Source organism: Schistocerca nitens, chromosome 3 (assembly GCF_023898315.1).
Source record: "Schistocerca nitens isolate TAMUIC-IGC-003100 chromosome 3, iqSchNite1.1, whole genome shotgun sequence".
In the NCBI taxonomy this organism is placed as follows: domain Eukaryota; kingdom Metazoa; phylum Arthropoda; class Insecta; order Orthoptera; family Acrididae; genus Schistocerca; species Schistocerca nitens.
In genome coordinates, this window is record NC_064616.1 from 262491870 (window position 1) to 262743036 (window position 251167).

The 251167-nt window shown below is 40.8% G+C and overlaps 1 protein-coding gene across 3 annotated transcripts; it reads left to right on the forward strand.

The window, feature by feature from the left end:
* The first annotated feature begins 574 nt into the window (after positions 1-574).
* LOC126248234 (inhibitor of growth protein 3) lies at positions 575-178412 on the forward strand. Of its 3 annotated transcripts, XM_049949063.1 has the most exons (10): positions 575-1239; positions 16515-16627; positions 39215-39286; positions 159303-159431; positions 159507-159641; positions 160302-160385; positions 168957-169186; positions 170883-171037; positions 177673-177901; positions 178016-178412. In XM_049949063.1, exons 2-10 carry the CDS (start codon positions 16597-16599, stop codon positions 178130-178132), a joined length of 1182 nt encoding a protein of 393 aa, XP_049805020.1. In that variant the 5' UTR covers positions 575-1239; positions 16515-16596; the 3' UTR covers positions 178133-178412. The 3 variants fall into 3 exon arrangements, with proteins under 3 accessions (XP_049805020.1, XP_049805021.1, XP_049805022.1); XM_049949064.1 differs by lacking the exon at positions 16515-16627 and having other exon boundaries at positions 178016-178411; XM_049949065.1 differs by lacking the exons at positions 16515-16627; positions 39215-39286.
* The last annotated feature ends 72755 nt before the right edge of the window (positions 178413-251167 follow it).

Below are 251167 nucleotides of genomic sequence, written 5' to 3' on the forward strand. Positions count from 1 at the left end.
ACAGTATATTTCTGTGACCTTATGGTGAAAGAATGTGTGTATAGTGTGTGAAGGACTGATAGTGAGATAGGTGTGAACAGTGTGGCATTACATTATTTAATAAGTTATTTGTAAATGAAGTATTGTACACCAGGAATAAATCTAATTATTGTCTCTAACTAGAAGTCTGTAAATGTATGTGTATACGAATTAGTTTATTTTAAATTGCTCTAAAGGTGTAAATACTGTGTCATATCCTATATCTTCGCAAAAAGGGATCTGCGGATGAATAAAGCTACTACTACTACTAGCTACACTTTTAACTGTACATTAACGTTTATGAAGCCAATAAATTTCTGTTTCTTTATTTTTCCCATACACTATAGTCTGAAGCATTTCTCGAGAAATAAAAGTATTAAAATCAGGGGGCAGTGACATTATTACTTCACTATTGCAAGCAGAACCCAGTTTTGTACAATTATTATAATAGAAGGTCTGAGTGTATTGATATGATCGATAATTTATCGTATAAGATTTCGAGTTTATATTAGCGATGTGTGAACTATCTTCAGCGACAATGTTTGAATTGTTTTTGTTTGAATTGGGAATACAGCGTTTTCATTTAAATGAGTAAAGGAAGTTAATCTTCCTTTACCAGACCTTCGTTAATATGTTATAAGCTCGATAAGTCATTGTAGGCGAACTGTACGGCACTTATTAGTCTCTTCATTTTTAAATCATGGAATACTGTGTGCTTTTTGAAAAAAATATTTACATGTTTGGGAATGTACGAAATAAAACTAGCTGCGGGGTATTATTATTTACTTGAATAAACGAACTGCAATATAAGTTTAGTTCACAGACGTGCCTTCTCTTGACGTGTTTTGGAAGTGTGTTTGTATGATTCTCTTCGCTTGTGGTGCAATATATATCATTACCGTGTTGTGAATCCGACTGCTAACAAGAATATATCATGGAACTTATAATATACTCATGTTTGGACAATATTCAGTAGTGTACAAAAATGACAACTTTGAGGCGAACTGACGTTGGGGTGGTGTCATGTGTACCGGTGTCGGGAGTGCGCGTGAAATGCTAATTCTTTACTCCACTTAATCCGTTCAAGCGAATTCTGCTGCGTGGAAAATCTTGCGACATATAGCTGCTGCAAATATTACTGACCCTCAGAAGAGCTTCCTCATTTCACCAAAGGATCGCAAACAAGACCGACAATGCTTTATTTAGAAGATTACTTGGAAAGTGAGTATTCATGTTTTTTTGTGAAGTAGTAATTTTTAATATTAAGTTAACGATTCAAACTTAGCACACCTGTATTTTAAATTTTCTGGTCTAATAGTGGCTGACCTCCCGATGAAGTGTTGTCTGTGTTATTAGGCTTACATGAACAAAATTTGGTGTTTCATTTGTTTGGGTGTGATTTTTCGATTCGCAAAATGTGTGTACCGTTGATTAATGAATAAACTCTCATTTGTCACCTTCAAAAGTTGACTTCACAACTTTAAAACATTTTCTTTATGCCAAACATAGGAGTGCAAAATGTTTTATTTTCAATTATAATCACAGAGTACAACTGCAATGACCTCACAATTGCAATCAACCTGTGAATACATAATAGTGGAATTGTTGTCACACTTGTATGTGGTGTATAGCAGCCTGTATATTACAGCCATGACATTTGCCACATACAGACATGTTTTTTACACTGATGAGTAGGTATGTCCGCACTCTTTGTTGAGTGGTGTTTGTACAGACGTTTTTCATAAGTAAATTTTCGCAGTTTTGCTTAAAAGGTAATTATTGATACATTTGGTATTTGATTCATCAAATGCTCCATTGTGTAGCATCAGAAATTTTGTGTAGAATCCTAATGTATCTGAAACATGAAGATTAGATTAATTGTGTAATTACTCATCAAGACGAACTACTGGGCATCGTGATTGATACCTCATCTGAAAAGTAGCCCTGTAACATGAAACAGTTTGGCAATTTGTGATGACAACGGTGGGGTGCATTTTATAGTACTATTACTGTATGTTTTGAAAACGCTGTGATGTTAGTGTTCAAACAATTTCTAAAATGTTCCAAATTGTCATCAGTTTAACAGATAAAAAGTTTAAGATGCCAACACGACCTTTTTTAAATTAGCAGTATGTAGAAATTGCATGAATTAATTCCCTCCAAACTGGAAATTAATCATCATCATTAATGTCATCCCAGTTACATCATAGACCACACTATTATGTTTTCAGTGGTGACAGCAGTCTTCCATCTTCCCATCACAACTGCTGTCTATGATTAAATCACCCGTGAGATTATTTCTGCTGGATCAAGTGGAAATACACTTATTTTTACTGTGAACACCTGAATGCCAGCTTCATAAGTATACAGAGCTAAACATTATCTTTGGTACTGATTGTGGATTCGAACACTGACATCCCAGTATCATCTGCACTCTTTTTTCCGTATGCATCAGCTTCCTACTCCTCAGTCGATGCAATTTCAAAGACTTCAGACAAACAGCTAATCTGTTTCAGCAGCAGTGTTTCTTTGTAAAATAGTTTCTATTTCAGATACTTATTTGCTATTGTTGCTTGCCAGTTCTGTCAGTTCAATTAGCTGAAATAGATGAAGCTCAGTCCCTCAACAACATGCCTTTACCTGCGGGCAGTGTTATATGTGAGAATGTAGATTCCTTCTCATGCTTCTCCCAATTCAACTAAAAATTCATGAATAAATTAAGTGCATTCTGCATAAAAAACAATGACCACATGGCTAAATGACATTAATTGTTGTTGTGTTAAGATGTGCACTGTTACAGTGTTTTTCGTCGATGAGTTTTCACTAGGGTTCATTTCTTTTTTTAAATCATGTATGATGCATCATATGTTTAAGTGCATAATGACTGTGTACACAGAGTCAAATTCTGACAAGGGAGGATAAGGTTTCATATTAAGTATTTCCTGCTTGCCTTTTGAGGGTGGAACAGTAGAGATATAGCTTGAATGTTGTTTGATGAACTCTCTGCCTGGTACTTAACTGTGTATGGCAGAGTAGTCATGTAGATGTAAAATCTTTTAGCTATAGAAGAAGGCTCTTTAGTCACCAATTCAGAATGAAGAATGAGGCAGAACTGACAGCTCAATAAGATGAGCAGGGAACACCATTCCAGAAATAAAGGAACTAATTGTTGCAAGTGTATTCATTGCTAATATATTTTCTCTGTTTTAAAATGAACATGCAAGTGACAGTGGTATGTTATAAGGTAAAGAATGTAGGAACTGTCTGTCATTGCGTATATAATGTGGAATACTTGCAAATTTTAAGCAAGTTAACTGTTGGCCATGTGGTGAATGAACATCATGCAGCAAAGTATCAGTTGTCAAATGTCTTTGTTTAAAAGTATGTAAACATCAATCTAAGACTTTGTAGAAATGAATTCTGAATTTGATAAGTAGATCCAAATGGAACAGCTGTGAGAGTAACTTTGGTCATGGCGAGAGTGTACGTAAGGGATTTATTAAGCCAAATATGCATCAGCTGAGAAAGCCTTCCATCACCAGAAGATACACAGACACTTACAGAAAACGTTCTCTCTTTTTGGTAGCATTACTGAATGATTAAGACACACAGAGTATGTATGTATTGTAAATAATCTTCTATCTCCAACTGAAGGTATAAAAATGCATAGCACTCAAAGAACAAAATGTTACACTCTGCCAAATATTCAGGCATTATAAGGAGAAACATTCATTTCCCCTTCACTCTATTTGTGAGTGGAACAGGAAAGGAAATGACTAGTAGTGGTACAAGGTATCCTCCACCACATACACCATACATTGGCTTACGGACTGTGTATGTTGATGTAGGTGAAACACTTTCTTAAATCAACATGGGTCTTGGGTGCTTGAGAATAGTTGAATAGCTTGCGTACTAACAATGGAACATTCCCAGGTGTAAATAAATGATTTTGATTAAATTTGGTGGGTATGCAGAGGAGTCAAAATAATGCACTGTATAATTTTTCATTTTTGCCTAATTGCTGTTTTAAGGTGTAAAACATACCATGAAAGGTAATTTGGCATAGGCCTATTAGATTTAGAGGGAATATTTTCGAAACCATGAAATAAGAAAACTGTGTTTTGTATAAAATTTGAAATGAAATTAGCATTCTTGAAAGCTGTATGGTAAACATTTGTAATAATTTAAGGTTTTACAAAATATTCCACCACCATTAATAAATTCTGAAAATTGGAAACTTTTCAGGTACAACATGAATTAAGGAAGCTTTCACACCACCTCAATCCATGTGCTGTAAAGCTGGTTCCTCAAATACCATTTTTGGAAAGAAAGGTGTACACAATGTGCTGTCGCAGTATTTTCAACATACCTAATTAAAATACCTAAATGTTCATTATCGTTCTAATTATTTTTTACGTATTTTTGTTTTGTGTTTGAAATTGTTATTTTAAATTTTCAATTCTTGTTTTTTTTGTTTGTTTTTCAGTTTACCATTTCACATATGTATATTTAGTTGACATAAAACGATAAGTCACTCATTATTATGATACAAAACTATTATAATAATATGAAATGCTTAAAACATAATGCCTTTTAATTTTTTTTGTTTCTTTATACACATCCCACACACAAAATTAATAAAATTTCTTCACATAACACACACAATGGACAACACAATGTAAAACAAAATTCAGCCTTATTTGCAAATTGTGTGGACAATCTTCTAAATATCCTGATTTGTATCAGGCATATTTCAGTTAATTGGATAACCTTCGCAAAGAGAACTGATTATATACTAGTGACTGCAGCTTGATTATATTGTTTCTCAAGTCGAGATTGACATCATAATCAATCAATAGAACTATATCCAAAAATCTGCTGATCAAGTTCTTCCAACATCAAATTCCTTGTTCAGCAAATTGTTGTACCTGTCCCATTGAGTCTTTTGGAATACCCAGATAAATGATTTCCTTGTCCTCAGGTATAATGCTCAAAACAGTTCTTTCACATTGACCACCCCGAAAATCTAACAATAATACAGATTTTTCACCCACACAGGGAAGGAAAACTTCTGCCCAAATATCTTTTTATGTGGTCAAACGATAGTTTACCAGATTTTGATGGCGTCACAGGAACAATTGGGACTTTAAAAAGAGATTTTCAAATTCTTTGCCCAAACACTCCCCATTCTGAGTGTCGTACCTGAGGACACGGAACTTGTTCACCTGGTGTTAACAAAAGGCCCAACGGGAAAAGGAAAGCCGATGGGATGTACACGGTATTTGATATTGGAAGAACTTTGTGAAAGTATTTTCAGATATAGTTCTGCTGAAAGATTATGGAGCCAATCTTCATGTTTCCTTCGACAAGGTTTTCCAATGCACTGAAATATGTCTCATATAAGTATGGATATTTAGAGAATCACCCAGCACAATTTGCGAATCCTGTTTTACATTGTGTTGTCCATTCTGTGTATTATGTGAAGAAATTTAATTCGTTCTATGTGCATGGTGTAAAAAAATGTGTTTTAAGCATGATATTATATCATAATAATGAGTTAGTTATTAATTTTAGTTAGCAAAATACTCATATGTTAAACTGTGAACTAAAGAATAAAATAACAGTGTAAGTCTTAAAACAAAAGTGAGTCAAACATATAATTACAATCATTATGAACTATTAGATATTTTAATTAGGTTTGTTGAAAATGCTGACAGCACATTGTGTACGTATTATTTTCCAGAATTGGTTTTTCAGAAACGTCCTTTATTATATATTGATGGATGTAGCATGAAAGCTTAATTTACGTTTGTTTTACTTTCAGTTAACAGAATAGGCCTACTCGTTTGCGAAACTATAAACTAAAAAATAAAATAACAGTGTACGGCTTAAAACAGAAGTGAGTCAAACACATAATTACAATCATAATGAACAATTAGATATTTTAATTAGGTTTGTTGAAAATGCTGTGACAGCACATTGTGTACGTATTATTTTCGAAAATTGGTTTTTCAGAAACGTGCTTTTTTTTATATATATATATATATATATATATATATATATATATATATATATATATATATATATATATATATATATATATATGGATGTTGCATGAAAGCTTAATTTATGTTTTTTTTTTCCAAAATTAATTAATTATTATGGTGTATTTTGCAAAATTTAAAATTATTACAAAAGTTGATTATACACATTCCAAGAACATTAATTACATTTCAGTTTTTATGTCAAACACATTTTGTATATTTCATGGTTTCAAAGCTGTTCCCTCTAAACTTATTATGCCAAATTACCTTTCGGGGTGTGTTTTGCCCCTTAAAAGTGAAACTGGGCAAAAACAAAGAAAATATGTATTGCATTATTTTGACTCCTCTACCTACCCACCAAGTTTCATCAAGATCTGTAACATGTGGGAATGTTCCCTTATGCCAACAGCCTTGCCACAGTGGTAACACTGGTTCCCGTCAGATCACCAAAATTAAGCGCTGTCAGGCTGGGCTAGCACGTGGATGGGTGACCATCCGGTCTGCCGAGCGCTGTTGGCAAGCGAGGTGCACTCACCCCCTTGTGAGGCAAACTGAGGAGCTACTTGATTGATGAGTAGCACCCCCGGTCTCGTAAACTGACATACAACCAGGATAGTGGTGTGCTGGCCACATGCCCCGCTGTATCCGCATCCAGTGATGCCTGTGGACTGGGGATGACACAGTGGCTGGTCAGTACCGTTGGGCCTTCCAAGGCCTGTTTGAATGGAGAGAGAGAATGTTCCCTTGTAGCACAAGAAACACCCTCAGGTAAACAGGTAAAACCAATGATTGTGCTATCACCTGTTGGCCTTGACCTGGGACATCATCAAGGTGGCGGACACACTTATTTCAAGCTTATATAATATGGCGACCATAGCATTGCTCATTACGCACACAGACACAAATAATATAACAAAGATTTAATTGTAAAAATAACATGAAACAAACGTGACAACTGTGGGAGTTACGGGTTTTTGGGTGGATACAAAATAAATATAAGACAATCCTACTATTGAAGACAAATGATAACATAAAAATCAAGGTCATGATATCCTCAATAATCAACAAAACTACAACTTAAAAAATCTTGTGTCAGAAATTTGACCTATATAGCACACACACACAGTCCACAATAGCACAAACTCATATTTAGTTACAATACCCAGTACCAGAAATTCAGTTGACCTATACAGCTTAAACAAAATCCATAATACCACAAAACACACCCAACTCGGTGATTCTAATATGTAACTCTTAATTTAACTTGTATAGCTAAAATGAAGCCCTCAGTACAACAAACCAAAATGTGCCCTTACAATTAGTACTGACAATGTAACCTCACCATTGTGGGTAAAACAAACTCTATGGTATCTACCGGCCACAACATAACAGAATTACTAACAACAACAACCACCCAAAAAATCATAAAAAATTGTATGAACACCGTTTTTGATATACGAGGATCACACATAAAACACACACATTTGATATATACTACTGTAAATACAAAAAAAAGAGAAAATGAAAATAAAAACATACTTACCAACAAATGTCAGCTGTCACACAAAAAGCATTCAGGAGGACGACGGTTCAATCCCACGTCCGCCCATCCTCATTTAGGTTTTCCGTGATTTCCCTAGATCACTTCAGGCAAATGCTGGGATGGTTCCTTCGAAAGGGCACGGCCGATTTCCTTCCCCATCCTTCCCTAATCCAAGCTTGTGCTCCGTCTCTAATGACCTCGTTGTCGACGGGACGTTAAACACTAATCTCCTCCTCCTGTCACACAAATCTAGCAATCTAGTGGTAGCAAAAATAATATATTATCCACACAATCTCTTGAATGGCCAGTCTAGACTTCTGAACTCGAGAACCCCTCCAGACAGAGCCTCGACAATGTCTCATGAACTGATCCCTGGTCTGAGATGCAGCAAGTTTGGTCACTCTTCTACTTGCTCGGTAATTGTAACACTTCACATGTTCATCAGTTAAAGGGAATAACTGTAGGAATTTTAATTGTGATATGTCGTCCCCCATTGTGCCCTGTGAACTTTGTCATATCCATAACTAACAAAAAATGAAACACAAAATTAAATACCAAACCATAAAAAACAAACCCAAAAATGAATGTAGTGTCCACAACTACCAACACCAAAATAACTTCTTAATGAACTACCAGGAACGCTCTCAATATTATGCTCACAAACAGCAATCAAGAAGTTCAGTGAGTCACTAATAGCACTCAAAAACATCTTAGAAACATAAATGTCGCACACTGGAGAATGCCACCACATACTCAAACATGCCCTCTGTAAACACGATCCATTTCAGATACATTGCACCACCTTGATGTCACACACAATAACACAGTTACATTACCGAGAGAGGTGGTGCAGTGGCTAACACACTGTACTCGGAGGATGACGGTTCAAACCCGCATCCAGCCTCCTGATTTAGGTTTTCCATGATTTCCCTAAATTACTTCAGGTGAATGTCAGGATGGTTCCTTTGAAAGGACACGGCCGATTCCCTTCCCAAATCCGATGGGTCTGGTGACCTCGCTGTTTGGTTCCTTCCCCCAAATCAATCAACCAACAGCCACATCACAGATCAAAGCTGATGAGTGGAACCACAAACTTTGGTTGATCCGCACCCACGCCAACTGCATAAATAAATCACGTACACACCCTGTCATTTCTTGTGGATACCCAACGCATCAGACTGATATGAGCCATAAGCTGAATTCAGACTGCAAGCCCCCATATTAGCTTGCTCTCTTGCATGCAGGATGGGTTAAGACAACACTTTCTACATCTGCCCCTTGTCACCCTCACTTGTAGCACTAGAGGTAGCCTCATTCACACCTAGCAGACTCCCCTCCCCTTTTCATATCTCCCCCCCCCCCTCTGTCTCTCTCTGTTGGAATGACTCAATATATATGGCCTTATCACTGACTTTAGTACCTAGAGATAGACCTATTTGCCTTTTAAATTGGAATTCAGGTAGAATCCTGAAGCAGAAAAAGCAATTGTAGCACTTTATGATCACTATGGTACAGCTTTTGCTCGTTTCTCTTAGATGGATCTATCACAATCAGTTTCATTCAGGATGTGTCAGTATTCCGTGCGCTGTATTAACAAACAGCAGTAGTGGCAGGGTGGTAGTTCATTGGTGTTTTGTGAGTTATGTAGGTGTGTGAGATGGATATACCAAATTTTTCCCCAGTGAATGTTGCTGGGATAAAGAAGAAAATGGGGCGCAGTGTGAACTACTTAAGGGCACTCATTCAAGTATAGAACTTAGCCATATGCTAGTAGCAGGAAGCTTCATAAAAGGCAGTGGGAAGAGACTAAAGTGGATTATTGCAGTAGTTACCCCTTTCAGGCCCATCTTGCTATGATATCAGGCTTGATATCCTGGTATCTTTCTGTCAAATTGCATGGAGTGGTGATCTACAAAACCACTTCACTGGCAGCTGTACTGAGAATATGGCCTAATTTACTTAATTGTGCCAGTTATAAAGATAGAAACCAGACAGTACCAAATCCAACATGTGTAATTCTCTGGGTGAGGTCCAACCAACTTATTAATAAGACTCAGGAATCCCACACATGCAGATTGAAAGTGAGCTGTACATAACATTCAGACCCTTATAAAGGTCCACAGTATCCATGCTTCGAAGAAACATTTGAACTCCTTAAGCAGTGAACCCCTTTTCTATAAACCTGTCCTCAGGCATCTGCTAGTTGCTGTGTGGCACATGCAGAGGCATCCATAAATCTCCTGAAAGCTATTTAGTTGCTAGAAGACTCATGAAACAAAAACTGCATGACCACAGAGGCCACTACCTGTAACAAGAACCACAAGAAGATCTGGAAGAAACATGAGTAACATGTGAAAAATCATGCAATGATACAAAACATGTTTTCTGTAGTAGACATGCCATTATCAGTTGAAAATAGAATGCTAATGTTGTGGCTAAAATCCAACAGGACAGTACTCATTCATTTGAGTCATTATTAATTTAAAACTAATAATTCCACAGCTAGAAGTATGATAAGCACAGTTATGTGTTATATTGAAGGCAATAATTTTCTCTCGTTTGTTCTTGATACAAGTAATTGATGTACCAAAGAGATCAACATTCAGGTGTATAAGGTGGTGGTCAACAAGTGTTAGAAAAAAGTTTGTTGTTGTCGCAATCTCTCTCTTCTTGCCCATTAATTAATCAAAGTGAAATTTCGTGAATGTTGCTAAGGTTGTTGCAGCCTTAGTAGTTGACTGACTTGTCCCTTACTTTTACATATTTAAGAAAAACTGATTTGACAAAACCTACTGATGCTGAACATCACCCTTGACCCTTAAAATAATTGCTGTAGCATAGAATGTCATAGCTGCACAAACAGAAATAGGACACTCATTATATTTAGTTTGCATCCAATTCCACCTGTCTGCTTTGACTCGTGACATAATGGTGTTGTGGTGTGTGATGTCACAATGGCACAGTGTTTTTGAGTTATGGTATTTTTATTGTGTTTTAATTGTTCTAGGGAATATGGTTTTTTTGGGTTTTTGAGTTGTTGGTGTTTTGGTTTAGGTGGTATTTTTTGAGTTGCACAGGTTTGTGAAGTTTGTAATTGTGCCCTTTTTTTTGCCAGTAGGTATTGAGAGCTGTGTTTGAGCTTTATAGGTCAAGAGAAATGTCTGATTCAACTTTTCGGGCTTATAATTGTTAGTTTTTTGGTATTAACGGCTTCATTTGACCTATATAGGTCGAGTGAAGTGTACTTGGTTTTGTGACTGTAGCATTATGTCATAAGTTGAGACTTTTTAAATCGTATTTGTTTTGGGATGGTACAGTGTTTTGTATCGTTATATATTTAGCTGGTCCCCACCCTAAGCCCCCTATTCCTTGCGGTTGTGCTGTTAGTTTCATTTTATGGTTGGAGTGAGACTTTCTTGTGACATTTTTATTTCTGTTTGCATTTGTTGATATGTTTATGTAGTGATGACATTGTAGCCATTTTGTATACACTGGAAGTAGGAAAGGAGGCGTTTCTGCCATTTTGATGACGTCATGGATCAAAGCAGATGGGTGGAATCAGATGCTCCCCTAATGCTGTTGGAAGATGAAAGTTGAGTTGGGAATTAGCAAAGCCAACAAATGTGAATATGACATCTTATTGTGCTGACAGACTGGTTTGTAGTGTAGCCGAAGATATAGGGTAGATTAATAAGTGGCAATTTGTCAGTTGGTGAAGCCACTAAATTAACCAAAATGCTTGTTACAACATATTTTATGCATATTGGACTTCTTGGAGTATTTTAATTCACTTGTTTTGGTGACGTCATGATCAAAGCAGATAGACAGTATCAGTAGGTTCAATATCTTCGAAAATATGTTAATATTCACAAATCAAACAAAACTCATTGTGTAGTGCCCACATCTACCTATCTTTAACCAAGTGTCTTGTTGTGTTGAACTGCATATCGTAATACTTGTGTATTTTGTGCACTTTTGTTCCCTTCTCCCATACTGGGTAATTTCGTGGCGTAATAATATAGACGAGGGCAATGAAGTTTTTAGCATGTTGAAATGAACATTGAGACTTTTATGTAGACCACTGACATATGGTAGCTTACCTTGTTATTTGAATCGAGTCCATACATGCGTTCGCTTTAATAAATTACATAGATGAGGGAGACTTAGATATTCAACTTTAGGTAAGAAAAACCTCTACTTGTGATGAAGTAATCATTCTTTATAGTGAAAATTTATATAATGTGTTCTAGTATTTGTATGTGTCCACAAAATAATAATGGCTGATCTGCTTTTTGATATTCTCTTTACGAGAACACTATATCTATAATTCTTCTTATATCGTATAGAATATCTGTCACAGATTTGTGTTTGTAATCTTAATTCTAAGTGTGACATGTTTTATTGTGTTACAGTTCTGTATTTTCCTCATACAAACACTTTCCTTGATTATTTGTTGTCAATTCTGTTGAATTAATAATAATAATAATAATAATAATAATAATAATAATAATACTGATTATTTCTATAAAATAATGTATGTATATAGCTGCAGTCTCACTCAGCGTCATTTTACTTTGTTCTGCTATTTTATGACACTTCCATTACACTTTTTGGAGAATTTGTTCAAATCTTTTACATTAACATGTACCAATTACATACGTGATGACGCATGTTACCAACTGCGTTCCTGGCTTTGATAGTAAGTGAATGCTTGGGGAGTTAAATCTGTTAAATTGTCTGCACTGAATGTGTTAACAGTTTGGACCTTCAATTAATGCAACTTTTGTCTGAGAAATAATGTTTGTATGGGATTATTCTTTGCCCATATCATTGTAAAATTTCTCTGGTAAAAGGTATCTTGTGTATCCCATGATTGTGACAGTGAAGATCTTCAGTACTTTCCAATGAGGCTCAGTTCTTTGTTAGATATTTAGTGTACTATTCCCTGAGAAAATTAAATCTGCCTACTATTGTATGTATGTATGTGCCCTTTGTGTGTGTGTGTGTGTGTGTGTGTGTGTGTGTGTGTGTGTGTTTACCATTATGGGGTCTCTTGAAGTTTCTAGAGTGTTCTATATCACATACCCTCTATATTGTCTCTTGCACAATATTATCTTTTTTGTGACACTGCTTTTGTTATGTCATTTCCTTCTCTCTCAGTATCAGTAACTAGACAGAGTTTCTGAAGTTTCCCTACAAACCTTGCAATTTTGCTGTCATTTCTCAAAATTTTCTATCTTTGTGCCCATGAACTTGCATGCTTCTTCACATATGTGTGTCATTTCATACACTTTCTTAAGTGGAATTTGTTAAATTCTGAATCTTCAGACATTTAAGTACAAAAAGATTTCCATATTCATAAAGTAACATAGACTATCGGCCCTACAGTACTACATAGGTTGTGTAGTCATTTGTTATGTCTGCCTAACTTCCAAAGACTTCTGGAGTTTTATTAATGCCTGTCACTTCTATTTTAACATCACCTCAGAATAATTGTGTACAGCTAGAAATCATAAGAAGAATATTTGTGTAATAGTTCTTGCTGTCATTTAGTGAACTGAATTCCATGTTTAGTAGGCTGGAGCATAAGTGGCAGCAATTAATTTTTACCTTGAAAGACTATTGGGCAGACCTGACACGTGGACGTGGGTGGGACATAGTGTCTGGTGTTTTTGAAAGTAGGGTAAGGTGGGGTATATCCGACATAGTAATTTCTTGTGGCTATAAAACGCTTATCCGAGGTTGGATCTTAACGTTATATATGTTAAATTATAGGTAATGTAAGGGAGCAACTGTTTGTAAAATATTTTTGTTATACTATGAATAGTTTTTGAGATATCTGCATTTTAAGAAACGTCATTTGCAAAAATGGTGGGGTAAATCTGACCCCTATTTTGTTGGCTGATTTTGCAAAGAAATAGTTCTAAATGAACGGTTTGTTTGGGAAATAATTATAAGCAATTACATTTTTTACATAATTGAACAAAATGTATTCAAAAAATAACAGTGTTTAGAGGAGCCAGAGGGTAGGGAAGGTGGTTTGGGGATTTCATAGGGATGAACTAACAGGTTACGAAGGTTAGGTGGACGGCTCCTATCCTTGTAACCGCCCCCGGTGTAAAACCTGTCCCATGCACCCTCCCACCACCACCTACTCCAGTCCTGTAACCTGGAAGGTGTACACGATCAAAGACAGAGCCACGTGTGAAAGCACCCACGTGATTTACCAACTGACCTGCCTACACTGTGATGCATTCTATGTGGGAATGACCAGCAACAAACTGTCCATTCGCATGAATGGACACAGGCAGACAGTGTTTGTTGGTAATGAGGATCACCCTGTGGCTAAACATGCCTTGGTGCACGGCCAGCACATCTTGGCACAGTGTTACACCGTCTGGGTTATCTGGATACTTCCCACCAACACCAACCTATCCGAACTCCGGAGATGGGAACTTGCTCTTCAATATATCCTCTCTTCCCGTTACCCACCAGGCCTCAATCTCCGCTAATCTCAAGTTGCCGCCACTCATACCTGTCATTCAACATCTTTGCCTCTGCACTTCCGCCTCGACTGACATCTCTGCCCAAACTCTTTGTCTTTAAATATGTCTGTATATGTGTGGATGGATATGTGACTCCTTACCCTCTCCCTTAAAACCCACATCGTTTCGTCTTTCTCTCTCCTTCCCTCTTTCCTGATGAGGCAACAGTTTGTTGCGAAAGCTTGAATTTTGTGTGTATGTTTGTGTGTCTGTCGACCTGCCAGCACTTTCATTTGGTAAGTCACATCATCTTTGTTTTTAGATATATAAATAAATAATTCTATACACATAAACGATAAAAAATATGCGGTCAAATTTACCCCACCATTTAGCGGTCGGATTTACCCCACCATGCCATGTTTCATTTAACACACATAGAAACAATTTACGTGACATTTCCAACAAAAATGATACATACACTGAATAGGTCACTAAATGCACTACAAAAATCACTTACCGTTTGTTTTGCGTCGTTTTATTCAATAAGGTAAATCTAGTGATGTAATTTGCACAGAAATTAAATTGAAACAACCAAAAACACACTTGTTGTCTTTTGGGTGTCTAAATGTCAAATGCAGCAAAGCTGTCAATGTGACATTTGCGTTATTTCGAATGCTCTATATGGTAACAGTAATGTGAAATCACTCCGCTTTGCCATTTCTCACAAATAGAGGGCGGTCGGGTTTACCCACCCAGTCAGATTTACCCCACCTTATCTTATTTTCCATCTAGATTGTGTGTTTTCAGGGTAAGTACAGTAGTGTGAAGAAGAGAAAGGTTGCAAGGCCGTAGTGGTAGTACAAAAATAAATAAATATTAAAAAATAGGCCTCTACATTGCCCTCAGGTCCATAATTTGCTGTCAAAAAAGTCTTTCACTCAATATTGTCCATTGTACCACTTGTGAGTGGTTCATTCTTTGGGAATACGGAAGTGTCCCGACACCACCCATGTGCTTTGACCCATGACGACATCAATATGGCAGAAATGGCTATTCTAAGAGTCTCCAATATGGCGCCTATGATAGCACTACACACACAGCAGCAAACACAAAAATACGTATAAATAAGACATCATCTCCCTCCAAAAATACAATCAAACTAATGGGACAACTGCAGGCATTTGGGGGTTTTAGGGAGGGGACAAGCTAAATATGACGGAAAAAAAACACCCACACCACGATCCCAAAACACACAAGATGACGAACAAAACAAAAAATTACAAAATCTACAGGAATCGGACACTTCCCTTGACCTATATAGGTCAAAGGCAGCTGACGATGCCAAAACACCAACGCCTACAGCAAAAACTATGGATATTGGAATCAGACATTTCGCTTGACCACACCTGACAGTACCAAAACACCTATACCTACATATAAATATACGAAAATTGGAATCGGTCATTTCCCTTGACCTATATAGGTCAACTACAACTACTGATACGAAAAGCAATTACTTACCACCCACAAATTGCGGCCAGACCTCACACACACACACACACACACACACACACACACACACACACACAGGATGCCATCAAACAAGAAGACAACATCTACAAACACAACCAACTCAAACCTTATCAAATTTTTTTCCTTAATGAATTTTGAGGAATGAACATTTAGAGATGGCCCATGTTTGCTGCATTAAAACCCAATTATGACGACTTTCATGTTGGATTTTGATACATACATCCACCCCACCCCCCCACCCCCACCCCCTCCCCGCCCTCCCATTTGTATATACCAACAATTAAAATATGGAGAAAGTGACAATAAATCAAGTACTGAAATAAAGAAAACTATTTTTCAACAGAAATATCTTAAATGTTACTGTTATTGATGTTTTATTGTAGTAGTTGTTGCTGTTGCTATTTTTTGGTAAAAAGAGAACGTTAGTGATGTCAAGCAACATTACTATTTTAGGAGGTAATTTATCAGATGTTCTGTGCACAGGTACAAGCATGGACAATAAAGAAAAGTGAGAAGATTGTTGAAGCTTTTTGATGGAAGACGGTAAGGATTCCAATTAGTAAGGTTTCACAAGAAGGGGATACCACAAGGAAGCTCTGTGATTGTGTGAAAGTAATATTAATAATATAGGATCTACTTCAAAGAAAATCACAAAAGTACTTAACTGCAGGTGGAATTTCTGAAGCAGTTATGAAATAAATGGTGTTTGAGTGATTTCTAGTGTTGGAGGTTTAAATAACTGTGTGTGTCCTTCAAAACTGGAGTTCCAGTTTATAATTTTTGCATTTACACAGGAACAAAAAACATAGCAATTCTGTGATAAAATAGTTTAAATGTGTTGTGTGAAACCGTAACCTTAAGCATTTGTTGCCTAAAATCTGTGATACACAGGAAATCGGAGAATCACGTGTAAAAGCAACTTCAGTCAGAAGAAATGTGTGGTAGTAACTGAGACTCTTTAGAAAAATACATAATGCAGAGTTATTTAGAAGACTGTCGAGAAAGTGAGTATACTAAGGGAAAACAACTTAATGGTTTTGTTTATGTATCAATTTTTTTATGTTGTCTATAAACATGATTTTTTTTTTAATTTTTTTATTTTTAGCTTTAGGTTATGTTGTGGGATTATGACCTCATTGATGTGTATCTAGCAAGTACGTGGATGGCAACTATGGAATCTTGAGTGGAGTGTGGTATTGCACCCATTTATTTGTACTAGAGACACCTCGCATGTGTATTCTTATTTTCGTTTCACCTGCCACACTCAGCAGTTATCCCTCTTTAAGTTTAAATACTGATGTGGTGTTACAACTAGTGTGTGTGTTACTTTTCCACTTTTTCATTGACTGTGCCTCACAATGGCCTCATACGGATGGGAAAGTCCAAGGGAAGGAGGCACCTCTTATTAGAAAAGACTTGGTGGAGACAATATTTAGCCATGGAAAGAATATTTTATTTATTGCAGGAGGTATTATTGTCACCGTGGTGCCAAAAGTAGGATGGAATTTATTTTGTATGTGCTCCAGATGGATCTCACCTATGAAGTTTTCAAGTAGTATGGTATTAGCACTATAAGAAATTATGAATTTGAAATTTTAAAAAGGTTCAGGAGTTCATTGCTAAATACCATCTTACAGCAGTGATATGTGAGACATGAGAAAAAAAATTACTAAATATGGAAAAAAGCAAACAAAAAATTAACTTGCACTGGTAATAGCATAAAAAAAGGAGTGTAGTAGTCAGTGTATAATATATAGATACACACACAGCTGATGGATGAGTGATTGTTTTGAACTGTAATATTCGTGTGTATGTAAATGAAAAACTAGTAATAAAAAACTTTTTGATAAGTGAATATAACATTCCCATACCACAAGATGAAGTTACCGAGGAGTTGTAAGGACCCATAAGCCTCTGCAAAAACTAATGTATATGCTAAATAGCATGAATAGTGTGACTGATTGTAGGTGATTAAAAATTGTGAGTGTGAGACTAACAGGAGAAGATGAGAAAAAGTAATGAAAGTATTGTGACTGATAATATGATTTGGACGAGGAATTGTTTCCATTGATGCTTTTAAAGCAATTAGCTCATATTTCAAACTGAAAGAAATATGAACAATTTGGACCATGAAGGGACAGCAGACTATAAGAGTGTGTGTGCAGATCAATGTAAAATCACTTGCTCTGTCTCATTAATAAAGACAGGTTGCTGGGAAATAGCACTATCATAGTAATAAACAGAAGAAAGATGATTTAGGGTAAAATGAGTAGAGATGAAAATCGATACAAAAGTAGCTCTGCAATCGTGTCATCCAGAGAGCTATGTTTAAGTATATAATGTGCATAAAAATTAGATCTGATGAAGATAAGTACATCATAATAATGATGATTATAAGCAATAGGGTGAGGTGAAGAATGGAGCTGAAAAACTGTGTAAAAGCAAGAACAGAAGCGTTGAAATGATTGATGGGGTGTATCATGTGGTTCAAAGTGCAGGAGAAGCCCCTAAGTGTGGTGTTGCATTGGTAGCTGTGGTCCCAGTTTTGTTACTTGCGTATTCAAGCAGATTCTGACACTGGACACCATTCTAGATCTTGTTGCCATAGAAAAATTCGAAATTGTCACTGGGAGTCACATATGGGACCTTCACTTCAGAAACTGACTATGCATATCACTAGACTATGGATGCAACACAGACAACTTGTGCCTTGAAATAAACACTTATTTCACACACCTGCGTGGATGGAAAAGTCAACAAACAAACAAACTTGGAAGTTGTCTTGAAACTAGCTGGATTGTGATTATTGTGAAAACTGAGACTGATTCCCGTCATGATATTGGTTATAGTATATTTTCCAAAGTGATGATGTATATGATTACAGTAGTTTTGGAAAATATCTTGGTAAAGAAATGAAGTAGATGGAGGAAGTGTAGATTTTGCTCAGGTAATACGTTCATTATTAGGTACATGTTGTAGACAGCCTTGGTTAGCAGAATAGCAGAGTGTAACTAGTATTGACATGGTTTCTTCTGTTTCATTTTTCATTCGTGGATAGTATAGGAAGAAAATAAAAAGAAAAGGAAAGAGTGTATTGGTAAATAGGAAATTCATTTCTGACGGAACATTATTTATTGGTTATTTCAGATACTTTTAACAACAAAAGAAAGGGAGACAGTTATCAGTTTAAACAAACTTGTTGCAACAAAGGAGATATAAAGAGAAACTTGCACCACTGTGATAAAAATAAGCTAAGAAAAGCATTAGTAATGATATTTATAGCACTGACGCTGCCATTATGGGGCTTGCCATCATAAGATACATGCAAAAGTAAGGAAATGAGTTATAATTCAGGGGGTCCAGATGTATTTTTTTTTTCTTGGCTACTCCTGATCAGATTGTGAGAATGAAGAAGTTGTCACTAATGGTGCTACCTCATTCTTTCCTTTCTTTCTTGCTTCCATGTATCCCCAAGCGTATAAAATTTTAGTTTCTTTTTCTCTGCCTGATCTCTAATGCTTTACGTTACAGCTCAGGAAGTGGAAATTTTTTATGTTTATGTATTTTCAGGTCATCAGTTCTTATCATTTGCTTCACCTTCCAAGTCATGGTTCTGCCATCCGCGTATAAGTAATGTGTGTTTTCTCTTTTTTGATAACTGTCAGATGATATGCATGAGTATGTGTTATCACGCATGGTAGTACTAATTGATCAATCGTATCTTGATATTATGTTGCAAAGATAGAACTTTAATTTGACACATACCGTAAATAAGCCAACAAAATTGTCAGCACAATATATTTAAAAATCAAGATAATGAAAAAAAGTTGAAATTTCTGTAATTTTGGCACATGGCTTATTGGGATGTGATTGTGTTGTTTTCATGTTGTTGTTTTTTCTTTTTTTAATTATTTATTTTATGTTAAGCCTTTCAACAAACAGTAAATGGATTTTGGAAATGGGATACAAAAAGAGGAAGCTGAAAATTCTCTGTGTTAAAAATAAAATAAATTTATTAATTTTGAGTCACTTGACTCCAGCATTTTGTGTTTCAAATATTTCTAAAATATTTTGCTGCTATTTTTGGGGAATTTGAGGCTTCCTTGCAACTGTATTTTCAATTTATGCCAGTTGGGTGTATGTTTCAGATTTTTTTTACAACAGTTCCATGCCACATTATCCAAAAAGATTTTGCAATTTTACAAACACAAAAATATTTAATAATTAATAACATACTAAGTGTTTTGTGTAACTTTCTGTATCTTCTTTTGTCTAAAAAAAAAAAAAAAACATTGTTTGTACAAGTTGTTATGTTTGTGCCAAGACTGTCGTAACATTTAAAACTCTTAATATCTTTCTTGTTTTTTCTACATTTATGATGTGAAACTTTCTGTGTCTCAGTGATAGTTGATGACATTATTTGTCAAAATACACAGCTTGCCAATGCATGATGAATCGAGAATACATCATGCTTTAGATACTTTTGTTTCACAGATTTTGAATGTTACACAAAATACTTGAAATTTCCACATTATTAATATCAGTGAACCAATAGTGTACACATGTCTATGGTAAAAAATCTGTTTGTGACATAACACATGTAAAAGAAATCTATGAGGATTAGTTAAGGAAGAAAAATAATTTTGTTGTTGACTTATTTTTCTTTATTTGAACTAAGTATTACAAAATGAAAAATCTTATGTTCAATTTAGTGCCACTCTCCCCTTTTTCTAGGCATACTTGCTAAAGCATTTGAAATTTCTTGGCCCCGTACTACAAAAAATCACTTTCGTAAGTTTATGAACAGTTCTGGACAAACTTCTCCTCTTGCTGATTGTCTTCAAACTGCTGTCCTTCCAGCACTTCTTAAATAACATGAACATTTGGAAATCACACACTGAATTATCTGGAACTTGTTTGTTACAATCAGAATGTTATGTTGCGCAAACTTTGAGAGTCCACAATAATCAATGTCAACAGCTAAACTAATTTGAAAATGATTCTATCTGGTGGTGTTGTTGCTTATCAAGCATCAATGTTATGTGAAGCAGTTCTTGTTCTGTAACAGCATCATGAACTTTGGTGTATTTGTTCTCCTTTTATGTGTAAATTAATTCCTGCCATTAACTCTTTCTCTGGCCTTTAAGAAACTCTACAAGAAAGACAACTAATCAGTTGTCTGTTAAAACTGTTTCAAGACTTTGGCAACTAACAAACAAATTTTCACTTATAATGGGCATGGATTCCCTTTTATTCACCACTCCATGCTGGCACATTAGCAGTCACATTAGTAGTTACCTTTTACATGTACACTCTGCAAACCACTGAGGCTGCTTGATAGAGGGTACTTCCCATTGCAGCACGTATTAGGGTTTCATCCCATTCCATTTGCATTTGGAGCATGGGAAGAATGAGCGTCCCTCCAGTGGGCTCTCAACTCTTTTATGAGTACATGCTTGGCTACCATGGGACTCCAGCACTACTTCCCTTTCTGTGCTACAAGCCTATGCTTCCTCTTCTGCCCTTCCATTGGATGGTCTCTCTAGTGCAGATCCCGTTTGGGCATGGTACATGATTTAGGATCCTATTTTTCAATTTAACTTCCAGCACACTCTACACCTTTTCATTAATAAGTACTTGGTCCCCATTGTGTTTTCAGTGAACTTGTGCCTCATGATACAACTTTGGAGGCTGTGGCTATTCAAGTAAGAACATTTCAGGACTTTACCATCTGTAATGTTTATGTCCTTCCCGTTGGTGGAGTGCCTTAGAAGATATTGTTTGCATTGGTTCCCCATATTTACTGATCTTCGATAACTTCAATACCCATAATCCTTTGTGGGGTGGAGCGCCGATCACTGGCCGTGGTAAAGACATCGAAAACTTAATGGCAGATCTCGACCTCTGTCCCTTGAATATTGGTGCCTCCACACACTTCAGTGTGGCAACTTACTCAGCCATTGATCTTTCTATTTGGATCTCTGGTCTTCTCCCAGCCACCTACTGGATGGTACACGATGATCTGTGTGGTAGCAACCATTTCCCAATCTTTCTGTCCCTTCCTCAGTGTCACTACCTAGGGCCCCATCTCTCCCTCCACAATGCCTACTGGGATGCTTTCACCTCCTCTGTTTTTTGATCCTCCACCTGTCAGATGGCAGTACATTGGAGGACCTCGGAAATTGCTGAGGCCATTAGAGATTGCAAGCGGGCTTTCCAGCACCACAAGTGGCATCTATTGATTGAGCACCTCATTGCCTTTAAATGGCTGTGTGTCCAGGTCTGCCACATGATAAAACTATGGAATCAAGAATGTTGGGAATTGTATGTTTCAACCATTGGACCATGTGCGCCTCATTTGCAGGTTTGGGTGAAGATGAGACACCTCTGTGGATACCAGTCCTCTGCAAGTGTACTTGGTATTTCATTGAACATTGCTATTTTCACTGACCCAGATGCCACAGCCAAACAATTTGACTGTATTATGCTCAAACCTCTGTGTCTGAGACCTATCAACCTGCCTTTTGTGTCCTTAAACAGCAGATTGAGTGATTGCACTTATTTTTCACTACACGCCACTCCATTCAGTGAGGGGGGAAATTCTTCAGTGCTATAGCCCTTTGCCCTGGTACAGCCCCAGGGCCATACTGCATCCACAATCAAATCCTCAGAACACCTATCAGTGGAATATCAGTGTCATCTCCCTACCATCTGCAACCGTATCTGGAGCAAGGACGAGCCCACATCTCAATGGCAGGAGAGTATCACCCTCCCAGTACTGAAACCAGGTAAGCATCCCCAAGAGATGGACAGCTATTACCCAATTAGTCTTACCGATGTTATGTGTAAATTGCTTGAACATGTAGTGAGCTGGGGTCTGTGTTGGGTCCTTAAGTCGTACGGTCTTCTGGCTCAATCCCACTGCAGTTTTCACCAAGACTGTTCCACAGCTGATCATTTGATTTGCTTGGAGTCTGCCATTCAGACATCTTTTGACCAATGTCAACGCCTTATTGCTGTTTTCTTCGACCTACAAAAGGCTTGTGACATCACACGATGACACTACATTCTCTCTACCTTACATGGGTGGGGCTACTACTTAATACACTTCACTGTCTCAGCAACACCAACTGGAGTGCAAAAGGCACTACCTTTCTGCAGTATTACAGAGCTCTGATCTTGTCCTGTCATGATTATGGGAGTCTGGCATATGGTTCAGCATCATCCTCAACATTGCAGTCACTGGACCTGTCAATGTACGGTCTGACTTGCAGCAGGAGCCTTTCGAACCAGTCCTGTGAACAGCCAATTCACGGAGGCTGGGGTTCCTCCACTATGGATCAGGTGCCAGCAACAACATACTCAGTTATACTATACATGTTCGCAACTCCCCTAAGCTTCCAGACCACTATGACCTATTTCCTAGTAAGGAGGTCCACCTCCCACAACAGAGACCCAGAACTGGGGTCACAATTGCAGTTTGACTACAGTGTCACTGTTCTCAACTCCAACTTCCCTCAGTGTCGCCATCTTCTGCTAGCAGATACAGTACAGCCACATGTACCTGCTACATGACCTAATGATTGTTACAAGTGCTGGCCTCACACCTTACTTACCACTACATCACTATGCTTTAATGCAGCAGGCTAATTAAGGTCTGCATACGTAAATACATTTATAGCAGTTTGATTTTAAATTATTTCCAGTATACACATACAACACTTCTTTTCCATATTCAATAACAAAGTTAAAATAAACACATAGCATCTTTTTCTTCAAGCTCCAATGCATTTGGATGCTTCAGTTCTATGAACTTTTGTGGTCCCTTTTATCTCATGTTCATCCTTTTTGGATTGAACATGTGTTCGTATCAACATGTCACCAACCTTATACATTATTAAATGTACATATTTATCCTACTGCTAAGTATGTACCTTGGCCCTTCTGATAAGGGTCTGTTCTGCATTCTGGATTTCCTCACCCCATGTAAGATACTCCTCTGGTATTTTTTTCAGTGTATTTCAAATTAGGCTGTCTTGTACGTTGTTAAACAAAATTTCCGCACACACACACACATATCCTGTGGAGTTGTGTGGAGTTTTGTTGGTGGTGTGTTCAAATGTTCTAGTCAGTTGTGCCCGTTGATTGTGCCTGTTGTGACAATACACCCAGCATAACCTATTGATTTCTGTAATTTGTTTTGAAGGATTAGAGGCAGGACCGGTATGCTGAAAGAATCTCAGCTCCACATTATGTTGATTTAATGCACCTGTCCACACTTAACTACTGAATTGTCACTAATGATGCATTTGGACATGCACACCTTGTTAAAATAATCCTTGGTCAGCTTTCCTGCCATTTTGCTTCCAGTGGCTTTTCTTAGCTGTATAACCTTACATAACAAGAGAACAACTTGGTTCTTACTAGAATATATTCTACATGTCCATTAGATTTCAGCAAGAGGCGTAGAAGATTCAAAGTGACTGTTTCCTTAGGTTCTTTTGGCAATACCACATGCATGAAACCTTTTTGCTGTACTGTTGTCGGTTTTGTGTTCTGGCACACTTCACAACGTATTAGTAAGTGCTTTGTTTACCTGACCATATTAGAGAACCAGACACATCACACACTTCTTTGGACAGAAATGCCTGCAGCTGAGGTGGGTGCCTTGTTCAAGGGTACATACTCTCCAGTCCTCTTTATTTTCATTATTCCTGTGCTATAACACAACATCGTGTATAAGATAAGAAGCCCTGATCTGTTTTTCACTCACTATTATATTTCATTTCGATAAGTACCAATTTTTCATCTTTGTCCTGCTGTCTGCCAATGTTCTTTAACATTCTCCGTACTGTTTTTTCATGCATGTTCCCAGTTATCAGACAAATTTTATAATCCTGTATGTCTGGTGGTGTGGGTTGATTTTCTAAACCTAGTGGCAAGTACAAAAGTGCAGCAGGAAGTATCTGTATCATGCATAGTACATACTGTGAATTCTTGAAGAGAAAGCATCTCATCTTGTTAACCTACCATGGTGCAGCTTTCTTGTCAAAATAAAGGATAGAGCTTTATGATGCATCACTACAATTGCCTGTTGTCCAACAAGGTAATATCCAAACTTTATCTAACTGGAAAATATGGGCAATGCCACCTTTTCCATCACCAAATACTTCTGCTTTTGTGGCAGTTTATTTAACACACGACTGCCAAAAGTCACTGTCTTTATCATTCTTCTCCACTCTACTCTCCCTTTTGATGAAATTACACCCTAGCATTTTTGGTCCCCCTTTGGGGTTTGACCTCCACTTCTAAATTTCCCCTCTGTCGTGTGACCCATTTGGGGAAGAACTTCCTGCCTAGCATCTACGGCGTGGATTCCTCACCCGGCCCTCTCTTTCCTCTCTGTGCCACCACCCCCCACCAGTATGTGTAGCCAGTTCATGTGGTGGGGCTGTTATGTCATTCTGGGGCATCAGAACTCCCGGCAATGGCTACCATGCCAGATGGCCCTTGCTGTGGTTCGGTGGTGCCCATCGGCAGAGCCCCTGATCATAGTGGGTGGTATCAGAGTGTATTCTTTGCATATTAAGCTCCAAAAAACTGACTGTTCTTCTAAGGTCATCTCTTTGGTTGGTAATGTATCATAGAATGAGCTGTTCATTATGACCCTGTGGCCTTCCGTTCCCTGGCTACACCCTGGGAGGAGGGCCAGGCTTGGTGTGAAACACTTTCTCTGCTGCTTGGTCTGCAGTAGGATTGACGAGGGCATATCATCACCTCCAAGCCATTATTTTTTGTGGAAAATATCGAAGACAAGTTTGGCAAAGTGGAGTCTCTCAGTAAGATGTATTCGGATTTGCTGTTGATGAAAACTACTTCTTCCACTCAATCTGCAGCCGTTTGTGCTTGTGGCCATCTTGGTGACATTTTGGTGTCCATTACTTCTCACATGTCTTTGAATATGGCTCAGGGAGTCATTTTTCATTGGCACCTCATTCTTCAAACTGATGAACGTGTTCAGAAAGTTCGCGAGGACAGTCACACTGATGCCAGCACCTTTATTCTGGCATTTGAGGGAGATACCCTCCGAGAGAAGGTCAAGGATGTGGACTCCCACTCTGTGATGGGAGACCCTGTGTTCTGCTGCCTGTGTGAGTTAATTGTCATGACTGTCACTCTCCACACTTGCTACATTGCCTAGCCTATAAGAAGGAAGAGAAGATGCAGGAGTATAAGTTACTTGATCATTTATCCTACGCTGAGGCTCCTCAGCAATATGACTTACTTCACCTTGTGTTGATGACATCTATCTTTGCCTCTGTCATGTCCTTCTCCCTCCCCCCTCCTCTTTACCCCAGTCCCGCCTCCCTCTCCTGTCCCTCTCCCCTGCAGTTCCCACGCATTCTCCTGTGTGTGTTGGTCCTGCTTCCTGCTCCCCAGTTGGTGAAGCGTCCCCCTTTTGCAGTGCCCACTGGTGATGGGGCTCCCTCCCGTAAACCCTCCCCCCTGCTTCTCCTAGGCTGGACACCTGCTGCCACAACTTGGCCTCGGGAGCCAGTCAGTGCACCCCAAAGTTGCCCGCTGTCTTTCAGTTTCAGATCTTGCAGAAGCCTGCTGTCCCTTTCTGTCCTGCTCTCGTTGACCTATGAGAGAGAAGAAGAAGAAACATAAATACTTAATGAAACAGAGCAAGCAGGTGTGTGGGGAATGCTTTATCTCCTCCAGGTTCTTATGTCCTTTCATCATGGGTGTGGGCTACACTCCTCACCCTTCAAGGTCGTCAGCGACAGTCTTATATTCCGGGCCTTGCCCATCCAGGTGGCCTTTGTACAGATCCATCAGTTATTGCGGAACACCTCGTAACCCATTTTGCTACAACATCAGTGTCAGCCTCCTTTCCAGACACCTTCCTCATCCAGAAACAGAGGTCTGAAGCTTCCCACTTATCTATAACTCTTTGTCAGGTGGAATCCTAAAATGAACCTTTTACTGAATGGAAACTTCCACTGGCCCTCTCTTTTCCCCACAATTTAGCCCCTGGCTCTGATTCCGTCCATGACCAGTTTCTTCAACACCTCAATCCTCCACGGCGATGATATCTCCTCATGGTCTTTAAGTATATTTAGCTCCAAGGCATTTTCCCCTCTAAATGGAGGGACAGTGTTGAGGTTCCTGTCCTTAAGCACAGCAAGGATCCATTATCCCTCAGTGGTTGCCAGCCCATCAGTCTGACCAATGTCACCTGAAATTTACTTGAACAGATGATGGTTTGTTGACTCAGTTGGGTCCTTGAATCTTGGGACCTTTTATCTCCTTACCAATGCAGATTTTAGGAGGGACGGTCTCCAATCAATCATCTGCTTTAATTGGAAACCACAGTTCGGTAAGCCTTTCCTCTGCACTGCCATCTTGTCGCAGTTTTCTTCGATCTTCGTAAGGTCTGTGACACAGCTTGGTGCCATTACATCCTACTTGCCGTCAGTGAGGGGATCTTCGTGGCCCCTCCTGATTTTTATTTGTCAGTTCCTATCCCACCAGTCATTCAAAGTTCAGGTTGACACTCTTCTCAGCTCTCTGTACACCCAGGAGAATAGCATACCACAGGGCTCCATATTGAGTGTCCTCCTTTTTCTCAGCATTACTAATGGACTTGTGACCTACACTAGACCATTGGTCACCCCTGCTCTGTATGTGGACGATTTCTGTATGTAAGCTAGCTCCCACGTGGTGGCCTCTACGGAATGACAGTTCCAGGGTGCCATAAGGCACGCTTCCACATGGACACTCTCACACGATTTTCAATTCTCTCCCCTTAAGTCGAGGGTGGTGCATTTCTGTCACCATACTATGGTCCATCTAGTCATGCTCTGTGATGGTGGTGCAGAGCTAAGTCCTATCGAACTGCAGTTTCCAATCAAAGCAGATGATCAATTAGTAAGGAGATAAAAGATCCCAGGATTCAAGGACATCTAACTGTGGTCCCCCAATTCCTTTTCATGGGTCTTCTTTTTGACAAGCTTTTTTTATTGTTCCGTATCCACATTTGGAAGGTTGACTTTTTTACTTCTTTTGTAAACTCAATGTCCTTAGTTTCCTTGCTCACACCTTTTGGGGTGCAGATCATTCAACCCTCCTCTGCCTTTATCAGACATTAGTTCTGTCTCATCTGGGCTGTGGTTATCAAGTTTATGGATTAGCATCCTCTTCCACACTGCTCCTCTTGGACCCAGTTCACTATTGTAGTATCCGTTTAACCACCAATGCCTTTTGCACTGGCCTTGTCGATAGTCTTGTGGTTGATGCTGGGATCCCTCCCATTTTGGTTTGGCGGTCCCAGCTCCTGGTTTCCTATGCCAGTACTACCCACTCTTCACCTTCTCACCCCTCCTATTCTATTCTTTATTTCAGGGATCCCCAAACTATTTTGGACAAGTGACCTCTTTTCCAAAATGAACTGTTACCTCAGACCCCCATGGCCAAATTACCTACTTTTAAGATCAACCCCCTTATTCATAATGGTCCGCTAACTTGAAACAGCTGCTACAGAGTGTTATTTTTCGTTCTGACTTAGGTCAATAGAAGAAGACAGAGTGAGAATTAGCAATGCTTTAAGTTAGCAGACTATTATGAATAAGGGGCCTATCTTTAGTTTTTTCCTATTGATACAAAATACCTAGGTAGTAAGGTACCAATTGAAAAACTTTGCACTTGGTTAAGTGAGTAAAGTTGACTTCATTTTCTCATCAAAATTTAACAAAATAAAAAGACATACAATTCAGTAAATATCAAGTTTAATTTATAATGATTATTACAAATTAAGTACTTTGTTGTTGTGGTCTTCAGTCCTGAGACTGGTTTGATGCAGCTCTCCATGCTACTCTATCCTGTGCAAGCTTCTTCATCTCCCAGTACCTACTGCAACCTACATCCTTCTGAATCTGCTTAGTGTATTGATCTCTTGGTCTCCCTCTACGATTTTTACCCTCCACGCTGCCCTCCAATGCTAAATTTGTGATCCCTTGATGCCTCAAAACATGTCCTATCAACCGATCCCTTCTTCTAGTCAAGTTGTGCCACAAACTTCTCTTCTCCCCAATCCTATTCAATACCTCCTCATTAGTTAAGTGATCTACCCACCTTATCTTGAGCATTCTTCTGTAGCACCACATTTCGAAAGCTTCTATTCTCTTCTTGTCCAAACTGGTTATCGTCCATGTTTCACTTCCATACATGGCTACACTCCATACAAATATTAAGTACTTAAAGAATCTTAAGTAGGTAGGAAATTATATTTAAAAAAGTATTAATTCGCGAAGAGAAAATAAAACATTCAGTGCAATGGATGAACCTGGTGACTATCTACCAATCTAGCTACATTTGGTTCAATATTGGTGAGTTGCAGCCTTAAATCTCCATGTTCGTTGATTTTCAAACGGTTTCTTTGTTTCGTCAAAATGTTTGTTACCACACTGAAGCTTTTTTTTCAACTAGGTATGATGATGGAAAAGCGATAAGGTATTTTTCAGCAATGTTCCACAATGTAGGATACTGTGTTTCAATGTTGCGTTGCAACCAGAACTTCTGATAGCCTTGGTTGAACTTCTGCTTAAGCTCTTCGTCTGTGCTGATGGTAATCAACTCTTCTTGCATTATCACATTGGCTTCTTCTATGGCTGTGGTATTGTACGGATTTATTATCCATTGAGGAATTTGTAAATTTAAAAGATCCTCAAACCTGTCTGTAAAATCCTTGTGTAATGCGTCCAAGTGAGTGACATATAATAAAATATCATCATCTTGAAGCATTTCTGGTAATTTTGACAAATGCAGAAACTGCGAATATTCTTTTCTGCCTATCTTGAAAGTTTTAAATAAGAACTTGTCTTAATTTAATATGGGTCGATTTTTAGACCTCGTCGACCCTCAAAATCAGTTTTCGTTTATGTCGACCCCTAGGAAACCGATATCGAGCCCTTGGGGTCGATATCGACCACTTTGGGAATCCCTGCTTTATTTGGTTTCAAGATGTTGCCCTCCCACTGCCTGCCCTCAGGTGTGTGTACCAGTTGGGCTCTCTCTCTCTTCTGTCTGCCACGATTTCCATCTCCCCTCCTTGTCCTCTCCCTCACATTCTCTCCCGACCATCCTCCCCTTGGCTAGTTCCTTGGACCCAGATTCAGATGGATCTCTTCTGGGATCCGAAAGCCTCCCTCACTCCCCTGGTATTCCATTGTTTGTTCCACCTGCACTTACAGGAGTTTCAGGATGCTATTGTTTTTCCCACTGATGTCTCTAAATCCACCGATCACCTGGGATATACCTTCATGTCTTCTGTTGGTGTGGAACACCATCACTTGCCTGCCATGTGTGGGGCGTCTACTGCGGAATTGATGGCCACCTATTGGGCCCTCTGCTTGGTCCTCCCTCATCCAAGTTTTGTTATGTACGAACTTGATGAGTAGCCTGCAGGCTATCACCCAATGTTTCTCCTGCCACCCATTGGTCTCTGCCTTCTCACCAATCTTGTCGATTCTGCTTGTTTGATTGATTTCATTTGGGTTCTCAACCACGTGGGTATCCTTAGTAATGAACTCGCTGTTTGTCAGGTCGGGGGGCTGCCACCTGCCCCCCATCTTCCGTGACCCTCAGGGGACAGATTTATGGCTTTGTGTCATATCTCTTGTTGTTCGATCATGGCCTGGCTCTTGTGGAAGGATACCTCCCTGTTTAATAAACTTTGTGCAATCAAGGAGACTCACACCTCACAGTGTTCTTATCTCCATCTCTCCTGGCTGGAGTCTACCATTCTCTGCCATATTTTTAGTGGCCATACTAGGTTGACTCAGGGTTTTTTACTCCACAATGAGGCATCCCCGCCCTCCATCCTTGGTTTTCTTCACAAAAGTGATTTGTCCTCTCAGGTTTAAGTTGTTGAATTTCCCTGTTGAATTGGAGTCCCTCGGTTAACAGTGGTGTTAGTTTTGGGGGCCTTGGTGTTGCTTCCACACTGGCCAAGTTCTCCCCTCCCTCCTCCATTTTTCCCTATGTTGTGTCTGGTCTTTTTTGACATTTTGTTTCCCAATTTCTTGTGTCTTTCTCTCCTGGCATTTTCCCTGTTATGTTGTGTTTATGGTATGGTATGGAGATCGGGAAGGGTCACTGGTGGTGCTGGTGCCCCAACACATGTAGCGTTTCTGGGGCAACCCTGCTCTCTGCCCCCCCCCCCCCTTCCAATTCTTTCTTCTTCCTGCTGCCCTAACGTTCCTTTTACCTCTTTGTTCACCCATTTTCCATGCCAGGTGTCCTAAAAACAGTATCTCTTTCCTCCCAAACTTGTATATTGTAAAGTAAGGTCTAGCAACTGCACACCTTTCAAATATCTTTTACAATGTTCTCAAGTACTCCCCCTATATCTCACTAGCTACCAAAATATCATCCACATATCCCATAACCTTTAGTAATTCTTTCCCTAACACTCAGTTCAGTGCCCTAATGAATGCTGACGCAGACACTTTTAAGCCAAAAGGCAACATTTTGTACTAATACCATCATCTATCACATAAAAATGTGATGTGTGGTCTTGATTCTGGATATAGCAAGATTTGATGATATCCTGATGTTAAATGAGACTTGTAAAGATTTTTTTCTCATCTAGGCTTTTGTATGGTTTTGCCCATATTTGCTGGGTGATCTCTTTCCAGTTTGAATAGTTTGTTAGCTTTTTGAGTGTGCAAAACAAGCCTCCCATCACCGTTCTTCTTTGCCACAATGACCAAGTGGCTGTTATGTTGACTACAAGAAGGTCATTCTGTAATTCTTTCTGTGTGGCTTCTTTTCTTGCCTGAGGTATTTGATAAGGTGGCCTCAAATATCCAGACAGGTGGGTCCCTAATAACTATTGGTTTCTTTGAAAACAATTTCTCTGTGTTTTTCTTCTAATTTGGTCAGCTGTTCAGCTTCTTCACTCCCTAAAGTAGCAGTCCCATAAATTTTTCTGTTAATTTCTTCCCAGGATAGTTCAGCTTCCTCTTACTTACTGGTCAGGTTTACCGTTCGTCCGTTAGCATCAACCAAAGTTTCTTCTTCTTCTTCTGCTGCTGCTGCTGCTTCGTCTTCATATATTCGTGAAAAACCTGGTATCCTGTTTGCTGTCATTTCCTCAAAAAATTTTATCCTTTTCTCTGCCTCTTCTTCATAGAACCTTATTTCATTTCTTCCATAGATTACTTTAGCATGATGCTCTGTCAACCAATCAGATCCTGCTATTAATTTCCCTTGTAAATTAAGCATGACTACAGTGTCCATGTGATATGCATCCTTTCCTATTTTGACATCCAATAGTACTTGACAGTTAATTGTTTTTCCATATTCACCCACAGCACCTTTTGTCTTGAATCTGTTAACTAGGAGACTCAGTATTTCAACTCATGATTTCAGTAGCTCGTAGTACACATTACTCACAACCACTTCTCAACTTCCCAATTAATGACCTTGTTTTTGCCCACATATTTTTACCTCCATAATTGGTAGTATTACCACCCTATCAGTCAGTATAACATTTTCACAAACATCGAAATCATTCAAGGAGAACAGGGACAAAAAGACCTCCAAGATGGAGTCCTCGTTGGTTTGCATGCCACTGGACGCCACGTTTTGACTCGTTACCCACCATCCTATGCCAACCTGTTCATGGGCCGTGTAGAGAAATACTTCCTAGCCATCCAGAACCCCAAACCCCTTACCTGGTTCACCCTCATCGATAACATCTTCAGTGATCTGGACCTACCAACTCGCAACACCTCCATCGTGACAGCTGCGACTCATTCCACACCAAGAAGTCACTTACATGCAGCCTAGTTACTTCTGGTCATTGACTCTGCAATGACAAGTAGCTTTCTCCAAATATGCTGAGAGTCTCCTGAGGCCTTCATAGACTGATACTACTCTATCATCCTTATCCAGAAATTGATTTTCTGTGTCTTATCTATCCAATCACCTGCCACACCCACTGGCTGATCACAGAGGAGCATCCTCCTTGTGACGCAGTACCGTGTGGAACTAGAGCAATTGAATGATGTTCTCAGTCAGGGTTTCAACTCCCTCTCGCCATGCCCTGAAGTTAGAAATATCCTCCTCATCCCTCCCACAGTAGTGTTCCAGCACCCAATCAACTTATGCAGTAACCTTGTCTGTGCATATTACTATCCTGCTCCCAACCCCTTAGCCCTTATACCAATCCTTGTAAAAGACCCAGATGTAAAACCTGTTCCATACATCCTCCCACTGCCATCTGCTCCAATCCTGTCACAGGCATTTCCTACCCCATCAAAGACAGGACCACATGTAAAGGCAACTGTGTAATCTAGCAAGTTAACTATAGGCACTGTACAGCATTCTATGTGGACATTACCACTAACAAGCTGTCTGTCCGCATGAATAGCCACTGCCAGATTGTGGCCGAGAGACAACTGGACCAGCCTGTTGCTAAACGTGCTGTACAGCACAGAGAACTTGACTTCAATGGCTGCTTTGCAGCCCATTATATCTGGACTCTTCCCACCTTTTCTGAATTGTGCAGGTGGGAATTCTTGGTGTAACATATCCTTCATCCCCATAAACATCCTGGCCTCAACCTTTGCTAGTCCCTGTACCCCATCTGCCTCTGTCCCCTTCCCTGCTTCCACTTCAGCCTCACACATGCCTTCTGTCCCCCAGCTCACATGTATAGTCCTTTCCCTGTCTCTGCTTCTCTTTGTGCCCAAGTACAGCTCGTGTTGCTTCACCTAGCAGCCTGGTACCCTGTCACTGCTACATCTGTGCTCACACACATACAAGCAGCATTACAACATCTTCACCCACCTCTACCCTGCTATCCTTCCCATCTCCACCTCACACTGCTTCTGTACCCCCACTACCCATGACCACTGCTCGCTGAAGTGGCACCACAGCACCTGGAGAAACAGTGGCCATGTGTGTGTAAGTTGTGCTTGTGTTTGTCTCTCATCTGATGAAGGACTTCGTCCAAAAGCTGAGATTTTTCCAGATTTAGCTGTAAATGTGCCACTCTGCCTCTCAATGCATACCATGTGTGGTGAGTAGCAATCTGTCCAATTAATTTTGTTATTCCATTGTGGATATTCTATTGTTTGAGTTTTATAAGTTCAGTGTATAAAACAAGGAGCATGGTTTCTTTTTCTATTTGGCTACTGTAAATTGTTAAAACTGCATTAATGCAGTTGCTTATTTTACGAAACACACAGTGATAATTGTCTCCCCAGTATTTAAAGACTTTCAATATTCCACAGTTTTCATGCTCTGTTCTAGATAGTATAAAATGAAAACTTTTTCCTGTAGTGCAATCTCAGACTATTGGTAGAAGGCTCACTTCACCCATTATGTTAAATATTGCAATCCATTGCAAACATGCTTACCTGTGCTCATGGGAAATTGAAATGGAGATAGCTGCTGAGTAGGAGCGAGAGCATTTCTGTTGCCATGTTGTATGGTACTTGCCATCAATATGACACTTGGTGCTGGGTGAGGCAGAGGGACAATATCATCACATTTGATTACGCCTAGGTCATGGGTTCCCACAGCATAGGCTTTCAGTCTTGGAGAACACTCAGGCATTGGGCTTTTAACATTTCACTGTGCCAAGGGTGTACCGTGAGTACCTTGATCCTGTAGGAAACTGTCATATCAAGGCTTTGATGCTGCAGGACCAGTGTGCTGATAACAAGGGCTGCCACTATCACTTATTGTAGTAGCAAATAAATGTGCTACACTGTGCTCACCCGACTAATGTTGGACAACAACAACATCTGCTGCTGCTGCTGCTGCTGCTGCTGCTACTACCACTACCACCACCACCACCACCACCACCACTACTACTACTACTACTACTACTACTACTACTACTACTACTCCCCCACAAGTGTACTTATACTCTCAACTGTTGAGTGTCTTCAATTCAAATGCTCAAGAGTTTATATTGATACTTTGTCTCTTTCAGTCTCTTGCAGGACTTGGAAACAGATTTTTGTGTTGCACAGTTTTTGCTTTTTGGAAAGGCTTTGATAGAATACCACTAACAGATGAATTATGTTCTCACAAAATTATCATCTCTGTGCAAGAGCAGGATAAGAATCTTGTTGCTGATGCATCTAGTACTTCAGTGTAAATGGTCATCAGAAGTACCTTAACATTGTGTGTTCATGAGGGAGTTGTGACAAGACAGTACTATTCTTTGTGCAGAAAACACTGACATGTTTGGTGTAGTGCCAGCTCAATAAGCCCTGCATAATCTGAAAGGCTCTGCAGTAACTTAAAAATCATTTAGAAATTATGTAAAGGTAATTCACTTCAGACAGGTAATTGAAATTCCTCAATTTTGTTTGATTACAAAATCATCAGGTAACTGTAGAGTCAATGCATAACTTCAAATATATGGGCAAGAAATTTTGGAGCAGTCTCAGATGGAATAAAAGTGTGAAATAAATAGATGGAGATGTAGTTCACAAATTGAACTTGATTTGAAACTTCTGTGGAAATGTAATTTGTGTCCATTATTAAGGTAAATGAAGAAACTCTTCCATGAAGTATTCTCGATTATTGAGTAAACAGTTTTTCATGTTGATAACTAGGGCAACGTTTTCCCTGATATACACCACAGATTGGGGGATGTCCTCACTTTGTGGAGGAAAGATGCCCAGATTTTCAAGTAGCTCTTTACAATCAGCCGGATTACTACTTCTAGCTGTTATTCTTATGGCCCTTTTCTGCAGTTTAAAAATTGTCCATATTGTGTGTCTTTGATCTATAGAAAAGAATTTCATAGCTCAGAACTGAGTGCATGCAGATCTTGCATGCAGTCCCCACAAGACATCAGCTGTTACAAACTGAAGGTAAAATCATAAGAGCATAACATGCTGATGACATTCTTCTTGCCAGTATCTTTGTGTGCTCATTCCTTGTTGGCTGCTAGTGTTCATCCCTAAAAGCTTTGTGCTTGCTACACAATCTATAGGGTTATCATCTATGCCTCATGTGACAGTGTTGTCCCCTGCTGAAGTGCACCCTGTATGTTTTTCCTATGCTTAACATTAATTTATTACGTACTGTCCAATTGTAAACATCCTTGAGGGTTTTATTTTCTTTCTGTAATAGGAATTCTGATGTTTTATCTGTGACTATGGTGTTGCTGTCATCTGTATAGAGAACTTGGCCGTGTCTTACATGGCCTTGCACATTGATATGACAATAGCATTACATGTTATAATTCATCATCTCTACACCAGTGCTCTGTAATACGTACTACAAAGCTGCTCAAAGACTGTAACTCAGCTTCAAGTTGTGTACTTTATTTTTAATGGACTGCACATTTTGATGAAAAATAGAACATTCTAAGCAAATTTGCTTGGTGTTTGTGCACTCCAATATGGTACTTTCTAATTTTTGCCTATGTGTTGAAGAAATCTCTAAGCAGATTGAGATACTTTTAAGAGAGGAAACTGTTGTCATGGTTTATTCTAAAAAATGCCTAGTTATCATACTCATGACAAGTTATTTGACTATGAGTGACCCCACATACACCTGCTTTACTCTCACTAATCAACTCCACCAACCGACCTTCGCAGCCCTGTTGAGGTGCAGATCGTGCCTATGGTAGCCTAATGTCCTGATAGTCACTGCTGACTCCAGTGCAATGTGCATCCAATTAGCAGTCATCAGTGCCATCTCCGCATTGACTCACCATACAGCACTACCAAGACAGGCCGATCTTGCACCAGAAAAGCTTTACCATGTTGACATTGGTACTACCAGTTAGGGAAGCTATCTTATTCGGGGCACCACCTATGTTGTATGCCCTGTCTTTGTACAAGCTTTCCCTGCCCCACCCTTTATCACCACCTGATCATCATTTGTGAAATCCTTACACAAAAGCATTAAACCCTCAGTCATCTGATTTAGCTCAGCACTTGGCTTAAAAAAGCTGGTGACCTGATACTCCCCCCATAACTTCTCTTGTAATCAATGGCCTGCACCTCTGCTATGACTGCTGCCTTGCAGCAGTACTTACTTCTTCCCAACATTGGTGGTTTTCCTATCCTTCCTACTTGCAGGCAGAGACTACTGGACATTACATTTTCCTACACCATCCTGAGGCTACTGTCCCCTCAACTCTGGTATCTGGAACCTGTTGCTGGTAGACACAACAAAACTATGACATCACATTCTCCTCCTGCTAGCCCTCCTACCAGCTGCCAGTTCCCAACCACCCCCTCACCACTGCCTTCCCTCATTCTCACAAGCTCTCTCCTAACTTTATCCATCTGTGCCTAAATGGCACAGATCATACTTTCTTGCACCTCTTTTAACCTATTTCTGTTGCATATTTTGAAATTCTATGAGAGTCGACTCAGTGATCTGCCCAGAGTCCTCCCAATGACATTTCTCCTAGCGAAACCATTTACTACAGCACCCAGAATGCATCCCACTACTTTATTCAGGGAACTCCCACAGTTTCCACTTACGGTCAAATAAAAAGTCTTTCTACAGCAAATGGAAAAACTAAAATATGTAGAACTAATGGAACATTATAAGGTATATTATGTGTGTTTCACTATAAAAAAAGAATGTAACTTCCAATAATATGGTAAGTTAATTACTAGTGTATTTACAAGGGCATGCTGACAAGTAACACCTCAGAATTTACGCGAAACCTCTTAAAGCTTTTCAATTAAAACAAACTTTATTAACATTCTACATCTTTATTCTTCATGTCTACATATTTATTTCTTAACATAATCACCTTGGTAGTGAACACATTTCGCCCAATGAGAGGCCAATTTATTGTTATCATCACTGTAGAAGGTTTACTTTGTTGATGGAGCCACAGCCTCACCTCTGCTTTCACTGCTTCATTGCTATCAAAGTGAAATCCTCGAAGCTGTTGTTTAAGTTTTGGAAACAGATAAAAATTGCATGAGGCTAAGTCGGGACTGTATAGAGGATGATCGATGACAGTGAACCCAAGGCATCTGATTGTTGCAGATGTTGCAGCACTCGTGTCTGGTCTTCCATTGTTATGCTGAAGAAGAGATTGCTCCATGTGTGAATGAAGTCTTTTGAATTCATGCTTTCTGTTTTCTAATCACTCAGTACCATGCAGAGTTTATGGTGGTGCCTTCAGGCATGAATTCCAAATGCTCCACACCTTGAATATCCCAGAACACACTGAGCGTGACTGCCTGCTGATGGCATGATCTTCAACTTATTTGGCATTGGTTATCCTTTGTGGTGGAACTCCAATGATGCTGTTATGTTTTTGGGGTAAAAATGGTGAACTCCGCTTTCATCAGCTGTCACAGTGTTGTTAAGGAACCCATAATCCTTACATTGAAAGCACAAAAGAAATTGTTGGCAGATGACCAGTCTCCTCTGTTTCATATCAGGAGTGAGCATTTGAGGCACCCACAGTCCACACAGTTTTCTGTACTGTAGTTCTGCAATGATGACCTGTACACACTCTTATGATATGCCACACTTATCTGAGAGTTGTGTCTGTGCTATCCAATGATTTTCTCTGATGACTTTATCAACCCGGTTCTGATGAGTCTCGTTGCTTGCTGTACTTGGGCATCCACTCTGGTCTCTGTCACACATGTTGAGGTTAGCATCACCGTATCCTTTGTCATGAGCACAAACAACCCAACATTGCACATTAATTCTGTCCATACAATCATCAACACGATTTCAATTGGAGGCACCATTTCTGAGATTAGAAACATGATTACAGTATGCTGTTTCTCATGTACCAACATGCTTATGTTACACACCACAATGGTACACCCTACAATTTGGTGCAGCTTGAGTCAGCAAAGCAGGAAAGTCAATCAAGTAATATGCACGCCATATAATACCTCAACTGATATTGAAAACAGAATAAAAACTTCAGAGCAATTACTTTTCAGCATGCCCTCATAAACAAACGCCAAACAGAAGTTGCACCTAACAGCATTCAAAACAAGAATGTGACAAGAATTAGGCAGTTTGGATTCTATTGTGTTGATAAAAACTTCTGAATAATTATAACATTGATTTATTTTGTGTTAATGCGTTTTTGCTACAAATTTTTTTTTATTATTGCTGGTTTTGTAATTTTTTGTTACTGCCATGCTGGAAGAACATTGGTTCTGATTTGTGTTTTCATAAAACAAACTAACTACTATTTTGAAGGTTTTCTTAAACATGTGTAATGTCACAAAATTGTTAGTAATGGTGCGAGAAACATGTTTTTCATTGTATGAATGTTTATCGTAGCTGTTACAAAAAATTTAACTTTTAAAATTAATGTTTTCTATTTTAATGATTTACAGTGTCCTGTTAAAATTTCTCATTTACTGAATGATGGCTTTTTTCCCATCACGTTTCAAATTTTTAGCTTCTGAATAATTTAATGTAAATGTAACTGTGACTTACCAGTTTTCTATTGATCATGTGAAACAGAACAGTAATACCTCTTACTGAGTATTGTGCTTGATATATATGAAACAAGTATTGGCACTGATTTTGTGATAATTTGTTCACAGTGATAGAACATCTTCCCCAAGAACTGAGGGATCGTTTCACTGAAATGCGTGAGATGGACTTGACGGTCCAGAGTGAGTAATCGTTGAGAAAATATTAAAATTCTTTATGGTTCTTTTCTTCTTTATAAGTTGTTGAAAATATGCAAACTTTATCAAAGATTGGTTCATTGCCTTTCGTTTTCGTTTTGGTCTTCCATTGTCTGCCATTAGCTTTCTAATCTTTCCCATATTGCATTTAATCCACTTACATTTTTGATAAAATGGTGGCCGAATAATAATCTTTCGGAGTTTATGTTGTGTGTGGGTGGTAAAGAGTTGGAGAGGAGTAAAACTATCTATTAGAGTAACTTTCACGTATTATGTTTTTGGTTTTGATAGCCAATGATAAAATTGCTACCGCTGCTGAGGTGTGTCGTAAGATCTAATGCTTATTTTCACTGTCTAATCATCCCTTGTATGTAATCCCAGGCCACTATAAAATGTGAGGTCTGTTTAGAGATGCTATTCAGAAACACCATGATATTTTGGTTATTACTTCACTTTCAGCTAAATGTCTTGGTAATAAAGCAAACTGATTAATTTTAATGGAAGTGTTGATGATGTCAAGAGTCTACTGCCTTTAAGACATTGTGGTTGCTACAACAGGTTTATTAATCTCATGCAGAATGAAATGTGTCTCTTGTCTATACTCATTCATTAAGAAATGAGGGAGACAGGTTCAGATAAATGAAGATTTTCACTAAGTAAACAAAAAATAGTGTTTGAAATTTACTCTAACTGTCGCTTCTAAGACAGTGTGGATACTATTGCAATGATACAGCCATGAAACATTGGCAGAATGACATGAAGTTTAAAGAGATCTTTTACAGTTTTTAATTTGTGTATATGGATACTTATCAGTTTCAACAATTCGCTTTTAAGAAACAACTTCTACATTGTCTTCACCTTCTAACCTATTTCTAATTGATTATTCTCATTCCATTACCTCTAACTTCCATCTGAAACATTTTATTCATATTTCTAACACTTGTCTTGGCTACGTATCTTACCATTTTAATTTCTTAACGTGTTTTTATATATTGTCCCTGCACTGGTCTTTCAGCATCTCTGGTTCACGTGCTTCATTTTGCCCCTTCATCATTTTTGTCCTGTATAAGCTAGTGTCTCGTATACGTATACTTTTTTGGGATGTTTATCATACTTTCAAATTATGCTTCATTGCATAGCTTGTACTCATTTAATTGTTTACCATCCTATCATGCCAGTCCATAACAGTTCCAATGTGCATCATATTACCTACCCTTTTCGGAAGCGAGCAGGGTTTACCATTTGAGTCCTCTTGGATTTTCATCGTTGGCACTTGGATCTTAGAACCTGGAGCTTCCATAACTTATTATTGGAACAGTTCCATCCTAGTCAAAAATTTCGTGTGTGTGTGTGAGAGAGAGAGAGAGAGAGAGAGAGAGAGAGAGAGAGAGAGAGAGAAAGAAGTGAATGACTTGTTCAGTTATACTGTAGTGCGCCCATGCTCAATTCCTTGAAAAGTTCAATGCAGAGTGTAAATGTTGTGTGCCACACTCTTCTGTCTCCCGAATACAGAATATCTGACAGACTTAACCTATGGAACAGATTATGTCATTGCTGTTGATTAAACTAGGTTTGTTTAATGCTTCAGTTGATTAGCTTCTCTCCAATACCCAAGCCTTCCCAATCACCAAGTACTCCCCCCCACATACGAAGGTTTTTTTTTTCCAACTGGGCAAATTAAGTAATTCCTTTCTGTTAGATTGCATAAGAATTTGAAGAGTGTCTGTGTTTGGAAGAGTTTTGAAATCTGGCATTTGTCTTAAAAAATTGAGAGAAATTCACTAACCTAGTGTATTAAAATTTATCTGTATGTATATGTGAAAAGGATAGATTGCTATTCACCGTAAAGGTGACACTTTGAGATGCAGGCAGGCACAATAAAAAGTCTGTTGGACACTGAGCTTTTGGGCAAAGCCTTCTTCAGAAAAGAAAGTAAAACACACACACACACACACACACACACACACACACACACACACACAACCGCCATCTCTGAACGCTCTAGCTGATAACTGAACTGCAACTGTCGTGTTGGATGAAAGCAACAATGTGTAGTAGAGGCAGGGAAGGAGGAAGGTTAGCAGGGTGCCGTTGGGGGGGGGGGGGAGGGGGGAGGAGAGAACAACATGCAGGGACTGAAGGCTTCCAGGTGCAATGTCGGGATGCTGTGGGGAACGTGGGGGGGAGTGGAAAAGGAGAGGAGCAGAGAGGGGAAAAGACTAGTGGGTGCATTGGCAGAGCACAGTGCACAGTGAGGGTGAGGGATGTGAATTGGGAGGAGGTGGTAGGACAGAAGGGGCAGAAACTGTTGGGTGGAGGGTGTGGGGACATTGGTTATCGTAGGTTGAGACTGGGATAATTTTGGGGGTAGAGAATGCATTGTAAGGGTAACTCCCATCTGTGCAGTTCAGAGAAGCTGGTGGTGGAGGATCCAGATGACTCAGTTGTGAAGCAGCCAACTACTGCTCCTTTGAAGGGAAGGTATACAAATAAATTTGTGGCACAGCCATGGGCACCTGCATATCTCTGTCCTGTGCCAACCCGTTTATGGACCATCTAGACAAAATCTTCCTAGACTGCCAAAACCCGAAACCCCTAGTCTAGTTCAGGTTCATTGATGATATCTTCGTGATCTGCATTCAGGGCCAAGACATCCTATCCTCATTCCTTCACAACCTCAACAGCTTCTCTCCCATCCACTTCACCTGGTCCTCCCCAACCCAGCATACCACCTCCCTGTACACTGATTTGCTCCCATCTGATAGCTCCATCCACACCTCTGTCCACATTAAACCCACCAACCTCCAACACTACCTGCAATTCAACAGCTGCCATCCCTTCCACACAAAAAGTCCCTCCCATACAGCCTGGCCACCCGAGGAAGGCATTCTGCAGTAACAAGTATTCGCGTGCCCAATATGCTGAACGTCTCATCCTATGTATTTTCCGTCACCCTCCCAACCTTTACAATATCCTAATCCATCCCTATTCTACTCCTAATCCCCGCCCTTGCCACAGGGATCATATCCCTGTGGAAAAGCCAGGTGCGAGACATGCCCAATCCAACCAGCCAGTGCTTGCTATTCCAGTCCTGTCGCAGGCTTATCCTACCATTCCAGTCCTGTCACAGATTTATCCTATGCCATCAGAGGCCTGGCCACATATGAAAGCAGCCACATCATATACCAGCTCTGCTGCAATCATTGCATAGCTTTTTTTGCTGGTGTCACTACCAACTAGCTGTCCACCAAGATGAATAACCACCACCAAACTGTGGCCAAGAGCAAAGAGAAGTGGACCACCCTGTGGCACAACATGCTGCTGAACATAACATGCTTGATTTCAGCGGCCATTTCACAACCCGAGCCATCTGGATCCTCCCCTCCACCACCAGCTTTTCTGGACTGTGCACGTGGGAGTTATCCTTAAAACATGTTCTGCATTCTTGAAATAATTCTGGCATCAGTCTGCGATAACCAATGTCTCCATGCCTTCCACCCAACAGATTCTGCTCCCTCTGTCTTATTGCCTACATCTATTTCATGTCCCCTCACCCTCATTGTGAGCCACTTCCTGCAACGCACCCACTGGTCTCGTCCCCTTCTCTGATCCTCTCCTTTACTGTCCTCCCAGCCCTTTCCCCACAGCCTCCCAATGCTCTGTATGGCAGCCTTGTCCTGTCTCCTTCTAGTCTCTTCCCGCTCCATTGGACAGTGCCCTTCTCACACACACACACACACACACACACACACACACACACATACTGTGCTATCCCTCCACCTTTCCTGGCCCACTCTGTGTTGCCGCTTTCATCCAATGTGACCATTGCAGTCTGGCTACAGGGTGTATATGACCCGGCACAGCCAGGAGATCTGGGAAAAACCCGGGAATTTTTTCATCTGGGAGAAAACTGGGAAAAACCCCGGAATTTTACATTGTTTTAGTTTTCAGTTAAATTTTTGTGATTTTGACTGCTAAGAACCAATACTCTAACAAAGGATATTATTGTATCCCACTTCTGCAGAATAATACTGCAGCAACAAAACATGTACAAGAGGAGGAAAAAAAAAAAACGAAAATAAAACTTAAGCCATAAAGGAAATACGCCATATACAACAATAAAACACAGTGCTCATACAAGCGTCTGCCAACAGCAAAGTGTGTCAAAGTCTTTAGGAAGACTATGCAATGCTTCCTAACAACAAATTTCCTCCGATGAGTGTGATGTGACAGCTGTTTACATTATATTCATTTGAGCAGTTGCGGGCGGGCTCTTGTGTGTGTGCAGTTGGGTCACATATGAGTAGTACCTTCTCCCACTTCTGGTTACAGATGTGTGGCTGGGCGCCACTACCTAGTATTGCCCCAATTCGGAAATACTGTAGATCTGGGCTGATGCCAAGAGCAGTCTGAGTTGCAGTGAGGAGTCTCCACATGACCCATGTTTACGTTTAGTGATTTTGCTGTTTCCTCTTCATTTATTGCTCCCACATTAAATGAAAACAAAACGGATTTCTGTGGCTGGGAGCTATCAGATGAATTAAAATACGTTCGCATAATTACGGAAGGCAAAAAAATGTTATTAGTTTCGCAGAACAATGAAGTTATTTTTGTCGGTTTGCTAAAGAGATTTGGCTTTTATTAATCTTTTGCACTGAGGCAGTCAATTTATTTGAAATGAAGTGTTTGATTCCACACTGTTGGCTAGTTTCAACTGTGCACATTTTCCATCTTCTAGCTCGTATGGCATTATGCCATAATAAAGAACCAAACATGAGATAATACAGTACTGGTAAAAAAGTGTACATCCGATTCTGGATATATGAATGTGCACTTTAAGCCAAATTATGCATTTCAGTATGGTTCATGAAATTACGATGCTCTTGAAGTATCCTCTGATGTCTCGTTTCTTTCATGACATAATACAAGGTCTTTTAATATTTTACACGTACGAACATGCGGGCTTCCTGCGTCATCATAGCTACGCAAGGGCAGTGACGCCTGATCCCTGGCGCTCTCTGTTAACTGCTGAAACGAACCAATTTCTAATAGGTCATGGGAAGATATTGAGAATGGTGGTTTGAAAAGTGTTACTTTCAAAGTAAATTTCCTTTTATGCAAGATGAACTATGTATGAGAATGTACGATGAAGTTCGTAAATCACAGAGTGTTTGACTCTCATTTAAAAATGAAGTCTTTGAGTACGACCATCTAGAAGAATTTTGAGCCTAGATGATCAGACATGTACGTCGTTATTAAAAATTTTACTGGCACATTTGTGTGATGTATCTTAAAGTGTAACATGTGCAAAAAAGATCAACATTATATGTGGAAGCTTAGCTTCTCTTGCAGCTTATTAATCTTAGAGACTAATATTATATGTGAAAGCTTGGTTTTTCTTGTAGCAACACTATGTATATTAATTTAAACCATTAACTTTTCTTATTTGTGTGTTCGCGCTACTTATTTGCTATTGGCTGTGTTCTTGCTATTGGCTGACTACATCAGGTGTCCTATGTTGTCATCAGCTTGTGAGATCACGTGACATGAGCTATGACTGTCTTACAAAAGTGCGTCGTAATCTCGATTTCTATGCTTCAGAAAGTAACATGTGGTGTTTGGTGGAATTAGAATTTATATCTTCGTAACATGAAAATATGCAGCGTACATGTTGTGGCACATCAAACAAAACATTTGTTTTTTTCCCCCTGAGTTTTGTTTTCTAAAGTGCGGGGAACTTCAATGTCTATGTATAAAACCATAAACATTCAAAGGATTGATAAGTTTTACAGTGCCGAGGAAAAGTTACTGTCACTTAACACGGAAAATGCGTATTTTCACCCAGGAGAAAGTGTATTTTCAACCGGGAAATCTGGGAAAAATCCACGAATTTTTTTTCCTTGTCCCTGTAAACACCCTGGGCTAGAGCAGCCAGAAATAGCCATCATGTGTGTGATGAGTGTCTGCGTGTGTGAATGTGTGTACATTTTCATTTCTTTTCTGAAGAAGGGTTTGGCCGAAAACTCTGTGTGTAACAGTCTTTTCGTTGCGCCTGCCTCCAACTCAATCTGTTATTTTTATGCTGAGTAGCAATCTATCCTTTTCATAATATTGTTGATAGTCTAACCTGGACTTTCCATTGTTTGAAAGAGTAAAATTGTTGACTTGCTCAGCTATATTCTAAAGTACTTGTGCTAAATTTGCGATTTTTGAAATCGGCAGGGTACGCTATGGTAGAACTCAGCAGTTCTCGTCAGCAAGACCCCCATGCTACTCAGTTTTTACGGGGGGTGGGGGGGTGGGAGGGGGGTTGGGGGGGAAGGGGGGGGAAGAGGATATAGTTCAATTGTGAAAATTTGTGCGCATATTTTTGTACATTGTTGTTGTTGTTGTTGTTGTTGTTGTTGTGGTCTTCAGTCCTGAGACTGGTTTGATGCAGCTCTCCATGCTACTCTATCCTGTGCAAGCTTCTTCATCTCCCAGTACCTACTGCAGCCTACATCCTTCTGAATCTGCTTAGTGTATTCATCTCTTGGTCTCCCTCTATGATTTTTACCCTCCACGCTGCCCTCCAATACTAAATTGGTGATCCCTCAATGTCTCGGAACGTGTCCTACCAACCGATCCCTTCTTCTAGTCAAGTTGTGCCACAAACTTCTCCCCAATTCTATTCAATACCACCTCATTGGTTATGTGATCTACCCATCTAATATTCAGCATTCTTCTGTAGAACCACATTTCGAAAGCTTCCATTCTCTCCTTGTTTAAACTATTTATTGTCCACGTTTCACTTCCATACGTGGCTACACTCCATACAAATACTTTCAGAAACGACTTCCTGACATTTAAATCTATACTCGATGTTAACAAATTTTTCTTCTTTAGAAACGCTTTCCTTGCCATTGCCAGTCTACATTTTATATCCTCTCTACTTCGACCATCATCAGTTATTTTGCTCCCCAAATAGCAAAACATATTGTACATATTTTATAGATATATTTTTTATATATATAAGGTCAAAGTTTTCGACTTTCTGAACTGTGCTACATGGAATTTAACCTCAGTCTCCTTTCCATGTTTATTACACACTATTGTCCATCTGTTAGTGGACCTTAGAAGCCCAAAAAGAAATAAATGCATGGTACACCATAATGGGTACTGACAAAATTGTGACATGTGACACAGTGCCAAAGATTCGAGATACGTTGATAATGGGTTGTGGAGAATTCTGCCATCTGTATGTGGTGCCCTACTCTGGGGGCATATAGCATGTCATAGAGTGTATGATGTCCTTGAATTGCAATGTTTATTTCACATCGGGCTGACCATTGTACCTTACAGTAATACCCATCCTGCTGGGGTCCTCATGCACATAACAACAAAGAGGGTGTGTATAGAGTGTAAGTATCCTTACATTACAATGTTCTTCAGACAGGCACGCGTATCTGAAGGATTTTGTAATGTAGAGGTACCACTGTATAAGCGCAGATATTGTAACGATCCGTGATGCTATGTACATGAGTGCACAATTCTGACTTTCAACAGTTGTGGAACTGTTAGTCGGGTAAGTGCAACCACCACGGCAAGATCATACCACATCAGATAAAAAAAATCAGGTTTTAATTTTCCTGTGGCGTAAAACAACAAAAAAGGTACAATGACATAGGTTTTTAAATGTCCTGAAGACAAATACAACAAAAAACAACAGTGAAATCAGTTTTTAATTGCCTTGAGATGGGCACAAGACATGTTCATTATGCTGTCTACTGTTCTCTGCTGCAAACTGAAATTGAGAAACAGTGTGTTTCACAACAGATTGGAGTGTCTCAGGGGTCATATTCAGAATGTGTTGTGCAATGGGTGCCTTCAGTTCAGCTACATTTGTAATCGGAGTATGGAACACTGCATCTTTCAGATACATCCACAGCCAGAAGTCAAACGGATTAAGATCATGTGATCTGGATGGCCATACTGAAGGGAACTGACAGTTGATAATTCTAGCGTTTCCAGAATGCCTCTACAGTAGCAGCTTCACTGGCTGTTCAATGTGCATAGGAGTGCCTTCTCACACAAAAATGATCCTACTCACACACCCACACTGTTGAATGGTTGGAATGATATTGGTGCGTAGAACACTTTCATAGCATTTACCAGTGACTTCACTTTTCTACATCACCACCTGCCCCTTCTGCAATGCTGTAGCCATACCTTCTACTGATGTCAGATCAGTTGTTTTCCTCCCTCTACCACGTTGCCCTTCAAAAGAAACTGTCTTCTCAAACTTCATAATAATTTTCTCTTGACCCATGGCAGACATCAGACCAATGCCTTTTTTCACACCCTTGAGGGTCCAGAACTTGTGTAGGGTTACTGGTGCACAGTCACCATTGTTGTAAAAGCAGCACATGATCCTACACTGAGACAGGCAGACCGAGTGTCTCAGACGGCTGTGGAGCCCATGTCTTTTACTTTGAATATTGCGCCACTTAACAGTGCCAGCTAGTGGTGAAACTTTTGGAACTTCTTCCCCCCCGCCCCCCTCCAATAACATTTTTTCCTTCTTCGATAATACTATGTTGAAATTCAACATCATTCTGAGCAATTTGTTTTTACAGCATTTTGAAACTGAAACTGTAATTATAAACACTTTGTAGATAATATTAAAATGAATGTTATTTACTCATAATGTTAATAGCATTTGGTGATATTAAAGTAGCACATCACTTCCCATAAGTGAGTGTCTTAGTTTGCAGTTTGCTGAAGGCAGAAAAAACAAAAGTAGCTAGGACAGCTACGGAAGAGGCGAGCTACCCAAATAATATTCCCTGCTCTTTATTTATAATGTTTGAGTTGCAGTTGGTGCATCTGGATACTATTCATAACTACCCTTCACTCACAAATCATAGTTATAGAGATTCGAATAACATTCATTGGCCTATACTTGGTAGGTCTGCTTCCAGTCAGTGTGTTGGCAGCAGGTGCCACCATGCCTTTGAAATGTCAGCTTTCCCACTGCTAACTAGCTCAAGCAACACACAAGCTGAACAGATGTATTCTGTCTATTACTATTCTGATGGAGAACTGGCAACGCTTTAGAATACATTTGTCAACTGTGTGGCCATTGATTTACTTCCTGAGAAATTTACTCAATTTTTTTCTTGTCATTAGATTAAATATTCTGAATGATTCTCATTTAAGGGATGATGTAGAGATATAAAATGTACGTTTTTGAGTTCAGGAAGGTTGTATCAACAGAAACTGCAGCTTACTTCCCCATATACACTGGGAAAGATCCATCTTAGCCATCACTGGAACAACAAGGGAGTGATGTCTGTTACAGCTGTACAATAGCTTAGTGGTAAAGTGTTTGTCATTTGACAGGGAGACTGCATTTGTTTTTGGCTTTAGTCTTGCTGGAGTAAATATTTTTACCTCTTCTGTGGTAGAGCCACTAGCAGGCACACTGATGATCAGTAAAGAAATCTTAAGGCAAATTCTCCCCCATAAGTTTTGTTGCTACCTTGATTCTGTACCTCTAGAGTTGTATAGATGAAAAACTTGCATGACTGCACTTGTTAATGCCTGTTTTTTTTTGTCCATTGCATTGACTTAATTGTGCCACTCAATGAATTGTTAAGTGAATTTCGTTATGTATATACTCCTTCTGCTACATTTTGCATACTTCTGTGGTAGTCGTTCCTGTAACACCACTTCAATACAGTAGTGAACTGAACAAACACAGACCTGTTTTAAATACACCGAAAGTGCATATTATCCCGCCAATTTGTGACAATTTGGGATTCTCTGTTCGATTAAAAAAATTTTTTTTATTAAAAATATTATGATGATAAGTTGTAATTCATTGGTATTAGTACAGTGCATACTATATGGCATTTTTCATAAGTTTATTAAATACAACAGATAAAACATTAGAGATAAATTCATCAACAACAATATAGTTTCTCAGATTATCTAAAACAGTCTGACAAGGCTCAAATAGTTTTTCAACTCCAGGCGTGCAGACAGTATGTTGGTAGCACTTCATCTCCTTGCATCTTATGCTGTGGAAGAGACAATAAAGCTGTGCAGTTGGACATAATAATTGGGTCAAGGGGCCTCACGAATTCTGTCTTCGACTGTGCTTGGGAACAACTATTCTATTCAAATTTAAAAGTACTGCAGTCAAGAATAGCTTGTCAGTGCTGTATGTAATTGCCTGTGTGTTACATTATTATTCTACTACCCACTGATAATCAGTAACTGAAATAAAATTAAGAAGTAGTATTACTAAAAACCAGTTACAGTTTAAAAACATTTTGAAATAGGACCTAGTGACAACTAACAAAAATGTGCGTTTTCAAGACAAGGAAAGTTAAGACCTTAAAGAAACTCAGTTTATTTACGAACACCATGTATTCCCCTAGTTGAAGACTGTTTTCCATTTCAAGGTACAAAATTGTGTAGACAGATGAAGTATGACTTGATCATTCACACACTACAAACTAGTTTTAAAAATATACAGAATTTACTCACTATAAATCTCTGTATCTGAAGAATTAAAAATGTCCCCCAATATATTGCACAGAACTTAAATATATAGAACTCAAAGTATTTGCAAGTGCTGCACAAAACCTACTCTCATGTCTCACAATAACAACACAGTAGAAAATGCAAAAAAAACTGTTTATGGTGGAGTCTAGTGCACATTTCTTCATGTGATTTTAAAATCGGTCAGTAAATTGAAACAGGGACCATTAATCATCATGTATTCCTAGGTACCTCAACGTATGACACTCTCACCTACACATTTCTTATTTTACATTTAACACAGATCGTTGGTGGAAGACAGTGAAGCTGACACACCTCACCTTTGGAACAGACACTGTGTGTACTTTTGATGTAGTGCTCAAATCTCTTGCCTAATGTGATGATGTTAAATGATGCTATGACAACTAGTTTTCTTATTACTACTTCTTTATCTGTTTCCATCTGTCTAATGTTGACACACTGGAACCACTTATATTTAATAACAGGACAGTACTATCTAGTAAAAAATATGTGAACCTATATATACTGAGTGTGTCTCCTAAGAGTTGTCAGGTGAATTTTCTCATGTGTTTTGGTACATATCTACAGTTTCATTTTTGCATTGTTTAGCTGGAGTCAGCCCAAATATTTTCTGCTCATTGCATCTCCCATGAGACACCCAGTGTCAACATAAAGCGTTTGGCTTGTTTCAGACAAAATGATTTTTAGATTGAGATTTTATATGCCCATTCAATAGGGTGCTCCCAAATTAGTCTAGTCCAGTATTCATTTTATCAATAGGTATTAACAGGACAGAAAACATGAAGAATAAACAGCAATTCAGTAGCGACTCTGTATTGCTGCGTGCTTGATGGTAGCAGTTAATGCAGGCCAAGGGGATGCTGTCGCTGCTGGAGTATCGGTTATTCTTCAGGTTTTACTGTCACTATTAATACATACTGATAAAACAAATATTGCACTAGATTAATCTATCAAATGGGCATGTTAAATTCTGCATTAAAAATAATTTAATTTGTAATGGGGAAACGAACAGACACTTTATGCCGACACTGGGCATTGCGTGAAAGACTTGATCAGCATTATTTGTTTGCACTGACTCCAACTACGAAAAGATATTGTAAATAACTGCTGAAGCAACAGAGGAAATGTGCCTGCCGACTCTTAGGGCACACCCCCCTTGTGTGTGTGTGTGTGTGTGGTGTAATGCATGTCATGTATATTGCATTTCCATGCAAATTTGCCTTTTAGGGAGGTTATATAAAATCTGAATACAGGGAATCTGACACATCTCAACTTTAGAATAATGCCTTTCTTTCTATTCATAGGGTGTCTTGCTATCTTGTTTCAGCTGAAAATTTTGAATGAGGAAATGTCAGACCACTTGTGTTACTGTGACAAATTCTGTGTCCTGAATTACCTGTCTGAGTTAACAATACATGAAACCAAGCCACTAACTTCATTGCTCAGGCAAACCAATAGGGGGATGAACAACAATTGGCTTTCAGACTTTGATTCTGTGCACAGCCATGTAACAAAATTTGATTCATTAGCTTACAGGTTCCTGAAATGACAAAGTAAATACTGACTGAGTATAGTGGTGCTGTGATTCAGACACTGTATTTGCATTTAGGAAAAGCATGGCTCATATCATTGTCCAGTCTTTCTGCTTTAGGTTTCCCATAGTTTTTTTCTGATTTTGGATGGTTTCTGTGAAAAGGACACACCAGATTTCTTTCCCCACTTTTATCCTGTCCTAACTTGGCTCCGCCTCTAATGATCTTTTCTTAAGTGGGGTGCTAAATTTCCAATTTTCCTTCCTTCTTCCTTCAGTGGACTCCATGTTCTGTGACGCAATGGGAAGTGAAACCACCAGTCAAATTTGTCCAGACTTGTTTGTATTCAATTTACATAGACAGTCACATTCTTTTGGGTTTCAATGCCTGAATCTAAATGCATTATTAGAGAAATAAGTAATTATTAATGGCAAGATATCAGCCATTTAACTGAATCTTCCATACTAAATTAAACAATTTGGAGGTTACAGAAAATAATTAATTATAATCTGGAAAATCTAATGACACTCTGGAGCCTACATGAACCAGGAATCCATTAAGGAGGGTGAAATGAAATCAGGATCATTCAGTAGTGATTTTTACAGCTTCCTCACTGGAAGCTGGTTGTTTGAGAGTGTACCATCTATTGCCTGAAATGCACTACTAGCATCAGCAGAGGTATCAGACAGTATTGGATCTGAATTCCACAGCACTTGAGTACCTTTTTGTTTTATGTTACAGTCTTCCATTTAATGGACATTACCAGTGTTAACTGAGCAGAGCCATGACTAATTTGAATAAAAGAAAGACACACATTAGCCCAGCTTATTTTTCATCATAATAATCAACCATTCAACATCTACTACTGGATAAGGGCCTGCTCTAGACTCATCATCATCATCATCATAATATTCAGATATACCAGTTGAAGTTGCTCCTGCTTGTTTTCTACTGTCATCTCCCCACCTCAAATTAGATCATGCTCTTGGTCTTTCCTTATATCTTGCAATCAGCAAAGAACTTCCTTGGTCCATCTACCAGCAGTTCAACTCACTACATGTCACACCCAACTCTGTTTTCCTGTTTCTTTCCTGATCCATTTGATTGTTTCCTTGTAACTTCTAGTAATTCCTAACATTCATATCTCGATTGTTCACTGAACTACCATCAGTTTTTCAAGATTTTTCTGTTAAAAGTCCATATTTCATTGCCACAATTCAAAATTGATATTTGCACCATCTGTAAAGGAACTTATCCATCCATTTGGTGTCCAAACAGTGGGGAGAAGGGCAATCACCACATACATACACAAGCATGTACTTTGAACTGTAGTGTCAACTTGAAGATCAGCTGACTGTCACTCTCTTTCACCTACTTGTTCTAGCGTCAGTGCAGGGATACGCTTGAAGTGTACTTCTTTTCAGTGTAATTCAGCAGAATTGCAAGGGGGAGGAAGGGTTTGAGGATGGTTTACCCTTGAAATTACTTTGACACTATCTGCAAGAACATCTTTATTTTAAATTTTATTACCGTCAGTCTACTGGTGATGCTTCCTGTATATTGTGTCCCCTTTTTGCTGTACTTGTACGTAACATCACTGTAGTCATAAAAATGTATTGGAATAAGTTTGGCGTTGTCAGTGTCAGTGACTCTCAGTAAAATGTACCCAATTTTTTGCTCTTGCTGCTGCCACATGGGAATTATATAAATGTAGCATTAAATTGCTGTACTAGTTGTCCTCTTGCTTGGTAATAAGTTGCAACCAATGGACTTTTTCGGTTGATGTGAGTTGCTGTATGTGAATACATTTAGCTGCAGCTTATATAAATGCTTGCACTGATGGTGTGAAAGCCAAGAATGTCTGTACAGTGACCCTCACATGCTTATTGCTCCTGGACAGTTGGGGTAGGATTGTCACAAATTCTTGGCGAGGAATGCTATGTTGGCATTGCCACACAAGAATCATTAAGGCTGTGGGGGCACTCCTACTTAATGGTTTGCCTTGTCCTTTGTTTAGGAACACTTTTTTAAATCTTCCTCTTCTGATGGCAGAAACGACTATAACAATGCTGCCCCAGATGCTGATGCATTCGCCTCCAAAGCTGCCAACACATACCCTGGGACGTGAACTGCATAGGGGATGTCTCGTAGAGGAAGGGGTTATGAATCTTCCATGTGCCCCCAGCAGCTCATTTTGTCAATGCACCTGACTATAGCAATATGCCTGATCGACAACATATTGTACCTGTTGGACACAATGAACTGTCCATACACTTGGCCGGCCACGGTGGTCTCGCGGTTCTAGGCGCGCAGTCCGGAACCGTGCGACTGCTACGGTCGCAGGTTCGAATCCTGCCTTGGGCATGGATGTGTGTGATGTCCTTAGGTTAGTTAGGTTTAAGTAGTTCTAAGTTCTAGGGGACTGATGACCACAGCAGTTAAGTCCCATAGTGCTCAGAGCCATTTGTCCATACACTTGTTGACTTTTTGATTAACCAATGATGTTAAATTTAGTTATCACCCCAGAGAAAATAGTATCACTGTATTGACTGATAATATCATTATAAATATTGGTGAAATGTCAGGAGGCATAGTGACACAGCGCTTCAGAGAGCACTTACAGAATATCATTAATAACTTTCCTCATAATACTGTTGTAATAGGGGGTGACTTCAACTTGCAAGGTACAGATTGGGGGAGACACATGATCAAAACTGGTATCAGAGACAGGTATTCGTGTGAAAATATTGTGTATGTCTTGTCCGAATATTAATTCATGTACATAATTAGTAAACCAACTCAAGACCTGCTACCAACAAACAGACCTAAACTTATACAATCAGTTAATGTAGGGGAAAGTATCAGTGATTATAAAGCTGTGATGGCAACTATGACTATAGGTATTACAAAGAATGTTAGAAAATGGAGGAAAATATTTTTGCTTGGCAAGAGTTACAGGATTTAATTTGCAGACTATTTGAGTTGTCAACATCAAATATTCAGCCCTGAGGAAGAAAACGCGCAGCATAAATGGGAAAAATTCAATAACATTGTACAATATACCTTAGACAAATAGATTCCAAGCAAGGTATTGAGGGTTGGGATTGACCCACAGTGGTTCAGTAGCTTTGTTAGAAAACTGCTATATAAACAAAGAGTTTCATCAAAGATTCAAGAGAAGTCAAAAACTAATGGAAAAACAAAAGCTGAACAGAGCAAAAATAGACATAAGGAGAGGAACGAGAGAAGCACTGAATGGATCTGAAAGTAAAATTTTGTAAACCAATTTAACTAAAAATCCTACAAGGTTTCGGTATTATGTAAAATTAGTAAGGAATTCAAAATCATCTACGCAGTCACTAAGTGACCATACAGGCACCGAAATGGAAGATAACAGAGGGAAGACTGAAATACTGAATTCGATCTTCCAAAATTGTTCCACTGCAGAAGTTGGTAATACAGTCCCTCCTTTCAATCATCATATGAACATCAAACTGGCAGATACTGACATAATAAATTGTAGAACAGAAAAGCAACTACAATTGGTTAGCTGGGGAAAGGCATCAGGACCAGATGAAATACACGTAAAATTCTAAAAAGATTATGCGAAAGAAGTTTCTCCCTTTCTAGTAGTGGTTTATCTTAGTTCACTTGAGCAATGGAGGATACAAAGTGACTAGAAACGATTGCAGGTAATTCTCGTTTTCAGGAAGAGTCATAGGACAGATGCACAAAATTGTAAGCATATATCATTGATGTCAGTCTGTTGTAGAATTATGGAACACGTTTTATGCTAAGAATTATGAAATTTTTGGAGGATGAAAATCTCCTCTGTGAAATCAACATGGGTTTCACAAGCAGATTTTGCAAAACTCAGTTCGTCTGTTCCTCCATGAGATCATCAACAGGTAGGACTGATAGAAGAGATAGAGAAGACTAACTGATACAGCACGAAGAGTAGCGTATTTCATCACAGGATCATTTAGTCAGTGCAAGAACTTTACAGAGGTGCCCAACAAAACTCCAGTGGCAGATGCTACAAAGGAGGTGTGCATCACAGAGAGCTTTACTACTGAAATTTCGTGAGAATGATTTCCAGGAAGAGTCGGACAACATATTACTTCCTCCCAGCTACATCTCACAAAATGACCACAAAGAGAAAATTTGATAAATCGGAGCTAATACAGAGGCTTGCTGATAGTGAGTCTTCCCACGCGCCAACTGCAGGTGGAACAGGGAAGCGGAGGGGATCAGTTAGCAGTACCAGAAGTACCCTCCACCACACACTGTCAGTGGCTTGCGAAGTATTAATGTAAATGCAAAATATAAAGGAACATTTCATGGCAATAGGCACACAGCAAGGCTGTTTTGGCTGATGTGGAACCATGACACCATCACTTCTAGAATGCTCTTCATCAGGGATACTTTTGATGAGATGAAGGCTCAGTGTAGAAAATGTTAGAGAATACCCCACTTGGAAGAACTGACTTGACCCTAAGGGCAGATCAGGAGTGGGCAAGAAAATAGTGCACACCTTTAAAATGTATTTTGAGTTTTATTTTCATAAGAAACATTGCTGGAAGCAGCTGTCGGATGTCAGGCCACTGTGTTTGCATAGCGTTTTCTGAACTAGATCCAGGGATTGTTCCCGAGCCTTGCTGAGATTATAGCCTCAGTCCCGGTCGATAAAGTTGTCCCTGGTGTGAATTGCGGTGGCTTCTCTAGTGACACTGCCCTATTATTTTGAAGTCTGTGTTAAAATCCTGCTATCCATTGCATAATACTGTGACAAACAATGCTCTGTGACTGCCGACTTGTTGGGGTATCTTAGTCGAAAGTGCCACTGGTATTCTCGGGATTGATCTTTGATGGTGCGCTTTGTTTGTCCAATATATCTCTTGCCACATTGGCACAGAATCTGATAGACCACAGCGTTTCGCAATCTCAGATAATTTTTTATGCCCTTGTTTTATGCACTTGTTTTATTGGGCGGGTAAAAGACATTTCTTATTCAGTACATTTTCAGTGTGTGCCCAACTTTTCCCAATAGCACGCCATTGTACAGCATACAGGCTGTGGCTGCCTTTTCCTCCATGACTTTTACCATCTCCAAAGGTTGTACTGCAGTGGTAGGGTGAAGAACGTCCGTAATCTGCTGTAGTGTATTACCATTTTTTTCAGAACACGGTTTTGAAGTGTTCCAGTTCCTGTGGCACACTCTGTGTGTCTGAGGTGGGACGTACCCTGTGTAATAGTGTTTTTAGTTCCCTGTTCCTCTGCACAGGGCGGTGGCAGCTGTCTGCAGGCAAATACAGTTCGGTGTGCATTTTCTTCAGATACACACCATGCCCCATGCTGCTATCAGCTCTTCTCTTGACCATCCAGGAATATTATCTTCTTTCTTCTTCGGTCTCCATAATGAATTTGGCGTTGGGATGTATGGCGTTCAGTTGTGCAAGTAAGTCAAGGAGTTTGTTCCTTCTGTGGGGTCAGATAATGAATATGACATGCACGTGCATTAGGATGATGTCAAGACTTTTTCCTTGATGTGCTCTATTGACAGATTTGCAGCCACTGCTGAAAGTGGGCTGTCCATTGCAACTCCCTCCATTAGTTCGTAATACTCCCCATTAAGTAGAAAAAACTTGGAGTTTATGACATGCCTGAAAAGATCAAAACTTATGACCAATAAGCTCTAGTGTTCTCATAGAGGCATCCTGGTGAATAATGAGGTGGTGTCAAAGCTCACTATGATATCAGAGTGCTTCAGCCTGAAGTTACTTAGGCATTTCACAAAATCTGCAAAATTATCAGTGTGATGCAGGCATTTACCCACATAAGGGTTTAGAATTTCTATCAGGTATTTTGCCAGCAAATATATTGGAGTCCTGACATTGCTGACATTGGGGTGTAACGGCACCACATCTTTGTGGGCCTTGGACGTGCACAATGTCTTGACAGTACAGGTCCTTGTGGTAATAATTTCTTCATGACTCCCTATTGTAACGCTGAGTCCTTCAGAAGCACCCTGATATTGTTCTCCACCTTCTTGATAGGGCCACCGTTGATCTGTTGCCTTTGTTAGCAGATAAGAAAACAGTCTCAGGGCACACTCTCGGGTCCCAAATGGCCACCCTCTCTATGCTGCTAATGCTTGAATTGGTAGTCTCAGTTCTCTTCAGAGCACAAGAAGTTTCATGATATACTTCTTCTTCAGCTGCTTCAAGCTCATGGTCTAGTGGTTAGCGTTGCTGCCTCTGGAGCACATGGTCCTGGGTTCGATTCCCAGCATGGTCGGGGATTTTCTCCACCTGGGGACTGGGTGTTTCTGTTGTTCTCATCATTTGATCATCATTCAGGAAAATGGCGAGAATGGAAAGTGAAAAGATTGGGAATTTGTGTAGGTGCTGATAACCATACCATTGAGCACCCAACAACCCAAAATCATCATCACCATCACCACATTATGCTGCTTCAGGAGGTAGTCGCACCACCACCTGTTCAACTTCACTGATGATTTCCACAACCTGTGTCAACTTAGGACTGAGAGCAGAGTTAAGTCCCCTCCAGTCAGATTAATATGTCAGGCATGGGGCCTCCAGTGATGATTTGTCATTGAAACATAAAATTTTTAATGTTTAAAGACTTGTAGCCTTCCTGTGGGCAGTATCAGATGCCACCTAAGTAGCTCCATGTGTCCACTCTCAGGTCCAGAAGTTAAAATGATGGCAAGTTGAAAATGTAGTTTAAAAAGTTCATGGGAGATGTACTCAAGACTCTACTGGGTAAAGTGTATTCTGTCATGTACCAAGGCAAGGCTGCTTGATTTTCCTGGCTACTGCAGAATCAATGTGATATATAGCCCGAGTAAAGTTTGGCACAGCATGCTTGACTTGACATCTCTTCAGAAATGCAAGAGCACTGAGCAAACACCATCTGTGGTGGTGAAGCTTTCTGAATTTCTTCAGGCTGCAATACATCTCCTGCTCATAAATGTGTGTGATGTGGTTCTACAGTTTCTCCCAGCGTATTTGTTGATTGAAAAGTTTCCCTGATAATGTGCCATTATATGGTTTAAAGGCTGTGGCTACCTCTCCCTGCATGACATCTTCTGTTTGAACAGGTTGTACTGTAGTGGTGGGGTGAAGAGGGCACTTAATCTGTCAGTCTGAGTAGTCAATTTTTGGAACATAGTTTTGAGATGTTTCAGTTCCTGGGGCAGACACTCTGTGTCTGAGATGGTCATGCCTTCTGTAATAGTGTTTTTAGTACTCTGTTACTCTACACAGGTTAGTGGCAGCTGTCTGCACAAGCCGTGGCCCATGGTGCCATCAGCTTTTCTCTTGACCATGGCAGGACTGATGACATTGCTGGTTAGTCCCAAACTCCCCCCTCCCCTCCCTCCCCCTCCCCTCCTATATCCTCCCCCTCCTCCCCTCCCCCTCCCCATTCCCTCCCCCTCCCCTCCCATCTCATCCCCTCCCCTCCCCTCCCCTCGCCACCGCTTCCCCCTCCCCCTGCCCTTTGCCTCTTTCCCCCTGCCCTTCCTCCTCCCTGCTCAGTCTTGACCATGACATCCTGTAATGATAGTCTTCCTTCTTCTTTGGCCTCAATATTGAATTTGATGTTGGGACGTATGGAGTTCAGATATGCAAGGAAGTCAAAGAGTTTGACCCTTCCATGGGGCCAGAGAATGAACGATGAAGAAGCACCCTGGTGAACAATGAGACAATGTCAAAGCCTCACTAGTGCACAGGGCATGTTCCATCTCAGATATAGAGAGTCTGACCTAGGAACTAGAACACTTTCAATCTCTCTTCTGAAAAAAAAACTTTACTCAGAATGGCAGATTAAGCCCAGTCTGTGCCCCACCACAACAGCACAACCTGTGGAAAGGGAAGAAGTCACGGAGGAAGAGGTAGTCCCAGCCTTTATGCATGCTGTCAGGCAAAGGTGAATATGTACTGAAAATTCACTGAGTAAGAATAAAACAAGGGCATACGGCCATTATTAGGGAACGTCAGAGATAACCTCAGTTCGCGAAAGGCCAGTGTTTGTAAGATTCCATGAAAGTGTGACAAGACATATATTGGACAAACAGTACACATCAATGTCGAGAACACCAGCAGCACACTCAACCAATGTATCCCAACAAGTAGTAGATTGCAGAGCACTGTTCATCAGAGAGCTGTGTGGTGGAATATGAACAAATCAGGATTTTAGGACAGACTTCAAAATACTGGGACAATGTCATTAGAGAAGCCATTGAAATTTGCACCAGAGACGATCTTACCAACCTGGACTGTGGCTATAATCTCATGAGGCGATGCCACGATGTTGGGATCACAGATTTACTTCAGACTTTTTACACCTTTAGTAGGCAATTAAAACAATATAGTATGCAAGAGAAGATTTGCACATATGTTTTGTGGCATATATATTTGTGCATAGTGCCAGATGTTTCCGTTCAGGGTGGTCAAGTGATTAGCGTTCAAACTTCCATAAGACAAATGTGTATGAGGCGATGGTTTGACTCTCGCTCATACATGATTTTTAATCTACAGTTTTTCTCATCACTGGTCAAATAAGGTTTGCAACCAAACTGTTGGAAGAAAGAGAAATTTTGCAAAGTGTGAACTAGGTGTGTTTTCTCATAGAAACTATGAGCATTTCCTGTAAATGTGGGAAAGCTGCATTCGTTCAATATAGTAGATGCCATATCAGTTTATGTTTCCCATGTCTGTATGACAAATATGATCCTGCAACGTATGATGTTGAGAGCACATGTGACGAGTGACTGTACATTACTCTAGTGGTCTGGCACATTGTGACTTACTGAGTAATGTCATTTGCATCATTATTTATCAAGGCCTGACTTGGGCTTTCCAAGCCTGTTCCTCATCCTTGAAAATTTAATAAAAAATAGTAAATAGTAAAATGGTAAATGAAATTCACTACAACTTCAAGAAAATACACATTTTTTTTCTTCATTATATTACCTCTCAAATGACTTATAAGTTAAATAATATGACCAGTGATGAAAAAACGTTGATTAAAAAATAAATGTTAGCAGGATTCGAACTGTTACCTCATTCTCGACCCTCTTACTAAGTGCGAACGCTAACCACATCACCACATTGACTTCTTAAGGGGGGCACCTTTACACAGATACATATGCCACATAATAGACGCATACAACTTCGTTGCGATTTTCTTGGAATTTCCAGAGCAGTGCTCCTTACTACTTGCACATTATGTTGTTTGTAATGCCCTGCTAAAGGTGTACAAAGTTTGAAGTAAATCCGTGATCCTAATGTTGTGGCCTCCCGTCGTCAGCAAGGATTGGAAATATACATTGGTTCTAATTAAGAAGGCACTCAGCAAACAAAATGATCAAGTGGACAGGGCAGACAGAGCAACTGCAACAACGCTGCCCCAAACTCCAACGCAATCGTTTCTGTGGCCACCGACATGAGCCTTAGGGTTCAGAAAGCTGAGGGAACAACTTGTGTGAAAGGGTTATAAGTCTTCAGTGCACCCCAAGCAGGTCACTTCATCAGTGCACCTGACAGTAGTGACGTATATGATCACCGAAATCTTGTGCCTGCTGGACTCTACGAACTGGCAGTAGTGCATCCATGGACTTCTCAATCAACAAATATACTGAGAGAAACTGAAGAATTACATCACTGGTTAAGTTGAAGAACACGGTCTGAAAGACTTAACTCGTACTATAATCAAAACAATGTAAAACCCAGAACTGAATGTGACAATATTATCGAAAGGAAAGTTACTGTTCACCACGTAACAGAGATTCTGAGTCGTAGATGGTCTGCTTGGAGACTGGGTGTGTGGAGTGGTGCTGGATTGTGCTTATTCAGCTCTGGTTGAACAATAGGTACCTCTGTTCGACAGAGAGTGTGATCCTATTTCTGCAGATTCCTTCAAAACAATGTGGTAGCCTTCTCTGTGAAACCAGTTTGTGGTTTGTGCTTTCGTAAATCACTTAAGCAAAATATTCTATCTAATCAGGCGCCTGATGGGGTGAAAACACAACAGAATCATCAGAATGGCTAAACAATAGAGTGACATTGAAAGTAATATTACAATTACCCTCCTAAGACTTAAGATATGTTCTTAACACACAAACTGTAAAATGTATGGAGGGGGGGGACTTCAATTGAACAAATGGAAACTAGTCATCTGCTGTGTAAATGTTATAGTGCACATTGGCTTCTGTTCTAAACGGTTCATTCAGTCTTTTTGGATCCATTACAGGAGATGGTATATCGCAACCTTTATACTTGGTTAAGTGATTAAAATGAATTACAATTTTCCAATCTGAAAGCTTTAATTGACAGGTGATGTGAAACACGATACATGAACTGATCCACCTTAGGGGCTCATAAATTTCTTGGTTCTGCCCAGTTTTGTGGTTATTTGTTGTAATATCACAATATCTCGCACTTGGTACAGCGCCCTCTTAGCATTCTTTTAACTACAGGACTGTTGCTTCCATGCCACAGCTGCACTGCTCTGCTGAGCTCTCTTCCAAATAAAGTTTAATTTTTAGCCAGATCCTTCGCTTTTCTGGTGTTTATTCCAGGTGGCAGCGTATTAATCTTCAGTGGTGAGTGCTTTTTGTGATCATAGACTACCTCAAAGGGACTCAACCCTGTTGTTTCATGTACCTTGGTATTATACAACAAAGTTACTAATTAGGCAATAGATGGCCCCAGTCTGAGTGCAAGCTGTTCACATAATAAGACAACATTTTAACTACTCTCTTATATATGTGTTCAACCCTGCCATTAGTATTATGATGAAATGGCATAGATCTCCAATTCTTTATTTTACTCTAGAATGGTCGGGTGAAATATAGTTTTAAGCACAGTCGGGCTGGGTCTGTGGGACCCAACAAACAGTGTATTTACATCAAATAATGAATTTTTGTTGTGTTCAAGCAGTACTAAATGCTATAGAGACATTATTTTAACTTCCTGAACTATACAATAATTGGAAGAAAAACTTAAAACATACTTCTCTGTAGTACTAAATGTAAGTAAACTGGAAATACAAGTAAATTTGTTTGAAATACGAATATAATTGGGAATAAGTTGTAGAACTAAGAAGCAAAAATGTTGAATTTTCATTATATAAATAGAAATTGGCAATATAATGAATAGTTTGTGAGATATCTTCCTCTAAAATCATCATTTTTCAAAACAGTCACTGCAAACCATTTCAGATGTGCCAAGCATAACCACACCTTACAAACTTTGCAAAAGTATTTAGTTTTACTGTCCTTGCATTTGTAGCATCTTCCCCTTTTCCCTGGCTGTGTGTTGTTGACTGTTCTTTGTTTTTGGGTGCTGAATTGATTAGATGCAAGCCTGCGAATTTAGCACAGGAGGTCTTGCTAGGTTACACCCATTGTCAAATATGAGGTGGAATGCAAAATTTTTGGGACTGGTGCTGACATCTGGAAAGTAGGCGTAGTAGATCTTTGCACCGAAAGGTGGCGAGAGCTACATATCCGATGAGTCAGTGTGCGAAGTGGCATTCAGCTGGGAGGATGTGTTGTGTGTCCACAGTGATTTCCGTAATACTCTTGTGTTTGGTGTGCGGCGATTTTACGATGGGTCCGCGAACAAAACAGCACATGTTGAAGTGTGACCGACCTTTGTCAGACCGCATCTGATGATCCGACCTTCTTGTCATGGGTTATCACCGGTGATGAGAGCTGGATTTACGGTTATGACCCAGAGACAAAGCAACAATCGTCCCAGTGGAAGACCCCAGACTCCCCAAGACACAAAAAAGTGGGATAGGTGAGGAGCAAAGTGAAGAGCACGATTATTATTTACTTTGATACCAAGGGAATTGTGCACAAAGAATTTGTCCCACCCAACCAAACAGTGAATTCTGTGTACTACTGTGACGTTTTGCGACGATTCCGTAAAACGTGCGGCGATGACAGCGCGAACTTTGGTGTCGTGCTATATACATCATGATCGGTCAGAGTGCCCCCAGCGTTGGGCCGTTTGTCGCAAATGTAATAAAAAAAGACACATTGCTAAAGTTTGCCGCTCAGCCTCAAAAGAATCGAAGGAAGCAGGTACAGAGGACATGGACGTTGACATTCAGGGAGTTTCATCGGGCCAGGCTCCCGATGCATCGGCACACAAACTCTTTATCGAGCTGTCGGTTCGGTCGCGCCGATTAAAACTGCAAGTAGATACGGGCGCGGCAGTTTCTTTGTTGAATGCACAAACTTACTCCGACCTTGACTCGCCGCCGTTGGCGCCAGTTTACCGGTGTCTACGCGGTTATGGTAAACAGTTCATTCCCCTACTGGGTCAATTCACTACCGACGTGACTTACACATCAGTCAATTGGCCTATTACTTTTATTGTTGTCAGTGATGCGAGCTCCGCTAACCTTTTTGGCTTGGATGCCTTTCAAGCTTTCGGTTTTTCTATCACTGACACCATGCAGTTGGTCTCCGAAGACGTTCCCTATCAATCATTGGAATCTTTGATCTCTGACTTTCCGGATATCTTTGAGGAGGGCCTGGGTCGTGTTTCAGACTTTGAAGCTCACTTAACGTTGAAGGCGTCGGCTCGCCCGCGTTTTCTACGTGCGAGGCAGATCCCCTTGTCTCTCCGCCCTCACGTAAAAGAAGAGCTAGACCGGCTGACAGCCCTCGGGGTCGTTCTTCCCATTTCTTCTAGTGAGTGGGCTTTGCCCCTCGTTATTGTCAGGAGACCCTCGGGAAAATTACGTCTTTGTGGTGATTTTAAGGCCACCATTAATTCCCAATTGGTGGTGGACACCTATCCTTTGCCTCGTGCTGATGAATTGTTCTCCGCCGTGGCAGGAGGCCAATATTTTTCGAAAATCGATCTTTCGGAGACTTATCATCAGATACCACTTGATGAGGACTCCAAATGGCTGGCGGTCGTCAACACCCCGTTTGGCCTTTACCAATACCAGCGGTTGGCCTTCGGAATATCCAGTGCCCCGGCGACATTCCAGCGTTATCTTGAGCACGTCATGTCGACAATCCCATCATCATCGCCAATTGTGTAGTAACACGGTTCACGTTTTCCGTCGCACTTCACGTAGCGTAGACCGGGAACTGTCTCCTAGGCATGCCCGATGTGAACTGACTGGGCACGGCCCATGCTACCTGAGTTGTTGTTGTTGTTGTTGTTGTTGTTGTTGTTCCGCCGGCAGAGGTCGCGGCCGAATTCTTGTTTGCCCTCTGGTGGACAGGACTCTACTTGCAGCAACTACCGTCCGTGACGCGCCGTGCCGATGTGCGCCTCCCGCGATCTTTCTGGTGGCTACTGCAGATATAAATAACTCGTGTTCCAGGCTTGAGGGCACCTTGTACACAATAACAGAGACTGTTGCAGTAAGAGGAGCACTTTTTTAGCATGAGTACTGCTTACATAACCAAGTTAGATAATACACACTGATTGTAAACTTTACTTTCCAGGCACTTTCTAAACTTGATTTTAAAAATCATGTTTTGTGTACCAAAAGCACTCCAGCCCTTATTTAATCGTCTGTTTTCATTTTTTATTTACTGTCAAACAAGTCACCACCAACTGCTACTCTCAATACAAAAATTCATCAGGTTCTATGGCTTTATTCTTAATGTGTACTTCTTTCATTTTGATGTCCACCTGCTTATCTGGGTGGTAACGTGCTCACCTCCCATGCAAGTGGGCCCTGGTTCAATTCCCAGCCGGGTTGGAGATTTTCTTCGATTGGGGACTGGGTGTTGTGTTGTCCTCATCATCATTTCATCCTCATCACCAGCGCGCAAGTCGCCCAATGTGACGTTGACTGAAATAAGACTTGCACTTGGTGGCCGAACTTCCCTGGATGGGGCCTCCCAGCCAACAATGCCATACGCTCATTTCATTTCATTTCATTTCGATATGTTATATACCCATTATTATAAATGAGTTACAGGCTTACGTTCAGTATTGTTCTATTTACTGTTCAAATTCAATCTGTACCAGATGCAAACAGTTCAGCGCCATCCACAAAGTGAAGGATGTTCATATATGTTCCTGTGTATTCCTTCTTCATTTTTCCAATTTCAGAATTTGAAAATGTGCTCTTGGATTGCTGAGAATAATCTTAAACAATGGAAACTCCAGATTGGAACATCAACAATGTAAGGAAACGATAGATTGCTACTTACTGTCAAGATGACACATTATAAGTCACAGACAGGCACACAGGCACAATGAAGACCTATACACATTAGGTTTCAGCCACAGTCTTCATCAGAAAAAGAAAGAGAAACACACACCATTCATTTACACAAGCAAGCACACCTCATGCATGCATGACCACAGTTGGTCGTCATGTGCATGTGAGGTGTTCTTGCTTGTGTAAATGAATGATGTGTGTTTCCCTTTCTTTTTCTGATAAAGGCTGTGGCCCAGAGTTAATGTGTAAATGTCTTTTAATTGTGCCTGTATGCAACGTAACATGTCATATTTATGGTAAGTAGCAATCTCTCTTTTCCTTACATTGTTGAGAATAGTTTTAGTGATATGGAGTCGCCTTGTTATTTATTTATTTATTTACACGTCAAGTTCTGTAGGACCAAATTGAGGAGCAAATCTCCAAGGTCATGGAAGGTGTCAGTACATGAACTTACAACATAAAAGTAATAACAGATAAAAATAAATGTTCATGAACCTGAAAAAATGTCAGTCCATAAGTTTAAGTAAAAGCCATCAGCAATACAATAAGAATCAGCTTAATTTTTCAAGGAACTCCTCGACAGAATAGAAGGAGTAACCCATGAGGAAACTCTTCAGTTTTGATTTGAAAGCGTGTTGCTTACTGCTAAGATTTTTGAATTCGAGTGGCATCTTATTGAAAATGGATGCAGCAGTATACTTATCCTTCAATTTTGAGTTTCCCAGCGTCATGTTGTAGTCTGAGGGAAGAGGTAACATTAACTTACATATTTTTCAGTGTACTGACATTGATAGAACAGATACATTGTTTTTTATTGGTTCATAGTATGAAACCTTTCTCAAAATCTGTGACACTCAAAGGTGAAATTCACATTTATTGCCGTGTTCTGTAATTTTTTTGATGACTTGTAAAGGGGTTAATTCTGCTATATCCATTTCTAAAGCCAACTTATTTCCTCACTTCATTAAAAGCTAATGTTTTTAATGTGGTTGGTTGTAACTATTCTAAATGTTTGTACTTTATGGAGAGGAGACCAATAGGTCTATAATTTTTGTTTGTCCCCTTTGTTGTGAAGTAGAACAGTTACAATATTGTTCCATTTATAAGGAACTGTCTTCCTCCCCAGACAGTTTGTAAACAGTTTTCCAAGTTTCTTTAATATTACTTCACTTGCACCCTCAACCATTCCTATTGAAACACAATCATCTCTTGCTTTTCTTCTCTTCACACCATCAAATGGTTTTATAAATCTGAAATGGCATTACATCTGGAATATCATTATCTTCATTATTAACTATGTGTGTTCCAGATAGATGGTAGCTATTGTGTCATCAGTGATCTTAATTGATGAAGTTTGTTGTGTCTTCTTCATACTCTTACTTTTTTTCAGTTGTTTCACTTACTGTGCTTTCATTTTATCTTCTCGTGTCCTGTTAATCCTTTGGCTGCTGTAGATGTTTTTGCTATGTGCTGAGCTCAACACTGCATCATTATCGCCAACAGTGAACACACTAAGGCTGAGAAGTGCAATATAGAGCAGCCTGAAACAGCAGTGTCTTTGTAGTTAAGTGTTGTGTAGAACTTTGGATAAGATACCAAAAATGGCAGTTGTCATAAATTAGTAAAAACTGCCAAGAAGAACATGTTTAACCCTAACAGTTTCTTCCAGAAAAAAAGGGAAGTAGACTTATCAAGGACTACTTTGAGATAAAATTAAAATTACCTATAGTTTATCAAACAATTAAGAAAGTGTGCAGGATGTAACAATCATAAAGCACTTTAGTTTTTAGTGAATGTAAACTCTTAAGACTAGGAGGAATGTGTTGCGAAGGAGCCATTGAAGTCGAGTGTGTTGTGCTTAGAAGCATGTCCTGGCACTCTGCTTTTCGCCACAGTTTGACTGTAGCCTTTATTCGGGTGGACAGCTGGTTGGTAGTCATGTCCACATAAAAGGCTGCACAGAAATTAAAGCAGTGCTAATATGCACTGAAGTGCCAAAGAAGCTGGTATAGGCATATGTATTCAAATACAGAGAGATGTAAACAGACAGAATGCAGCACTGTGGTTGGCAACACCTATATAAGAGAACAAGTGTCTGGTGCAGTTGTTAGATCGGTTACTGCTGCTACAATGGCAGGTTATCAAGATTTGAGTGAGTTTGAACGTGGTTTTATAGTCGGCGCTTCGAGTGATGGGACACAGCATTTCCAAGGTAGCGATGAAATGGGGATTTTCCCGTATGACCATTTCACGAGTGTGCCGTGAATATCAGCAATCCAGTAAAACATTAAATCTCCGACATCGCTGTGACCAGAAAAAGACCCTGCAAGAATGGGACCAACGCTGACTGAATAGAATCATTCAGTGTACAGAAGTACAATCTTTCCACAAATTGCTGCAGATATCAGTGCTGGGTCGTCAGCAAGTGTCAGCATGTGAGCCATTCAACAAAACACCATTGATATGGACTTTTGGAACCAAAGGCCCACTTGTGTACCCTTGATGACTGCACGTCACAAAGCTTATTCCTTGCCTTGGCCCGTCAACTTCAACATAGGGCTGTTGGTGACTGGAAACATGTTGCCTGGTCAGACGAGTCTCATTTCAAATTGTATCGAGCGGATGGCCGTGTACGGGTATGGAGACAACTTCATGAATCCGTGGACACCGCATGTCAGCAGGAGACTGTTCAAGCTGGTAGAGACTGTGTAATGGTGTGGGGCATGTGCAGTTGGAGTGATACGGGACCCGTGATACGTTTCGATACGCCTCTAACAGGTGACACGCACGTGAGCGTCCTGTCTGATCACCTGCATCCATTCATGTCCATTCCAATTGACTAGGGCAATTCCACTGGGACAGTGCAACACCCCACACATCCAGTATTACTACAGAGTGGCTCCAGGAACACTTTTCTGAGTTTAAACACTTCCACTGGCCACCAAACACCCCAGAAATGAACATTATTTAGCAAATCTGGGATGCCTTGCAACATGCTGAACAGAAGAGATCTCCACCCCCTCGTACTCTTACAGATTTATGGACAGCCCTCCAGGATTCATGGTGTCAGTTCCCTCCAGCACTACTTTAGACATTAGTCGAGTCCATGCCATGTCGTGTTGCAGCACTTCTGTGTGCTCATGGGGGCCCTACACGATACTAGGCAGGTCTACCAGTTTCTTTATCTCTTCAGTGTATGATATGGCCACTTTCACAGGTGACCTTGACTCTCAAAGGATAGGTTATGCCTGTAATGGGACTGGACAAGGATCTGCTGGGTGCATGCATGAGATGGGTCCTGTACTTGGTTCTTCCACAGGGGCATAACTCGTGTGGCAACTGATTGTGAGTAGATGTGGTGATAGAAAACTAAGTAGTTTTGTTGATTGGGTGGGTGGTGGAATGCTGCTTTTGGATTGTTTGGAAGGATAATGGGTAGGATGTGCTTTTTTTACGGGTACGTTAAGTAGTCAAGGCCCTGGTGAGTGATTTGATTAAGTTGTTCTCGTGTGTGGTGGTGCAGGATGATGAACTGTTCTGCTAGTTTACAGGTGGGGTTAGAGGGTTAGGGCATGTGTGGATATGACACGAGAAAAATCTGTTTGGGGTGGGGGTGTAATGCCTTTCTGTGAAAGGCAGAATAAAGCTGTCTTCTCATGAGATGAGAAAATGCGTGTGGACAAGGAGCTGGTGACATCACAGTGCGGAATTCCACCATCCACTGCACTGCGAAACATAAAATGAAGACTCTGGCATGTCAAATTTTTGTCTCATGGAGAGAAATGTGACTAGTGGGATGTGACATCATTTTTACATCACAATCAGAACTTAGGAGCCACCATATTGTATGGAGCTAAACTCCATATTTTGTGTATGGATATAAGATGTTTCGGAGCATCAGAAAATTTAGGATTTCTCGAAAATGCGTCTTTTTAGTACGATTTGTTATAATAAAATGACAAGAATTGGCAGTTAAAGGCTTCCCATTCTAATGCTTTTAGTGTTGCAACTGGTGTGCTATGAAAGTACACTGTTTCAGCGCTATGGCGCGATGATAATCTATCAAAAGTGTATCATTTTGGTACAATTTGTCATAGTTAAATATCAAACAGTGATATTTGTAGATGGCCATAAGCAGTGAATATCATGTATAGAGGAGCAGGTGCTGTGTCCAAGCCGCAGCTTAGTTGATATAATCGTGAGCTGTAAAGAGAAAGGTAGCAGGCCCGTGTCCAGCTCCTTCCAGATTTTGTTTTTTCACCTTTTGTTTTCTGAAATATTCTGGGTCTTTCGTATTAAATAATAGAAGTATTATCTGCAATAGTCATTGTTATTTATTATGAATAATGTATATGTCGCAATTCTGGTTGTATAGGGCAGTGACTGGAATGTTTCCCCAGTGGTCAGGAATCTTAAAATGACCGCCAGTCTTTGTTGGAAAGTAAACGCAAGTTACGTACCAGAAGTTTTTGCTATTACAAAACTGTGTGTAAAATATATATACCTATCTCTTGATTTTATGGACTGCCTCATTTTTGTAGCTTGCTGGTAAATACCATTTTTAATTATGGCAAGCAACTTTGGGAAAAATCTACTCTTTTGCTTAAATGAAATTGCAAAATGAATCTCGATCTTTAAATATATGTGATGAAGCATATTACTTCAGAGTGATGGTAGTGAATGCAACATTGAGAATACGGATATTATGCATGTGCAATTTGGCATTAGACGCCATACTTTAACAATATTTAGTTTAAAACTGAAAATTGGATGAAGATTCAATTGAACTGATTAATAAGTTCTAGTAGTATGTATTTCAGATTGTTGTACAGGATTATGTAGCATTCCTCTACCAGCAATTCACTATTTAAGTCATTGAAAAGTCCAGAATTTTCTTCACATTTTTTCCACTCTTCTTCAACACTCGTTAACAGAGTTAACATAGATGTTTTATGTGTGTCCATTTTCATAAAGAAACTGTGTGATTTATGCAGCAGGTGCAGCTGGAAACTATCACTGGAGGTTGCTGTTGTCACATATATGATGAGAAGAACATTCAGTGAGACGTAGCAGATCATGTCAGAGCATACAGTATGCGCAATGGACACCACATGTGGTGTGCTTTGCAATGAGAAACATACCCCATGTAAGGATGGCTTAAGGCCTTCTGCATGCTGGGTATAGGATTGCTCGTCACTGCAGATACACTGTCCACCAACACAGTTGGCCCGACTATGTGGGAAAATTTTTGTGCTGTGAGAAGGATTGCAGTTATCGAAGTGTAGGTACTGTTGATGATGGTTAGTGGGTTTGACATGGCCAGAAGTGGAGGTGAAGGGCCAGGTAGGTGGTACACTGGGCTGAGGTCCTGGTGAAACAGTTGGAAAAGATGTTGAAGCTATGGAGGAATGAGGATAGAGAATTTTGACTCTGAGCCAGGTTCAAGTCATTAAGATATTATCAATGAAACTGAACCAGACAAGGGGGATTAGGATGCTGGATTGTTATTAAGTTTTCCTCTAGATGGCTCATCAACAAGTTGGCTTGGAGGGTACCATGTGGGTGCCCACGGCCATGTTGCGGACTTGTGTGTGTATATCTGCCCTTCAAAGAAAAAATAATTATGGGCGAGGATGTAATCACACAGGACAAAAACTTCATCACCCTCTGGCAACATCATCCTAATACCATGTAACACTGCCTGTAACCTTAATAATGACTTAAACTGAGTGAGGAAGTGTGCCCCCAAGTTTCTTCAGGTATGCCATACCCAGCTGAAGCCACTCATTGAAGCTTAGATCTTGTAGAGCTACCAAATTGTAGGAATTTTGATTGCTGTGTTTCAGCCTCTGTTTCAAGTAGTTCCAGCCATTTTATGTGGGATTACAATTAGATGTTTTAATGGGATACTTTCAGTATAATAGGGCTCCTGAGTGTTAACCAAACCAGGAATTTATGCGTGCAGTGAGTCCTCAGACATTGCTGCTGTCACCTTGGAAATTCTGAGTGTCCGCAGCATATTCATCATGAAGAAGTAGAAGACAGGGCAACACCTGTCACCAACAACATTGATATAAACCTCCTGGCGTATGTTTGTAATAACCTGAATGAGTGGCCCAAGTCATAGCATGAAAGTCCTCCGCAAAACATCACAGGATCGCCTCAAGCCTGAACTACACGCTGCACGCACAGAGGGTTAAACATATTATTGAGCCATTGGTGCATGATTTGAAAAGAGGTGAAGTTGCTGCTTGTTGAGCCACATACATGCCTTCAGTCAGCTCCTGTCCAAGTCCTGTGTTGTTCAGCCCATTGAATAGTTGCATCTTTATGTGCTGTTATGAGCAATGGCCTTTTGTAAGATACCCTATTCCAGATGTCGTTGCATGCAGTTCTCTTTGTAATGTTCAGTCTGAAACTGGTTAAGATGAACCTGCACTCAGTTACAGGTACAATTCCTGTTGAGTTTGAAACTGATTATCATTAACAAGGTATGATACCCTTCTTTGACGTCTGTCGGCGAGGATCTGTTCACTACCACTATTATTTCACAGTGATACGTGGCTGCAAGTGGTGCACCATTCATTGTAGACGCATTGGACAATCAGCATTGATAAACTGACAAATTGAGCAATTTTATTCACAGCATGGTCATGGGCACATACAAATGTGGTAACTCTTGTCTGCCATTCCATCATATCTCCACATTGACTACACTGATTCCATGCAGCTGACTGCCATATACATATCACTTCACTACCATCACATTTTTTCATCAGTGATGGTCCATATAACTGCCTCATAACAGTTCTCCACAATCTACTGTACTCCAGAATGACTACTGTGCTTATTTAAAAGGCTTAGTTTGTCAGGTGTATAAGTAATGAGATAGTGGGTTTGGAGTCAATAGGGCATTATGAGAGGTAGTGTTCAGTAGCGGCAAGGCCATGGGCATAGGGTATATTAGTGTGTAGGGAGGAGACATCATCAGTGATGAGTAGGAATCCTTAGTGCTAATGGAGTGGATGTGGTTGGCGGATGGTGGAGGAAGTGGTTTGTGTCTTTGATGTGGGAAGGTAGGTTGCGGGCAATGAGCTAGAGATGTTCAAAAAAGTTTAAATTCTTTCTATAGGAACACAGTGTGGTTAGGTTTTTGAATTTTGGGGCATATGTACATGCTGGCTGTGCAGGTAGTGGTGGGTGGAGGGTCCAAGGATTTGTGTAGGGACTGATGTTTATGCCAGTCTTCTGAGCAAGGATCACTATGGAAGGGTTTGTAGGTGGAGTCAGTTAGTTATTGGATACCTCCTGTCAGGTAAACACTGCATTTAATCGTGACAAGTGGTGGAGCCTTTGTCAACAGGGAGGGTGAGTAAAGTAGGGTGTGGCTTAAGGCTGTCAATGGCTGTTCTCTCCTCTGCTGAGAAGTTTATGTTTTTGGGAAAGCAACTAAGAAAGGATGGTGAGGCCAGGTTAGAGGTAAGGAATTTCTGGAATGTAACATGGGTATGGTTATGTGAGAGTGGGGGAGGGTCATGGATGGATGAAGGAACTGGGAGAGGGAAGGTTCAGTGTTGCTCCTTTTGGTTTTGGTCAGAGGGATTGGTAATAAAAAAGTATTTCCATTTAGGGATCAGGATGAGGAGAGTGGGTCTTCAATGAGTCCAGCATAACTGAATTTCAGTGTAGCACTAAATGTGTGGCCTTTGGATAGGACCTGGAACTTCTGTGGGATTGAAGGTTTTGGTAAATAATTTGAAAACAATGTTTTTGGTTTGTTTGGTTTCTGGGTGTTGGGATGAAGTTTTGATGGATGGGTAAGATCAGGAAGGTAGAATCTGGATGCTACGAGGATTTAACTAGGTGTTTATTTGGGATGGGGTAAGCACCGTTGAGCAATGGTGGGTGTCATCATCATTAGTTTTATACTGTATTAGCAGTCCTTTGCCTTTCCATTTCCTGTGATCCATTGCTTCCTTCTTAATGCTGCTGTATGTTCTGCCGTCCATCACATCATCCAGTATCTGAAATCTCTTCCTGCCTCGCATTCTCTTTTCTTCCACATACTTCTCTGAGGAAATTTTTATAACCCACGCCAACTTATTTCTTAATAGATGTCTAATCCAGTTTTGTTTTCTTCTTCTTCTTCCTTTTTTTTACATCCAGCAATTGTCTCTGTTCTTCCACTCTTCCTTGTATCTCATCATTTTTCAATCTATCCATCCACCTTATTCTTCCCATCATCTACCATGTCCATATTTTAGAAGCCTCCATCCTAGCTCTGTTTCTCTTCCTCAGTATCCACATTTCAGCACCAGACAAGGAGACACACCATACAAAACATTTTATTAATATTTCCCTGAAATCTTTGTCCATATAGCTGTGGAAAATTCTCCTTTTCTTACAAAAGGCCTCTTTCGCCAGTGATATTCTGGTTTTAATTTCTGTTCTGTTTTTCCAGTCAGTTTCCATCCTGATTATGAGATATGTAAAGCTTTGCACATGTTGTAACATTTCTCCATTCTCTGGTATCAGGTTCCATGGAAGTTGAATTCCTGCCAGAGGAAATGGACCTAGATGATCATTAGAGGGCATAGTATCGGCACAGCGTTGTGCTTGCGTAGCACATGTGCGCCACCCTTCTCAGCATGTGAATATGTCGACCAATAGTGTACCTCACGGCCAGTATAGATACGATCACCCAGCAAATGGTCAGTCAGTTCTATACTCACATATGATATTGTCAGTTACTATCATTGTTGTACAATGGACTATTCAATAACAACCTCACTTGTCAGTTGATTCTTCTCTCTGGTTGCATTTCGTATTGTGTCTCTCTGTGTTGGCCTGTTGCAGCATTGTGGTGACTGTTTTCACTTTGCACCTCATTGTTGCATAGGTTGCTTTGGACTTGTTCTGGTTTGTCTCGTCCGCCGGTCTTAGCTCGACTACCACTTGGTATCGTGTTCTCCACCACAGTCATCTTCCTCCCCTGGGTTTTGATGCATACACTGCTATCTGGTTACTCGCAGATATAGCATATTCAGCATTATCTTTGCCCTTTTATTTTCTTCTACTTTACTTTTGTTTTCTTTGCATTGATTTTCATTCCATAAATCTTTCCTTTAGCTTCAGTGTTACCCAGTGTATCCTGTGACTCCTTTTCATCTGTTGCTGGAAGGTCTGTGTCATCTGCAAACCTCAAACAACATATTATTTTTCCTCCAATTTTTACCCCTATTTTATCTAGTGGGCTGCAATCAATCATATTTCGTAAGTGTAGATTTAAAAGTTAGGTGACAGACAGCAGCCTTGTCATGCTGCTTTTCCTAGTTCTATCCAGTTAGTACTATCTTCTCTTGCTTTCACTGACTTTTTGATTTATATTAATGAGTTTACAAGTTGTCTGCTTTCACATTTCGCTCTCTCTTCCCTCATTATATGAGTTGCAAACTTGTACCAAGCCATATTATCAAATGCCTATTCTAGGTCAATAAAACACACATATAGGTCTCTTCTCTTTCCAATAAACCTCTCCCAAAATTTGCAAAACTCCTATTGCGTCTAAAACTAAATTGACCTTCAGCCAGATTTTCTGCCATTGCCTTTTCCAGTGTTTTGTCAGTGATTCTTAATGTAACTTTGCCTGCATGTGAAATTATGTTGACTGTCCTGTGCTCACTGCATTTCCTGGTTCCTTGTTTCTTTGGGACTGGAGTCAGTACTGTTGTCAAAGTCGTGTGGCCATTCACCACTGTCCTATATTTTGTTAAATAACCTCAAGTTTTCTGTTACTCCTTCTTGGTTCAAACATTTTAGCGTTCCACCAGCTATTTTATCTGTACCTACTGCTTTCCCATTTTTCATGACAGCTGTTGCACTCTTTACTTCTTCCAATATGATTGTTGATCCTTTCTCAGAATCATTAACATTCTTCAAGGGTTTAGGTACTGGTGTTCTTGGTTTGTGACCTATCAAGATCTTTGTACACTACATTTCTGTCTTTACTGAGAATTTTCGTAGTAGCACTGCCTTGTTTGTTTTGATCCCATGTTGTAGTCTTTACTGTGTTGTACAGTGAGTACGTATTCCCTTGCTCTATGGCTCATCGATTGCATCACACTACTCTTTTAGCCATTTTTCGTAGCCTGTTCTATTTATGTGTCCTTGTACATTTTTGCCCTGCTTGTATGACATCTTCTTTCAGCATATTCCAGTGCTTGTTGACATTGTCAGGTGGTTCTTTGTCTCGTAATGTGTTAGTAAGTTCAAGTGATAGCATTTCTGTAATCCTTTCTTTCCTGGATCTTATCATCTGTACTTCTTCTCCATGGCAGCTTTCTTCAGCTTTTTAATTTTTATTTCTATTTCTGCCATAAGTAAATTATGGGCACTATTAATATCTGCATTTGGGAATGTGTGCACTTTCTTGATACCATTTCTGTGTATTTCTACCATTGTATAAATCAGTTTTGTCTCCATATTTATCCCATGATGATTTGTAAGTTTAGATTCTCCTCCTGGGAGTTCCAAACCATGTATCAATCCTCCTTCCAAGGCTATGATTGCCTACTATGTTTCTCTCCTTTTCTTTTCCCACAATGGCATTCCAGTCACCCATTACTATTTTGTAGCATCCTTGGTCATTATCCATTATTTTCTCTTATATGTTGTAGGTTTCCTCTATGAGCTGGTTATCATGTTCTGAAGTTGTCATATATTTGTCGATAATCAATATACATTTTTATATGCCAGTAACCCTGTCACTTGCATAGTCTACATGCATCATGCACTTAGCCATTCCCTTTGGCATAATCACTCCTATTCCATTCCTTCCTTCCTTCTTTCCATCACATCCCATCTTACCTCAGCAACTTCCACCAGCTTTGTATAATTCTCTTCCATTTCTCTTTTAATGTTGCCTAGTTTCTGTACTTGCGACAGTGGTCTGACATTCCAGGTACCAATTCTTGTTTTGATTTGATATTGTGTCTCCTTTCAAGTTGTGTCATGCCCCCCCCCCCTCCCTCCCCCCCTCCCCCCATTTTCCCTCTCTGAAATGGGGCTATTTTACCTCCAGATATTGATTTAACATGAGGAGCAGTGTTGCATAGAGACTGTGTTATATAGGCAAAATAATTTGCAGTGGTATTATGTTGCCTTCTGCAGTTCTGGAGGCCACGTTTAACATGGGATACAGATGCCTTTTGCAGCCACCACCTATGGGTCAGATGATGCATTGCCTGCTGGTGCACAGGAGGTGTTTCATTTGCCTCCTACCACCCATATCTGGGGAGCATTGCTCTATCCACCACCTGCATATGCACTCTGTTGAGATAACAGGGTCTCCCGAGGAATAGTGGAAATATGACAATGGTAAATTGTGAAGCTTGTGGAGGTGGTGTCTGGGGTGCATTTTCAGATGTTGGTGGGCAAGAGTTCCAGTTTGACAGATAGGATGAAGGTAGCTGGGGTTGTACAGTAACATTATCTTATGGAAGTAAGTAGAGTTGTTTAGGGATGCCTTTGTCATTGCGATTTGTTTCTCTAGTATTAGTGTAGTGAGGGATATGGATTGGCTGAATCTGAAGATTTGAAGGTCATTGTGAAAGAGAGTTGCCACCCACAGGGTGTAATTATTATATGTAGGCTGTTGGAGGGTGGTGGGGATTCCGTGGGTCAGGCAGTATTTAAGGAACAGGATGTGGAACTAGATTTTGGTTACAGATATGGACACTGTTATGAAATGGTGTAGGTAGATGGAACAAGTATAAATTTGAAATAGGTTTTCGCTATAGGAAGCGAAAAATGATGGCAGCGAGTGATAAGTCCGAGTGTTGACTGAAAGGTAGTACCTGTATCTTCGTAACTCGTTAACAGTTGGCAGCATTGGTATGTGGCAGGTACTGTCTTGTTCCATAGCCTCTTGTCTACATCTCCAGTTGGCGGGAAGTCTCAGCATTGAACGGTTATGTTGTTACAGTGTGAAGTATGGAACCCTGCGCAGACGGTCGGTCAATGCGATTTAAGCAATGTGCAGTCATTGAATTCTTGATAGCAGGAGGTGTCACCCCAAAGGACAATCATCAGAGAATGACAGCAGTTTACAGTGATTGTATTGATGTGAGTACTGTGCGTTGTTGGGTGAGTACATTTAAAGACGTTGAGTTGGGGAACATCTGACCTGTGTGACAAACAAAGAGGTTGACATCCTGTAACAGCAACCACCGAGCTTCGATAGCAACCACTGAGCTTCATAAGCAAAATGTTGACAGATTGATTTAGGACGATCATCGTATCACTCAGAGAGAAACTGAAAGCACAATCGGCATTTCAGAAGAATGTGTGGGTCACATTATTGCTTTGGTTGGCTATTGGAAGATCTGTGCATGATGGGTACCCCGGATGCTGTCTCCTGAAATGAAAATGCACAGACTTGAAATTTGCCAGGAACTCCTCTTGCGTGACAAGAATGAAGGTGATGCCTTTCTCCATTTAGTTGTGACAGGAGACAAAATGTGGGTACACCATTACATCCCCGAAATGAAACGTCAGTTTATGGAATATCGACACAAAGACTCTCCCCAGAAAAAGAAATTCAAGACGCAGCCCCCAGCTGGAAAAATCATGGCCACAGTGTTGTGGGAGGCAAATGGTATTATCCATGTTGATTTCCTTGATCGTGGAACAACAATAAATTCAGTGTGTTATATCACTATGCTGCGAACTCTGAAATGTCGGCTAACAAGGGTCCTCAAGGAAAAGGGAAATGTTTTCCTGCAGCATGACAATGCCAAACCACACAATTCATGTGCCACCACAGCAGAACTTCAGAGACTGAATCTCACCACCATATGGCATCCTCCATACAGTCCTTATTTAGCACTGTCTGACTTCCATCTGTTCCCTATAATGAAAGATGATCTGCGGGGGACATCATTATGCTTCTGATGAAGATGTGGAGAGAACTGTGAGAATGTGGTTGCGAAAACAGTGTGTCGACTTCTCCCATGACGTCTTCAGAAAACTTGTTCATCATTGGCAGAAATGTATCCAGTTGGCTGGTGATTATGTGGAAAAGTGAATATTGATAATTAAAAATCACATTCTAGGGATTATTTCTGCATTTGATTTAGTAAAATATTCCCATCCAAACCCAGTTAACGAAGGTGGAGGCATTACTTTTCATTCAGCCCTCATATGAGTGAACACTTGCGGGAGTACTGGAGATGAAACTGGATGATGAATGCTAGAGGGAGAAATGGAAAAATGGGAGGTAAACATGTGAAGTCGGTGTGTGAAATGAGAAAAATGACCATGTGAGGTGCCTGTTCCTGTGTCCTGTACTCCCTCTGCAAGGCATTACTACTATGTAATCCCAACTATCTACATATGATCACCAAAGCTGAAACCCTTGCCTTCCAGCATCTTGGAGAGCAGTTGAGTTTACAAGTTCTGTGTTGCTATCTGCACTGTTATGCAAAACTTAAGGATGAAAATAACTTCCTCATGATATCTCATTGCTGAGTAACTTAACTTAATGAAACATAGACCATACATAGAAAGAACTACTACAATATGGTGTGGATGGTAACTTAAAGAAATGCTCAATGAGACAAATGGCAGTGACACTTTTATTCAAAGAAACTAATTACACCAAAGCCATCAAGATTTGTGATGGTCCCCTGGACATTACAAAATGGGATCATGGTTTTTAATAGGGAGTGTGATCACTACGGATGGCACTGCATGCTCTGGAACGTCCTCCCATACCGATCACAAGATTGGTAAGGAGTTCTTATGGTAGACCATTCCACTCCTCCACCACCATATTTGTCAACTGTTCAATGATTGTTAGAGCATGTGGACGTGTTGCAATATGTCTCCCCAAAACATCCCACACCTGATTGATGGGATGTAAGTCAGAGGAACAGGCAGGCTAGCCCATTCACCGAATATGCTCTCATTTCCAGAGCTACTCCACCTACCCAGTTCAAAACTGTCATACATTGTCATTCATAAAAATAAAGTCAGGGCTGAATGCACTCCTGAAAAAAATACACATGGGGAAGAAGTAGTGTCAAAAGTAATATTGATTGGTGATGCTCAAAGATTTGAAGGTCAGAACACCCACGCAACATTATGCCTCCCCACACCATAACATCTGGATGACCAAAACAGTCATGTTTGACAGTGTAACTGGATGTATTGTATGTTCCCACCTCTCACCTTATGAGGGTGCGTCCAGAACCCCTTATTCACACTGAATCTGCTCCCATCCAAGAAGAGCATGCGATCCCACCCCTCATTGGTCCAGTTCTTTATGCTCTTAGTATTACAATAAATCTTTGGACATGGTATACTCGCCAGTCAGCATTACTGTCATGCCGTGCTGCTTCCCCATGTGCATCTTTTCAGGGGTGGATTCACTCTCGACGTCATTTTTATGGATGACAAAGAATGAACACATCGAACTGTCCAGGTGTAGGAGCTCTTGGAATGTGAGGATTTTCTGCAAATGGATTAGCCTGCCAGCTTCCATGACTTAAATCCCTTCGAGGAATTGTAGGATGTGTTGGGGATGTATTGCGGCACAACCACATACACCTATGACCATTCAGCAGCTGTGAACTGCGCTGGTGGAGGAATGTAATGCCACACCACAAGAACTCTTTACGAACCATGTGGCTTGTATGGCAGCATGTTGCAATGTCGCAGAGTATGTATTGACATCTGTGGGGATCACACATCGTACTGTGAACATGTCCTGCCATTTGTAATGCCCAGGGGGCCACCATGAATTGTGGTGACTTCAGTGTGATCATTATCATTGAATAAAAGTGTAATTAATACTGTATTTAAATTTGTCATATTTGCTTGTAATTTATACTGATGACTAGTTACGAATGTAGCTGTTCATTTTCAAACCAGACCTGCATTAATTGTACTTATCAAAGCAAACTTCCACTGTGACATACAAGGGTAATGTCCACACAACACATGTGCAGATCTGATTTGCAAACGAACTGCTATACTCGAAACCACACACCATTGTAAATTACACACAACTGTGTCAGAAACTTAAATAAAGAATTGTGAAATCTAAGTTGCTGGTCTCTCCCCAACAAAATGTTGAAACTATATAAAAGTTCAATTTATGTTTGTGCCATTGCATATTTCTTTCAGTTTCCTTCTGTACTATACTGTAGCAATTCCTTCTATGTAGGGTCCAAGTTTCATCAACCTATGTTATTTGGCAGAGACACATCATGCAAAACATTTTTTAGTTCTTAAGTTTTGCACACCAGCCTATTTAACCATACTTCAGATAGCAAGGTGCAGTCACAGAAGCAGTTGCAACATTTCCACATTTTGTAGCAACATATTCCTTCACATAGGCTAGAATATGAATGTCCCAGAACTCTCACATGGCAGTAGGGCATTGACAACCCTACTCATGGTTTACAAGCCTCTAAAAGTCCTAAGAGTTTGAGAGTCGCATGAACAGGGCTACATTTCAGCGGAGCTGTGCTTGTAGCAGTCTCAGCCATGGGATCAATATGCCCAATTCACATGCTGACAACATGCCAGCTCAGAGTCCTTAAGTCAATAAATCAGCATTGTTATTGGCCAGAAAGTTGATCTGTTACTGATAATACATTTTATCCAATAGGGTAACAGACTTTTGACTTACCATGCTGTCTGCTGGGTGGATTGTTGAGCATCCCATCTGTGGTTTTTTTCCCCATAAAGTGATCCATCAAGAGTGTTTATTTGGAGATCTACCCTTAATAATAATAATAATAATCATCATCATCATCATCATCTTCTTCTTCTTCTTCTTATTCTTCAGTTTGTAGCCCCTTTCTGGGTTTGTTTGGAGCATAAGCCTCACCATCTTTTCCTGACATCCCACCACATGCCTTTCTCCACTCTGTGCCAGTCTTCTCCTCTCTTCATCACATAGTCCATCACTCCCACTATCCATCCGTTTCTGTCTCTTGCCATTTCAAGGCAATGTCTTGGTATCCTACCAACTGCCACTCTTGTAACATGCCCCTGCTGCCTTAATCTGGTCTCTTGCATGTGTTTGTCTTTAACTATATTTCTCATTGTCTCATTCTTTACTGTATCTTTTCTGCTTTGACGTATCATCTCACAAGCCTGTATCCTGCTCACCTGCTTTTGCTTCATTACCCAAATTTCTGATGTATATGTGAGGAATGAAGCATAATATGCTCTCTGTAACACTTGCTTGCATTTTGGTGGTACAGCCTTGCCCTAGACCAGGCTTCTTACACTCTGCATGAAACCACAGGCTTTACTTCCTCTCTCACTAATCTCCACATCATTCCTCCCACTGTCTTTGGGTATGCTCCTCAGGTGCTTGCAACTTTCCACTTTGCTTAGTACTTGTGATATAATACTTATATACATTGCTGCTTTCCTCTTATTCCTCATTGTCACCATACCTCCACACGTCTTTACATTAAAGTTCAATCCATACTGTCGCACCACTTCCTCCCACATAATTAGCCTTTCATATAGCTCTCCTCATCCGTTTCCCCACACCATTATATCATCTGCAAACAACATAGCTTTCATATTTTCACCCCCTATTCGCACTTCACTCCTGTCATTATCACATCCATAATAGCGATGGAAAGCAAAGAGGATAGTATATTTCTATGCTTCAGCACATTTTTCTTTTCAAACCAGCGGGTCTTCTCTTCTCCTACTTTTGCACTACTCAAACTTCTGTGATACATTTTCTCTATTCTTGTAATAGTCAGCCTTCCAATTCCCCTTTTCTGAAGATTTCCCAGATGTTCCTCCTTTTCACACTACCATACACCTTCTCAGTGTCGAGGAACACCATTAGTAAATACTTACCGTATTCGTAGGCTCTCTCTTGGAGCTACCTTACACTAAAAACCAAATCCGCTGACAACTTTCTTGGTCCAAACCCATATTGTTCCTCTCACGGTCCTCCTCCTATTATCTTCTGTACTCTCTTTACGCTGATAGGTACCCTAAATACTCACTAAGATGTAATAAAGTGCTGCCCACCCAGTTCATTGTAGAATCACCTTTTGCAGCCCAGCTAATTACCCTAATGTATTCCTCATCAGGTGAATATTGTAGAATGTGGTCAACATATGCATAGTGTGAATTATAAAATTCAACAAACCTTCCAGTGTAATCAGGAGATGTCATGTTACTTGTATTGACCATATGTTCTTGGCATGGTAGTAAAGGGAACTTCTAATTGTAGATGATACCATGTATTTGCCTTTGTTTGTCCTGCAAGGAAAAAGCAACATGGTAGCCCTGCCATTTTTTTTTTTCATTACTGTACTTTGGATTTGCTTGTTCGGTGTTTTTTTTTTTTTATTCTCTAGTTGGGTGTTTGATGTACAAATGATATGCAGTTATGAGGACACTGTAACAGATGAGTCTTCTGTGATATTTAGATTGATTGCAAACCTGATTCAGGTGTCTGATGTCACTAATATGGGAACTGTAATTTGTTACTATGCAGATGTTAACTTGTCAAAAGGTAATCTATCACATTTCAATGATACCACTGTCTTGGACTATCCAAAATAATTGAAAAGACGTTGTCATAAAGTGGTTATACTTACTGTGTACACTGTTACATGTTAACGTAACCACCACATGCAGCTACACAAGCACATAATAGCAACCAGGTGGTCTCCAGGATTGCTGCTTCAATTTCCTTTGGTAACTAATAGAAAGAAACATGAGCAAGGATTCCAGAGGGAATCAAGAACTACAGTTGATGGTTAAATAATGATCATTCCCTGTGATTGTGCCAGGCTTCCCCTTTACTTTTTTATATCAACTCCTGCGTGAATGCATGATAGACAGATATACTTCTCTAGTACGATTGTCAATCACACTTAAGGTTGAAATGGCATTCGTTTGCATTGACATTGTACACACTGTTTTGATTATATGTGACATGTAAAATACTGCCTGAAAAAAAGGGGATAGCTGGTGGAGCACCCAGAAGGAGAGGAGAAAATGCAATTAAAGTTCGTGATTGAGAGGGTACATGATTTTACTTCAGAGATACCAAATAAAGTCAAATTTATGAAGAAATTGGCCACATGAACCCACTTACCAGCACGACATCACCTGGATGCATGCACTGATTTTGTTGGGAAGGGTGGCATAAAACCATTGTAGCTTATCCTGAGGCAAGCTGACCCACAATTGTTTTCAGACATATTCTATAGGGGACAGATTTGGGGATCTTGCTGGCCACAGGAGTACCTCAACAACATACAGACATCTGTTGGGAAGCCATTGCACAACTGTATCACAAGTCAGTGTGATTATTACACGCCATTTGTCATAAAAATGTGTGTTTTATTTATTACAACATGTTTCAGAACTACATTATACCCATTACCAAGTTCTGTCAGGCAAGGTAACACAAATCATTACACTTTACGTTAATACAGTTATAAACATATATGTAAGGTAAATCTATCCATATTGACCAGCATTACATGCCTTAAGATTAGTATGTCATTAGGAACAGTCAAAAATAATCAGCAGGCAAGCACTAAATCTACATTGTCAAGAATATGTGTCATCCTTGTACATCTGTTGGTGGTGCATAACTCTCTCGCAGAGCTCTGTTTGCTAACTAAAGTCAACTGCCAATCACCTACCGAAGATTGTACTATCTTGTTATGCAGATATCATAGCCACCAATGATGGAGCTGTCAACAGTAAAATATTTGAATGTTTGTGTTATGTCACAGCAGACCTGAAAACAATCTTACACCTACGTTGCATTGTTGGTATCTGTTGAGAATTACCAACAGGAAACATTAAAACTTGATGGCTACTAAGGAGATTAGGTTGGTGGCTGCTTTTCACAAGAACATTGCTAAAGTGAGTCCAGAAATGCCCATTGAACACTTCTGTCTGTTTGTATAACATTTTTACATGTTCATCTCTTGAGGTACAAAATGTCTCTAATCCCTTTAAATTTGACAGCAAGTAGCCTTTTTCTTCTAAATGCAGTACATTGGAGCTGTTTGTGAACTTCATAATAAATTTTATTGAGAGCACTTTCTGCTGTGTGATTTGATAAATTATGTAAATATATAAGTGTTTTAGTTCTTAAAGGAAAAAGAGACTATAGTCAAGTCACATGAAAAGAAAATACTAGATTTTATAAAAAAGAAAGGGGTGTTAAAAATGAAGTTTGTATGTGTGATGTGAGCAAAAAAAAAAAACAACTTTATTCTAAGGGCTACAAACTATACTAACTTAGAATCCTCCAATTAGGTAGTTGCTGTTTTACACAAAGGCTTGAAATACAATGTTCCGTCCATACCAACAACGAAAAACCTCCATAAGCTAGTGACAACAACCAAAATTATTGCAAATATTTTTAAAATGTCAAGAGAGGAGCAGTGTAATTATCATATAAGGCAAATAAAGTAATTGAAAATGGATTATCAATTGGGAAAAAGAGCAGAGATGCAAAAGTGTTAAAACAAGTTAATCTGAAGCTGCAAGAAGTGTTGGTGGTGAAAACTGACAAAGGAAGCACAGTCATCATTACAAAACACAAAGATTATGTTGGTAAAGTAAATTAGATTGTAGAAGGAGAATGTGACTGTACTAGTCAGTTTCAAGTTGGTCTAAAGTAATGTCTAAAAGAAACTCTATTTTTTTTACTAAAAAAGAAATAGAAAACCTTACTGTAATTAACCCAGAAGCTCCATATCTGGACATTGGATAAAGACACAGTTAGAGGGAGGGTACAAAGTTAGCTTCATTAGACATGACTGATTTTTATACATTTGTGCTGGTTGAGAAAACATTATAATTAGCAACATGCATGAGCATAGAAAAGTATCTGATGTAGAAATAGATATATTTATAAGATGTAAAAATAGATATATTTATAGGATTTGGAAATAGATGTATTCATAGGACTGTTAAAGTTTGTCTTACTGGTCAATTATTTTAAGTTCAGTAGTAAGTTTTACATACAAGAAAATGGTTTAGCAATGGGATGTGCATTATCAGGGCAGATGCAGGTGTGTTTTTGAATGCATATGAGGCAACATTCTTTAAAGAAAATTTGAAGTACAGCAATAAACTGTGCATGTACACAAGATATGTTGAAGATATACTAAGAGTGTTCCCAGGCTCTGAGTAGGAAATAAGTGAATTGGCAAGTGATCTTAACAAGATGTTTGAATACTGTATTTACAGTAGAGTATTAGCAATAGAAAATTTTAAATTATCGTGTTTTCATTAAAGAGATTCGAGCCCACATGAAGGCTTATTGGCAATCATTCTTCCTGCAACCATTCGCGACTAGAACAGGAAAGGGGGGAAGTGACAGCGGTATGCAAAGTACCCTCTGCCACAAACTGCAAAGTTTGTTGCGAATTACAGGTATAGATGTAGATGTAGAACAAGAAAAAGGCCAAAAATAATAAGCTAAAGACAGGAATATAAAGGTAACCCACATTTGTCGGTGTAGTAATTGATAACCGTTCATGCCACCTCGTAAACATAAAATTGCATTCTTTAAAATTGCAGTGCATAGGGCTAATGTCATTCCATTAAGCTCTAAGAACAAAGATGAGATAATGAGAACCCATAGATAAATAGTAGGAGAAAATGGTTGTAACACAGGTTTAATAGATAGAATTAGTGCAACGACAGAACACAGAAACCAACAAAATGAGAGAAATCCACAGGATTATAGTCATGCCATATTGGGGAATAATCTCATAAACTGGTGAGGTTATTCAACAAGGAAGAAGTTAAAATTGCATTCCAGATGGATAAAAAATGCAGCAAAAGCTGAAACGTAAGATTAGCGTTAGTGAAAACTGGATGGTGAAAGTGAGAGTTTATGAAATAAAAATTAAGATTGTGAGATGAAATACATAGGACAGTCAGGAAGAAACTTTAAAGTAGGGGTTCAAGAACACAATGAAATGAATGGTTCATTGGCAGTAGCAAGGCACCTTACGAATGAGCAGCATTCATTAGGAAGCACCACGAACCGCTTGAATGTACTGCATTTGGTTGCAGTCAAATTTAGAAGATACGGAGATATTCTTTCCCTTTATAAGATGAACATGTCAAAATGGTAAACAAAAAGATAGAAGTGTTCAATGAGCATTTCTGGGCTCACTTTAGCAACGTTCCTGTAAAAAGCAGCCCCCAACCTAATTGCATTAGTAGTCATTAATTTTTAATGTTTGCTGTTGGTAATTTTCAACAGATGCAAACATTGCAACATAGATATACAATTATTTTTATGATTTGCTATGACAGAACACGCAAACATTCAAATATTTTACTGTTGGTGGCTATAATATCTGCATAACAAGATAGTACAATCTTAGGCAAGTGATTGGCAGTTGACTTTTGTTAATAAAACAGAACTCCATGAGAGTGTTATGCATGCCAAGAGATGTACAAGAAAGACACATATGTTTAACTATGCATGTTTAGTGCCTGCTTATTATTTTTGACTGTGTCCAATGACATACGAATTGAAGTATGTAAAACTACAGGACAATATAGATAGCTTTACAGGGTGTCCAGTTTCAAAATGCTGTAGAAAGAGATTTACTGCTCAGAATGATGTCAAATTTGAACACCATATTATTGACATGGGGGAAAATTCAAGGAACAGAAACAATTTAACAAAAATATTAGCAATAGACGGCCCTGTTAGCAGTCTTAATGTAAATGGGGTCAGATACAAATGACAGTTGAATCACAGCAAGATGACTGTGGTTTGAGTTGCGCATTACACCATCTGCACTGTTCAGTGTGCCTGACTGCACAAGTGCGGCAGATAACAGTTGGGACAATGTTAGTTGGATAGCCCATCCACCATGACAAGTTCAAACAAGCAAGTTTGACCATTGCACAGAGTCCCATATGGATACTATGGCATTGGCCCCTTACTTAGCTTGCTTTTATTGCGAATCTCTCAGCCAGCGCAAAGTCCCAAGCGACTGGAAAAAAGCGCAGGTGATTCGTGTGTATAAGAAGAGTAAAAAACAGACCCTCAAAAGTACAGACCAGTATCCTTAACAGTTTGCTGCAGAATTCTAGAACATATTCTGAGTTCAGATACAATAAATTTCATGGAGGTGAATAGCTTATGTCTGCAAATCAGCACGGTTTTAGAAATCATCGTTCATGTGAATATCAGCTTGCTCTTTCATCACATGGTATACTGCAAACTATGGATGAAGGGCAACAGACAGTTCCATATTTTTAGATTTCCAAAAAGCATTTTACATGGTACCTCTGCAGACTGCTAACAGAGGTACGAGCATACGGAATAGATTACCAGATATGTGAGTGGCTCGAGGACTTCTTACATAATAGAATCCAGTATGTTGCCCACTACGAGGAGTGTTGACCAGAGACTAGTGTATTGTCAGCAGTGCCCCAGGGAAATGCTATAGGACTGCTATTATTTTCTGTATAAATAAATGATCTGACGGAGGGGGAGGGGGGAGGGGGGGGTCAGCATTCTGCAGTTATTTGCTGATGGTGCTATGGTGTACAGGAAAGTGTCAAAGATGAGAGACTGTAGGATGACACAAGATGACTTGGACAAAATTTCTTGTTCGCATAATGAATGGCAGCTAGCTCTAAATCTAGAAAAATGTAAGTTAATGCTGGGGAGTAGGAAAAACAAACCCGTAATATTCAGATACAGCATTAGTAGTGTTCTGCGTGACACAGCCACATTGTTTAAATCTCTGGTTATAATGTTGCAGAGAGATACGAAATGGAATGAGCATGTGAGGATTGTGGTAGGGAAGATGAATGGTCGACTTCAGTTTATTGGGAACATTTTAGGAAAGTGTGGTTCTTCTTTAAAGGAGACCACTTACAGGATGCTAGTGTGACCTGTTACTGAGTATTGCTCGAGTGTTTGGGATCCACACCAGATCGGCTTAAAGGAAGACATCGAAGCAATTCAGAGGTGGGCTGCTAGATTTGTTAGCAGTAGATTCAAGCAAAATGCAAGTGTTGCAGAGATGCTTCAGGAACTCCAACGGGAATCCCTGGAGGAAAGACGACATTCTTTTTGAGGAACACGGTTGAGAAAATGTAGATAACTGGCATTTGAAGCTGGCTGCAGAACAGTCCTACTGCTGCTAACATACATTTCATATGACGACAATGAAGATAAAATACAAGAAATTATGGCATGTACGAGGCATGTAGGCAATCTTTTCCCTTCACTTTATTTGTGAGTGGAACAGGAAAGGAGATGACTAGTAGTGGTACAGGGTACCCTCAACTACGTACCATACGGTGACTTGCGTGGTATGTATGTAGATGTAGATGTACCACACAGGATGGGAAAAATCAGTTTCTAAATATCATGAGACCGAAAATCTCATAACAAGCAAAAGGACATAAGTTTCATTGTTCTGACATGTTCAATTTGCTGTCCACTGTTTCCTGCCACAAGTTGAAATCGAGAAACAGCTTGTTCCACTACAGATCGGAGTGTATTTAGGGTCACATTCAGATTGCGTTGCACAATGCATGCCTTTGTTTCACCTGCATCCGTAATTTGAGCACTAAATGCATAGTCTTTCAGGTAACACCACGTCAGAAGTCACCTGGATGAAGATCAGGTGATTTGGACAGCCAGGCTGTAGGGAAATGATGGCTGATAATTCTAGCATTTCCGAAGTGCCTCTGCAGCAGCCACTTCACTGGTTGTGTAATGTGCAGAGGAGTGCCATCTTGCATAAAAATTATGCTACATTCACATTGTTGAAGGGTTGGAATGACATCCATGTGCAAAAGACTCACAATACGTTTACCAATGATGGTAAACATAACAGGACCGTAGGACTCGTCTAAAAAAAATGTAGCTCTTACAATATACAATGACATCAGCTCGCACCACACAGTCGCCTTTGCAGAATGAAGTGTTACTAGTTGTTAGGCGTGCAGATTTTTGGTTGCCCATATTCTGCAATTCTGTGTATTGCCATGTCATTGGAGATGGAAATGGTCTTTTGTTTATCCACAGAATGTTCCATGGCCATTCATTATCCCCTTCCATGCAAGCAAGAAATTCCAGAGAGAATGTTTGTCTTGCCAGTAAGCCAGCAGGATGCAACTCCTGAACATGGGTGATTTTAAAAGGGTAGCAATGCAGGATGTTTCATAGGGGAAATGCAGGATGTTTCATAGGGTTTTATGCTCAGTTTTCAAGGCGTGTCCAACATTCGGGTGCTTCTCCATGTACTGCATGTTTGCACAGCACCACTCAACCCCTCCTGAAAAGCTGTGGCCACATCTTCAACAGATGTTGGATCAGCTACTTTCTTTCCTGTTCCACATTGCACTTCAAAAGAACCATCTTTTGGAATTTTGTAATCATTTTCTCCAGACCCTTAGCACACATTGGACCAATGCCTTTTTTTCATACCCTTGAGTGTCCGTAACTTCTGCAGGGTTACTGGCACACTGTCAGTATTTGTGTGAAAGAGCTATACCAGTGCATGATCTTTCATTGAGACAGTTATGTTGGGCATCTCAGATGCAAACTGAGGAACAGCTGTGTGTTGCGTGCATATTTTGGTGCATACAGTGCCATCTGCCGCTCAAATTGTCATCCCCCCCCCCTCTCCCTCCCCCCCCCCCCCCCCCCCCATACAGCATTAACATGCTTTTCAAATTTGGTGTCATTCTGAGCAGTAGTTTACTTTTTACAGCATTTTGAAACTGGAACTTTAATTATGGACATATTTATGTTACATATATGTTGGTAAGTGTAGTAATGCAAAGTAATGATTTGTTTCCTTGTTTTACAGAGTTTGATAATGGGATAATGTAGTCCTGAAACGTGTCTTATTATAAATCACACATTTTTGGCAACTGGTGTGTAATAATCTCTGTACTGATCATAGGGACTCTTGTTGTGTGTGGACGAGCAGTGTCCTGTTGGAAAATGGTACCACAATATTTCCACATGAAAGGTAACACATGAGGGCGCATTATGTTCGTAACATACTGTTGTCCTGTCGGTATCCCTTCAATCACTACCAGCAGTGACATTGTCATACCTGATGGCTCCACACATCATTACACCAGGAGTAACACCACTGTGCCACTCCTAAAACATACTCACTGACAATAGTCAAGCTCTGCGATCCATCAGCATTTCATTCTTCCTGATCATGGTGCCATTTCAAATGCAGTCATTTGTCAACTTCTTATAATTGGGGTTCATATTCCTATAAGACATTTTAGAAGATATCATAATCACCACTGATTGTAGACCAGACACAAAGCTGGTCTGAAATTTTGTAAACTTGTATTTTATTCACTATTGAGTCTCGTTGATGAGCAATGTGAGTTGATTTTCAGAAGATTGCTGTTAGCAGAAGCCATACATGCAGACCATTTTCTCTGAAGAGAATTTGAAATGTATGTTGGCTGCTTATATTTTTGGTTTCTCCCGTGTGAACAGTAACAAGTGAACAGCGCTCATTTTGTCACCTTTCTATCAGTGAGGTCTTCATTTCCAGAAAGGGAGGGGACTGTCTATAACAGTAATATCTCAGCATTGCTAATCAGCACCTTTTTCTTTTGTTTCTCAATGTATTCAACTGTGAAATCATTCTGCTACACTTAATGAGATTATGTCTAAGACAAAAGTTTTCTTTGGTGTTGGAGAAAGATGTCCTCTGGGATTTCACTGGAGCAATTTCAGTAGTCACTTAAATCAAGTAGGATCGTGGTTGGAACCACGTTTACTTTGATTAAAAGTTTCCTGTTTATTGACAAGTCAAATCAAGTGACTGTGTGCTTTCAATATCACTTGGATTCTTGAGGTCAGTGTGAAGTTACTGGTGATATTGGCAACTCCATGTTTTGCTACCGTATAATACTCCACTACGACAGCATGAAATAAATCACTTTGTTATTAAGTTAAAGTGATTTTTTTTGCATCTATACTATCTTCTGAAAATCATATTTCCAGGCAGCATCACATCTCATGGCAAGTTTATCTGACAGATCTTTCCTTTTCCTTCCTATGTATCATCCTTTTAACACTTTAAGCTATTCTGCATTTCTACAGTACTTTCAATTCATTATGAGAGAAAAAAATACAATAAAATCAAATAAAATGAAAAGGTCAACTTTTTTATGCCCTGTAAAATTGGACACACGATCACTGGCACAGAATTTTCTGCAAAGCAATTTGAGAGATTAGCAAACTAGATTTGTGTAGTAAAGTATCATATCACTGTGATACCTAGAAATAGCTGCTTTGTTCAAAGAAGACCAGATTCATGGTAGAGACGATGACCACCACCACCACCACCATTTATCATCCACTGCCGGGTAATGAGCTTTTCCACACTTCTCCAGTCTTCAGCTTTGTGCATTCATGTTTGCCCTGCTCGTTTCATTAGAGATCACCAATCCTTATTCCATTAGTTTGTCATGTGTATACATTCTTGTCACAAGGAGTCCAACACAGAATCTCCTTCATACATCTCCCATTATTTCACTTCTCTCGACTTCAGATTTGTTACAGTAATTGTCATATCTGGAATTCCTGTCTATTTTCTTACCCGTTTTTTAGTTTTTCTGTCCCTTCTTGTTATGCATCACATATTTCCATTACTTGTTGGGCAACACTCAGAATAAGAAAATAGGAATTTGGGTAAGCTATTATGAGAGCATAGTGAGTACATAATCATAGCCAATATAGACACAAAGCCATCACCAACCACCATACTGCAAGTTTATAGGCCAACTAGTTGTGCGTATGATGAAGATATTGAGAGAATATATTCTGAGATAAAAGAAATTGTTCAAATAGTTAAGGGAGATGAACATTTCATTGTGACAGGTGACTGGAATTCGATTGTAGGAAAAGGAAGAAAAGTGTAAATAGCTGGAGAATATGCACTGGGGAAAAGGAATGAAAGAGGAATCTACATGGTAGAATTTTGAAGAGCCTCAATTGAATCATCACTGACACTTAGTTTAAGAATCACGAAAGAAGGTTATATATGTGGAAGAGACCTGGAGATACAGGGAATTTTCAGGTTGATTACATAATGCTAAGAAAGAGATTTCAGACCTAGATTTTAAACTGTAAGATATTTCCAGTGGCAGATGTTGACTCTGACTATAATTTATGGGTTATTAACTGTAGATTGCAACTGAAGAATTTGCAAAAGGGTAGGGAATTAAGGAGGTAGGACCTGGATAAATTGAAGGAACTATGGGTTGTTGAGAGTTTTAATGGGAGCATTAGGCAATGACTGACTGAAACAGGGTAATATAATATGGGGAGCTTTGAGAAATGAAATAGAGAAGGCAGCAGATGATCAAGTAGTTAGAGAGATACAGGCTAATAGAAATCCTTTTATATCACTGGTGATATTGAATTTAACTGATGAAAGGAGTAAATATAAAAATGCATCAAATGAAGCAGGTGAAAGGGAATACAGCAGTCTAAAAAATGACATTGACAGAGAGTGCAAAATGGCTGAACAGGAATGACTAGAAGACACATGCAAGTCTGTAGAAGCATGTATAACTGGGGAAAGATAGCTAGTGCTTATAGGAAAATTGAAGAGGCATTTGGAGAAACGAGAAGCAGCTATATGGATATCAACAGCTTGGATGGAAAACCAATATTAAGTAAAGAAGGGAAAAATGGAAGGTGGAAGGAATGTATAGAGTGTCTGTACAAGGAGGAGGTGTACTTGAAGGCAATGTAATGGAAAAGGAAGAGGACATAAACAAATATGAAATGGGAGATACATAGTGCAAGAAGTCTTACACAGAGGACTCAAAGAGCAAAGCCGAAACAAGGCCCTTGTAGTTGACGATACTCCCTCAGAACTGCTGATATCCTTCAGAGAGTTAGCCGTGAAAAAAACATTCCATCTGGTATGCAAGATATTTGAGACAGGGGAAATACCCTCAGACTTCAAGAACAATGTAATAATTCCAATCACAAGGAAAGCATTTGTTGGTGGATTTGATAGGTACAAATTGCAGGGAGGGGGACCAAGAGACGAGTACAGTAAGCAGGTTCAAATGAATGTGGGTTGCAGTAGTTATTCAAAGATGAGACTTGCATAGGATAGAATGGTGTGGAGAGCAGCATCAAGCCAGTCTTTGTACTGAAGATCCCAACAACATGTTATTTCAACCTTGTGACTTGCTGCCTTACCAACGATGTGAGTTGGAACATGGAACATTTTAGTTATAAATAAGTTATCTACACTCAGAGGTACTAGTCTTAAGCTTTGTGCTTCATTTACAACATATGCAACACATTTATTGTTAAAGTTTTTTGATATCCAAACAGCCAACGAATGTATGTGGTGGATTATTGCATATATTGTAATTCCTTATCTGTTTAGTTTCTGCATTATCTTTAACTGATAGGTGATGTATCTAATATTGTCCTTGCAAAAAGCTTGTTAATAGGGCACTTGAAAATGACCATGACCAAATGTTTGAAATAGTGCATAAATAAACTAAAAATTAAAGCTAAAAGTGGCTTGGGATCACATAAGGTTTCTCATAGTTTATAAACCCCATACCAAATGTCAACTGATGTTTGATCCTTCTTTCTGTAGTCTTGTGCTGTACTCACTTATAAAGCCAGCTAGTTATTTTCCCTGATTTAAGTGTAAGTTTTCTTGTAGACAATTAGTATTTTGGTAAAAATCTTGCATAACACTGACGAAAGGCAAATGGGCCTGTTGTCCTTCACATCATCTCTGTTCTCCTTCTTTTGGATTACAATAAATACAGTGTGTTCCAACTGTCTGGTATCACTCTCTTAAACAAATGTGATGTGAATAACTATGTCAGCTTGACTTTCATCACCTCTTGCCATGCTTCTATCATTTCTTCTGTTAGCCCACTGTTGCCAAACACTTTTCCTCGGCTCATGTACTGAATTGGATTCCCTACTTCCTCAGGTTGTCCTTCTGCTGTGTACTCATCCTCACAGAGTATTATCTGAGTGGTCTCTTTTCCTTAGGTGCCCTAAATAAATTTTTTCAAGAACTCCTCAGACACTTTTAGCATGGTCTCCCAGAATGTCATAACAGTGCCATCTGACATCTTGACAGATGGGATATCATGTCTACCAAGCACAAGTGCCTACTTGTTTTCTTCATGCTTTGATTTTACTCAGTTGTCTCAGTTATAATCTTCTCATTATACTTTCTGACTTTTTCTTATTAATGTTTGGATTATTTGTATTTAAGTTAGCTATTTACTTTTAATCCTTCTCTGTTCTTAAACAGCTATCTTGTGTCCTCTAAAATTCTGTTTTGTTTCTCTTTGCTGATGCAACATCTCTCCCTGTTCCCAATGCAATATTTGTGAAAGGACCATTTCTCTTATTTATCTGTACAATTGCTTTTTTCTCTAGAGCTTTAAAACTGTTCGTATTCTTCTTCTCTTATAATTAATTTATTTAAGCAGTTAAACTGGATTTATGTTTAATGAGTAATGTTTCTTTGTAACTTAGTGTCCAGTGCGATTCTGCGTCTTAGTACTGACACATCTTGTGCAATTTGTGTGTTGCTCGACAGCACATTGTCAGTCTCATTTTAAATTCCATTTGGTCCTTACCATGTCCATTTCCTGCTTGAACCCAGTATGTTGTCCTCAATGGTGAGTGCTCATCGGAGGTGACAGTATCATCTGGAGTGCCCCAGGGAAGTGTGGTAGGTCCGCTGTTGTTTTCTATCTACATAAATGATCTATTGGATAGGGTGGATAGCAATGTGCGGCTGTTTGCTGATGATGCTGTGGTGGACGGGAAGGTGTCGCTGTTGAGTGACTGTACGAGGATACAAGATGACTTGGACAGGATTTGTGATTGGTGTAAAGAATGGCAGCTAAATCTAAATATAGATAAATGTAAATGAATGCAGATGAATAGGAAAAAGAATCCCATAATGTTTGAATACTCCATTAGTAGTGTGGCACTTGACACACTCATGCCGATTAAATATTTGGGCGTAACATTGCAGAGTGGGACAAGCATGTAATGGCAGTTGTGGGGAAGGCGGATAGTCATCTTCGGTTCATTGGTAGAATTTTGGGAAGATGTGGTTCATCTGTAAAGGAGACTGCTTATAAAACACTAATACGGCCTATTCTTGAGTACTGCTCAAGCGTTTGGGATCCCTATCGGGTCGGATTGAGGGAGGACATAGAAGCAATTCAGAGGCAGGCTGCTAGATTTGTTACTGGTAGGTTTGATCATCACGCGAGTGTTACGGAAATGCTTCAGGAACTCGGGTGGGAGTCTCTGGAGGAAAGGAGGCATTCTTTTCGCGAATCGCTACTGAGGAAATTTAGAGAACCATCATTTGAGGCTGACTGCAGTACAATTTTACTGCCGCCAACTTATATTTCGCGGAAAGACCACAAAGAGAAGATAAGAAAGATTAGGGCTCGTGCAGAGGCATATAGGCAGTCATTTTTCCCTCGTTCTGTTTGGGAGTGGAACAGAGAGAGAAGATGCTAGTTGTGGTACAAAGTACTCTCCACCACGCACTGTATGGTGGATTGCGGAGTATGTGTGTAGGTGTAGATGTAGAAGTTTTCTTGAAAAATGTGTTTCAGATGTACATGGGCTTCTTTTCAGCAAAATTTCATCAGCATCTGTCTTCTATTGTTCATGGTATCGAATCAGAAGTTCTGTATTGAAGAATAATTTTTCTGTCTTCTTCTCACTTTTACTTTAAAGTCACCTGTTGTCTTACAGTATGAATCGCTATTGTTTAACAGTTCTTGTAACTCCTCATAAAGATATAAATCTTCATCAGTGTGTGAGGTCTTGGAACTTAGATTTTTCTATTTACAATGAGTTTCTTGTATTTTTAATGCTATTCGTGCTGTACTGTCAGAATTGTTTCAGTGTCAACCATTCAAACTTTCGAATTTCTTGCCAATGGTAGAGCCTACTATTGAGGTCTTATTTGATCCTCTTCCTTTCTTATACCTTTGTTATCCCAATGATACCCCACTCGATGTCACTTATTTCACTCCAGTTCCAATAGCTTATCTTCTGTTGTAAATGCTCTTCAGGTTTTTGTCTGTAGTGTGGTAGAGGCAGTTTACTTATTATGAGTCATGATATTTAATTGTAACTAAACTTTGCATAGCAAGGTGTGGGTGCAAAAGTTGTTGGAATTCCCTGTGTTATGAATATACTGCTAGAGTTCCTTCAGTCCACCACTTCTGATACACTTTAAACCAGATTGAGACACCAACATCTCAGGAACTCAGACATAACAATAGGGCCTTTGACAGCCCTATCTATGGTACATTAGTCTGCAAGACCCCCAGAATTTAGTGAAACAAATGTCAAGTTTTAAACCTTCGCAAAACATATCTATCAGCAGTTTCAGACAATTTTAAATTGCTTTTAATTATCGGTGATAGATATCCACATGACCAGTTTGTGTGATAAACAGATGTCAGCAAATTGTTCTACAGTGTGGTTAGTCAATGCTAGTCATTTAGACACTCCAGTTTTTACTGCAGAAATAATGTGACCTGTATGTAAAGTTTCAGACATCTTGTCCTGATGTTGTCTCTGATTCATGTTGGGGAGCTGCCTTTCTATGTATGGTCACCAAACTGAAGTTTAGGTCACTGTCACATAGGGCTGTGCTGTTAAGGGTTAATATGAATAGGATGTGGTGTGATGGTGATGGAATGTTGTGACACACACTTTGTGTGGTTCTGCAGGGACCTATGTGGCTTGTGAGGCCCTACCAGTTGTTGTGCCACTGCTGGCATGACACCCAGATGCTTGTGAACATTTAATCCTTTCTGGTCACAAGGTCAGTTCTGCGATAATGTGGCACCCCATGGAGAGATCATAACCATTGAAAATGGCACTCAGTAAAAAATTGGGGTGGGTCAAGTTTGGTAATCATATGCCTTTATAGACCACTTGCATAACGAGCTGTAGGGCACAGTGCGTCAGAAGTAACTTAGAGAATATCACGAGTAAGGTTCCTGATCATGCTATTGTGATAGGGAGGGGCTTCAATTTGCCATCTATAGAAAGGGAGACCAACGCAATTAAAACTGATACCAGAGAAATGGGTTCATGTTAGATTGTTCTGAATGTCTTTACTGAAAATACTTCAAGCAAACAGTTAAAGAATCAATGCAAGAAGGCAATCTCTTAGATCTCTTAGCAATTAACAAACTCAAACTTTTCAAATCAGTTACATTGAGAAGATAATTGCTGATCATAAGGCTGTGAGAGCTTCAGAGACTATGGTTATTACAAGATATGTTAAAAAAAAGATAGGAAAACAGTTATGGGTAACAAGAGTGACAAGAGAAATAACAGAGTAAGTAAGTACTCATCATCAGATATTCAGCTTTGAGGACGAAGATGTGGAGCACAAATGGGTAGAACAGAAAAGCAGTGTACAATATGCCATAGACAAGTATGTGCTGAGCAAGGCTATGAGGGATGGAAAGGACCAACTGTAGATAAATAGCCATGTTAAAAAGTTGCTTCAAAAGCAAAGAGAATGTCATCTCCGATTGAAGTGAAGTCAAAGCCTGGTAGACAAACAGAAACTGAATGAAATCAAAATGAGTGTGAGTAGATTGTTGTGAGATGCATTCAATGAAACTGAAAGTAAAATTTTTCCACATGATCAGTCTAAAAAATCCAAGAAGTTTTCTCTTTTTTAAAATCAGTAAGCAGATCAAAATCATCTATTCAATCTGTCTGACCATATTGGTACCACAACAGAAGATGACAGAGAGAGAGAATCTGCCATATTAATCCTACTTAGTGAGGATCGCAGACATGAGAAATAGCCAAATGAGTTGTCCATGATTAACTTGCTCATGTGACTGTTGTTACGTTCCAGTTCAAAGTAGCGCATGTTGATACCTCGTAGTGCAGGCATGGAAAATGATTGTGGAAAATGCTTTTGAGGGCAGCTGGAACAGGTTGCTATTAGCATCATTGAATTTATTGATATTGAGGAGGAGAAAACAGTGACATTGCTGATGGAAAAGATGACAAAATGTGGAAGCAAAATGTTGAGTAAGTCAGTGGTGTGCAAATTACAGCAAGAGGCAATGATGCCGAGCAGTGTTGTTGGATTTAAGTAATTACTCAAAGAGGAAAGAGCAAAGTCACATAGTAAAGATTTCACTGGCAGTATGGAAAAATATATTACTAGGCAGCAAGTTCTGCAGTGTTTTGAACTATATAAGGAAATACACTGTTCAAAAGAATTAGGGGAACATATGAATCAGTGTCCAGTAGGTTAAATCTATTTTGATGCAGTCAGTACCTGTGGTCTTAATGATTGGCTTGAGATGTTTGCTTTCAATGTGTACAATTGAAAATCATTCACCACCTATTGACTGTGTCGCGCGTAACAGTGTCAGGTGACCCCTCAGAAGGAACCGAGTACTGGTGTCCCGGTGTTTTCTTTCTTGTAAGGTACACAGATGACAGTTGTCATTTGTGGCCATTGTATTCAACCAAGCACATGGAGTGCAACATATTAATGCAATGCAGGTTGCAAGAGTAGTCGGTTTGATCCAAAAAAGATATACTTTCCTTTGTACTGCTGCAGATTCCAATGTTCGTCCGTCATTTGTAGTTTGTGGATACACTACAGGGAAACATGCCAGTGCACTAGGTGAGTTGGACAAGGTCGCTGTACAACGTAACGTGAAGACCGTTATGTGGCCATCTTTGCATAGTGGCATCATATGGGTACTGCCAGAGCACTGCAAGACGATCTCAGAAGGGCCACTGGAGCCATTCAGACTGTAATGAACAGGTTACAAGAAAGAGCCATATGACCCAGGCATCCTGTTCTAGTACCTTGCTTGACATGACTACATCGTGCAGCGTGCCTTCAGTTCTGCTGTTCGCATGCCACCTGGCAATTTTGTCACTGGCAAAATGTGTTATTCAAAGAAGAGTCCAGATATCCTCTGACGCAAAGTGATGTCCGTGTTCGTGTGTGCTGAGCAATACCTTCCAGATGTTTTCCAGGAAATCAACAGATTTCCAAGGTTCTGTGATACTGTGTGGAGGCATCAGTGTTGACAGCCATAGGGATCTTGTCATTGTCAATGGTCACTAACCAGTAAATTGAACAATCCTCTTTGACCATGTGGTGGATGCTGCATACAGTGGCTGGCCTGAATTCCTTCTGATGCCAGGGCCCATATGGCAGGCATCAGCAGAGGTGTCTTGCGAAGCCTGGACATTGAAGTAATGGAGTGGCCAGAGGTGAACCCTGACCTAAACCCCATCATGCATATGTAGGACATGCTCGACAAATCTGTTTGTAGTTGTCCTATTCCACCACGGACTCTTCAAGAACTCTTTTGGGTTCTCATTGAAGAATGGGAATGGATACCACAGGATGACCTACGTAGACTTAAATGAAGCATGTCACGTAGGTGTCAGGCAGTGATAAATGCTCATGGAGGGAATAAATGTTATTGAAGCTCTCAAAGTCCAGTGAAAAGTACCCAGGATGACTGGATGAATGATTGTTTCCACTTTGTTTTTGACACCTGTTGGACATTTCAGTTCTTTTTATGTAAATGATCAAGGATTTAATGATGTTTTGTTGTGTACTTAATTTGTGAAAGATAAAGGTTTAATGTGGTAAAAGACCAAGTTCTCACTTATTGCTCAATGGAGCATGGCAGGAACCCAGACCAGAGTCATATTCCCATAATTCTTTTAAGCAGTGTATGAACTTTGTGAAAACATCACATTTCTATTACACAGAACTGGACTCCTCCAAGAGAAATTCTTCTGTCTATGCGATTTGGTTTTAATAGGTGCTGGAAGAAATGAGTCATCATGCGAAAATGAGGCATCATAGTTTCAGAAAAGGCAAAACTACATTAGGTTTCTAGAGAGAGAGAGAGAGAGAGAGAGAGAGAGAGAGAGAGAGAGAGAGAGAGAGAAGCATCAGAATTAAAGTGGCTGCTGGTTTATTCAGACAAAACATCGATTTGTAATTCATTCAATGCAAATAAAATTTGTCACAGTGATAGTGTGTGAGAAGTATTGTCATACTCTGTTACTGCCTCTACTTCTCGTTTCTTGGGAGTGAACATGGAGGTGCTGCCAACCTGGCCAAGTCTTCAGTTTACTTCGCCAGGTAATGCTTGCCTTAAGAATTAATTAAATTTCCTGAAGATTCTTGGAATGAATAACTGTCTGTCTTTTGCTTTTCCTACAAATTGTTTTACATGTACAGTTAAACCAACATGGGTAATGTATTATTTGATTTATGTCTAGTTCCAGTTGTCAGATGTGAGCATATTCAGATTTTCATTGCCCTGATGACAACATGTTAAAGACTTAAAGTATTGTTCAACACCATTATCAGTGTAAAGACTTTGTGTTGTTGATGATACAGAGTGATGCTTTAAACCTTTAATATTTTACCACCAGAGTAATGGATATTTGATGATACTCGCAGCTGTTGAGTGAGGGAAACTGTTTGTAAATCAAACAGTACGGGAACTGTGGTGGTTTATCTGTTTATTAATTACAACTGTCACAATGTCCCCTATAGGCCTGTGTTGTTAATACTATATTTTCTGTGGTGATTCCAAATTCAATATAGTTTCCACTGATTGAGCACTAATTGTTTACTATTCAGTAATGGTTATTTATGTGTATGTACATGTCATACAATAACTTTCTGTACATAGAGGATCAAATGCCACATTCAGTATCTAGTTTTGAGCATTCTAGCGTTTCCTTTACTGCTATTATCTCACTTTTTCACTATGTTACTACTTGACCGAATTTGTTATATTAAACGTGAACATTATATCAAAAAACTCTGAACTCGTATTCAGGAGAGCAGGTGTTCAAATCCCTGCCCAACTACCTATATTTATTTTCATAAATCACTGAAGATGAATTCTGAGATTGATTCTTTGTAAAGATCATAGTAGATTTGCTGTGCTGTGTTTGCCTGCTACAAGCCTGTGCTCATTTTCCTGTAATTTGATCTTTGACAAGGCATTATACTGTAATATTCTCTCCTGTGTGCTAATTTTCTTGTCTATCAGAACCTCCCAGTTGATTGCTTCTTGTGCCAAGTACCACAAAATCTCTCGTAGATTTATTCTTTTAGTCTGTTATTTTCCTGTAAGTCTACATAACTGCAGGAACTCCAGAATCTATTCTAGTGTGCATCTCCTAAGTTTGTTATACAGTGTCTTTCTTCCCTGTGTTTCAACTTTTCATATATTATCATCATTTCTGTGAAGTTCTTCCTGCAGTTCTGCAGGGTTGTTCAATATTGTGTACCATTTGTTAAAGCTAAGGTGATCTGTCATTGCAGCCATAGTTTGTTCTCCTGAATTACCATGGTTTTATTTATTTCAAGAACCATCTCGTGGTGCTCTTTGAACAACACACGTACACTGCGAGCTGTGTGACCCCTTGTATTGTCCTGTTGGTATATGCCATCATGCCAAGGAGAAACTAACTACATGTAGGAATGGACATAGTCCCCTAGGAAAGATGCATAATTGTGTTGATCCTTTGTACCTTACAAAATGACAAGATCACCCAGGGAATGCCACGTAAACATTCCCCAGGCCATAACCCTCTCTCCTCTGGCCTTGACCCTTCTGAAAGTTGTTGCAGGGTGTTTACTTTTGGGTGTTTCGCGCTGTACGTGCCAACGGCTATCAGTCATCTGAAAAGGTCACCCTGTTGCCATTCAATGGACATCTAGTTTGCAATGCTCTGGGAATTATATCAGCAAAATTTATATAGTACTTGTAATGTCTCATATCCTGTTTGTGCAGCAAAACAACTGACAAATGGCAGAATTAAAGGAGATATAAAATACACATAGAGAGAAATAAGTTTCCTGCATTGGTTGTTATCATTTACATTTTATTTCTATTTTGCGTACTATGAAGTTACAGCCATGTAGCCTCTCTTCGGTAAAATGTTGTAGTATGCAAAATAAAGTTAAAATCAAAATGAATAACACCCAATGCTGGAAACATACTTCTTTCAAGAAGTTATCATGGCTGGGGATGGTGTTGCAACTAAATATAAAATACAGACTGGCACTAGCAAACAAAAGTGTTTATGAAATAGAGAAATGTTTTAACAACCTAATAAAAACTAAAGTGTTAGGAAGTGTTTTGTGAAAGTGTTGTGTGGAGTGTAACCAGATATGGATATGAAATGTAGGTGATAAACAGTACAAGCCTAAAAAATATTCAAGCTTTTAAAATGAGGTAGTATGTAAGAATGCTGAAGATACGATGAATATATATGATCACCAATGAAGAAGCATGATATTGAATTGGGGGAGAAAAAACATGAGTGAAAGAAGGGATTGTTCAGTAGGTCACATCCTGAGGCATCAAGGAGTACTAATTAACTATGGGAAGTGTGAGGAGGATGAAAACTGTAGACAGAGACAAAGGCAGAACTACAGGAAGTAGGTGCAAATGAATATAGGTTGCAGTTGTTGTGCAGGATTCAGTGGCATAGAGAGCTGCATCAAACCAGCCTTTGCACTGGGAACCACAACTACTATTAATAATTTAGCTGTTGTGTGCTCTAATCTCAAAACATCTAACCATATTTGCCAACTATAAGACAGCCATTTGGTTTTAAGTGGGAAGTTTTTGCCCCTGCCCCCCACCCCCCTTCCCCTTTCAACCCACACCCACCAAGTTGTTTTTGGTGACAATGAGACTAATGTGCTGTACATCTTAAAAGCACTTTTTAAGAGATTTAAATGCATTGTAGTGACTGGTATATGAATGTCAATTTATTACATGACCAGCTATATATCTGTAGTACTAAATTGCTAACCTGGTGCATAGTCACATAATCCCCATCGCAGGTTGCCAACCTGATGACTTTCAGGGGCAACAAAAATTTGATTTTTAGTGTTTCATACAGTTAATGACTGAATTCACAAATTCAAAATGTGGCCATAATCTACTCATTAAGAGCTATAATATTGTATTAAAGATTCAACACAATAAGTCAAGTATTACAGTTAAAAATTGTAAATATGTCTTGAAGCAACATAACACACGGCACACAAATTACCCAGTATACAGAGTGTGATTCAGAAGTTTCATGACTGATTCATTTCTGAGTAGGGGAGCACGCGTGGACCAGTTCCGCTGGGTCGGGGAAGTAGTGGGGGGTCTCAGGGAACGAACTGACGCTGCGGCATTGCCTCCGGAATTCTGGAGAGTGCACATCGCTTGCAGTGTGTGTGTGTGTCATTGACTCGATCGAAAAGTGGGAAAGTTTGTTTGATGGCAAAGGAGTGATTGACAAGGAGTTTGTTGCTCGTGGACAGACTGTCACAGGTGACTTTTATGCTGGAGTGCTCTGCCGCTTGAGGGATCAATTTCACCGTGTCCGCCCGGCGATTGGATTCTCCACCATGACAACGTGTCCGCTCACACGTCGCGTGCCACTGCCGAAGTTTTGGTCAAGTTCAACGTGACAACACTGCCACAGCCACCGTACAGCTCTGACTTGGCTCCAAGTGACTTTTTCCTCTTCCCCCGAATCAAGACAGGCCTAAAAGGGAAGCAATTCGACTCCATCGATGCCATCCATCAGGCTTCGAAGAGAGCCCTTGACACCATGATGTCCGATGCCTTCCAGAAGGGCTACGAACCGTGCAAGATGCACTGGGAGCGTCGTGTTGATGCTGAAGGATCATATTTTGAAAAATTTTAGTCCGCTGTATTTAAATGCCCAATAAATTTCTAGTTCTGAGTTAAGTCTTGAAACTTCTGAATCACACCCTGTATATTCATCTACTCTTTGAGAATGAGATCACGTAGTGACTTCCAACAAACTTTACACATAATTTATTACCATTACATGACTCTTTTTTGCTGACATAAAAAAAGGAAGAAATTTAAAAAGTTTATTGCTTGCTACATTTTCACTGTTCATGCAGTAAAACTTCAGCATCAGGCATGATGTTTTAATGTATTACTTCTTTACTACTAATTCTGTTCACAACATACTTTGCCAACAGTATCCACATATACCACTGCATGTTCCTGCCAGATTATACTATTGTACAACATATAGTTCAGGAAGTATGATGTCATAAACATTGAGATGCATGAAAAACTAGCTGTTGCTTAAAACAGAATACAAATTACCCAGACTGTAATCATCCAGTGTTTGATAATGGGAGCACAGAGCAACTTGCAAGAAACTTTAAACCAACTTTACACCTGATTTCAGGTCTTTTCCAAACTTTTTGTCACTTACATGTTTAACATATAATATTTAATACATTAACTAATTTGCAAAGTAATCAGACGTTTGAAGCTGTTTTATACATGATAGTACAAAAGTGTGTCCAAATTTATGTATGCAGACTGTGCTCACACATGAAAGATTTTCATGTTTTGCCTTCCTAAAATGTTAGCTTTTAACCTCAATGACAGTATCAATCTGGAAAACAGTTGTAAATAACATTACAACAAATTTGCTCTCAACATAATAGCATTATTTGGTATGATCATTCATATGCCCTTCACATATTAGATGCTACATGAGAGGTATGAGAATTTCATTGTATAAGTCAAACCAGTTGCAGGATAGCATTCCACCACTAGATGTTTCGAGGAACTGCAGCACAATGTTGTATCATCTTTGGTGCATACAGGTGTGAGCTGTAGTGGTGCATGTCAGAACATGTTTCAGTACTTCTGCAAATTGTGAAATGGATAATGTGTAGGAGCAACAGATTTGTATCAAATTTCAAGTTTAATGGAACTGCAGCTGAAATGCACAACATGCTGACAGAGGCATTTGGTGAAAGTGCACTGAATCAAGCTAGAACATTTTGAGTGGGTCAAGCATTTCAAGGAAAGTCGAGAATCTGTGGAAGATATCAAACATCTTGGTCAACCGTCAGCATCCACAAAATTGTAACAAATTTGGGCTTTTGTACTGTGCATGTCAATGAATTGTAGCTGATGAACTAAACAAGATGAATTGGAGCAAAGTTTATCCCTTGCCTTCTCAGCATCGACCAACGAAACCTCAGGATTTAGACTTGCACTCAGCTGTGCAACAAAAGAGTTAGACAGTGTCCAAAATTCTTATCCAGAGCTGTAACTGGTGGTGAATCTTGGGTCTATGGTTATGACCCTGAAACAAAGCAGCATTCATCACAACAGAAAACGTCGTCATCTCCAAGGCTGAAAAAAGCCCAACAAGTTTACAGCAACATGAAGTCAATGCTGATCATTTTTTTCAACATTCAGAGAATAGTGCATAAGGAGTTTGTTGCACCTCATCAGACTGCAAACGGGCAGTTATGTTGTGGTGTTTTGAGGTTACTGAGGGAAAATTTTCAGTGCGAATCTTCAGAGTTGTGTAAGGAGGACTGGTTTGTGCACCATGACAATACTCCCGCAAACACCTCTCTCATTGTGAAGGAATTCCTGGCCAGGAACAACATGGCAAGAGTCCTCCATTCTCTTTACTTGCCAGACGTAACCGCATATGATTTCTATGCGTTCCCAAAGATGAAAATCGTACCAAAAGGGTGGCATTTTGACTGAATTGAAGACATCCAGACAGAATCGCAGTGGGTCCTGAACACCCTTCACCCTGCAGTCTTCGAGGAATGCTTTCAGAAATGGGAACAACATTGAGATCATTTCATACATGCCTGAGGTGACTACTTTGAAGCTGACTGAGAATGTTAGGATGTAAGTATAGTTTTCTGATTTTTACAATGAAATTCTTGGATGTTTTGGGTAGCATCTTGTATATCTCAACTTGTATCACAAACTATGGCTTTTTATTATTATTGTAGGGTTATTCCAAGACAGTTGAAAGTTCTGTTAAATCTGTAACACTTCCTGTTCCTTTGTGTATTGACAGACGAACACAGCTCAGCTCATCAAATCTTCATGGTGTATAGTGTCATATTCAGGTCTACCTGTGTTCTTTTTTTTTTCTTTTTTCATGTTAATACTTCAGTGTAAATTGTACAAATGTTATGTTCCATAACCATAAAATGGCCCTATGTATTTTTTGTTATGCAAAGTACAGTAATATGCTATTGGTTATGTCAAAGTCACAACATTTATGGCGTAGTTGAAATAACTTGCAACTTTTGACAATTCTTTGTGGAGCACGTAGAGGGGGGCATTGTTGTCTGAACATTTCGTGCCATACTTACAGTTGGCGTGTGGTCATTAACTGCCTGTCAGAAAGCATTGTTAACTACTAAAGAAATGACAGTACAGAACAGGATATTTGTGTCAATATACAGGGTGATTCAAAAAGAATACCACAACTTTAAAAATGTGTATTTAATGAAAGAAACATAATATAACCTTCTGTTATACATCATTACAAAGAGTATTTAAAAAGGTTTTTTTTTTCACTCAAAAACAAGTTCAGAGATGTTCAATATGGCCCCCTCCAGACACTCGAGCAATATCAACCCGATACTCCAACTCGTTCCACACTCTCTGTAGCATATCAGGCGTAACAGTTTGGATAGCTGCTGTTATTTCTCGTTTCAAATCATCAATGGTGGCTGGTAGAGGTGGCCGAAACACCATATCCTTAACATACCCCCATAAGAAAAAATCGCAGGGGGTAAGATCAGGGCTTCTTGGAGGCCAGTGATGAAGTGCTCTGTCACGGGCTGCCTGGCGGCCGATCCATCGCCTCATGAATTGTTGTGCTTCTTGTTCGAGCTGAGGGAACAGCCAATTCTCTAACATCTCCAGATACTGTAGTCCAGTTACAGTAGCACCTTCGAAGAAAAAGGGACCAAAAACTTTATTGGCTGAAATGGCACAGAAAACGTTCACCTTAGGCGAGTCACGTTCATACTGAGTTGTTTCCCGCGGATTCTCAGTGCCCCATATACAGACATTGTGATGGTTGACTTTCCCGTTAGTGTGGAAAGTTGCTTCATCACTAAACACAATCTTTGAAACGAAAGATTCATCTGTTTCCATTTGAGCAAGGATAAAATCACAGAAATCGATTCTTTTAATCTTATCAGCTGCAGACAGTGCTTGAACCAATTTCAGACGATAAGGTTTCATAACTAACCTTTTTCGTAGGACTCTCCATACAGTTGATTGTGGAATTTGCAGCTCTCTGCTAGCTCTGCGAGTCAATTTTCCTGGACTGCGAACAAATGCTTGCTGGATGCGTGCTACATTTTCATCACTCGTTCTCGGCCGTCCAGAACTTTTCCCTTTGCACAAACACCCATTCTCTGTAAACTGTTTATACCAACGTTTAATACACCACCTATCAGGAGGTTTAACACCATACTTCGTTCGAAATGCACGCTGAACAACTGTCGTCAATTCACTTCTGCCGTACTCAATAACACAAAAAGCTTTCTGTTGAGCGGTCGCCATCTTAGCATCAACAGACGCTGACGCCTAGTCAACAGCGCCTCAAGCGAACAAATGTACAACTAAATGAAACTTTATAGCTCCCTTAATTCGCCGACAGATAGTGCTTAGCTCTGCCTTTTGTCGTTGCAGAGTTTTAAATTCCTAAAGTTGTGGTATTCTTTTTGAATCACCCTGTATTATAAACTGACACTCTTAAGTTTTTTATAAGTGTTCAGCGAGTTGTATTTCCATGTGCCTTTCTTTGAGCATCTCTGTCATTTTACTTATGTTTTAATCCCAGGTACAGTATCTGTCCTCCATTGTCTTTAGGTGTGTGGGATAGAGAGTGGTTGTGTGGGTCAATGCGAGTGAGGTGGGAGTGAGTGAATGGGTGTCATTTTTTAGGTTTGCTCCTCATTGTGTGACAACAATTTTAGCCCCCCCCCCCCCCCACACACACACACAAAATATATGACATGGCCCATAGTAGTGCTTTAGTGACTTTTCTGGTAGCCCCACATTCCGCACAGGCATAAAAATCCATACTAAGTCTCCCAGGCTGTATCTTGCTCCCCGATACTTGGTGTTCATGTGCTCTCGGTCTTTTTCCTGGGCTTCTAGAGTCTGTGTACGAGCTGTTGCTTCTTCAGTCCTGGCGAGGAGGTGTTTCATGTAGTCATACTGTCACTTAGTTGAAATGAGAGTAGTATCTCCACTGTCATTTCCATCTCACACCCATGCAGCAGGAAGAACGGTATAAACTGTGAAGTGTCTTGCTTTACTGTGTTGCATGCAAATGTCAAGATGAGGAGTATTGTATCCCAACCTCTCTGTTCGACATCTAAATATGTGATGAGCATATCCTCCATGAGGCCATTCGTCTGTGGATAGTAGGCAGCTGCCATCCTGTGGTTGATATCAAAGTTTGAAATTATGTCTGATACTAGTTTCTGCTGGAAAACTTTTCCACGATACAAGATCATTACACCGGGTGCCTCATGCTTAAAAATGCAGTCTTCTGAAAATAACTTGGCAATTTTTGGAGCTTTGACAGTTAGGACAACTTTGGTGACAGAATAGCGAGTGGGGTAGTCTCTGCCAATTCAACAAATACAAAAGTCAGTTGTCAGCTGCATAAGAAAACCTTGAGATATTCTGCGTTTTATATTTGTTGAGATATTCTGTGACTGCTGAACTACAGCTTTGAAAGAAACCACCATTGCTACTTTATCTATTGATTCCCATTTGTCAACTTTAGGAACCTGTCCCCTCACTCCTCTCCCCAAGAGTTTGTTTCCATTTTGATGGAATGGTGCAGCTGCAGGTTGGATTGATACCAGATGCTTTGGAGGAAATTCTGGCACACAGTTCCGTTGGTGGCATTCTTACAGTGACTAACATAGTGTGTTAACAGATCACCAGAGACCTTGCCAGTGATACCTAGATTCTTGACAAATGTTCCATGACTAGATGTTGGATCATTGTGGAAGTGCTTCACAATAGCTGGCCATAGATGAGCTGGGATGACAAGCAACCATTTGGATCATAGTTCCTGTTATGAAGTGCTCTGGTTTTTTAATTGAAATTCTCCTTGGGCCGGTTCCTCCTCCATAAAGGCTACTATGATTTCCAGCAATGCTGGATCTTCCCACTGTTCAGCAACAATATTAATGCAATGATGACTGAGATTTCATCTACGCTGTCACGTTCCACCAAAGGATTCCTGAGAGGCAGTAGGCATCCTTTCGTTTATGCTTGCCTTCTTGTACCACTGTGACTTTGTACTACTGAAGCTTCGAGGTCCATCCCACCAGTCGACCGTATGGGTCATTTTGGCTAGTCAGCTGGCATATAGAATGGCGGTCTGTCACAGTGGTGAATGTTTTGCCAAATAAATATGGTTAGAATTTGTTGATGGTCCAAACAACTGTGAGGTACTCATTTTTGGTTGTAGAATAGCTCATCTTCGACTTGGAGATTACTCTGCAAGCATAAGCTATCAGGTTTCCAGTACCTTCTGGAATTTGCTCTAGAATGGCACCTATCCCAGAACCCCTAGCGTTGGTGTGAAGTTGTGTTTCAGCTTTCTTGTCAACAGTACTAGGACTGGATAAGATGCTAACATCAGCTCAAGAACAAGGAAAGATCTTTCTTACAATTTGTTTGAAGAAAGTTTTTCTCCCTACAGTAGTTCTTGCAAGAGACACACCTTGGTACAGAAATCCTTTATGAATTTCCAGCAGTACGAGCACATTCTGAGAAAACTTCACACACACTATGAGTGTGCCAAGGAGTTGGAAAATCTGTAACTGCTTTTACTTTCCCTGAATTGGAACAGACTCAATCTCCAGGCCCCTGATGTCCTAAAACTTTTATTTCTTAAGCAGTAAAGAGGTCCATTTTTGGATCAGGTGGAGGCCTGCAGTCAGAACATATCACCATGATTGTCTGGCTGCCTAGATGTTCTTCAAATGCCTTTGAAAAAATAAAAATGTCATCAAGATTACAAAGACATGTTGTAAACTTTAGATGTCACAGCAGGTTGTCCATCATTCATTCAAAAGTGGCTGGAGTGTTACACAATCCAAAAGGAGTAACTTTGAACTTGTACAGGTCATAGTTATGAAGGCAGTATTTTCCTGGCCACCTTTGTCAACCTCAGTTTGCAGTAGCCTGTCTGCATATTCATAGTTGAGAAATAAATGCTCCTTTCAGGCGTTCTAGGATGTCATCAATGCGAGGCAATGCAGTTACATATTTTTTCTGTTTTTGTTCAGTCATCAATATTTAATGCAGAAACGCCATGTACCATCCTTCTTCCCGAGGACAGGAGAAGAGCATGTACTCTCTGAAGGTTCAGTGATGGCTTCTTGCAGCATCTTCTCAACTTCCTTCTGGATTATCCATCATTCAGCCTGTACACTCTACAGGGTGGTCCAAAAGTCCGGAAACACCCTGATAAAATCCAAATGAAGTAGCAAACAAGGAAACAGAGTTCCTACACACGAGGAACGGGAAGGGGGAAACTTTATAGGCTATGCCACCAACATGGCGGCCATCTTGAAAGCCGCCATCTTGGATTCAACACCAAAATTTCAAATGGGAATGTGCTCATGTGACATATCAAACAGATAGAGAATTTCACCAGAAAAACAATGCCGTTGTTATTTTAAACATAACTTTATTCATTCTCGCGTTATAGACAGTTACTTGCGGCAGCAGTGGGACGCTCGGCAGCATGAGTATTACGTACTGAGAAGTCATAAAATGGAGTCTGAAATGGTGCAAAGTGACTATAATATGCCTGATATGTTACATGTGTTTAACTGATAAGTATCATTTACTCATGCTAACATTTTAATCAACGGTTATCTGAGGTTATTGGATGAAGAAGTGTTTCCCTCATTGTTAACGGAGGACGGGACATTTCCGGAATTCTTCCATTATGATGGAGCCCCACCACATTATGGGCACAAATTGCGAGCATACCTGGATGTGCAGTTCCCTCAAAAGTGGATTGGTCAGAGGGAGTGGCCTCCACGTTCACCAGATTTGACTCCTTTGGATTTTTATCTTTGGGATCATGTCAAAGCAATGGTTTATTCTATGAAAATATGGGATTTGCATAATCTAAAGAAAAGCATTGTTGATGCGTGTGGTCACATTCAGCCAGATGTGTTGGTCAAAGTTCATCAGGATTGGGTTCGGAGGATAGCATTAACAATCCAACATAATGGATAACATATCGAGCCATTCCTATGACTGTTGGTTATCTCTCGGGACTGTGTAACATCGGCGTAATGTCTCTTCGGCACATAACACACATGCTGCCGAGCGTCCCACCGCTGCCACATGTAACTGGCTATAACGCAAGAATGAATAATGCTATGTTTAAAATAACAACGGCATTGTTTTTCTGGTGAAATTCTCTATCTGTTTGATATGTCACATGGCCATATTCCCATTTAAAATTTTGGAGTTGAATCCAAGATGGCGGCTTTCAAGATGGCCACCATGTTGGTGGCATAGCCTATAAAGTTTCCCCCTTCCCGTTCCTCGTGTGTAGGAACTCTGTTTCCTTGTTTGCTACTCCATTTGGATTTTATCAGGGTGTTTCCGGACTTTTGGATCACCCTGTATATGAGTGCTGGCTAATTGGTGGATGATACACAGTACTGATACCATGTTTTATTGTGGGCCATTGTGTATGTCTTTTCTCGACTCTGGATTAGAATTTATCCAAAAATTGACACAAATGGCTATCATTCGCTGATGGTTATTCCTTGCTTAGGCCAGTTCCTATGGACAGTTTGATAGTAACTTCTTCCCCAGCGTTGTGTGTAGTGGTAGTAGAGCATTGTTCTTTGTTGTTGACACTTTTGATCAGAATGAAATCCTTTGTTTCCACTTAGATGTTGAGGCAGAATGTACAGTGGAAGGGTTTCCTATTACGGGCTCCTGGATCACAGCTGTGTCACTACCGATCAGGTTCTTTGTCAAGTTGTTCACCTCATTCAGCGTGGTAGGGTGAACAGGCCTTCTGGCAGGGCCTCTGATCCTTTGAGTAACTATTTTGCACACTGTCACTACCTTTCAGTATATGATGGTGGTGTTCTCTTAGCTACAGGTGGGCTGTCACATAAATCATGACATTGTGCATCTTGTCGCAGCCTGCTCTCAGGGTGCTGCCCAACAGGCAGCAGTGCAGACAACATCCGCAGCATCTGTGGGAATGTGTCCATGTTGATTTTGCAGTATTCTTACTAAATTCTTACTGGTTATTTGTTGCAGATGCTTTTTCTGAATTTCCATATGTTATTCACTGACCTTCATCGTCAGCCGTGGCTATGATTCAGCCACTCTACAAAATTATTTTTATTCAAGGACTGTCTTACCTGCTTGTGACAGATGATGGTCCACGGTTTGTCTCTCGGGCCTCCCAAGATTTCGGCACCCATCAAGGCATTTGCCACGTGACTGTTCTTCCTTTTCATCCCCAATCTAATGCCAAGGCAGAAAGTCTCCTCTTAACATTCAAGGTTCAAATTGAGAAGTATGTTGCGGACCCCTCCACAGACTACGTGGGTATCAGAGTCCGGCTCAGATGCTACATGGTTGCCAGCCAAGAACCCTCCTGTATCTGCTCAATCCTTACCACCAACACTCATTGGCATGGTCCTTGCCGCGATTTGCTCTAGGCGCCTGGATTTGAGCTCACGGGTTCAGCAGCCAACCGAAGTGGATTCTGGCTATGATCCCCAGCTGCTGACGCCACCAATGTGTGGTGTGACCCAGTGATGGGTTGGTGGCACACCACCACGACTCTGCTGCCACCGCCTCCACTTCCTTCTTCAGCACTAGTTCCGGCCTTGTGGGGAATCCCTGCTGCAGGGGCAGACCCGTCGTCCTAATGGAAGCCACCACCTCCTGCCTCTACTACAGGTTCCAGCCACCCAGCCCCTGCTACTGGGCCTTCCTGCAATGCTTCGCTGCCAACCAGGATTCTGCTGCCTGCTGGGCCAGTGACTTCGTGTCATTCATAATAACACTTGCATCCCATGCTCCCTCAACCAAGCATCCAGCACCTCCACCATCAGCGCAGTCCCACCATGTCGAGGGACGGATGTCAAGATGCCACCAGTGCTCTTGTCACCAGTCCTCTCTTATTATTGTACTTCAAGGGGGAGCAGGTGCCACACTTGTTCACAGCCATGCCGCTTCTGCCCATAGTCACCTTTTCCAGTCTAGAACCCCCATTTCACATCTGCCATAGCATGCAGCATCTCCCACAGAGGCCATGGGTGTTATAACAGTCACCCCAATGCCTGCATCAGCTGAATGTCCTTACTCCAGTTGGGGAGGTGTGCTGTAACCCTGTACGTAATACTTGTATATGTGGGGCTGGCCCACTATCCTTTGAATATTCCGCGAATGGCATCTGCACTGGCCGGCCAGTAGAGGCCATCTGCGATGGGCCACAGGACTTGTGCACACAGCACAGCATCCACCATGCCATCTACCAGAGCCCTCCTCTACATACACTGGTGCTCAAAATTAAAGCAAAAAAATGAAAATTTTGCAAGGTAGCTTTTATTTTGCCACAAAAAAGTATAAACAGGTGATAGCAAAGTAAAAACAATGTAAAGAACACAGAATGTAAAAAACTGCAACGTACATAACAATAGACGAAAGCTTCCTTTGTTTTTTCCAACTTAATAGATTTGCACACAAATTCTGACTACTGGTTAATGTGCTCACTATTGGGTGTGACCACCTCTGGCTGCCGTACAGGCCTGACAGCAACTGAGCATGCTTTGAGTAACGTCATCAATGTCATGCTGAGGCAATAATGCCCTTCCTACGGAGTTGCTCGCAAGCCTTGGAGAGTGGTTGGTGGATGTTGATGTGATGCGGCCTGTCTTCCTATGCATCCCAGGCATGCGCTATGGGATTCAAATTGGGAGAGGAAGCAGGCCAAGCCATGCGTGCGGTATCTTCGGTTTCCAAGAAAACATCAACCACTCGTGCTCTATGAGGTCAAGCATTATCATCCATCAATATGAAGTCTGGATGCACCGTACCTCGCAATAACCTTACATCACATCCCGAGTCCTCTTCATAATACCTGACAGCAGTTAAACCTTTCCGATTCACCCATATAGTTTCATGAAGAGCTGTTTGGTCAACATAATCCTGTCTACACTATTAGCGTTCTCCCTCGATATCGGTCTCTTTCCACAATGTTCAAGTGTCAAAATCATGTTCCACATTCACTTCAGATGCGAATCTGTCGAGAATCACTCTTCAGACCAAATTGGGACTCGTCTGTGAAAACAACATTTGCCCACTGTTCGACTCTCCAGGTGGCATGTTGTCGACTCCACTCTAGACATTCCCTGCTGTGAAAACGTCAGAGACACACATACAGAATGTCTCCGACAATAAAGGCCACTCTGTTGAAGCCTTCTCTACACCGTTTGCCTTGATACTACATGCACAGGGGATGCTGCGAGGTCAGATGCCAGTTGCAGTGCAGTAGTAAGGCGGTACCATTGTGCTCTTACAGCCAAATAATTGTCCTCTTTTTATGGTGTCACTCGTGGTTGGCCCTGCCCTGGTCTTCAGGATACAGTTTCGATCTCTTAAACTGTTGCCACATCCGAGAAACAACAAAATGGTTAACGTTAAGCCATCGAACCACATGAGTTTGGAACTGTCCCTGTTTCCATTCTTCCTATTGCCTTCCAACACAGAGAGTCTGGTGGATGTCTTTTCTGTGTCATACTGAACGCTTTGTGTTTATGTACACAGCGATTTTGGGTGTGGGACTACCCGGCAAACACTACTCTGTTTGATAGATACCCTGACGTCTTTGCTAGCATGTGTTGACAGTGTGTATGACTATATTGTGAATTAGACACAGGACGGGGAAATAGTGATTTGTTGCTTTAATTTTGGACACCAGGGTAATTGCAGTACAGTAGGCACTCACCCTCATATTGTGTTCATACTTACTGTCCATTATAATTATCCGGGCTGTTATGCCGTGGTCGGTTGATGAATCCTGTGTCAATTTCCAATGTTTCGTCCCCGTCTGCGGAGGACATCTTCAAGGGGGTCTGTAGCTCGATGGAAGGTCCAACACACCCACTGACTCGCTACCGACTGCTGCTGAATTCCATGTCAGTGCGTTCCCGCGCCGAGGATGATGTCACGTGTTTTGAAAACGTCAGTGCAATTGGTCGCTGTCCGCTGCCATCGATCGCCGTTGCTATCACCCAGTGGTGGACAGGTGGTACACATCTTAAACAACACGGGCATCCATATATCGATTAATTTCACACCCTCCTCCTTTAGATTGAAATTATTAGGGTGTTTGGCAATTTCGATTGCCTCCCTGTAGAGCCTTTTGTAATATCCGCTTGTAGCCACTAGTACTTACGTCTCCTCAAAATGAATATGGTTGTTACCTGGTTGGAAAGCATGCTCTGCAACAGCTGATTGTTAAGTTTATCCTCTTCGACAGTTGCCCTTGTGCTCTTCCAAACGTTTTGAAACAGTTCTTTTAGTGGTACCCACATAAACATCTCCACAGCTGCATGGGATCCTATACACTCTAGCTTTTTCCAACGGTTTGCGAGCATCCTTGGCAGGCTTAAGGTATTCCTGTATCTTCCTGGTGGGCTTGTAAATTACGGTAATATTCCGTTTCATCAAGATCCTCTCTATTCTTTCCGTAATTTACAAGCCCACCAGGAAGATACAGGAATACCTGAAGCCTGCCAAGGATGCTCGCAAACCGTTGGAAAAAACTAGAGTGTATAGGATCCCATGCAGCTGTGGAGATGTTTATGTGGGTACCATTAAAAGAACTGTTTCAAAATGTTTGGAAGAGCACAAGGGCAATTGTCGAAGAGGAGAAATGGAATGATCAGCTGTTGCAGAGCATGTTTTCCAACCAGGTAATCACCATATTCGTTTTGAGGAGACGCAAGTACTAGCGGCCACAAGCGGATATTACGAATGGCTCTACAGAGAGGCAATCAAAATCGCCAAACACCCTAATAATTTCAGTCGAAAGGAGGGGTGTGTGAAATTAAGCGATATATGGATGCCGGTGTTGAAGATGATGTGCACCACCTGTCAACCACTGGGTGATGGCAACGGCAATCGACTGCAGCGGACCGCAGCCAATTGCACTGACCTTTTCAAAACACGTGACGTCATGCCTCGGCACGGGAGCAGGAGGACACGGAATTTAGCGGCAGTCAGTAGTGAGCCAATGGGTGTGTTGGATATTCCATCGAGCTACAGACCCCCTTGAAGATGTCCTCCGCAGACGGGGAAGAAACGCTGGGAATTTATACAGGATTCATCAACCGACCATGGCATAACAGCCCGGATAATTATAATCGACATGACATTTCCGGCCGTGAAAGTCTGCATTTTAGTTTCATACTTACTGTCAGCAGTGCTTGTATCAATTATTGGATTGTTTCTGTGTTTGTGTCTGTGTTCTCAGCTGTTGTTTTCTTTAATGTGGAAGGAAAATAAACTTTGGCTCATTGTGGCCATGCTGTTGTTTGTGTCTTATAGTATAATACAATGGTCTTCTTTCACAACTGCCATATGGAGCACATTTGGGAGTTGGTCATATGTCTTTTGTCTGATTTCCCCTTCTTTTGCAGTCTGGCGATTAGCTGCGCATCAATTTAGAGTGGCGAGGTGTCAATTTTGTCCAGTGCGTCCACCGGGGTCCAAGCGATAAACAGGTTTCCACCAGTGCCTTAATCTTGGCCTTCGAGGGTGACACATTACCCAAGAAGGTCAAGGTGATGGTCTACCGCTGTGACATAAAGCCATATATCCCTACCTCGATGCGGTGCTTTAAGTGCTGGAAGTTCAGCCATATGTCTTCTCACTGTACTCCCAACGTCACCTGTTGGGATTGTGGACATCCTTCACATCGCAATACTCCCTGTGCCCTGCCTCCCATCTGTGTCAACTGCGGAGAGCACCATTTGCCTTGCTCACCGGACTGCAGGACTCTCCAGAAAGAAGGAAAAATAATGGAATACAAGACCCTAGACTGACTGACCTACACTGAGGCTAAGAGAAAATATGAGAGGCTACATCCTGTGCATATGATGTCAACCTACGCCACTGCTACAACAATGGTTCTACCATCTTCCATTCCACTGCGTGCAGTTGGCTCTCAGAGCCGTCAGACTCTACCTGCCCCTTTGATGGTGGGGGGCACTTCACTCTGTTGTTCCTGCACAACCTACTTCAGGAGCAACTCCCCCCCCCCCCCCCCCCCCCCCCAACCATCAGGGACATCAGTCCCCACTTCTCAGCTGGAGAAGCGTAAGTTTTCTTCAGCTCCTCTTGCCAGGAAAGCATCCCTTGGATCACCACCTTCCCATGTTCCTACCCATGGCAAAGCTGACACCTGCCAGTGGCTGAAGCAACCACAGGTTGCTGGTCGTAGGGCCTCACGGTCCTCCTCAGTCCCTGAGACTGAATCATTCAAGCCCTCCCAGCCGGACAAACCTAAGGAGCAGTGAGGCAAACCTAAAAAGAAAAAGACCCCCAAGAACCAAGGCACAGCGGTGGCACCCACACCACCACTACCTACAAGCTCTCTGTTCGAGGATGAGGTGGAGATTCTGGCGTCTGCTGACGACCTAGATCTCGCTGGGTCCTCAGACACATTGGATGTCAATCGCACAGGTACTCATCTGGTGGCAGCAGGTGACCCAGAGGCGTAGACTGTCTCATTGAGTGTTTCATGCCTTCCCAGTCTCACGATCACATAATCCTCCAGTGGAATTGTGGCGGTTTTTTCTGCCACCTGGCTGAGATAGGCAACTGTTAAGCTTTACACCTGCTTTCTGCATTGCCCTCCAGGAAACCTGCTTCCCAGCAATGCGTACCCCTGCCCTCCATGGCTATAAGGGATATTACAAAAACCGTAGTGACTATAGTAGTGTGTCAGGTAGAGTTTGCGTCTATGTCCTGAACTCACTGTGTAGTGAACCTCTGCCCCTTCAAACCCCACTTGAAGCTCTGGCTGTCAGGATAAGGACAGTGCAGGAAATAACTGTCTGCAATGTATATCTTTCTTCAGATGGTGCAGTACCCCTGAACATATTGGCTGCACTGATTGAACAACTCCCTAAAACTTTCCTACTTTTGGGAGTTTTTAACATGCATGACCCCTTGTGGGGTGGCGCCATGCTTACTGGCCGAGGTAGGGAGGTTGAAAATTTACTGTCGCATCTCGAGCTCTGCCTTTTAAATACAGGTGCCCCCACATATTTCAGTGTGGCACGTGGCACCTATTCAGCCATTGCTCTCTTGGTTTGCAGTCCTGGCCTTCTCCCATCTATCCACTGGATGACCTATGTGGTAGTGACCACTTCCACATCTTCCTGTCACTTCCCCAGTGTCATGCCCATGGACACCTACCCAGATGGGCTTTAAACAAGGCAGACTGGGAAGCCTTGACCTCTGCTGTCAGTGCTGAATCTCCCCCACATGGTGCCATCAATGTTGTCGTTGAGCAGGCAACTACAACGATCATTTCTGGGTCAGAAAACACAATCCCTGGTGTTTATGGTGCCCCCAGCAAAAGACAGTCCCTTGGTGGTCACTAGAAGTCGCTGAGGCAATTAAAGAGCATCGGCAAGCTCTACAGCGACATAAGGGCACCCTTCTCTATAGCACCTAATAGCCTTTAAGCAGCTCCGAGCCCATATTCACCAGTCTATAAAATGACGGAAACAGGACTGTTGGGAGAGGTACGTGTTGGCCATTGGGTGCCATATGTCACCTTCCTAAGTCAGGACGAAGATCAGACATCTTTTTGGGTACCAGACTCCAACAGGTGTCCCTGGCATTCACATCAATGGCGTGTTATCTACCGATGCAAATGCGATTGCTGAGCACTCCGCCGAGCATTTTGCTTGAGCCTCTGCATCAGAGAACTACCCCTCAGTCTTTCGCACCCTCAAATGGCGGATAGAAAGGAAACTCCTCTCATTCACTACACACCACAGTGAACCCTATAATGCCCATTTACAGAGTGGAAGCTCCTCAGCACCCTTGCACGTTGCCCGACACAGCTCCTGGGCCAGATCAGATCCACAGTCAGATGATTAAACGTCTCTCGTCTGACTACAAGCAACATCTCCTCATCATCTTCATCCAGGTCTGGTGCGATGGCGTCTTTCCGTTGCACTGGCGGGAGAGCACCATCATTCTGGTGCTCAAACCCAGTCAAAACCCGCTTGCTGTGGATAGCTACTAGCCCATCAGCCTCACCAACTTTCTTTGTAAGCTGCTGGAACGTATGGTGTGTCAGTGGTTGGGTTGGGTCCTGGAGTCACGTGGCCTACTGGCTCCATGTCAGGGCGGCGTCCGCCAAGGTCACTCTACCACTGATAATCTCATGTCCCTTGAGTCTGCCATCCGAACAGCCTTTTCCAGACATCAACATCTGATAACTGTCTTTTTTTGACTTACACAAAGCATATGACATGACCTGGTGACAACATATCCTTGCCACATTGTACGAGTGGGGTCTCCGGGACCCACTCCCGATTTTTATGCAAAACTTCCTGTCGCTCCGTACTTTCTGTGTCCAAGTCGGTGCCTCCCATAGTTCCCCCGTATTCAGGAGAACGGCATTCCACAGATCTCTGTATTGAGTGTGTGTCTATTTTTAGTGGCTATTAACGGTCTAGCAGCAGCTGTAGGGCCGTCGGTCTCTTCTTATCCGTATGCAGATGACTTCTTCGTACTGCTCCTGCAGTACAGGTGTTGCTGAGCGGCACCTACAGGGAACCCACGGCTTCCAGTTTTCAGCCACGAGGTCATGTGTCATGCATTTGTGTCAACGTCACACCATTCATCCAGAACCAGAACTTTACGTTAATCATAATCCACTCACTGTAGTGGAGACATATCGTTTCTTAGGACTGATTTTAGACACCCGATTGACTTGGCTACTTCACTTTCGTCAGCTTAAGCGGAAGTGCTGACAGCACCTCAATGCCCTCTGCTGACTGAGCAACACCAACTGGGGTGCAGATTGCTCTACGCTGCTGCAGCTCTACAGAGCCCTTGTTCAATCCCACCTTGACTATGGGAGTCTGGTTTACTGTTTGGCAGCGCCCTCAGCATTGCGTTTACTTGACCCAGTGCACTACTGTGGCATTCACCTTGCAACTGGAGCTTTTAGAACAAGTCTGGTGACCAGCGTCCTGGTGGAGGCCGCAGTCCCTCCATTGAAGGTTAGGCATGCACAACTGCTCGCCAGTTACGTTGTGCACGTTCATAGTTCTCCTGAATATCCGAATTACCATCACTTTTTCCCAACCACGGTGGTTCATCACCCGCAACGGCAGTCCAGGTCAGGGCTTATGATTGCGGTTCATGTCTGGTCCCTTCCATCTGAACTGGAGTCCTTCCTGTTACCACCTCTCTTTGAGGGCCATTCACATACGCCTCCATGGTGTGCACCTAGGCCGCAGATTCTTCTGGACCTTTCGCATGGCCCTAAGGACTCCGTTAACCCTGCGGCTCTCCACTATCACGTCCTTTCGATTCTCGACATGTACCGGGGCGATGAAGTGATTTACACCGATGGCTCGATGGCTGATGGTCATGTAGGCTTTGCCTATGTTCATGGAGGACATATTGCATAGCACTCCTTGCCAGATGGCTGCAGTGTTTTCACTGCAGAGCTGGTGGCCGTATCTCGTGCTCTTGAGCACATCCGCTCATGCCCTGGCGAGTCATTTCTCCTGTGTACTGACTCCGTAAGCAGCCTACAAGCTATTGACCAGTGTTACCCTCGCCATCCTTTGATAGCGTCCATTCAGGAGTCCATAAAAATGCCCTGGAACAGTCCCCGTCATTCAGTGGTGTTTGTGTGGACTCCAGGACACGTCGGAATTCCAGGCAACGAAGTTGCTGACAGGCTGGCCAAACAGACTACGTGGAAACCGCTTCTGGAGATGGACATCTCTGAAACTGACCTGCATTCTGTCTTATGCCACATGGTTTTTCAGCTTTGAGAGACAGAATGGCATAAAAGTATGCACAACAAACTGTGTGTCATTAAGGAGACTACGAATGTGTGGAAGTCTTCCATGTGGTCCTCTCACAAGGAATCGGTTGTCCTCTGCTGGCTCCACATTGGCCGTACGTGGCTAATGCATGGCTACTTCCTCCGTCGTGAGGACCCACCTCAGTGTTGCTGTGGCTCACGAATGACGGTCATTCACCTCTTGCTGGACTGCCCCTTTTTAGCCACTCTGCTGCGGACTTTCAACTTTCCCAGTGCTCTACCTTTGGTGTTGGGTGACAATGCCTCAACAGTGGTTTTAGTTCTAAATTTTACTCGTGAGAGTGCGTTTTTCCATTTTATCTAAGTTTTAGCGCATTTCCTTTGTCCTTCTGTATTCTCCACCCTAATTCTTTTAGGGTGGAGGTTTTAATGTGTTTCAGAGTGGCTGGCTTCTCCTTTTTATTCTCATGGTGAGCCAGCCATGGTAATCTGCTCTCTTGTTTTGATATCTTCTACATGTTCCTTGCATCTCTCTGTAGTTTTCTTGTCCAATTTTGTCAATTTTAGTGTTCGTTGCCCCTCTGTCATTCTTGTGGTTTTCTCTTTTCTTCCAGCTGTGTTTCGTATGTCTCGATTATTATACTCCCACTTTTGTGGAATTATTTTAATTGAAACGAGGGACCGATGACCTAGCAGTTTGATCCCTCCCCCCCTCTTTTAAACCAACCATCCAACCAACCTTTTTTTTCCCTGTTGCATTTCCTCATTGCACTGGCACGACTTGAACGATTCCTCAGTTCTTTACTATAAGAAATTGGTACATGTCTTCTGCAACTCCTTTCATCAGATGTAAGATTTTGCCAGCTTCTGTCATACTTCAGTTCACAATGTGGCATAGAGCCAAAACATTCTGTATGTATGACTGTGTCATTTCCCCAGACACTGGACCCTGTTCTTCAATTGTTCTTCCACTAAGAGGAAGTGCCTCTGATTACCACCCAACACTTTCTTCAGTTCTGCTTGGAATTTATCCCAGCTATTGAGATTCTCATAGTTGTTCTTGAATGACTGCTGGTTCTGTGGTGTCTAAGTAAAAATATGCATTTGCCAAACATGTGATGTCATTCCACCTATTGCATTTGGCAATGTGATTGAATTCTTTTAGCCATGTTGTTAGGTCCTGACCGGCATCTCTGTAGAACACTAAGGGGTGCTTGGTTTAAGTTGACTTAATGCTGGCTAGGAATACATTCCTATCCTGAATGTACGGACAGTGAGAACTTACTGCTTGTATCCCAAGTTCCTGTCCATGTAGGTGAATACTTTTACATTGCCTAATTGGAGCCACACTGATGTAGATGTTTTGATTCCTTGCATTTCCTATCGAACAGTGTCATGTTATAACCACACTAGAGTCCAAATCCAAAAGCAGCATTGTCAAAGAAGCACAACACTTAGAACTGAAAGTATACTTATTACAAACACCAACATGCAGCCAGAACTGAACTGACTTCCTGGACAGAGAGTGCAGCTATTTATATAAACATAGAATATTCCAGAATCCTGTTGGCTATACAAACACAGAGTATTCTAGAATACACAAACAGAAGAAACTACCAAAAAAAGGTTAACACTAAATAACAAATAATCGTCGTTGGTTGGGTTTGATCTGACGATCTGCAGCATGCCAGCCAGCAATGCTAACCACTTTGCTACGCTGCATGCACCACAGTTCGCAGCAATATGTGTTCAGTCAGATTGAAATGAGCATATGTGTGGATGAAGCCTGATTTATCTATTCTCTTTCATTGTAACCTGTTCATTGACATGGATGTGGGAGAGTTAACTAGTTTCATTAACTCTGCCTTATTACTGCCAGTTTTAATATCCTCTCATGGCTCATCTCTCTTTTCCCAAAACAAATTATCTACTTTCCTCCATAGCATTGTATGACTATTATCTAACACAGTGGCTTGGTGTGGAGAATTATCCTTTATCATTGATGAATTATGAGGAAAATTTTGGTTCACAAAATTAGAAAACCCCTCATTGAAACCTGTAGCAGTAATTTCTTTTCTTGAACAAAACAACTATAATTAGTTTGAAAAGAACCATGTGCCAACCGAGAATGAAGGATAATTATTCTGCCACCCTTGCCTGTCAGTGTTCTTGTTCCTTGGACTCTGCAGTTCTGTATCCCATTTGTAAGTGTGTGGCTTGTATTAATACGCTCCTTATAAAGCTACTCAGTGTTTTCAAACAAAATGCTCTTCAGATCACTATATCACTTTCATCAATGATAAAAGTCTGGAATGAATCCTTTTAATGCTAGAAACAAAATTTGTGATAACCATTGCAAAAAGATGACTTAATGCCATTGAATAACTCTGTTCCTTCAAGTCTAAAAAGAGTTTGTTATATTAGAACATTCCTTTCATTGGTAACAACCATTTACACATCTATGTATTGCATCCTGCTGCAGTGCATCCATATGACATAAATTCTTTTTGTACCTGGTGTTTCCATGGAAGAATGACCTGGTATTGATTCATTGTTCTTATCTTTCTTACTTTCCTTTTCCTTTCCAATTCTCAGCACCTTAAACTTACGAGTGTTGAAGGTGTAGGCTGTTCTGACACAACTCTTGTAACATGTCATCCACTGTTGGTCTCCATTCAAAGTACTCATGCACAGAGCACACACATTTGTGGCCGTGTCCATGGATTGGAATTTCCCTACCGACCCCTTTGGTGCAAATTTATTATTGGATGACCTCTTGTATGGCGACATATCACAATGTTACTGAAACAACACTAATACAAAAATAATAATTCACATCATTTGACAAATGCAGAACACTCCAGTGTTTGAAAACAATGCTTCACAATTATAGCTGAGGGACACAGAAGCCACTGATGTTTGACACCGTATGCCACTGTTTACTGATGATGTGGCAACAGGGTACATTTTACCGAAAGGCTTACTGGCGGAACCAAGAAGGGAACCTGGCTTCTTATGAATGTTACCTGGGCAACACCAACATGTCCCCTCTACTGGGCCGAGCTTTCAAAAGCCACAAGTTGATGTAATGCTGTACAGTTAGGAGATGTTTCTGTTGTGAACATCCAATCTATTGGTAGGATTACAGCACCATTAGCAGCTTCGTTTCAAAGTTTTCTTACCATGAAACTAGAAATTAGAGAGTTATGCCCTCTTAAGTTCCTCATTTCATTGTACAAACATTTCAGATTAAATGACAAGCATGATTACTTTGCTTTCATGAGAAACCTCATGTAGAATTGCCAAACTAGCTGGTGAGAATGGCCTCTTAAAATAATGAGTGACTTCCGCGAACGTGGCATGGCTAACACTAATTATCTATGTCTGGGGGATTTGTGTGGCATAACGGTAATGAATTATGTGTACAAACCTTCCTTGTGAATCATTCTACCTGTTAGTGAAACCTGTATCATAATCCCTACAGCAATCTCTGAAATTAGACAGAAAAATTTTGCAAGAACTTTAATTTATAATGTTTGATGATTATGATCTCTGTCATTCTCAAAGAGAAGTGTAATTTTGCTTTTGCAATACATGTCATAGAACTGTTACATGATAATCTATAAAAAAAGAGTTCTTACAATCGATATACATTGTGTAGCCACACAAGAGATCTGTGCAGAGAATCTAATTCACAGTAAGCCTAGCTGAATGCCATACCCTGTACTACCACAACACAATAGAAACAAGACTGCTTATATTATTAAGAAACAATTTTTATTGGCATCATGGTGCCTGATATTTTAATTTTGTGAACTGTGTCCTTGTATTATGACAAGTGTTGTAAGAACTGGTCAGATTGCTAACAGTCGACAAAGACATGTATATACAGTGAGTTAAGGAGACATTATGCATATGTGTGTTCTTACCCATTATGTTCAGTTAGGTTCAATTTAGCTCTACCTGTCTGTATTTATTTTTTCCATTACTCATAATATTTCTACATATCAAAGTGGTGATCAGGAGGGGTTTGTCTGTGGAGCACATGCTACAGGCCCCAGGCTTTCAGGGGCACAGCTGCATTGCCTAGATAAAAAAAAAAAAAAAAGGGGGGGAGAGAGAGAGAGAGAGAGAGAGAGAGAGAGAGAGAGAGAGAGAGAGAGAAGTAGCAAACTTGATTTGAAAGTAATAATACTGTACAGGTTTGTGTACCATCAAACGGGGTGATTTTGGATGGTTTTGTCATTGTTTTGATTGTAAGTTTCGTATATATTGTTAGATTCAGTTGATTGTTATGGGCCAGCCGCGGTGGTCTCGCGGTTCTAGACGCGCAGTCTGGAACCGCGCGACTGCTACGGTCGCAGGTTCGAATCCTGCCTCGGGCATGGATGTGTGTGATGTCCTTAGGTTAGTTAGGTTTAACTAGTTCTAAGTTCTAGGGGACTGATGACCACTGCAGTTAAGTCCCATAGTGCTCAGAGCCATTTGAACCCATTTGATTGTTATGGAAGTGGTAGGGTATATGTGTAACGAATAAAATACCCCAGAACCAGAAAGTGTATGTGTAGGTATATTTATCTGAGGCAGTTAAATAAAGTGTTCGAAGTCACCCCATGGATTTTGGTGATTTCGGACACGTGTTTTTTAAATCTCTGTCCGAAATTACAGTATATAGAGGGTGAATTCGGACAGTTACTGCCTTTTTTTAATCCTACATGCTTTTTATTTGATTTTGGTGACATTTTACACATTTTAAGGTAGCCCTTTGTTATGAATAAGTGATACGGAATGATGGTTTCATCATAGTTGAACATGTTGCTTGGTGGGAGATTTTCCAGCTTTGACTTGATATTGGAGAAAAACATCTTAACAGTCTCTTTGTTCACTTCTGCACGAGCTCGTTTAATATTTTTGCTCAAGTAAACGGAAAGATCTTCTGACTGTTGTTTGAGGAATAAATGCACCCATTCTTCTCCTGGCAAATTATTATGAAATTTCTGCCCATTTTGGCCAGATTTATCAAGGTAGCCTTTAACTAAATATCTAATACCCAATTTAGTGAAGGGAAATCCCCAATGTGCAGCCCTCAAGATACCTTGCTTCAACATTTCTTCTTCTTCTTTATTTAGCACTGGCTGTCCTCCCATTTTTTTCGGATGTGCTTCCTGCACTTTATTTTGTAGGGTTGATTTAGGTATACCATACAAATCACACGCTTGTATGTATGATAATTTACCACTCTGAATATCTCGAACAGCTTTACCTAAAAGTTCCGGGTCATAATTACACCGTACAATAGCACCTCTCCTGCTCTTACACATTCTTGGCATTGTCCGAAATCACCCCATACAGTACACAGTTTTACAAAAACCGTCATTATTTTATAACCTTGCACAAGAAACTCGACAAACTTGTACAGAAATTGTCTTGAAGCTGTTAGCTAGAGAGCGCGTCGACAATTACGGTTACAATAACTTCCCGCTCGACGCAACAATAGAAAGTTTCCACTTTACGATAATGCATGGATTTTTAACACTGAGACTGTTTGTCAGTTATTCACCTAGGGAAACAATTGACGCAAAATAAAAGTTTTGGAAACTGATAAATGCAATCTTGTGCTTAAAATAACTGGCACATGGATGTTAAAATAAGTAACTCTTTGTTTCTATGCAGTGGCAAAGAGCAAATAAGCCATACTGTCTGAATTCACCCTGGTGTCCGAAATCACCCTGTTTGACGGTACGCTTGATTATGCAACACCAGAAATAATTGATCATAGATGTAAAACCAGTGGAAAAATGCTGCTATCGGGACACAAAAAAGGTGAATATGCTCCTTTATATTAAAAAGCTGACTGAAAAGTGGGGTGCTAGCTGCCTCATTCGACCTTCCTCAGCACCTTTAAAAAATGTCTTGTGTTAACATATTCGTACTCTTTTTAACCTGCAGCTCACCTCTTATTCCCACAAGCTCCTCTAACTGTAATTCGCTCACACCCACTACTAGTCCATCACTGTAAGTTGCTCGTACCCATCCACTCTCTTTTGCCCATTCTCCATTCTCATTCTCTCATTCACCCCCCCCCCCCAACTCATTGTCTTTACCTCTTTGACTTTCTAACTGTCACTGTCTCCTGTCTCACAGCCACAGCCCACTTCGTTCTGTCTTATTACTGTTGCCTCTCACAGTCACTGTCTCCCTCTTGCTCTCGCTTATTGGTACCATCTCATTCATTCCTTCCCACTGCTGCTGTCTTTTCACACTGTCAGTATTTCTCTCTTCCTTGTTGTCATTGTCATAGGCTCTGTCTCTCATTATCACTGACTCTCCCCCACTTCCACTTCCTCTTCTCTTTATTCCCTGCGGCAGTGTATCCTTTACTCTGTCACTGTCAGCCATGTTCAACTGCCATTGTGTCCCTCTCTTTCTCTCTCACTGCCATTGTCTCCTTTGCTTTTTCTATACCACAGTGACTGTCTACTGTCTTCCAGTGTTTATTACTTTTCTGTCTCTTTCTCACTGGCACACTGTCCTTCTCTCAACAAAAAAAGTGTGAAATCTTCACATCCCAGAATTTATTTGGGGGGGGGGGGGGATTTTTGAAGATAGTTAGGAAGGTAGAAGAGGCAGTTGGTTCCCAACTGTTCAGTCAGTCTTTGAATTTAAACAGTAGAATACTCACCTTTTTGTGCACCATAGGAGCATTTTCCACTGGTTCCTTACTTATTCTGCAGGGCATGTCACATCACTCATACGAAAAGAACTTTATGGGTCAGTAAAATTTTGATAGTTTAGTTACATAAAATTGAAATGAGGCAAAACTAATTGTACACATCAGACTGGATTTTATGTGCACAAAAATTTTCAATGCTCTTCAGTACTACATGGTACTCCCAGAACCCTTTTATTGGTAACAGAGAAAGTTTATAGCATACTTCTTCAAGCTATGTCCCTTTATAAAATATGTTTCTGCCTCACACCGGATTTTGTGTGTGTATTTTGCATGTACAAGTAGCATGATTTTAACCTCTGTATCTCAGAAATGGTTAAGGATATCAAGAAAATTTTCACAGATGTTTGAGGTTGGGTTCTTGGAAATATTTTGTAAAAATTACAGCCATTTGCTGTGTGTAGCTGTCTTGAAACCCACAGCTCAGTTTTGTTACCCAGAAACCATGTTCTTGGGGTTTTTCTCAATAACTGATAAAGATTTTTAAAAATCGAAAGATGGCACTTCTAGATAAATGCCTAAAGAACATATTGTTAAAATTTGAGCAATTTGATGCAGTTACTTATTAAGATATTCACTGCTGACAGTTAACGAATGATGAAAAATGCTTTTTTCATTTTTTCTCAGGAACTGCCCATGAATTAAATGGTGCCTCCATAAGCCCCTTAAGGCACACCGTAGACCACATCTAATGCAAAAAGAACCAATTGATTTGCTCCATTTGCCTAAGCTGGAGAAAATGTGTAAGACTCAAAAATTGACACTGTACTGTAGGATAGTCTCAACAAGATGATCCTTGTGTTGGCTATACAGATGGTTCGTAGCCCAAGGGCTGTCCAAAACATTTGACCCTACCTTTGTATTACCGATATAACCTGTGGTGTGAGTCCTGGAAAAATCCTGTTTCTATACAAGGCGGTTTGGAGCATTTTGTTAGCACATGCTATAGCATATGTCTTTTCACTGTTTTAAATACATTCAACATAATTCTAATTTGTTAAACCATGTACTTGTTAAAAATTGACTTATGAGTTTTATTTGTGTGTTTTGCCTCACTTTGGTCTGCTGTGCATTATTATCAACTTCCGCCACCATATCATAGTGTTACACAACCTGGGGGTAATTATCACCTGAGGGATGAAATGAAATTTCCTGAGGGGTAAAAACTAAATGATTCAGTTCCATTTCAGTCATGAAACTTAATTATTTTCTAAAGATCATTAATATTATCATAATTTTGTAAGACTATAATATTGATTATATAAGTTATCAATAATATTTTTTCTCAGTCAGTTACGTTAATGTGGTGGAGGTACAGGCTCCTCACATAGTCCACCTGCTACACACGTATGTTGTGCTTTGTCCCGTAGATCGCTGATGAGAAAAGTGAGATGTATACGTAACAAATGCTAAATATCTCAAGAACATGTCTACCCCAAGTTGTAGACAGTACCTGCAGTTGCCAGAAATTACTTCTTTACTCACTTCAAAACAGATAAATGAATTAATTGACAGCACGGCACAGCAGTTTACACACACACACACACACACACACACACACACACACACACACACACACACACGCACTCGTGCTAAAGTTGGTGATAATGTGTGGGAGGGGGCCCAGACGGCACGGTGGAGGGGGGGGGGGAGAGGATACTACTAGCTAATGTCTAATTGCACTCAGGGGTAATGGTCTAAGAAAGCGTGGGAACCACTGCCTAAAAGTCATTTGTTGATCACAGTCACACATAACAACATAGGCCACTAAGTAAAATGGGGAGGGGGGCAGAATACTCCCAAAATATCACAACTATTCATTTGATTTAAAGTTAGTTATTATATACTCACAGCACTGTTTTTACAATCCTGTTTTGCATTCATCATGTTCTTCTTCTGTACTACAAGCCTTGATGGGCCTTGGACAGCTCAATAATCTTCCACTACACATCTCTGTTCTGCTTTTCTCTTCCATCCTTGTATCTGCGTCTGTGTAAGGCCAGTCAACACATTGTCTGGCTATCTAACTCTTGGTCAGCCCTTCCCTCTGGTGGAATACAATCTGCCTTTCATTTGATTGATTTGGGCATCCTATCATTGTCATCCTCTCCATGTGTCCAAATTAATGTATTTTCTGAGATTTAATATATTTCACTGTATCTTTGCCATATATAAGCTCTTGTACTTCATGGTTGTACCTTACTCTCCAACCTGTTACCCTTCTCATGGACCCAAAAATTTTTCAAGACACAAAGGAATTGTTGACATTATCTGCTAGTGACCATTGATTTACATCAATGGAGAAAGTTGAAAATTTGTGTCAGGCCGGGATTTGAACCCAGGTTTCCTGCTCACTAGGCAGATGCTCTGACCACGAAGCCATCTTGACACTGCTCATTGCAACTGCACGGAATACTGTAGCATGCCTCCCATCAGACCCAAATGCACACTACTGACATAGTGCCCGTGCCCTTTATCCTCATGACTCGTGGCGTTTTGCCATTCCCATAAGAGTTCGAGTGTGGTGTACATCTGCACTGAAGGGATCATTGGCCATGTTTGCCTTAATTATATATATGTGGTGTCTGTTCTTTAGGACATGGTCAGAATCATGTAATCAATTATGTACATTCAGAACATTCTATGTAATATCTTTTCTCGTAGATAGATTACTATCAGAACTGTAAGGGACAATTAGATGAAAACAATACAGACGGAAAAAAGTAAGCAAACTATTTCTTATTTCAAAGGTAATTGCCATAACTGTTAATAAATTTATCCCACTGTGACACAAGATAATCAATGTCTTCCAGGGACAAATGTTTGTGGTTGCCCACATAATCTTGATTATACCCAGATGTGAACCTCTTCGTCCGAAGGAAACCGATGGCCACAAATGTCTTTCTTCAGGGTTCCAAAAATATGGAAATCACATGATGAGAGATTGGGACTGTATGGAGCATGTGGAACACAATCCCAATTAAACTCCAGCAATGTTGTATGTTGCCAAGATTGTTTTGAGTATGCTGCAGAAGTTTCACTGGGAAGCCATTAAACATCCCCCATACAGTCCTGATCTCTCCCCATATGATTTCCATAATTTTAGAGCCCTGAAGGAAGATGTTTGTGGCCATTGATTTGCTTATGATGGAGAGGTGCACATCTGGATACAATCGCTGTTCCTTAGGCAACAGCAAACGTTTTTCCATGAAGGCATTGAATGTCTTGTCTCACAGTGGGATAAATATATTAACAGCCATGGCAATTACTTTTGAAATAATAAACAGTTTACTTACTCTTTTTCCATATGTCCTATTCTTATTTGACTCCCCCTTGTAAATCAATATTATACATTAACTGAATCAAAATTATAGGATGCTGGAAAGTCTCTGATTTATGTATTGCCGGCCGGAGTGGCCGTGCAGTTCTAGGCGCTACAGTCTGGAGCCGAGCCACCGCTACGGTCGCAGGTTCGAATCCTGCCTCGGGCATGGATATGTGTGATGTCCTTAGGTTAGTTAGGTTTAATTAGTTCTAAGTTCTAGGCGACTGATGACCTCAGAAGTTAAGTTGCATAGTGCTCAGAGCCATTTGAACCATTTATGTATTAGGCAATATGTCAACATGACAAAGCACAAGCCAAGTTTTAAGATTCTTTTGTTAGGATTTCTAGCAAGGGATGTACACATCCTCTCATGATCATGTTGAGGGATGGTGTCTTGGTGAGTATTTTTAGAGGCCACAGCAGACTATTTTTTTAACATCATCACCACAGTCAAATGAACTTCCATATTACACATCATTTACAGAACTATGAAGCTAGAAAATTTAAACTCCTTCAACAAAGAGGAAACATACCACTGTATGTTCTCCATGTGGGAGGTGAAAGCTACTATGTCTGTGTCATAAGAAATATGAGAACCATACCAAATTATTCCATTTTGTTATTTTCACTCAGTGCTGATGATTTGTATTTTGATTGTTTTAATAAAATCAGGTCTCATGGACAGTATCCTGACACTTAGAGACAAGCACTCTCTTTTAAAACATTTTATTATTATATATTACCAGTCAAACTAATTACCAGAGTGTCCCCTTCAACAGATGCATAGGAAAGACACTTTAGTGGATGGTCAATCTCCACCTTGTATGGGTTCTTGACTCCTGAGTTGCTTCCTGTCATGGTTTCAGTTCACTGTCAATAACTGATTGCTATGAGAGAGAGTCATATAAGGGTCTTTCTTGTGTTGAAATTATTTGGAAGGTGCACTTTTGACACTGAAAGACACATGGGATCCTTCACCAGCTTCCGGAACGGGTCTTATGAGAATGTCTGTTGATTCTGTTTTAGTCACTTCCTTGAGGAATGGGGAAACTTTCAAATTTTGATGAATCTCTTAGATTTGAATGTGTTCTCGTAGTGGACGGCTCTCTCTCAATCCCCCTTTTTACACGTGTCTAGATGCAATGGTTCTAGTACTTGTATTCAGTTTATCCCAATTATATTAATTTGTATTTTATGTCAAAAAATGGTTTATCAAGCAGAGTGGATCCCACACACTTAAAAGTTGTTATCCCCTATTTTAATATGTTGGGGAGTGACTTTTGAATGATGTAGGCTGATTTGTCCAATATAAACTAATACAGGTCCTAGTAACTTATCTTTTAGTTGCACTGATCATAAAACATATTGTTCACCTATTTTAGTAACAATTTTATGATAATTTTAAGTGTTATATAGTAACACATTCCCTCTAACAGTGCATCATCACCAATAACATCCTTCATCTCTCACTGTTAGATCCACAAATAATGAAAGGGAATACTGTAAAATAATCCCAATCTCTGACAGTTGTAGGTCATGCAGTGTCAATGTTGATAAGGATTGGAAGGTTGTCTCTCCCTGTGTGTATCTGGCATGAAGGTGGATTCTTCATTGCAACCCTAAACATTGGCATGACCAGATATTTACAAAGAAGGAAAACTTCTTTGTTTGGCTCAATAAATGTTCATGCTCATATTCAGCAACCACACCAATGATCTTGCAATTGAGTGCCATAACACCAAAATAATCCTCAATATTTGAACTGTGAGTAAGTGAACTGTATCTGTCCCATTTTAGGATGACATGTACTCCTCATGACGGCATGTACAGTTAAATAGAACATGAAATAGTTCATGGAATTAGGAGTAAAGGAGGCAACTCACTGAATAGTAGAAGCCTTGAGTCATCAAGAATGAAAACTTTGCTAGCTTTCAGATGAATCGTTTAATGAGCCAGAGTTCACACGGAGATACTATTGGTTAGAGGGACATTAAGCCCAAAAGGATTATGACAGCAAAGAATGTATTGCAAGGATAACTCCCATCTGTGTAGTTCAGAAAAGCTGGTGCTGGGGTGAAGTATCCAGATGATTGGTTAAGTTCAGCAACATGTACTGCCACTGAGTGTTTAATTCTGCTCTTGGCCACAGTTTGGTGGTGGCCATTCGTTCTGGTGGACAGTTGGTTGGTGGTCATGCCCATATAAAATACTGTGCAGATATTGCAACAGGGCTTGTATGTGACATGGCTGCTTTCACAGTTGTCCTTGCATCTGATGAGATGGGCAAGCCTGTGGCAGGACCAGAGCAGGATGTGCGGGATGGGTCTTTTACAGGGATAGGACCCTTGGTGGCGAGAGGTTGGGAGTGGGTGTGGAAGTGGCACAGGAGCAGACCAAGATGTTGTTTAGTTTGGGTGGGTAGCAGAATACACATTTAGGTGGTTTGGGAAAGATCATGAGTAGTATGTCTCTCATTTGTGGGCATGATGGTCGATAGTCAAAGTGCATGCAAAGGACGTTGTTCAGTTACTCCTGTCTAGGATGATACTGAGTGATAAAGGAGGTTCCTTTGCAGCTGCTTCTTGGGTGTGATGAAAGGTTTAAGGGTGTGCAAGGATGCGACTCAAGAAAACTGTTTGCAGACAAGTTTGGGGGATTGTGCCTTACTGTGAAAGCCTTTGTAAGACCTTCACCATAATCCTCCTGGCCTCAGTCTCTACTAACCCACCACACCCACACCCTCCACTAAGCATTCTCTTCTTCTGTTCTGTCACACTCTTCCAATCCACTCCTCCACATCATCATCATCATCATCATCATCATCATCCACAAACTCACTGGCCCTGGTGCCCGTCTGTTGCATTCCTATCCCATGCACCTGCTACCACTTCCTCTTTCCTAACCTGCACACCTGCTGTCTCCTTCAGGCCAAGCCATCAGGTACTCTTACCCAGCTCCTCCTCCCACTTCCCACCTCTTTCTACCTTTATCCACCTCACTTGACACATTCCCTCACACCAGTCAACCTGCCAAAATGCAGTTCTGGCATTGTGTGTTCAAAAAGTGTTTGTGTAGAGATAGTGCATACATATAATGGATATTTTTCAACATAATCACCAATGTGAGTGCGACATTTGTCATAGGCGTGTACCAACTTTCTTTTTATCTTCTGTCTGTCTGTCTGTCTGTCTGTTGAGGTGTGTTATATGGTGATCTGTGATAATTCATGTGAAGTGAAACATTCTCCTCTAAACCATTCTGTCATCTCTGGAAACAATGAAGGTCACTTGATACCAAATCCATACTCTATGGGGAAGGTCCATTTCCTCCCATTTTTGAATTTCTGCAGACCAAATCCTTTACATTCATAACTTTTTTCCAGGAAAGAAATGACAAACAAATTAATTGTTAATAAGCAACCATTTTAGATAATTAATTGCGTATGAATTTTGTGTGTGAGAAAACAAGAGCAATATCATAATGCTAAGGACAGTCATGCCCCAGTTACAGAATTTCACTACAGACAATGTTGCAGTGCTGAAGAATGTCATCAGATAGAATAAAACAATATCTTATGCCGGAAGAATAGGGAGATCTAGAAACAAAATTGTGTTGTAGTTGTAAAAGAATTATCAAGGGGAAGATCCCTTAACATACTACACCTTTCCTATGATACAGTGGATCTGATAGTGACCAGCCACCATTGTATTAAATATTTGGTAACTACTTTGTCAGTTGCTATGGAGTTAAATAAAAAATTTTGTTAGTAGAAGGAAAAGTTTTAAAGGCTGACCTTCTGAGGCAAATTGAGGACGTTGATCAATTATTAAATCACTGAAAGCTAAACTCATGTGGACATGATGAAATACCAAACAGGCTTGTGAAAATCAGTGCACTCTACATTGATGCTGTATTTCCATCTGTGCAATGTATCTTTCAGGGGCAATCACTTTCCAGGGAGATAAAAACACTAATTAGTAGAACAACTTCATATAATGGAATAAAGATTTCATGCAGGCAATTACAAGCTAATTTTCTTCCTGTCAGTATTTTTGAGAAGGCAATGTGGAAGAGAGAAAGTAATAACACCTTTCAGTACATGTATTTTGGTTTCAGAGTCACTGTTTGGCTTTCAGAAAAGGGCATCAACAAAATATGAATGTATTGTTTTATGTTTCAGATGCATGTAGGCCTAAATGATAAGTAGAAGACAGTAAATATCGTCTCTTCTTTGAAAAAAACATTTGATTATGGGGATGCATACTATATCTGTACTTTTGCACACAATTTGAAACAGTGCCAACAAACTGAGGACAAATTTGAATCTTACTGGGACACTGTTAAGTGGGGACGGGGTTTGCCACAGGTGTGTGTTCTGCGTCCACTGCTTTTTATAATATATATCACTGACTTGCTAGTAAGCATGACAGAGGACTGCTTTTTTTCTAGTTGAAAAACAAGAAATATAATATGAATAATTTACAAAGTGTGTTTGTAGGTAACATCGACTATGGCTTACAAATAACAGATTGTTGTTTAACTACAATAAAACACAGTGCAAACACTTTCTGACTTAGAGCTCTCATAAAAACAAAATTTTATCCTAGGATAATAAAGTAATCTTTGAAAGTGAAAACTCTAAATTCTGAGTACCTGAATTAGATGAAAAGCTTTATTGGAAGTATCTTGTTAAAGTTATTGTGCATAAACTAAATGACACTCTCTCTTCTATAAGAATAATCTTCAATGACTCCAAGACATAAGAACTTGTTTACTTTGGTTACTTTGACTCTGTTCACTCTTACAGTACTGTATTTTGGAGCAGTACTATGTACTCTGAAGGGATATTCATAGCTCAGAAAAGGACATTCAGTACAGTGTGCCATACTAGTTCAAGAACTGTGCCTGTCTAAAATCTGGCTCTGCCATCCCTGTAAATAATACTCTCTTATGCGATGTGTACTTAATTACATGGGGTCATTCACAGGAACATTCAGCATTGGGGGGGTGGGGGGGGGGGGGAGGGGGGGGGAGTTAACACTTCCTTAATGATTGTACAGGAACATGTGCACTAGTCTTCAGATTCAATTTTCAGTAGACTTCCAGCAGAACTGGAAAAAAAGTAAATCACGCACTGCCAAATTTAAGCTGTAAAACTCCATCGTACTTAGAGATGACAATGATATATTGAAAATATTAGTATTATACCTTCGAGGGGGGTAATGCAGTTCAGCTGAATAGGGGAATGATCTGTAAACACTGCCAGCACATTGTCAACTTCACTGCCAAGTAGTAAATACTAACACTATGCAAACTTAGCTGTCACTTTTCGTCGTGCAAGCGAATTGTTTAACCCATTAACAGCCAAATTTTTTTCTTCAATCTACATTTATTTCTTGGTTGCTGGATTGACATACACTGGGAGAAAGAATGTTAAGTAAAAACATGAAATAACCTTGAAATAAACAAATGGGGAACAGGGCACATGCCGCTCTCTTTTTACATTTACCTATATTGTTCATGCCAAGCAAAGCATTCCATATTGAATCCTACAGTACACACAGCGCACTACCTTCAGCCATTTTTCTTGAAAATTCCACATATTCTTTGTTCCCCAAATGTCATGTGTTCAATGACATGTCCAGTTGCAGAAGTCCTTAGTTCAGCTGGTGTACGTGAAGTAGATGCTTTTGGGTATGATGGATGTCCTGCCCTTTTTGGGGCAGAAGCAACAGATGATTGAGCAAGATATGTCCTTGCCACCATCCTTCTGAATTGAATTGGAGCATTGGAATATTTTCACTCGTGAGGCAGTAGATATGGGAACTTCACATGGCCCATTGTTTGATTCTGAATCTTGCTAGTTTCCTGCGAAACAAATGTTTTAGATAATAGTGCCCGTAAAATCGAACCATTTCCTCATCAGTGCTCGGGCAATCAGAAAAAAACCCTTGACATTTCATTAGATTCTTATTCAGCAAGTCCATCATGGGAAGAATTTTGGAAACTTGATCCTGTTCATCAGCTGGGATTGTGTTCAGGTGTGTGTTGTTATTGAAGTGAAGTTGGCACTTGATTTCAAGATATCTATTGTGGCTCATACACTGTAGAATGCACCTTGTATCAGTGTTCTCATCTTCATTCCAATATAACTGTTCCTTTGGGAGAGCGTGGTATCCAGTGAAGAGCAGTATACCAAAGAACTTTTTTATGTGCATTAATTGGATAACTCAAAGCTGTGATTATTCTTCTGTGTGGCATGTTGGACACTTTCACTAGCAGTCAAGTTCTGTACTTCATGAAAAAATTCTTCAAAGCAGTCAGTTGCAGACCTTCCTTTTAGCACTGCAGCCAAATTGCAGTTGCTCGGTTCATTTCCTGCTAGATCAGGGTAGGTTTTACTGTAAGTTATATCTTCTGTTGTCCAGTTATATGTGATATTAGCTTCAATTTTCTTCTTGCGAGGCCTGCATTTTGCTCATCCTCCCTTTTTTCCCTGGCACATCAGCTGGAAGAGTATCTTCCAATATATTTTTGCGTATATCATCACAGTCGGGTTTGTCATCTACGCTATCTGGACGGAGCTCGACAATGTCAGTGATCTCATTCACTTCACCCTGATCAGAGAAGCAGCCAAGATACTGGGATCATATACAATTGATGGCCACCGAGGACGCGGCCTGGCCTAGCCCTGAAACATTCATCGTTATGCCTTCAGCAGTCAACGTGTTGAGTGTGCAGACACTTTAGACATTATAAAATTTTACATACGTGGTGAATAAAACCATAAAAATCAACACATCATCTCTTTTGGAGTTATGGGCGTACTGCAAGCTGCTCGTGAAAAGTTTAAGAAAGGCTGTAGTTTTAATGGAGATGCAGAAGCAGCAACTAACAGCGGCAGACAGGAACTATTGTTTCAGTACATCTAAAATGTGTTAGCATGACATAAGACACACTCAACATCAGATAGTGGATGCGAAAGACACACTCAACTTCAGATAGTGGATGCGAAATCGTCTGAAAAAGAATCTGGAACTGGTAACCGGTAGAGTTTAATAAGTTTTTCAAAACATAAAACAGTTAGTGGGTGTTATCTCATTTCTTAAGTATTTTTATCACAGCTCTGCTGTAGGACTCCCAGCATGCATAAATTAATGAGAATGCTGATTTCTGTGCAGTGCAGTGTAAACACAGCAGGATAAATTTATTTGACTAGTATTTCCAGTCAGTGTTAGCAGGCGAATTCTGTTTTACACCTTGAAACAGATGGAGTTTTTTGTGAAATTGGTATCACATTATCATTTATTAACAAAATATGGTTGTATGGGGTATCAGATGTAATTCGAGACTGGCTTGAGGATTTCTTCATAGAGAGGATACGACATTTTATCTTGCATGGAGAGCCATCAACAAATACAGAAGTAACTTTAGACATACTCCATGAAAGTGTGTATAGAACTGTGCTTTGTGGGTTAAGGAAAGGCTGGGGGAAGATGAATCTGCAACCAAGTAATCTTTTGAGTATTAGTTACATATTTAATCTGGTGGATAATATTACTAGTAACCTCAGAGTTTTCGTAGATGATGCAGTTACAGTACATTGCTGTTACCCAAACTAATTGCGGGACATGGGTGTTTGGAAAACTGTTTTATTCGGATAATCAAACTGTATACTTTTATTTTCCAATAACAATATCGGACACTGGTCGCTTTGATCTTGAGCTTCAAATCATCGGAAGGCAGTATCTAAAGATGTAAATGCTTCAGAAACAGCTGGTATATTTTCATCCTCATTTTCTCTCTAGTTGATGAGATGGTGGTGGCATAAGCTTAGTCAGTGACGCAATTAACAGTTTCGCTGTCCTGTATGATTTTGTACCCTGAATCTGCATTGTCGACACTCATCCATTTTGCAACATCATATTCACCATATTCAAAACAGTTTAGCATTTCAGACATATCATCCTGTTTGTCATTGTCAATTAGACTTTCAGAACTTTCCATATATCCAAAATCTTATTGGAGGCACCATATCCAAAATCTTATTAGAGGCTTTTACACTATCCCATGCTGCTCCTGTCATGTAGGATGCATCTTTCAAATCAGTATTCTTATGATTTCTCAATGGATTTTCTTTTCCCTGCTCTTATCTTTCTAACAATAAATTACGTAATAATTCTTTGCTGTAAAGCATTTCAAAGTCTTAATAACGCCATTGATCCTTGGGCTGTAATAAGAAGATTATGTTAGATGGAAGAAACATCACTTTTATTAACTCATCCTTTCTGTTTAAGATATCACAGGGATGAGTTGGTGTGTAGTCAAGCAGTAGTAATGTTTTCTCCCTTTCGCCAATCTGTAACTGGTGAGCTTTTAGAGAGGGTACAAAAAACTCCTCCATAAACCATTCCATGAAAATCGTACTATCAGTCTAGATGCTCTTTTGTGAGGCATAGGAGACATTTTAACATGTTTGAAACAAGGCGGTTTCTTACTTTCATACCAATGATGAACACAGGCAATCGCCACTACCAGCAGCATTAGGAGAAGTTAAAGCAATTATACGATCCTTGCTTATTTTCGACCAGATTCTACTGAAAGAGTTTTTTTGTGTTAAAGCATTCCAGTTGAGCCCAGTTCAGACAACATTGTAAATGGAAGGAGGGGCACACTGCAGTCAGTCATAATCCAATTAGTTTTTATTTTTCTTGCAAATCTAGATTTTGGCTATAGACAGCCATCTTTAGTACATTTTCGTCTCAATTCAACAGACTCGCGGCAGTTCATGTCACCATATATTTTTACAGATGTATAGGCAGGAGGACACTGAAGTGCTTGTTTAAGATGGCTATTCATAGCTGAAATCTAGATTTGCAAGAATAATTAAAAGTAATGGGATTGCGACTGACTGCTGTGTGCCTCACCTTCCTTACAGTCTACAGTCGCTGTACCCAACGGTTCCTGATGGAATCAAAGTAGGTTAACCATTGTAAACATTTTCGAGAGCACAATCTTCTTCCTTCAATACGTCACTTAGTCTTACTGTCTGTTGAAGAATCAGCTGACAATTTTCTCCTTTCATTTAAAGCTGACGAGTGCCGTATCTTGACTTTAAGCATTTTAACCAGCCCATGCTTGCTTTAAAATTTAACGGCCCTCCAAGATTTTCATGAAATTGAATTCTGCTTGTGACGTTGCATTTTTTTTTTTTTTTTAAATATGTAAACAACATGTAAACAGCATCAAACAATGGAAAATTCAGGATGGAATGTAACAATACGAGAGAAGGAAAGTTGCTACTCACTGTATAGCGGAGATGCTGAGCCGTGATAGCCACAATAAAAATTGTAGTTTCAGCTCTCTGAGACTGCAGATGTGTGTGCAAATTGTGTGTGTGTGTGTGTGTGTGTGTGAGTGTGAGTGTGAGTGTGAGTGTGAGTGTGTGTGGGCGTGCACGTGTGTATGTGTGTGTGCTGCTGACAAAGGCCTTAATGGCTGAAAGCTATACTTGTGTGAATCTTTTTATTGTGCCTATCACGGCTCAGCATCTCCGGTATATGGTGAGTAGCAACTTTCCTTCTCTCGTATTGTAAACAGCATCATCTAGATTTGTGTTCATGCCGAGCTTCACAGTTTTACTACTTGTCGCTCCATTAGTAGACTCAAGCTTAGATGTAAAGTTTGTAACACACATCTTTTGTTTTTTAATGTCTGTAATTATCGACTTACCAACATTGTACTCATTAGATATCTTGGTTGCAGATTCACAGTCCCATAACCTTTTATTAATTTTGTATTTATCTCTGATAGAAAGGACAACATGTTTATGGTTAGGCATTTTATATTGCAGATTTACTTTATGCGGCAAAGTTGGCATAAGTATAAGAGTGTGCAAACGGTTACTGTTGTCAGCAACTCATCATTGCTTGCTTGGTTGAAGGGGGGGGGGGGTAAAAGCGTTTCCTGGGCAAGGGGAGAACGGCACGGAGCAAGTGAGAACAGGTCAGTCAAGTGGTCGTTCGGTTGACCAACGTTCGGATAATCGACCATCAGCTCTAACTACATTGAAACACTGTCTGAAGAAAGCTGTACAAATATCCAGTCAGGTTTTGGAAAGATTTTGGAGTTGTGCAAAGACTGACAACTTGTTTCAAATGTTGAGAAATGTAAGATTGTACACCTTACAAAACGTATCATATGACAACAACATCAATGATTCAGAACTGGAATCAGTCTACACGCACAAATACCTGCACAGAACAATTTGTAGTGATATAAATAAAATGGTCACATGGGCTAAATAGTAGGTAACACAGGTGGTAAACTTTGGTTCGTTTGGAGGATCCTGGGAAAATGCAGTCAGTCTGCAAAGAAGATTGTTTACAAATCACTTGTGTGTCCTATTTTAGAATAATATTATTTCTCAGCGGTGCAGGACCCGTACCAAGCATGATTAACTGCAGATTTTGAAAATCTGCAGAGAAGTCCGACACAAATGGCCACTGCTTTGTCTGACTCAGGGAGGGAGTCACGCTAATGTTGAAGAGCCTGAATTGGCAGATGCTTTACATTAGACACTAATCACCCCGCGAAAGCCTGCTTACAGTTTCAGGATGATGATGATGATGATGATGATGATGATGATGATTGGTTTGTGGGGCACTCAACTGCGTGATCATCAGTGCCGGTACAAAGTCCCAATTTTTTTTTTTTTTTTTTTTTTTTCACAGTCCAATTTTTTACGCAGTCCAAACTAACCACTGTCACGAATGATGATGGCGATGAAATGATGAGGATAACACAAACAACAAGTCCCCGGGCAGAGGAAATTCCCAACCTGGCTGGGAATCAAATCCTGGACCCTGTGATCCAGAGGTAGCAATGCCAGCCACTAGACCACAAGCTGCGGACTTTCAGTTTCAGGAACCAGTTTTAAGTAAACAATGTAGAGACATTCTTGAGACCCTTGTGTATCACTCCCGTAGGGACTGTGAAGGTGAGATTAAACTACTGTACATGGGGCTATCAAAAAGTTTCTGTTCGAATGCCACACTAACCCCTTACCTACATGTCGGTACTTGTATACTCGCTTCGGAGTCACACTGGGTTGCATATATGCTGCAGCAGTGCCCTTAAACAGTAACTTTTTGATCACCCCCTTATAATTACAGTATGCACACAGGCATTTAAACATTCATCCCGTGCTTTATATGTGAATAGAACAAGTGTGGTACCATGCTAAGTACCATATGCGATGCACTTCACAGTGATTTGCAGAGAATGTATGTAGCCATAGATTTAGAAAATACACAGGCAAAATATTCTAAAAATATTCAAAATGTGTACTCGCTTCACTGGCATTATCATATACATGTCTTCTCGTTCACTGTGAGATGTCCATCTGCTGGTGATCAAAGTCTTCCCGGAAATAGATGGAAACTTATGCGCTAGGCTATATGTCCAGTGTTGTTGGATATATCTACACCAAAGTGCAACACCCTTTAGCTATTTCACTCAATCGTCTAACAGGTCATGAAAGAATCTGAAAACAATATTATCGATCTTAGAACAATGCATTGTGTAGCTATAACCATTTCGTTGCAGTACTGTGTTTGCTGCCAAGTGACATTACGCCAATAAAATACTTACAGTGGGTCTCGTCACTTCACTGGACAAGGGAAAACCACTTGGAAGATACTCTGTCTTTGCACACAGGTAATACAGTAAGTGAACTTTGGTGGTTAACTGTTGGTGATTTTGTGCCAATGTAGTGCTCCGTACCTTGATTATTGAGTGTCATTCTACGGTACTTGCAGCTGTTGTAGTTTGTGTGTAGGATGATTTAGGTGCAAAACTTTCTCTCTATTGCTACAGCGATTGCACTGTATTCAAAGTATTTAGTGCCAATCTCAGAGTCTTTAAACACAAGTGAATATACACTGACGGGAAAAAAATCACAACACCAAGGAGGAGTTGTGCGACGTAAACAGTGGTTGGTAGGCGTGTTTCTGCATCTGAAATATTATGTCTATTCAAATTTTGCACCAGTCGCATAAGAACAGCCCTAGTAACACAACTATGAGGATGCAAATCAGGTTTGTTTTAAATACACGCCGTAACACTCGTTAGCATTAGTTATCTATTAGATTAGATGTGGTGAGTTGATTGTAGTCAAGAATGACTTTAATGCTCCAAAGACACCATTATCAATGCCTCATTGATTTTGGACAAGGTCGTGTAATAACACAAAAAGACTTGGTAGGAATTCAGCCATTGTACAGGATTGCTGGCAGTGGTGCTCACAAGGATGTATGTTCACAAGAAGACTGGGCTCTGTAGGGGCAGGGGGCACTACCGAGAGGGAAGACTATTGTGTTTGGTGTATGGCTATGGCACATCATACTGCATCTGCAGCCGCAATTTGAGCAACAGTTGGCGTCACAGTGACACAACTAACTGTTACAAATCCTTTACATTCAAGGACAGATCCAAACCAGACGTCCTGTAGCGTGTGTGCCACTCATCCCAAACCACCGCTATTTGCGACTTAAGTGGTGTTGAGGGAGAGTTCGGTGGAGGGCAGGGTGGAGATCTGTTGTGTTTTCTGATGAAAGCTGGTTCTGTCTCGGTGCCAATGATGGCCGTGTTTTGGTTAGGAGGAGGCCAGCTGAGGGTCTGCAACAAACCCGTGTGCGTGCTAGACACTCTAGGCCTGCGCCTGGGGTTATGGCCTGGGGTGTGATTCTGTATGACAGCAGGAACACTCTCATGGTTTTCCTGTGCACCCTGACTGCAAATTTGTACATCAACCTGAAGATTTGACCTATTGTGCTGCCATTAATGAACAGCATTCCAAGGGGTGTTTCCAACATGCTCTACAGTGTGTCAATATGTTGCCTTGGCCTGGTCGATCACTAGATCTATTCCATTCGAGCACATATGGGACGATATCGGACAACTCCATCGTCATCCACAAACAGCATTAACTGCCCTTTTATTGACTGACCGCATGCAACAAGCATGGAACTCCATCCCACAAACTTGAAATCCGGAACCTGTATGATACAATATATGGACATATGCATGCTTGCATGCAAACATTCTGGCGGTTACACTGGTTATTAATGTATGAGCAGTTCACATTTGCGATTGCTTATCTCGCAGTTACATTATCCTGTGACCTTGCAATGTTAATCACCTGTTTACGGAAACTGGCTTTGTGCAGGTCCAGTTAGTGTATATAAACTCGTGTTTCACGAATCTGAGATTGGCACTAAATACTTGGAATACAGTGCAATCACTGCGGCAGTAGAGAGAAAGTTTTGCACCTAAATCAGCCTACGCACAAACATAGTTACTGAGAACCTACAACAGCTGCAAGTACCGAAGAATGACACTCAATAATCAAGGTACAGAGCACTACATTGGCACAAAATCACCAACAAAAAATGGTTCAAATGGCTCTGAGCACTATGGGACTTAACATCTTAGGTCATCAGTCCCCTAGAACTTAGAACTACTTAAACCTAACTAACCTAAGGACATCACACACATCCATGTCCGAGGCAGGATTCGAACCTGCAACCGTAGCAGTCCCGCGGTTCCGGACTGCAGCACCTAGAACCGCACGGCCACCGCGGCCATCGAAAATCACCAACAGTTAACCACCAAAGTTCACTTACCGTATTACCCGTGGGCGAAGAAAGACAGAGTATCTTCCAAGTGGTTTTCCCTCATCCAGTCAGGTGACGAGACCCACTGCAAGTATTTCATTGGTGTAATGTCACTTGGCAGCAAACACAATATTGCAACGAAATGGTTATAGCAACACAATGCATTGTTCTAAGATCGATAATAGAGTTTCATACTAATCTGAAATCCCTTATTTCATCCATAGCCTTACCTAGACTAATGTATTCCCAAAATTTCATTACTTTACATAAAGTATTTTTTGGTGTTGCGATTTTTTTCTGTCAGTGTATTTGCATGTTTTGTAGTGCAACATTCAGTGGTAGCAGTAACTTGCAAAGGTATATTAATACCAAACCTCTGAATAAGGTCCTGAAATTTAGGTGTAATAATTGTGCTTATAACACTTCTAGACATGACAGTTTCAGGAGAGAGAATCTCAAACAATAAAAGGCATGTGAAGATAACATTTTGTGTCCACAAACTATCGTCATCAAAAGCTGTTGGTTAGTGACCAAATTGATGGTTACAGCCTAGCAAGCATAGACATTACGTGTCATTCAGCAGGTGGAATTACTGTTTCCTTTTGCAAGATACATGTCGGCCATTATTCGGAGCTAGACCACACAAAGGGAAGACAGAAAGGAAATTGCTAGAAAATTTAAATAAAAATCCCTTTTGATAACATCCGTGATTTCATGAGAGTCTGTGACAAACGACGTTCAATTCCTTTGCTGGAAAGCGTCACTCTTAGATTAAAATAGCTGATAAACAGAATTGTAGTAGTGCACTAACAGTAGATTGCATGATAACAAACATACTGTGTGTCCTGCGACAGCAGAATTTCCAAGTACATACATCTGCTGCCTTTGTTGCGCTACCCATTACACAAGGTATATTTTGCACATGTGGGCATTAAATTGTAAGAAAAATGGGCTTAAAACTGTTCAAGTGTATCGAAAACTGTGAAAAAAACCAGCTGGATGCTCCCGAGATAACTCGGAGGAGGCCAAAGCTGCTCCTCACTTCACTGCCTCAAGACACAAGTCTGCTCATGTGTAACACAATTGGCTTATGACTTCCATTGATGGAGCATCAGCAGATATCATGACACATCCTAATCGTACTTTGTAAAGTGATCTTCAGTTTTAGTTTCTCTGGGACAATTGTTCACAGATATGATTCACTGGACTCTGCAACTCATTTGGTATTCAGAAACAAACCAGGTCCTTTTGTGGTAACATCAAGTGCTAAAAGTGAAGAAAATACTAAATTCATTGTGTTTCCGTATTATATTCCTGTTCACAGAAACTGGCTTTGTACAGGTCCCGGAGTTTCATACTAATCTGAAATCCCTTATTTCATCCATTGCCTTGCCAAGATGTAATGTAAAAACTGTGATTTGCTGCTTAATTTCATGCGTGCTCATTCAAATGATGATGACTTTTCAATAGTAACTGGGAATTGTGGTACAAGCGATAATAACCGAGCAGGGTAGCGCAGTGGTCAGCACACTGGACTCATATTTGGAGGACAATGGTCCAACATCCGACTACCCTGATTTATGTTTTCTACGAGTTCCCTACTTTACTTAAGGCAAATACTGGGATAGTTCATTTGGAAGGTCACAGCCACTTTACTTCTCCATCCTTCCCTAATCTGAGCTCATGCTCCATCTCTAAAGAACTTGTTGTTGACGGGACGTTAGACGCTCCTCCTTCTCGAGCGATTAATGGTCGTGCCAATAAGCATACGCCCCAGGATTACTTTCCAAGTGCAAAGAAATGATGTACCATACTACAAATAACTTTCAGTGACAAGGAAAAGCCTGTAAATTTTTTGTTAAAAATGGGAAAAGCTGCCTAATTTAATCCGTGTAAAAAGCCAGTTCCGTTTTGTAGGATCAGAAGGTGAATTGTACGAGGGGAAGAAAGAATTATACAAAGATTCACAAGCAAAATGCACACTGGTTATTTCTGGGTTTCCTAGTGATGGTTAAGCAGATTGAAGAAATCGTACAAATAGGATGTTGTAAAATTATGAAGTTTATTTTAAGTTGAAGTATAGAAGAGTTGCCGTTGTAGGTGATACTGTTGAAAATTTCGTAACTGACATGAAGGTGAAGCTTGTGGTTATTCCAGTGACTGCTAAACAGTCAGATTCTCCCTTTCGCGGTGAAAAAAGAATGCAACAGCTGATTGTTATGACATTTTCGTATTGAATAACAATAGGTGATAAGCATCAATGAGATACTATTTTAACACCTTTATATCTGCATACAGGAACTTCGATGCAAAGTAAGACCTTTTTTTTTAAAAAAAAAAAAACCCTTGTTTACTGGAATAATGTAATCAATTTAGAAAAATTGGAAAAAAAGGGAAAACGTCATTTTAATTATTTCATTCGAAACTACTACTTATCAGTTGCAAAATTTTTTGGATTCTCATGACAATATTATTAGGAACTTGCTCGGCAATGTATTTTTCAATAGATCATTGTCATTTCAGATTTTTCATGTGAACTATATTATTTAAACTTAAGTCATTTTTGTATTATCAGTTTCCATACCCTCGTTTTGCAAACTTGAACTTGTATGCCTGGTATGCGGCACAATATGCAGAAGAACGGCCAGCGCCGTTTCTCACTCCATACAAATTTTGTCGAGATAAAACTGGTAATAACTATGAAGTTCCAATAAATGCATCAATTATTTTGTTAAGGTATGCCTGTTTGACAGTAAAGAATAAATGACAAACAGTTTCATCATGAGTAAAAAGTACAAAATTTAAAACAAAATTATATATATATATATATATATATATATATATATATATATATATATATATATATATATATATATAATAAGCTGTACTACATGAACTTTTATAACATGATGTACTTGTGTGTACTGTTCCATTTCAACAAGTGAAATTACCTATTGAAATGATGGGAAATGAATGTCATGTGATATCAAAACCTGCCATGAATTTTATTCTCGCTACATACATTTGGGAGAGTTACTGCTGCAAAAGTTTCACTGTTAGATTGAAGTAATCCAAAAACATTGTAATAAATAATACTTTTGATATGATTTCAGTGCTTAAATTCGCGTATGGTTTTCCCACATAATGTGAAAATGTTTTCTCTTGTCATGATTGCTTCTGCTCACTTGCTGATTCACATGCTAGGCAGGAAGACCTGTACAAACTGCAAGTATAATAGTTCAGCATGCAACAAAAATGAGTAACTTTCACAATTTTTTTAAAAATCCTTGCAGTCTGTCTCAGTTGTTAAAATTGTGACACTATGTTTCTTTTGGTGAATTTGTCCTATGTAATAAAGTTTAGGGCAGGTTTCCACCTGTCAAATTGCACCAGTCCCTTGTTAGTCTCACTTATAATTTAGTTTGTTCTAAGGTGTTAAAATACCTTATGTGACTTCATTTATGTCTGATCAAAAGGAAAATGAGTCAGGAATATACCAGAGGAAAAGAAATTTGTCTATAGTGCAGCATATTTGCCATGATATTGGTCACCAGACTGTGCTTGTCCTTGTAGTTAGGCTTACACCACAACTCTGCAGCCAATAGTAAGCTTTATTTCCAGGTTGGTCTTACCTGCAGCAGATAGCTCTTGATGGTATCCAACCATAGAGCATAAGTAAACAGTTTGCCAATTTGATAGGTGCTCAGTAGGAGCCTTCCGATTTTGGTGAGATTTCATGTATTTTGGACCCTGTAATAATCTGCTCTATTTACCTGGAACACTACTACTGCTACTACTACTACTACTACTACTACGACTACTACCACCACCACCACCACCACCACCACCACCACCACCACCACGCTCCTTAAAAAATTTGTGTTATGTCATAAGACCATAGTAAACCAACATTTATATATTTTTTGATATTAAAGGGACAAAAATAATAAATCAGTGTAGTACAGTTATTTTATTTAAGATGTAAAAACTTAACCAGCATGAAAAAGTTAAGTGTCATTTTATTATCAAAGAAAAGGGCAATGTTTTATTAGGTTTGCTGGTATGTCAGTGACTACACCAGGAACACATTTTGCTTAGACTCATTATCATCGGACAGTTCTGGCACTGAGAAAATGTCCCTTTCATTTAAGTGTTGTGAGGGGTTTGTACCTTGAAATATATCCTCCCATTTGTGAAGAAATATATCTTTGTTTACAGGTCATTTCTGTTTATCAAGAGATGCCATCATGGTATTTATGGTTGCACTATACAGTATGCATTAAAACTTTCAATAACACCTGAGTTAAGTTTATTGACATACTGTATAGCCATGAACACACCATTCTGCTTGCTGATTGGTTTCAGATTTTTTACAGTTTTGTTAGAGCCTCTCTATTCTCTGTAGATGCTACTAACATTCCCATTTGCTTTTGTCTGTATGATTCCCAGTCTTCATCTGAGCTTTCATCACTAATTTCTTCTTCTAATAGATGTTCATTCCTAGAATAATCAAGCACTATCTGGATTTTTCCTTCTTACATTGTTTACTAGTAACTAGCACTGGTTGAGAACCATTTTATGGTGTATGAAGCAAGTGCTCCATTCTTTATGGATTCCGGGAATTCTGTCAGATTTTCAGTGCTGTATCTGCATATCGGCAAGGTCCTAGCTTTCATTTACACTTGTACCGTACTATAACAGCATTATTCTCTAAACAGCTCTCATGTTTCGGTGTAAGAAGATTCATCCCAAGTTGAATGAGGTCTAAAACAAAGTAATGAAAATAGTGTGGAGCTATTTTATCCACTTTGTCTGTGGTGGAAAGTTGCACCAGTTTTCCCAGAAAATGATCTTCGTGGCTGCTTATGACCTTGCAGTGATAAATAATCTGCCAATTATAATTTTGTGGGTGTGGTTTGATAACTAATTTCCACACATACATGAATGACATTTGTCTCCTGTTAAGTAGTTTCCTGGCATCAAAATATTGCTTTCTCTAGACAAAAATTATTTAAAAAATACGGTAGTACATGTTTGATTAACAGGAAATAACCAAGATAAGCTGTCAGCTGTTGGACAGAACTGAAACTGTTTTGAAATGTTTATTAAGAGTATATTCTAGACAGGATTGGATCTTGTTTCAAAGTTGAAGCAAAGTTACCCCAGTAAGCACAAAGTGTCCCTGCTTTGCAGTACTGCTGCTACTACCACCTCCACTACAGATTTTCAACATCTATGACATATTTATGTTTCATTTATAACAGTGTAGCTTGAAGAGGGAATCAGTTTTATTCTACTTACATAATCTGTTAAGTTCCTACTTTCTAGCTATTCTCGCAGTTATGTGCCAGAATACAGGAAAATTTTTAATCACTTTTTGTGCAAATCCATTTTCTGTCATTGATCCCACAACCATGGCTACTGTTACTTTGGGATTGTGAATGCAAATGCAGGTATTAAACAAAAAAATAAGTCAGGAATACAAATATTTTATTACCACAATAGTAGATACCAGTGTAACAAGTTCAAAGGTACTATAAAATTTGACATTTGTTGAACAGAATCATATACATAAATTGCCTTGATTTGATTTTCTAATTAACACAACAGATGGTTCCCTTTTGGACTAAAGATACACTTATGTCCATGAGTAAGGGTTCTATGAGTTCCACAGAACAACATAAAGCATGCACAAAATTTGTGGCATCAGTGCAGAGTGTGATATCCTTGCATAGCAATTCAGGATATATAATTGTGTCCCATATTGTGGAACAGGTGTCCAGATTGGTTTGCAGTAATGTCTGCCATTGATGATAAAGTGCCCCTTTGAGCTCACCAAAGATCCATGGAGGCAATGTTAGGGTTGCATTCCTTCAGCCTAGTGTTCTGTGCATGTTCAGTTGGACCCAAGTCTGGCTATGACCACTTTCTCATGTTGCAGGTACTAGCTTCCCCCACAGCCACAGCTCCCCCCCTTCCCCCCTCCCCCCCTCCCCCTCACCCCCCTCACCCCCCCCCCTCCCCCAGCCGTCCACATGTAACACAGAAGAGTCCCCCATTTACTGTTGTGTAATGTTATTCCTATAGAACAGCTGTCACAGTACTCCTAGGTAACATGTGCTGGTGTACATGCTCTCAACATGATACCACCGCAGAGGCTTCAACAGTACTGTTGCCATGTTGGTTCTTTTCCACAACATTGATAGTGTTGTGAAGTGTTCCATAGTGAACCAAAAGGGCAGATGATAGGAATCATGTGCATAGGTAAACTTCAACCCTTTTTGTGTACAGGACACTACCCAACTGTTCCTGAGCTCGCTCACAGTGTGCAAGACATGCAAGATCTCTAGGTGGGCAGGTCATGTGTTGGCCTGATAGATATATTTGCATAATTAAGCAAGAAAATTCTCCTGGGTCTCTGCTGTAGCATGTAGTTGACCTTGACCATACTGCTGATTAATCTCTCTCCTGGAATCTTCTTCAGAGTCATGAAATCACATTGTAAATGACATTTACTTCCTAAAGCTCCTCCAGCAAACTGTTACTGACATCTGATCTGTCAGTTATCTGGCTACAACTAATGTCATCCAAATGGGTTTGATGTGCTATCTTGATTTGCTAGTATTTGAGTATGCACAAAGTGCACAGTCAGAACCATTATACCATAGACCACAGTCTTCATGGACCTTTGAAGGCACTCTAAGTTGCTCCAGAGTGGTTTACCATGCATATCATATTTCTGTGATGTCCTGTCACAGTTTAGTCTGCACCGTGTCACAGTACGTTTCTGTGGATGTCGAGGGTTCGTTGTATTGCTGCCATGGATGTATGATGACTAGTCTTGCCACCATGTGATGTGAAAATCCCCTTTACGTCATCAGTATTCATCAGTACCTAGCCTGTATTCCGTAATATGATACAATATTGCAGTTCCTGTGTTTTTATGAATTAAGATGCAATTCCATTATGATGCATCATAATTGAGAATAACACAGGCACTGCAGTATGTATTTATCTGCCGACACGAGGCTAGTGATTTCCAAGTAAAATGCAGATGTATGAGCACAGGTCGTAGATGTGTGGTTGACGACTTATGGAAGTTTAGGTCTGGCCATGAGTCGTGCACGGATAGCCAAATGGTAGGGTGACTGCTCACGATAAGCAGAAAATTCGGGTTTGAGTCCTGGGCTGGCACAAATTTTCATTGTCGTCATTCCACTCTACAGCTGATGGTTGTCCATATTTGCAGTTGCGAATATGCTACCTGTATTTCACATATTCGATGATCTTGAGTGCCAGTTTGCTAATTCAAATAAATGTGCCAAAAGTAAGAAGTATTTCTTGTCGTCATGTCCAAACTGCTTGCCTAAACCACAGGTATTTTTCCTGGTTGGTGATTTCACACATAAAGCCTGCTGGGTCTCTCTGTACGCCCAGGGATTCACTGCAAGGTAAGCCATATATACATGGAGGCTTCCACTGTTGCATAGTCCCAAAAGTGTCAGAAATAGTTTCACAGTGGGTAGCAACTTTATTCAGAGTTCATAAGATATACCAAGCAATCTAGGTGTTGCCTTGAATTAGAATGAAAATGAAGACATCAGTAAGGAATTGTAGCAGCAAATAAAACAGTTTCTATCCTTGTTATGATGTGAACCAGTAACTATTATGTTCCAAGGAGCCAAATGTTACGTCCTTGCTGCTAATGATAAATGGGTGGAAGGTGGCCGCAGGATTTGTCGCCTAAGGAATCATAAAAAGCGAGCAAAGGATTAGTTGACGCAAGTGCACTTTAAATAAATATAATTTACTCGGCTTGTGCAAAAGAACTGCCTCACTGTTGACAATTTGGGGCAGCTGTGGCTAGCTATAAACAGAGGCCCGACATGGGCATGCATCTAAGTCCACTGAATGTTTGATGGTAGAGCTAGCAATCAAGAACTCGGTTAACATTTGACACCAATTAGTGGCACACAGTTAATCTTGGCTAGAAACAATATTGAACTAGCTGACTGGTGCCCAGGTTTCTGTCACTTATAACACTGTCCTGGTAGTCTTCATTGGTTGGCGGGTTGGAGATAGTTCATTGGTGGTGATTTTTGATGTGCTGCTCCCTGCACCTGCAAGAATCTTTGAGGCACCAGCTCTGGCAGTACCAATAAGCTACAGTACTACATCCCCCCCCCCTCCTGAACCTCTTCACCATTGGCAGGCAGGGGAGGGGAGGGGTGAGTATGGCTGCAGGAAGTGGTGAGGAGACAGGAGCCGAAGCTGTGGCTGGAGTCAACGTCGTGTCTGCACCATGGAATTTGCCTTAAGACTGCCCAGGACACTAGCTGAGAAATGAGACTGAGGGCATGCGCCTGCATCCAGTGATGGTACAAGGTCTTCTGCTGATCAAACTGCAAATGTGTCTTGAAGAGGTGTGACGGTCCCCTGGATAGCTGCAGAGTGGAGGGGACCAACAACTGTGGCTGTCTGCTACTTCTTGACGACAGGATCATGCAATTTACAGCTGCAAAATTGACTCAGGGTGCCATTGCTGCAATCCTCCTGGACCCTGTATCAAAAATGTGCAATTGCTAAGCAACTTTATGATGTTGCCACATTCCCAGTGACAGGTGCCAGCTGCCGGTGTGGGTGCAGCACCTGGAGCAAGGTGTGGTGGTGCTGTCCATGGAGCAACACCACCAGTCATGCGCTGTTGTGATGCTGGGAGCAGTAGGATGACAAGAATAGCAGCAAAGCTTAGTCCCATGTGTGGTGGGTGTGTAGTTTATCCATCTGCTGTGTAAAAAGTGCGTCACAAATTGAGGTCCATTATTACTCACAAGCCACTCTGGTAAACTCTGAAGGCAAAATTGTGGATTGCAGAGCTTGATGTGTACACTGTGTTATTGTAGAGCACATGGGAACCACAAAAAGAAACTTGCTATGTGCATCGATGACAATTGGCTAACGAGTGTTCCAGCAGCATCCAGCAAAATCAAAATGCAGGCATTTCCAAGGTGTGTCAGGCTTCAGCTAATTAAAGGACTGTTGAGGAGGGGCTGCCTGGTATTTCGTGTGAGCATGGCACTGAGCCATAATCTACTCTATTTGTGAGTCCATGCCAAACCATGTGCAATGAAAATGAGCTAATAGTTTGGTGCAGACTATGCCCAGTGACCCTGATGAAGCAAACTAAAAGCATGTCTCTGGAGAACATTTGGAATCACAACACATGATTGTTCAGATTCAGTGAATAGAAATGTGACACCTTGTAGCACAGACAAGTCGTGCCGAAATGCAAAGTATTTTTGAACTACTGGGCTAACAGTATGTTTCATGGTCCGAGGCCAACCAGTGAAGACATAGTGCAACAGAATCTGCAAGTCTGTATCCAGTACTGTGGCATGGGCAATCTTCAGGTGATCTAATGGAAACTGATTCAGTGCGTCAGAGTCATTTGCATCAGTGTGGCAACAAGATGTTTCTGCTGCATCAAAGCCTGCATCTGGTCCCAAGGGAAGACATGAAAGTGTGTGTGCTTTGACATGCTTGGATGTGGGACTGTACATCATCTCGTATTGGTAGAATGATAAGTGTTGCAATTCCTGTGCAATGCAATTGAGGGCCGTGCTGAAAAGTGTCTGCAAAGTCTTGTGGTTGGTGACCAAGTAGAGCTTCCTTCTGTACAAATACTGATGAAATTTAGTGTATCCATAGATAATAGCAGGAGCCTCTTTCTCCATTTGAAAATAGTAGCTCTGAGCTCTGTTTAGCAATTTGGAGGTAAAGGCCATTGGTCTGTCAGCAGAACCAATCCTGTGCGAGAGTACAGCGTCACTGCTGTACAAAGAGGCATCCATGGCCAAGACTACAGGTTTGGAAGGAACAAAGTGAACTAGGCAACGATCGCTGCGAAAAGCTTCTTTGAGGCATCAAAAAGCAATATCACATTGCAGCAACCACACAAAAAGTACATTCTTGTGGTGAAGGTGGTGCAACAGTGCCGCAATTTGAGCTGCATTCTGAATGAAGTGGATGTTATATGTCAGCTTCTGTAGCACTGACTGTAATTCAGTAACATACCTTGGACGTTTGATGTCACGAATGGCCTGCTAGTGAGACTGCTTTGGATGAACACACTGATTATTAATTACATGCCCCAACTGCTCAGTCTCTGTTTTAAAGAACACACGTATGTTTGTGTTGGATTTAAGGCCTGACTTGGAACAGGGTGCACAAATTACTAAGGTTCTCATCTGCTGTGCCACCTGATACCACTATACCATCTAAATAATTTGTATACAAAGGCACAGATGCAGTTAATTCTTCCAAATAGCATGGGAAAATTGCTGGTGCAGGTGCACTTCCAAAAGGCAAACAAAGGAATTTGAAGAGTCCTCTTGTGTATTAATGACAAACACTTGCTGCGATTGTTCATCTAAAGGGATCTGGAGGTAGGCATCACATAAATCAGTCGTGGAGAAGTAACGATCAGCTCCCAAATGGTCCACAAGTTCATCGGGTAGAGGTAAAGGAAATGAATTGATCACTGTATGAGGGTTCACTGTTGCCTTGAAGTCTGCACAAATACCCAGTTTGCCTGAAGGATTCTTGATCAGTACTAATAGAGATACCTACTAACTGGCTGTGATGGTGTCGTAACGCCACTGTCCTGCTACTGTGAAAGTTCCTGAGCAACCTGTCCATGGAGCGCATGTGGCACAGTGTGAACCCTGAAGAAGTGTGGCTGTGCACTATCTTTTATGGTCACATGCGCAACGAAATGAGAAGATTTGGCTGCAAACAAGTCTTTGAATCCAGCCCACAAGTGAGCAACACTGTCCTTCGAATCAAAGGGAGTAACTGACAACACATTTTCTACCACAAGCACCCAAACAAATCAAGGCCAAATATACTTGCACTATTCTGTGAATACAATCTTTTGCAAATTCCGGTACACAGCAGGAAAGCTGCAAGAACTGAGCACTGGAATGTCTTGACAATCATTTGCTGTAAGCATAGTGTGTGACTTGTACAGCTTGGGCTTGCAAAGAAGATTATTAGTATTGTGACTGAGCAAAGAAACTGTGACACCCATATCTAATTGCAACTGAATAGTTTGACCAGGTATCACAAGGTCTACAAAGAGTTTGTTCGAGTGGCGATGAACTGAAGAAGAAGTTACTGATTTTTTGAATTGCACAGCTACCATATTTCTGATCCACACTAGAAGCACTGTTTTGTTAAGAATACACAACATGTACAACAAAGTTTGATTTCTGTGGGCATATAGTAGGAGAGGGAGCCTTCTTTTTCTGGAAGCATACTTCTTGAACATGTCCGTTCTTGCTACATGAAAAACAAGTTCCGTTTTGTGACAGGCATGTGTGATGCTTATGCACTGAGGAGCAGTGCGTGCAAGACTTCATGCCAGTACCTTGCTAACCTGGCTGTTTACTTGGCTGACTATGCTGAGCCACATAGGCTGCTGTATGCTCGACTTTTTAAGCGGTATGTTTACGTGGATGTGCAGTGCTATTGCTAGGAGTCACAGTGAAAATTTTAATTGAGAACTATCTACAACACTGTCACAACAGTCTTGATAGTCAATAATTTGCAAAACTTGCTGCAAAGCAGGGTTGGGATACTTGAGAGTGTTTTTCCTTATTCTATTATCACCCACATTCTGAGTAATAGTGTCACATATCATGAGGTCAAAATATATTTGCCATACTCATATTTAATGTTAAACTACCTAGTAAGCCCATGTAAGTCCGTCACTCACTTTCTATAATTTTGTCCTGACTGCTTCTTTAGTTTGAAAAACGTTAAACCATGCAACCACCATATGGGCTTTCTCATCATTGTATCTATTCAAAGCATAAATTAATTCTTTATATTGTATAAGATCTGGCCACAAAATGGGGACCAATTTGCAGCACGTTGTATACACTCACACTCTGGCCATTGATTAGAAAAGGGGTTGTTTAACAGTACCTAGTGTTTGGTGTGCAGATAGATGCGCTTCAAACTGGACCAAGTACTCTATCCAGCCCTCTTTGTCCTCCTCAGGTAGGTGAAATGGAGAGAGTAATAATGGCTGCCAAAGTTGTGGCCCTGCCTAGGTGGTGGTATCTGATAGTGATTCTCACTGGCTGCTGTCTGCATTTGAATGAAGGCCCTCATCATCTCAGTAAGCTGGGTCATTATTTAGCACCTGTAACTAAAGAAGCTGTGTTAGATCGAGCATTGGTGCCAATGGCAGTTGTGGCACAGCTAAGTGCGGGGCAAGCATACACGGAGCTGGGGGTTGAAGGTAGCTATAACAAAGCAAAAAATACTAAAGCTAAATCAATATGTGGCAGCAAGAACAACTTAACTGAAAGAAAATGGAAATCACAGATCTGAAACAGAAATATCCACTCACACAAATGGTAAAAGCGCTACAGAAATGTCCAGAAAGCAATGAAAAATTCAACAAAGTTTGTTACTAGATGTTATGATGTGGTATGGTGAATGTGAATGTGATGTTCTGAAGAGCCAAATCTTATGTCCTCACTGCTAATGATTCAAGAGTGCTTCTAGTTGAGATTACTTGCGTTTCACCAGTTGGTGTCGACAGTGTACTTAGGTGCACGCCCATTTGGGCCTCTGCTTATAGTAGCCACAGCTGCCACAAGTTGTCAACACTGTAGCAGTTCTTTTGCAAGAGTTGAGTACATTATATTTATTTAAAGTGCATTTGTGTCAACTAATCTTTCAAAGCACTGCTCGCGGCACCCACAATAATCTTAGAGGAACTGGCTCTGGCAGTATCTATAAACTATGATACTACAGGCTTGGTATTTAAATTATAACACAAGACCAAAAAATGACATGTTACAAAACTCAAAACAAGAAGTGGGAGTTAGCATGTTGGAAGTTAGACTGTCATATCAGATATCACAAGAGTATGCAGAAAAAATTATTCCATATTGACCATGTCTAATCAGTAGAAGACCTGATGATGTTATTTGAAGCAATGCAGATGAACTATAGCTGAGAGTGAAGGATTTCAAGCAGGGGAGCACAGTTTTGTAGCTCCACTGAGGAATTAACAGCCAGAAGAATGAAGTCACCCTACTTAGCAGGTGATATCTTGTTGCCCATTGATGATTAAAAGAAAATATGCTACAGATCCCCCTCCCCACTTCAAATTAGTTTGGGAATCCACTAAAATGACAAAATTAGCCATTGTTACATACAAATGCTGTTAAACATAAAGTGAATGTATAGATTAGCCACATCATTAAGACTAAATGACCACTAGAGATGTGTTACATGTACTGTTGCTAGAACAGCCTGTCAAAACTGGTTAATTGAACTGTGACTGATTACTGTTGAAATGAGTCACTTTTTTATGTAATCTTTAGATATGTAACCTTGTTGACATAGCTGTTTACTGAAAGTGGCAGTAGTCAGAACATAAGCTGCAAATGAAAATCTCTGGAAATGGAAATTAATGATTCATTGCTTTTGAAAAAAATATTTAGCTACATATATTTGATTCTTACTAATACCTGACTTTGTTATAGCTGTCCTTCTACTACTGCTGTGAATTGTGGAGGGCCTTCCTATAAAATAATTTACCATCATTCTTAGCAAGCTGAATAAATTATAAACAATTTAATTATATGCAATAATGTAGGAAAAATTCAAGTAAATACTGACATTTATATTGACTCTTAGTAAGTGGCAATCAATTTCCTGTATTAGGATAATATCAACAGAAACTATTAGCCATTGGTTTAGATATATTTGAAACTGTAAAGGATGCCTAATGCCTGCCATAATATTGAAAGCTGGTTTTATTTCTTTCAGATAACCTTGAAAGTCTTGAAAAACGGGTGAAGATCTTCTTTGCAGCAGCGCGGAGAATGAAAGCACATGAGAAAGACCGTGAATATCAGCTGATATGCCGAGACTATATTAGAACACTGGACTTTGCAGGTATGCAAATAGAAGTTATAGTTTGTCCTTTGTATTTATCATCAATATTTCTTTCTATTTAAATACTTGTTTCAGATGAAAAAGTGGCAATGGCTACCCAGATGCATGACTTGGTGGAAAGATACTTGAGAAAACTGGATCAGGAACTTCTCAAATTTAAATATGAACTTGAAGCAGATCATCGAGGAATTACAGAAATATTAGAAAAGAGTATGTTTTTCATTTGCAAATTCTAAAATATTGTATCCCAAGTAAAAAACAAAAAGGTTTCAGTAAATAATAATAGTTATGTTCTGAATCTCTGCACTTACACCTACCAACTTTCTGCTCCATCACCCCCTTCCCCCCCCCCCCCCCCCCCCCCCAAAAAAAAAAAGTTTTTGTCTCACTTGAAAAATATTATCTTAACTGTGTTGTGCAACATGGAACTTTCATGTTTATAACCAAATTTTATTGTCAGACTTCTTTCTCTTTATTTCATTTTACCTCACACTCAGTAAAAGAAATCAGTTTGTTTGAATATTGTTTGCGCCTCATAGTTTGTTCATGGTTTCTTAATTAATGCGGGTGAAAGCTGTTCCTCTTACATCAGTTTTAAGTATATTATTGCAGTGTTGTATGTACAGATGCATCAAAACTGATTTTGTGGAGAAATATGTGTTACTTGCTAAGGAGTCAGTTGTTATGAAATTTCTGTCTACAAAGCAACCAGAAGTTAAGAAAATCTTATCTTTTATTTTAACTGACAATATTACACTTTAGTGTGATTAATTATTTTGTGGCCTGTGACATATATTCGTTAATAGTTGTGAATACATAACATGGCCTTGGTTTCATGTTTATTTTGGTTACCGAGTACATCTGTTTCAGGATCTTTGGAAATGGACCAACCATCTGTCACAAAGCAACAGAAGGACCACTATAATTTCACAGTTCCAAGGGCTACGCATTATGGTATGTTGGAATCTCACTAGTTCCATTTTGTCTTATGGTTTTACTACTTTTAATTTACGGATCTTGAATTTTCAATAAAAAGGAATATTATTTTATCCATGCTGGATCTTGCGAACAATGTGACCATTAAGGATTGTTGAAGAATCAACCAAAGACAAATGTAGAGTAAAAGTCAAAATGGGCCAAGTGCCAAAAAATCTGATTCCGAGTTACGTAGTATTTGTTTAGTTATTTATTTATTTATTTATTGACAAAACTATTTTAATGAAAAAACCGGTACAATATTTTTTATTTATCACTACAGCAAGAGTCATACAACTATTGTGATTTTTTTGAAGTTCCCTTCCTTTGAAAATAAATATTTTATTCTTAGAAACACAGAACATGCTTAATGCTGTACACGTATCGGCAAAAACAAGATAAATACTGATGAAAGAAATCACAAGTGTTCATCAGTTTTATTTATAATAATCATTTTATTGATATATTTTGCAGAGATTAAACTGTGGTTAAATTATTTTTGATCCTTCATTTAATTTTGTAAAGGACAAAGAAATTTTAATTGATTAACTGTTTGAAAAATGTTCTGTTAGCTACTTTAAAAGACAGCAGCATTTGTTGAAGATCCTTTTTCTTTTCAGCTGACAATTTGTTTTTAAATTGTTGTGATGTTAAAATAAAATTCTTTATTTTGTCAGTGGTAACCCCTTCCTTGAAAATCTTGTAGGTGCTCCAGTCTTCAAGTTCATTAAACACTGTTCTCGTCTTGACAACACCAGGTGCAATTTTTTTCACTTGAATTCAACTACATTTGGAAATATTTATTCTTGTTGTGTTATTGTGTGTGTCGGCTACTTTTTTAAAATGAAAAAGTCCTGAGGCTGGAGCATAGTAACCACAAATGGATTGTTAGGTGTTTCATTCTCCATAAGTTTTACAAGATCCTTAGGTACTTGACACTCTGACATTCTTCCAGCCTCTTACATTTTTCAATCTGTGTCACCTGCTGTAGAAAATTACAAAGCTTTGTGGCATTTAACCTGATTTCAGCCTCAGCAGTAGGCCAGCACATAACAATCCTGCTATCTTTCGGGCCTTATCTGCACTACGAGAAATAATTGTAGTCCTTAGTTTGCTCTTCAGGTTGTTGGAATTGCCACTTAGCTTGATTTTTCAGGTCTAACAAAAAAATAATTTTTTACATGTAGTCCATTAATGATTTCCACTGTACAAATACTTTTAAAAGATCTTTCTTTAATCCCATAACTGATTTTGAGCTACCATACCCATCTTCAGATGGCTGACTTTTCAAATCATATTTAATGTTTTTGTTATCAGTATTTCATCAGCTCTTGCACTGGACAGGAATATTTGAATATTTAGTGCCGCTCTGTATGTTGTGTGGATGGCAAAAACATGCTAGTGTGCCCATATCTGAGTACGTAAAAACTGAAACAGATGCATGCGTTTACATATGTTTCAGTGGACAGCACTCGGTCATGCTTTGGTTTTTAGGCTTTTTCAGGGCAATGCACGAACTACTGGAGTGAAAACAGCGCACCCATTTTAAATAAATCTGTAAGGCACACAAACACTTCATATTCTTAATGTGAATTTCAGTCTGAGGCACGTGCTTTACTTTCTATGTTTTTGTTTACAATGCAAAGACCATCCAATAAGCAAAGATAATGCTTACTTCATATTAAAAAGAGACCTAAATTAATCAAAGAAAGTATGTGGGAGTTGCAGTATGTTAAGAACAGTAAGAACAGAAAAATACTTATATTCTAGGAGTGAACTTCTTATGTAAGGGCTATAGGACAGGTTGTTTTAAAAAGTTTTATTTATTTATTTATTTTAATTCGCTCCCCCCTTCCCCCCTCTCCCCCTCTGCCCCCCCCCCTCCCCTCCTAGTAACTAGCAGCAGGAATTTTAACAAAGCATATGCTTACACTCATTAGAAAGCCCATGCCCTAGAGTTAATGAAAAACCTTAGTTCAGCTCTATTTGTTATATGTGTGATTCCAGCTGTAAGTGATTTAAAAACAAAGAAACTAGTTTGTTCTGTTTTCATTTCACTGATAAGTTACACCATCAAATTGTTGGGAAATTCATCATACTGGGAAGATAATTTTAGAATACAGAAGCATGTTATAAGAATTATATCTGGTGATAGTTCTGAAACACTATTTTGAGGGTTGTTCAGAGAAATTTGTTAATGTACAGCAGTTCAAAATACACACTTCCATTGTTGTTCTGTGGTGTTGCCAGTTTTTTTCTGTTCTGTTTGTATATTTACTAGTATTGCACTCATAAATAATCATTACAAATACTATAGCAGACTCTGCTCTCATCATCAACCACAACATGCACTGTTCTTCCTTCCCTTTCTGTTATGTAATTTGTTTAATCATCGAAAGTGCACTGCAAGACGATGATGTGTGACAGGAAACCTCGTGATTGGCATCTTTGCTTGTAGTCCATCTACCAGTAAACAGTTCCTGATGCTCCTGGCTGACTATGTGATTCAGCTGCAATATTGGTCCACATCTATGCTGGTTGCAATGTGTGATCAGTATGGGGTGCTCATCTATTACAGTGTTTCGGGAGCAAATCAGTATGCTGCTGCTATTCAGAACTTGCCCATTGAATACATGCACCTTTGCTGCTTTTCGTTAATACACAGCTGCCTGACTCCTCGTTGTTGAACATGTTGGGCCATTCTTCAAAAGGGCCATCCAACATCACACAAGTCTGCAACAGAAGCTTACTTAAATTCAGTGAATTGCACAAATTGTGCTCAATCAGTGCTGTAGTCACGTTTACATTGTTTACTAAACTAACTTAAATTTCACAGCTTTGAATCATTGCCTTTCGTTCCCTCTATAAGTGAAGTGTGTAAATATAAACTTCGTGTGCCACATATTTATAGGTGCTTCTTTTTAGTTTTTTGTTACTGTAATTTTCCTTCACATTAGTAAATTCTGTGCCTTGGTAATTAACTCTCTAAGATAAATTGTGTGTTGTAATGGGAAATGTTCCAAAGTGTTAAAAACCATAACAATAAACTGTTTGAACACAAGGCTTGTAGTTCATGAGGACTTAACTGCAAGGGAAGTACAACTGCTTTTTACAGTTTGCTGCTAGTTTTGGTGTAGTCATACTGACAAATCAAATGAGTGGCCCAAATTGATGACAATAGCAGTGTTTGTGAAGACTACGAAAACAAGTAATGTTAATTGCATTCAAATGAGATAGTTGCTATACATTAGAAATGAAGAATTTCAACATTTGACAACCGGAGCTGAGGACAGAGATACAACATACAGAAACTTAATCAGTAGTCAGTTTGTAATATATAGAATTAAAGCTTGAGCATAAGTTACCGAAGTTGTGGTTTGCCTAGTGATAAAAGAGCTAATATGTGAGGTCATCATTGCTGTCCAGGCAAGAAATAACTGTCAAATTACTGGTGCACAGTCAAGTGAGTTGTATTGGTCTTGATGGCCCAGACATTAACACTCAGGTGGGCATGCCCCGGCATTTACGCCACAATTATGTCTTCACACTGTTTTTAGGCAAACCAAAGGGTAAAAACTGAAATGAAACCGCATGTCATTGCATTAATTATTTATTACAGATGAAAGAAAAAAAATCAGACAGAACAAACTTCCATCCGCTGGTCATTATCATCACGAGAGAAACATGTAACGTTCTGACGAGAATGCTTCTTGTTGACATTGTTTCCACAATTGCTGCTCAATGTCTTCGTCCCGGCATTTTTGTTTCGTCTACATATGTGACATATTTCAGGTTTAGGTTTGTCAGGAAATGGGACTCCTTTTCTGAATTTTTCAAGAAATATCTGTATATCTTTTGGAAGGTTCATTAGTTTTGCTCTTTGTCCTAGATGAGCATTCATAAGACTACGCGACAGGTTTTTTAGAAAAAGCTATCATCTGTCTTTATTCTCTGGGTAGCGGTTAAAGATGGCATTCGAATTTATTCCTGCAATATCAAGATGTTGACAGAATAAGGCCAGCGACCATCTCCTGGTTATTCTGGCTGTTGTATATGATGCACACGTCTGATCCACAGTATGATTTTAGATATGGCCCAGCGAACTGTTTTTCCCAATACACTTCGAAATTGATGATATAAAATGTTTTTGCGTCACTGAGGGCCTATATTTTGATACCATACTTCACAGGCTTATTTAGAATGTACTGTACAAAACCACAACAGCCTCTAAAGACCTGCAGCATTTCATCAGTTGTCACAAATTAACTGGCATTATAATGAGCAATATAGTTCTTTACAAATCCTTGGCGAAACTCATGAAGAGGTCCCAGTTTATCTGTAGACCTTCTTTCAATTCTTCTTTCTATATTGTCAAACCTAATTGCTCTAAGAATAAAATGGAAAGGTTTATAACTGAAAAGTGATCGTAAGATAGCCATAACAGTACCATCAGATGCTCACAGTTCACCGCAGTTGGCATAATGTCCTTTCTTTATGCCAATCATAAAAATTGCACTGAAAAGAGCATGAATTTCTTGTGCTGAAGTTGAAGTGTCTTTCCAATCACGAGCTCTAGAATGGTTTTTATCACTACATTTTTTTTCCTGGTCCATCTGTTGGTATGAACTACAATGTCTTCTATCATGTTTTAGTGATAAGATAAAATGCATCTAAAGGTGTAATTTTTTTTCTGGCAGTCCCTTTTGGGCCCGGTAAAGTTCTGGTAATGTTTCTAGCACTTGTTTTCCCTGCAGTTAGGGGCTGAGTAATCCAAAGAGTTTCACCATCTTCTCCAATATAAAATGTATAGTTACCTTTCGTAACATCATGTGCTGCTGTTTCTCCACTGTTATCTTCTTCCTGTGACTGTTCGGATTCACTACTGTGGTTGTCAGCTTCAATAATTTCCTCTTCCATATCAAAATCGATTTCAGATTCATCACATGTCAACTCATCTTCTGAAATTTCCGCTAGAATTCATAGGATCTCTTCTGGATCCCCTATAATATCACTTTCCCTGGAAATAAATATTGTGTACCCATAAAACAAAAAAATAACACTCTAAACAAGAATATGCATATAATGTTGAACAAATACTTGCATGACTAAGCGCGTGGTGGCAATCACACCGCGGAGGCAGAATTGGAGTTAACAGTGCTGTTGCAACAGAACAATGGCCAGGTTTGGTTTCAACCAAGGTTACACACATTCCATCTATGATGAAGACTGCATACTAGATTCCATGGAAACTGACAACTAGCACCAGCCAGTGGGCAATCAAAAGTGTTGTGGTGCGTATGCCGCGGCATGCCCACCAGAGGGTTAATAGTGAGGTAACGACTGAATGTCAAATCGTGGTCTTCCTTTTTCTAGTAATTAACTACAACCATGCAGGCATTACAGAACATGGTGTTGCTGGTAGTCATTTATGAAACTGAAGTCAAATAGAATATTTTATGAGTCATATTTCTGTTATAACAAAATACTGAGAATAGTGTGTTCCTTACCAATCCTTATTGTACTAAATCTTTCAAGATTTTTGTTAATATCTGTAGCCATGAAAATTGAGATTTTTCTTGTGTTGATAAGTCTGCAACTGCTTTTTGAACATTTCACTGCTACATGTGTGTTTGAACTAACATACAGCATTTTACAGATGCTACTATAGCTTCCTATGCTAACACAGTACATAACTGTAGTTCTCTAACACTATATGTAAAGATGATCATGCATGAAGTACTACTGTACATGCACTAAACTGAGACTACATTTTTCTGAATTGTATTGGTAATACATAGCACTTAATTATACAGCGTGTCCCAGGAGGAATGGTCAGTGTTTAGGGATATGACAGGAATGAGCATTTGAAGCAAAAAATTCAAGTGAATATGGGTTCTAAAACAGTACTTAAAGATCGCGTCCTATGTAAGTGACAGAAGTGACCGTTAGTGCGCAACAGCTTCAAATGACAAAACACTACCTCAGATATAGTTATGGAAGTGTCCTAGGTGAATAACATCCGTGGCACTGCCTGTCCTCTGCTGCAGCTTGCGACGTTTAAATTCAGACATGTTTGAACCTTGTCGCTGCAGACACGTGACAGTGAGAGTGACGGGTACGAGTCTTCTTGGCAAAGCACTGCAACGGATGTGCCGGCTGCTATGAGATACTTATCATCGGATTTTAAGCAAACTATGTGGTAAAAAAAAAGTTGATTCTTCCACACTTTATGGTTTGATATCTTCGCTTGATGAAGGACTGAATTTATTTTCATTATTTGTCATAGTTACTGTGCTGTATGAAACTAAGTAAATGACTGCACAAAATTTTTTATGAGTTTGTAGAGATAAAATCGCATTGCATAGACATTGCGTATAATTCATTTTAGACCATACATGATTTCATATGAAATGCAGCCAACATATCAAAATTGTATTTAAAGTTGAGAGCGGAATGATACCTGTTTCCATTCTTGAGATACTGGTTGTTAATACGCATCCAAGTAATTTCCTGCTCATTGGGAATCAAGTGGTTGTAAAAATCATCATATTTCATAAACAGTTCAAGATATCGGAACGAGGCTTTTTTTTTTTTTTTTCAAAATGACAGCATACAGAAAGGATGTATTTTGTTGTACGATTAACACTTGAAATGTTTTGCTCAAATATTTGAGTGGAACTGAAGTAAGACACCCCATAAATTCCACAGTGATTTTTCATCCGAATTTTCATAGCTAAATAAACAGTGAGGAATGGGCAAATGGTATTTCAAAATGACCAGTGTGCAGTCTAGTATTGCAAGTAAATAATTAATTGCTTGAAAGTAATCAGGGTAATTAAGGAAAGTTTAACTGCTGATTTGAGGTAAAATTGAAATATTTAATGAACAGCTGCTGCTGCTAGCTATGTAAACGAAGTGCCAAAAAAATTCATCTCTTCAAGGCCTAGCCACTTTGAACATAAAAAGATACTTTGGTGTGATATTTAACTGTCAAAAAGGCTTCCTTCAAATCTGTATGAGGAATTTCAGGAACAGAAGACACTAGGAAGGCAAATGAGGTGTCAACAAGATCATGCTTTGTGAATAAAACTTGAAAATAAAGAAAAGTGAAAGAAATTGGTCAAATATTTTGTGAAATGATTTGTCTAAAAGAAATAAAATAGAGCAGAGAAACATTTGACATGCCTTTGAATGATGCTTAAAATCATGGACAGAAAGCGACGTCCTTCAAATATTTCTCTATTTCTTATTTCTTACTTTTAGATAAATCATTTCACAAAACTTTTCACTTTTATCAGAACATTTTTATTCTTTACTTATGCAGATTATTTAGATTAATTGAAATACTTGGCCTTGACACTTATTTGGCAAGACCTAAAAAATATAATTTGAGATGCAGTGTTAACAATATAGATAAAACTTAGTATACAGAACTGGTGAGAGGATTGCAACTGAGTCAGTTAAAATATAAGAAGCAGCCAGCCCTGAACCCGGGACCAAACAATGATCCATATTCCTAGGCTGCGACACTACCATTACACCTTGTACACCTCCTGCAGATCAGAACTCTTTCATCTATATTTAACTAGCCAGCCGTTCTTCTGCATTATAGGCTGTTGAAAGTGTTTGGTCATGTAAAAAACATTTGTCTTTAATTTATTGATGAGATAGTCGGACATCTCTGTGCTCATCCATATAATTTCAAGGAATTTGTCGTGATCTTCGTAGATGATGATATAAATTGTCAAATTCTCCGTTAATATTCCTCCCTTTGTAAATTTCATGCACAGTGCTCCTTTATCGACTTATCTTCTTAAGTAAAGCTACTTTTGTTGCCTTACTCTTGAGTTAAAAGATTCTGTGGTTTAGGGGTATCATTTTATAGAAACAGCTGGTTGGCTCTGGTAGCCATCTTGTAGCGGGAGATAGTCGCTCACACACGACACACCAGAGTGTATTGCCCAATGCTGCCGCTTGTTGCTGGAGTGTCACGTATCCAGAGGTTGCTCACTGTCAGTCACTTCTGACACTTAACATAGGACGTGGCCCAAGAGCTATGATATTTGTTCCATAGAAGAGATGTGTTTCATGTAGCGAAGATGAACAAGTGCTAATAGCTCTTAAGGTATGCAAATTAGAGCCCACGTTTACTGAATATTTTTCCCTTTTTTTTGGTCAAGATACAAAAAACAAAGAGCTTGCAGTACAAGAGATTTGTTTCAGGTGAAGTAGTGCTCATAACTCTTAAGCCATGTATTTTAGAGCCCATGTTTACTAGACTTTTTTTGCTTTGAATGATCATTCCTGTCACATCCCTCAATATTAACCATTTCTCCTGGGAAGCGCTGTATTGTATGTTGACCTGACTTCAGTAATTTGTTTGCAGACTGGTTCACATTGTAATGAGTGATACTCCGTTTTATCCTTTCTTTCACTTTATTCTCATCATCCTCAACAGTATATCATATTATATGAAACAATAAAAAAATATTTCTGCATGTATGTTACAAATTTAAAAGATAAAATTGATATTCGCTTAACTTTCCACAGAAAAGAAACGTGAATCAGTGTCAACGGCACATGCAGCAGAGAAAAGAATGTGTGTTGAAAAATCGTTACCAGTTCCAGACCCACGTCAGTCAGCTACAGTTTCCGGAAGGGTGACTCCTTCTACTACTCCTGCAAATACATCAAATGTGGGATACAATTTAGGTCACATAGGAGCAGGTGGAAATGCTATTGCAGCTGCTGCTTCTCAGGCTATAGCTGCAACCCAACAGGTAGTAACGCGCGCGCGTTGCGTGCGTGCGTGCGTGCGTGCGTGCGTGCGTGCGCACCTTATATTTACATGATGAAAGTTAATGACCTTGATGTCCTTATCAGTTGGTAGCTATAACATTTTCATTTGAAATTGTGTTTGGACACAACCACCAACCAGCTCTTCTCCCAGATGAATGGCCACTACCAAACTGTGACTGAGAGCAGAGTTGACCATCCAGTGGCAGAAAACACTGCTGCCCACAGCATGCCTCACAAGCCATGGCATCTAGATCCATCTCCACAACAGCAGATTCTCTGAGTTGTGTAGATGGCAGTTGTTCTTGCAACATATCCTTGGATTTTATAGCCGTCCTGGCCTCACCCTCCACTACGCCATGCCCCACACCCACCTCCACCCACGGCCCATGACAGTAACTTCCCTCATCCTGCACTGATACTCTCTTCTACACACTCTCCATCTTCCTCTGATCTATCTCCCCGTCCCAATCCGCTTATCCAAGACATAGTGCTCCATGCACAACTTCCCTAGCCGCAGCCAGTTTGAGCTCATCTGTACAGCATTCCTGTCCCAGGCACTTGTTTCCTCTCCTTACTAGCTATCAGTCGCCCTTCCCCAACCCTTTCCATGGCAGGCATCACTAATCATCAGCAATCATTCTTATGTGATTTGGCATTTATTGTAATTTTAATTCTGTGACTGGATGCTGTACCTACGCCCACTAATGTAAATTATCCTATGGGAGGAAGATTGTGTGCACCATCTGTTTGTGAACTTTTTTCCTATTGGAATTCATATTTCAACTATTTGTGTCTCATGGTTTTTGAGATGGAGATAGGGAAGCAGCTCAACATTTGCCAGGAGATGTGTGGAAAACTGTCAAATCATCACACTTGGGGTGGCAACACTTGGGGTGGCAACTCTGCCAGACCAATAATAATCAGTTCATTCTACAGATTTGCTTAATGATTTCTGGCAGTATAAAAGTATAAAGTGTGGTTCATAATTCTTCTGTAATTTGGCTTCTGTATCTAAAAAATAATGTGTTTCACCCTCTCATGTTTTATTTTCTGTCACTAGGGCATAAACAGCGGATTACTATTATTATTATTATTATTGTTGTTTTAACATGAATTAGCCAGAGCATCAATGAATGCCACTTTGTTTTATTTATAATTTGGATGCAGTTTGAAAATCAGGAGAATTACCAAACTAAGTTTTTCCATCAGGACTAGAATATAAATCAATTTCTAATTTGTACAATGTTTTTGGAGGTCCTCCCCTTCCTCTTTTATTTCTTCTTCACTGGTGACTGTAATGCTTCATAACCCATAGACATAATAATTTTTCATAATGTCACTCTGTGCTTCAGGCTGGCTAGTAAGAAAATGCTTGCAGCAGAAACAAATTCTCTCTCCATGAGTGAGGTTTTTCAATACTTTGCATCACCTTTCAACAGTGTAATTACATTATTTAGTTTGATTGAACACATCCACTGTGATGTAGATCGCCTTCATCAGTCATGAAATTCTCTAGCAGAAAAACTCCTTTATTAGGATAAAGTGAACAATAGAATCTAATGGATGAGGGAAGATAGAGTAATTTAAATATGTTGTGTTCTGTTAATTATGTTTTAGATATTTTGTGTATTTGTGTGAAAGAATCATTTTAAGGTGATATTGTGCTTTTACCTGCAGATGCAGCAGGGACGCCGAACTGCAAGCCTGAAGGCTTCATATGAGGCCATAAACATAGGTGTCCATGCTCATGAATTCAGTATAGGCAAAGAGCTGGCTGGTGCGGCTCAGACTGCTATTGCAGCAATTCAGGAGACAACAAAGAAGCAAAAAAAGTAAGAGTCTGAGGGGTAATTTTTATTTTAACCTAGTAAGATTATGACAGTGAAGCTTTCACAGTATTCTGAGCAATCAGCCAGAACTACATATCATTAAGGTTTCTTTTCACATGTCTCCAATTACAACAAGAAGGACCTGACATGGAATCAGTTAACTAATAAGCACCAGTAGAAAATTTGTTTTCTCTGAATATTCAAGTTCTGTTGTTAAACATACATTTGATTCATGAAATATTTATACAGGTAATGGAAATTCTTGAATAGAATATAAATGCTTATAGAAAGAACAGACCACCATTCACACTGGATGGAATTACTGTGTGGCAGATAATGTCTCAAGACATTGTGAACGTACACTTGACAACACCAAAAGTGGTGACAGAAAATCATAGCCAGTGTCAACATCTGGTACAACACTGTTGTGAATAAAATTAAACATGCCATTTTTCCAGTTTACACCAAGAACATATGAAAGAGGAATTATTGCTTGAAATATTATGCAAAAATTTTCCTTTTTGTATTCTAGACACATTCCTAGAAGAAAATACTTTTCTGCAAATAGAATACACTGTTATTAGCTGTAGGACAACACACAGACTCTTGAATAGTGAAATTTTTTCTCATTTTTGTTGTAGTTGAATGGCTTTCTATTTAAAGGAGCTATGCAGTTAATTTTCTTCAGTAGGTATAAGTGTTTTTAGGTTGTAAATCAATGAGGAGTCACTTGAGGTGGCAAGTATGGTAAAACTGGTGGCAATGTTTACTGGTAGCCCTCATGTATGGGATGGTTCTGACTTCTGGAAAAAATTATCATAATAATAAATTAATTCCATTGTAGCCTAGAAGAAAGATGAAGATAGTCAAAAGTTGATTATTTTATAGAATTCTGATAGGAGGAGACTACACACAATAACCCACTGGTTCCAATGTGCTGTAACATATTTATTGGAGACCACTCAAAAGTAACTCTTGTAGAAGGATTCAGTTCATTGGGCTTTAATTCTTTAAAAAAAGTGATCATAAAACAAAGTGTTCCATATTACCATTCAGGCAGTCTCTTCCTGAACTTCCTCTTGACAGTGCATTGTAATAAATGTCATGAAAGCATTCAAAACAAAAATTTTCTACACCATGCATATTGAAAAGAAGACATTTGGGTGCATGCACATTCCTTTTTCATAATAGTCACTGGAAAAGAAACTTGGATTATATTCATGAAAATGCATCTTTGCTGAATTAGTTAATGGTAAGGAACTTTCTTAGTGATAATACAAAACAATATGTGTTATGATTATGTATGACCACATATTATATTATTCCTGTTTATATTTTTGTATTATCCTGTGACTGTTTTACAAAGTAAAGTAGCTCTCAAGTTTTATACCTATAGTAATTGACATGGAAAAAAAACCATAAGCACAGTGATTTTGTTGCACTACACTCCAGTCAGCAACTAAATGTTCTCATTACTGCGCCAACTTGTTGAAGTAGGAAAGAGCTCAAACGTGGTAACTGCTGGCCTCAGTTTTTCTGAAAACTCAGGTTTAGTGTCCTAAATACTGTGTGGACAAATTTGGTGAGATGAAACTGCTTGACTTCCTTGTAGGAGCACCTTAGCAGAAGGGGAAACTAATTGTTGAGTAATTTATCACATTAGATGTTATTCCCAAATTTTGTGACACCATTATGCTTCAGTAACTGACAGTCTAATGCACTCAGTTGCGTTTGTCAATGCACCATTCATTCTGTAATAGCCAGTGACAGTATATGACTCAAAGTCAGGTACCTGAATTACCTCACTCTGAGTCCAGCTGCTTTATTCAAGTGCTATGCTTCATCATCGGGCTATTCATGACTGCATCATTCTATTGTGGAGGACGTTGACCAGAAGGTATGAGAGCTGGTGCATGGCATGGTGTTCCTGAGCACACTGCAGAAATTTGCAGCTGACATCATAGAACTGTCTATAGCAATGTCAAAGAAATACATTGCATTATTTGCTGGTGTACCATATTAACTCCTGTATTGTATACTAAGTAATCAGTGATGGAAGGACATACAAACAAATGTATTAAAATTTTTGTACAGTACGTTGGAAGTAATTCATAAAATAACTACAAATTTCATAAAACAGTTAGAGAGATACATTTTATTAATTGCTGATGTACCAGTCTTAACTGATGTATTGTATAGTATGTAATGAGTAATGGGTGACTATGTATGCATGTACAAATGAACCTATTGAAATTTTATACAATAGAGTAATTCATATAAAATATATGATTTCATGAAGTATTCTAAGTGGTGAAAGTCCATACATTATTATTCATGTTGGCGTGATTCGACATACTTGTCATTTTGTAATTTGTTGTGATTATGTGGTCAGTTAATGTTTTATATCTACATAGTGATGCATGCAGTCAGTGTTAATTCTCTTCCATGTTGCTGTATTTCAGTTTCAGGTACTTGGAAATGACGTAAAGTTAAAATTAGCTAATCGCACAAATTAAATGAAATACATTAACATACAGCCTACAACAGACCATGTTTTCAACTGTGAAACATACCGTGTTTCATGGGTCTGTTGGCATGGTTCAATGTCAACTTCAGGAGGCTGGAATACAAAGCAAACACGCGGATCTCAAGGGGAAGCTTTGTGATGATCACCAACTCTCCCGATTAGTGTGTTCTGAGAAAAATATCTATTGTGACAAGCAGAAAATAAGTATCTTATGATGAATCAGTATTTTTTGTAGCAGATGATGGCCTAGTATGAATACATAGGTCACATGATGTCGTTTGTAATCCCAAATATATCTGCAAGTCATCTTATAGTGTCTGTGTGTCTGTGACAGTTTGAGGCTGAATGTGTTTCTGTAGATCAGGGATGCTTTACAGGATAGATGGCCAGTGCTATAATCCCATCACTGTGAAACTACTACACTCATGTTCAGAAAAAAACAGAACGCCTCGAACAACCAGAGATATTCACAGGACATGTACATTAGTATGTTCTGCAGAAATGATTAGCATTTTGAACCATGTTGGCCCACAGGTTCAAGATCAACATCAGTATCACTGCACATCATCACCCCCTCTTAAATTGTGTCTGCGGCACTTGTTGTTGATATAAACTTAAGGTAATGGAGCAGTATGACTTAAGCAGATGTGCAGGATGCCTCACAGACATATGCGTAAACTGTACTGCCAAATCAGTGAGTTAAACTGTACTGCCAAATCAGTGAGTTTGAAAGAGGTCACATTATTGGAATGAGAGAATGTGATGCATCCATGTAGGAAATTGCTGCTTGTGTAGGACAAAGTGTTTTGGCAGTGCAACGGGTGTGTGCAGAATGGTTCACGGAAGGTCGTAGAACATGACAGCATGGGTCAGATTGCACCAGCCAGACCATGGCCCGAAAAGATCAACACCTCATCCGAATGGCATTACAGGACAGATTTGCATCCTGCTAGGCTCTGATGCAACAGTGTAACACATCGTACACTATCAGGGGTGACAGTTTGTTGCCATTTATTATGGCATGGGTTACGTGTGCATCATCCACTTCTCTGCCTACCTTTGAGACGAATGTGCAGAAACATGCTAGATGACAATGGTTTGTGGAATGATGTAATTGGGACAGGAATGGCATCTGATAGCGTTTTTGGATGAATCTAGGTTCTGTTTGTTTGAAAATGATGGCCACATTTTGGTTCGCCACAGATAGGGGAGTGGCATCACACTGACTGCATTTGCACAAGACATACAGTACCAGCTCAAGCCTTATGGTGTGGGGTGCTATTAGGTGCAACCATAAATCACATGTGGTGTGTGTCCAAGGCACTCTGACCATTGTGACCTACATGAATGACATCCTGTGACCTGTAGCCATACTCTTTCTGCACAAAACCCCAGCCACCATTTTTCAGCATGGCAATGTATGACTACATGTTGCTGCATGAACACCTGCCTCCTCAGTGTCACAGGATGTGAGCCTTTTCCCCTGGCCCGCCAGATCACCAGACTTGTGGCCAATCGAAAATGTGTGGAATATGATGAAATGACATCTCAGTGCTGTGACTCAATGCCAACCACCACAGATGAACTTTGGGAGCTGGTGAATGCAGCGTGGATGGCTATACCACAGGACACCATTCATGCCTTATATGCGTTGATGCTATGACATATGGATCAAGTTATCAGGGCCTGTGGTGGACCCTGTGCCTTCTAGGTAACAGGACACGTGCTGAACCGAGGTGACTGAAATGCTAATCATTTCTGCAGAACATACTCGTGTACATTATTCTGTGTATATGAACGGCCTATCTCTAGTCATTCAGAGTATTCCGTATTTTTTGGAACATGAGTGTATGTTCTGTGATATTAATTTGTTTCTGGTAGAATCAATCTCCAATACTCAGGCCAGCTGTGGTGCACAAGTGGCCTGCAGAAAAGAATGAGATATCTTGACTGTTCTCCTCTTGCACTGTACCTCAGCCCCATTGAAAATTTATGGCAAGGATGAAATGGACACTGTCAGAAAACTGGCTATATCTCATGCCAAGAACCCGCAGTGATCTTCAGAATATCACCCTAGCTGCCTGGGAACAGGTAACAGAAAACAAGAGATTTATTACTCACCTTGTAGTCCATACAACATGAATAAATTTATGAAAAAACATGCTGTGCCTTTTTGAGCTCAGAAAATCATGCAGTAAAACAAATAATGATTGCTGTAAGTAGTATTTGATCCAAATGCTGCTGTTGTGCAGTTGCTTACCAGTCTGTCATTTACACCATCAACCAACAAAGTCATTACACAGAATCCTGTAATATTCAGGTATTGCCCACTGTTATTCCACCCTTGACTCCATGTCACGACTTCAGGTGCCTTTTCCATGACGGAAATCTTTTGAATGAGACAGAGCTATATTTCTTGTGTTGAAACTGACCCCAGGGATGGTGTGATGGCTTCAATGCAGGATGGAGGCTGGTGGAGAGTTATGGCTGGTTTGCAGGTTGACCCAGCAGAACATGGCTATCAAAATAAACACTTTATTTTACTCAAATATTTGTACTCTTCCAATTCCGGGAAGCAACCATGCCCCTCTCGGTATATGGCAGGGGCTGTATGGCCTGCAAGGTGATAGTTAGTGCCCAGTTGGCTGGTTGTGAAACACATGCCAAGGATTGCTGGCACCAGTGCCCAATATTCAGCATGTGACATGGTATGTATGAGCGTATGGCATTGGTGGCCGGGAGACCCCTCGCGAAGTGGTTCGGCCGCCGCTCCACAAGTTCTTGAAAGCTACTACAGCGACTTGCGAGTGAATGAGGATGAAATGATAATCAGCACAAAACATGTGTCTTAACTGTGAACACCAAAGGCTAGTGCTCTTCATTGCTTGCTAACAGTTGGCGCTGACCAGTGTGTGCAAAGTATTTCTTTTTGTTTTGTATGTTCGGAAAATCTAGAAACATTTCCAGCAAATGCAACTCCCTCACCCCTTGAAAAAATTTATATGTATCTTCTCTGTGTTACCTATGTCTGGTGTAGCAATTGTTGTTTCAGATTAGGATTTTTTCAAACTTTTGCTTGTATTTTCTCACCTGTGATTGTTGCCGAATCATTTTTGTTGTGGCACATCTGAATAAAATTGTTTAGTCTTGAGAGCTATTGTTATAATGGACGTAAAGTAACCTCTGCACATGAACCTTAATCATAGTTATTAAAAGTGTTGTAGTATTGACAGTTTTGGTTGTTGCATCTTTGTCCTTATCATCGTCATCAACAGCAGGAGTAGCAACAACCAGTTCAGTCACTTGGTTATGTGGCCTCTTTGAGCCAGCATGCAGAATAGGTTCCCAGCAGGTTATTCTGTTTCTGCTTATCTTGAGCTTCCTGTTGCTAGTTCAGTCCATCTGTATTTCTTAAGTCTTTGTCCCATATGTCTAGTGGTGATCTTTTTTGGTAAATAGGACTCCAATGTAGTTATTTGTTTTGACCATTGCCATCTTTTGTTCGAGCGATGTGACAGCTGTTTCATGATATTCATTCTTTCCATTATGTCGCTAACCTTGTTGTATATCTGATATCAACTGAACTGCTGTCTTTCTGCCTTTGGTTGCATATTGCTGTTTATTTTACAGAGAAAAAGAAATATTTATTTGGCTTAAGCTCGTAATTTTAGTAACACATATGTAGTAGTCAGCAGCTAAGGGCATTAATACACACTTAAGAAATGGTACTCAGCTTAAAGAAAGCTAGATTAAATCCTGATGGTGGAGAAAAGGTTGGCTAGCAGGGAAAATAGACATGATGTCGCATAGTTCCTGATCACCGGACTGTGCACCAATGCATTAAATTAAATCCGAATTCTCTCTTGAACATGTAAGGGAATGTGTCATTGTTAATGGAGACCTATCTTGTTGGGGGTATTAATCTCAGTAATGTTTGAAAGGAATGTTTATTGCCTGTGCTCTGTTTTGTCTTGTTCCTCTCTGATCACTGTAAATAACGTGAATGTAACACTACACTGTACACACACTTATTTATTAATTACTTTAGTCAAATTGTTACAAATTTGGAAGATGCCCATCGCCAACTCTACAAGACATTTAATTTTTCCAGGAAATCATCGCATGCTTCATCAAATCAAGGTACAAGTTCCAATGCATCGGCTGTTTCAAATTCTGCGCATCAAACAGTTGCTGTGGTTGAAGAACCGATAGCGACAAATGAAGTGACAGCAGTTGACAATTCTGATGGCAATGATTGGGCATATGATCCAAATGAACCAAGATACTGTATTTGCAATCAAGTTTCTTATGGCGACATGGTAGCATGTGATAATGAAGATGTACGTATTGTTATATTTCTCTTTGTAACACCCATGTAGTCAGTTTTATATTGTTACACGTATATGTTGTTAAGAACATGTCTATTTTACTTCTGAGAATCACCTTTGTTTCAGTGTCCATTTGAATGGTTTCATTATGCATGTGTGGATGTGAAAGCCCCACCTAAAGGAAAGTGGTATTGCCCACAGTGCACTTCAACAATGAGGCGGCGCGGTTCACGGAAGAATTAAATTAGTGACATATGATATTGTAGGAAACTGAAATCAGGAAAGAGAAATGGGTCATTACTTTCATGACAGCAAAAAATGCAAAAGTAATGAACCATCAATCATATTTTACTCTTTTTTTCTAATGAATTATAATTGTGAGATCGAAGTCTAGAAATTATGTGATAAATTTTTATTTCTATTTAATATTTTTTATAATTTCTTTTGTTCAATAGGGAAGTTCCATTTCACTTTCCTAAATTTCAACAGGTTGTTTCCTGATACTAGAAAAAAAAAATAAATAAAAAATAAAACATTGTGCCAAAAAATTATATATAATTATTGTGGTGTTTAAAATAAAATGAATTGAATTATTTTTTACATTTAGCCTTAATATTAAGATATTTGTAATCTCCAGAGCCAATTAATCTTTTATGTGTCATCCATAATCTAAGACATTTTAATTTGCTACACAAAGCGGAGGAGTTTGCACAAAAAATTTTATTGATTTTTGAGGATTTATGAGAGTTTGAAATAACAGAAAGTCATGATGAGACCCTAGGAAAGAAAAATTTGATGACTTGTGGTAAGACTTAGCTACATAATATATGAGAGCTGAACATAATTCCATAGTTAAAGAAATGTGTTGAGAGTCTGCAAATCCGTAATCAGTCTCAGCGGAACGAGTCTCTTCTAATCCAAGGGCCTGTGAGTCCTGACTGCTTTCAGCTGGTGGGCATGTAGCAGAGGCAGATGGATTGTGAATTTCTGTGATTGTAGCTCCAGCAAAATCCACTTCAGTAAACATTGCACTGTTGGTTAGTACTATACCACACCAGCAGGGGTAACTACTTAAAAACTCTCCCCAAGCAGGTGAAAAACTTGATACTGAGTTACTTGACTACCAAGGTTATTTTGCAAGCATCTCCCGATAGCCTGAATGTAAAAAGTGTTGAAAGTAGCCATAAAATATATGTCCAGCAGCTGCAGATTTTGGCTGCAATGTGGGAGGATGCAAATTACAATTGTTTGATTATTTGTAGCCTTTTCAATGAAGTCAACAGTCCTTGTGTGCGTAGCATGTCCATCAAGTATTAGTAATACAGGATCCTTTTTCTTCTACCGTTTAGTGCAAAAACTGTATCTGATTTAGATTGTACAGTCGAAAGTCCCATTTCACTTACTGTGTAAACCCAATGAGTTGGATATGAGCAACTTTCCTGGACATCCTCTAAAATATCAAAGAATTTCATAACATTTATTCTGGTAAATGCTTGGGCAGCTCTAGCTGCTGAAGACGCCTCTGGTTTTCTCAAAATGTTTCAGGAGGCGCTTTCTGAAGCCTCTAACCCAATCTTTCCAAACTAATTTTTTGTTTCAATTATTAGGGCTATTACTCTATTCTTCCAGTTGGTAAGCAAGGCTATGTACGCTCACAACTGTAATTCCATAAAAAAAAGTCCATATCAAAAAGATGTTGTACAAGCTGCTGTTCTTATTCTTCATTAAAAATAGCATGGTAGTGACCTAGACATTTTTTATTTCCAGTTGTGTGCTGATTTTTGTTTAGAACACAATGTTTTAGAATGTTCTGAGGTATACTAAAGGTTTTAGCAGCTGTTTGTCAGTGCACACCATGTTTTTTCACAGTGTAAATAGTTACATGCATTGCCTGAGAGTCCTAGATTTGCTGCTAGCTTTTCCTTGGGTAGTCAGACACCACAACTGCAGCTAAACAAACGTATAATGCTCATAAGTAATTCAAAGAGAAATGCTATCTTAGTTTAGCAAGGATGAAGCATTAATACCTAGTTTTAATAATTGGAAAAGTATTTAAATGCACAAAATGAGATTGGGCTTGGTCTCATAAAAATAATTTACACAAAAAGTACAATGTGTTTAGTGCCATTTAACACGCTTTGCCATTACAGAAACACGATTCTACAGTTTTAACAATTAACACTAGGTACTACTTTGAAACATGCTTTTAAAGGTTACACCACATGGATTTCAGTTATGACAGCCAAATCATATATATAAAGGCTTGTATTTAGTCATAACAGTTAATGTAGTACACTTAACTTACATCAGCAAGGTGAAAAATGTGAAAATCATGGATAACTTCTGAACAATTAATCAGAATACCTTCTACGATCAGCACAACACTAATGGCATACTAGCAGAGTAGTTGAGGCGTTCGCTCTTCAGTGGTAACAATATAAGGAGAAAAACCAGCCAGTGACAAGTATGCTCGCCGTGGTCACTATGCCCACTCTTACACTATTGTTGCCAGTCCAACTCCGATGTGTTTCAGTGAGTAAGGAATTTGTAATACTTAACTCAAAAAAAATTCAGTAACTAAGTAATTCTCTTCATGAACTATTTCCATAAGAAAGGTATTGAATTAACTTTTCCTTTTAACGGTGATAAGCATTTTACTGAGAGATCCTAATTAAAAAATAAATAAATAAAAAAAAATAAATAAATATCACTCGCTCAAATTCACATTTCCAAAAATATTCTAAATGGTTTTGAGTAAATCAACATCTAAATTAACCAAGGAAGTTAGTTTGGAACTCTTCTTCCTTTATGTAGCTATCGTGTAATCACAAATATCTGTATATCAACATACACTTATCAAACAATGAAATGTTAAAAACAGAGTAATCATCTTTGTTAAATTTTACTGTCAGAATCAAGTAATTTTTAGATTGTTACCCATTTATGAGTTAAAAAATAATTTACATCCACTAACTGACAGTGAAATTTCAGTAATCTCAGTCGGTAATTTTTTTTCAACATATCATAAATGCCTTCCAGTCTTTGTTAAGAAAATATGACCACTTTTCTTATATAATTAAGACACTAAGATAAATATTAGGAGTGGGACCAGGAACCTATCACAAGTAGTATGATTTGGGTCAATAACAGTCTGTAGGCACATATGAATTATACTATATTCATAAAAGGACACCCAATACATACTGGCCCATACTAAGGAAAACAGCGCTTTGCCTGGATGCTATGATACGAAGCACTGTGTTTCTGTAATTGAATATTATTTTATTTTTTATTTACTATTATTTTTATTATTATATTATTTATTATATATTTTTTATTATAATATTTTATCGTCAGTGTTTACGCAGCTCTTCTTGTAATGAACAAATGCTACTGAGCACAACTTAACCATTCTACATCTTCCCCAGCAGAGCCAATGAATGTCAGAAGCAGTAATTCAATGTAATTGATTATATATTAGCCTTTTATCTGAGCTAATATTTTGTCAATATGGTGGCCGAGTACTGATGTTTGCTTTGTCCTCCGCTAGCACAGAGATACTTCACTCCAGATTTTTGTATCCTATCGTTACGAATGGATCAGTAAATCTTACGATAGTAGGTAGATAATGGCTGTTCTGACACATGGCAGGTCACCAGTGCAGGCTTTCAAAAATAAAAATGAGGTGGTGGTGGCCCTCAACTACGTACCCTCAGACTCAGAGTCAAAATATTAATAGTTTTGCCTGAGATATGTAGTTGCTGCATTACAGACCAAATAGTGATGAGTCTACAGCATACAATATCAATATACACATGAATCGAATGGTTGTTGGGTCCTATCACTCCGCAATTGCGACTTTTGAATGCAACATAGAAATTTATAAATGAAACATTGCAATTAAATAAAATCTGCAGGTACTATTTTTAACGACTTTAAATGACGAGTATGAAAGCAGAAGTACCTGTAAGAATGCCTTTTATTACTGTAAAACACTTATTGGTGTCAATTATCCAGTAATTACATAAAATATAAGTTGAATAACAGGGAAACGATAGATACCTACTTCACGTAATTAGTTATGAACAACAACATAGCTCGCAAGATATTCACTTCTAAACGCATACTACGTCTTCGCTGCAGGAGCCATGGAAATCTCGCAAGTGCACAACTCGGCACTATGAAATATTTCTATCTCCCGCGACCATGTGCAAACCACTCCCCACTCCAAGTCTTTCCTGTGACCCGATGATCCTTCCCCATTTCCATACAGTCTCTCCATTCTTTGGTAGTCGCCTACCATGGTAACGAGTGCCATGATTGGCTAGAGTGCTCCCGCCATGTCTCCAAGCCAGCGCACACTCACAAACGTATTGAAACACATACAAAATACTGGATTTACATTTAAATAACTTGAAATTAAATAAATATTCCTACGGCTGGACCATAAACACGCTCTAACACACATTATTAAATATGTAAACAAATCAAATAAACATATATCAAAGGAATAGAAACAAAAGTAGGCCAGTAGCCTAATGTCTCTGTGCTTTCTAAAACACAGTAAATATTTAACCAATTTCTTCATGAATAGTATATATTGGGTATTAAACAAAGACATAGACGAATAAATACATTGATAAGCATGCTGCTACCATTTTTTCATGTAACTGTGGAGTACTTATGGCCTGACGTGATCAATAGTAATTGGCCAATTTGACCTCCAATAACTCATGTACTATTCAAGTTACATGTCTGTACTTCATACCAATTTAGGGTTACGCTAATAGCCTTTTAAAGACATGACGATCGACAAAATTGGATGAACCGTTTATATTTTGGAAATGCATTGCTGGGTGTTACTTGTATAATTTACAGTCATATACTAAACTTTAAACTAATAAAGATATTGAAAATCTGATTAAACCATAAGAATCATCGTGCAAATAATGGTAATGTACACCTTTCTTTTTAAGGTATCATGATTCCTCTGGCTATTATTAATTTCTACATGAACTGTGAAATGTCTGCTATTATGGTTTCACGAAGTCCACCATCTTTGGCACTCCCGGCATACAAATCTCCTTCATCGACACAAAGCACAGTCCTCGTCACAGCGTCAACATGGAGTTCCCAGCCACACAGTCGGCCTGGACCACGTGTTGGGGCTACCCCTATTGCTCCGGCCAATGCTCGGAACCATTTGGCTGCCAACGAGCCGCGGCTCACCGACAGGCCCCCGCACGGCCATGCCAACTCCGAACTTAGAATATTTTCAGGGCGCCACAACTCACTTGTTACCTCATACCAGTGACATGATCAACAAAGTCATCAGATTTCCCCAGCCCTCCCCCTCCGCCAGCCAACAAAGGTACATAAAATGACGGGAAACTTAAATTTTGGATGGCTTTCCTGCCACTCCTATGACAACACTGTGGAAGGAGGGTTGTTGCCCCAAGTATAAAAGGAGTTAAATGAAAAAATCCAATGGGGTGCATTGTCGTACTGGTAGCAGTAGGTCACGTGCGCTAAGTATAGAAATACTGGCATAGGCTCAATGATATCAGAAACCATGATGGCAGTCCAAGATGACATACCTGGAACAGTGGCTCTGACACTGGCACTGGCTCTATGACATCAGAATGCAACACTGGGAAGACTGGCACTTTGACATCAGATTACCCCCAAGCTAATAGTATTTCTGTTTTACCTGCAGGTCCAGGCCTGTCTGTCAGACAAAGGAGGTCAATCTGCTATTATTCACTCAGATACGTATGATAACTTACAGAATTCCTACATACTGCTTCTTCTAAATTTGTACCTTTCCACTTCATATCTTCCACACCATGATGACAGGGAAAGGGCACTCTGAGCTGCTCCATGCTGCCCACTCTGCTGCTGAATTCGGAAACTGCCCCATCTATGGCAGCCCACAAATAGCAGAGTCCAGTGCACCACTGCCACCACAAAAAGGTTATGCAGCACCAAGTTGTCAGCTGCCAAGGTCACCGTGTCATGTAAGACATACGAGGCCGGCAGCCGGGAACCAGCCCACTGTCCACCAGTGACAACTCTGCACACAGAGATGCTGCACGAGACTTTCAGTTCAGCTGCCTGATGCAAAGTGGAGACTAGAAGTTATGATCTCTACCAGTAGTATGCTGTTTGTGATAGTGCTGCAGCTACAGCCCACATGACTTGCGTTAAATTGATGGAAAACTTGAAAAATCGAGGCACACATTCATCGTCCTGAGGTGGAAAACTTGTATGATGGTTCTGAAGCCAAAAAAGTAGGTTCAGATACTATGCTCATAAAATTCACCACAAAAATTTATATGTAGAATGGACAGTGGCTATTTCTCTAGCAGTAACAAAGCCAACCATCACAGAGACATCAAACATGCAAACCTATATGTACCAGGCATGTAGCAGTAACATTTGAAAATGAAACACACTTATAGTTAGTTACAACTTTCACGGCCATTAAAACACAACAAATATACACAAACCAAAAAAGGTTTTGCATCACCTCTGTTCTGAGAATTCTGGACCTGTACAGAAAATTGGAATAGAGATCAACATAAACATCATTTCCGCCCTTTTTATTGCTCATGAAAACCACACATTGCATGTTGTACCACCATACTGCGAGACCTTCAGAAGTGTTGGTCCAGACTGCTGTACTCACCGGTACTGTCTAAGGCATTCAGCCTGACCGTGTTGTCTCCAAACATGTCCCCGACGATTGTCTGATTGAAGGCATATGCGACACTCATCCGTGAAGAGAAAGTGATGCCAATCCTGAGAGATCCAATCAGCATGTTGGGCCCATCTGTACGACGTTGCATGGTGTTGTGGTTGCAAAGATGGACATCTGCAGTGAAGGTGCGCATCATGAAGCCTATTGCCCACACTTTGAGTCATAACACAACATCCTGTGGCTGCACGAAAAGCGTTATTCAACATGGTGGCGTTGCTGTCAGGGTTCCTCCAAGCCACAATCTGTAGGTAGCGGTTATCCACTGCAGTAGTAGCCCTTGGGCGACCTGAGAGAGGCATGTCATCAACAGTTCCTGTCTCTCTGTATCTCCTCCATGTTCGAACAGCGCTTTGGTTCACTCCAAGACACCTGGACACTTCAATTTTCAGAGCTCTTACTGGCAGAAAGTAACAATGCGGATGTGATCAAATTGCAGTATTGACCGTCTAGGCTTGGTTGAACTACAGACAACACGAACCATGTATCTTCTTGCTAGTGGAATGACTGGAACTGGTCGGCTGTCGGACCTCCTCCGTCTAATGGTTGTTTACATCTTTGGGCAGGTTTAGTGACATCTCTGAATATTCGAAGGGACTGTGTCTGTGATACAGTATCCACAGTCAACGTCTGTCTTCAGGAGTTCTCGGAACCGGAGTGATGCAAAGTTTTTTTTTTTTTTTTTTCGTGTGTGTGTATGAATGGGAAGTATGATGCTTGCTATAAGAGTAGTGGTCAATAAGCTACTTGTACACCAGATTTCAGGACAAAAAACTAAACTGCCATCACCAACAGAACACCACTCCAATTTCTGGAGTAATACATAGTCAAAAGCTTCCAGATTGGATTAGATTAGTACTTGTTCCATAGATCGTGAATACAGCACTTCGTAATGATGTGGAACGTGTCAGGTTAATAAAAGGTGTCTATATGAGATATTACATTATACAAAATATTACATGACACTCAATATTTTTAAATTTTTTTTTATTTTTTATTTTTTTTTTTTTGTGGGGTTTGGGAAATTACCCACTTACTATATCCAAAAATTCATCTAATGAGTAGAAGGAGTTGCCATTAAGAAAGTCTTTTAATTTCCTTTTAAATGCTATATGGCTATCTGTCAGACTTTTGACACTATTAGGTAAGTGACCAAAGACTTTTGTGGCAGCATAATTTACCCCCTTCTGAGCTAAAGTTAGATTTAACCTTAAGTAGTGAAGATCATCCTTTCTTCTAGTGTTGTAGCCATGTACACTGCCATTACTTTTGAATTCGTTCGGATTGTTAACAACAAATTTCATAAGTGAATATACACTCCTGGAAATTGAAATAAGAACACTGTGAATTCATTGTCCCAGGAAGGGGAAACTTTATTGACACATTCCTGGGGTCAGATACATCACATGATCACACTGACAGAACCACAGGCACATAGACACAGGCAACAGAGCATGCACAATGTCGGCACTAGTACAGTGTATATCCACCTTTCGCAGCAATGCAGGCTGCTATTCTCCCATGGAGACGATCGTAGAGATGCTGGATGTAGTCCTGTGGAACGGCTTGCCATGCCATTTCCACCTGGCACCTCAGTTGGACCAGCGTTCGTGCTGGACGTGCAGACCGCGTGAGGCGACGCTTCATCCAGTCCCAAACATGCTCAATGGGGGACAGATCCGGAGATCTTGCTGGCCAGGGTAGTTGACTTACACCTTCTAGAGCACGTTGGGTGGCACGGGATACATGCGGACGTGCATTGTCCTGTTGGAACAGCAAGTTCCCTTGCCGGTCTAGGAATGGTAGAACGATGGGTTCGATGACGGTTTGGATGTACCGTGCACTATTCAGTGTCCCCTCGACGATCACCAGTGGTGTACGGCCAGTGTAGGAGATCGCTCCCCACACCATGATGCCGGGTGTGGGCCCTGTGTGCCTCGGTCGTATGCATCCGTGCGTCGCTGCGGTCCGGTCCCAGGTCGACGGGCACGTGCACCTTCCGCCGACCACTGGCGACAACATCGATGTACTGTGGAGACCTCACGCCCCACGTGTTGAGCAATTCGGCGGTACGTCCACCCGGCCTCCCGCATGCCCACTATACGCCCTCGCTCAAAGTCCGTCAACTGCACATACGGTTCATGTCCACGCTGTCGCGGCATGCTACCAGTGTTAAAGACTGCGATGGAGCTCCGTATGCCACGGCAAACTGGCTGACACTGACGGCGGCGGTGCACAAATGCTGCGCAGCTAGCGCCATTCGACGGCCAACACCGCGGTTCCTGGTGTGTCCGCTGTGCCGTGCGTGTGATCATTGCTTGTACAGCCCTCTCGCAGTGTCCGGAGCAAGTATGGTGGGTCTGACACACCGGTGTCAATGTGTTCTTTTTTCCATTTCCAGGAGTGTATATATATTGTGAGGCTACAGTGAAGATTTCTAGCTCTTTAAATAAGTGTCGGCAGGTTGATCTTGGATGAGCTCCAGGAATTATTCTGATTACATGCTTTTGTGCAATGAACACTCTTTTACTCAATGGTGAGTTACCCCAGAATATGATGCCATACGAAAGCAGAGAATGAAAATAGGCGTGGTAAGCTAATTTACTCAGATGTATATCGCCAAAATTTGCAATGACCCTAATAACATAAGTAGCTGAACTCAAACGTTTCAGCAGATCCTCAGTGTGTTTTTTTCCAGTTCAACCCCACATCAGTGCATACACCTAGAAATTTTGAATATTCTACCTTAGCTACCGATTTCTGATCGAAGTCTATATTTATTAATGGTGTCATTCCTTTTACTGTGTGGAACTGTATATACTGTGTTTTGTCAAAGTTGAATGAGAGCCCATTTGCAGAGAACCACTTAATGATTTTCTGAAAAACATCATTTACAATTTCACCAGTTAATTCTTGACTGTTGGGTGTGATAGCTATACTTTTATCATCAGCAAAAATTACCAGCTTTGCATCTTCGTGAATATAGACTGGCAAGTCATTAATATATATTAAGAACATTAGAGGACCCAAGACCGAACCTTGCGGCACCCCATTCTTGATTGTTCCCCAGTTTGAGAAATCACCAGTTTTTTGCATATTATGTGAACAGTTTATTTCAACTTTCTGCACTCTTCCAGTTAGGTATGATTTAAACCATTTGAGCACTTTTTTTAAAGGATGGGGCTCCTCCACGCCCACACCAACGTGGTGACCAAACCAAAAGTTCTACTGTCACCTCCGTAAACAAGTTAGTTTTTGAATTGGGCGTCACAGGATGCGGGCTGTGATGTTATCCATGCGTCTGGGTAAGATTACTCATTAACATGGTCCATCAAGAGATAGAAGTGGTCGAAATCGGTTGAAGGGTAGCGTTTGTAAGGGCAGAGGAAAAAAAGTGCCAAGGCCAGCGCCAAGGGAAAAAAAACCTCTGCGACAGTAGGACGGGTAGTAAGGGCAGTAGCGGCTTGCTAGCTGCGACAGAGCATGCAAGGTGAGGTAAGGTTAGTGTGAGGTATCGTGCAACGTTACCTATGTGCTGCGTGTTCGTTAACTGGGTCAGTCCGGGTGCTGCGGCTAGGCTCGCTTGTAGTCTCCTGGCCATCCGCAGTGGCTTCCTCCCTGTAACAAAAGAATTCGGCGCGGCAACGCATGTGTTGCTGTTAGGCCCTCTGCTGCACCTTGTCGTCAGTGACTTGGTACAGCTTCATCAGGCTGGTGCAGAACGGCGGCGATCGGCTACCGTTCAGCGTCCTCCTCTACTGCACAGCGCAGCCCTTCTGCATTGCAGCTTCTAGGGGCTCCGCTTGTTCAGAGAGCTGCGCCAATTCAGCGTCGGAGGAAGTCACGCCGTTCGCTTGCGCTTGTGCGATGAAGACTGCCCTTTGGCTTCTCGATCCCTTGCGGGGGCCGCTCCCGCAGCAGTCGGCGTTGCCACCGGTTCCGCTGGGGCGGCGGTTTTCTTCTTTGCACCTTTCACCTGCGGTGCTGCTGGGGCAGCCGCTGGGACAGGCGCGCGAACGTCCTTCTGCGAGGTCGCAGAAGTGTACGCAGGTACTGCTGCACTGAGGCCTTGGGCGAAGACTGCTCGCAGTTGCCTCAAGGCCTCTTCCTTCTCTGCAGCCACGGCGGCTGTGAAGGCAGCCCTCGCTGCCGCCATGACGGCTTTGAGGGCTGCAGTGGCCTCCTCCACGGCGGTGCCGAGTTCGAGGTCACATTTCTTCTCGGGACCGCTAGCTGCGTCCTGGCTGCCCGTTTACGAGCGGTCGTCCCTGCCCCTGGGAGGTGGAGCTGTTACTGCGCCGTCTCTCAGCTGCGCCGGGCTGTTCTGCGCCCTACGCCGTTTCCGACGTCTTCTCTTCTTCCGCTGCGTCGGTGCTGCCGCAGCCGCCTCACCGCCCTTGGCGGGGCTGCGGCTTGAGAAAGCCGCGCAACCGCGCCAACTGGCGACGTGCGGGCCGCCACACCGGACACGAGTCGGCAGAACGTTGCTGCCGCGGTCGCAGGCGCGGCTGTCGTGCTCGCCTGAGCACTTGACGCACCGCGCCGCGTTGCGGCAATACTTCGCAACATGGCCTTCGCCCTGGCACCTGAAGCACTGGGGCTGGGGGTCCTTGGGGGTCGGGAGAGCCTCTGTCGTAACCGGAAAGCCCAGCAACTTCCGCAAGTAGAAGATGCCGCTCCCGCTGTCGACCGTTTGTACGGTCACGGCATAGAGTGGCGCCCTCTTCCTGTTGGTCCGGTTGTGCAACCTTGCGGTTGCATTACCAAACCCGGCTCGCAGCAGCCCTTCCCGGACCGCTGCCTCATCACAGCACCGAGGTAACCCCCTGACGAGTGCCTCGGTCGTCTTCATCCTTCCTACGCAAGGTGCCTTCTCACGCGCCGGCGGCGCGTCGACGGCCACTGCGACCTTGATCGCCCTGTGGTCGGCCACGTTTGCAGCTCGAACGCCGATCAGCGAGTCTGTATCGACAGACTCGTAGACCTCCTCATTCCGAGCGCAATTCGTAATGGTGTCGAACAGCGCTGTCCACCCGCCTTTGCACTTGACGTACAAAGGGGGGACATGCCGCGACTCGTCTTCTCGGGAGTTCCTTGCATGGTCGGCAGACTCAGTGAGTTGCACAACCGAAGGACTCTTCGTAGCGGCAGGTTTCCTCTGCGCACTCTTCTTTCCCATGCTGCGAGGCGCGGAACACGACACGCGCTCGCCTCGCTAGCTCAGGCCGATCTAACATTTGAGCATTGTCCCATTCATACCACAGCACTTGAGCTTATCTAGAAGTATTCCATGATTTACACAATCAAAAGCGTTTGATAGATCACAAAAAATCCCAACGGGTGACTTCCGGTTACTCAGAGCATTTAATATTTCATTAGTGAAAGTATATATAGCATTTTCCGTTGAAAAACCCTTCTCGAAACCAAACTGACATTTTGTTAAAACTTTATTTTTACAAAAGTGTGAAGCTACTCTACAATACATTACTTTTTCAAGAATTTTGGATAAGGCAGTCAGAAGAGAGATTGGGCGGTATTTGTTGACATCAGACGTATCCCCTTTTTTATGCAGTGGTTTAACAATGGCATACTTCAGTCTATCTGCGAAAATACCCTGCTTCAGAGAGCTATTACATATGTGGCTAAGAATTCCACTTATTTCTTGGGAACAAGCTTTTATTATCGTGCTGGAAATGCCATCAATTCCATGTGAGCTTTTATTTTTGAGAGAGTTTATTATCTTCCTAATTTCAGAAGGAGAGGTGGGTGGAATTTCAATTGTATCAAATGGTGTGGGTAAGGCCTCTTCCATTAACTGCCTTGCTTCTTCTAATGAACATTTATATCCCATTTTGTCTACAACATTTAAAAAATGATTATTCAAAATATTTTCGACTTCCGGCTTGTTGTTTATCAAGTTTCCATTCTTTTTGATGGTGATGCCGTCATCCTGTACTCTTGGTTGCCCTGTCTCCCTTGTAATAATATTCCAAATTGTTTTGATTTTGTTATCAGAGGTATTAATCTCAGACATGATGCACATGCTTCTGGACTCTTTAATAACCTTTCTTAATGGCCATTTAACAGACCCATCATGCTACCAGCACAGTAGGAAGTGACATACTTCCATAAATGCTTTGCAGTATTTGATTCACAAGCTGTGGATGCAGTGCACTGTCAGCTGGTGACCAACAGCATGCATCCCTCTGGCTGCAGTCAGCTGTTGTTATGAATTGCACTTGTAAGCAAATCTTCTGCCATGTTACAGAACTTTTAATCTAAGTGTTTATGTTTCACTATGTGTTTTCCGCTGCAAATTTCACATCAGACTCTCCATCAATGAATTTTCACAGCAATGTTGTGGTGAAATCAACAAATAATACTAAATTTTGTGCTGAAAATGATAAATATCCACTGAACTTTCATGTTAAGGTGCACCCATTTTTTGTCAGTCATACACATTCTCAAAAAGTTCAAGAACGGAAATCAGTGGAATATATTTCTTGGAAAGCAACACAGTCAGCTGAACACATGGAAATTAATACATATAGTTCTAATGTAATTAATAAGTCGTCAGGTCCAAATGGAATCCCAATTCTGTTTTACAAAGAGTACTCCAGAGCATCGGCCCCCTAACTTAGTTTGCATTTATCTTGAATCTCTCACCCAACACAAAGTCCCAAGTGACTGGAAAAAGGGCAAGTGACTCCTGCATATAAGAAGGGTAAAAGACCGGACCTATAGAATTACAGACCAATATCCTTAACATCGGTTTGCTGCAGAATTCTAAAACATGTTCCGAGTTTGTATATAATAAATTTCTTAGAGACCAAGTAGCTTATGTCAATGAATCAGAACTGTTTTAGAAAGCATTTGTGTGAAACCTAGCTTGCCATTTTCTCATGTTATACTGCAATCTATGGATAAACAGGGTGTATACGATCCGGGAGATCCGAGAAAAACCCGGGAATGTTTTCATCCCGGATAAACCCTGGAATTTTTCGGAATTCCGGGAATTTATCATTGTGTTAGTTTTCAGTTAAATTTTTATGATTTTGACAGTTAAGTGCCAATACTCTAACAAAGGATATTACTGTATCCCGCTTCTGCAGAATAATACTGCAGCAACACAACATGAACGAGAAAAAATAATAATAATAAAACTTAAGTCGCAAAGGAAATACGGCAATACAACAATAAAACACAGTGCTCATACAAGCGTTTGCCAACTGCAAAATGTGTCAGAGGCTTTGGGAAGACTATGCAATGCTTCCTAACAACAAACTGCCTCCGATGAGCGTGACGTCACAACTGTTTACTTTAGATTCGAAACTTCCTGGCAGATTAAAACACACAGTTTTAATCTGCCAGGAAGTTTCATATCAGCGCACACTCCGCTGCAGAGTGAAAATCTCATTCTGGAAACATCCCCCAGGCTGCGGCTAAGCCATATCTCCGCAGTATCCTTTCTTTCAGGAGTGCTAGTTCTGCAAGGTTCGCAGGAGAGCTTCTGTAAAGTTTGGAAGGTAGGACACGAGATACTGGCAGAAGTAAAGCTGTGAGAACCGGGCGTGAGTCGTGCTTCGGTAGCTCAGGTGGTAGAGCACTTGCCCGCGAAAGGCAAAGGCCCCGAGTTCGAGTCTCGGTCGGGCACACAGTTTTAATCTGCCAGGAAGTTTCACATTAGCGCACACTCTGCTGCAGAGTGAAAATCTCATTCTGTTTACTTTAGATTCGTTTGAGCAGTTGCGTGCGGGCTCTTGTGCATGTGCAGTGGGGTCGCGTATGAGTAGTGCCTTCTCCCGCTACTGGCTACAGACGTGTTGTTGGGCGCCGCTATCTAATATTTCCCCGGTGTGAAATATCGGAGATCCGGGGCTGATCGACAGAGCAGTCTGAGTTGTAGTGGGGAGTTTCCACGTGACCCGTGTTTACGTTTAGTGATTTTACTGTTTCCTCTTCATTTATTGCTCACGCATTAAATGAAAACAAAACGGATATCTATGGCCGGGAGCTATAAAATGAATTAAAATACGTTCGCATAATTACGGAAGGCTAAAATATGTTATTAGTTTCAGGTTTTATCTCCTCCTTTCTGACAGACAAGCATTAATCGCCTTGCAAAACAATGAAGTTATTTTTATCTGTTTGTTAAAGAAATTTGGCTTTTATCAATCTTTTCCTCTGGGGTAGTCAATTTATTTGAAACGAAGTGTTTATTTCCATACTATGGGCTAGTGTCAACTGTTCGCTGCATTTCAAAAGTGAGTGTTTTCATGCTCTAGCACGTAAGGCATTATGCCATAATAAAGAACCAAACATGTGATAATACAGCACCGGTACTCAAGAAAATGTGCACTTTAAGCCGAATTACGCATTTTAGTATGGTTCACGAAATTCCGATGTTCTTGGAGTATCAAATGGTTCAAATGGCTCTGAGCACTATGGGACTCAACTGCTGAGGTCATTAGTCCCCTAGAACTTAGAACTAGTTAAACCTAACTAACCTAAGGACATCACAAACATCCATGCCCGAGGCAGGATTCGAACCTGCGACCGTAGCGGTCTTGCGGTTCCAGACTGCAGCGCCTTTAACCGCACGGCCACTTCGGCCGGCTCTTGGAGTATCCTCTGATGTCTTGTTTCTTTTATGAAACAGTGTAAGATCTTTTAATGTTTTACACCTACGAACATACGGGCTTCCAGCATCATCGTAGCTGCGCAAGCGCCGTGCGCCTATTTCTGGCGCTCTCTGGCAACTACTGAAACGAACCTATTTCTAACAGGTCACGGGAAAATATTGCGAATGCTAGTTCGAAAAGCGTTACTTTCAAAGCAAATTTCCTTTTATGCAAGATGAATTATGTGCGAAATGTACGATGAATTTCTTAAATCACAGAGCGTTTGACTCTCATTTAAAAATCAAGTCTTTGAGGAAGTACACTCTTTGACATAAAACTCGACCGGCGGCCGGCCGCTGCAGAGGCTAAGTCCGCGCCGATCGCGACATGGGACAAATAAACTGACCAGCCCGCTAATTCTCTCTAAGTCCGGCTATCTACACAATCTGGCAACACTGTAAACTGCGGCACTTCCTGGAGGAAGGCTTGTCCCATGTTAGAGAAAACATATACTGTTTATGCCCGTGGTCTAGCGGTAGCATGCGTTGTTCCTATCTACAATGTCTGTGGATCGAGACCAGCTGGCGCAGAAGATTTTTATAGCCTCTTCTGTCGGAATGCTTAAGACGTGAAATTAGTGGTAGCGCAGATTCAATCTATTTCACTTTCTGACACACCGATAACTTAATTTTACCCAGTAACCATTTTGCGGCAGATTTCTCGCAGACGGTCGTCCTCGGGACTCCGTATGCGGCAAAGCTCCGGGATTCACTTGCTGGCTACCGGCAACAGCTGTGGCGACAGAGGCGGCGCTGCACTCCCCCGTTCTTTATCGAAAGCGCCTACTACCGCTCATCGCTTTTAATAATTTAAAGCGCTTTATTATTATTAAATGTTGCTCCACAGAAAATTTCTACGATTTCCATTCGCGCTCGAAAGCAACGAAGATTACTGAATTACATTAATCGGCAAGAGCTGAGTATGGCCCGAAATTAATTTTATAGACTGGAACGAAATTAAACCACCTCACTACTTTCGATGAATTTATAAATGTTTCATACCTCGTTTCTTTTTCTTTTAAAGTAATTTATTTATGCAACTTTTGGCCAATATTCGGATGTTTTCGTCAAGGCAGAGTGAGCGTCTGTGGTGTAAAGTGTATTACAGTTTTTGTTTCATTCTTATGGTAAGTCTATGCGATAAACTGTGTGAATACCTTGCAATGCATGCTCTGTAGCAGTGCAGGAACACTGCACATTTGGAGTTGCATGTATGGATTCATGACATATTTAACGTTGATTGGAGGTGATAGTTAAGGTCATCAGATTTAAATCAGAAAAAGTTATCGTTTTTGAGGTTTCAGAGAACGGAAAGGAATTGCTAACGCCGGTGTCAGAAAACCTCTACAGTTAAATGCTATTGCAAAAATTTAGAGGAAAGGAACTATATTAATCAACACGTTCACTTAATAAACAATCTCCTGACATGTTAGACCTATATGACAAACAAAGCTCAAATTCGTACCGTTGACAGTCGGTTTGAATCTTTTCAGACACTAGTTTACAGTGGCACCTTCGCATTTGCAAAGCAGACATCCGTGATATTACCGTAATTTACTAAGTCGAAATTGCAGGAAGATTTATTTGTAAAGGCATTCTTCAGATTTCGTATAAGGAATTTTTACTTGCAGTTTGCAACTTCATCAATTAAAATGGAAAATAAAAGGTTGCATTCAGCGGCTTTTACCGAAATTGGAACTGCCATCTCATATAACACTATCATCGCAACGCATAATGGAACCACTGAGCTAACGATACACTGGCTGCAACAGGCGGACTATAGTCATTGCGATATTGCCTGAGCCTCAAAACGCAACATTAAACACACAAACAGGTGTTACTTATGTGAAGAACGCCTCTCTTGGAGTCCAGAAATTAAATACACTTTCTAAGTGTCTCATCTTACAGTGGATTATATCGTGGAATCTTCGATGTGAAAAACGAATGCCCAGTGAATTTAGCGAGGTAATGCCGTGCAACACCCGGAAGTAAATGCACTATCGCAGTGTTGACAAATACTTGCTACGACGCTGCCAATTCTCAGCTCTCTTACGAGGCAGCTCTTTAGCGCAATGCTTGTCGTGATTGTCCGGTACGGTTCTTCAGAGGGAAGACGCGCGTGCACGTTTACTTTTTATCCGGCGTTCTCCCATGATAGTTTCTGGCGTCGCCTTGTGGGCTATGTATACATTTGAGGCAATCAACTATCATTAATCCAGAATGTTACACGTTTCAGCTTCCGGCATGGAAGAAGGCTGTTGACGCCGACGTTATATAATCTCAACGTAGGGAAATCAAAACGGATGATTCAGTGTTTCTCATTCAGCATAAAGCATGTGAGATAATTTTCCGTAACGTTCATAATCAAAAACGGTTCAAATGTCTCTGAGCACTATGGGACTTAACTTCTGAGGTCATCAGTCCCCTAGAACGTAGAACTACTTAAACCTAACTAACCTAAGGACATCACACACATCCATGACCGAGGCAGGATTCGAAACTGTGACCGTAGCCACTTCGGCCGGCTGTTCACAATCATCTCAAATACTCACGAAGTAAAAATACATCGAAAGCTTATTTAAATTGAATATAATGTAAGATATCAAACGCTTTGCACCTCGATGTCGAATGTGTCCACGTGCAATCTTTTGCAGCATACATATAGAGTGTCATGATTACCACGAGAATGAAGAAATATGTTGGTAGGCATGGAAGCAAGAAGACACGCAGTCAACAAATATTCGATTCCTCATGGCGTTCACTTCATTTGCGATTTAAGAAGAGGTAAAGCGGGATATTACTTTCGTTAACACGAAAGATATGCCGCACATATGGATGACGAGGAAGTCTGCGTCTTCATACGTTTCCTCCTTGAAATCTGTATTCTCTATTATATACTAGGTAGCCTGATCATTGTTTCCGTAATGTTATCCTCTTGGCGGCTGGTCCCAGCGGAGGTTCGAGTCCTCCCTCGGGCATGGGTATGTTTGTTTGTCCTTAGGGGCCAAACAAGAGGATAGCAAAAAAAAAATGTTCAAATGTGTGTGAAATCTCATGGGACTTAACTGCTAAGGTCATCAGTCCCCGTGCCCGAGGGAGGACTCGAACCTCCGCTGGGACCAGCCGCCAAGAGGATAACATTACGGAAACAATGATCAGGCTACCTAGTATATAATAGAGAATACAGATTTCAAGGAGGAAACGTATGAAGACGCAGACTTCCTCGTCATCCATATGTGCGGCATATCTTTCGTGTTAACGAAAGTAATATCCCGCTTTACCTCTTCTTAAATCGCAAATGAAGTGAACGCCATGAGGAATCGAATATTTGTTGACTGCGCGTCTTCTTGCTTCCATGCCTACCAACATATTTCTTCATTCTCGTGGTAATCATGATACACTATATGTATGCTGCAAAAGATTGCACGTGGACACATTCGACATCGAGGTGCAAAGCGTTTGATATCTTACATTATATTCAATTTAAATAAGCTTTCGATGTATTTTTACTTCGTGAGTATTTGATATGATTGTGAACAGCCGGCCGAAGTGGCTACGGTCGCAGTTTCGAATCCTGCCTCGGTCATGGATGTGTGTGATGTCCTCAGGTTAGTTAGGTTTAAGTAGTTCTACGTTCTAGGGGACTGATGACCTCAGAAGTTAAGTCCCATAGTGCTCAGAGCCATTTGAACCGTTTTTGATTATGAACGTTACGGAAAATTATCTCACATGCTTTATGCTGAATGAGAAACACTGAATCATCCGTTTTGATTTCCCTACGTTGAGATTATATAACATCGGCGTCAACAGCCTTCTTCCATGCCTGAAGCTGAAACGTGTAACATTCTGGATTAATGATAGTTGATTGCCTCAAATGTACACATAGCCCACAAGGCGACGCCAGAAACTATCATGGGAGAACGCCGGATAAAAAGTAAACGTGCACGCGCGTCTTCCCTCTGAAGAACCGTACCGGACAATCACGACAAGCATTGCGCTAAAGAGCTGCCTCGTAAGAGAGCTGAGAATTGGCAGCGTCGTAGCAAGTATTTGTCAACACTGCGATAGTGCATTTACTTCCGGGTGTTGCCCGGCATTACCTCGCTAAATTCACTGGGCATTCGTTTTTCACATCGAAGATTCCGACGATATAATCCACTGTAAGATGAGACACTTAGAAAGTATATTTAATTTCTGGACTCCAAGAGAGGCGTTCTTCTCATAAGTAACACCTGTTTGTGTGTTTAATGTTGCGTTTTGAGGCTCAGGCAATATCGCGATGACTATAGTCCGCCTGTTGCAGCCAGTGTATCGTTAGCTCAGTGGTTCCATTATGCGTTGCGATGATAGTGCTATATGAGATGGCAGTTCCAATTTCGGTGAAAGCCGCTGAATGCAACCTTTTATTTTCCATTTTAATTGATGAAGTTGCAAACTGCAAGTAAAAATTCCTTATACGAAATCTGAAGAGGTTTTCTGACACCGGCGTTAGCAATTCCTTTCCGTTCTCTGAAACCTCAAAAACGATAACTTTTTCTGATTTAAATCTGATGACCTTAACTATCACCTCCGATCAACGTTAAATATGTCATGAATCCATACATGCAACTCCAAATGTGCAGTGTTCCTGCACTGCTACAGAGCATGCATTGCAAGGTATTCACACAGTTTATCGCATAGACTTACCATAAGAATGAAACAAAAACTGTAATACACTTTACCACCAGGCTGCTTGCTTGCAAAGCCCCATTAACATAGCAAGGTCCCTCCTGGGCTTGTCCTATATACCCCAGTTGAAGACGATAGTATGTTCCATTGCACACTTTGCGTGGTCGTTGCAGTCGTGACTCTCATGAGCCTGTGTGGCCCAACTCTGGAGCCGTAACCCACGATAGAAGTGAGAATACTATCGTGATGTAGTTTAATTAGATTTCCTGGGAGACAGAATCACATATGTCTGATTCCGATGAGATTATGAAGCACTTCCAGTGATCTCTGGGTCACGGTCTCGGTGTGTGTGGCGAAGTTCCACTTTTCATCAACAACAACTCTCAGGTATTGGGCCGCACGATACCAAAGAATTGGTGAGCCATCAATCCTTGTAGTTGGATTTCTGAGTATTGTCCCTTTAGTAACAGATTGGTAGATTTTTTTGGGAAATTTTTCATTTTGGCTTTTCAGCACCTTTCTAATAATAAATACATTGCCTGCTCTATCTTCGGCTCTAGATACTCGTGGCTACTGCCGCCAAACAGCAGGAGGTTGGCTGAGTAGGCTATCACCTATAGCACATTGTGGCTATGTTTTAGACTGTCCAGTAGTGGCTCCATATTAATGTCCCAAAAGATTGGCCCCAGGACAGAGCCCTGTGGACACCCCATCGCTATCCTTTACTAACACGCTCGCTAGGGGTGATAGCCAGACGTTTCTTCTCTCACAGTAGCTCCTCAGACAACCATGTAGTGGCCCTGGACACTCTTTCTCCCACAAGCAGGAGAAGACTGAAGGCCACCACAAGTGTTCAAAGGTACCACTGATATCCACAATGATGCCGACTATGTACTTGTGCGGAGCTGAGCTGCAGGCCTTGGCCGCCAGGGCAATAGCTTCAGACACGAATTGCCCTGGCTGAAAGCCAAATTGCCTGTCACTCACCTGCACAGCACTCTGTATGCTTCCAGTATGTCAGCCAGCAACTGTTTGAAAAGTTTCCCATGTATGTCTAATAAGCATATAGGTTTGTATGACTTTGCCTCTGTGTGGTCCTTGTCCGGACCTTTCTATATGATGACCACCTTGACCTTTTCGCAGATAGTCGCAAATCTCTGCAGCCTTAGACACTCGTTGTATAGCCTTGTAAGAGTTGCAACTAGCTGTGGGCGAGGAACTGCACCACCTCCGCTACAGTGTCGTCTGGCAGAGGGGCTTTACCTCTCTTTAGAGATGTTATTTGAACAGCCACTTCCTCCTCCAAAAAGGGTATACCTTAACATAATTTATATACTCAGCTCGGTCTTCCTCTCTGATATGACGCTGCTCATCTGTATCTATTCGTGCAACTTCGTCAGCCAACAAGGACCGGAACAGGACCTCAGCAGTCTCCCGCCAAGACTTCCTCATCCAGTCCCCGACCCTGATGATGGACAACACCATAGGCGATCTTATTTTCTCTCTTACTAATTTACATGGAACGCCACAGGAGTCAAGTGCCAGCTGGTCCAGCACATACTGCTCCCAGCTTCAGAGTCTGACAGCTCTCATCTCCTTCTGAAAGAGCTCCTTGGCTACCTGGTACTGCTGAAGCCAGTACTGTTTATCTTCCCAGACGACACTTCACTGGTAGTACCTCCTCAGCCTTTTGACAGATTGACACATTGTCCCAGTTCGGCAGACCATCGTGATTTAGAGGCCGCTTCGGCTCTCCTCCAGGTTGGTACGCCTGCTTTCACCGCCATGGTAGGTGCCCTTACCGGTTCCTCAGCGTATTCCTCCATGTTGTCGTCACCCTCTGGCAATGTTGGACTGTCACTACATCGTCAGACACTCCCAATCAATTCCATTGTAATTAAGCGGACCTTTCCATCCGAAGTCCCAGTGGCACACCCTGTCACTCAACATAAATGTTATCAAGTTGTGGTTACTTGGGTGGCCCTGTTGTGTACTACCCAGTTCTTTATGTTGTCTGTGGCACCTGGCGTCGCCAGAGAAGCGTCTATGTTTGTGCCATCATTTGGCTTGTTAGCCACCACAAGTTGCATGGCAATGATCGCGTTCTCTGGCTTGCCTCCATTGGCATCTCGAGAGCCACTGAACCAAAGGGGAGACTTCGCGTTAATGTCCGCCACCATGATGAATTTTCACCCCCGCAACGCTGTGATCCCGCTAGTGAACAAAGCCAGGTGCTCATCAAAGTTCCCAACGTAATGAAAATACATATTTACTATGTAGAGCACTCTCATTGAGCACGAAAGCTTTACGACGTTGCAGTGACTCTTTGACAATTGTGAGACGATCGTAGTTCTCAGCGCGTTATTGATGGCAACTAGCAGGGCCTTAGGCTCACCGCCAATACTTACGATTTACCATGTGGCGGCCGTGAAAGCAATTCGTCCAACAAGTGGGTATGCCTCCTGCAGACAGAGCATATCCAGCCCTCTCTCCTCCACCACTTTACGTAGCTCCTGCATCACGAATCTGCTGTTTTGCATCTTTAATTGCCCTACACTCACTTCCATATAATGGAAAGTAAGTGTGGACGTTGCAATCGAGACACGTCTTTTTCCAGTTGAGCGCAATGCATCCATTGGCCTAAACTGTCTGAACATAAGTTTCATCTAGACAAAAGTTCTCATTTCGTCTTTCGAAAACCTTCTTGATGAGATCCCTCAAAGCTACGAAGTCAGTGGGGAGATTCATCGACTTTAGTTGTATCCTATCTACAACCTCCCTTGATGAGACGGTGACTTTTCTCCCGTGTTTATGTCGTCCTGGACCACATTCTGCAAAGCAGTGGCCAGGACAGCCAGCTCCTATAGTTGCGCAAGTTGCATGGCGAATTCTAGGTGTGGATACAACCTTATGAGGTCTGTTCACATCCCTCTAATAGGGAGGGGCGAGAGGAGATTTGTACCGAAGTTGTTGAATTTGTACTGCTCACCATAGTGTCCTGAAGTTGGCCAATCTGTATTTTATTTCGTTTTGTGTGGGCTCCGAGGTCATACTTGGGTCATTCCAGCGACTGGCGGAGAAGGTTGAGAAGTCCAACATTGCACACAAAATTTGAACGAAGCTCACAGCTTGCAGCCTTGTTCCTGATTCCAACACAATAAACATGATAGCGGTATGCATGCCAGTGATCCACTCCCAATTTTCATAAGAACTCCCTCGTCCCTTGATGCTGAACAAAATCACAACTGCAGTTTACCGTTTGTCTGTGGAAAAAGAACACTGATAGCTTACTGATACTGCATTCAGTTTTACATGACAGAGCCATTGTTATACATTCAAAAGAATACAGCCATACTGTATTTTAGGCATGAACATCTGTACATCATCCTAAACAAGAGTCTGATCGGGAAAATACCACTCAGTTGCCACGGGAGATGCAGAGCGATCTGAGCCGTCTTGTCACAGTCCGCGCAGATTCCCCCGTTGGAGGTCCGACTCCTCCCTCAGGCATGGGTGTGTGTGTCGTTCTTAGCGTAAGTTAGTTTAAGTTAGATTAAGTAGTGTGTAAGCTTTAGGGACGCATGACCTCAGCAGTTTGTTCCCATAAGAGCTTACCACAAATTTCCAAATTTATCATTCAATACACCAGAAGAGATGGGAAAAACAGTGTGAAATTTGATGGTTAAAAACAATGCTTTCCTGGTGTGAGATCTCCTCAAAGTCTATGTGGAGACACAGCGCCAGTATTGGGACAACATCGATTCTGAGTCACTCTGCATCTCTGCACTGTTGCCAGATGTATCCTAGAGGGCTGCGATAACGTATCACAAGATGGGCGTGTGTAGACTTGGCAACAGCACATGACGTCATCGAAGCTGGCGGCTGTGACGTCATTCAAGATGGCGGATATTGGATGTAAGTTTGAATTTTGGCGGGAAAGTGCCATGCCCCCCTCCCCCCCTGAAAAATGGCATGAAGTTCAAATTCCAACAGGATAATGCACCACACCCCGGTTATCTCCACTAAGCAAAGAAAATCGTCAGAAGATAGCTCACTTGGGCTGATTCCACTAACCTAAGTCACCTGACCGCATCTCCTCCTACGGAGTGGTGCCAATTTTGAATTCCAACAGTATAGTGCATCACACCCTGGTTATCTCTACTATGCATAGCAAATCCTGCGGAGATAGATCACTTGGCTTACCTCGACTAACCTAAGTCACCCAAGCGCTACCTCTTCCTATGAACTGGCACTAAGTTTGAATTTTGGCAGCAAGCAAAGGTCACTTGCGATTTTGCTGCTAAGGTAAGAAAATGGCGTGAAAGAAAGGACACTTGTACTAATCTCAGTCGCCCGACCGTCAACTCCTCCTAAGGGTTCGTGGGAAAAAAGGACTTGAAGATAAGTCTTTATTATTTAACCAATTTCATGCAGATGTGCTTGCCACGATGTCCAGAGCCCAACTGCCTTAGTACACATCACTACCAGTGGAGGGCGCTGTCATCTGTGACTTAATCAAAGATGGCGGCACCCAATGTGTTCACCACAATGTCCAGAGCCCAACTGACTTAGTACACATCGCCACCACCAGAGGGCGCTACCGTGACGTCAGGTGATGATGCAAGTACCGCGATCCAAGATGGCGGCAAACAGTGTGTTCACCAAGAGATCCAGACTCCAACTGACTTAGTACACACTACAGGCACCAGAGGGCACTGTCATCATATGATGACGTGACTGCCATTATTCAAGGTGGCGACATACATTGTGTTCATCACGAGGCCTAGTACATATTGACACCACCAGAGAGCGCTACCGTGGACTTGGAATGAATTTTTGTGGATGGCACTCTCACCTGGACTTGGAAGGAAATAGTTAAAGTCTCCACCACGATCCTCAACCGACCGCCACGTCGCCTTACCGACCAATGCTGTCTGGCTAACGTACAGTAACGTGCACTAACGTGTACTAACATATACTAAAGCGTACTAACATGCACAGCGCATGACATCATCCAAGATGGTGGGGTGAAATGACAGGAAAACAACTCTGCCTATGATGGACATATGTCTATATTATTTTGCAAGCAATGTCTCCACCACGAGATCTAGACTCCAACTGACCTAGTACACATTACTGTCACCAGAGGGTACTGTCATCCCTCCTGTGACCTAATCGCAGATGGTGGCCTGTAGGGGAAAAATGGCGCGAAAATGACTCAGGCTTCTCTGGGCTGCCGTACAGAGTAAGGAAGAAGTGCACTCTATTTAGCTTGGAACATTTTATTTAGGGATTGAGTTTGTTTATTAAAAAAAAAGGTTCACATGGCTCTCAGCACTATGGGACATAACTTCTGAGGTTATCAGTCCCCTAGAACTTAGAACTACTTAAACCTAACTAACCTAAGGACATCACACACATCCATGCCTGAGGCAGGATTCGAAACTGCGACCGTAGCAGTTGCGCGGTTCCAGACTGTAGCGCCTAGAACCGCTCGGCCACACCGGCCGGCGTGTTTATTTATCACACTAAAACAAAACACTAGCCCTGATGTGCTTGGGGTCACAATTGTGCGCTCAATCTCACCTGAAGATGGCGGCCAGTTGGTCCGCCGAAATATCGTGCTGTCGTCAGGACGATGGAACCCGGCTGCAAACCCGTGAAAATCATCAGTATTTGATACGCCGGGAAAATCTACGCTATCACAACTCCTAGTTTTCAGAAATAATTTCAGTACAGACCTGTAAACTGCTCCTAAATAATCCAGTACACAGATGTGCAGACAGGAAATCAACTCGTAAACTGTCCAAATAGCTCATAGCACAGTCTACAGGCCCGCTCGCAAAATAATGCAACAAACACGCATTCAACGCGCGCCACAGTCCCTGCGAAGTCGCGTGGCCTCAGGTGTCAAAGCACACACAGACGTCCGTTAAGGACCGCACGCACCGTCACAGCCGTGACCCGCCACCAGACGCAGGCGAAAGTTGCCTGTCTCTATTTCCGAGTTTACAGTCACGGTTATACTGACCTCACAGAACTCGAAGGGGCGTTCACGTCTGTCTCATACTCGAGACACCTCAAGGCAGCACTTGTCTTTACCGCTGATGACAGAATAGCACAGGTTGCTTTCCCCTTAGCGTTTGTAACGGACTATGTGTGACGTGTTCAGCCGTGCATACATGCCCCAGCATGGCTTACACCTCGCCTCGCCGAGAAACGTCTGCATGGCGACTCGCCATCTAAAATGTTCTCAATGTTATTCTCAGGTCAGATGGCTTGGTAAAAATTAATAGCAAAGTCAACCTCTCAGGAATTGTATAGTGTCCCAATAATACACTCCTGGAAATTGAAATAAGAACACCGTGAATTCATTGTCCCCGGAAGGGGAAACTTTATTGACACATTCCTGGGGTCAGATACATCACATGATCACACTGACAGAACCACAGGCACATAGACACAGGCAACAGAGCATGCACAATGTCGGCACTAGTACAGTGTATATCCACCTTTCGCAGCAATGCAGGCTGCTATTCTCCCATGGAGACGATCGTAGAGATGCTGGATGTAGTCCTGTGGAACGGCTTGCCATGCCATTTCCACCTGGCGCCTCAGTTGGACCAGCGTTCGTGCCGGACGTGCAGACCGCGCGAGACGACGCTTCATCCAGTCCCAAACATGCTCAATGGGGGACAGATCCGGAGATCTTGCTGGCCAGGGTAGTTGACTTACACCTTCTAGAGCACGTTGGGTGGCACGGGATACATGCGGACGTGCATTGTCCTGTTGGAACAGCACGTTCCCTTGCCGGTCTAGGAATGGTAGAACGATGGGTTCGATGACGGTTTGGATGTACCGTGCACTATTCAGTGTCCCCTCGACGATCACGAGTGGTGTACGGCCAGTGTAGGAGATCGCTCCCCACACCATGATGCCGGGTGTTGGCCCTGTGTGCCTCGGTCGTATGCAGTCCTGATTGTGGCGCTCACCTGCACGGCGCCAAACACGCATACGACCATCATTGGCACCGAGGCAGAAGCGACTCTCATCGCTGAAGACGACACGTCTCCATTCGTCCCTCCATACACGCCTGTCGCGACACCACTGGAGGCGGGCTGCACGATGTTGGGGCGTGAGCGGAAGACGGCCTAACGGTGTGCGGGACCGTAGCCCAGCTTCATGGAGACGGTTGCGAATGGTCCTCGCCGATACCCCAGGAGCAACAGTGTCCCTAATTTGCTGGGAAGTGGCGGTGCGGTCCCCTACGGCACTGCGTAGGATCCTACGGTCTTGGCGTGCATCCGTGCGTCGCTGCGGTCCGGTCCCAGGTCGACGGGCACGTGCACCTTCCGCCGACCACTGGCGACAACATCGATGTACTGTGGAGACCTCACGCCCCACGTGTTGAGCAATTCGGCGGTACGTCCACCCGGCCTCCCGCATGCCCACTATACGCCCTCGCTCAAAGTCCGTCAACTGCACATACGGTTCACGTCCACGCTGTCGCGGCATGCTACCAGTGTTAAAGACTGCGATGGAGCTCCGTATGCCACGGCAAACTGGCTGTCACTGACGGCGGCGGTGCACAAATGCTGCGCAGCTAGCGCCATTCGACGGCCAACACCGCGGTTCCTGGTGTGTCCGCTGTGCCGTGCGTGTGATCATTGCTTGTACAGCCCTCTCGCAGTGTCCGGAGCAAGTATGGTGGGTCTGACACACCGGTGTCAATGTGTTCTTTTTTCCATTTCCAGGAGTGTAGTTAATGCTCGCTTTCTTTATGTCTCAGTTCTATGCACGCAAATTTTTACCCTAGCAGAACCTGTTTACGAAAATATCACGGAATGCAGTCTTCCCCGTAGACCTAATGTGATAGCCTCCCTGCTCTCAACATATGCAAATGTTATCACAGCTATGTAGAGGCTCCTATACACCAGCACAGAGGATGTGAATGAACCGAGAATTATGATTGGCTTTTATAGAAATTACGCGCCGAATTGCTGATACCGCTGATATCGGAGCAGTGTCGCCCTTTTTCCTTCTGCAGACGAGACTTTCAGTGGTTATTTTACACAGATCGCCCTTATTGCACTGACAATAAAATCATACAAACTACCATACACATCGTCAAATACGGAAATACTCTTACGATAGGACACACAGTCATCCTCTCTACTCATGCCGTAACATAAACGATATTAACTTTACAATGCAATATATACAAATTTTACACAACGTAAGCCACAGTAACTTTACAATACAATATATACACATTTTACACTAACAGTACAGTTATCTTTTATATCTGTACAGCACCTGAAATACACTACTGGCCATTAAAATTGCTACACCACGAAGATGACGTACTACAGACTCGAAATTTAACCGACACGAAGAAGATACTGTGACATGCAAATGATAAGCTTTTCGGAGCATTCACACAAGGTTGGCGCCGGTGGCGACACCTACAACATGCTGACATGAGGAAAGTTTCCAACCGATTTCTCATACACAAACAGAAGTTGATCCCCGTTGCCTGGTGAAACGTTGTTGTGATGCCTCGTGTAAGGAGGAGAAATGTGTACCATCACGTTTCCGACTTTGATAAAGGTCGGACTGTAGCCTATCGCGATTGCGGTATATCGTATCGCGACATTGCTGCTCTCGTTGGTCTAGATCCAATAACTGTTAGCAGAATAAGGGATCGGTGGGTTCAGGAGGATAATACGGAACGCCGTGCTGGATCCCAACGGCCTCGTATCACTAGCAGTCGAGATGACAGGTATCTTATCCGCATGGCTGTAACGGATCGTGCAGCCACGTCTCGATCCCTGAGTCAACAGATGGGGACGTTTGCAAGACAACAACCATCTGCACGAACAGTTCGACGACGTTTGCAGCAGCATGGACTATCATCTCGGAGACCGTGGCTGCGGTTACCCTTGACGCTGCATCACAGACAGGAGCGCCTGCGATGGTGTACTCAACGACGAACCTGGGTGCACGAATGGCAAAGCGTCATTTTTCGGACGAATCCAGGTTCTGTTTACAGCATCATGATGGTCGCATCCGTGTGTGGCGATGTCGCGGTCAACGCACAGTGGAAGCGTGTATTCGTCGTCGCCATACTGGTGTATCACCCGGCGTGATGATATGGGGTGCCATTGGTTACTCGTCTCGGTCACCTCTTGTTCGCACTAACTGCACTTTGAACAGTGGACGTTACATTTCAGATGTGTTACGACACGTGGCTCTACCCTTTACCGAGCGAGGTGGCGCAGTGGTTAGCACACTGGACTCGCATTCGGGAGGACGACGGTTCAATCCCGTCTCCGGCATTCCTGATTTAGGTTTTCCGTGATTTCCCTAAATCGTTTCAGGCAAATGCCGGGATGGTTCCTTTGAAAAGGGCACGGCCGATTTCCTTCCCAATCCTTCCCTAACCCGAGCTTGCGCTCCGTCTCTAATGACCTCGTTGTCGACGGGACGTTAAACACTAACCACCACCACCTCTACCCTTCATTCGATCCCTGCGAAACCCTACATTTCAGCAGGATAATGCACGACCGCATGTTGCAGGTCCTGTACGGGTCTTTCTGGATACAGAAAATGTTGGACTGCTGCCCTGGCCAGCACATTCTCCAGATCTCTCACCAATTGAAAACGTCTGGTCAATGGTGGCCGCGCAACTGGCTCGTCATAATACGCCAGTCACTACTCTTGATGAACTGTGGTTTCGTGTTGAACTTGCATGGGCAGCTGTACCTGTACACGCCATCCAAGCTCTGTTTGACTCAATGCCCAGGCATATCAAGGCCGTTATTACGGCGAGAGGTGGTTGTTCTGGGTACTGATTTCTCAGGATCTATGCACCCAAATTGCGTGAAAATGTAATCGCATGTCAGTTCTAGTATAATATATTTGTTCAATGAATACCCGTTTATCATCTGCATTTCTTGTTGGTGTAGCAATTTTAATGGCCAGTAGTGTATTATGGTATGCCTAAACTCACACAGGCTACATGTCACGATGCTGCACAGTCCTAGAGAAGCACTGTCAGCCTTTTCTTGCTTTCTACAGATGTGACATTCAGCGCCGTACAAAATCATTCCTTTTACTTCAGAGCACCCTCAGCGGACCAAAGCCGCTCTCAGAACTGTTCTACAAATTCGAGATCGTTTCCCATCAGCAGAAACGCGTTACTGTTTCTGTTCCGAACCTGCTCGCTTTTCTACAAACATCTCCAGACGAGGGGATTACAAGAATATACGTATTTTCACATGGTTCAGCATAATATTATACCATTTCCGCCGTACTTCTCGATATCAAGCTCTAGGCGGCCTCCTACCGATCGTTAGCGCAACGTAATTCCCAAGATATAGACTGTAAATTATTTCTCTACAAACTTTAGCTAGGTGCAGCGTGCTGTAAACCACTGAGTAACCAGAAACAAATAGAGCAAACTGAAATTTCCACTCTCGAATACCGAAGTCGGTCATCTAACATATTCCAAATCATCCCTATAATTTACAAGCCGACTAGGGTCTTTCCAATGTCTAGGGAACGGGCAAACGTGTCTTCCACACACCACAATCGATCTTCTCTCAACTAAAAAAAGGCGCGAAATGTGCAGAAAGCACTCAACCGAACAATTTACATGGAAGGGAATAAAGGTCCAGCGCAAACGCACCATCTTCTCAAATTTCCACTTAATCACCAAAGCCGCCCAACACATACTAAGTATTAGTTCGCTATTCGGTCGTCTAGAGGACGGGAAAGTTAACTCACATACATTCCTACACTCCACACGCCTCTGCATTCGGACGGCTGCTGCCGTTAAGGGGAAACGTGAATTTTTCCCGCCGAGCAGTTCTAGGCGCTACAGTCTGGAACTGCTCGACCGCTTCGGTCGCAGGTTCGAATCCTGCCTCGGACAGGGATGTGTGTGATGTCCTTAGGTTAGTCGGTTTAAGTAGTTCTAAGTTCTAGGGGACTGATGACCACAGAAGTTAAGTCCCATAGTGCTCAGAGCCATTTGAATCATTCCCACCACAGGCCATGCATACACGGAATTACTCCAGAAAACCGGTCACATATATCTTTTATCATTATACTTACAATTAAATGTTAGGATCGCGGTCACAATTGAACGACATTCGACAACGAGCGAAGAATCAGAAATACATCCTGCTGTCAGCAGTGGCTCTGGAAATAGAAATATCACTATCTTTCTTATGACTTGAAATACTCTTCCCTTTGCTATCACAGTGCTCCAAGTCAAATCCGTACCCTCCTTACGACTGGACATAGTCATTTCCGTTCCACAAACACATACTTTATAAACCTGATGCTCAAATGCGAACATATCACACACACACACACACACACACACACACACACACACACCACTATTACTAAGTATAATACTTCGTCAATAGCTGATTCCCTACGATACGAAATAATACTGACCGAAAATCAACGCCGGGTGGGCATGTCTCTTATGTTTTTCTTGCAAGTCCTACCACAGTGTCTTCGTAAGAGAGGTGTAATCGGCCAGATGTTAAAGAATAACCCGACCGCAGCAACTACCGTATGCTACTGTCACAAGCGATCTTGGTTCTACAGGTGCACACAAGTATCCAGGTTGAAAGCTATACCCGCTCCATGAATCTAAATGAGGTAATTTTTTTCTGGACAAATACCATGACGGTGATCATAGGAGTGTGTAAGCCCATGATACACCTTCGGGATAAAATTACCGCATTTTGAAAGTAATTCAGCTAAGGAACGTGGTATGTAAGCGGTATTTGCGACTCCCTCACAACATCCCAACTAGATAATTCTATAGTATTTCTAGCGCATTCTGTCTCGAGGCCATATAGAGGTTCTGCTATATATCCACTGAATTATAGGCGATGACTCGAATCAGGTCTCTCCATTCAAGCACACACCTGCATCGGATCACACCCACAAGTGAATCATATTTCTGCCACTCTCTTATCTCGAAACGAGTCACCTTCCTCGAACCTAGCTGCTATAGTAAAATTCCAACCTGGTTTTAGTCACCCCCTACACATTTGCGACTGCTCCCATTTCTACAGCTTTCCACATGTGATTGTTCCAATTTAAGTCGTAACTGAGCAGAAGTCGGAGAAAACCATACCCACCACCTTCTGCAACCCGTGTAGAAACAGAACGGCCTGAGTTAGTGCAACAGGAGCAGGTTTTGACCCCTTGCGGAAATGCACGCAATGTGGTACATCGCCAAATTAGATAAAAGTATTACAGATCCGCGTATATTCAAATCAATCAGCCCAACATGCTATCATCGTTATTCTCTAACCCCCAACATAGAAAAATTACGAACTATAAAAGCTCATCCGATTTAGAAGTCACCTAGGCACCGATGACGACGCAATGATGTAAAGCTGTGGTGCAGTCCAGCGCGGAGAATGACATTTCGCAATGCTTCCCAGAATACCACAGTGTGCAGCCATCCAAGCATTCCTAGCCAGGTGGGCACTACATCTTAAAGAGTATCACATTACCATAGGGTACAAAAGTGGAAGAAAACACCAAGATGCCGACTGTCTCTCAAGAAACCCTGTGTAATGCCATCAATACTTTGATGAAGATAAGTGACTGTCTCGCTGCACTCCAGGATCTCTCTGCTGAGCAGAAGAAGGACGCCAAGATATCTCAAATTATGCTTGCCTTAAATCTGTTAGATGACGTGAAAGGACAATTTAAGGTAGTTGATGGATTACTTTGCAAGAAAAACTTTGATCCGTTTGGAAAGAGGTGACGACCAGTGATTCCTAAACACATGCGCTTATATGTTCTACAGAAATTCCATGACACACCTGAGGCCCGACATTTATGATTTATTAAGACATACGATATGATCCGCAAGAGATTTTTCTGGGCATGTTTATTTAAGAGTGTCCATCACTGTGTGTCACACTATCGAGAGTGCCAGAGGAGAAAGGCAGTTCCTCAGAAACCACCTAGCCGACTCATACCGATTCCACCAGCCGAAACGCCTTTTGATCGTGTTGGGATTGACCTCGGACGATTCCAACGTCTGCTAGTGGCAGTAGATGGATTATTGTTTGCACTGATTATCCGACGCGCTATGCCATTACAAAAGCCGTGAAAACAGCTGAAGCATTCGAGGTAGCCAAATTCATCTTAGAAAACATAGTATTAAAACATGGTGCCCCAAGGTCGTTAATTACAGATCGAGTGAAAGGTTTTCAACCGAAACTTGTGACAGATAAACCGTCGGTGAAACATTACTCATCACATGACGACTGCACACCATCCGCAAACTAACGGGCTTACTGAACGCCTTCATATGACCTTGGCCGACATGCTATCAATGTTTGTCAGTGTTGAGCAGAGCAACTGGGATGAGGTGCTACCTTTCGTGACGTTTGCCTACAACCCCGCCAAACAAGACACCACAGGATTTACGGCATTTTTCCTGGTGCATGGGCATAAGACTACGACGACGATGGACACTGTGTTTCCGTTACATCCTGATGACGTGGACGACGACTACATCGGCCAGGTGTTAACCAGAGCTGAGGAAGCTCGGCAGTTAGCTCGACTCCGCACGCTGCAGGCTCAAGAAAACGATCGCCGAAGATATGACGCGAGCCACTGCCTTGTTGTCTAACAGCCTGGTAACCACGTCTGGATCTTCACTCCTGTTTGGAAGGTTGGTCTCTCTGAGAAGCTCCTCAGGCGCTACTTTGGACCTTATAAGGTTGTAAGATAGTTGTCTGATGTTGCTTATGAAGTTGAAGATTTCGACCCCAACACAAGACGACGAAATATCAGAGATACGGTCCAAGTCCTTAGAATGAAGCCCTATAAGGATCCTGCAAACTAGGGTAAATTCGAAGCTTCAGTGACATGCAACAAGCGGAAAGGTACCGAAGAACGTAACGGCAAGGGAAGTTCTAAGAAGATTACCGCCAGAGCGAACATCAGTCATCGGGAGTCGGAGTATGCAGGACTGATGACTCGTTCCCGGACTAGGAGGACGTAACACCAAGACGCTGTTCTCTTGAGGAGGGAGCAATGCCGCAGAAGAAGCCGAGTAGCGTAGTCGCCGTAGTGTAGTGATTATGATACGAGATTGTTGCATGGAGGGTCGTGAATTCAGAACTCACCTGAAGTGAAACCTTTTAATTTCTATATTTGGTTAGAGTATCCGCAAATGGCAAGAATCATTGTACTGGAATGTTCTGTAGCTGTATATATACCGTATGTGTTCTAGCCGGCGGAAGTTGGCTCCGCGCTCTTGTATGTGCAAATGCTGAATAAACCTTTGTTAGCTGAAGGTAGTGTTCGTCATTCATCTACTTACACTTTCCTCTACATGACAATATGTATGGTAGTTTGTATGATTTAATTGTCATTACAATGTCGCGATCTGTGTAAAATAACCACTGAAAGTCTCGTCTGCAGAAGGAATAAAGGCGGACATAGTTCTTCGATACGGCGGTATCAGTAAATCGGAGGGTAAATTCGATAAGAGCCAATCAGAATGCTAGATTCATTCACATCCTTTGTGCTGGGATATAGGAGCCTCTACATAGTGGTGAGAACATTTGAGTGTGTTGAGAGCAGGGAGGCTATCACGTTAGGTCCGCGAGGAAGACTGCATTCGATGTTATTTTCGTAAACAGGTTCTGTTAGGGTAACACTTTCGGCGCATACAATGAGACAAAAAGAAAGCGAGCGTTAACTATTTCTGGGACACTATACAGTCCCCGAGTGGTTGAGTTGGCTGTTATTTTTTACAAAGCCATCTGACCTAAGAATAACATTGAGAATATTTTGCCGGCCGGTGTGGCCGAGCGGTTCTAGGCGCTACAGTCTGGAACCGCGCGACCGCTACGGTCGCAGTTTCGAATCCTGCCTCGGGCATGGATGTGTGTGATGTCCTTAGGTTAGTTAGGTTTAACTAGTTTTAAGTTCTAGGGGACTGATGACCTCAGATGTTAAGTCCCATAGTGCTCAGAGCCATTCTAACCATTCATTCGAGAATATTTTAGATGGCGAATCGCCACGCGGACGTTTCGCGGCTAGGCGAGGTGTGAGCCACGGTGGGGTGGGTACACACGGCTGAACACGTCACGCATGGTCCGTTACAAACGCTAAGGGGAAAGCAGTCTGTGCTATTCTGTCATCAGCGGTAAAGACAAGTGCTGCCTTGAGGTGTCTCGAGTATGAGACAGACGTGAACGCCCCTTCGAGTTCTGTGACGTCGGTATAACCGTGACTATAAACTCAGAAATAGAGACAGGCAACGTTCACCTGCGTCTGGTGGCGGGTCACGGCTGTGACGTTGCGTGCGGTCCTTAACGGACGTCTGTGTGTGCTTTGACAGCTGAGGCCATGTCACTTCGCAGGGGCTGTGGCGTGAGTTGAATGCGTGTCTGTTGCATTGTTTTGCGAGCGGGCTTGTAGACTGTGCTATGAGCTATTTGGACTGTTTACGAGTTGATTTCGTGACTGCACATCTGTGTACTGCATTATTTAGGAGAGGTTTACAGGTCTGTACTGAAATTATTTCGGAAAACAGGATTTGTTTGCGTGTCTGCAGACTGTGTCATCTACGCGCCATTTTCCCCCTACAGGCTACCATCTGCGATTAGGTCACAGGAGGGATGACAGTACCCTCTGGTGACAGTAATGTGTACTAGGTCAGTGGAGTCTAGATCGCTTGTTGGAGACATTGCTTGCAAAATAATAAAGACTTATGTCCATCATGGGCAGAGTCGTTTTCCCACCATTTCGCCCAACCATCTTGGATGATGTCATGCACTGTGCACTTTAGTACACGTTAGTGCCGGCCGCGGTGGTCTAACGGTTCTAGGCGCTCAGTCCTGAACCGCGCGACTGCTACGGTCGCAGGTTCGAATCCTGCCTCAGGCATGGATGTGTGTGATGTCCTTAGGTTAGTTAGGTTTAAGTAGTTCTAAGTTCTAGGGGACTGATGACCACAGAAGTTAAGTCCCATAGTGCTCAGAGCCAAGCCAGTACACGTTAGTACACGTTAGTGCACGTTAGTGTACGTTAGCAAGACAACATTGGCCGGTAAGGGGACGTAGCGGTCGGTTGAGGATCGTGGTGGAGAGTTTAACTTTTTCCTTCCAAGTCCAGGTGGGAGTGGCATTCGCGAAAATTCATTCCAAGTCCACGGTAGCACTCTCTGGTGTATCAATATGTGCTAGGCCTTGTGGTGAACACAATGTATCCCACCACCTTGAATAATGGTAGTCGCGTCATCAGATGACGTTATGGATAACAGCGCCCTCTGGTGCCTGTAGTGTGTACTAAGTCAGTTGGAGTCTGGAGCTCTTGGTGAACACAATGTTTGCCGCCATCTTGGATAGCGGTACTTGCATCATCACCTGACATCACGGTAGCACCCTCTGTCTGATCCACAAGTAACTTGGTTCTCTTGTTTATCTACTCCTTTCTTATTGTTTTTCTTAGATTCATCTTTCTCTCCACTAGAAGTTCCTGCAGACGGTGAAGGAAGTTCCTCAAAATTCCCCTTGAAAGGCCTAATTCGGCTTACATGCACAATAGTGGGGCTAGTTGGAAGCTGTAATTTTACATTCACCGGCGATGACATCTCGATCACCTGGAAAGGACCTTGATAACAGGATAAAAATTTTTTCATTTTGCCTTTTGGCACATACGGATAAGTCATCATCACCCATTGTCCTACGTGATATTTGGGTAAAGCCGCCTTTCTATTGTGGACTTTGTCCTGTCTCTCTAACGCTTTAGTGTTCATTTTTTTCACCTGCCACCAGATTGGTTTCAACTTTGTGGATAAATCCTTAACAGCCGAAATATCGGTTGCTGGTGGTTTATTGAGCAATTCAAATGGAGATGGCATCTTCCGACCGAACAGTACTTCATACAGAGACGATACGCCATGGTTACAAACGCCAATAGGGTATTCCAATTGTTGTGTTGCGAATTTACATAATAACTTAACATCTTAGCTATTGTACGATGAACTCTCTCGGTCTGACCATTAGGCTGCGGGTGTAAGACACTCGTTCTCAATTTCTTTACATGCACAACTTGCATAACTGTTTCATCAAATCAGACATAAAGTTTGTCCCTTGATCTGTAATTATAGTTTCAGGTGTTCGAATTTCAATATCCATTGATATACCATGGCGTGAGCCACTGTTTTGGCTCGCTGGTCCGAAATGGCTGTCATAGACACATAGCGCGAAAAATGATCTATTATTGTTAAAACATAGCGATTACCAGCTGGTGTTTGAGCAAACGGTCCCAAGACGTCTAGGCCAAGTAATTGAAAAGGTCTATCCACTTCCCGTAGTCGTTGCAACACAATTTTCTGATGACTCAATTCCACCTGTTGAGCACACGGAATGCAATTCTTTATGTACTGATCAACATCTTGTCTATGCATTGACCACCAATAACTCTGTGCTACCCGAATGACCCAAATTACCAGAAAACATTGAATCATGTGCTTGCCTTAAAATTTCGCTTCGCAATTTTTCTGGTATGACTATGCATGGACTGTTCGTAGTTTCATGGTACAATATCCCGTCTTCCACGACGAACTGTTGCTGCGAGGTAAATCGTTGACAATCTGTGTCAGCGGTTTGTGCCTTCTCCCATTTGCTCTCATTTATTCCTGTGCGTTCCATGGTGCATACTTTACATCAAAAAAGGAGGTGGCTTACAAAACACTCATTCGACCTATACTTGACTATTGCTCATCAGTGTGGGATCAGTACCAGGTCGGGTTGACGGAGGAGATAGAGAAGACCCAAAGAAGAGCGGCGTGTTTCGTCACAGGGTTATTTGGTAAGCGTGGTAGCGTTATGGAGATGTTTAGCAAACTCAAGTGGCAGACTCTGCAAGAGAGGCGCTCTGCATCTCAGTGTAGCTTGCTGTCCAGGTTTAGAGAGAGTGCATTTCTGGATGAGGTATCGAATATATTGCTTCCCCCTACTTATACCTCCCGAGGAGATCACAGATGTAATATTAGAGAGATTCGAGCGAGCACGGACGCTTTCCGGCAGTCGTTCTTCCTGCGAACCACACACAACTGGAACAGGAAAGGGAGGTAATGACAGTGGCACGTAAAGTGCCCTCCGACACACACCGTTGGGTGGCTTGCGGAGTATAAATGTAGATGTAGAGCATAGAAATATGCAGGGGTTATCTGCCATTGTGTGCTGAGCAACAGTGTGTACTGAACAGCGTGGTATCATGTGCCATCGAAACCATGCCATGCAGTACACGTCTAGAAGTTGGTTGTAATACATACGGTTGCACTCCTTGACACAACCTTCTCTGCTTGCATGGCCAGTGCCAGTGCCACCATAGATCTAACTTAAAGGATGCTGCATCACTTTAGGCTATGCTCTGTTAGGAAATTCTGCCTGTGTATTCGAAGTGTTATCAGTAGCCTCTGTTGTTACTGTGTAAGACAAACCTGTCTAACTCAAGGACACACATTGGCTTGTATTGTGGATGTGCTGTTCCTCAAGTTAAGTAAAACGACGTTAGTAATGGGATAAAGACAGTTCTGCTGCAGTTTGATGTCAAACTGACATCAAATTAATGACGAAAATTAATTAATTGATCAATTAATTACGCCCAACCCTGATGACATCACATTTTTTCCTCAGCCGGCATGTGGGTCCCACTCAGGGAACTCCCAGCTCTCCTGTGATGTAATCCAAACTGGCGGCCTGGGGAAAAATGGTGGGAAATTCGCTCAGTTTGTATCGAGCTGCTGGACTGTGAGGACCTTATGATGCTAGACTAATATACCATGCATAAGGCATTGTTTAAACAATGTGTTTAAGAATATTGCTTATTTATTTCTGAAATCGCAGTACACCTCGAAATTGATGCTGGTGCTTAAACAATTTAGACAGTGTTAAACAACTACAGTATTTTTTTTATTCCGATAGCAAAAGCAACCACAGAATTTCACTGTCACAGATTGTGCTTAGTACAGGGTGATTCAAAAAGAATACCACAACTTTAAAAATTTGCATTTAATGAAAGAAACATAATATAACCTTCTGTTATACATCATTACAAAGAGTATTTAAAAAGGTTTTTTTTCACTCAAAAACAAGTTCAGAGATGTTCAATATGGCCCCCTCCAGACACTCGAGCAATATCAACCCGATACTCCAACTCGTTCCACACTCTCTGTAGCATATCAGGCGTAACAGTTTGGATAGCTGCTGTTATTTCTCGTTTCAAATCATCAATGGTGGCTGGGAGAGGTGGCCGAAACACCATATCCTTAACATACCCCCCATAACAAAAAATCGCAGGGGGAAAGATCAGGGCTTCTTGGAGGCCAGTGATGAAGTGCTCTGTCACGGGCTTTCCCTTTGCACAAACACCCATTCTCTGTAAACTGTTTATACCAACGTTTAATACACCACCTATCAGGAGGTTTAACACCATACTTCGTTCGAAATGCACGCTGAACAACTGTCGTCGATTCACTTCTGCCGTACTCAATAACACAAAAAGCTTTCTGTTGAGCGGTCGCCATCTTAGCATCAACTGACGCTGACGCCTAGTCAACAGCGCCTCAAGCGAACAAATGTACAACTAAATGAAACTTTATGGCTCCCTTAATTCGCCGAGAGATAGTGCTTAGCTCTGCCTTTTGTCGTTGCAGAGTTTTAAATTCCTAAAATTGTGGTATTCTTTTTGAATCACCCTGTATATCTGGTGATTGCGTCTCACTGTCCATCGTGATGCTCCATGCGTCGGCTGCTGGGCCGCTCCACATCGACCAGTGTCCGACGTGGCAGCCACAGGGCTGTGATAAGGACTTCCTGTCATGAGGGGAAATACCTCATACTTTTGCCTACCTGATGCAGTTTCTTTATGGCACACAGACCCCCCTGGAAATTGAACACAAACTGTTTGATAAGTTATTAAATCTCGTGTTTAAACTATGTGTGGAATATTGACATACACATATCTCGAAGATGTTTCAAAACTCTACAAATGTTTGTGCTTCAGAAGAGGTGCCACAGGATATATTAATTAAACAATTTGATTCACAAATTCAATATATCACAAAACTACTTGCACAGATTTGCACACAAATCTCTGTGAGAGCTATAGTGGGAGATGCGACCATCTTCACTCTGAAATTACATGAACACGTACTTCCTAAGAGTGAGTGAGAAATAATTCGTCAATCGTGAATTGATTTACCGATCCCAAAACCGATATCAGCTGCCATATCCGATTTTACACGCTAAATGACGACATTTGCAAGCTGAAATATATATCTCTGTAACTCTAAATTGGGCGCTCACCACTTTTCGAATTTTAGTAGCTTGTTTGAGGCAATGCCGTCCTACAACTGCTGTGGTGTTCATCGCTTCCTCGAAACGCTGAGTGGGCTTAGCTTATATTTGCTGTTGCAGTCAAGTATGTCAAATCTGTTATTTTTTATTTTCCCCAGTTTTCGAAACATACTAGCGTCAACGCACAAACAGGAAAATTAGAAAAATTACAGATCTAGAAGTTCATGATATATTTCGAATCCCATAGCAGATCATGAAAAAAAAAAATACAAACAGAATTCGAGGCACTGTCCTACAGATGAGAAAAATGACTGGAATTTCCGATGTCTAGCAACTGCTGGGCTAGAGATGCTGTAAAGCCACAATGGCAGGTGGGGGACAGCATCCCACCTCACACTCAAACAAAGAAGACATCACGTGACTCTCAGACATCATGGAAATTATCATAGATACCTTGCCCCTGGCTTCGTGCCGCTCCCCCCGTCGAAGGTTCGAGTCCTCCCTCGGGCATGGGTGTGCGTGTTGTCCTTAGCGTAAGTTAGTTTAAGTTAGATTAAGTAGTGCGTAAGCCTATCCACCGATGACCTCAGTAGTTTGGTCCTATAGTCCTTACCACAAATTTCCAAATTTTCCTTGCCCCTGTCTTGCCCAAACCAGTCTGTAGGGGCTCCTACTCCCCACACGAAGGATGCCAATGACTCTCTGACACCATGGAACTTCCTGTCAATGGTGCATTTTAATTATTTCTTATTGAATGTATCTGCCAAATTGCTGCAGTCGGTGTGAGAGCACTGTCCAACATTTTCTGCAGACAGACAAATCACGAGAATCTCAGTGGCAAAATATTTTGTACATATCAAAAAACAAACAACGGTCACATTGCACTAACAGTTACATCCTGCAAAAGTGGTCTACAGATCATAAAAATACGGATATTATCGCCAAAGACACTTAATTGCATTGTTCTACTGCTCTCGAGGAAAGCTCGAATTTTTCGCCGTGAAACTGATCCCCAAACGATTGTACCACCTCTCATATCGTGGTAGCAAACACAATACGTATCCTCCACCATACATCGCAATCACTTCTGCATCCTGCATATAGCTATCGACCACCAAACACTCATACATATACCGCGAAAACAGACAGATCCCAAAAACGTAAGCACTTGCACCGTATATAATCACAGCAGTAAATATTTCCGGCGAGGACGGTTGGTCATCCACCATGGCCAACGGTCAGACACTGGCCGGATGCGTGATCAGAACGCCCTCCACAGGCAGCGGTGACTCTCCAAACTGATGTACAAAGTCTGGGCTGGTTCCTCCCGGCGACAATGCGGAACTGTATCGAACGCCTTCCGGAGGTCAAGGAAAATGGCATCTTCCCGGGAGCCTGCATCTAATAATTTCTGGGTCTCATGAACAAATAAAGCGAGTTGGGTCTCACACGAGCGCTGTTTCCGGAATCCATGTTGATTCCTACAGAATAGATTTTGGGTTTCCAGAAATGACATGGCTGGGAGTAGTGGCGTACTCCTGTAATCCATGCGTCTGGGAGGCCGTTGTTGTGGGAGAGATCTGGGAACAACTACAGATTCGGCCGTTTCATGAGCTCAGGAACGACCGCGATGCTCTCATCGAGCTCTGCAGATTGACCCGATTGCAGTGCGGAATTTTCGGCTAGTGGTGGCTCGGGGTTAAGAGAAGTCGAGAGCTGTGAGCAAAACTACATCGGGAAACCGAAACAGATGACTAATAACGAAAAGATTGCGGAATGTACTGCGAAAGCAAAACTTCGAGAAGACGAACTCTGAAGCCGTCGGTGCCTTAACAATCATTCCGTGCAGCAACGATAATCTGGGAAGAGCGAGGGGTGGGTACCGCTCGACCACACAACAATGACCTAGTAGATAGTGTCAGAAGTTCCATGCGGCTTTTCGCGGATGATGCTGTAGTATACAGAGAAGTTGCAGCATTAGAAAATTGTAGCGAAATGCAGGAAGATAGGCACTTGGTGCAGGGAGTGGCAACTGTCCCTTAACATAGACAAATGTAATGTATTGCGAATACATAGAAAGAAGGGTCCTTTATTGTATGATTCTATGATAGCAGAACAAACACTGGTAGCAGTTACTTCTGTAAAATATCTGGGAGTATGCGTGCGGAACGATTTGAAGTGGAATGATCATATGAAATTAATTGTTGGTAAGGCGGGTACCAGGTTGAGATTCATTGGGAGAGTGCTTAGAAAATGTAGTCCATCAACAAAGGAGGTGGCTTACAAAACACTCGTTCGACCTATACTTGAGTATTGCTCATCAGTGTGGGATCCGTACCAGATCGGGTTGACGGAGGAGATAGAGAAGATCCAAAGAAGAGCGGCGCGTTTCGTCACAGGGTTATTTGGTAACCGTGATAGCATTACGGAGATGTTTAATAAACTCAAGTGGCAGACTCTGCAAGAGAGGCGCTCTGCATCGACGTGTAGCTTGCTCGCCAGGTTTCGAGAGGGTGCGTTTCTGGATGAGGTATCGAATATATTGCTTCCCCGTACTTATACCTCCCGAGGAGATCACGAATGTAAAATTAGAGAGATTAGAGCGCGCACGGAGGCTTTCAGACAGTCGTTCTTCCCGCGAACCATATGCGACTGGAACAGGAAAGGGAAGTAATGACAGTGGCACGTAAAGTGCCCTCCGCCACACACCGTAGGGCTTGCGGAGTATAAATGTAGATGTAGATGTAGATACCCGAGCAAAAAACATTTTCTAAAATTCTACAACAGATCGATGTCAGAGATATAGGCCTATAGTTTTGCACATTTGCTCGACGACCCTTCTTGAAAACTGGAACTACCTGTGCTTGAGCCAGCATCATCATCTGTACGATTTCTGTGGGCATCATATCATCAAGATTGGACCGTTGGTTATTGCAAACATATCACATGGTCAGATGAAACACGTTTCTCATTACAACAGCTCGATAGTGCCCAACAACCTGCCGCACTGCAGTAGTAGGTCAGTGTATGTTGTGGAGGAATTCATTGACACAACATCCATCAGCACTTTTTATATTATCACATTCCCAAAATCTTGACATCATCACGTCAATGCCCTGTGACAACCTCTCCCCTCACCACACCCCCCACTCGCGACCCCCCAGTGACCCCCCTCCCCCCACCGAACCTGCATCCGCCTTGGCTAACGGCATGCAAGTTCATCTCACCACCCTTCGAGCGGTTTTGAGTTTTATAGTTCCATTGTGTGTACACTATGCTGTCCAGCATGGAGTGGCTCGAGCAGCAGTGGACAACTGGGAAGGAGTAGATTGTTGGTATTAATTTAATATGGTCATTACTTGCAAAATGTAGCAGCAAACTTTATACTGCATCTTTTCACGAAAACATGTATTTTTCCGCAGGTAAATCAGTAACATCATAAAATTTTCTGTTTGTACTTAGGCGTTGTTGTTATTGTTACAGCCTCCAATCAACCTCACGATTTTATCTTTCTACAGACATCGGAATCCTCAAAACAGCAGAATTGGGTGCATGGCATGCCGGTAGAAGCATTTTACATCCATGTAAAGGATGTAACTGGAATTGTCAGATGGTCTGTACTCTTCCTCACTCAGTCATAGGTTATTCACCTTGGCCTACTTGTGGATGCACTGGCAAAGTCCTCTGTGGATACCATGTAAAAAAAATTACCTCAGTTATCCGTTCGATGTTGATACATGTCTTTTTTAACATTGCACCTGACAAAAGCCCTGGAGTGGTCTAATAGAATGCAGCGTCCAGAGTGCCTGTGCCCAATCATACACTCTGGTATTTCTCATAAACGTCTGTGAGCAAACGCACATGTTTCTCCATGTACAATTCAGCATATACCTCTAGATGGGAGATGCTGTCAGGAAGTAAAGGTCCAGTTTTCTTCTTCTGGTTTTCCAACATCATCATTGCAGGACCAGTCACTTACTACAAGAATCTTGTGGTGAAATTGTTTGTCAACTCGGTCATTTCGATAACAGTTCATTTACATTAGAATGAGGGTGGTTTGAGAGAGAAATGGATAGCACCTGTGTAGCGTACAAATGTTTTTGAAATGTATGGATACTTACTTATTGTTGTGTATACAAATGGACTTAAATAAGATTGTAGTTCTGTATCCACTCCTCACAAAGTTGATTCATGCATTTCCACCTCATTCTGTGTACAGAAGGTCATTATATTGCTGAAACATGAGCTCGGATTGCTAGCCTTTTGTTACCAGTATGTTGAGAAATACTTTGATTGCATCACAGATGAAGTTTTATCATACACATTTAACCTTGTGAGATTATGTAATATGTACCATCACAAGTTAAAGCTTACTGATCATAATTTTGGAAGTTCGCTTCAACAGTCTGAAGCAGTACTGAGGCGCAGAGCCATAAAGTAGTACTTATGCCATCCTGGCAGGAATGCCTACTCCTCCTCCTCCTCCCCCCCCCCCCCCCCCCCACACACACACAGAAGAAATGTGTGTTTTTGCAATTTATTCTATGCAGATTTAACAACAGGTCTAATAAAAATGAAACATTACTGAAAAACCTTATTTAAAAGAATTATATTGATGAAGAGTGTTTCACACAAAATTTAAATTCCTGAAAAACTTTTTATCCTATTGCTTATTGCATATCCTGTACCCTGATTTTAGTGTAACATGTAATAAAGAAGAGATTTGATTTGTTCTTTGTAAGTTATTAAATCTGTGTCAATAATTAACTAGAAATAAGGGAAAAAGAGTTATTCTTAAGAACTGAGAAAATATTCCTTTCCAGAAATTGTATGTTAATTGTGTGAGTAATTTAACTTTGTATTTCGATAGTTTGAATGAAGCACTCATTGATTGTGTCAGTTAAGTCATGCATGGTAACTCTGTCATATTCTATGGAGAAGATAGCTTAATTAGTTTTTATTATATTTAATTTGCTGAAACTACATTGATAAGATGCTGCAGTTCGAGGTCGTGGTGCTCGGAGTCACTCGGCGGATCCGACGGGAGCCGAGGCGGCGAAGTGTCCCAGAAGTCAATGTGACAAGATGGCCACTGGCCCGAAGCAGTGGCACTGTGATCGGGTGAGTTCAGTAGAGCTCGTGAAGCATTAGTGAGTCCATTGCCCGAGGGCGCGGCCTGTGGCAGCATGGTCGCGGGCGAAGTGCTAGGCGTGAGTGCACTGTTTGTGTTGTCAGTGGCGGTCGCATGGTGGTGCGCAGGAGCCAAAGTTGCATAGTTTGAGGGGCTGTCCGCGAGGGGAGGGGTAGGAACTGTCAGTTCGGGAACACGTGACGCTCGTCGCGCATGCACACTCGTGTCTGGCCGAGTGTCAAATGCTGCTGTGTTAGGGGGGTGTGGTCCTGTGGAACTGTCAGTACACATTAAGGTAGACTTGATAGCACAGTTGCGAGGGGTAGTGGGAGGTAAGCACACAGAGGCTCGATTGCTGGGACTACAAGCAGATTTGACACACTTACTGACCTTGCTTTGTCTTTGCTGCAGTGTCTGTAATTCCTTTGCTGCATCAGATAGCTGGAGCTGAGTTTCGTGGAGCCAGAGGGAGAGCTCGAAGTTTTCCTTGCGTAGGCGAGCAACGCTTTCAAGCTCGACAAGGCAATTGTGTGTTGTTTCTTGTAATGTCGTCGACAGAGCCGAGCACGTACAGATGAGATGAGCCCGGACCGACGTGTCACGGGGGGTTTGCTCGACAGAGCACTGGGGAAGTGAGTTTTGGACGGGTGATGAAACACGGTGTTTCGCACTAGGTCCAGTGAAAGTTTGTGGTGTCACAAGAAGTCAATGCCTAGTATAGGTTCCTCAATATTGCACACTAAAAACGTCCACTCGAGTTTGCAGTTTACTGAGAGTGAGACGATGTGGGAGGTTGAACCCGAGCACTGTAGTTTAGTAGAATTCACAGCTTACAGTGAATAATGATGAGGGCGGATGTTCGATGACACTAGCGACGTAGGCAGCAGCGAAACGTAGGCGCCTGTGTCCACTAGGAAAAAGTGTCTCGACGAAATGTTGTCCGTGATTATCCGATTGTTCCTGGACAGAATGGAGCACTGGGAGGTGCCTGTCATGTTGTGCGCAGGAGGCGGCACCCAGACCTCCCTGCGATTGGCGTTTGGGAAGCAGCAGGGTGGTCTGCAGTTCCATGCCGCCTCACCAAACCGTGTGTGGAAGTAACAGTGTGGGTAGGGCGGTTGCATTTCCTGCAGAAAGTTCGTTGCCAGAGGCGGTGGTTGAGGTTCGGTGGCCGCAGCCGGTTTGGTTGCAGGAGGGGGCGTGACCGAGGGCAGAGCCGATGATGTCCCAGTTGCTTGTTTACTGCATCCCGAAGCGAGCGGAACAGTCGGTACAGTGCAGCCCCTGCTGTGTCCGGCCGTGGGATGAGGAGCCTGAACCTGGGACTTGCCAGGTAGGCAGTGGCTGGCGAAATAGAGCAGTGAAGCATCATGTAGTTTGTCAGCAATTGTCATTCGTTGCTTGAGACCTCTGAGCCAGAGCAAAGCGGATGTGAGGAGGTAGTTTATCTGACCAGATGGCGAGGAGAGCTGTGTCAGAGAGTAGATCGTCGTTGACCAGGGCCCGCAGCCGTCTCCAGAGTTGTGAAGGTTTGTCATTGCCTAGTTGCTCGACATGGAGCACTTGCCGTATTGCTGTCTCAGTTGAGTGCGCAAGCCGACGTAGAATTGTCTTTTTGGCTAGAGTGTACTGGGTAGCAGAGTTCGGGGCATCGACCAGGTCATCAATCAAGTCCTCCTGGACGTGCAGGTGGGTGATAAGGCACAGAAATCTGGTTTATTCGTCGAGTTTGAAATGGTTGAACACTTTGGCCACAATTTTGAACCAGAGTGTTGCCCTGTCGGGATTGGATGGCGGCAGCGTCGGTAAGCGTTGTAGAACGTTCGGAAGAACAGGTTGAGTTGAATTCGTCAGGGCGCTGCCTGAAACGAGCTGTTGTTGCTGCAGTATTCCAGGAGAGTGTCTCTCCAGGGTATGTGGCGATGACGGCTGGTCGGGTGGCAGCGTGAAGGTGGCGCATTGTGTTTGAGCGCGATCCATCATGACGCGGTAGGCCGATGCAGGTGAGACACCGTAATGTATCAACTGCGGTTGTAGAAGTTTGACTGGAGCTGGTGTGGGGGCGACAGGTGAGAAAAAGGTCAAAGTTTGAAAACGCGTGCCGATCTGCGGAAAACTACGTGCAATCAGAGTCAGAGCCATCTGTGTTGCAGGGAGGCTGCAGAGCTGCGGGCTGTCTCGAAGCACAGTGAGGAAAATGATGTCGAACGTTGGGTGGAATGTGTGAATGTTCACTGTTCATAGTCACTTCACTCAAAACGGTGTGTGGGTAAGGTGAATGTCATGGCACAAAGCACTGAGGCGTAGCAGTAGGACGGAGATGGAGGTCAGGCACAGATAACAAGCTATTGCTCCTGTTGCAGGCCGAGGTATTGAAGCAGGAAGGCAAGTGCTGATGCTGAACCGAGGCTGGTACGGGCGTGGTCGGATGCTGAGTAGGTGGACCTGTGAACAAAGCAGTTCCGGCCACGTGGCAGGAATCTGCATGGTACTGCACGGATTGCGGTGTGGCAAACTGATGTCCTGGCGGTGGTAGGTTATCCAATGAAGCATTTGCAGAAATCGGCATTGGTCCCGCACTGCATGGAGATCCGTAAGAGGTAACTGCGCCGTCGATGAGGGAGGTCACATGTAGCGGGAACAAAGGCATCTGATAGCTGGAGTCATGCACACTCCTAACCTCACTTATTGTTGCAGGCACGAAAATGTCCGGCGAAATTGGCGTAATCGATGAGTGAGAGGCATCGTATTGCAGTCCTGGTGGGTGTACATTGCCCGCAACATGATGCATGTCGATCACAAAATCCGGCATTCGGCGTTGGGCTGAAGCCATTGTTTGAATGTTGTGTTGATGTAATACACGCGAAAATAACCAACGTGGAGGCCGCAGACACAGTAAAACAGCGAAAACGGAAGACGTTACAACATAAAAGATAATGTTTTGCTCAGTTCAAAGATGATGCTCAGATCGATACTTGTGTCGATCTCATTGGCGCCACAAGTCATTATGAAGTGGAAACTCATGTAACATAATTAAATCAATTAATTCTGATTTATCTAATCTGCTGTACCTTTTAATACCATTATTTTTTGGTAGTTGTAAATTTAATATAAATTTATTGTTTCACAGCTAGATACAGATGTACCTTTTTATATATACTATAATTATTAAGAAATTTTAGTATCTGGTGAGAACTGTGAATTAATGATTTTACATGTTGTTTGAGTATACACCTGACCATACATTTACAAAATTCATATGTACTCTTTTCTAGAACTTTATCTTTATAAACTTCATAATATCTCACAGTACAATAACATGCATTTTCATTACATATATTTTGTTGTCCCTCTTTTTGATAATTATCAATATGTAATTCTAAATGCCTTTATTGTATCACACTGAGTGCACGTTTTGCTAGTATCCATTTATTATAAATAAAAACCCTATTTTCATATTCATTACACATGTAACTATTTCGCGTATTGTGCCTCATGTTCCAGTAGATGCGATTTATCAACCACATTTATGTATACAACAATCCAACCGATCATAGCTCCATCCTATCATGAGAACTTTTAACATTGCAGAGCATCAGCAATCATGAATAATTTAATGATTATAAAGAATCCACCTCGATTGCAAATTGAAACCAGATGTTGACCTAGGTTTTTGCGCAGATAACCACGCCTTCTTCAGAACATACTAAAAGTATAAACTGCCTAAACAGGCATGCTCCAACATTAATACAGAACGCCCAAAAGAGCAAAAGACTCGCATAAAATGTAAAATAAATGGTATGTGTGTACCATGTCAATAGCTGTACTTTGCTCATACGTCGGAAGCATGCTTTCTCACCCCGACCAACATTCGGTGGGCCGCGGGCTCTCAGGTAAATTTAATATAAATTTATTGGGAGTTTGCGTATCTATTTGGTAATACATTTTTTCATCATCATTGAGCTCTAGAAATGTTTTATAGTAAAATTTTTTATCAATAATATCTATATTTGTAATATAATACACATTGTCTATTTCAGTATCACACAATTTTTTCCATGGTGTCTTTTTATTGACACTATTAAGCTTAGCTGCTAAATTCATTTATATAGCAGTAAAATTTTCAAGCTTTTATAATATATTTTAGTGCAATTATCACGTCTGGTAGTAATGAAGATGGTTAAATACGATCAATAACAAACACTGATAAATCAGTCAACCCACCCCTTATTACCTTTTCGTGAATTCATTATGCTCATAAAATGTACTGTCTTTGAAAAAAATACAACATCAAATTAATGTACCTTAATGCCTTTCTTTATATTTTAAATTAAACTCAACCAACTCAATACAGAGAAAAAACATTAAGAAATAGAAATGTACTACCTGAATACATGTTGACTACCCCATTTAATACTGAATGTTGATGACATCCTGTACTAGATAGTGGCTTTGGATATCTTGTTTGTAAATGTCGTGTATATATATGTTCTAATATTTCAGCAACATCGCCCAAACTCTTTGCCTTTACATATGTCTGCTTCTGTCTGTATCTGTGCGGATGGATATGTGTGTGTGTGTGTGTGTGTGTGCGAGTGTATACCTGTCCCTTTTTCCCCCTAAGGTAAGTCTTTCCGCTCCCGGGATTGGAATGACTCCTTACCCTCTCCCTTAAAACCCACATCCTTTCGTCTTTCCCTCTCCTTCCCTCTTTCCTGATGAAGCAATCGTGGGTTGCGAAAGCTTGATATTTGTGTGTGTGTTTGTGTGTTTTTTATTGTGTCTATCTACCAGCGCTTTCCCGTTTGGTAAGTCACAGCATCTTTTTTAATATATTTTTCCCATGTGGAATGTTTCTTTCCATTATATATATATATATATATATATATATATATATATATATATATATATATATATATATATATATATATATATATATATATATATAATAGAGGGAAACATTCCACGTATGTGTGGATGGATATGTGTGTGTGTGCGAGTGTATACCCGTCCTTTTTTCCCCCTAAGGTAAGTCTTTCCGCTCCCGGGATTGGAATGACTCCTTACCCTCTCCCTTAAAACCCACATCCTTTCGTCTTTCCCTCTCCTTCCCTCTTTCCTGATGAGGCAACAGTTTGTTGCGAAAGCTTGAATTTTGTGTGTATGTTTGTGTGTCTATCGACGTGCCAGCGCTTTCGTTTGGTAAGTCACATCATCTTTATATATATATATATATATATATATATATATATATATATATATAACACAGATGATGTGACTTACCGAACGAAAGTGCTGGCAGGTCGATATATATAAGGATGTTGCAGAAATATTAGAACATATATATTGCATTACAGTCAAAGTTGTACCATCAATTAGAAAATACGTTGAATATGATGTTCAATGAAATGGATATATATAATAGAGGGAAACTTCCATGTGTGTATGTTTGTGTTTGTTTGTTGCTGATATATTAGAACATATATATTGTGTTACAGACAAAGTTGTACCATCAATTAGAAAATACGTTGAATATGATGTTCAATGAAATGGAGATGAGTTACAAAATAAACTAACAGATAAAGATAAAGAATGTTTACACCTAAAAAAATTATATCTAATGTTGCTGAAATGAAAGAAAGATTAGATTATATACATTGCTTAATGTAAAATATATACTAGAACAAATTACTTTAAAGTTGGAGATATAATATCTACACACTCAATAGATTAAAAATAAAGAAATATATTAAATAGACTTTTATGATTCCATATAGAAGCAAAATTTATAGAAGTGTTCTAACTGTACCACCTAGTCATCTACATCTGCATATCTGCATCTACACTGATACTCTGCAACTCACACCTAAGTCCCTGGCAGAGGGTTCACCGAAACACCTTCACACTAATTCTCTGATATTTCAATCTCGAACAGCATGCAGAAAAACAATCACCTGTATCTTTCTGTGTGAGCTCTAATTTCGCTTATTTTAGTATGATGATTATTTCATCCTATGTAGGTCGGTGTCAAGAAAAAAGTTAATGACTGACATTTCATGACAAGATTTCACTGCAGCAAAATCATCTTCGTTTCAATTATGTCCACCCCAAGTTCTCTATCATGTCTCCCCTATTCCTTTATAATAGAAAAGTGTTGCTCTTCTTTGAACTTTCTTGATGTACTCTGTTAATCCTATCTGGTAAGGATCAAGACTAGGCAGCAGTACTCCAAAAGAGGACAGACAAGTGTAGTGTAAGCAGTCTCTTTAGTAGATCTGTTACATTTTCTAAGTGCTCTACTAATAAAACACAGTCTTTGGTTTGCCTTCCCCACAACATTTTGTATGTGCTCCTTCCAGGTATTTAGTTGGATTTATGGCCTTTAGATTTGACTGATTTTTCATGTAACTGAAGGTTAATGGATTCCTTTTACCACTCATGTGGATGACCTCACACTTTTTGTTACTAAGGGTCAGTTGCCAATTTTCACACTATACAGATATCTTTTCTAAATCATTTTGGAATTTATTTTGATCTTATAATGACTTTACTAGACAATAAATGACAGCATCCTCTGCAAACAATCTAAGGTGCCTGCTCAGATTGTCTCTTAAATCATTTATGTAGATAAGGAGCAATAGAAGGCCTATAACACTACTTTGGGGAATGCCAGAAATCACTTCTGTTTTAATAGATGACATTCCATCAGTTACTATGAACTGTGAACTCTCTGACAGGAAATCACAAATCCAGTTGCATAACTGAGACAATAGTCCATAAGCATACAATTTCTCTTCAAGCCACTTTTGTGGCACAGTATTAAAAGCCTTCTGGAAATCTAGAAATACAGAATCAATATGAAATCCTTTGCAAGTAACACTCAACCCTTTTTGTGACTAAGGGGCTGATTGTGTGATAAGATGAAATTTGTGACTATAGGAAAAATGGAAAATTTATGGTCACAAAAGATGATGGCCAAAGCTTCTTTTATGACCTGTGAATAATGTTCTTGAGCTGGAGTAAGCCTCTTTGACATAAATACACTTCACCTCTCTGTACTACCCTCTAACTTATGAGAGAGAACAGCAGTGATGCTGTGTCAGGATGCATCTGTTGCCAACATCAATGGCAAGTGTGGCTGGCTGGTTGCAAAGCAGCATGCTGACTGGGTGGCCAATTTTAACTTCTGAAAAGCCAGATGACGCTCGTCTGTCCACTGAGAGAAGACTCCCTTTTAACAGAGATCTTCTAGTGGATGGACTATGGAGGCTGCCTGGGGAATAAGCTGCGCATAGTAATTCATTTTTTCTAGAAATGCTTGAAGGTCCTTAATGGATTTAGACACAGACATGTTCTAGAAAATGGAAATGAACATACAGCATTGTGGACCGGGAGCCACCATTCAGGGGAAGTTTGGCCACCAAGGGCAAGTAGTTATTGCATTCAGTGCCACACTGGGTGACTTGCACTTGGGAAATGGGGATGAAATGATGATGAGGGCAACACAACATCCAGCCCCTTAGAGGAGAAAATCTCCTGCTCCAGCATGGAATTAAACCCGGGCCCCTTGGCGTGGAATTCCGCAGCGCTGACAACTCAGCTAATGGGGCTGGACACTACATATTTTTCGGTGAATGAAAGCCCTCTTCACTGAGGATATATCCTAAATAAGTGACCACTGGTTGAAACAAGGTGCATTTGGAAAAGTTACACTTAAGGTCTTTCAGTGCAAGGATTGCAGAAACTAGGAACAGATTGTGCAGATGTTTTTCTGGCATGCAAACAGTGACCAGAATATCATTACATTAAATCATATAATATGGAACCCCTGCAGTGGTCTGCTCAAGAAACCTCTGGCTTATAGCAGGGGCACTAGTTACGCCAAATTATATTGATACAGTCTGAACAGTGCATTCATTGGCTTGCCAATGCACCTTTTTAGAAAAGAGTTTCCCTCCTGAAAGTTTCAAAACAGTTAATAGTTAATTTGGATGAGGTAAGGGATAAGAATCAATGTCTGATTGAGCATTAATGATTTACTTAAAGTCTCCACAGAATCAAAGAGAGTCCTCAGGTTTAATAACCACCATAAACAACAAGGCCCATTGACTGTAGGAAACAGGGGCAAAACTTGTTGTTCTAGTCTGTTTGGTTCAATGTTAACTTTATCCTTAATCAACAATGGAATTTGGTGAGCTTATCAAGATCTTGAACTTGCTTTTGGTTTTAAAACAGTGTGGTACTGAAAGTTAATCACCTTCCCCAAATTTTGGTCAAACAGTAACACAAACCGCGTACAGAGTGTATCTGTGGCTTCACAGGGTATTAACAAGCCAATGGAGTTCACTTCATGAATTAATGAAAATCCAAAGACAGAATTATGTTGAGACCATAAATGTTCTCAACAGACTGATCTTCCACAACAAAAAAACTCTACATTCAAGTCATGTGATTGTAAGTGCCAGTCATTTGCACACCACATAAGACTGGTTCTTCATGGCACCTATATCCCCACAACTTTGACTGCACGTTATTGAGTGAGAGAATGCCCAGACTACAATATGTAGACTGGTTAATGAGTGAGACCAGTGTAAAGGTGCTGAAAAGAAAAGTCACTGAAATGTCTTACACTGTTGCACGTAACAAAATTTTACTTGGTACCTACACTTATTAACTGCCTGAAATTTTATTACAAGGGTAATCCTAAAAGTAATGTCTCGTATTTTTTTATACATACATTGACTTGTTTATTTCTACAGTGGTTTACACCAGTTTACAGCTTGAACATTTAGCTATTTTTTGACCTACCTATCTATGCATTTTTGTTGATGCTGTGGCAGTTTTTGTATGCCCCTGTCATACCAGCATACCAGCTCATCCCCATGCTGTTCAGGAAGTTATGAACTGGCATGATTGTTGCTTGATATCAGGTGTAAAGTGGTATGCCCAGGTTTCCTCAGCCATGACAACTGAGTCCAGAAAGTTGTCCTGTTCGGCTGCTAGGCAGTGAAGAAATGCATGGGGAGCATCAACTCGTTGCCGCATGCATGGCACCCGTCTTGTGCACACCTTCCGGTTGTTCAGTGTTTCTGTTAAAATTCTGTTAGCGGTGCTTTGGGAAATCTCAGGAACTAACATGCAGAGATCATCCAGGGTGATCCGCCAATCTTCAGGCATGCTTTGCTCAACCTTCAACACTGTCTCTTTAGAAATTGATGGTCTCCTGCTCCTTTGTTCATTGTGAATTTCAGTCTGACCAGCTGCAAACTCTCTACACCACTTCTGAATATTTTTGACAACCATGCATGACTCACCATACACTTCCATCAATTGACGATGGATTTCAATTAATGCAGTGCCCTTTGCATTAAAAAAATGAATAACTGCGCGCAATTGGCACTTGGCGGTAACATCCAACGGGAGCGCAATTCTCAATGGCTGCCAAACCAAGACTGAGCACATCAGTGCGGCATGCACAAGTTTACACACAGTGTGTGAAGCACCCTTCATAACAGTGTGACCAACTTCCACACAAACAGAGTTCTGTACTTATAAAAAAATAGGAGAACTTACTTTTGGGATTACCACTGTTGTTATCCTGTGTCTGCACAGACTGAGGCTAACTGCCACTGAAGAAAACTTATTTACGATTTTAGAGCATTTTTACAGAAACCTACTGCACTGTACCACTGCAGTTGTGAGCCAAACACAGAATTTCAAAGTCAATTCAAAAAGTTTGTTGAGTGGTTTGTGATATTTCAAAAATGCATACAATATGCAGCATTTCAGCTAGAGTGTGGTCAGTTTGTCTTTGGGCTTCTGTGCAGACCTCTTTATCTACGTGTGAACAAATCACTACATCACAGTTGGACTCTCCATGTATGATTGACCAAACACGGACTCAGCCACTACAAATCTTGAATCCAGGATGCATAACTTACAGTGTCTGCCTTGTGATATTGTCCGAACTCTACCCTTGCCGCTGTCATATGTGTTTTGTTGGAAAAATGGTCTAGTAATAAAAGGAATATGTCAGACTATGGGAACATAGATGGACTAGACAATAAGTCCAACTTTCAAATCAAGTAATGTAACTGAATTTATAAGCATAGAAAATACCCACTGACAATCCCAACATTTGTCATCACTTGCCTGAATGTGCAGTATGATATGGTTTTGATATACTTGGCAGTCTTCTTCAGTTTTATTGAATGGCTGCAATTCTGGGATGGACCATAGCACCTGTGACTGCTGAAGTGTGGAACTAGTTAAGTGCTTGACCAATATCTTATGCTGGTTTAGCTGTTGCTGACAAAGCTTGAGAAATTTTGCATCCATATTTGTGAAGCAAACTAGGAAACTTTTTGTTGTCAGTATTGTTACCCTCACTTTAGAGCTGACCACATTTATTGAACTGATTTAAGTTGTCTATTAGTCCAAGAAATCAAACTATAACATTTCTTGATGAAAATTAATATAAACCATTGTTTCTGATAGAAACCAACATGCAGTAGTTCCTGACTGAATTTGATAGAAGTCCAAGTGCTACAACTTTGTTATGCACATGCACTGAAATTACAATATCAGGTAAAGTTCCACTTAAGCCTGGCAGTAGTGGAAATCCAGTCACCAGTTGAAGTGATGTAGAAAAAGATATAAATCATTTCAAGTAAACAGTGGCGATGTTCATGCTTTACATCTAGAGGCTAAGTCAGATAACAGCAACTGAGAGCAAGTTAGCTACCAGACAGCTGTATATTTGCCCCTAATACATAAGTTCACGTGACTGTTCTGTGATATCATCAGCTTTGCCATTGCAGGTTTTTTTTAAGAATGTTGTGGTGCATAGCAGTAAATTATATATAGTAGGAGACAGTGCACAACAACACAGTTCCTCAGCTCTTTGCATGGAGAACAATTCTTTGTATACAGTTAATTCAGCACAATCTTCCTTTTCAGTTCTTTGTACACACTTCTTTGCATGGAGTCAGACTACAATGTCTTAAACTTTTTTTACATTATAAACAAATACATCAGTACTGATTGCTTAAAATGTTGAAGTTTCAATAGATGTGTTGTTGCAATATTTGACTTTGTAATGGAAACTAAATTGTATGAATTTATGAGAAAAGTTTAGTCAAAGCATGAAGACCAATAAATCCCGAGCATATGACAAGTGTTCTTATTCATGAAGTTAAAAAACTCAGCACCTTTGAACAAAGAAGAATTTATACAGACATCAACAAGAAGCATGAGTATTATCAATTGTTTTATATTCTTTTCTGAGCACTTACCTCCACAGTGAAAATATCAGGCATGACTTGGACTTGCTAGAAAAATACTGTCATCAACTGAGAGACAAGCAATATTTAAGTTTCATGGACTGTCTCTTTGCATGATTTTTAGGTGTGGTGGAATTAATGGTTAATAGTAAATGTGAGTCTTTCAGCACCTCTGGTGGAATTTCATGTCACTGTATAGCTTACTGTACCCACTAGATGAAGTTTAAATGTACATCCTTTGATTGCAGTCAAAACTGCATTTTGGAGATTTGCTCTGAGAGTGTATTGTAGTGACAGAGTGTAATCAATAATATGAATACTATAAATATATACTCTTAATGCCCGCCCAAAATCCTGAATAAAAAAAAGAAGCTGAGAAATGGCTGGTGTATCAGAAGATTTCAGCTCTGAGTACATAGCAAGAGACATGGTAATGCAACAGCTGAGGTGTAGCCACCTAGTCTTGCACATCACAGTCAGTGGATTAAACTTGTTTTAGTGGTACCAGTCAGTGTCATTAAGGGAACAGAATAGCTGGTGCAACATTGCTGTTGGCTACTGTGTCAACAATACTCATCAAGGGTCTCTTCTGATAGGACAAAGCCAAAACCTGGCTAATAAGTTGTCCCAGAGCCAGTCTGAGTCAGCTGTGATAGCATCTGTGGAGAGTGTGCCATCAATTTGTCTCAGATGCTAATATCAAGGACTCTGTTTGTCATAGGTGGGACTTTAATATGGTGTGAAGTGGATTTTGCTTTGAGATATTTTTTGGACTTAAGTTAGCTTGCACTGTTTGCATGGAGCATTGTAAATAAACCAGAGTGAGTCCTCACTAGCTCACATGTGACTCTTCTTTACAGAAGTGTTGACAACCCTGGACCTCTGATGGGTGAAAATGAGACTGTGAACATTTTTGTAATTAGGTGAGAGTGTGGTTTTCCAAGCACGGAACTCTTGCAGCAAGTACTAATGCAAACCATGCTAGGTTATCAGGAACTAACAACAGCTATATTAGAGGCAATGCAAGCATTACTGAGTGTAGCAGGTATGTCTTTCATGCCACTCGAGCTATAGCTATTCCACCATATAACAATGAAAGTAAGCTGTGGGAATCTCACAGGTGACAACTGCAGTTACACTTTATTGCTTACCAAATTTCTGACATAGAAAGCCAGAAGGCCATGTTCTTGTTTTGTATCTGTATCATCTAATACAGAAACTAGAGCCATTGATGAATCCAGCAAAATTTGAGTTGTCTAGAATATTTTCTTTAAAGCAAGAACATTTTTCAATGAAGAAACATATTATTTCTGCCAGGTTAGAATTTTGGGTTCCAGTCAATTAGACTGGACCACCAACATACATGCATTAAGTAGGAATTGCAATTTCAGATGTTTGTGTTGGCAGTATTATGCAGACTCTCTAATCCTTGAAGTTATAGAGTATCTTAGCTCTGACTGGGAAATGTGGAACCACATACTGCAAATGAATCTTTCTCTAGAGAAGTAATGTGAGTAGCTCAACCTTATGAAACTGTCTGCACAACTCAGAGTTTGATTGTAATGGAAGAAGAATTCATGGCAGGCAGCTCTCTGGTACCAGCTATGTACACTACTGGCCATTTAAATTGCTACAGCAAGAAGAAATGCAGATGTTAAACGGGTATTCATTGGACAAATATATTATACTAGAACTGACATGTGATTACATTTTCACGCAATTTGGAAGCATAGATCCTGTGATATTAGTACCCAGAACAACCATCTCTGGCTGTAATAACGGCCTTGATACGCCTGGGCATTGAGTCAAACAGAGCTTGGATGGTGTGTACAGGTACAGCTGCCCATGCAAGTTCAACATGAAACCACAGTTCATCAATAGTAGTGACTGGCGTATTATGACGAGCCAGTTGTGCGGCCACCATTGACCACACGTTTTCAATTGGTGAGAGATCTGGAGAATGTGCTGGCCAGGGCAGCAATCGAACATTTTCTGTATCCAGAAAGACCCGTACAGGACCTGCAACATGCGGTCGTGCATTATCCTGCTGAAATGTAGGGTTTCGCAGGGATCGAATGAAGGGTAGAGCCACGGGTCGTAACACATCTGAAATGTAACGTCCACTGTTTAAAGTGCAGTCAGTGCGAACAAGAGGTGACCGAGACGAGTAACCAATGGCACCCCATACCATCACGCCGGGTGATACGCCAGTATGGCGACGACGAATACACGCTTCCACTGTGCGTTGACCGCGACATTGCCACACACGGATGCGACCATCATGATGCTGTAAACAGAACCTGGATTCATCCGAAAAAATGACGTTTTGCCATTCGTGCACCCAGGTTCGTCGTTGAGTACACCATCACAGGCGCTCCTGTCTGTGATGCAGCGTCAAGGGTAACTGCAGCCATGGTCTCCGAGCTGATAGTCCATGCTGCTGCAAACGTCATCGAACTGTTCGTGCAGATGGTTGTTGTCTTGCAAACGTCCCCATCTGTTGACTCAGGGATCAAGATGTGGCTGCACGATCCGTTACAGCCATGTGGATAAGATGCATGTCATCTCGACTGCTAGTGATACGAGGCCATTGGGACCCAGTACGGCGTTCCATATTACCCTCCTGAACCCACTGATTCCATATTCTGCTAACAGTCACTGGATCTCGACCAACACGAGCAGAAATGTCCCGATATGATAAACCACAATCGCGATAGGCTACAATCCAACCTTTACCAAAGTCGGAAACGTAATGGTATGCATTTCTCCTCCTTACACGAGGCATCGCAACAACATTTCAGCAGGCAACATTGGTCAACTGATGTTTGTGTATGAGAAATCAGTTGGAAACCTTGCTCATGTCAGCATGTTGTAGGTGTCACCACAAACGCCAACCTTGTGTGAATGCTCTGAAAAGCTAATCATTTGCATATCACAGCATCTTCTTCCTGTCGGTTAAATTTCATGTCTGTAGCACGTCATGGTGTAGCATTTTTAATGGCCAGTAGTGTAGGAAGTTGTGCCACCTCCAGTGGGACATTCACTTGGTCCAGAGCTTGGATGACCTTATAAACAACTACACCAGTGGCAAAAAGCCATGTGAGCATCAGCACTGAGCCCCAGCTGTAAACATTTCTTCCTTTGCCATGCCCCCAGTGGTGTGCAGCATCCCATAGGAAAGGCAAAAAGAGCGAATTGCAAGAGGTATGTTGTAGCAACTCTGATGCAGATACGTCCAAACCTATGGACGTGTAAAATGCGAGTGATTACTTTATAGAAGTACAGAATTCTCAAGGCACAAACTAGCAGATGTTCTTAGGATTATTCATAGATAAACACTCCATCCACTTACTCCTAATGACGGGTGCTTCTGTGTCCTTATTAGACCAAACTACTTACTTAAGTTTAGGATTGCCACCTTTGCAGCTGAAACAAATCTATGGGCCTATGAATGTCATCATGTGCCCTTCCCAGGGAAGTTTCCAGTTTTAGTTATGTATGACCAAGTCACTTGTCCAGTGAATTCTGTGGTGGTAGCTGACCCCAAAGTGGACAACATCTTTCAGACAGACTGTTTCCATACTTTTGGGTTTATGGTTCATGTAACATCAAAAGAACTCAAATGCAATCTGCACAAGTGTTGTTTCAAGCAACCATCTTTGACACATTTGGGGTTCAGATCTCTGGGCAATAGACTTGCATCAACAAATAACCATGTAATGGCCATCATCTGTAAGGAAATGTTATCTAATACTGCATCTAACACCCTCTATGGTTTTCTAGCAATTTACAGGGCCACCTCAGCTGCAGGCCACAGTGGAGCCAATAGGCTCTTCATTTTCACTGGGTGACCTTAGTCTGAGCATTGAGTTCACATGCCACCCAACCTGGACTGGGGGGATGATCTCTGTCCATAGATCCATGATGTATACTGTGGCCCCCACTCATGAACTTCTGCAGTGCCTCAAATCAACTACACCTCCAGCATCCTGGTCAGCAGCTTCCTGTTTCTCCTCAACTAGCAGACTGTCTGGCCCTATGCTGACTCATGCATATTCCATCAAGCCTCATCTTGCTTCAGGCTCCTGCAAAGGTGCCCCTGGACATTGTCCCTACCTTTTCCAGTAGTGGCTCCTCCATACCATGCACCGACTGTGTCTTCTGCTCTGGTGGTCGCTGCTGTGCTGAGGGAGAGGGGAGGGGGAGAGAATGTAGTGACAACACCCAGTGTCACTATGGAAACTAAATAACTGGTGTAACATTACTGTCAGCCACTGTGGTGCCACTACCCAAAGACTGCTAGTCATCAGGAGTGCCCTCTGACAGAACCACTCCAGAATCTGAATATAAGACAGCTCAGTTTGAATACAATCTGTGGATTGTGTGGCAAGAGTGTTACCAGTTTGGCTCAGATGCTAATATTATGGACTCTGTTTGTCATAGGCGGAACTTTGATATGGCACCGACTGGACTTTGCTTCAGGATATGGACTTAAATCAGCTATGTGAATAATGAAATGTATGTTCGACCTAGATCAGAATCTACTTCCTGCAATGATTATGATTGTTTTCTGTTTGTAATGGCTGTATTTCAACATTGTCACAAAATTCTGAAAGAAAAGAAATGGAACACTTTTAATTTTTGTAGCAGTTTATTGAATTACTTCATGCTGCTTGAAATCTCTTTTTGGACAATGAAGTTGTAATATTTATTGGAATTTTCAATACAGTTTCCTGTATCATCTGTTACTGATGGCCTACAATGGGCAGTTCGGGGAATGACTGTTTCATCTGATGTGTTAAGCCTTGATGAGGATAAATTGTTTATTCACTGAACCCAGGAGAATATTATGTTATTTCATGGAATACAGCCTACACTTTGTGTCATCACACTTTGTGTACTTCCATAACTCAAATTTATCCTTGAGTGTGAAGTGGCAAAACGCCAATGATGTTTAGAGAGTTTGATGCCTGACATTTTGTCTACCATGCAACCACAATATTGTCTGCTAATGGAAACAGGGGGTGGGACTGGGGGTATCCAGTGGTGAGAACATCATGAGTCTACAGAGCACAATTGAACTACTTAGTCAACGAGTAACTCACATGAGTGTTAGTAGTGTTGATACAAAGCAGAGCAATGGTAACAATAAACATTGCATTATATTACAACAGCAGTTGCTGAACAAATTATCCAATTTTTAAGTAAGGAATTTGTTTTCAGCTTTGATCAATCACAATTCGAAGAGGAAATGCATATGAAAGGAACCCCAGAAATTAAAGGTACCAAGACTGTTGTATCAAGATCAGCTAGCATCAATGCCTTGAGGCATTCGTACTCAATTATGCTGACTGTTAATTTGGATGGTAAATTGGCTGGAAAGTTATTTATTGTGGTACAAGAAGTTGGAGGTGCTCTGCCCCCTAAGATTCTTTCTCATGAGAAGGATCTTGCAAGGGCAGTAGGGAATATTTACATCACAGCAAGTGCAAAAGTGGGAAAATGGGTATAAGATAACTACAACTATGGTACACTATATGATCAAATTATCTGGACACCCCCAAAAACATACATTTTTCGTATTAGGTGCATTTTGCTGCCACCTTCTGCCAGGTACTCCGTATCACCAACCTCAGTAGTCATTAGACATCATGAGAGAGCAGAATGGTGTACTCCATGGAACTCACTTTGAACATGGTCAGGTGATTGGGTGTCACTTGTATCATATGTCTCCATGCAAGATTTCCACGCTCCTAAACATCCCTAGGTCCACTGGTTCCAATGTGATAGTGAAGTGGAAACATGAAGGGACACATACAGCACAAAAGCATACAAGCCAACCTTGTCTGTTGACTGACAGACATTGCCAAAGTTGAAGATGGTCGTAATGTGTAATAGGCTAACATAAATCAGACCATTACACAGGAATTCCAGACTGCATCAGGATCCACTGCAAGTACTATGACAGTTAGGCAGGAAGTGAGAAAACTTGGATTTCGTGGTCGAGTGGTTGCTCATAAGCCACACGTCAAGCTGGTAAATGCCAAACGAAGCCTCACTTGGTGGCGATTGAACAGTGGAGAAATGTTGTGTGGAGTGACAAATCATGATACACAATGTGGCAATCCGATGGCAGGGTGTGGTTAGGGCAAATGCCCGATGAATGTCATCTGCCAGCATGTGTAGTTCCAACAGTAAAATTCGGAGGTAGTGGTGTTATGGTTTGGTCACGTTTTTCATGGAGGGGGCTTGCACCCCTTGTTGTTTTGCATGGCACTATCACAGCACAGGCCTACATTGATGTTTTAAGCACCTTCTTGCTTCCCACTGTCGAAGAGCAATTCGGGGATGGTGATTGCATCTTTCAACATGATCGAGCACCTGTTCACAATGCACGGCCTGTGGCAGACTGGTTACACAACAATAATATCCCTGTAATGGACTGGCCTGCACAGAGTCCTGACCTGAATCCTATAGAACACCTTTGGGATGGTTTGGAAAGCTGACTTCGTGCCAGGCCTCACAAACCGACATCGATACCTCTCCTCAGTGCAGCACTCCGTAAAGAATGGGCTGCCATTCCCCAAGAAACTTTCCAGCACCTGATTCAATGTATGCCTGTGAGAGTGGAATCTGTCATCAAGGCTAAGGGTGGGCCAACACCATAATGAATTTCAACATTACCAATGGAGAGTGCCACAAATTTTTAAGCCATTTTCAGCCAGGTGTCCAGATACTTTTGATCACATAGTGTATGAGCACTGCTTTTGGCCAATATCTGGTCAAAATAACTTGATTTTGATTGATTCCTGGTCTGTATATAAAAATCATACTCCTTTAGATCAAACTACCCCTCCTGAAAAGTGTGTGACATTGCAGTTCATATCAACTGGAACCAATGGATAAATTCTGTCTGTGGATGTTTGTTTTTTCTGTGCATATAAAATCTATTATCACGCTGTCTGCAGCTATGCCTTAAAGAACAGCCAGTTTCATGAGAAGCTCCACAACAGACAGTTTCACATTTGGTTGCACGCCGTCAAATCCTATCTATTCTTATCACCTCATTACGTCAATATGATTCTATAAGCATTCTTTAGGAGTGGATACTGAGATGAATTTTTTGCATGGTTGGTAACTCCCAATGAGTTTCCTTCAATCTTGATGGTGTGAACCTTTGTGATCATTGTGGCATGCCATTTTTCATTAAGTGTTCACGGTGCAAGTTAATGGTTTGTTTTGAACATTTCTTGACTGTCAACAATGTCCATTTTGTGAAGTGTAATACATGCCATATAAGGTTGATCTCTGCACATCCCTGACACCCATTTTCTGTAACCCCCCTGATGCACATGGTGAGTCATTAGCAGCTAATATTTTTCCTGTCATAATTGTTAACACAACACTTTCAAATGAACCTTACTAAATATTGAACTTTCGACACTGCACTCAAGAGGTTCCTTGTCAGAACTCGTTATTCTCTAACACAATACTAAACATAATCTGTATTTTCTACCTGAGTTGTCATTTAATTCTGATGAGGAAGTCTCTGTAACATTATGCCAAATATAATCTGTCTTTTCTGTCCGAATTTGCATTTAATTCTGTTGAGGGAGTCGTAGTAGGTTACCATAGTGTTGGATAGACAGGACCTGTACTTGAACTGGTATTACCATTGTTTTTAATGGTTCCCTTGGTGATATGAACTTCAGAGGTGATGAGATGTATGGTCAGTTATACTCAAAAGAACAGGGTATATTTTGCTCAAGAGTTGGTTGCACAAATATGAAACACCTGTAGTGTAACATTTTTGGTGGTATTACTTCCACATCTGATTACATTTTAATTGTTATTCAAATATTCTGTCACTGGAATAGTCTTGGTTCAAAGCTGAATGGTCACTAAAACATCAGTTATTTCCCAATTAGTAAGTTTGCCTCAAGTTTAAATTCACATTACATTGATATTTCTTCAGATATTACTAACCTGTCTTTTATAAAAGCATATTAAATACATTTAATTATACTTATTTATTTTAACAGAGAGACAAAATTTTCATGCCAGAGCAAATGCATTTTTATATAGATATATATGTTCACTGACACAAAATGATTCACTTACAGACAAAAACAATTAATATGAGTTTAAATTCATCATTTTAAAAGACTGTGGCTTGGAGCTTTCCATAACTAAGTTATAGTCTGAGTTCCCTTTGTATATGTCACTTATGTCTGAAAGATGGATTTGGGCTCATTTTTCATGCACCTTCTTGCTAAAGTCCGTAAAATAGCAGATTCATTGTAGATCTGGAGCCCTCACACCTGTTGATATTTAATGTATTGTAGTTGGTTTTAGTGTTACACAGCAGTTGTTCTCTTTTTTCTCCTGCAGAAGCTGTGCTATGTTTTTGCTTTCTCAGAAATATTCTGTAAACACATAGTAAAAGAAGAACATTTAATGTCATGAAAAGAAAATCCTGTAACCAGTTCATGCATCTTGAGTTTGGAGAGCATTAAAAACTTTGAGCCCAGAACTGCTTCCAGAACTTTTAGAACTGTAGTTAAAAATTGTTATGTAATGTGGGATATCTAAAAAAAAAGTGAGCCCATATCTATCTTTCAGTCATTAATGCCAAGTATTTCAGGATGATTGGCAGAGCATTACACACTCTACAAAAACTCAGTTTACCTCTTTCTAAAACGACTCATCTATATTTCTTCGACAGACTTTGGTATTTATCCAATTCTGCCTTATTTATGAAAGAAAAAGTCTTTTAAAATTGTAGTTTATTGATTGGCAGTGTAGACTGAGGAAAAATGAGGAAGAAAGCTTCTAACTATAGTATATGTAGAGATACTGTTTAAAGGAAAATAATTAATTGGTTTTTTATTTATTTTAATTTTTTACTGGTGTATATGTAGAATGAAATGCATTTACATTCAATACGGCAACATTCATTTAACAGTTGTAGAAAAACAAATGACTGTTAAAGTAAACTTCATGTGACACACTGCATTTTGTGTCACATAATATAAGGTAAAAAGGTGTCTGATTTGCAACACTTAACTGTGGAACATAAGATACTAGTAACAGTCCAATCCTATTTTGTATCATGACATTTGGCAGTAGTGCCAAGTTATGGATCAAGTTAACTTACATGTAATTCAGTTTGATGTTGCTTTATTTGATTCAGGCAGAACAGTCTCGCTATAGGAGAATCATAATGTTGTTAGTAGCAATGAGTATATTAAAGGTCCTATCATGAAAATAAGTAAACCCAAAAGGTGACTGTAACATTGCTTCTTTTCTAGTGCATATATCCAAGAATTGTTAACGAATTAACATAAGCTATTGTGTAATGCCTATAGTGTCTCTACAATTTTAGAATAATTTTCAATTATTTGTGAAGCTTATTAATTTATCTATGTGTGTTATTTATACGTTCAACATTAATAGCCACTCATAAGCAGTTTCATTTAAACATCAGCAGGTCCAAGGTGCTAAAGAATACAACTTTTTCCTTGTCAATGCCAATAACGTCCCTCTTGTAATGTTTGTTTCTTGATGACAGGGCCTGAAAAAGAATTTTTTTTACTTCAGAGTCAGTAAAATGCAGCCAGCAATGTTATTGTTTCATCAGTTGTCTCATTATCACAGGAAACATGGGTGTACCCCTGTTTTATGTTCTCATCCTAGTTTTGTTGATTATGAAAATTTTATGAAATTAATATTCTCAGCATGAGAGTGGAGGCTCTGCTGCACTCTTAAGTCACCTCTATCATACTGATTTCCAGCCATCTGCACATCACACTGTCTTGTTTTGTGAAAATGTTACATGAAAAATTATCCAAATGCTAGTCATCTACAGCAGGCAGCACAGTAGACTGAATGTCAGAAGTAGATTTTAGTAAAAAGACGTTACTGCAACAAAGAATATGGAGATAATCTTTAAAATGTTGAGTAATAGTCCACAACTGACAGTTAGAACACACTGCATCTCTCATACAAGGATGCCACAGCATAAGACTTCTGGACTTACCATATTTCTTTAGTGAAAAGTATTTCAGTTTGAAGGAACAAATGTTCACTATTTTGGAGATAGATTGTGGAAACAATGCTCTATTGAAGGATATGAATCTTTTACCAGTTCTACAAATCCTAATTCCCAATTTTTTCCATTAATGTATAATATGACATGTGCAAGAAGTTCTCTATGTGCACAGCACTGTTCAGTTGACAAAATAAATACAGAAAGAGTTAACTCTGACCATCCTGAATGAAACAATCCAGAAATTTTCAACAATAATGTAAGGAATGAACAGGAACTAATGAAGATTTGAAACTTTGGGAATGTAAATGATATGTGATTAGATGACTCAATTAGAAGAGCACCACATATGAAAGGAATGTGTCTGGATTTGAGTTCCTGTGGGGCACTCAGTTTTGTCTTGTTGCAAATGATCAAGACAGCATATGTGTTGATAAAAGTTGAGTAATTTCATTGTCATTTACACCTGTGAATCTGAGGTAATCCTCACTTTATCAATGTTCACTTTATCATTGTTATACCACAAAATCATAGGAGGACAGCTTTGCAGAATGTAAGTAATGGTGAGGAACGGATGGTGAGTTGAAGTTTAGGGTCCATGACACATACTTATACTATTCAATCAGAAGAGTACTGTTCAAGGGAGCTATGTCTGAATTCTTGTCTAGCACACAGTTTTAGCTTGTCATAGATTAATTGTACAGCATATGGTCCAGCAAGAGAAAAGAATTCCATTCTTTGATACAGGAAAGTCACAAAAAATTAAAACTGATGTGGTTGAGAAAGGGTTTGAATGTAGTTCCTCTCAGTTTCTAATCCAATATTTTGATACTGCACATGGTCTTTGGAGTGTCAAGTTTGCATAGTGCAACACTTCTGCATGATGCAATGGGGACTTCTCTACACCAATTTTGTGTTTTAAAAAACACACAATACAACATTTCTTTAAGTTTTGGAAGTGTATACAGTACATTAACAGACATGTAATTAACCCAGACAAGCACCATTGCACTGATATGACACTTTACATAATATATAAAGAATTCACTTAATATTTAAACTCTTCCTCAAAACAGGTGAAGATGACTCAGTGTGAGTGACCTCCTGGGTGTCTACGTTACCATTGACTGGAAATATATGCTATAACCATGTGTATTGATTATATTGAAATGGCAGCTACATTGTCATATAACTAAGCTTACTATCGTCATCACATATGCACAATATGAGACAGACTGGTATTTATTTCTCTCAACATGTCAGTTCATTCTGTGTTCTGTTCCACCTGTTACCAAAACACACCAACACGCTTGTGGAACATTATAACAAATAAGGGCTCAGAAATGTCTACCTGAAACAAAAATGCCTATATTGGTATGCTGACAACAGATTAATAGTCTTGGCACATGGCATAATGATTATAATAGGAGCAGTATTATAATTGTTTTATTGACCACTGGGAGTGTGGATGACAATAGGTTAGAAAAAAAAGATGCAATGTCACATTTTACATGACTGGTTGAAATATCAATAAGGCAAGTTATCATTGGCTATATACAGCCTCACTGAGAGGAAGATGTCCATTTGGAAGACAATAATTATCTATTTGAAAGATAATAACTACTGGCACATTTTGTGGGATATAAGTAATACAATGACACACATGAAGAAGCAGTAGACGCCCATATCCAAGTCATCAGTGGACTTATGTTGATGTTGAGTGAAATCACAGCAGTAAGTAGAAAATTATGATGATAAATAGGAGCAGAAAAAGCAAACTTAAGTGGCACCACCCAATGTCACTATGGAAACTGAACAGCTGGTGCAACATTACTGTTGATTACTGTGGCACAACTATCTAAAGGGTAATAACTGTCAGGAGTGCCTTCTGGTGAGACCATATGAGAATCCAGGATACAGGATGTAACAGAAAAAACTTTCAGGAAACATTCACCATACATAGAGGAACAACAACAATGTAGGGAAAGACATATTGCCACATACCATAAAGAAGACACATTAAGTTGCAGACAGGAGCAATTAAAAGACACTTACATAAAGTTTTTGGCCACAGCCTTCATCAGCAAAAGAGAAACATACATGATTTATACACACAAGCAAGCAAACCTCATGCACTCATGACTGCCCACGCCAGGCATGGGTAGAAACTGAGCTATGACGTGGAAGTAAAGCATTTCCAGACCCATGTCCATGTAACATATTTTCTTCCTCTACATGTCAGGAATGTTTCCTGAAAGTTTGGCCACAACTTTTTCTTAAACCCATTGTAAACCAGCCCAGATCTGGTCTGAGTCAGTTGTGAGACCTGTGGATTGCGTGGCCAGTGTGCTACTGATTTGGCGCAGGTGCTAATATCGTGGAATCTGTCATAAGCAACACTTTGATGATACTTTGTGGACTGGACTTTGCTTTGTAATACAAACTCAAGATGGTAGCTTGCACTGTTTCTGATGAGCATACTGCCTACCAAAAAAAGTAAAGCACCCAGAAGACATGTTCAGATGTTAATGTAACTGCCTACACATACATAACATCAACTGATATGTAAATGATTAGAACTGCTGTTCTCAGTGACAGGTAGAATTGCCACCAGAGTGCATTAGTGTTGTTTGTGTTTAGTGTTGCTACCAGGCCAGGTCAATGTGTGAACAGTGTCAGAAGCAGAGTGATCACTGTGAAAGACATGGAGATGCTGCATACTCATGTGAGACAGTGTTATAAGCACTGCCTCATTGCAGGTCTCCATTTGGTTGGCAGGTTGACTCATGCAATATCCATTTGGATGTGGTGATGACCCAATGTCAGATTGCACTCATCATTAAAATTCCAGGCCGGCCGAAGTGGCCGTGCGATTAAAGGTGCTGCAGTCTGGAACCGCAAGGCCGCTACGGTCGCAGGTTCGAATCCTGCCTCGGGCATGGATATTTGTGATGTCCTTAGGTTAGTTAGGTTTAACTAGTTCTAAGTTCTAGGGGACTAATGGCCTCAGCAGTTGAGTCCCATAGTGCTCAGAGCCATTTGAACCATTGAACCATTTGAACCATTAAAATTCCAGTTGACGACACTTGACCACCACAATGAAGGACTGCTATATTGTGCACCTGTTCACATCTGCACCTGCAAACTGAGGCCCCTGCTACATTCTGTGTTATCCTGCATCATTTGTCAGAGACTAGCAACAGCTGGACTAGGGAATTACCATCCGATGTGTAGGTTGCCATTAACACCACAACACGGACAGCTCTGTTTGGAGTGGTGCCATGACAGGGAAGCATGAACTGCTGATTAATGGCATCACATTGCATTCAGTGATGAATCATGGTTCTATACTAACAGATGACCATCATTGATGAGTATGTTGGTAACTTGGTGAGAGGTCTCATTCTTCCAATGTTTTGGAGAGGCACAGTAGTGTTACTCCTGGGGTAGGGTAAGATTAGATTAGATTAGATTAGATTAATACTAGTTCCATGGATCATGAATACGATATTTCGTAATGATGTGGAACGAGTCGAATTTTCCAATACATGACATAATTAGGTTAATTTAACAACATACTTAAGTTAATATAACAACTTTATTTTATTGTGTTTTTCTTTATTTTTTATTTTTATTTTTTAATTTTTTTAAATATTTTTTGTTGTTTTTTTTTCTTAATTTATATCTAAAAATTCCTCTATGGAGTAGAAGGAGTTGTCATTCAGAAATTCTTTTAATTTCTTCTTAAATACTTGTTGGTTATCTGTCAGACTTTTGATACTATTTGGTAAGTGACCAAAGACTTTAGTGCCAGTATAATTCACCCCTTTCTGTGCCAAAGTTAGATTTAATCTTGAATAGTGAAGATCATCCTTTCTCCTAGTATTGTAGTTATGCACACTGCTATTACTTTTGAATTGGGTTTGGTTGTTAATAACAAATTTCATAAGAGAGTATATATACTGAGAAGCTACTGTGAATATCCCTAGATCCTTAAATAAATGTCTGCAGGATGATCTTGGGTGGACTCCAGCTATTATTCTGATTACACGCTTTTGTGCAATAAATACTTTATTCCTCAGTGATGAATTACCCCAAAATATGATGCCATATGAAAGCAATGAGTGAAAATAGGCATAGTAAGCTAATTTACTAAGATGTTTATCACCAAAATTTGCAATGACCCTTATTGCATAAGTAGCTGAACTCAAACGTTTCAGCAGATCATCAATGTGTTTCTTCCAATTTAATCTCTCATCAATGGACACACCTAAAAATTTGCAATATTCTACCTTAGCTATATGCTTCTGATTAAGGTCTATATTTATTAATGGCGTCATACCATTCACTGTACGGAACTGTATGTACTGTGTCTTATCAAAATTCAGTGAGGGCCCGTTTACAAGGAACCACTTAGTAATTTTCTGAAAGACAGTATTGACAATTTCATCAGTTAATTCTTGTTTGTCAGGTGTGATTACTATACTTGTATCATCAGCAAAGAGAACTAACTTTGCCTCTTCATGAATATAGAATGGCAAGTCATTAATATATAATAAGAACAACAAAGGACCCAAGACTGACCCTTGTGGAACCCCATTCTTGATAGTTCCCCAGTTTGAGGAATGTGCTGATCTTTGCATGTTACGAGAACTACTTATTTCTACTTTCTGCACTCTTCCAGTTAGGTACGAATTAAACCATTTGTGCACTGTCCCACTCATGCCACAATACTTGAGCTTGTTTAGCAGAATTTCATGATTTACACAATCAAAAGCCTTTGAGAGATCACAAAAAATCCCAATGGGTAGTGTTCGGTTATTCAGATCATTCAAAATTTGACTGGTGAAAGCATATATGGCATTTTCTGTTGAAAAACCTTTCTGGAAACCAAACTGACATTTTGTTAGTACTTCATTTTTACAGATATGTGAAGCTACTCTTGAATACATTACTTTCTCAAAAATTTTGGATAAAGCTATTAGAAGGGAGATTGGACGGTAATTGTTGACATCAGATCTATCCCCCTTTTTATGCAAAGGTATAACAATAGCATATTTCAGTCTATCAGGGAAAATGCCCTGTTCCAGAGAGCTATTACACAGGTGGCTGAGAAACTTACTTATCTGTTGAGAACAAGCTTTTAGTATTTTGCTGGAAATGCCATCAATTCCATGTGAGTGTTTGCTTTTAAGCAAGTTTATTATTTTCCTTATTTCAGAGGGAGAAGTGGGTGAGATTTCAATTGTATCAAATTGCATAGGTATGGCCTCTTCCATTAACAGCCTAGCATCTTCTAATGAACACCTGGATCCTACTATATCCACAACATTTAGAAAATGATTATTAAAAATATTTTCAACTTCTGACTTTTTGTTCGTAAAGTTTTCATTCAATTTGATGGTAATACTGTCTTCCTCTGCTCTTGGTTGACCTGTTTCTCTTTTAATAATATTCCAAATTGTTTTAATTTTATTATCAGAGTTGCTGATTTCAGACATGATACACATACTCCTGGATTTTTTAATAACTTTTCTTAATATAACACAGTAGTTTTTATAATTTTTGATAGTTTCTGGGTCACTACTCTTTCTTGCTGTCAGATACATTTCCCTTTTCCGGTTACAAGATATTTTTATACCCTTAGTAAGCCATGGTTTGTTACAAGGTTTCTTACGAGAATATTTAACTATTTTCTTGGGGAAGCAGTTTTCAAATGCATTTACAAAAATGTCATGAAATGAATTATATTTTAAATTGCCATCAGGTTCACGGTACACCTCATCCCAGTCTAACTGCTGTAGGCTCTCCCTGAAATTTGCAATTGTTAAATCGTTGACTGAACGTACTACTTTGGAGGACTGTTTAGTATTGCTGAATGGAGCTATGTCATATATTGTAACTATTGTAACACCATGATCAGAAAGACCATTCTCAACAGGCTGAGCATTTATCTGGTTAAACTTATCTTGGTTTATAAAGAAGTTATCTATCAGTGAGCTGCTATCCTTTACCACCCGAGTAGGAAAATCAATAACGGGTGTCAAATTGAAAGAACCGAGTAATACTTCAAGGTCATTTTTCCTATTACCCTCTTTCAGAGAATCTACATTGAAGTCCCCACAAATAATAATTTGCTTCCCCCTGTCTGACAGATTGCACAACAAGGAGTCCAAATTTTTCAGAAATAGATGAAAATTTCCTGATGGGGACCTATATACAGTTACAATTATAAATGTGCCTTTATTTAATTTAAGCTCACAGGCACATGCTTCTATATGTTTCTCTACACAAAACTTTTTTGTTTCTATACTTTTTGCACAATGATAACTTTTGACAT

Bases quoted from the DNA above. Each gene is read 5' to 3' on its own strand.
- LOC126248234 (XM_049949063.1), top strand. From the start codon at position 16,597: ATGCAGAGTTATTTAGAAGACTGTCGAGAAA. The intron at 159,432-159,506 runs GTATGCAAATAG...TACTTGTTTCAG, and splicing joins TAGAACACTGGACTTTGCAG to ATGAAAAAGTGGCAATGGCT. The intron at 171,038-177,672 runs GTAAGAGTCTGA...TAATTTTTCCAG, and splicing joins ACAACAAAGAAGCAAAAAAA to GAAATCATCGCATGCTTCAT.